The 288,358-nt window shown below is 38.5% G+C and overlaps 2 protein-coding genes across 6 annotated transcripts; one reads left to right on the top strand and one right to left on the bottom strand.

Moving 5' to 3' along the window:
- Window positions 1–105,489: 105,489 nt before the first annotated feature.
- Window positions 105,490–172,444, top strand: LOC149780261 (anaphase-promoting complex subunit 5-like). Of its 4 annotated transcripts, none has more exons than XM_089937068.1 (18): window positions 105,490–105,679; window positions 110,011–110,259; window positions 120,854–120,936; window positions 129,022–129,140; window positions 132,110–132,341; window positions 138,250–138,316; window positions 142,084–142,185; window positions 144,249–144,439; window positions 145,435–145,516; window positions 147,801–147,893; window positions 151,445–151,512; window positions 154,807–154,920; window positions 157,202–157,325; window positions 157,625–157,821; window positions 165,482–165,598; window positions 167,514–167,661; window positions 168,585–168,747; window positions 171,701–172,444. In XM_089937068.1, the coding sequence occupies exons 2-18, from the start codon at window positions 110,020–110,022 to the stop codon at window positions 171,910–171,912; spliced, it is 2,352 nt and encodes a 783-aa protein (XP_089793194.1). In that variant the 5' UTR covers window positions 105,490–105,679; window positions 110,011–110,019; the 3' UTR covers window positions 171,913–172,444. The 4 variants fall into 4 exon arrangements, with proteins under 4 accessions (XP_089793194.1, XP_089793196.1, XP_089793197.1 ...); XM_089937070.1 differs by lacking the exon at window positions 105,490–105,679 and adding an exon at window positions 105,789–106,151; XM_089937071.1 differs by lacking the exon at window positions 105,490–105,679 and adding an exon at window positions 107,911–108,058.
- Window positions 172,445–179,620: 7,176 nt separating this feature from the next.
- On the bottom strand, window positions 179,621–263,645 carry LOC149780260 (ER degradation-enhancing alpha-mannosidase-like protein 3). Of its 2 annotated transcripts, none has more exons than XM_089937065.1 (22): window positions 263,431–263,645; window positions 260,045–260,090; window positions 255,161–255,261; window positions 251,026–251,065; window positions 248,064–248,176; window positions 245,270–245,423; window positions 244,621–244,749; window positions 242,440–242,545; window positions 240,264–240,361; window positions 232,585–232,710; window positions 228,166–228,249; window positions 224,169–224,252; window positions 222,412–222,536; window positions 219,291–219,450; window positions 213,282–213,508; window positions 212,493–212,646; window positions 209,324–209,405; window positions 208,120–208,229; window positions 202,866–202,985; window positions 202,243–202,288; window positions 190,366–190,545; window positions 179,621–186,099 (listed from the first exon to the last, which is right to left on the bottom strand). In XM_089937065.1, the coding sequence occupies exons 1-22, from the start codon at window positions 263,538–263,540 to the stop codon at window positions 184,424–184,426; spliced, it is 4,071 nt and encodes a 1,356-aa protein (XP_089793191.1). In that variant the 5' UTR covers window positions 263,541–263,645; the 3' UTR covers window positions 179,621–184,423. The 2 variants fall into 2 exon arrangements, with proteins under 2 accessions (XP_089793191.1, XP_089793192.1); XM_089937066.1 differs by having other exon boundaries at window positions 212,493–212,634.
- Window positions 263,646–288,358: the final 24,713 nt, after the last annotated feature.

Raw genomic sequence — 288,358 nt, 5'->3', positions numbered from 1 at the left:
AGCCACCGCCTTCTAGGAAGCCTTCTAAGACTTGGAAAAGTGAAATATAAAGGAAAAGAATATAGGGGCAACGGTGGTATCAAGAGAGATACAAGGAGAGAGAGAAAGAAGGTGAGAAAGTTAATAAAGACCTCCTAGGGCTCGGCGTGACCAGCCGATTTGTCGGAACCGGGCCCATCCCGACCACCCGTCTAAGAGAAGTAGAGGCCAAAGTAGTGTGTTGCAGGGAACTGCTCAACTACCAGCATCCTTTCCTCCCCCGACACGGGACGCAACCCACGGCAAACAGGTTGCCTCTACTTAGTCGCCTTTTACGACACGTAGCGAGGCACGTCGGGCCAATTCTACAACCCCGGACCCGCAGGGGGAGGTGTTTAAAGGAATGAAACTATGAGGAGGTCTGTTGTTCACAATAACAGAAACTCCTCCTGATGCCCTGTCAACATTTGGAGAGCAGGTGTTAAACAGGGAGTAGTTTTTAAATGTGATATTGTCTGTATCTTTCAAGAAGGTTTCTTTAAGGCATAGTACCGCAGGATCATGTTCGTTTAAAAGCAGGAGAATATCATTGTAATTTGCTTTAAGTCCTCGACAATTCCATTGTATGATAGTGTTTTTCATTATAAATTTAAATTAAAGATTGTGGAGCTAGGTTAGACCTTTCGCAGACGGAATTTGTTTTGTTATTTCTCTGGAGGAAGTACGGGGGTGAATTTTTTGTTTGTAGGTCTGGAGTTCCCTTGGGCGCATGGAGCAGATTCTTCTGCATCCATGCTCTCGATGTCTCCAAACCTGTTATAAAGTTTGATGGGGTCATCTGACCCCTTTTGTTGCCTGTTTCCGTGAGATTTTTTATTCTTTGGTGATTTAGGTTGTTGGGTATTATTAAATGTAGTCTGAGTAGATGCCGTGTTTTTCTGTGCTTGGTAATGGGGGGGTGTTTGAATTTGGTGTTGAATCGGGTGCTTCTGTTTGTGTTTGAGCGTCCTTCGTTGTTTTAGGATTGCTCTTCACTACAGTGGAGAAGGATGGGCCAGGATGGGCTGTTTTTGCCTGTACAATTTTTCTGATTTCTGGATAGGGAATATTATTTGTGTATTTTACCCTCTGAATTTCCTTCTCCTGTTTCCAGGTATCGCAATCCTTGGAATTTGCGTGGTGCTCTTTTCCGCAGTTGAGACAATGCGGAGTTGCTCTACAATCAGATTCCTAATGAGCATTGTCTCCGCATCGGCCACATATTTGGCTCTTGGAGCAGCGGTCTTCGTGATGGCCGTATTTTTGACACTTATAACACCGAAGGGGGTTGGGAATGTAAATCTCTACCTTTACTTGCAAAAAGCCAACTTTCACCACTTTGGGTACAGTTGGCCTGTTGAAGGTGAGTACAATGGTGTTGGTGTCCTGCAGATTGTTATTACGTTTAATACGTATTCGTCGGACTGCAGTGACACCTTCATCTTTCATTCCTTCGATGATGTCAGCCTCGGTGACTCCAGCCAAGTCACGGCAGCGAATCACGCCTTTGGACGTATTCAGTGTGGTGTGAGCGAATGAGGTTACTGGGATATCAAAGAACGTTTTCATTTTCCTGATATTGTCTGATTGACCTCGTCGCTCACACTCAATAAGAAGACAACCCGATTTCAACTTTTTAACACTTTTAGGTGTGCCAATCGATCCTGTGATAGTCTTTTCGATGACAAATGGAGATAGTGCGGCAAGCGGTTTCGTGGCATCTTTTGACTGTATGACCATGAAGCGTGGAAATGACTCCACACTAAATGGTTCATCGTCAGACTCTGATAAGGGTTTCGATCTTTTATTTTGATTTTTTTTGGAATTATCCATGATGGCTAGATTAAAAATTCAGCACCCGTGCTCCCCACCCACCAAGGAGCCCAACAAGGGGACACTTTTCAAGTGTCAGGGATACACAGATGCCATACTCAGTTGATAAAATTACCTTTGAATGACCCTGAAGTCGCCAATTTCTAAGGTCGGTAAAATTATTCCCGATTGACCCGTTAAGCCACCGCCTTCTAGGAAGCCTTCTAAGACTTGGAAAAGGGAAATATAAAGGAAAAGAATATAGGGGCAACGGTGGTATCAAGAGAGATACAAGGAGAGAGAGAAAGAAGGTGAGAAAGTTAATAAAGACCTCCTAGGGCTCGGCGTGACCAGCCGATTTGTCGGAACCGGGCCCATCCCGACCACCCGTCTAAGAGAAGTAGAGGCCAAAGTAGTGTATTGCAGGGAAAGCCACTGCTCAACTACCAGGATCCTTTCCTCCCCCGACACGGGACGCAACCCACGGCAAACAGGTTGCCTCTACTTAGTCGCCTTTTACGACACGTAGCGAGGCACGTCGGGCCAATTCTACAACCCCGGACCCGCAGGGGGTTGGACAACCCCATAATTTTCAATCTCGACGTAGAATAAATGGTACTTCACTGAAGCAGCACATATTCCTATCGTATGCAATTTTTAAAAAACATTGAAGGAAGGTCATTAACAAGAGAACTATGTTTTATCAGTATAAATGAAAAGGTACAATTTACCAGAAAACCTCAAAAGAGTTATAATTTGTCATAATGTTTGAATAGCTGACGAGCTTCGTTTATTTATAGCCACGTTATCCGTTCACGGGGTAACATGAGGATCTGTTATTATTGGACTACCGATATTGTATAATTGTATAATCCGATACAAAACTGAATGTTCCAGTCTGTTGCTGTGTGTATTTATATCTGTAAAAACAATGGTCAATATAATATAAACCGTACTTGAATTGTCTTGAGATAGGTGTGTGTGTGTGTGATTTGGATTTTTAACGTAGCTTTAAAAAATATTCAGTCATATCGCTACGATGTCTGCAGTGTGGCAGTTTATAGTGATGTCTAGCACTGAGGCATCATGCCGTAGACATATAGCAAGATGTCCCACCCAATCACATTATCCTGACACCAGGCCGACCAGTCCTAACACTAACCTTTTCATGCTGAGCGCCAAGCGAGGCAGCTGTAAGTACCATTTTTATAAGTCTTTGTCATGACTCGGCCAGGAATCGAATCCACTTCCTCCAGCATCCGAGTTGGACGCTCGAACCACTAGACCACAGGAGCGGTCTCTCAAGAAAGGTAAAACTAATCAACTTTATTTTGACTAATAATGACATTAAAAGACAAATATTATCCCCTTGCTCAGAAGTAATAGATGTCGTGTAAGTGATATTTACATTCAAAACGATCATTTCTTGATGCAAACTTTGCAGAGAAGCTAGCTGGCACTATAGAGTATTGATTGATTGATTGATTGTTTGTTTTTTAACGGCGCATCAGCACTTTTAGACTATTTAGCGCCAAACAAAGTGTTACTTGTATAATCTTTTAAAACTTATAAAAGGTTCTATATCGACCAGCGATATAAAAGAACAAATGGTTGAATTGATTGATTGATTGATTGTTTTTTTTTTAACGGCGCATCAGCACTCTTAGGCTATTTAGCGCCAAACAAAGTGTTACTTGTATAATCTTTTAAAACTTATAAAAGGTTCTACATCGACCAGCGATATAAAAGAACAAATGGTTGAAATTAAAAACGGTAAGATGGTAACGGTGCAAAATAAAGCTTCCCGATCAACGGGAGATGTAAAAAAGATGAATAGGTATTAAAATGGGACGGAATGTATATTGCATAAAACTGCACAAGGTGATAGCACAAAAGTCAGAGTTTAGAGTAAATATTTACGGCTTTCAAGAACTCGATAATACGAGTGATGTTTATATTATCAAAAAGTTCTTTCATATCATGCACAACGTAATAACGATCGCGCGTAGGTTGTAGGTCAAAGCACTCTATCATAAAGTGCTTGACAGTGAATGGTTCATTGCAAGAAACGCACTCTGGTGGGTCTTCACCTTTTAGTATGTGGGTGTGGGTGATATAAGTATGACCAATTCGGATTCTTGCAATGACTACCTCCTCCCTACGAATGGTTCTGTAGGAAGGAGTCCATTCTCCTAGAGTTGGTTTGATTGCATAAAGTTTGTTATTTACAGCATCATTCCATGATGCCTGCCACTTCTGACGTAAGAACTTTCTGATACAAGGTTTAAAATCTGTATATGGTATTTTAAAATCAGATGGTTCTTGAGAAAGGGCCATTTTAGCAGCGCGATCTGCTTTTTCGTTACCTTTAATACCAATGTGGCTAGGTAACCAACAGTATATTATATTGTGGGAGACACTCAGCTCGGTATTTTTTACGAGTATGTTTTTCAATAATGGGTTCTCCAGTTTTCTATTGTGTAGTGACTGAAGTACTGATAGCGAGTCGGAGAAGATGATACAGTTTGAAATACGATTCTTTTCTATATGTTGCAGAGCAAGGTCTATTGCTCTGATTTCGGCTGTAAAAATTGATGCTCCATTTGGTAAGCGAACTTGCGTTGTGTGATTTCCACAAACAAAGGCTGCAGCAGCCTTTTCCTCATCCTTTGATCCATCAGTGTAAATTCTGGTAAGCGAACTTGCGTTGTGTGATTTCCACAAACAAAGGCTGCAGCAGCCTTTTCCTCATCCTTTGATCCATCAGTGTAAATTCTGGTGTAGTTTTTAAATTCGGTGAGGAGTTCATGGTAAGAGTTGTGGAAGATAGAAGGGTTTGTTTCGGATTTTTTTCCATCGTGTAGCGTAAAACGTACTTTTGGTTGTTTAATTAGCTAGGGTGGTGTTTCGGAGATGGATGTTTTCTGAATTTTTGAAAGATCTATATTTGTAGTGTCAAGGCTGGATGATATTCTAATGCCAAAGGAAGGTATGGCGTTTGGTTTATTTTCGTATAAAGTTTTGTATTTGGGTTGAAAAACAGCCGAAAAAGCAGGATTCAGAGGGTTTGATTTTAATTTGAGAGCATACTGTGCGGAAAGCATTTCTCTACGATGCGATAACGGTGGTTCATTCGCCTCAGCTAGAAGGCTTTCACACGGGGATGTTTTAAATGCTCCCAGAGCCAGTCTTATTCCCTGATGATGAATTGGATCAAGCATTTTAAGATACGATTTTCTGGCAGAACCATACACAACGCAACCATAGTCTAGTTGGAGCGAATAAACGCTCTATATAAATTCAGGATGACTTTTCTATCAGCACCCCAGTCAGTGTGCGTTACCACTTTAAGTAGGTCAAGTGCTTTTAAGCATTTGGCTTTCAAGTTTTTTAGGTGTGGAATAAAAGTCAGTTTTCTGTCAAAGATAATACCCAAAAATTTTGTTTCCTCAACAACTGGAATAGGTGTTCCGTCCAGCGTGAGTTTAGGTTCATCGTGGTGTCGTCGTAATTGACAGAAATGCATACATACCGTTTTTGATTTCGAGAATTTGAAACCGTTCGTACTAGCCCAATTTTGAATCTTGTTGATATTTTGCTGTAGTTGTCTTTCAATTGTATGCATGTGCTTTGACCGATAACATATGAGAAAATCATCAACATATAGTGAGCAATCCACACCAGGAGTCAAACACTTGGTGATGTTATTAATTTTGATATTGAAAAGTGTCACAGATAAAATACTGCCCTGGGGCACACCCATCTCTTGCTCGTGCAAATCTGAGAGAGTACAGCCCACTCGTACCTTGAATTCTCTGTCGGAGAGGAAGTTGGATATGAAAGAGGGCAGACGGCCTTTAAGACCTAGATCGTGCAGGTCTTTTAGTATCCCGTACTTCCATGTTGTGTCATAGGCCTTTTCTAAATCAAAGAAAACCGCTACTAAATGTTCTTTCTTGATAAATGCATCGCGAATGAATGTTTCTAGTCTAACCAGATGATCGTTGGTGCTCCGTCCATAACGAAAGCCACTTTGGAAAGGAGATATTAAATTGTTAGTTTCCAGGTACCATACAAGCCGAGAATTGATCATTCGTTCCATTGTTTTGCACATGCAGCTTGTGAGTGCAATAGGTCGATAGTTGGTAGGATCTTCACTATCTTTACCGGGTTTGGGAACTGGTATTACTGTTGCTTCTTTCCATATTTTAGGTAGGTTACCAGTAATCCATAAATCATTGAAGAGTTTTAAAAGAGATGTTAAAGATGATTCTGGAAGATGTTTTAAAAACTGGTAATGTATTTTGTCAGGCCCAGCGGAAGTATCATGGGCCTTGTCTAAAGCCTCCATAAGTTCTGATAGTGAAAACAGCTGGTTGTAGCTTTCCGAGTTGTTGGATGTGAATTTTAAACGTGACTTTTCTTTTTGAGTTTTCAATTTTTGGAAGGCTTCGGAATAATTAGATGATGACGAATTTTTAGAGAATGTATCAGCAAGAACATTTGCTATGTCACGTTTTGAGCTAAGATTGTTATTGTTCACTTTTAGATGTCGGAAAGAATTGTGTTTTCTCTTTCCGTTTATTTTTCGGATCGTGTCCCAAACTTTCTTAATTGAGGAACGAGAGTTTAGAGGAAACATATTTCATCCATGATGCTCGTTTACTTTCTTTGATTGTGCGGCGAGCTTTGGCCCGGAGAATACGATATTTACTTAAATTCTCGGGCGTCGGATGATTGTTAAATTTTTTCAAGGCTTCTCGGCGTTGCCGTATGGCTTCCTTACATTCCTTAGTGAGCCAAGGTTTTAGGGTTCTTTTACAGTTTGCTGAGGACTTGGGGATAGATTCTTCTGCAATGTCGGTTAAAATAGATGTAAAATGCTGAATGGGGTCGTTAACATTGAAAACTGTATCCTCATTCAGCCTGGTTTTACAGAGTGTTTCGAATTTGGCCCAGTCGGCCTTCTTTAAATTCCATTGTGGAATTACTTCATCAATTGTAGAGTTATGATTTACAAGGGAGATTGGGAAGTGATCGCTGCTGTGAAGGTCATCAGCGACCTTCCATTCATAGTCCAAAAGCAGCGAAGGAGAACAAATTGTCAAATCGATGCATGTGTATGTACCCGTGCCTGGGTGTAAATATGTAGGTGTTTTGGTATTATATAGACACAGATCGTGTCTAGAAATAAAGTCTTCAACTTTGTGACCTCTGTCACTTACATGATTCGATCCCCATAAAATGTTATGGGCATTAAAATCCCCGAGTAAAACAAAGGGTGCGGGAAGCTGTTGAACAAGATTATCGAGTTCGTTTGGTACTAGGTTAGTGTTTGGTGGTAAATAAATAGAGCAAAATGTAATCACTCGATGTAGAGTGACGCTTACAGCAATGGCTTGTAAATTGGTGTTTAAAGGAATGAAACTATGAGGAGCTCTGTTGTTCACAATAACAGAAACTCCTCCTGATGCCCTGTCAACATTTGGAGAGCAGGTGTTAAACAGGGAGTAGTTTTTAAATGTGATATTGTCTGTATCTTTCAAGAAGGTTTCTTGAAGGCATAGTACCGCAGGATCATGTTCGTTTAAAAGCAGGAGAATATCATTGTAATTTGCTTTAAGTCCTCGACAATTCCATTGTATGATAGTGTTTTTCATTATAAATTTAAATTAAAGATTGTGGAGCTAGGTTAGACCTTTCGCAGACGGAATTTGTTTTGTTATTTCTCTGGAGGAAGTACGGGGGTGAATTTTTTGTTTGTAGGTCTGGAGTTCCCTTGGGCGCATGGAGCAGATTCTTCTGCATCCATGCTCTCGATGTCTCCAAACCTGTTATAAAGTTTGATGGGGTCATCTGACCCCTTTTGTTGCCTGTTTCCGTGAGATTTTTTATTCTTTGGTGATTTAGGTTGTTGGGTATTATTAAATGTAGTCTGAGTAGATGCCGTGTTTTTCTGTGCTTGGTAATGGGGGGTGTTTGAATTTGGTGTTGAATCGGGTGCTTCTGTTTGTGTTTGAGCGTCCTTCGTTGTTTTAGGATTGCTCTTCACTACAGTGGAGAAGGATGGGCCAGGATGGGCTGTTTTTGCCTGTACAATTTTTCTGGCTTCTGGATAGGGAATATTATTTGTGTATTTTACCCTCTGAATTTCCTTCTCCTGTTTCCAGGTATCGCAATCCTTGGAATTTGCGTGGTGCTCTTTTCCGCAGTTGACACAATGCGGAGTTGCTCTACAATCAGATTCCTGATGAGCATTGTCTCCGCATCGGCCACATATTTGGCTCTTGGAGCAGCGGTCTTCGTGATGGCCGTATTTTTGACACTTATAACACCGAAGGGGGTTGGGAATGTAAATCTCTACCTTTACTTGCAAAAAGCCAACTTTCACCACTTTGGGTACAGTTGGCCTGTTGAAGGTGAGTACAATGGTGTTGGTGTCCTGCAGATTGTTATTACGTTTAATACGTATTCGTCGGACTGCAGTGACACCTTCATCTTTCATTCCTTCGATGATGTCAGCCTCGGTGACTCCAGCCAAGTCACGGCAGCGAATCACGCCTTTGGACGTATTCAGTGTGGTGTGAGCGAATGAGGTTACTGGGATATCAAAGAACGTTTTCATTTTCCTGATATTGTCTGATTGACCTCGTCGCTCACACTCAATAAGAAGACAACCCGATTTCAACTTTTTAACACTTTTAGGCGTGCCAATCGATCCTGTGATAGTCTTTTCGATGACAAATGGAGATAGTGCGGCAAGCGGTTTCGTGGCATCTTTTGACTGTATGACCATGAAGCGTGGAAATGACTCCACACTAAATGGTTCATCGTCAGACTCTGATAAGGGTTTCGATCTTTTATTTTGATTTTTTTTGGAATTATCCATGATGGCTAGATTAAAAATTCAGCACCCGTGCTCCCCACCCACCAAGGAGCCCAACAAGGGTACACTTTTCAAGTGTCAGGGATACACAGATGCCATACTCAGTTGATAAAATTACCTTTGAATGACCCTGAAGTCGCCAATTTCTAAGGTCGGTAAAATTACCCCCCGATTGACCCGTTAAGCCACCGCCTTCTAGGAAGCCTTCTAAGACTTGGAAAAGGGAAATATAAAGGAAAAGAATATAGGGGCAACGGTGGTATCAAGAGAGATACAAGGAGAGAGAGAAAGAAGGTGAGAAAGTTAATAAAGACCTCCTAGGGCTCGGCGTGACCAGCCGATTTGTCGGAACCGGGCCCATCCCGACCACCCGTCTAAGAGAAGTAGAGGCCAAAGTAGTGTATTGCAGGGAAAGCCACTGCTCAACTACCAGGATCCTTTCCTCCCCCGACACGGGACGCAACCCACGGCAAACAGGTTGCCTCTACTTAGTCGCCTTTTACGACACGTAGCGAGGCACGTCGGGCCAATTCTACAACCCCGGACCCGCAGGGGGTTGGACAACCCCATAATTTTCAATCTCGACGTAGAATAAATGGTACTTCACTGAAGCAGCACATATTCCTATCGTATGCAATTTTTAAAAAACATTGAAGGAAGGTCATTAACAAGAGAACTATGTTTTATCAGTATAAATGAAAAGGTACAATTTACCAGAAAACCTCAAAAGAGTTATAATTTGTCATAATGTTTGAATAGCTGACGAGCTTCGTTTATTTATAGCCACGTTATCCGTTCACGGGGTAACATGAGGATCTGTTATTATTGGACTACCGATATTGTATAATTGTATAATCCGATACAAAACTGAATGTTCCAGTCTGTTGCTGTGTGTATTTATATCTGTAAAAACAATGGTCAATATAATATAAACCGTACTTGAATTGTCTTGAGATAGGTGTGTGTGTGTGTGATTTGGATTTTTAACGTAGCTTTAAAAAATATTCAGTCATATCGCTACGATGTCTGCAGTGTGGCAGTTTATAGTGATGTCTAGCACTGAGGCATCATGCCGTAGACATATAGCAAGATGTCCCACCCAATCACATTATCCTGACACCAGGCCGACCAGTCCTAACACTAACCTTTTCATGCTGAGCGCCAAGCGAGGCAGCTGTAAGTACCATTTTTATAAGTCTTTGTCATGACTCGGCCAGGAATCGAATCCACTTCCTCCAGCATCCGAGTTGGACGCTCGAACCACTAGACCACAGGAGCGGTCTCTCAAGAAAGGTAAAACTAATCAACTTTATTTTGACTAATAATGACATTAAAAGACAAATATTATCCCCTTGCTCAGAAGTAATAGATGTCGTGTAAGTGATATTTACATTCAAAACGATCATTTCTTGATGCAAACTTTGCAGAGAAGCTAGCTGGCACTATAGAGTATTGATTGATTGATTGATTGTTTGTTTTTAACGGCACATCAGCACTTTTAGACTATTTAGCGCCAAACAAAGTGTTACTTGTATAATCTTTTAAAACTTATAAAAGGTTCTATATCGACCAGCGATATAAAAGAACAAATGGTTGAAATTAAAAACGGTAAGATGGTAACGGTGCAAAATAAAGCTTCCCGATCAACGGGATATGTAAAAAAGATGAATAGGTATTAAAATGGGACGGTATATATATTGCATAAAACTGCACAAGGTGATAGCATAAAAGTCAGAGTTTAGAGTAAATATTTACGGCTTTCAAGAACTCGATAATACGAGTGATGTTTATATTATCAAAAAGTTCTTTCATGTCATGCACAATGTAATAACGATCGCGCGTAGGTTGTAGGTCAAAGCACTCTATCATAAAGTGCTTGACAGTGAATGTTTCATTGCAAGAAACGCACTCTGGTGGGTCTTCACCTTTTAGTATGTGGGTGTGGGTGATATAAGTATGACCAATTCGGATTCTTGCAATGACTACCTCCTCCCTACGAATGGTTCTGTAGGAAGGAGTCCATTCTCCTAGAGTTGGTTTGATTCCATGAAGTTTGTTATTTACAGCATCATTCCATGATGCCTGCCACTTCTGACGTAAGAACTTTCTGATACAAGGTTTAAAATCAGTATATGGTATTTTAAAATCAGATGGTTCTTGAGAAAGGGCCATTTTAGCAGCGCGATCTGCTTTTTCGTTACCTTTAATACCAATGTGGCTAGGTAACCAACAGTATATTATATTGTGAGAGACACTCAGCTCGGTATTTTTGACGAGTATGTTTTTCAATACTGGGTTCTCCAGTTTTCTATTGTGTAGTGACTGGAGTACTGATAGCGAGTCGGAGAAGATGATACTGTTTAAAATACGGTTCTTTTCTATATGTTGCAGAGCAAGGTCTATTGCTCTGATTTCGGCTGTAAAAATTGATGCTCCATTTGGTAAGCGAACTTGCGTTGTGTGATTTCCACAAACAAAGGCTGCAGCAGCCTTTTCCTCATCCTTTGATCCATCAGTGTAAATTCTGGTAAGCGAACTTGCGTTGTGTGATTTCCACAAACAAAGGCTGCAGCAGCCTTTTCCTCATCCTTTGATCCATCAGTGTAAATTCTGGTGTAGTTTTTAAATTCGGTGAGGAGTTCATGGTAAGAGTTGTGGAAGATAGAAGGGTTTGTTTCGGATTTTTTTCCATCGTGTAGCGTAAAACGTACTTTTGGTTGTTTAATTAGCTAGGGTGGTGTTTCGGAGATGGATGTTTTCTGAATTTTTGAAAGATCTATATTTGTAGTGTCAAGGCTGGATGATATTCTAATGCCAAAGGAAGGTATGGCGTTTGGTTTATTTTCGTATAAAGTTTTGTATTTGGGTTGAAAAACAGCCGAAAAAGCAGGATTCAGAGGGTTTGATTTTAATTTGAGAGCATACTGTGCGGAAAGCATTTCTCTACGATGCGATAACGGTGGTTCATTCGCCTCAGCTAGAAGGCTTTCACACGGGGATGTTTTAAATGCTCCCAGAGCCAGTCTTATTCCCTGATGATGAATTGGATCAAGCATTTTAAGATACGATTTTCTGGCAGAACCATACACAACGCAACCATAGTCTAGTTGGAGCGAATAAACGCTCTATATAAATTCAGGATGACTTTTCTATCAGCACCCCAGTCAGTGTGCGCTACCACTTTAAGTAGGTCAAGTGCTTTTAAGCATTTGGCTTTCAAGTTTTTTAGGTGTGGAATAAAAGTCAGTTTTCTGTCAAAGATAATACCCAAAAATTTTGTTTCCTCAACAACTGGAATAGGTGTTCCGTCCAGCGTGAGTTTAGGTTCATCGTGGTGTCGTCGTAATTGACAGAAATGCATACATACAGTTTTTGATTTCGAGAATTTGAAACCGTTCGTACTAGCCCAATTTTGAATCTTGTTGATATTTTGCTGTAGTTGTCTTTCAATTGTATGCATGTGCTTTGACCGATAACATATGAGAAAATCATCAACATATAGTGAGCAATCCACACCAGGAGTCAAACACTTGGTGATGTTATTAATTTTGATATTGAAAAGTGTCACAGATAAAATACTGCCCTGGGGCACACCCATCTCTTGCTCGTGCAAATCTGAGAGAGTACAGCCCACTCGTACCTTGAATTCTCTGTCGGAGAGGAAGTTGGATATGAAAGAGGGCAGACGGCCTTTTAGACCTAGATCGTGCAGGTCTTTTAGTATCCCGTACTTCCATGTTGTGTCATAGGCCTTTTCTACATCAAAGAAAACCGCTACTAAATGTTCTTTCTTGATAAATGCATCGCGAATGAATGTTTCTAGTCTAACCAGATGATCGTTGGTGCTGCGTCCATAACGAAAGCCACTTTGGAAAGGAGATATTAAATTGTTAGTTTCCAGGTACCATACAAGCCGAGAATTGATCATTCGTTCCATTGTTTTGCACATGCAGCTTGTGAGTGCAATAGGTCGATAGTTGGTAGGATCTTCACTATCTTTACCGGGTTTGGGAACTGGTATTACTGTTGCTTCTTTCCATATTTTAGGTAGGTTACCAGTAATCCATAAATCATTGAAGAGTTTTAAAAGAGATGTTAAAGATGATTCTGGAAGATGTTTTAAAAACTGGTAATGTATTTTGTCAGGCCCAGCGGAAGTATCATGGGCCTTGTCTAAAGCCTCCATAAGTTATGATAGTGAAAACAGCTGGTTGTAGCTTTCCGAGTTGTTGGATGTGAATTTTAAACGTGACTTTTCTTTTTGAGTTTTCAATTTTTGGAAGGCTTCGGAATATTGATTGATTGATTGTTTTTTTTTAACGGCGCATCAGCACTCTTAGGCTATTTAGCGCCAAACAAAGTGTTACTTGTATAATCTTTTAAAACTTATAAAAGGTTCTACATCGACCAGCGATATAAAAGAAGAAATGGTTGAAATTAAAAACGGTAAGATGGTAACGGTGCAAAATAAAGCTTCCCGATCAACGGGATATGTAAAAAAGATGAATAGGTATTAAAATGGGACGGAATGTATATTGCATAAAACTGCACAAGGTGATAGCATAAAAGTCAGAGTTTAGAGTAAATATTTACGGCTTTCAAGAACTCGATAATACGAGTGATGTTTATATTATCAAAAAGTTCTTTCATATCATGCACAACGTAATAACGATCGCGCGTAGGTTGTAGGTCAAAGCACTCTATCATAAAGTGCTTGACAGTGAATGGTTCATTGCAAGAAACGCACTCTGGTGGGTCTTCACCTTTTAGTATGTGGGTGTGGGTGATATAAGTATGACCAATTCGGATTCTTGCAATGACTACCTCCTCCCTACGAATGGTTCTGTAGGAAGGAGTCCATTCTCCTAGAGTTGGTTTGATTGCATGAAGTTTGTTATTTACAGCATCATTCCATGATGCCTGCCACTTCTGACGTAAGAACTTTCTGATACAAGGTTTAAAATCTGTATATGGTATTTTAAAATCAGATGGTTCTTGAGAAAGGGCCATTTTAGCAGCGCGATCTGCTTTTTCGTTACCTTTAATACCAATGTGGCTAGGTAACCAACAGTATATTATATTGTGGGAGACACTCAGCTCGGTATTTTTTACGAGTATGTTTTTCAATAATGGGTTCTCCAGTTTTCTATTGTGTAGTGACTGAAGTACTGATAGCGAGTCGGAGAAGATGATACAGTTTGAAATACGATTCTTTTCTATATGTTGCAGAGCAAGGTCTATTGCTCTGATTTCGGCTGTAAAAATTGATGCTCCATTTGGTAAGCGAACTTGCGTTGTGTGATTTCCACAAACAAAGGCTGCAGCAGCCTTTTCCTCATCCTTTGATCCATCAGTGTAAATTCTGGTGTAGTTTTTAAATTCGGTGAGGAGTTCATGGTAAGAGTTGTGGAAGATAGAAGGGTTTGTTTCGGATTTTTTTCCATCGTGTAGCGTAAAACGTACTTTTGGTTGTTTAATTAGCCAGGGTGGTGTTTCGGAGATGGATGTTTTCTGAATTTTTGAAAGAGCTATATTTGTAGTGTCAAGGCTGGATGATATTCTAATGCCAAAGGAAGGTATGGCGTTTGGTTTATTTTCGTATAAAGTTTTGTATTTGGGTTGAAAAACAGCCGAAAAAGCAGGATTCAGAGGGTTTGATTTTAATTTCAGAGCATACTGTGCGGAAAGCATTTCTCTACGATGCGATAACGGTGGTTCATTCCCTCAGCTAGAAGGCTTTCACACGGGGATGTTTTAAATGCTCCCAGAGCCAGTCTTATTCCCTGATGATGAATTGGATCAAGCATTTTAAGATACGATTTTCTGGCAGAACCATACACAACGCAACCATAGTCTAGTTTGGAGCGAATAAACGTTCTATATAAATTCAGGATGACTTTTCTATCAGCACCCCAGTCAGTGTGTGCTACTACTTTAAGTAGGTCAAGTGCTTTTAAGCATTTGGCTTTCAAGTTTTTTAGGTGTGGAATAAAGGTCAGTTTTCTGTCAAAGATAATACCCAAAAATTTTGTTTCCTCAACAACTGGAATAGGTGTTCCGTCCAGCGTGAGTTTAGGTTCATCGTGGTGTCGTCGTAATTGACAGAAATGCATACATACAGTTTTTGATTTCGAGAATTTGAAACCGTTCGTACTAGACCAATTTTGAATCTTGTTGATATTTTGCTGTAGTTGTCTTTCAATTGTATGCATGTGCTTTGACCGATAACATATGAGAAAATCATCAACATATAGTGAGCAATCCACACCAGGAGTCAAACACTTGGTGATGTTATTAATTTTGATATTGAAAAGTGTCACAGATAAAATACTGCCCTGGGGCACACCCATCTCTTGCTCGTGCAAATCTGAGAGAGTACAGCCCACTCGTACCTTGAATTCTCTGTCGGAGAGGAAGTTGGATATGAAAGAAGGCAGACGGCCTTTTAGACCTAGATCGTGCAGGTCTTTTAGTATCCCGTACTTCCATGTTGTGTCATAGGCCTTTTCTAAATCAAAGAAAACCGCTACTAAATGTTCTTTCTTGATAAATGCATCGCGAATGAATGTTTCTAGTCTAACCAGATGATCGTTGGTGCTCCGTCCATAACGAAAGCCACTTTGGAAAGGAGATATTAAATTGTTAGTTTCCAGGTACCATACAAGCCGAGAATTGATCATTCGTTCCATTGTTTTGCACATGCAGCTTGTGAGTGAAATAGGTCGATAGTTGGTAGGATCTTCACTATCTTTACCGGGTTTGGGAAATGGTATTACTGTTGCTTCTTTCCAGATTTTAGGTAGGTTACCAGTAATCCATAAATCATTGAAGAGTTTTAAAAGAGATGTTAAAGATGATTCTGGAAGATGTTTTAAAAACTGGTAATGTATTTTGTCAGGCCCAGCGGAAGTATCATGGGCCTTGTCTAAAGCCTCCATAAGTTCTGATAGTGAAAACAGCTGGTTGTAGCTTTCCTAGTTGTTGGATGTGAATTTTAAACGTGACTTTTCTTTTTGAGTTTTCAATTTTTGGAAGGCTTCGGAATAATTAGATGATGACGAATTTTTAGAGAATGTATCAGCAAGAACATTTGCTATGTCACGTTTTGAGCTAAGATTGTTATTGTTCACTTTTAGATGTCGGAAAGAATTGTGTTTTCTCTTTCCGTTTATTTTTCGGATCGTGTCCCAAACTTTCTTAATTGAGGAACGAGAGTTTAAAGAGGAAACATATTTCATCCATGATGCTCGTTTACTTTCTTTGATTGTGCGGCGAGCTTTGGCCCGGAGAATACGATATTTACTTAAATTCTCGAGCGTCGGATGATTGTTAAATTTTTTCAAGGCTTCTCGGCGTTGCCGTATGGCTTCCTTACATTCCTTAGTGAGCCAAGGTTTTAGGGTTCTTTTACAGTTTGCTGAGGACTTGGGGATAGATTCTTCTGCAATGTCGGTTAAAATAGATGTAAAATGCTGAATGGGGTCGTAACATTGAAAACTGTATCCTCATTCAGCCTGGTTTTACAGAGTGTTTCGAATTTGGCCCAGTCGGCCTTCTTTAAATTCCATTGTGGAATTACTTCATCAATTGTAGAGTTATGATTTACAAGGGAGATTGGGAAGTGATCGCTGCTGTGAAGGTCATCAGCGACCTTCCATTCATAGTCCAAAAGCAGCGAAGGAGAACAAATTGTCAAATCGATGCATGTGTATGTACCCGTGCCTGGGTGTAAATATGTAGGTGTTTTGGTATTATATAGACACAGATCGTGTCTAGAAATAAAGTCTTCAACTTTGTGACCTCTGTCACTTACATGATTCGATCCCCATAAAATGTTATGGGCATTAAAATCCCCGAGTAAAACAAAGGGTGCGGGAAGCTGTTGAACAAGATTATCGAGTTCGTTTGGTACTAGGTTAGTGTTTGGTGGTAAATAAATAGAGCAAAATGTAATCACTCGATGTAGAGTGACGCTTACAGCAATGGCTTGTAAATTGGTGTTTAAAGTAATGAAACTATGAGGAGCTCTGTTGTTCACAATAACAGAAACTCCTCCTGATGCCCTGTCAACATTTGGAGAGCAGGTGTTAAACAGGGAGTAGTTTTTAAATGTGATATTGTCCGTATCTTTCAAGAAGGTTTCTTGAAGGCATAGTACCGCAGGATCATGTTCGTTTAAAAGCAGGAGAAGATCATTGTAATTTGCTTTAAGTCCTCGACAATTCCATTGTATGATAGTGTTTTTCATTATAAATTTAAATTAAAGATTGTGGAGCTAGGTTAGACCTTTCGCAGACGGAATTTGTTTTGTTATTTCTCTGGAGGAAGTACGGGGGTGAATTTTTTGTTTGTAGGTCTGGAGTTCCCTTGAGCGCATGGAGCAGATTCTTCTGCATCCATGCTCTCGATGTCTCCAAACCTGTTATAAAGTTTGATGGGGTCATCTGACCCCTTTTGTTGCCTGTTTCCGTGAGATTTTTTATTCTTTGGTGATTTAGTTTGTTGGGTATTATTAAATGTAGTCTGAGTAGATGCCGTGTTTTTCTGTGCTTGGTAATGGGGGGTGTTTGAATTTGGTGTTGAATCGGGTGCTTCTGTTTGTGTTTGAGCGTCCTTCGTTGTTTTAGGATTGCTCTTCACTACAGTGGAGAAGGATGGGCCAGGATGGGCTGTTTTTGCCTGTACAATTTTTCTGGCTTCTGGATAGGGAATATTATTTGTGTATTTTACCCTCTGAATTTCCTTCTCCTGTTTCCAGGTATCGCAATCCTTGAAATTTGCGTGGTGCTCTTTTCCGCAGTTGACACAATGCGGAGTTGCTCTACAATCAGATTCCTGATGAGCATTGTCTCCGCATCGGCCACATATTTGGCTCTTGGAGCAGCGGTCTTCGTGATGGCCGTATTTTTGACACTTATAACACCGAAGGGGGTTGGGAATGTAAATCTCTACCTTTACTTGCAAAAAGCCAACTTTCACCACTTTGGGTACAGTTGGCCTGTTGAAGGTGAGTACAATGGTGTTGGTGTCCTGCAGATTGTTATTACGTTTAATACGTATTCGTCGGACTGCAGTGACACCTTCATCTTTCATTCCTTCGATGATGTCAGCCTCGGTGACTCCAGCCAAGTCACGGCAGCAAATCACGCCTTTGGACGTATTCAGTGTGGTGTGAGCGAATGAGGTTACTGGGATATCAAAGAACGTTTTCATTTTCCTGATATTGTCTGATTGACCTCGTCGCTCACACTCAATAAGAAGACAACCCGATTTCAACTTTTTAACAGTTTTAGGTGTGCCAATCGATCCTGTGATAGTCTTTTCGATGACAAATGGAGATAGTGCGGCAAGCGGTTTCGTGGCATCTTTTGACTGTATGACCATGAAGCGTGGAAATGACTCCACACTACATGGTTCATCGTCAGACTCTGATAAGGGTTTCGATCTTTTATTTTGATTTTTTTTGGAATTATCCATGATGGCTAGATTAAAAATTCAGCACCCGTGCTCCCCACCCACCAAGGAGCCCAACAAGGGGACACTTTTCAAGTGTCAGGGATACACAGATGCCATACTCAGTTGATAAAATTGCCTTTGAATGACCCTGAAGTCGCCAATTTCTAAGGTCGGTAAAATTACCCCCCGATTGACCCGTTAAGCCACCGCCTTCTAGGAAGCCTTCTAAGACTTGGAAAAGTGAAATATAAAGGAAAAGAATATAGGGGCAACGGTGGTATCAAGAGAGATACAAGGAGAGAGAGAAAGAAGGTGAGAAAGTTAATAAAGACCTCCTAGGGCTCGGCGTGACCAGCCGATTTGTCGGAACCGGGCCCATCCCGACCACCCGTCTAAGAGAAGTAGAGGCCAAAGTAGTGTATTGCAGGGAACTGCTCAACTACCAGGATCCTTTCCTCCCCCGACACGGGACGCAACCCACGGCAAACAGGTTGCCTCTACTTACTCGCCTTTTACGACACGTAGCGAGGCACGTCGGGCCAATTCTACAACCCCGGACCCGCAGGGGGAGCTTCGGAATAATTAGATGACGAATTTTTAGAGAATGTATCAGCAAGAACATTTGCTATGTCACGTTTTGAGCTAAGATTTTTATTGTTCACTTTTAGATGTCGGAAAGAATTGTGTTTTCTCTTTCCGTTTATTTTTCGGATCGTGTCCCAAACTTTCTTAATTGAGGAACGAGAGGTTAAAGAGGAAACATATTTCATCCATGATGCTCGTTTACTTTCTTTGATTGTGCGGCGAGCTTTGGCCCGGAGAATACGATATTTACTTAAATTCTCGGGCGTCGGATGATTGTTAAATTTTTTCAAGGCTTCTCTGCGTTGCCGTATGGCTTCCTTACATTCCTTAGTGAGCCAAGGTTTTAGGGTTCTTTTACAGTTTGCTGAGGACTTGGGGATAGATTCTTCTGCAATGTCGGTTAAAATAGATGTAAAATGCTGAATGGGGTCGTTAACATTGAAAACTGTATCCTCATTCAGCCTGGTTTTACAGAGTGTTTCGAATTTGGCCCAGTCGGCCTTCTTTAAATTCCATTGTGGAATTACTTCATCAATTGTAGAGTTATGATTTACAAGGGAGATTGGGAAGTGATCGCTGCTGTGAAGGTCATCAGCGACCTTCCATTCATAGTCCAAAAGCAGCGAAGGAGAACAAATTGTCAAATCGATGCATGTGTATGTACCCGTGCCTGGGTATAAATATGTAGGTGTTTTGGTATTATATAGACACAGATCGTGTCTAGAAATAAAGTCTTCAACTTTGTGACCTCTGTCGATTACATGATTCGATCCCCATAAAATGTTATGGGCATTAAAATCCCCGAGTAAAACAAAGGGTGCGGGAAGCTGTTGAACAAGATTATCGAGTTCGTTTGGTACTAGGTTAGTGTTTGGTGGTAAAGAAATAGAGCAAAATGTAATCACTCGATGTAGAGTGACGCTTACAGCAATGGCTTGTAAATTGGTGTTTAAAGGAATGAAACTATGAGGAGGTCTGTTGTTCACAATAACAGAAACTCCTCCTGATGCCCTGTCAACATTTGGAGAGCAGGTGTTAAACAGGGAGTAGTTTTTAAATGTGATGTTGTCCGTATCTTTCAAGAAGGTTTCTTGAAGGCATAGTACCGCAGGATCATGTTCATTTAAAAGCAGGAGAAGATCATTGTAATTTGATTGAAGTCCTCGACAATTCCATTGTATAATAGTGTTTTTCATTATAAATTTAAATTAAAGATTGTGGAGCTAGGTTAGACCTTTCGCAGAGGGAATTTGTTTTGTTTTTTCTCTGGAGGAAGTACGGGGGTGAATTTTTTGTTTGTAGGTCTGGAGTTCCCTTGAGCGCATGGAGCAGATTCTTCTGCATCCATGCTCTCGATGTCTCCAAACCTGTTATAAAGTTTGATGGGGTCATCTGACCCCTTTTGTTGCCTGTTTCCATGAGATTTATTTTTGTGTTTTGGTGATTCAGTTTGTTGGGTATTGCTGAATGTAGTTTGTGTAGATGCCGTGTTTCTCTGTGATTGGTAATGAGGGGTGTTTGAGCTTGGTGTTGAATCGGGTGCTTCTGTTTGTGTTTGAGCGTCCTTCGTTGTTTTAGGATTGCTCTTCACTACAGTGGAGAAGGATGGGCCAGGATGGGCTGTTTTCGCCTGTACAAGTTTTCTGGCTTCTGGATAGGGAATATTATTTGTGTATTTTACCCTCTGAATTTCCTTCTCCTGTTTCCAGGTATCGCAATCCTTGGAATTTGCGTGGTGCTCTTTTCCACAGTTGACACAATGCGGAGTTGCTCTACAGTCAGCTTCCTGATCAGAATTTTCTCCGCATCGGCCAAATATTTGGGTTTTAGAGCAGCGGTCTTCGTGATGGCCGTATTTTTGACATTTGTAACATCGAAGGGGGTTTGGAATGTAGATGTCAACCTTCACTTGCAAGAAGCCAACTTTGACCACTTTGGGTACAGTTGGCTTGTTGAAGGTGAGTACAATGGTGTTGGTGTCCTGCAGATTGTTATTACGTTTAATACGTATTCGTCGGACTGCAGTGACACCTTCATCTTTCATTCCTTCGATGATGTCAGCGTCGGTGACTCCAGCCAAGTCACGGCAGCGAATCACGCCTTTGGACGTATTCAGTGTGGTGTGAGCGAATGAGGTTGATTGATTGATTGATTGTTTTTTTTTAACGGCGCATCAGCACTCTTAGGCTATTTAGCGCCAAACAAAGTGTTACTTGTATAATCTTTTAAAACTTATAAAAGGTTCTACATCGACCAGCGATATAAAAGAACAAATGGTTGAAATTAAAAACGGTAAGATGGTAACGGTGCAAAATAAAGCTTCCCGATCAACGGGAGATGTAAAAAAGATGAATAGGTATTAAAATGGGACGGAATGTATATTGCATAAAACTGCACAAGGTGATAGCATAAAAGTCAGAGTTTAGAGTAAACATTTACGGCTTTCAAGAACTCGATAATACGAGTGGTGTTTATATTATCAAAAAGTTCTTTCATATCATGCACAACGTAATAACGATCGCGCGTAGGTTGTAGGTCAAAGCACTCTATCATAAAGTGCTTGACAGTGAATGGTTCATTGCAAGAAACGCACTCTGGTGGGTCTTCACCTTTTAGTATGTGGGTGTGGGTGATATAAGTATGACCAATTCGGATTCTTGCAATGACTACCTCCTCCCTACGAATGGTAATGTAGGACGGAGTCCATTCTCCTAGAGTTGGTTTGATTGCATGAAGTTTGTTATTTACAGCATCATTCCATGATGCCTGCCACTTCTGACGTAAGAACTTTCTGATACAAGGTTTAAAATCTGTATATGGTATTTTAAAATCAGATGGTTCTTGAGAAAGGGCCATTTTAGCAGCGCGATCTGCTTTTTCGTTACCTTTAATACCAATGTGGCTAGGTAACCAACAGTATATTATATTGTGGGAGACACTCAGCTCGGTATTTTTTACGAGTATGTTTTTCAATAATGGGTTCTCCAGTTTTCTATTGTGTAGTGACTGAAGTACTGATAGCGAGTCGGAGAAGATGATACAGTTTGAAATACGATTCTTTTCTATATGTTGCAGAGCAAGGTCTATTGCTCTGATTTCGGCTGTAAAAATTGATGCTTCATTTGGTAAGCGAACTTGCGTTGTGTGATTTCCACAAACAAAGGCTGCAGCAGCCTTTTCCTCATCCTTTGATCCATCAGTGTAAATTCTGGTGTAGTTTTTAAATTCGGTGAGGAGTTCATGGTAAGAGTTGTGGAAGATAGAAGGGTTTGTTTCGGATTTTTTTCCATCGTGTAGCGTAAAACGTACTTTTGGTTGTTTAATTAGCCAGGGTGGTGTTTCGGAGATGGATGTTTTCTGAATTTTTGAAAGAGCTATATTTGTAGTGTCAAGGCTGGATGATATTCTAATGCCAAAGGAAGGTATGGCGTTTGGTTTATTTTCGTATAAAGTTTTGTATTTGGGTTGAAAAACAGCCGAAAAAGCAGGATTCAGAGGGTTTGATTTTAATTTGAGAGCATACTGTGCTGAAAGCATTTCTCTACGATGCGATAACGGTGGTTCATTCGCCTCAGCTAGAAGGCTTTCACACGGGGATGTTTTAAATGCTCCCAGAGCCAGTCTTATTCCCTGATGATGAATTGGATCAAGCATTTTAAGATACGATTTTCTGGCAGAACCATACACAACGCAACCATAGTCTAGTTTGGAGCGAATAAACGTTCTATATAAATTCAGGATGACTTTTCTATCAGCACCCCAGTCAGTGTGTGCTACTACTTTAAGTAGGTCAAGCCCTTTTAAGCATTTGGCTTTCAAGTTTTTTAGGTGTGGAATAAAAGTCAGTTTTCTGTCAAAGATAATACCCAAAAATTTTGTTTCCTCAACAACTGGAATAGGTGTTCCGTCCAGCGTGAGTTTAGGTTCATCGTGGTGTCGTCGTAATTGACAGAAATGCATACATACCGTTTTTGATTTCGAGAATTTGAAACCGTTCGTACTAGCCCAATTTTGAATCTTGTTGATATTTTGCTGTAGTTGTCTTTCAATTGTATGCATGTGCTTTGACCGATAACATATGAGAAAATCATCAACATATAGTGAGCAATCCACACCAGGAGTCAAACACTTGGTGATGTTATTAATTTTAATATTGAAAAGTGTCACAGATAAAATACTGCCCTGGGGCACACCCATCTCTTGCTCGTGCAAATCTGAGAGAGTACAGCCCACTCGTACCTTGAATTCTCTGTCGGAGAGGAAGTTGGATATGAAAGAGGGCAGACGGCCTTTAAGACCTAGATCGTGCAGGTCTTTTAGTATCCCGTACTTCCATGTTGTGTCATAGGCCTTTTCTAAATCAAAGAAAACCGCTACTAAATGTTCTTTCTTGATAAATGCATCGCGAATGAATGTTTCTAGTCTAACCAGATGATCGTTGGTGCTCCGTCCATAACGAAAGCCACTTTGGAAAGGAGATATTAAATTGTTAGTTTCCAGGTACCATACAAGCCGAGAATTGATCATTCGTTCCATTGTTTTGCACATGCAGCTTGTGAGTGCAATAGGTCGATAGTTGGTAGGATCTTCACTATCTTTACCGGGTTTGGGAACTGGTATTACTGTTGCTTCTTTCCAGATTTTAGGTAGGTTACCAGTAATCCATAAATCATTGAAGAGTTTTAAAAGAGATGTTAAAGATGATTCTGGAAGATGTTTTAAAAACTGGTAATGTATTTTGTCAGGCCCAGCGGAAGTATCATGGGCCTTGTCTAAAGCCTCCATAAGTTCTGATAGTGAAAACAGCTGGTTGTAGCTTTCCGAGTTGTTGGATGTGAATTTTAAACGTGACTTTTCTTTTTGAGTTTTCAATTTTTGGAAGGCTTCGGAATAATTAGATGATGACGAATTTTTAGAGAATGTATCAGCAAGAACATTTGCTATGTCACGTTTTGAGCTAAGATTGTTATTGTTCACTTTTAGATGTCGGAAAGAATTGTGTTTTCTCTTTCCGTTTATTTTTCGGATCGTGTCCCAAACTTTCTTAATTGAGGAACGAGAGTTTAAAGAGGAAATATATTTCATCCATGATGCTCGTTTACTTTCTTTGATCGTGCGGCGAGCTTTGGCCCGGAGAATACGATATTTACTTAAATTCTCGGGCGTCGGATGATTGTTAAATTTTTTCAAGGCTTCTCGGCGTTGCCGTATGGCTTCCTTACATTCCTTAGTGAGCCAAGGTTTTAGGGTTCTTTTACAGTTTGCTGAGGACTTGGGGATAGATTCTTCTGCAATGTCGGTTAAAATAGATGTAAAATGCTGAATGGGGTCGTTAACATTGAAAACTGTATCCTCATTCAGCCTGGTTTTACAGAGTGTTTCGAATTTGGCCCAGTCGGCCTTCTTTAAATTCCATTGTGGAATTACTTCATCAATTGTAGAGTTATGATTTACAAGAAATATTGGGAAGTGATCGCTGCTGTGAAGGTCATCAGCGACCTTCCATTCATAGTCCAAAAGCAGCGAAGGAGAACAAATTGTCAAATCGATGCATGTGTATGTACCCGTGCCTGGGTGTAAATATGTAGGTGTTTTGGTATTATATAGACACAGATCGTGTCTAGAAATAAAGTCTTCAACTTTGTGACCTCTGTCACTTACATGATTCGATCCCCATAAAATGTTATGGGCATTAAAATCCCCGAGTAAAACAAAGGGTGCGGGAAGCTGTTGAACAAGATTATCGAGTTCGTTTGGTACTAGGTTAGTGTTTGGTGGTAAATAAATAGAGCAAAATGTAATCACTCGATATAGAGTGACGCTTACAGCAATAGTTTGTAAATTGGTGTTTAAAGGAATGAAACTATGAGGAGCTCTGTTGTTCACAATAACAGAAACTCCTCCTGATGCCCTGTCAACATTTGGAGAGCAGGTGTTAAACAGGGAGTAGTTTTTAAATGTGATATTGTCTGTATCTTTCAAGAAGGTTTCTTGAAGGCATAGTACCGCAGGATCATGTTCGTTTAAAAGCAGGAGAATATCATTGTAATTTGCTTTAAGTCCTCGACAATTCCATTGTATGATAGTGTTTTTCATTATAAATTTAAATTAAAGATTGTGGAGCTAGGTTAGACCTTTCGCAGACGGAATTTGTTTTGTTATTTCTCTGGAGGAAGTACGGGGGTGAATTTTTTGTTTGTAGGTCTGGAGTTCCCTTGGGCGCATGGAGCAGATTCTTCTGCATCCATGCTCTCGATGTCTCCAAACCTGTTATAAAGTTTGATGGGGTCATCTGACCCCTTTTGTTGCCTGTTTCCGCGAGATTTTTTATTCTTTGGTGATTTAGGTTGTTGGGTATTATTAAATGTAGTCTGAGTAGATGCCGTGTTTTTCTGTGCTTGGTAATGGGGGGTGTTTGAATTTGGTGTTGAATCGGGTGCTTCTGTTTGTGTTTGAGCGTCCTTCGTTGTTTTAGGATTGCTCTTCACTACAGTGGAGAAGGATGGGCCAGGATGGGCTGTTTTTGCCTGTACAATTTTTCTGGCTTCTGGATAGGGAATATTATTTGTGTATTTTACCCTCTGAATTTCCTTCTCTTGTTTCCAGGTATCGCAATCCTTGGAATTTGCGTGGTGCTCTTTTCCGCAGTTGACACAATGCGGAGTTGCTCTACAATCAGATTCCTAATGAGCATTGTCTCCGCATCGGCCACATATTTGGCTCTTGGAGCAGCGGTCTTCGTGATGGCCGTATTTTTGACACTTATAACACCGAAGGGGGTTGGGAATGTAAATCTCTACCTTTACTTGCAAAAAGCCAACTTTCACCACTTTGGGTACAGTTGGCCTGTTGAAGGTGAGTACAATGGTGTTGGTGTCCTGCAGATTGTTATTACGTTTAATACGTATTCGTCGGACTGCAGTGACACCTTCATCTTTCATTCCTTCGATGATGTCAGCGTCGGTGACTCCAGCCAAGTCACGGCAGCGAATCACGCCTTTGGACGTATTCAGTGTGGTGTGAGCGAATGAGGTTACTGGGATATCAAAGAACGTTTTCATTTTCCTGATATTGTCTGATTGACCTCGTCGCTCACACTCAATAAGAAGACAACCCGATTTCAACTTTTTAACACTTTTAGGTGTGCCAATCGATCCTGTGATAGTCTTTTCGATGACAAATGGAGATAGTGCGGCAAGCGGTTTCGTGGCATCTTTTGACTGTATGACCATGAAGCGTGGAAATGACTCCACACTACATGGTTCATCGTCAGACTCTGATAAGGGTTTCGATCTTTTATTTTGATTTTTTTTGGAATTATCCATGATGGCTAGATTAAAAATTCAGCACCCGTGCTCCCCACCCACCAAGGAGCCCAACAAGGGGACACTTTTCAAGTGTCAGGGATACATAGATGCCATACTCAGTTGATAAAATTACCTTTGAATGACCCTGAAGTCGCCAATTTCTAAGGTCGGTAAAATTACCCCCCGATTGACCCGTTAAGCCACCGCCTTCTAGGAAGCCTTCTAAGACTTGGAAAAGGGAAATATAAAGGAAAAGAATATAGGGGCAACGGTGGTATCAAGAGAGATACAAGGAGAGAGAGAAAGAAGGTGAGAAAGTTAATAAAGACCTCCTAGGGCTCGGCGTGACCAGCCGATTTGTCGGAACCGGGCCCATCCCGACCACCCGTCTAAGAGAAGTAGAGGCCAAAGTAGTGTATTGCAGGGAAAGCCACTGCTCAACTACCAGGATCCTTTCCTCCCCCGACACGGGACGCAACCCACGGCAAACAGGTTGCCTCTACTTAGTCGCCTTTTACGACACGTAGCGAGGCACGTCGGGCCAATTCTACAACCCCGGACCCGCAGGGGGTAGGGGTCTTGGGAAGTGATTTATGTTGAGAAGTGGTCGTCATGGTTTGCTGCACTGTTGGGTCCAGAATATCGACGTCAAAAGTGTTTTGTGTTTCAGTGATGTTTTTGATTTGTGTTGGGTGAATCATTTCTACCAAAGCCACTTCCCAATGGGCTTCGTGATCTAATGGGATGGCCTGAGGTAATTTGGCCGTGTAACAGCACAACGTGTTGTGGGGAAACACCTCCATGGAACTGTCACTAGGTAAGGTTAAGTAAAATTGGTTTTGGTGACTAACAATTCCAGAGTTCTGTGGCTGTCCAAGGGGTTACTGGACGTCAGAGGCGTGTCTCCGCTCAAAATGGGGTTCTGGTTGTGGTTAGAGTGGTGACTGGCACTGGACACAAGGTTCCCGTGGTTTCCGTTCGAGGAGAATTTCAGGGAGGGATTGGGAAGCAGGTAACCGATGCAACTGCTCAATAAAATGGTCCACAATTGTTTGTCTCCTTGTTGCAAACTCAAATTGGCAATGGCTGCCCCGATGACACAATACACCACGAAGATTTGGCAGAAAAAGACGATTTGCGTTTTAGGCACACGTTCTCCGCACCACACCCACAAGGGTTGTTTTTGTAAATCTTGCACAGAAGAACTAGGTGAAGGAGTGGTCGACGTAGCTGCGACTGTGTGAAAGGGCATGATGGTCACTTCTTTTTATAGTCGATGACTTGCGAAGCGTCGATCCAAGAATCAAAACTGGGTGGATATCCTTTCCAACGTACTTTGACTTCTTTGACACGTCGTTTGCCCACTTTACGGGTTCTGCGTTCGAGAATGCTTTCGATGTCGTACACGTCTTCTTTTTTGGTGACACGTTGTAACTCGGGCAAATAAAACGTTCCTTTGAGCACTTCTCCGTTCATGTCTTCCAATTTATAGACGGCAGGATGACGGCCATGCACTCGTCCAGTGACACGAAACAATTCGGTCGTCCAGTTAGGTAAGTAACCTTTGTCGAAAGTGCGTTTGGTTTTGCCAATGCGCACCCAATCTCCTACGGCCAAATCTCCACTTTTCTTGGGTACAGCCCTCGTCGGGGACGTACCAAACAGACGCTCAAACACCAACACTTCGTTCTCGGGAGTCACTTCTTGCGGGGCACGTCCGATGCTTCGATGGTAAGATTGGTTGTACGCTTGCACCAGGTGTGGTAAGATGTCGATGTACTTCAGAGTGTGGTGATGCGTAAAATATTTCCACATGCGTTCTTTCAAAGTGCGTTGAAAACGTTCCACGATGCTGGCTTTGGTTTCGGGATTCTCGGTGGTAAAAAAATGAATGTTACGTTTCTTTAATTCTTTTTGGAATGCTTGGTTCAGAAATTCGGTACCTTTGTCCGTTTGCCATCGAAGAGGGTGACCCCAACTTTGTTTCAACACTCGTTGCAGGGCTCGCACTAACTCGCTGCTCGATTTGGAAGTCAAGGGCACGACCCAGGCAAATTTGGAAAAGACGTCGATGACACAAAACAAATATTTGTAGCCACGATTGTAGCTGGCCAAATGAGAGACATCGGCTAAATCGGCTTGCCATTGATGATCGATGCCTTCCACTCGGGTGCGACTTCTGTCAAACTTGCGTCGAGTGGGTTTGTGTAAAGTGTAGGTAGCTTGTTCTATTAACCATCGTTGCACTTGAGGTAAACGGAGACTTTTCAATCGAGTTTTGGCAGCATCATACAATTTTTGAACTCCTGCGTAACCTGCAGGATGAAAGGGATCGTAGTAAATGCTGGCTAAGACTTTTTCCATTTTTTTTTTTTGTTTGTGTGTTAATAAGACACCCACTCTTGGAGGATGCTACTCTTTTTCTCTTGGGGTACTTTCTTGGATTGCAATGCTTTGCGTGTGCGACCGGCAATAGGTGTTGAAGAGGAGGATGTCTGAGCGGGGGATATCGGTTCTTGTTTCACTTCTGTCTTCACTTTCTCTTTCTCTTGTGATGAAGAAGGGATGACCAACATCTTTTTAATCCATCCAATTCTGGAGGTAGGTGGTGTTGTTAACTTGCGTACTTTTTCTGGTGGAGTTTGAAACCCTTCTTCTTCTTCTTCTCCTTTTTCTGTCTTGATCACTGGTAGTGGTGGTACTGGTACTGGTGATGGTGCTGGACTTTTCATCAAGATCTTAAAATCTTTCAGAGTGGGTAGAGCTGTTTCGTCTAAAGCTTTCTGGTGAAAGAGTTGCAGTCGTTGCTAGAGTTGACCGTACTTTTGCGATTTTTCTGTTTCGGACAAATCTTGGCGATCCCTCAAGGACTGCAGTTCGTGTTGTAACTGGGACATTTCGCTCAAATGGGGATTGGGAGGTAAATGCGGGGTGCGTTGTTCTTGCTAACGATGGTATTCCATCCATCGTTTGTAAGGCACTAAAGCTAGTTTTCGTCCTTCCATGGGGTTGTCAGGGGTCGATTCTGAGATCTTGGGACTTCCGAAGGCCTTTTTATCTTGCTCCCACCAGTCCTCCCAACATGGTTCCCAAGACTCCTTTCAGTAAGGGACCTAACAAGGGGGGTAAAATGCCTCCACGTTGGACCAACATCTTCTTTTGACGAATGGGAATTTTCTTTTGAACCATTTGGCGAAGAACGTGACGATGTTTACCTAAGCATTGTTTCTGGTGTTTGGACAAAGGGATCGTGCCTTTCAAGACGTTCAAACAGCATTCGCACACGGTATCGATGACCTCTCTGGAGGCCGATTGAATGAGTTTTTTTCGTAGGGGTGGAGAAGCTTTGGACAGGACAGATAACATGTCCCCATGTTTAACTAAACGAGGAGGCAGACCTTTTCTTTTCTTTCCTTGGGGCTGTTCAGAAGAGGGATGTTTTCTGGAGGATGACATGTTTGAGTCTTCAGCATCAAAAACACTGATACCCCTACTTGATCACAGACCTTTTTTATACTGGAACGCGTCGCCACTGATTGTCTTTACGTCGCATCAGTTTGAGGACAGGCATGACACGTCGTGCAGGGGTACGTAACGGACTAAATTGAGCCAGTTCTTGCTTGGACGAATCCAGTAAACTTTGTAACATGCCCGATCTTTCTTGGACTTTGATTTTGGGAGAAGGTACTTTGTGAGCAGCAGCCACTGCCACTAAATTCGAGGGTCCTGCCACTGGGGAAGTTCTTTTGGGGGTCATCAACGGAGATGTTCTTGGTGTGATCAACGTCTCCAAGTACTCTTCAGTTCTTGGCGTCATCAACGGAGAAGTGGATGAAGATGCGACTGAAGGGACGTCATGTTCAAAATGTGTGTGAGATAGACGAAAAGGTTTTTATAGATTTTTTTTGTCGAGTGAAATTAAGTCGAGGACGGAGACGTGTACAGGACAGGCCCTCCGTCTTGGCACCAGTGGTGAAACAAGTGGGTACGAAATCGCAAATCCTCGGGAGTCGTAGGTTTCAAATCGACGAGTAAATAGGCGTGTGGAGTTTGAGTGGCATCGTCGTACGCCTGAGTCAGCGAAGGCTTTCCTAACTGTTTGGCTAAGACTTGCACTTGCGATTTATCTCGAGGGCTTTTAAACAAGACCACGTAATGTGCATTGAGACTGATGGTGCGATGGGCTTTACTTTGTTGAAACAAATTTTGGGTGATGTAAACGACACTGGCATTACGGTGATGCCCTTTGCGCGTGAACCACAATTTAATTTCTTCTTCGTCTTCTCCTAACATGTCGTCAAAAATGACCAAATGGGTTTGACGGGAGTCAGAGACGATGCCGTCGTCTTCTTTAGGAATGCCTTCCACAAACACGATGGAATCGCCTTGACTTTCTCGCAAGAGGCTGTACGCCGATTGCCACTCTTTGTAACACCACACGATCCGCTGAGGAGGTCGATCGATCAAATGATGTTCATGTTCGATCAAACGTTTGACGAATTCGGTTTTGCCTGAACCGCTAGGTCCAGCAATGAGCATGTTAAAGGGATGGCGAAGATACAAAGCCTCCCAACTGGCACGATCTAAGTGTTCGACGATGATTTTGACAGTAGAGGAAGAGGAAGCAGAGACAGCAGAGGTAGCCATAGTGTCTGGAATGTCACTTGTGACACGAAAACAAACAAGACGAGAGTTTATATACTTTTTTCAGAACACGTTTATTGAATGTTTCAAACATGAATACGAAAGACAAAAAAAAATACATAAAAGCCAAAGGCTTAAGTACAAGGATAAAAGGCACATGATAACCATTAACGTGGAATAAACACAGGTGTTTCTACAACATGTTTTGGGTAATGTTCTGACCAGTTCTATAAGGGGGTAAGGTCACACAAGTGTCCTCCCGAAAGGGTCTTTCAGGGCTGTCCACGACAGTCCTGTCCTGGGTGACGGGTTCCTCTGGTACTGTCACTAACACAGGTTGAAAAAGTCGCAAGGCTCACAATCGCATTCCACTTCAGAAGCCCCACACTTGAATTGTGCCTGTCTAAACTTGTTTTGTGTTTCTATGAAAGCATTCATCTTGTTCGCTTGGTAGTCACAATGAACTATCGATCTTGCCTAGGGTTCCATTTTATATACAGACCAATACCGACGTGACCGTACGGCAACGTAAAGTGATTGGGAAGTCTCACTCGCTTCTGGTACACGATTTGATAGACTTTTTCCAAGGGTCGACTGACGATGTGGTGAGTGGGTAAAAGTACAATCTTGTTCGGTTTATAGTTGGTCACTTTAAAGTATCCATCCTCTCCCGATTGCAAGGCTTCTTTCAATACCCCAAAGTTGACCACTCGACTGGTACGATAATTCAGAGTCAGTCCTTTCACTTTGCACGTCGTGTGCACTTCTTGTTTGTCCCGGTATTCGTAGCCGTAATTTTTGGGACCGCCACTGACGAAACTTAGAATCTTGTCGTCGGGATGCTCGTCTGTCCAGGCTCCTAAACGGTCTCCTTCGATATCAGGGTGATGTTGAATCGGGTGATGGATGTAAATGCAACTGTCCGTGTCAAAGTACAGGACGCGTTCCCCAAACAGTTCTAAAGCTTCGTACAATTTTAAGCGAGCATGAGCTGTCACGTAAGCCGCAATGATGACATTTCCAAAAGGGTCGTCTTGTACAAAGTCCAAAACTTCTTCGTAATTGACCAAGATCAAATTCTCTCGAACGACGTCCACGTGTTTCATGTATTTGGTTTTGCCGTGAATCATCTGGAAGTAGCGGGAAGGTTCTGTCAAATATTCCGTCTTGGGTAAACACGGTCGTTGTGCCATTTTACCCCACAAGCAATTTAACATCACTTTGGCAAACGATCGCCTGCCTTCGTTTTTTTCGATGTGGTCTAAAGTGATGCCTTCTTGTACGTAGTATTTCTCTTTGAATTGTATTTGGTCTTCGGGAGTGTGACACCAGGAAGGATAGCCGCTGGCTTCTTGTTTCAGTTTCAAAAAGGCATCCACGTAGTCGGCGAAAATGCCTTTCTCACTGGGATCACCCTTGTGGTATTGTTGTGCCTTGGGAAAGTGACAAATTTCGTACACTTCTAACAGTTCGTATCCCATGTCCAGAGCTTTGAACAATTCTACGCTGTCCCAGGTTCCCGTCAAGGCACGTTCTTCCTGGGTTTGCTGACAAGGTTGGTCTTGGTTGCACGTTTCGGCACAAGTACGGCACAAGGGAAACATCAGTTTGCCCTGACAATGGTGAGGTAAGACGGGATGGTATAGGTTCGTGGGAGGCAAAACTTTACACTTGATCAAGCCTTCGTATTGTCGAATGTTTTCCAGGTCGATGTGTTCCGTCAGCAATTGTGGGTGCCCTACAGGAAAGCGACAATATTTGCACACGTAGGGATACAGCGAACACACGTCCAAGTATTTGATTTCTTCTCCTTTCTCTTCGTCGGCTTGGTACAGCAAACAGGTGGCATTGGTCCTTCCTCCGTACAAACTATCCCTCGGGTTCAGCGGGTCCATGAACTGGTAACTTTCCACGAGGCGTTTAAACTCGGGATCGGTTTTCATTCGGTGATCGTACTCGTGTTCCCACATTTCCACCACTTGGTATCCTTGCTGTTCTAACTTTAGGCGTCGCTGACAAGTGTCCTGGTACAAGTCTTCCATGGTTCGTTGCAAAAACTGATTTTTAGTGCCACGGTCAGGGTAACAAACGGGACATCCGTGAAATAAGCAACCGTTAAACTCGTACACGATCTTGGGGTTTTCTAAGTCCCAGCCATCGACCGAATACGTTCCGATGGTCTTTTCGCCCCCTCCGTTGCGGGCATGCTGAATCCACTTGTCTTCCTTGTCGCACAAGTAATGTAACCAACGTAGGGCTTTGACCGAGTACTGACGTTTGACATAGTAGGTCGTTTGAGGACTGATGACAGCCACGGTGTTTTCAGGCATGAATCGTTGTCGATACACTAAGGAACACGCTTTGGCAATGGTGCAAGCTTCTTTCAAAGGATCGACCCCTCCGTGTTCCATGAACAGTTCTCGAAATTTTCCACAGCAACGCCGTAAAATGTCCACGTCGGAACGACAATACTTTAGCATTTCTTCCTGAAAGTCGAAAGGGTCCGAGGCGTGAGCCTGGTACCAAGCGTAGAAAGCTTCTCGTTGTTCGGTACGTATGTTGTCGGGGTCGTAATAGTGAGCCTCAGGTAAATGGGGTAGAACGGCATGATGATTGGCTTCCGTATTGAAAAAGTGTGGAAAGTACCCTTTAGCCATTTCTGTCATTCCAAACGTTTTAGGCATTCGACTCAAAGGCATGGCCAAATAGCTCATCGAATCTTTAAACTGTACTTGTCCCACTTGCCTGAAAATGATTTTGGCTCCGTTCAAAGTCACTTTAGAACGTTCGGTGCCTTGTTCCGTATAGTACCTCAAAAGAAACTGTCCATCGTATCCGGAAAAATTGTGAGCCATCACCGTGGCATGACGATGACAATCTCGGTAACGTTCGATGTCCTCTTGGCTCCACGTCTTGTCGATGGGGTCTAAAACCCATTGGGCAAAATCGGCTAACGTGTTCGGCCTCCGAAAGATTTTTTCACGCCCTCCGGGAATCTTGCAACAGAGAGGGCAATGACTGAAGATAGGTTCTTGAATGCACTTCTCGCACGCTCGATGAGCCACGCAGAAATTAGGAATGTGAATGCCGGTTTCTTGCATGCATTCGAAATCGAAAAAGATGAAATTGCCTTTCTTCTTGTGACCATCCTCTTTCTCTGGTGGGGGCTGGTATTTTTGCACGTAGCATTGGTGTTCCAAGTCCACGATGTGGTGACAAATGTGACATTTTTTCTTTCCTGAACATAAGTGTGCCTTGGCATTATTGGTACGTATGACTTGTCCACACGTAGGGCACAATCTCAGCAGTTGACAAGCACATTTCTGCTGTGAACCTTGCGTCTTCAGATGTTGTTGGTAACAGGCAGGGCTGAGAAACGTGCGCAGACAAGCAGCACAATGTACTGTTTCTTGTCCTTCGCTCAGACAGGGTGGAGAGGCCAAACATCCTGAGCATTTCCATCCACAATGTTTGTGTTGGTCTCGATTTTTATGGCCATGGTCACATTTCTCACAATAATAAACATATCCCAGGAATCCGGTGATACTGGTAATGGTATCGAAATGGTCATCGTGATAATAGACATGAATGTATTTTCCGTCCTTAAAGTTTTTCCCTCGAAACAACAGAGGTCCGCGCATTTCTTGAGGGTGCACTTTCAAGGTGTAGAGTGGAGCTAGGACATCTTGCAATTTCTGCATCTCAGGAATGCCACAGGGTGTGTCTTTGGACAGACCAGCTTGTTGCAACAGGAGTTCTGCTTCGTTTCGTTGTTTGGCTCGATCGGATCGTTGAATAGTTTTCCAGGTTCTTTTCCATTCTGCCGTGTCGTTCTTGTTGGCATAGGTTCGTCCCACCACGATGGCTCGGGCTAAACACATCTGGTCATGAGGGTTGTGAATTCGGACGAGACTCTTTTTGGTGTTGCGAAGGTCGTCCACCAATAACATCTTTTTGTGTCCAGTCCCTTGAGGAGGAGAGACGTGGGTCATGTCCAGTGTGGCTTTACCATCGGTGATGTAAAACTGGTCATTAGATTGTTGTACGTGTTGAATCTTGTCCATGACTTTGGAAGCGGTCAATTCTGCAGGGCTGCTAAACTCGATCCAAACGGGGGATTTCAAACCGTCGTGTTGTATGGAAAGTCTCAAGCGATCGTCTTCTTTGGGTTGACATTGTCGCTTGAGTGCAGTGAGCAAAGAATCCCACACCCCAGTGATGAACACTTCTGCTTCTCTAACGGCACTTCAGCCTTGAAATCTTTAAACTTCACCGTGTATTTGTAAGCCGTGGTTCTAAATTTTCTAGAGGAGCGCTTTTCCGTCTCTCGAATGGAATAGTACTTTTCAGGGTTGACTAAGGGTGGTGAACTTGGTTTAGAGGGTTCGGATTCTGGTTCACTCATGTCCTCTTCAAAATCACTGGCATGAATTTGTGCCAAGATTTCAGCCCTGGTTCGAGGCGATAGATCACGTTTCTGCCTCTTACTTTCTTCTTCTTTCTTCTCGAATGAATAGGATCGTTTCATCTTGAGTGAAAAACGTCAAATGACTCAAGTTTAAACACCATAGACTAATTTATAGTTATGGCAGACCAGCGTATATAAAAGGGTGCGTGTCTTGTCCTTTCACTATTCATTTCACTCTCAAACCGAGCACAACGATGGAAGAGACTAACCAGATGGAACGTTTCGTCAGAGCTTTGCGAGGGGTCATTAGAAAATTCTCTTCAGACCAGCCTACGGACTACTCTCCTTCCTTTCGAGATAAAAGTCAAGATACTTGCTATATCTGTCAGAAGAAAGGGCACTGGTCTTCAGAGTGTCCAGACCGTCAAAAAAGAACAAAAACAGGGACTAAAAAAGATAAAACGTCAAGATACCTGTTATTATTGTAAAGAAAAAGGACATTGGTCTCCAGATTGCCCAAAAAAGAATCAAGAGGAGTCAGAAGAAAAGAGGGATTCTTCGGAAGAAGAGAGGGATTCTTCAGAGGAAGAAAGAAGACAATTCTATTTACAAGAGGCAAAGAAACAGGAGAAGAAGAAAAGAAGAAGGGAAGAAAATGAGGAAAAGACGGTGAAGAAATTTAAAAAACAGAGAGACTAAACAAGGAGAAAGAAGAAGTCAATGAACTTTAAATTAAAGTGTTCTGTTATGAATTGTGAATTGGATTGTAAAAAAAATGGAGAAAAGAATAAATTAATGATACAAGGTAAGTGTCTTTGAGTTATGATTTTAAAATAAGAACGTACACTCACGCACTCATACACAGACACGTACTATAAGGGTAAAATGGGCTGTTTAATATTTTTTTCTGAGTTATTGGCAAATTGAAAGGCTATCTCTTTTCGAGACATGTGGGTGGCCCTGAAAAGGGTCTTTTTCTTCATGGTCAAGGGGTGAGTTGAGCCATCAACTGTAACTGCCTTAAGCCTTTGCCACGGCCAAGGCCTACTTCTGGAGTGCGTAATGTTGATGATAATGATTGGGTTGAAATCACTAAGGGTGGTACTGTAGGCTTAGTCACAGGGTTGACGTGTTTAGCTCGGAAAGGTCGTATTCTCTTCGGTCGTGATAAAGAAGTCTGATACATTTGTTTCAAACTTCTTAACTCCGCTAAAATGTCCAACAGTACCGTGACCGTTTGATTTTCACCCTCTTGTTTCTTTGCTGCTGCTACTTCTTCTTCTTCTTGCTGTTGTTTTTTTCTTACCTCTTCTTCTTGCTGCTGTTGCTGTAGGAGAAAAGCTTGTTCCGCTTCCTTTTGTCGTTGTATAAATTTCTCCAATTCTTCTTTCTGTCTCTGTCTAAAATTCTCCACTTGCGGTAATGAAGAAGGTAACGAAGGTTCCGGAACAAATTCTTGCGAGGAGAGAAAATCCACAAAATCCCAATTCACCTCTTCTGAAAGTAAGTCCGGGTTCCCTTGGGTAGTCTCCCCTGTTGGTGCACCCCAATGGATCGTTTTCTGAGTTTCCGTCATGTTGAATCACTGTCGCATAGATTGACTGCACACAAGCGCTAGCGAATCTATATAGACTACGTGACGTCACAGACTGCTCTCTTCGGATTGGATGCGGGCTGACTGAATTTTGTAACGCGTGTTCGGATTGGTGAATGAACTCAATCCGTTTCAATCCTACCTCTACCTATAAATAAGCGCAGTTCAGTGCACTGATTCACCTGTTCTCGTCGCTTCAAGATGTGGACCGATGTGCAATCTTCTACGCTGGTGTCTTCCATGATGTTCCGGACGGACATGCTCATGTATGTCCGATCCAAATGGACCGTTGTCCACAGGACAAACACCAGCCTGTGGATACGTAGGATCTACGTTGAAAGACAAGGATGCCTGAAAAAGAGTGCTGATTTACGGACCAACAGTAAGACGCAGCCTAAGGACAAGAAGAAAACCAATGCGGTGCCCTTTATGTAAATGAATACATTAACATAAACCCAAAGGCCCTTTGCAGGGCCAGCCATATTTCTCGAAAAGAATTGCCTACCCCTTTTTTTATTTTATATTTTTTTTTTTAAAAAAATTTTTTTAAAAAAAAATCCCATGTTCAATTTCCCTTGACGCTATAAAGTCCCACCCTGTTTAATTTCCTTTGACGCTAAACCGCCCCACGATTTTTCTCCATGTTAATTTCCCTTGTCGCTAATCTTACCTAGGGGTGTTTTTAATGCTAATTCCCGTTGTCGCTAATCTCGCCCCCTTCACCACTATTAAGGGTATATTAACATAAAACCAAAGGCCCTTTTCAGGGCCCCTCATAGGTCTCCAAAAGACCTTGACTTTCATTGCCTACCCATTTTTAAAAATGAATGAATCCATTCCTTCACCTGTTATCGGCACTCCTACATGTGGACTACCGTGGAGTCGTCAACTATCATTTCATCCATGATGTTCCGGCCGGACATACCGATGTATGTCCGATCCAAGTGGACAGTTGTCCACAGGACAGACACAAGCCTGTGGATAAGAGGAATATATGTGGAGAGGCAAGGATGCCTAAAGAGAGTATTAGTATATGGCCATGCAGTCAGGCGCAGCTTGAGAAGATCTCACAGATGCCCTCTAGGTTAATACTAATGGTATATTAACATAAAACCAAAGGCCCTTTTCAGGGGCACTCATAGGTCTCCAAAAGACCTTGACTTTCATTGCCTACACCATTTTAAAAAATGAATGCAGTCCTTCACCTGTTCTCGGCACTCCAACATGTGGACTACCGTGGAGTCATCAACTATCATTTCATCCATGATGTTCCGGCCGGACATACCACAAGAATATATGTGGAGAGGCAGGGATGCGTAAAGAGAGTATTAGTATATGGAGATGCAGTCGGGCGCAGCTTGAGAAGAAGATCTCACAGATGCCCTCTAGGTTAATACTAAGGGTATATTAACATAAAACCAAAGGCCCTTTTCAGGGCCACTCATAGGTCTCCAAAAGACCTTGACTTTCATTGCCTACCCCATTTTAAAAAATGAATGCATTCCTTCACCTGTTCTCGGCACTCCAACATGTGGACAACAGTTGAGTCATCAACTATCATTTCATCCATGATGTTCCGGACTTTATCCACAGGACAGACACCAGCCTGTGGATAAGAAGAATATATGTGGAGAGACAAGGATGCCTAAAGAGAGTATTAGTATATGGCCGTGCAGGCAGGCGCAGCTTGAGAAGAAGAAGAAGAAGAAGATCTCACAGATGCCCTCTGTGTTAATACTAAGGGTATATTAACATAAAATCAAAGGCCCTTTTCAGGGCCACTCATAGGTCTCCAAAAGACCTTGACTTTCATTGCCTACCCCATTTTAAAAAATGAATGAATGCATTCCTTCACCTGTTCTCGGCACTCCAACATGTGGACTACCCTGGAGTCGTCAACTATCATTTCATCCATGATGTTCCGGCCGGACATACCGATGTATATCCGATCCAAGTAGACAGTTGTCCACAGGACAGACACAAGCCTATGGATAAGAAGAATGTATGTGGAGAGGCAAGGATGCCTAAAAAGAGTATTAGTAGATGGCCATGGAGTCAGGCGCAGCTTGAGAAGAAGAAGATCTCACAGATGCCCTCTATGTTAATATTAAGGGTATATTAGCATAAAACCAATGACCCTTTTCAGGGGCACATATAGGTCTCCAAAACACCTTGACTTTCATTGCCTTCCCCGTTTTTTAAAAAAAAATGTCTGTTGTCTATAGTTTGTGTGTTCTATCCCACTCCCCTGTTCAATTCCCTTGACGCTTTACAGTCCCACCCTGTTAAATTTCCCTTGACGCTAAACAGGCCCAAGATTTTTTTCCCCCATGTTAAATTCCCTCGACGCTAAACAGGTCCACGATTTTTTCCCCCATATTAAATTTACATAGACGCTAAACAGGCCCAGGGTGGTTTTTAATGCTAATTCCCATTGACGCTGAATCGCCCCACTTCACTACTAGGGTATCCCACTATACTACTCTCGAGGACTCGGCTCAAATTACCCGGGGAGTATTATTAGGATAGAATGTTGTTGCTTTTTTATAGTAAAAGTAATGAGATTGAAATTTCTCAAAATTGTATTAAAAGTAATTTTCTGATAAAATTATAGTGAAAGTAATTTCCTATTAAAATCAACTGAGATTAAATCCTTTTATTTCTTTAATACAATTATATACTATTTAGCAAAGATTGCGCCCTTATCAGCAAAGGGTAAAACTGTCTCGTACTATACATGTCCGTCGTATCACAAGTCAGCAAAAAGCTATACTCAGCAAGTTGTGTAGATAGATGAACTAGACAAATTTCAAGGATTCCTTCTAAATGGGTAAATGACATGATCTGGCAAAATTGTCTACTTAATGACGTACACAGACCCAGACGACAGTCGGTAAGAAATGATGTTGCCTCACTTTTAGATTCTGGCATAACACGCGAACTAGACGTATGACTTATCTGGCCATGTCCTAAGAAACTGGTATTAAAAGCGTCGATCAGCGGACACATCCGTCAGAATCTTAAAGAGGCTGTGTCGTTACAGGCATGTACATTTTTATACAGTATAAAGATGTTTATTTTTAAGATGTTAATCTAACATCAGTACGTTGCATCATTGGATTATTTTAATATTTCTTTACTATTCTTTAACATAATGTATTGTAAAGTTTAACTGTTTGAAGAACTTGTAATCATATTACTGATTATAGTATTTTAAGAAAAAACGATTATTGGTATCAACCTCATATTCAGTAATAGTTAATCTAGAAATAACTCTTTGAATATGTAGATATTTTAGATTGTTTAGCTATCGTGAATTTATTCGATATTTAATCATCTATATTATATTCTAAAAGACAGAAATTATACAAATGAATGATGTTGGTAAATGAAGGAATGTCGTAGTTTGATACGGGTCTCTTATATCCGTAATTTAAGTTTATGTAGAATGATATTGGAATATAATTCTATATGTGGCGTCATTCAAAGAAGTCAGTCGCTTCGCCAGAATCTCAGAGACTTGTGTCGTTACAGCATCACGAAACACCCTCGCATCGCCATATTCCCCAGATGTGCCATTTCTACGCCAAGTGACACCTTTTCCAGGAGAGCTTGAACTTTCTTTCCCTCTACTGGGTCATGGGAAACAGGATTACTAAGAGTTTATGAGACGAACAGTCTCGTAAAATTATCAACTGATTTTTAGAGATGGTCACTTGTTCAGTAATTCTAATTCTAAGAATGGTCGTTTGAAGTACAAATATGCTCTGCACGAGGAAAAGGACATTTACAGCATAAACGTGGAAATGTCAAATAAGGTATTGGAAAAGCATTTACCACCGACTTGTTTTACTAAGCAGAAAACAAGATAATCTTGTCTTTAACATCAGAATCATGGTTGTAGGACAGTATGGTATTGGAAAAACAAAGCTAACCACGAACAAATGTGACAAGGAAACCTAAAGTGCACATTTTTTCGCCCTTCAAGTCAACATCAGAATCATGGTGGTTGGACAATACGGGAGTGGAAAGACAACGCTCATTATAGACGCATATAACTCGAAGGTCAACTGTATCTATTTTAAAAGAACAAATCACGTTTCTGCAAAATACATACACCCAGTAACATTACTTCGTCAACAGTGTTTCTCTATCAACAGCAGAGCCCAACACGACATTGGCGCTCGGGTTCTACCTTTCTAATGTCAGGGTTACACTACGTAATATACTCGTGCATGCAAATAATAATTTATTGTCAAAGCCCTCGGAGATTGTATCCTTTGCAAGGTCTGACGAGCGGCACTATGAATATTCGATCACAAAGGCGTCTAAAAACGATGGAGATGGTTGAAAAACTGCAAGTTTTTAACAGGGCGCCAGATTAAAGCCTTAATTGTGTCACTTTTGCCGATTACGCCAATACCGCATATAGTTGATTATTAAAATTGCTGATACCGATGAGACCGATTATTTCAAGAAACCACCTGTTCTACAGCTAGTGAAAGCACTATTTGATTGACAAGTAAACCATGCCCTATTTTTGTTATAACTAACAATGCCTAAAATGGATGCGGATTTATGTTAACAGCTCAAATGTGGTTTCAAGCTACCATACATGGGATAATTATTTCCCACATTTTATATCCCACCTTAATTCTTACTGTTAACTCGTATATGCAAATAAAGCTCTTTACTAAATAACATGGATTCCAAACTAGTTTTTTAGTGGGTAGCACATATGCTCTGTGATATGTTTCGTCAATCCTTCTTTCAATTTAATGATGGTAATCAATGCTTATATATACGGTACAGTATTGCCAGGTCAAGTTTCATTGGTGGGAATGGAGATCAAAATTTGCTTGTCGAAAAAATTATACAGCATTCAGTGATCGTACTTGGGATTTGGGAAGCAGTTCACTAACAAGCAAAGCAGGTAAAGCCCGGCAAAATAAATGTCTGAACTCTTGGTTGACGTAGATGTATTTTGTGAAGCTAGCCATAATGGGGGTGGGGGAATTTAAATCCTGAATGCGTGAAATCGACGGTTGTTTTATACGTCACTTATCTTACATTGCAAATTACGATCATTGGGTTTTAGTATTAAAATGTCATTACCCATGTAAAGTTTCCTACCAAACTATTATTTGGAAAATAATATAAGTAATATATATTTGCTCAATACCCGAGGTTTCTATTAAAAAAAAAAAGACGAAAGGAAAGTAGATAGTTCACATTTGATAATTCATTTATGTCAGGTGCCAACAGTTAGACCTATGCACTAACGGTGGTGCGCATTGCAATGACTATGGAAATAGTGCAAAACAGTCTTGGAATGATTTATTTTGTAATATTATGGCTGTATTGCTTGTTGCCAATAAAGTAATAACTATCTTTTTCAACTTTCATTGCCTATTACATTAATAGTCTTGGAAAAATATTCACTGCTTATTCTGGCGACATTTTTTGAAAATTGGCAACCAAATATTGAAATTGGCGATTTTGTTTGGGCGACAACTTTTTTAAAGCCATAACTATCCCTGTAATGTGTATGCCAGTAGTTGAACAGCCACACGAGGCCTTATTAGCTGACTGGCTGCTGTGATTCGGAGGAGTGCACGCATGGTATTGATAATTTGTTGTGAGCAGACAATTAGCGATAGTTTACATCAAGCGTGTTAAAAAGTATTTACTTTTAAGAATATAATGTCCTTCAATTAACCCCCAATTCCAATTTTTATTTCTTAATTTACACTATTTAATTCTGATTTAAAATTCAAGCCATGTCAAGATGAGTTACTAAATTTATATTTTGGATATTTGTTTACATCGGCACCAATTATTTCTGCCGATACCGATTGTTCCAATAATCGGCCCAATTATGAGTATGGTCGATTAATCGGTATATGTTTATCGCAGATACTTTACATTACTCGGACCAGACCCTTCTAACTGCAACAGGAGTACACATTTTCATTGCCTGCATGTCCCTTCCTCAAGATCCAACCATCACGTAAACTGGACCCTCCTCAAGTGCCGATATTGAAAAGTCTTGGCTACGCCGAATTTAATACCAATTCTCGCCCAGACCACGGGGCGAACCAAGACCGACCTAACTCTAGGTGGGTGCTCCAACATTTGTTTTGCTATCCGATCCATTGTTCTTTGCAAAGTCACAAACATCAGCGAAGAACATGGCAAAATGGTGAGATTTACGCTAGGTCATCACTGGCTTCCATACGACAGCAAGGTTGAGGGAGAAATAAAAAAAAATGAAAAAAAATATGAGAATGATCCCGCGAGCCTAGTCCAGCCCACTGCACGACCACCCGACGGAATGCGGAAAAGTCGCCCCAAAACCCAGATAACCTTTTAATAACAGAGTTAAAACATCTTTTACGAAATTCTTATTTAGATTTTTATTTATACGCGATCAAAAAAGAGATTTTTTTTACTAGTAATCATAAAAACACTATCATAGTAATATTTGTAAAACGAAATTAAGTCGTTTTTATAATCTAATGAATGACGACAGTATAGTGATTAAATTACAGGAGTCAACCAATGTTATTATGAATGAAGAAGATTACGTTAAAAAAGTTTAAACGTCAATTAAATGATGAAAACTACTACAAACATTGTCGAGGATCCGTCAATAGAAATTTCATAAAAAATGTCAACATGCATTGATGAGATGGCTAAAAAATAAATAAAACATATCTTGGAAAATAATTATTTTCAATTTAATAATACGAATTACATACAAATAATGGGTACGGCAATGGGTATTATATGGCTCCTTCATACTCTTCCCCTTCATGGGTAAATTAGAAAAGGATTTTCTTCAAAACTAAAAGTTTAATACATCTCTTTGGTTCAGCAGTCAACCGAAGAACTGAAAAACATTTATTGATCGCCTAAATCATTATCACCCGACAATTAAATTTACTTGTACATCTAGTACTCCTGTTTCATTTTTAGATGTAAATGTGATATAAAATATTGTTAACACTATCTCTACAAATATTCATATCAAGGAAACAAATATCCACAAATATGTGGAATATTCTTCATGTCATCCCATGTCATGTAAAAACGGTACACTATATAGCCAGTCGACAAGATACCGACGCATGATTTCAGATGATTGTCAATTACAAAATTCGTCGAATAAATTAAAAACATATTTACAAAATAGAAATTATCCGTCACATAAAATTGATTCTGCGCTGAACAAAGCCAGTAATCTTACTCTACATGAGGATTTAAACAATTGCCGTTCAATGAAATTAAGGCTGTCATATACAAGGAGACAAACTGAAACGAAGACACCCGGAAAACTAAAGAAATACAAGGAAGAATCTTTCATTTGTGGGATATGTTCCAAAAAGATGAAGTGTCAATGCATTGCTTAATAAATGTGCCAGATTATATGCTGCGCCTGTATACTATTTGTATTTTATTGTTTGTCATGCAAACATAATGGTAAGAATATCATCATAGCAAAATGTAAAATATTAATATGGGTACTGTAACAATCAATTTTTGGGCACTTTTTTGTATCTTCATCTTTTAATTATAACAAAATTAATTCCAAATGAAATACCATTAAAGACCTGTTCACGCTTTTCGCATTCAACGTTTCCAACATCAATTTGTTATGCACCTTTCGGATGAATATGCGTTTTTCTTCTGGCACACTTACGTACAAGAGTTTTCCACTCGTTGTATAATAAACCCTTCCTTCCCATTTTGCATTATAACCAATGAACATCACAACATATGGCACTTCAAAAAACAAATGACATGCATTAACAATAACCATCCATTTAGTTGTTAAAAAAATAAGTACAAGTAAATTTGAGCGCCTTTTATACTCCCAAAACACCTCGTTTTACACAGAAAAAACGCCGTGCATAAAGTGTCATGTTTGTATCACGACATTAGCGACCTACATTCTGAAGCCTCGTGAATTAAAGTTCAGGGTATAATTATTCAAAGTTTACTTCTAGATTTCTCTCAGAGTATACACTATTAATTTAGAGACCTTTTAATTCAATCTTCAGTTTTATTTTTCATCTTTATCTGACAGAACTAGCTCGTAATTACACTGGCGACAGTAACGTAGGTATTGATATACACCATTTATGTTGCAATATTTTCAAATCCAAGTTTTATTTATTGTTTACATTGAATATTTTGGAATGATAGACGTATAAGCAAAGAAACGTATAGAACGAGTTAACGTGTCAGCGACATTGATTTGTGCCTCATTAGTGAATTTCGGTAAAAGTACGCGCGATGGTGGTGATATTATATTACAAAATAACGTAACCTTGTTTACTTTACATAGGTAATTTAGTGGTGAAATATTTTTAAACTTCCCGTTCAACTTGAAATAGTATGTTATTATTGAGAAATAGTATAATTACGAACACTGAAAAGAAAATAAACTAAATGATGTAGTACATGTGATCTTTCAGAAACCGTCCGAATTATGCGCATTAGCCATGATGATGAATTCGGTAGCGACCGCATTTCTTGAGTAGGCATCAATGCTGCTTTTTTTTAAGTTCAAGTATCATTTGTCAATGGTTAGCAAATCTAGAGAGATAATAACATAACCATTTGGCTTATTGACGGTCAGCGCCAATTCAGTCAATTTCGGGTTATAGAAGTCAATGCCATAAAGTCATCACAGGATGTCCTAGGTTATTAGGTTGGAACCATTTTATATATATATATATATATATATATATATATATATATAACTGCAGACATCACATCATGCTTACATCCTTTCTTATTTTTCCAAATAAAATGCATCTAATGATTTGAAGGGCAGAGCGAAAGGGTGAGTTGATCAAATAGAAAAGTTGAGAAATTGCAAATTTTTATAGATTTAGTAAGTTATTAAGTTGATGGAAAACAACAATAAATAAAGCCTTAATAACCATGTGGCGACATCTCAGAATTACTATATATTATCCTTGGGGCGAGTTCTCCGCCATTCCCACCCGACCAGTGGAGGACATATCGTTATCGGTGCGTCTTCTTAAACAGAATAATTATGACACTACCATCGCATAAAATCACATATTAGAAGATGTTATGTATATTCACAGGATATTAAATTTCGTTATCGAGGCAGCGAAGAAAAATAAAAAATCTGGTGACGAATAGGAGGAGTGGGTGTCCCCTTTCTACAAAGACACGTCGAAGAGCACTAACAAAATGTTAAAACATAAATCAACTACAAGAATTAGCATAACAAATACGTAAAATACGAAATACAGTACTATGTTTCGTGCTACAATTATAGATTACTAAATTTCCTGTTTAATCATATATTCTTTGTGTTATGCTGTATCTATGTACTTGGCATTATTGAGATGAACATAATGACGCTAGAATACGAACTGTTTGCGCCATCTACGTGCTGAGTAGCGCTCCTATATATTTTATCCCGGATGTATTATTATAGCGCTTTTTAGAACCGTATAAGATAAAAATATATTTTGCTTAAAATGCTGAAAATAGTACTACTACTACTACTAATAATAATAATAATAATATAATAATAATTCATGTGCTTGAAAATGTCCAATTCGATTACATACTGCTTGAGGCATACTGCTGAATAAGATGAAATTCTCTTATTCAGGTAGTTGATCTGAGAAGTATCCATGTTTACCTCTACAACGCACAAGTTTTACAATCACCAATAATCAAAGGTAACAGGGCATCGCGTTAACTTGCTAATGAAAAGACAGGTCTAAGTTTTTATGAGTAGTAATAGGGGACAATATACGGACAATGGGATTTAGCATAACAAGACCCCTTGGGACGATATATGGACAAGGAATATACTGACATAAGGTAGGGACTGTATACGGACAAGGGAAAGTTGGTAACAATATAGCAAGGGGCTGACCGCAATTTAACAAACAGCAGGGAAAAAGCCTTGAATGTTTGCCGGGGCGGGACTGGCGGGACATAGAAATATATAACACTTACAACACATAGACATAGATTGATGAACATGAAACACATATATGGCAAAGAGAATAAATATCTTTTCGAGGCATATGAGTGGCCATGAAAATGGCCTTTTGGTTTTTCTTTTGTAAACATAATTCCATTAACATACAGGGCATCGCATAGGTCTTCTTCTCTTCCTCAAACTTCTTTCGACTTCTTCAAGCAGCCGTGTCTCTCCGCATAAATTCTTCTTTTCCAAACGCTCGTATCGGTGATCCATATGATTGTCCATAATGATTTCACATACATGGGTAAGTCCGGACGGAACAGTATCGATGATACGAGAGTAGATGATTCAACATTAGTCCACATCATGTGATGAGAACAGGTGAAGAGATTGAAATGAGCTACCGATATTTATAGTGGAAGAGCAGATCGAAACGGATTCAGTTTTTTCAGCAATCCTAATACGCGTTACAACATTCAGTCACAGTGTAGAGTCTGTCTTCCAATCCGAAGAGAGCTAAGTGTGACGTCACATTCTCTATATAGATGCGCTAGCGTCTGTGCTCAGTGAATTCATGCGACAAAGTTTTCAAACATGACGGTAACACAGAAGAAGATGAATTGGGGTGCACAGGCTGTGGAGACGAGAAGCGATGGCATAGCAGCGGCTACCAGAGTCAACACAGTCTTATTTCCAGAAGAGATCAATTTTAATTGGGATTTAGTCGATTTTCTTTCTTCTTCGCATGAGTTTGTTTGGTACCAGTACAGTCGCACCCTTCTCCTTTTTTATCACACGTCCAGGATTTTAAAAAGAGACAGAAAGAAGAATTGGATAAATTTTTATAACAGCAGAGAAGAAGCAGAACAAGCTTCTCTCCTTCAACAGCAATAGCGAGAAGAAGGAGAGGCGAGAAGGAAGCGTCAGGAAGAAGCAACAGAGAAGAAACTAGGTTTAATAGGGAAGGAGGACGTTGAAAGTCAAACGGTGACTGTGCTGTTATATATTTTGGCACAGGTAAGGAGTCGGAATCAAATGTATCAGACTTCTTTATTACGACCCAAGAGAAAAAGACCTTCCCGAGCAGTAGTAAATGGGGCCACCATACTTACAATGGGAATTAGCATTACAGGGACCCCTGGGCCACTCTACGTACAATGGAAATTTAACATGGCGAAAAATCGTGGGCCACTCTACGTACAAGGGGAATTGAACATGGTGAAAAATCGTGGGTCACTCTACGTACAAGGGGAATTTAACATGGGGGAATAGAGCTTGGGTTTGTGTAGGGACAAGGGGAATTGAATATGGGATTTTTTTTTAAAAAAAATTTAAATTTAAATTTAAATTTAAATTTAAAAAAAGGGGTAGGCAATGGAAAGGCTATCTCTTTTCGAGAAATATGGCTGGCCCTGAAAAGGGCCTTTGGGTTTTCTTCTTCTTCTTCTGCTTCTAATTTCTTCTTTTTCTCCACCAAGTTCTTATTTTATCTCCTACACTCTTTCTCTTCTTCTCTTTCTTTTTTTTTTCTCCTGCTCTTCTTTCTTCTTCTCTTCCTCCTCTTCTTTCTTCCTCTTCTCATTTTCTTCTTCTTTTTCAATTTTTTCGTTCCATTTGCTTATTCTTATTCTTTCCTCTTCATCCTCCTTCTCCTCCTTTATCTCTTTCATGACACCACTAATCTTGTCCTTTACCTTTTTTAAGTTATTAATTTCCATCTTTACACGATGGGGACTATAGGAATAATGGTCTTCAACGAGTCTTATTAACATCCATCATTCCTAAGTTGTCTAAAACGTCTTGCAATGTTTGTATTTTGTCCATTTGGTTAGAAGCCATCTTCTTTGTAGAATGGTTTGAACGACGAATACTGTGGGTTCTTATAGTGAAAGCGCGGACGTGAAGGAAAACATCACCCTAAAACATAAAATTGATCTTACCTAGATCATGACCAAAGAAACAACAACGCGCGGACGTGAAGGAAAACATCCCCTACTTTTCTCATTTCATATAATAAAACCCAAACTATACTCTCCACATACGCTAAGAAACCCATAATCTACTATTCACACAAACTTACGTGAACGGTTACAAACACAAACACATACACTCACATTTTTTAAAAAAGAGTTAGTGTTTATATTCACATTACTCTACCTATACACACTGGCAAATTAATAGTTATTTCTTTTTGGAACTTCATGGACACCTGGTTAATGGTGACACCTTCCAGGCCTGGCGCCACATACACATCTTGTCCCCCAGTTACTTTTTACCTTTTTGGGGGAGAGAGCAGAGGCAGGATATGTGGCTTCAGAATCCCAATTTTCGGTTTCTGGGATTCTGAAATTTTTTCTTCTTCTCTCCTTTTCCTCCTCCTCTTCTTTGTATCTTCTCTCCTCCTCTTTGTATCTTCTTTCCTCTTCTTCTTTATATCTTCTCTCCTCCTCTTCTTTGTTTCTTCTTTCCTCCTCTTTTATCCTTCCCTCTTCCACAATGGCTTCCGCGGCCAGTTCATTTAATATGCGCCTGGCATATTCCAGATGCACATGAAGTTCCAACAATTTCTCCAGTCTCGTGTCCATTTTTGGTGTTGATCAATCAACAAGGGTAGCTAGACTGCCGAACGAGTTTCAATTTATAGTGAAAGCGCGGACGTGATGGGAAACATTCCCCTAAAAACATAAAATTGATCTTACCTAGATCATGACCCAAAACAACAACGCGCGGACCTAAAAGAAACACTCACTCACTTTTTATGCTACCCATCACTATTTTAAAATTTTGTTATTAACTACTTCAATAGACTATCCACATACGCAAAGCAATCCAATCTAACCCCAAATATACACCTCAAACACCAAAAAACATGATTTTAATCTATCCACACCAACTTACGTGAGCACTTACAAACACAAACACACAAACACATACCCTCACATTTTTTATAAAAGAGTTAGTGTTTATATTCACACTACTCTACCTACACACATTGGCAAATTAATAGTTATTTCTTTTCTAGAGTATTGGGTAGCCCTGAAAAGGGCTGTTTTTTGTTTGCTATGGCATTCTTTTTTTAGTTTCTAAGAATGCGATGTCCTCTGAGGATAGACTTTCTGGCGATAGGTCTGCTTCTTCGGAAAGAGAAGAACTCTTTGGTGTCGATACGACAATCGACAAAGCCTCTGTCAGCTTCAGGTTGCTGCTGCTGCTGCTGCTGATGTTGCTGCTGTTGCTGCTGTCTCTGAAGTCTGTACTTCTCTGTCCATTCTTCTTTCTCCCTGTTCATTTCTACTCTGAAGAGCTCTTCTATCAGGTCTTCAGTGATTTTTAACATTCTCACATTCTCTATTTCTTCTGGCTTCGGTATCAGACTGTGTCTGACCCTATGCAAATTCACGTAGGCTTCGTTTAGCTTAGCTAGTTTGGAGCACATCTTCGTAGGAGGATGAGTCGACAATGGATGGTTAGACTGGAAACAACCCCGGTTCTTAAAGTCAAAGCGCGGACGTGAAGGAAAACATCCCCCACACGGTTTTCGAGCCGCAACGTACAGTGAGTGTCATGAGAGGGATAGTAAGAAATGAAAGAGCATCAATCCAACATTCTTATAGCTAAACAAACCACAAAGGCATTTTTTTTCAAAACACAACATTTTTTATTCAAAAATCACTTAACACTAAACAACAACTCTAACATTTTTAACAATAATCCAACACTATAACATCAAACATTTTTTCAAATCACAAACATTTTTTTCTCAATTTTACAATCTACTTTAAACAGGGCTGACAACGTTGTGAATGAAATTGTGATTTCCACTGTTGGAAGTCATTAGGCCATTGATGGACACTACGTTTCCTAGCTTGAGACAAAAGATAAGCATAATGGTCACAAAACCATCGATCTACTTTCACATCGTTTCTAGTAGAAGAACGAGGATCAAAATGAGTCACTAAATGTTCTAAGCCCAGGCTGCGATGATGCAGAAAATACACACAGTACTGTCCACACACCAAGGAATCTGTGCCTTGTAATTTCACGTTATTGAATCGGGTGGTCTGAGCATTTCTTCTCATAAAGTCGATGATATCGTCTTCCAAAGGGGGTAATCCGTATGAATCGAAATATTCCACACATCCTTCTTGAGGAAAGTAGACGGCTACCCAGTGGGTTCCTGGGAGATGACTTTCGTCCGTGTTGATCACGTAAGCTTGATGGTCTTTAGGTTTGCGATGAGGGAGTTCATCTTTAGCACAGACGACAGGATTCCAAGAAGCCGTATACGAACTGTGGTTCAAAAGGTAATAAAGTTCCCAGGTATCCATGTTTTGTGTGTGTGTTTTTTTTCTTCACAGGTAATAATAAGTCGTCAATTCGATCCTGACTTTTTGCTTGAAAATGTCTGACGAATAAACGGTTATTCGTTCTGTTTCCTCACTTTGATTCAGGAGAGCTTCGATACGATGGATCTCTTGAGTGGTTAATGGTGGACAAGAATGTTCACGCAAGTCTTTATACCACTGGTGCAACACGTCTTTGTTCGAGATGAGACTCCAAGCTTCGTCCAGATACTCGTCCAATTTTTCTTCTTGACTCAACATCAGGCATTTATCGTGATGAATTTGACTGGGATGATCGTTTTGACATCCATAGCAATTTTTCTTGATCAATTCCGTCATTTTGTCGACCAAGTGTTTGGCAAAACAGCAGACTAAATGGGCTTCTTGTTCTGGCCATCTCGATTTCATCATGATCACTTCTTCTTCTTTTTCCACGGTCTCCTCACATTCCATGTCTAAAGTTTCTCCACTAGGTAAAGAGGGATAACAGTGTTCCATGACTTCTAGTAATCTAGAATGACTTCTCTCAAACTGTTGATTTCTATGGTATTATCAAATTCTGCATACAGGATGACGTTCACTGTGTTCCCTGCATCCAGTGGACTCGCAAACTGAATTTCCACACTAATCTGGCCAGATTTTATAGGGTGGAAATGTCCCTCGTCGCTGCCTTGGTCTGGAGTGAAATCGAAAGCCCACAAAGCGTAGCCTCCTGCATAATCCTCGTACGTAATACCGTGACTGGTGTTGGTTCCTAACTGTCCGGTGGCTTCGTGCAGGGACAAGTACGATCTCAAGTAATTCTTCTTGGTAAAGTCAGGTTCAAACGGTCGGGTACACAAGGTTTTGCCATCGCGACTGACTTCGATTTTGGACACGCCAAAGTGTTGAAAGTAGAAAGGATTTTTTTCGGCAGCTCCGTTCAAGGCTGTATTCTCGACGATACCAACGATCAAACGTTTGGGTAACTGTCCTTGAAACAGATGATCTTCGATCATGGATCGCTGTCCCTTGGGGATGGTGAAGGTTTTCACTTCCGCGCGTCGTATGGGATACTTGGCGTTCGTTCTGCTCAACGTCTGACTGATGTCGTTTCCCACTTTAGGTAACACTTCCACACGGCGTACGTAGAGTCTGGCTTCTTGGATTTTGGTTTTGTAACCGTCACTATCATCCAATAAATGGAAAGCGGTACTGCTACGATTCAGTCTCAGACGGACATCCACCCCGTTCAGCAAATACTTTTCTTGCAACCACATGTCCAAATGCAAACGATCCATGAGTTCTAAACTTGTGTCGACTCCCGTGATTCTCTTTCTTCGTTCTACAAATCCATCATTGTTGTCTTTCTTTTCATCAGTTTCCAATATTTCAAACTTGGTAGGTTCGTCAGCTTCCCATACCACACAGGCATTGAGATGAGTGTTCTTGGCTTCTTTTCCGTACGTCAAGAGATTTTCCAGGTAGGCACGATAAGGGTAAGTATCCATGCTGCTACTGACCAGTTTGTTATTCAAGTACAAGTCCACCCCACTGAACAAGGAATGCATGAAATTGTTGACGGGAGCTACTGCTTCATCGTCTATAGCACCTCCAGTCTTATCTAGAATTTTGACTTTCAGGTACAAGTAACTGCTATTCATATCGATGTAATCTTCGGGCTGTCCTTTGATTTCAAACTCGATGGGAGCGGAATCCGTCAAAGAGGAGACGGGGTGAAATTCCACCCATTGGGATTCTTGCATGGTCATCATGGTGGGGGGCATGGCAAACAGATCCAGTTCCGTCTTGGAACAAGCGCAAGACTCTCGGTGCATCATTTTTTTGTTCTTTCTCAATAATCGAAAACGTCTAAGTCTCGAACGGTTCTTCTTTTCTTGGCCTTTCTCGCTTGAAGTCTGGTGAAAGGGTATTTTCTGCGTCGTCTCTTTCTGCCTTGTCCTTGCTGAATTCCTGACTCGGTAGCGTGCAGGGCATTTATAGGTGTGTCTTGTCGGCCTAAAATGTCTTTGCCCGTTTGCAGCAAGACATTTTTGCCTGCCCTCATGAAGGCTTCTTTAGGGTTTTGTTTGTCGATGATGACATTTTGGAGAAATTCTTTGCCTTGCGTCAGTGCCGCATCTTTCAAGGCGTGCAATCCGCGTGTCACCATCGGTTTCAACACCGGGGCCACCGAACGAAAGGCCGATTTTAACATATCTCCTAAACCATGTCCTCGCTGTCGAGCAACCCCTTGGTACACTGGATACATGACTTACTTACGAGTCGTGAGAGAACCGTTTTCGAAAATGGAGTTTCACCGTGACTTTTCCTTTGGTTAATGGAATATTTTGTCCCAGATCTCCTTTTATAGCAATGTTGACCGTGTCCAAATACGACTTACTGACAGGCAAATAGTGAGGATGGACAAATTCGCGGTGAACGTGGTAAGTGTTTCCACCTTCCTCGTCAGCGTCCGTGGCAGAATCCACTTTGAAAGGAATGACACGCAGTAACGGCACGGAGGTGTGTCCCACCACGTTGTACTCCACCACATCGGAATACACGAACATCAAATTCAGTCCTTGGTTCAGTTCTACCGGGGTACGAAATAACTTGCTAAAAGACTCGTTGCCGTAAACGATGGGTAATTCGTTTTTCTTGAGCATGGCCTTTCTCATGTCCATGTCTCCGCCCAACATGTCAAGCAATTCAGGACAAAATAAAATGGACATGATTTTACTCCGTTCAAATTTCATCAAGAAGCGACGAGCTGCTTTGTGGTACTCCAGGGTGACACTTTTGTTGACATGCTCCAAAGCTTTCAGAAACACGACATTAAACCTGGAGGCTATGGTGCTGACCAAATGTTGACCACTAAAATAATAGCCTGGGGGGAATGAACAAGTGTGGTGTACTTTTGATTTTGTGTACGGGTTTTCTTGTCATATTTGACATTGCTATCCATCCACTGTTGCATTTGCTCGTCATGAACTTCCACATCAAAAAAATTTTGATTGGGAAGGACATTGAGGACTTGGGTCGGGTGAATGATTTCTACTAAAGCCACTTCCCAATGGGCTTCGTGATCTAAGGGGATGGCCTGAGGTAATTTGGCCGTGTAACAGCACAACGTGTTGTGGGGAAACACCTCCATGGAACTGTCACTGGGTAAGGTTAAGTAAAATTGGTTTTGGTGACTCATAATTCCAGAGTTCTGTGGCTGTCCGAGGGGTTAGTGGACGTCAGAGGCGTGTCTCCGCCCAAAATGGGGTTCTGGTTGTGGTTGGAGTGGTGACTGACACTGGCAGTGGACACAAGGTTTCCGTGGTTCCCGTTCGAGGAGAATTTCAGGGAGGGATTGGGAAGCAGGTAACCGATGCAACTGCTCAATAAAATGGTCCACAATTGTTTGTCTCCTTGTTGCAAACTCAAATTGGCGATGGCTGCCCCGATGACACAATACACCACGAAGATTTGGCAGAAAAAGACGATTTGCGTTTTAGGCACACGTTCTCCACACCACACCCACAAGGGTTGTTTTTGTAAATCTTGCACAGAAGAACTAGGTGAAGGAGGAGTGGTCGACGTAGCTGCGTCTGCTGTGTGAAAGGGCATGATGGTCACTTCTTTTTATAGTCGATGACTTGCGAAGCGTCGATCCAAGAATCAAAACTGGGTGGATATCCTTTCCAACGTACTTTGACTTCTTTGACACGTCGTTTGCCCACTTTACGGGTTCTGCGTTCGAGAATGCTTTCGATGTCGTACACGTCGTCTTCTTTTTTGGTGACACGTTGTAACTCGGGCAAATAAAACGTTCCTTTGAGCACTTCTCCGTTCATGTCTTCCAATTTATAGACGGCAGGATGACGGCCATGCACTCGTCCAGTGACGCGAAACAATTCGGTCGTCCAGTTAGGTAAGATCACGTAATGAGCATTGAGACTGATGGTGCGATGTGCTTTATTTTCTTGAAACACATTTTGAGTGGTGTAAATGACACTGGCATCATGATGATGTCCTTTGCGCGTAAACCAGTTTAATTTCTTCTTCGTCTTCTCCTAACATGTCCTCGAAGATGACCAGATGGGTTTCATTGTGGTCAGAAACGATTCCATCGTCTTCGCCAGGAATGCATTCCACAAACACGATGGAATCGCTTTGACTTTCTCTCAAGAGACTGTGCGCCGATTGCCACTGTTTGTAACACCACACTATCCGTTGAGGTGGATGATCGATGAAGTGATGTTTATGTTCGATCAAAGGTTTGACAAATTTGTTTTTTCCTGAACCGTTGGGTATGGCAATTAACATGTTAAAGGGATGGCGAAGATACAAGGCCTCCCAAATGGCACGACCTAAGTGTTCGTCAAAGACATTGAAAGTGGAGGAAGAGGGAACGGAGACAGCAGAGGTAGACATAGTGTAGGGAATGTTACTTCTGAGACACGAAAACAAACAAGACAAGAATTTTTATACTTTTTTCAGGACACGTAAAAGCCAAATGGTTAAGCACAGCGATAACATATGCATCAAAACAATCAAAGGGAATAGTTGTCCTCGTTGTCGGTTTCTTCTTCTAGCACTGTCACTAACACAGGTTTAAAAGTTACTTTTTCACTGGACGTTTGAATTTAGGATCACAACTCTTGGGCATAGTTGGCCAATTCTTTGGTCCAAGTGTCGAAACTCAACTTTTCCAGTCAGGTACATCTGTCCAGTGAGGGTGTAAGTCACAAGCTACACAGACATTGTCGTACACATCTTCGGTTTCTAAAAGTTGAAGAATCCTTTTTTTCCCCGTAGAGCTCGAGCAGTATCCAAATGACAACGCAAGGCTTTTAACAAAATGAGTCTCTTGTGAACATTTAAAGGGACCGCTTTCATGTTTTATTTAGTGGTAAGTACTGTTCGTAAAGAGTCCGCAAGGAATCGGCTGGTAAATGAAATCCCAGGAAAAAGTCACTTAGACACCACACGTCTACCCCAATTCAATGTACACAGTTCTCGTAATAAGTGTTGCTAATCCTCTACCGTTTGAATACTCTCATTAATTTCCTTCCATGGAATCTGTTGTATCACCACTGATAAAAGGTTGTGGCATGGTTGGTTGTTTTTATACCTCATTTTGTAGGAGGCAATAAGTGTACTTTCAGGACAGAGATTGTTGTACTCCAGTGGCGAATCTAATGGTTTAGTCACTAACCTGACTATCACGACACACCGTTCAGAAGTTTCTTCTTGAAACAAGATTGCTTGGTGCAAAAGATTTTGGTAACCCTGTAACTCTTTCCCTGGAATTCGTCCCAGTATGTCGACCTTGTAGAAAAAGAAGCATGACAACAAACCAATTATTCTCGCATACGTCCAGTTGAACAATTTCTGACCACCGTAACACTTTCATCTGAACCAGTCCTCTTATAGCATTCAAGCACCAGTGGTTTAAACATCGGTGGCGTGACGGATGCAATTGTTATCTGAGTTTCAATTATATTTTGACAAGTTCTCCGTAAATGCGTTCTCTCAACTCCAAAGGCAAACCACACATTTTCTCTTGTAAAGTATCAATCAAGAGATTACTGAGGTTGTCACACAAAAGGTAGGTAGTGAAAATGCGGAGACAATCGAGCATTTTTCAAGTAAGCCGAATCTTTCTACTCCCACTGGTATAGTGACACACCGCTACTGAACCACCTGACTTTATCCCCCCTTCGCCCAGTTAGATAAATCCGGCTCTGGCTAATTCTTAGGTGATAGGTCCTCCCAGATATTAAGGCTTCTTTCAGTACGCCAAACGTTGACTACACGACTGGTGCGACAATTGATGCTCAATCCGTTCCCTTTACACTCTGTGTGCACTTTTCCTTGTCGGTCCCGGTATTCGATGCCGTAAATTTTAGGACCTCCACTAGCAAAACTTAGAATCTTGTCGCCGGGATGCTCGTCCGTTCAGGCTCCTAAACGGTCTCCTTCAATGTCAGTGTGAGGTTGACCCAGGCGATCGATGTAGATGCAACTGTCCGTGTCAAAGTAACAGTTCTAAAACTTTGCACAATTTTAAGCGAGCACGGGCTGTCACGTAAGTCACAATGATGACACTTCCAAATTTGTCGGTTTCTACAAAGTCCAGTTCCACTTCCTAATTGATCAGGATTCAAGTCCTCACGAACGACGTCCACGTGTTTCATGTATTTGGTTTTGTCGTGAATCATCACGTTAGCAAACGATCGCCTTCTTTCGTTTTTCTCGGGATCGGTTTTCAAAAGGTGCTCGTACTCCTGTTCCCACATTTCCACGACTTGGTATCCTTGCTGTTCTAACTTCAAAAGTTGCTGACAAGTGGCTTCGTACATGTCTTCCATGGTCCGTTGTAACAACTGCTTTTTAGTGTCCGGCTGAGGGTAGCAGAGGGGACATCCGTGAAATATGTATCCTTTGAATTCTTACACGATCTTGGGGGTTTCTAAGTCTCAGCCATCCATCAAATACGTGCATGGTGTGTTCGTCTGCTTCGTTGTGGAATGTTGGATCAATTCGTCTTCCTTCTCGCACAAGTAATGTAGCCAGCGTAGGGCTTTGACGAGTATTGGCATTTGACAACGTTTGTCGTTTGAGGGCTTATGATAGCCAGGGTTTTCTCGTGAATGACTTGTTGGCTGTACACTAAGGAACACGCTTTGGCAATGGTGCAGGCATCCTTTAAAGGATCGATCCCTCCGTGTTCTATGAACAGTTCTCGAAATTTTACACAGCAACGCCGTAAAATGTCCACGTCAGAACGACAATATTTTAACATTTCTTACTGAACGTCGAAGGGGTCCGGTCCGAGGCATGAGTCTGGTACCAAGCGTTGAAAGCTTTTCGTTGTTCGGTGCACATGGTGTCGGGATCGAAGTAGTGAGTCTCGTGCAAATGGTGTAGGACGATGTGTTGATTGGCTTCTGTATTCAAAAAGTGCAGAAAATAGCCCTTGGCCATTTCTGTCATTCCAAACATTTTAGGCATTCATTTCAAAGACATCGCCAAGTAACTCGTCGACTCTTTAAACTGCACTTGACCCACTTGCATGGAAATGAATTTGGCTCCCTTCAAAGTGACTTTAACACGTTCGGTGCCTTGTTCTGTACAGTATCTAAAAAGAAACTGTCCATCGCATCCCGATAAATTTTCATTCATTACCGTGGCATGGCGATGACAGTCTCCGTAATGTTCGACGTCCTCTTCGCTCCACGTCTCGTCGATGGGGTCTAGCACCCATTGGTCGAAATAGGTTAAAGCGTTCAGTCCCTGAAATACCTTTTCAAGGTCTCCAGGAATCGTTCTGCAGTGAGGGCAATGACTAATGATAGGCTCGTTCTTGGATGCACTTCTCGCACGCTCGCTGAGCCACGCAGAAATTAGGAATGTGAATGCCGGTGTCTTGCATGCGATCGAAATCGATAATGATGAAATTGCATTTCTTCTGGTGGTCATCTTCTTCCTCTTGTTTGGAGTGGTATTTCTGAATGTAGCATAAGTGTTTCAAATCGATGATTTGTCGACAAATGTGACATCTTTACTTTCTTCGACAAACGTGTAATTAGGCACTATTGGTACGTATGCCTTGTCCACAAATATGGCATAATCTCAGGAGTTGGCAAGCACTTTTGTGCTGTTAACCTTGCGTCTTCAGATGTAGTTGGTAACATGTTGGACTGAAAAAAGTGCGCTGACAAGCAGGGTAATGCACTCGTGGTTGTCCTTCTTCCAGACAGGGTTGAAAGGTCAAACATTCTGAGCAGTTCGATCCATAATAATTGTGTTGCTCTCGATTGTTGTAACCATAGTCACATTTCTCACAATAATAACCGTATCCCAGGAATGCGATGATAATGTTAATGGATAGAAATGTTCATCGTAATGATAGACGTGAATATTTGCCTCGAAATAACAAAGGTCCGTGCACTTCTTGATTGAGTACTTTCACGGTGTAGCGTGGAGCCAAGACGTCTTGCAATTTTTGCATTTCAGGAATGGCACAGGTTGTGTCTTTGGATATCTCCGGTTGCTGTAACAGGAGTTCTGCTTCTCTTCGTTGTCTGGCTCTGTTTGATTTTTGAATAGCTTGCCAAGCTCTTTTCCATTCTACCGTGTCGTTCTTGTCGGCATACGTTCGTCCCACCATGATGGATCTGGCTAAACACATCTAGTCTTTAGGGTTGTTCATTTGGACGAGGCTACGGTTGATGCTACGAAGATCGTCCACCAAAAACACTTGTCTGCGTTGCCTGGAGACACGTGGGTCATTAACAGTGTCACTTTTCCATCGGTGATTTGAAACTTGGATTGTTGCACGTGTTGAATCTTGTCGATGATTTTGGAAGGTGTCAATTCTGCTGGGCTGCTAAAGTAGATCAAAACGGGGAACTTCAGTCTGTCATGATGAATGGAAACTCGCAATCGATCGTTTTCTTTGGCTTCACATTTTCGTTTCAGCGTGGTTAACAAAGAATCCCACACCTGGGTGATGAACCTTTCTTCTTTCTCCAGCGGTACGTCGGACTTGAAATCTTTAAATTTCACCGTGTACGTATAAGCCGTACTTCTACATTTTCTAGAGAAGCGCTTTTCCGTCTCTCAAATGTGGTAGTACTTTTCAGGATTTACTGGTGGTGGTGGCCTTTGGTTGGGTGTAGAATCTGGGGCTGGATTCTGGATTACTCAGGTCATCTTCAGAATCGTTGGTATGCATTTGTGCCAAGACTTCAATTCTGTGCGAGGCGATAAGTCACGCGTATGCATATTACTTTCTTTTTTATTTTCTAACAAATCATGCGATTGTTTCATCCTGACTGCAAAAGGTTAAATGACTACATCTTAAAAAGCCATAAGCCCTATATATTCATGTCAGACTAGTGTATATATAAAGGGCCAGTGTCTTCCCTTCCAGTATTCATTTCACTCTAAAACCTGCAAGAACAATGGAATAGGCCACACAGATTTAACTTTTGATCAGATCTTTGCGAGGTGTCATACGGAAGTTTTCTTCCGACAAGCTAACATACTACTCCACTCCTTTCCAGCTAAAAGTCAAGATACTTCCTATATCTGTCAGAAGAAAGGGCATTGACTTACAGAATGTCATGACCGTCAGAAAAGCAAGGCAGGTTATACAAAAGTCAAGATACATGTTAACATTGTCAAGAGAAAGGACATTGTCTTCAGATTGCCCTAAGAAACAACAGAAACTAGAGAAAGAGAGTGGTTCCGAACAGGAAAATGAGGTTCCCTCCCAAAAAGAAGAACCCAGACACGTCCAGAAAGAGAAAAAAAAGAAGAAAATAAAAAGAGGAGAAAGTGAGAAAGAAAAGGAGGAAAAACCTGTGAAAATGGAGAATTTTTTTATAAAAAAAACAGACAGTGAAGAAAAACACAATAAATCTATGAACTTTTTAAAGTGTTGTGTTGTGAATTGGATTTTAAATTTGTACCTTAATATACCAGACAAAAAACGTAAGTGTTTGTTGGTTTTGATTTTTTTTAATATGGACCTACTCTCAGGCATTCCCACACATACATCATTAGGCAAGATAGAGATTTTGAGTTTTAATTGATCTTGGCAAAATGAATGGTATCTTTTTTGGAGAGAAGTGGGTATCCCTGAAAAGGACCGTTGGACTCAGGAACAGGACGTAATCCGCTTTAACTACCTTAAGCCTTTGCCACGGCCACGGCCTACTTCTGGACTTGCTCATGTCAATGATTTGGTAGAAATCACTAGAGGTGGCGTCTCAGGTGTAGCAACAGGGATGGTTTGTTTAGCTCGGAGTAGTAAATGGGGCCACCCTACGTACAATGGGAATTAGCATTACAGGGACCCCTGGGCCACTCTACGTACAATGGAAATTTAACATGGCGAAAAATCGTGGGCCACTCTATGTACAAGGGGAATTGAACATGGTGAAAAATCGTGGGTCACTCTACGTACAAGGGGAATTTAACATGGGGGAATAGAGTTTTGGTTTGTCTAGGGACAAGGGGAATTGAATATGGGATTTTTTTTAAATTTAAATTTAAATTTAAAAAAAGGGGTAGGCAATGGAAAGGCCATCTCTTTTCGAGAAATATGGCTGGCCCTGAAAAGGGCCTTTGGGTTTATGTTAATGTATCCATTAACATAAAGGGCACCGCATTGGTCTTCTTCTTCTTGTTCTTAAGCTGCGTCTCACTGTTGGTCCGTAAATCAGCACTCTTTTCAGGCATCCTTGTCTTTCAACGTAGATCCTACGTATCCACAGACTGGTGTTTGTCCTGTGGACAACGGTCCACTTGGATCGGACATACATGGGTATGTCCGTCCTAAACATCATGGAAGACACAAGGGTGGATGACTCAACTGTGGTCCACATCTTGAAGCGACGAGAACAGGTGAGTCAATGTAGTGAACTGCGCTTATTTATAGGCAGAGGTAGGATTGAAACGGATTGAGTTCATTCACCAATCCGAACACGCGTTACAAAATGAATCACTGTCGCATAGATTGACTGCACACAAGCGCTAGCGAATCTATATAGACCACGTGACGTCACAAACTGTTCTCTTCGGATTGGATGCGGGCTGACTGTGCAGTCAATCTATGCGACAGTGATTCAACATGACGGAAACTCAGAAAACGATCCATTGGGGTGCACCAGCAGGGGAGACTGCCCAAGGGAACCCGGACTTACTTTCAGAAGAGGTACATTGGGATTTTGTGGATTTTCTTACCTCGCAAGAATTTGTTCCGGAACCTTTGTTACCTTCTTCATTACCTCAAGTGGAGAATTTTAGACAGAGGCAGAAAGAAGAATTGGATAAATTTATAGAACGACAAAAGGAAGCGGAACAAGCTTTTCTCCTACAGCAGCAGCAAGAAGAAGAGGTAAGAAAAAAACAACATCAACAACAGCAAGAAGAAGTAGCAGCAAAGAAACAAGAGGGTGAAAATCAAACGGTCACGGTACTGTTGGACATTTTAGCGGAGTTAAGAAGTCTGAAACAAATGTATCAGACTGCTTTATCACGACCGAAGAGAATACGACCTTCCGGAGCTAAACACGTCAACCCTGTGACTAAGCCTGCCGTACCACCCTTAGTGATTTCAACTCAATCATCATCATCAACATTACGCATTTCAGAAGTAGGCCTTGGCCGTGGCAAAGGCTTAAGGCAGTTAAAGTTGATTGGTTAAACTCACCCCTACACCAAAAAAGGCCCTTTTCAGGGCCACCCACATTTCTCGAAAAGAAATACAATTTCAATTTGCCAATAACTAAAAAAAAAACCCACTCATTTTACCCTTATAGTACGTGTCTGTGTATGAGTGCGTGAGTGTAGCTTCTTATTTTAAAATCAAAACTCAAAGACACTTACCTTATATCATTAATGTATTCATTTCTCCATTTTTTACAATCCAATTCACAATTCACAACACAACACTTTAATTAAAAGTTCATTGACTTCTTCTTTCTCCTTCTTTAGTCTCTCTGTTTTTGAATTTCTTAACCGTCTTTCCTCATTGTCTTCCCTTCTTCTTTTCTTCTCCTGTTTCTTTGCCTCTTGTAAATAGAATTGTCTTCTTTCTTCCTCTTCTTCCTCTGAAGAATCCCTCTCTTCTTCCGAAGAATCCCTCTCTTCTTCTGAAGAATCCTTCTTTTCTTCTGACTCCTCTTGATTCTTTTTTGGGCAATCTGGAGACCAATTGCCTTTTTCTTTGCAATAATAACAGGTATCTTGACTTTTGTCTTTTTTAGCCCCTGTTTTTTTTTTTTTTTGACGGTCTGGACACTCTGAAGACCAATGCCCTTTCTTCTGACAGATATAGCAAGTATCTTGACTTTTATCTCGAAAGGAAGGAGAGTAGTCCGTGGGCTGGTCTGAAGAGAATTTTCTAATGACCCCTCGCAAAGCTCTGACGAAACGTTCGATTTGGTTAGTCTCTTCCATCGTTGTGCTCGGCTTTAGAGTGTAATGAATAGTGAAAAGGACAAGACACACACCCTTTTATATACGCTGGTCTGCCATGACTATAAATTAGTCTATGGTGTTTAAACTTGAGTCATTTGACGTTTTTCACTCAAGATGAAACGATCCCATTCATTCGAGAAGAAAGAAGAAGAAGAAAGTAAGAGGCAGAAACGTGATCTATCGCCTCGTACCAGGGCTGAAATCTTGGCACAAATTCATGCCAGTGATTTTGAAGAGGACATGAGTGAACCAGAATCCCAACCCTCTAAACCAAGTTCACCACCCTTAGTCAACCCTGAAAAGTACTATTCCATTCGAGAGACGGAAAAGCGCTCCTCTAGAAAATTTAGAACCACGGCTTACACCTACACGGTGAAGTTTAAAGATTTCAAGGCCGACGTACCCTTAGAGAAAGCAGAAGGGTTTATCACCGAGATGTGGGATTCTTTGCTCACCGCACTCAAGCCACAATGTCAACCCAAAGAAGACGATCGCTTGACACTATCCATAGATCACGACGGTTTGAAATCCCCTGTTTGGATCGAGTTTAGCAGACCCGCAGAACTAACCCCTTCCAAAGTCATGGACAACATTCAACACGTACAACAATCTAATGACCAGTTTGACATCACCGATGGTAAAGCCACACTGAAAATGGCCCACGTCTCTCCTCCTCAAGGGACTGGACGCAAAAAGATGTTATTGGTGGACGACCTTCGCAACACCAAAACAAGTCTCGTCCGAATTAACAACCCTCATGACCAGATGTGCTTAGCCCGTGCCATCGTGGTGGGACGAACCTATGCCAACAAGAACGACACGACAGAATGGAAAAGAGCCTGGAACACTATTCAACGTTCCCATCGAGCCAAACAACGAAATGAAGCAGAACTCCTGTTACAACAACCCGGACTGTTCAAAGACACACCCTGTGGCATTCCTGAGATGCAAAAATTGCAAGATGCCCTAGCTCCACGCTACACCTTGAAAGTGCACCCTCAAGAAATGCGCGGACCTCTGTTGTTTCGAGGCCAAGACTTTAAGGACGGAAAATACATTCATGTTTATTATCAAGATGACCATTTCGATACCATTACCACTATCACCGGATTCCTGGGATACAGATATTACTGTGAGAAATGTGATTATGGTTATAACAATCGAGAGCAACACAAGCATTGTGGATGGAAATGCTCAGGATGTTTGGCCTCTCCACCCTGTCTGAGCGAAGAACCAGTGCCTTGTTCGACTTGTCTGCGCACGTTTGTCAGCCCTAGCTGTTACCAACAACATTTGAAAGCACAAGGTTCACAGAACAAATGTGCTTGTCAACTCCTGAGATTGTGCCCTACCTGTGAACAAGGCATACATACCAAGAGTACCAAGGCACACTTATGTCGAGGAAAGAAAAAATGTCACATTGGTCACCACATCGTGGACTTGGAACACGAATGCTACGTGCAAAAATACCAACCCCCACCAGAGAAAGAGGATGGTCACAAGAAGAAAGGCAATTTCATCTTTTTCGATTTCGAATGCATGCAAGAAACCGGCATTCACATTCCTAATTTCTGCGTGGCTCATCGAGCGTGCGAGAAGTGCATTCAAGAACCTATCTTCAGTCATTGCCCTCTCTGTAGCAAGATTCCCGGAGGGCGTGAAAAAATCTTTCGGAGGCCGAACACGTTAGCCGATTTTGCCCAATGGGTTTTAGACCCCATCGACAAGACGTGGAGCCAAGAGGACATCGAACGTTACCGAGATTGTCATCGTCATGCCACGGTGATGGCTCACAATTTTTCCGGATACGATGGACAGTTTCTTTTGAGGTACTATACGGAACAAGGCACCGAACGTTCTAAAGTGACTTTGAACGGAGCCAAAATCATTTTCATGCAAGTGTGACAAGTGCAGTTTAAAGATTCGATGAGCTATTTGGCCATGCCTTTGAGTCGAATGCCTAAAACGTTTGGAATGACAGAAATGGCTAAAGGGTACTTTCCACACTTTTTCAATACGGAAGCCAATCAACACGCCGTTCTACCCCATTTACCTGAGGCTCACTATTACGACCCCGACAACATGCGTACCGAACAACGAGAAGCTTTCTACGCTTGGTACCAGGCTCACGCCTCCGACCCTTTCGACTTTCAGGAAGAAATGTTAAAGTATTGTCCTTCCGACGTGGACATTTTACGGCGTTGCTGTGGAAAATTTCGAGAACTGTTCATGGAACACGGAGGGGTCGATCCTTTGAAAGAAGCTTGCACCATTGCCAAAGCGTGTTCCTTAGTGTATCGACAACGATTCATGCCTGAAAACACCGTGGCTGTCATCAGCCCTCAAACGACCCACTTTGTCAAGCGTCAATACTCGGTCAAAGCCCTACGTTGGTTACATTACTTGTGCGACAAGGAAGACAAGTGGATTCAGCATGCCCGCAACGGAGGGGGTGAAAAGACCATCGGAACGTATTCGGTCGATGGCTGGGACTTAGAAAACCCCAAGATCGTGTACGAGTTTAACGGTTGCTTATTTCACGGATGTCCCGTCTGTTACCCTGACCGTGACACTAAAAATCAGTTTTTACAACGAACCATGGAAGACTTGTACCAGGACACTTGTCAGCGACGCCTAAAGTTAGAACAGCAAGGATACCAAGTGGTGGAAATGTGGGAACACGAGTACGATCACCGTATGAAAACCGATCCCGAGTTTAAACGCCTCGTGGAAAGTTACCAGTTCATGGACCCGCTGAACCCGAGGGATAGTTTGTACGGAGGAAGGACCAATGCCACCTGTTTGCTGTACCAAGCCGACGAAGAGAAAGGAGAAGAAATCAAATACTTGGACGTGTGTTCGCTGTATCCCTACGTGTGCAAATATTGTCGCTTTCCTGTAGGGCACCCGCAATTGCTGACGGAACACATCGACCTGAAAAACATTCGACAATACGAAGGCTTGGTCAAGTGTAAAGTTTTGCCTCCCACGAACCTATACCATCCCGTCTTACCTCACCATTGTCAAGGCAAACTGATGTTTCCCTTGTGCCGTACTTGTGCCGAAACGTGCAACCAAGACCAGCCTTGCCATCACACCCAGGAAGAACGTGCCTTGACGGGAACCTGGGTCAGCGTAGAATTGTTCAAAGCTCTGGACATGGGATACGAACTGTTAGAAGTGTACGAAATTTGTCACTTTCCCAAGACACAACAATACCACAAGGGTGACCCCACGCAGAAAGGCATTTTCGCTGACTAGGTGGATGCCTTTTTGAAACTGAAACAAGAAGCCAGCGGCTATCCGTCCTGGTGTCACACTCCCGAAGACCAAATACAATTCAAAGAGAAATACTATGAACAAGAAGGCATCTCTTTAGACCACATCGAAAAAAACGAAGGCAGGCGATCGTTTGCCAAAGTGATGTTAAATTGCTTGTGGGGTAAAATGGCACAACGACCGTGTTTACCCAAGACGGAATATTTGACAGAACCTTCCCGTTACTTCCAGATGATTCACGACAAAACCAAATACATGAAACACGTGGAAGTCGTTCGAGAGGATTTGATCTTGGTCAATTACGAAGAAGATCTGGACTTTGTACAAGACGACCCTTTGGAAATGTCATCATTGCGGCTTACGTGACAGCCCATGCTCGCTTAAAATTGTACGAAGCTTTAGAACTGTTAGGGGAACGCGTCCTGTACTTTGACACGGACAGTTGCATTTACATCCATCACCCGATTCAACATCACCCTGACATCGAAGGAGACCGTTTAGGAGCCTGGACAGACGAGCATCCCGACGACAAGATTCTAAGTTTCGTCAGTGGCGGTCCCAAAAATTACGGCTACGAATACCGTGACAAACAAGGAGAAGTGCACACGACGTGCAAAGTGAAAGGACTGACTCTGAATCATCGTACCAGTCGAGTGGTCAACTTTGGGGTATTGAAAGAAGCCTTGCAATCGGGAGAGGATGGAAACTTTAAAGTGACCACCTATCAACCGAACAAGATTGTACGTTTACCCACTCACCACATTGTCAGTCGGCCCTTGGAAAAAGTCTATCAAATCGTGTACCAGAAGCGAGTGCGACTTCCCAATCATTTCACCTTACCGTATGCACACGTCGGTATTGGTCTGTATATAAAAAGGAACCCTAGGCAAGATCGATAGTTCATTGTTCATTGAAGTAACTTACCATGTCGTTGACGAAGAAGAAACCTGATTGGTTTGGCTTGGACCCAAGAGGTGGCCCCGTATGCACGAGAGTTATTCAAGGAAAAAAGTTACTTTTCAACCCGTGTTAGTGACGGTGCCAGAAGAACCCGTCACCCAGGACAGGACTGTCGTGGACAGGCCTGAAAGACCCTTTCGGGAGGACACTTGTGTGACCTTACCCCCTACTATAGAACTGGTTAGAACTTTACGCAAAACATGTGGTTGTTGTACAGACACTTGTTTTTATTCCACGTTCATGGTTATCATGTGCCTTTTATTCTTGTACTTAAGCCTTTGGCTTTTATGTATTTTTGTCTTTCGTATTCATGTTTGAAAAAAAAACATTCAATAAACGTGTTCTGAAAAAGTATATAAACTCTCGTCTTGTTTGTTTTTCGTGTCAAAAGTGACATTTCTCACACAATGGCTACCTATGCTGTCTCTGCTCCCTCTTCCTCTACTGTCAAAGTCATCGACGAACACTTAGATCGTGCCAGTTGGGAGGCTTTGTATCTTCGCCGTCCCTTTAACATGCTCATTGCTGGACCTAGCGGTTCAGGCAAAACCGAATTCGTCAAACGTTTGATCGAACATAAACATCATTTGATCGATCGGCCACCTCAACGGATCGTGTGGTGTTACAAAGAGTGGCAATCGGCGTACAACCTCTTGCGAGAAAGTCAAGGCGATTCCACCGTGTTTGTGGAAGACATTCCTAAAGAAGACGACGGCATCGTCTCTGACTCCCGTCAAACCCATTTGGTCATTTTCGACGACATGTTAGGAGAAGACGAAGAAGAAATTAAACTGTGGTTCACGCGCAAAGGGCATCACCGTAATGCCAGTGTCGTTTACATCACCCAAACTTTGTTTCAACAAAGTAAAGCCCATCGCACCATCAGTCTCAATGCGCATTACGTGGTCTTGTTTAAAAGCTCTCGAGATAAATCGCAAGTGCAAGTCTTAGCCAAACAGTTAGGAACGCCTTGGCTGACTCAGGCGTACGACGATGCCACTCAAACGCCACACGCCTATTTACTCGTCGATTTGAAACCTACGACTCCCGAGGATTTGCGATTTCGTACCCACTTGTTTCACCACTGGTGCCAAGACGGAGGGCCTGTCCTGTACACGTCTCCGTCCTCGACTTCATTTCACTCCCCATAAAAAAATCTATAAAAACCTCAGACCCTTTTTCGTCTGTCTCACACAGTGTGAACATGACGTCCCTTCAGTCGCATCTTCCCGTCAAATTGATTCGTGCCTTGTATGGCATCAGTCGAGAAAAAAATCCACAAACACGAGCCCGTGTCTTAGAAGCTAGTCTCAAAGAAGTCTTACGATGGTTCACGGTGACGGCACGTCAATTACTCCAAGGAATCATTCAGATTCCTCATCAAATCAAACGCTTTTTCGATCGAAACAAAGTCGCTTTGGTCCAACTGGCCGATCCCCGCATCGACACTCAAACCAAAAAACAAATCATTTTGAAACCTGGAGGGAGCGGTACTCTAGGAGGGGTCATCATTCGCTCTCTCTTAAGATGGGATCCTAATGCCCCCAAAGTTATCCCCAAGAAAAAAGTCCAACGAAGCCCCAAGAACAAGAAAAAGACCAGGTCCCCAAGGAGAACTTCTCCAGTGGCAGGACCCTCCTCTGACCAGACACCACCACCACCCCGGAAAAAGAAAAGAAGCCCCCAGAAAAAGAAACAGAAAAAAAGTTCCCAGAAAAAGAAAAGTCCACAGAAGAAAACTAGTCGCAAGAAAGGTACTTCGGCCTGGACGCAACCTTACACTCGGAAACCACGACCTGCCACGGCGGTGACTGCGTCTCCGGCAGCCTCACGTTTGTCCACTTCTCCGTTAATGACACCCAGAACTGAAGAGTACTTGGAGACGTTGATCATACCAAGAACTTATCCGTTGATGACCCCCAAAAGAACTTCCCCAGTGGCAGGACCCTCCCATTTAGCGGCAGTGGCTGCTGCTCACAAAGTACCTTCTCCCAAAATCAAAGTCCATGAAAGATCGGGCATGTTATAAAGTTTACTGGATTTGTCCAAGCAAGAACTGGCTCGATTTAGTCCGTTGCGTACCCCTGCACGACGTGTCATGCCTGTCCTCAAACTAATACGACGTAAAGACAATCAGTGGCGACGCGTACCAGTATAAAAAAGACCTGTGACCAAGTAGCGGTATCAGTGAACTTGCAAAAGATGTCACCTCCAAGAAGCCAAAAAAGAAAGAGACAAAGGCAGACGCGTCATCCGACAAAGCACTTAGCCAAGCATCGACATTACCCTAAGAAAAGACACAGTCGTTCCAAGAAAAAGAGGCGTGAACAAAGGGGAGGATTCCTTGGCGATTTTGGGAAAAACATTGTCACCTTTATGACAAAGCGATAGTCCCAAAAAAGATAAAAGGGTGTGTGTTAAGTCATCGACGTTAGTGTCTGTTTGGTGAATGTCCCGGAACCCACAAGCAAAGATGTCACCCTCCAGAAAACCCCAAGGAAAGAAAAGGAAAGGATTGCCTCCACGTTTAGTCAAACATGGGGACATGTTATCTGTCCTGTCCAAAGCTTCTCCACCCCTACGAAAAAAACTCATTCAATCGGCCTCCAAAGAGGTCCTCGATACCGTGTGCGAATGTTGTTTGAACGTCTTGAAAGGCACGATCCCTTTGTCCAAACACCAGAAACAATGCTTAGACAAACATCGTCACGTTCTTCGCCAAATGGTTTCAAAAGAAAATTCCCATTCGTCAAAAAAAGAAGATGTTAGTGCAACGTAGAGGTATTTTACCTCTCTTGTTAGGCCCCATACTGAAAGGAGTCTTGGGAACCATGTTGGGAGGACTGGTGGGAGCAAGATAAAAAGGCCTTCGGAAGTCCCAAGATCTCAGAATCGACCCCTGACAACCCCATGGAAGGACGAAAACTAGCTTTAGTGCCTTACAAACGATGGATGGAATACCATCGGTGGCAAGAACAACACACCCCGCATTTACCTCCCAATCCCAATTTGAGCGAAATGTCCCAGTTACAACACGAATTGCAATCCTTGATGGATCGCCAAGATTTGTCCGAAACAGACAAATCGCAAAAGTACGGTCAACTCTTGCAACGACTGCAACTCTTTCACCAGAAAGCTTTAGACGAAACAGCTCTACCCACTATGAAAGATTTTAAGACCTTGATGAAAAGTCCAACACCATCACCAGTACCAGTACCAGTACCATCACTACCCGTGACCAAGACAGAAAAAGGAGAAGAAGAAGAAGAAGGGTTTCAAACTCCACCAGAAAAAGTACGCAAGTTAACAACACCACCTACCTCCAGAATTGGATGGATTAAAAAGATGATGACCACCCCTTCTTCATCACAAGAGAAAGAGAAAGTGAAGACAGAAGTGAAACAAGAACCGATATCCCCCGCTCAGACATCCTCCTCTTCGACACCTATTGCCGGTCGCACACGCAAAGCATTGCAATCCAAGAAAATAACCAAGAGAAAAAGAGTAGCATCCTCCAAGAGTGGGTGCCTTATTAACACACCAACCAACACAAAAAAATGGAAAAAGTCTTAGCCAGCATTTACTACGATCCCTCGCATCCTGCAGGTTACGCAGGAGTTCAAAAATTGTATCGTGCTGCCAAAACTCGATTGAAAAGTCTCCGTTTACCTCAAGTGCAACGATGGTTACAAGAACAAGCTACCTACACTTTACACAAACCCATTCGACGCAAGTTTGCCAGAAGTCGCACCCTAGTGGAAGGCATCGATCATCAATGGCAAGCCGATTTAGCCGATGTCTCTCATTTGGCCAGCTACAATCGTGGCTACAAATATTTGTTTTGTGTCATCGACGTCTTTTCCAAATTTGCCTGGGTCGTGCCCTTGACTTCCAAATCGAGCAGCGAGTTAGTGCGAGGCCTGCAACGGGTGTTGAAACAAAGCGGTCGTCACCCTCTTCGATGGCAAACGGACAAAGGCACCGAATTTCTGAACCAAGCTTTCCAAAAAGAATTAAAGAAACGTGACATTCATTTTTTTACCACCGAGAATCCCGAACCCAAAGCCAGAATTAAAGAAACGTGACATTCATTTTTTTACCACCGAGAATCCCGAACCCAAAGCCAGCATCGTGGAACGTTTTCAATGCACTTTGAAAGAACGCATGTGGAAATATTTTACGCATCACCACACTCTGAAGTACATCGACATCTTACCGCACCTGGTGCAAGCGTACAACCACAATCTTACCATCGAAGCATCGGACGTGCCCCGCAAGACGTGACTCCCGAGAACGAAGTGTTGGTGTTTGAGCGCCTGTTCGGTACGTCCCCAACGAGGGCTGTCCCCAAGAAAAGTAGAGAGTTGGCCGTAGGAGATTGGGTGCGCATTCGCAAAACCAAACGCACTTTCGACAAAGGTTACTTACCTAACTGGACGACCGAACTGTTTCGCGTCACTGGACGAGTGCATGGCCGTCATCATGCTGTCTATAAATTGGAAGACATGAACGGAGAAGTGCTCAAAGGAACGTTTTATTTCCCCGAGTTACAACGTGTCACCAAAAAAGAAGACGACGTGTACGACATCGAAAGCATTCTCGAACGCAGAACCCGTAAAGTGGGCAAACGACGTGTCAAAGAAGTCAAAGTACGTTGGAAAGGATATCCACCCAGTTTTGATTCTTGGATCGACGCTTCTCAAGTCATCGACTATAAAAAGATGTGACCATCATGCCCTTTCACACAGACGCAGCTACGTCGACCACTCCTCCTTCACCTAGTTCTTCTGTGCAAGATTTACAAAAACAACCCTTGTGGGTGTGGTGTGGAGAACGTGTGCCTAAAACGCAAATCGTCTTTTTCTGCCAAATCTTCGTGGTGTATTGTGTCATCGGGGCAGCCATCGCCAATTTGAGTTTGCAACAAGGAGACAAACAATTGTGGACCATTTTATTGAGCAGTTGCATCGGTTACCTGCTTCCCAATCCCTCCCTGAAATTCTCCTCGAACGGGAACCACGGAAACCTTGTGTCCACTGCCAGTGTCAGTCACCACTCCAACCACAACCAGAACCCCATTTTGGGCGGAGACACGCCTCTGACGTCCACTAACCCCTCGGACAGCCACAGAACTCTGGAATTATGAGTCACCAAAACCAATTTTACTTAACCTTACCCAGTGACAGTTCCATGGAGGTGTTTCCCCACAACACGTTGTGCTGTTACACGGCCAAATTACCTCAGGCCATCCCCTTAGATCACGAAGCCCATTGGGAAGTGGCTTTAGTAGAAATCATTCACCCGACCCAAGTCCTCAATGTCCTTCCCAATCAAAATTTTTTTGATGTGGAAGTTCATGACGAGCAAATGCAACAGTGGATGGATAGCAATGTCAAATATGACAAGAAAACCCGTACACAAAATCAAAAGTACACCACACTTGTTCATTCCCCCCAGGCTATTATTTTAGTGGTCAACATTTGGTCAGCACCATAGCCTCCAGGTTTAATGTCGTGTTTCTGAAAGCTTTGGAGCATGTCAACAAAAGTGTCACCCTGGAGTACCACAAAGCAGCTCGTCGCTTCTTGATGAAATCTGAACGGAGTAAAATCATGTCCATTTTATTTTGTCCTGAATTGTTTGACATGTTGGGCGGAGACATGGACATGAGAAAGGCCATGCTCAAGAAAAACGAATTACCCATCGTTTACGGCAACGAGTCTTTTAGCAAGTTATTTCGTACCCCGGTAGAACTGAACCAAGGACTGAATTTGATGTTCGTGTATTCCGATGTGGTGGAGTACAACGTGGTGGGACACACCTCCGTGCCGTTACTGCGTGTCATTCCTTTCAAAGTGGATTCTGCCACGGACGCTGACGAGGAAGGTGGAAACACTTACCACGTTCACCGCGAATTTGTCCATCCTCACTATTTGCCTGTCAGTAAGTCGTATTTGGACACGGTCAACATTGCTATAAAAGGAGATCTGGGACAAAATATTCCATTAACCAAAGGAAAAGTCACGGTGAAACTCCATTTTCGAAAACGGTTCTCTCACGACTCGTAAGTAAGTCATGTATCCAGTGTACCAAGGGGTTGCTCGACAGCGAGGACATGGTTTAGGAGATATGTTAAAATCGGCCTTTCGTTCGGTGGCCCCGGTGTTGAAACCGATGGTGACACGCGGATTGCACGCCTTGAAAGATGCGGCACTGACGCAAGGCAAAGAATTTCTCCAAAATGTCATCATCGACAAACAAAACCCTAAAGAAGCCTTCATGAGGGCAGGCAAAAATGTCTTGCTGCAAACGGGCAAAGACATTTTAGGCCGACAAGACACACCTATAAATGCCCTGCACGCTACCGAGTCAGGAATTCAGCAAGGACAAGGCAGAAAGAGACGACGCAGAAAATACCCTTTCACCAGACTTCAAGCGAGAAAGGCCAAGAAAAGAAGAACCGTTCGAGACTTAGACGTTTTCGATTATTGAGAAAGAACAAAAAAATGATGCACCGAGAGTCTTGCGCTTGTTCCAAGACGGAACTGGATCTGTTTGCCATGCCCCCCACCATGATGACCATGCAAGAATCCCAATGGGTGGAATTTCACCCCGTCTCCTCTTTGACGGATTCCGCTCCCATCGAGTTTGAAATCAAAGGACAGCCCGAAGATTACATCGATATGAAGAGCAGTTACTTGTACCTGAAAGTCAAAATTCTAGATAAGACTGGAGGTGCTATAGACGATGAAGCAGTAGCTCCCGTCAACAATTTCATGCATTCCTTGTTCAGTGGGGTGGACTTGTACTTGAATAACAAACTGGTCAGTAGCAGCATGGATACTTACCCTTATCGTGCCTACCTGGAAAATCTCTTGACGTACGGAAAAGAAGCCAAGAACACTCATCTCAATGCCTGTGTGGTATGGGAAGCTGACGAACCTACCAAGTTTGAAATATTGGAAACTGATGAAAAGAAAGACAACAATGATGGATTTGTAGAACGAAGAAAGAGAATCACGGGAGTCGACACAAGTTTAGAACTCATGGATCGTTTGCATTTGGACATGTGGTTGCAAGAAAAGTATTTGCTGAACGGGGTGGATGTCCGTCTGAGACTGAATCGTAGCAGTACCGCTTTCCATTTATTGGATGATAGTGACGGTTACAAAACCAAAATCCAAGAAGCCAGACTCTACGTACGCCGTGTGGAAGTGTTACCTAAAGTGGGAAACGACATCAGTCAGACGTTGAGCAGAACGAACGCCAAGTATCCCATACGACGCGCGGAAGTGAAAACCTTCACCATCCCCAAGGGACAGCGATCCATGATCGAAGATCATCTGTTTCAAGGACAGTTACCCAAACGTTTGATCGTTGGTATCGTCGAGAATACAGCCTTGAACGGAGCTGCCGAAAAAAATCCTTTCTACTTTCAACACTTTGGCGTGTCCAAAATCGAAGTCAGTCGCGATGGCAAAACCTTGTGTACCCGACCGTTTGAACCTGACTTTACCAAGAAGAATTACTTGAGATCGTACTTGTCCCTGCACGAAGCCACCGGACAGTTAGGAACCAACACCAGTCACGGTATTACGTACGAGGATTATGCAGGAGGCTACGCTTTGTGGGCTTTCGATTTCACTCCAGACCAAGGCAGCGACGAGGGACATTTCCACCCTATAAAATCTGGCCAGATTAGTGTGGAAATTCAGTTTGCGAGTCCACTGGATGCAGGGAACACAGTGAACGTCATCCTGTATGCAGAATTTGATAATACCATAGAAATCAACAGTTTGAGAGAAGTCATTCTAGATTACTAGAAGTCATGGAACACTGTTATCCCTCTTTACCTAGTGGAGAAACTTTAGACATGGAATGTGAGGAGACCGTGGAAAAAGAAGAAGAAGTGATCATGATGAAATCGAGATGGCCAGAACAAGAAGCCCATTTAGTCTGCTGTTTTGCCAAACACTTGGTCGACAAAATGACGGAATTGATCAAGAAAAATTGCTATGGATGTCAAAACGATCATCCCAGTCAAATTCATCACGATAAATGCCTGATGTTGAGTCAAGAAGAAAAATTGGACGAGTATCTGGACGAAGCTTGGAGTCTCATCTCGAACAAAGACGTGTTGCACCAGTGGTATAAAGACTTGCGTGAACATTCTTGTCCACCATTAACCACTCAAGAGATCCATCGTATCGAAGCTCTCCTGAATCAAAGTGAGGAAACAGAACGAATAACCGTTTATTCGTCAGACATTTTCAAGCAAAAAGTCAGGATCGAATTGACGACTTATTATTACCTGTGAAGAAAAAAAACACACACACAAAACATGGATACCTGGGAACTTTATTACCTTTTGAACCACAGTTCGTATACGGCTTCTTGGAATCCTGTCGTCTGTGCTAAAGATGAACTCCCTCATCGCAAACCTAAAGACCATCAAGCTTACGTGATCAACACGGACGAAAGTCATCTCCCAGGAACCCACTGGGTAGCCGTCTACTTTCCTCAAGAAGGATGTGTGGAATATTTCGATTCATACGGATTACCCCCTTTGGAAGACGATATCATCGACTTTATGAGAAGAAATGCTCAGACCACCCGATTCAATAACGTGAAATTACAAGGCACAGATTCCTTGGTGTGTGGACAGTACTGTGTGTATTTTCTGCATCATCGCAGCCTGGGCTTAGAACATTTAGTGACTCATTTTGATCCTCGTTCTTCTACTAGAAACGATGTGAAAGTAGATCGATGGTTTTGTGACCATTATGCTTATCTTTTGTCTCAAGCTAGGAAACGTAGTGTCCATCAATGGCCTAATGACTTCCAACAGTGGAAATCACAATTTCATTCACAACGTTGTCAGCCCTGTTTAAAGTAGATTGTAAAATTGAGAAAAAAATGTTTGTGATTTGAAAAAATGTTTGATGTTATAGTGTTGGATTATTGTTAAAAATGTTAGAGTTGTTGTTTAGTGTTAAGTGATTTTTGAATAAAAAATGTTGTGTTTTGAAAAAAAATGCCTTTGTGGTTTGTTTAGCTATAAGAATGTTGGATTGATGCTCTTTCATTTCTTACTATCCCTCTCATGACACTCACTGTACGTTGCGGCTCGAAAACCGTGTGGGGGATGTTTTCCTTCACGTCCGCGCTTTGACTTTAAGAACCGGGGTTGTTTCCAGTCTAACCATCCATTGTCGACTCATCCTCCTACGAAGATGTGCTCCAAACTAGCTAAGCTAAACGAAGCCTACGTGAATTTGCATAGGGTCAGACACAGTCTGATACCGAAGCCAGAAGAAATAGAGAATGTGAGAATGTTAAAAATCACTGAAGACCTGATAGAAGAGCTCTTCAGAGTAGAAATGAACAGGGAGAAAGAAGAATGGACAGAGAAGTACAGACTTCAGAGACAGCAGCAACAGCAGCAACATCAGCAGCAGCAGCAGCAGCAACCTGAAGCTGACAGAGGCTTTGTCGATTGTCGTATCGACACCAAAGAGTTCTTCTCTTTCCGAAGAAGCAGACCTATCGCCAGAAAGTCTATCCTCAGAGGACATCGCATTCTTAGAAACTAAAAAAAGAATGCCATAGCAAACAAAAAACAGCCCTTTTCAGGGCTACCCAATACTCTAGAAAAGAAATAACTATTAATTTGCCAATGTGTGTAGGTAGAGTAGTGTGAATATAAACACTAACTCTTTTATAAAAAATGTGAGGGTATGTGTTTGTGTGTTTGTGTTTGTAAGTGCTCACGTAAGTTGGTGTGGATAGATTAAAATCATGTTTTTTGGTGTTTGAGGTGTATATTTGGGGTTAGATTGGATTGCTTTGCGTATGTGGATAGTCTATTGAAGTAGTTAATAAAAAAATTTTAAAATAGTGATGGGTAGCATAAAAAGTGAGTGAGTGTTTCTTTTAGGTCCGCGCGTTGTTATTTTGGGTCATGATCTAGGTAAGATCAATTTTATGTTTTTAGGGGAATGTTTCCCATCACGTCCGCGCTTTCACTATAAATTGAAACTCGTTCGGCAGTCTAGCTACCCTTGTTGATTGATCAACACCAAAAATGGACACGAGACTGGAGAAACTGTTGGAACTTCATGTGCATCTGGAATATGCCAGGCGCATATTAAATGAACTGGCCGCGGAAGCCATTGTGGAAGAGGGAAGGATAAAAGAGGAGGAAAGAAGAAACAAAGAAGAGGAGGAGAGAAGATATAAAGAAGAAGAGGAAAGAAGATACAAAGAGGAGGAGAGAAGATACAAAGAAGAGGAGGAGGAAAAGGAGAGAAGAAGAAAAAATTTCAGAATCCCAGAAACCGAAAATTGGGATTCTGAAGCCACATATCCTGCCTCTGCTCTCTCCCCCAAAAAGGTAAAAAGTAACTGGGGGACAAGATGTGTATGTGGCGCCAGGCCTGGAAGGTGTCACCATTAACCAGGTGTCCATGAAGTTCCAAAAAAAACCAGCCCTTTTCAGGGCTAACCCAATACTCTAGAAAAGAAATAACTATTAATTTGCCAATGTGTATAGGTAGAGTAGTGTGAATATAAACACTAACTCTTTTTTAAAAAATGTGAGTGTATGTGTTTGTGTTTGTAACCGTTCACGTAAGTTTGTGTGAATAGTAGATTATGGGTTTCTTAGCGTATGTGGAGAGTATAGTTTGGGTTTTATTATATGAAATGAGAAAAGTAGGGGGATATTTTCCTTCACGTCCGCGCGTTGTTGTTTCTTTGGTCATGATCTAGGTAAGATCAATTTTATGTTTTGGGGGATGTTTTCCTTCACGTCCGCGCTTTCACTATAAGAACCCACAGTATTCGTCGTTCAAACCATTCTACAAAGAAGATGGCTTCTAACCAAATGGACAAAATACAAACATTGCAAGACGTTTTAGACAACTTAGGAATGATGGATGTTAATAAGACTCGTTGAAGACCATTATTCCTATAGTCCCCATCGTGTAAAGATGGAAATTAATAACTTAAAAAATGTAAAGGACAAGATTAGTGGTGTCATGAAAGAGATAAAGGAGGAGAAGGAGGATGAAGAGGAAAGAATAAGAATAAGCAAATGGAACGAAAAAATTGAAAAAGAAGAAGAAAATGAGAAGAGGAAGAAAGAAGAGGAGGAAGAGAAGAAAGAAGAGCAGGAGAAAAAAAAAAGAAAGAGAAGAAGAGAAAGAGTGTAGGAGATAAAATAAGAACTTGGTGGAGAAAAAGAAGAAATTAGAAGCAGAAGAAGAAGAAGAAGAAAACCCAAAGGCCCTTTTCAGGGCCAGCCATATTTCTCGAAAAGAGATAGCCTTTCCATTGCCTACCCCTTTTTTTTAAATTTAAATTTAAATTTAAATTTAAATTTTTTTTTAAAAAAATCCCATATTCAATTCCCATTGTCCCTACACAAACCCAAACTCTATTCCCCCATGTTAAATTTCCATTGTACGTAGAGTGGCCCAGGGGTCCCTGTAATGCTAATTCCCATTGTACGTAGGGTGGCCCCATTTACTACTGCTCGGGAAGGTCTTTTTCTCTTGGGTCGTAATAAAGAAGTCTGATACATTTGATTCCGACTCCTTACCTGTGCCAAAATATATAACAGCACAGTCACCGTTTGACTTTCAACGTCCTCCTTCCCTATTAAACCTAGTTTCTTCTCTGTTGCTTCTTCCTGACGCTTCCTTCTCGCCTCTCCTTCTTCTCGCTATTGCTGTTGAAGGAGAGAAGCTTGTTCTGCTTCTTCTCTGCTGTTATAAAAATTTATCCAATTCTTCTTTCTGTCTCTTTTTAAAATCCTGGACGTGTGATAAAAAAGGAGAAGGGTGCGACTGTACTGGTACCAAACAAACTCATGCGAAGAAGAAAGAAAATCGACTAAATCCCAATTAAAATTGATCTCTTCTGGAAATAAGACTGTGTTGACTCTGGTAGCCGCTGCTATGCCATCGCTTCTCGTCTCCACAGCCTGTGCACCCCAATTCATCTTCTTCTGTGTTACCGTCATGTTTGAAAACTTTGTCGCATGAATTCACTGAGCACAGACGCTAGCGCATCTATATAGAGAATGTGACGTCACACTTAGCTCTCTTCGGATTGGAAGACAGACTCTACACTGTGACTGAATGTTGTAACGCGTATTAGGATTGCTGAAAAAACTGAATCCGTTTCGATCTGCTCTTCCACTATAAATATCGGTAGCTCATTTCAATCTCTTCACCTGTTCTCATCACATGATGTGGACTAATGTTGAATCATCTACTCTCGTATCATCGATACTGTTCCGTCCGGACTTACCCATGTATGTGAAATCATTATGGACAATCATATGGATCACCGATACGAGCGTTTGGAAAAGAAGAATTTATGCGGAGAGACACGGCTGCTTGAAGAAGTCGAAAGAAGTTTGAGGAAGAGAAGAAGACCTATGCGATGCCCTGTATGTTAATGGAATTATGTTTACAAAAGAAAAACCAAAAGGCCCTTTTCATGGCCACTCATATGCCTCGAAAAGATATTTATTCTCTTTGCCATATATGTGTTTCATGTTCATCAATCTATGTCTATGTGTTGTAAGTGTTATATATTTCTATGTCCCGCCAGTCCCGCCCCGGCAAGCATTCAAGGCTTTTTCCCTGCTGTTTGTTAAATTGCGGCCAGCCCCTTGCTATATTGTTACCAACTTTCCCTTGTCCGTGTACAGTCCCTACCTTATGTCAGTATATTCCTTGTCCATATATCGTCCCAAGGGGTCTTGTTATGCTAAATCCCATTGTCCGTATATTGTCCCCTATTACTACTCATAAAAACTTAGACCTGTCTTTTCATTAGCAAGTTAACGCGATGCCCTGTTACCTTTGATTATTGGTGATTGTAAAACTTGTGCGTTGTAGAGGTAAACATGGATACTTCTCAAATCAACTACCTGAGTACGAGAATTTCATCTTAAAAAGATTATACAAGTAACATTTTGTTTGGCGTTAAATAGCCTAAAAGTGCTGATGCGCCGTTAAAAAACAAACAATCAATCAATCAATCGATTCGTACGGATTGCCCCCTTTGGAAGACGATATCATTGACTTTATGAGAAGAAATGCTCAAACCATCCGATTCAATAATGTGAAATTGCAAGGCACAGATTCCTTGGTGTGTGGACAGTACTGTGTGTATTTTCTGCATCATCGCAGCCTGGGCTATTCCTTAGAACATTTAGTGACTCATTTTGATCCTCGTTCTTCTGCTAGAAACGATGTGAAAGTAGATCGATGGTTTTGTGACCATTATGATTATCTTTTGTCTCAAGCTAGGAAACGTAGTGTCCATCAATGGCCTAATGATTTCCAACAGTGGAAATCACAATTCCATTCACAACGTTGTTATCCCTGTTTAAAGTAGATTGTCAATTGAAAAAAAAAAATGTTTGTGATTTGAAAAAAATTGTTTGATGTTATAGTGTTGGATTATTGTTAAAAAAATGTTAGAGTTGTTGTTTAGTGTTAAGTGATTTTTGAATAAAAAATGTTGTGTTTTGAAAAAAATGCCTTTGTCTTTTGTTTAGCTATAAGAATGTTGGATTGATGCTCTTTGATTTCTTCCTATCCCTCTCATGACACTCACTGAACGTTGCGGCTCGAAAACCGTGTGGGGGATGTTTTCCTTCACGTCCGCGCTTTGACTTTAAGAACCGGGGTTGTTTCCAGTCTAACCATCCATTGTCGACTCATCCTCCTAAGAAGATGTGCTCCAAACTAGCTAAGCTAAACGAAGCCTACGTGAATTTGCATAGGGTCAGACACAGTCTGATACCGAAGCCAGAAGAAATAGAGAATGTGAGAATGTTAAAAATCACTGAAGACCTGATAGAAGAGCTCTTCAGAGAAGAAATGAACAGGGAGAAAGAAGAATGGACAGAGAAGTACAGACTTCAGAGACAGCAGCAACAGCAACAGCAGCAACAACCTGAAGCTGACAGAGGCATTGTCGATTGTCGTATCGACACCAAAGAGTTCTTCGTCTCTTTCCGAAGAAGCAGACCTATCGCCAGAAAGTCTATCCTCAGAGGACACCGCATTCTTGGAAACTAAAAAAGAATGCCATAGCAAAACAAAAAAACAGCCCTTTTCAGGGCTACCCAATACTCTAGAAAAGAAATAACGATCGATTTGCCAATGTGTGTAGGTAGAGTAGTGTGAATATAAACACTAACTCCTTTATAAAAAATGTGAGGGTATGTGTTTGTGTGTTTGTGTTTGTAAGTGGTTAAGTACGTTGGTATGGATAGTAGATTAAAATGATGTCTTTTTTGGTGTTTGAGGTGTATATTTGGGGTTAGATTGGATTGCTTTGCGTATGTGGATAGTCTATTGAAGTGATTTATAAAAAATTTTAAAATAGTGATGGGTAGCATAAAAAGTGAGTGAGTGTTTCTTTTAGGTCCGCGCGTTGTTTTATGGTCATGATCTAGGTAAGATCAATTTTATGTTTTTAGGGGATGTTTTCCTTCACGTCCGCGCTTTCACTATATATTGAAACTCGTTCGGCAGTCCAGCTACCCTTGTTGATTGATCAACACCAAAAATGAACACGAGACTGGAGAAACTGTTGGAACTTCATGTGCATCTGGAATATGCCAGGCGCATATTAAATGAACTGGCCGCGGAAGCCATTGTGGAGGAGGGAAGGATAAGACAGGAGGAGGAAAGAAGAAACAAAGAAGAGGAGGAGAGAAGATATAAAGAAGAAGAGGAAAGAAGATACAAAGAGGAGGAGAGAAGATACAAAGAAGAGGAGGAGGAGGAAAAGGAGAGAAGAAGAAATTTCAGAATCCCAGAAACCGAAAATTGGGATTCTGAAGCCACATATCCTGCCTCTGCTCTTTCCCCCCAAAAGGTAAAAAGTAACTGGGGGATAAGATGTGTATGCGGCGCCAGGCCTGGAAGGTGCCACCATTAACCAGGTGTCCATGAAGTTCAAAAAAAAAAACAGCCCTTTTCAGGGCTACCCAATACTCTAGAAAACAAATAACGATCTATTTGCCAATGTGTTTAGGTAGAGTAGTGTGAATATAAACACTAACTCTTTTTTAAGATAGTGTGAGGGTATGTGTTTGTGTGTTTGTGTTTGTAAGAGCTCAGGTATGTTTGTGTGAATAGTAGATTATGGGTTTATTTATTGTTTCTTAGCATATGTGGAGAGTATAGTTCTGGTTTTATTATATGAAATGAGAAAGTAGGGGGATGTTTTCCTTCACGTCCGCGAGTTGTTAGGCCATGATCTAGGTAAGATCAATTTTATGTTTTAGGGGGATGTTTTCCTTCACGTCCGCACTTTCACTATAAGAACCCATCACGTTCGTCTTTGGAACCATTCTACGGAATAACCCAAGAAAAATGAGTACTGAACTATTTAATGAGCTAAAGGATAGTTGGTACTGGATGACAGATGCAGCCTATGTGGTGGAAAGGCTAGAGAAGGAGTGGATGCATGAAGTTACTAAGGACTTTGTCAAACGTCAAGTGACGAGTCCAAAACTTGCCAGGGATCTGATTGGGGACATGATTGAAGAGGAGGTTAAAAAGTTAAGAGGCTTCATACAACTTGACTATGTGAAAGTAGGTAAACTGATAGAGGCCCTTGATTATGCTATTGAAGTGAGGTGTTTTTTAACAGATATTTTGGAGTGGACTGAGTGGTTCTATGTGAAATGGGGTTTAAACCAAATGATGAAAGCAGAGGAGATGATGAGGAAAGTGATGAGAGAACAAGTCAAGATAATAAAAGACATTTGGACTGTAGAAAGGAAAGAAAAAGAAAACCAAAAGAAAAAGAAAGAGTTCGAGAGGCTAAATAAGAATTGGATGAAAGTCCAGGAAAAGTTTAGAGCCTTGGGCCATCCAGACTGGATGCCAGAGGAGAAAAAGAAGAAGAAAGGAATAATGGAAAAAGTGAGGACTTGGTGGAAGAAGTTAAGGAGTTAGAAGAAGAAGAAGAAGAAACCCAAAGGCCCTTTTCAGGCCCAGCCATATTTCTCGAAAAGAGATAGCCTTTCAATTGCCTACCCCTTTTTTTATTTTATATTTTTTTTTTTTTAAAAAAAAAAAATTTTTAAATCCCATGTTCAATTTCCCTTGACGTTATAAAGTCCCACCCTGTTTAATTTCCTTTGACGCTGAACCGCCCCACGATTTTTCTCCATGTTAATTTCCCTTGTCGCTAATCTTACCCACGATTTTTCTCCATGTTAAATTTCCCTTGTCGCTAATCTTACCTAGGGGTGTTTTTAATGCTAATTCCCATTGTCGCTAATCTCGCCCCCTTCACTACTCTTAGTATTAACATAGAGGGCATCTGTGAGATCTTCTTCTCAAGCTGCGCCTGACTGCATGGCCATATACTAATACTCTCTTTAGGCATCCTTACCTCTCCACATATATTCGTCTTATCCACAGGCTGGTGTCTGGCCTGTGGACAACTGTCCACATACATCGGTATGTCCGTCCGGAACATCATGGATGAAATGATAGTTGATGACTCCACGGTAGTCCACATGTTGGATTGCCGAGAACAGGTGAAGGAATTCATTCATTCATTTTTTAAAATGGGGTAGGCAATGAAAGTCAAGGTCTTTTGGAGACCTATGAGTGGCCCTGAAAAGGGCCTTTGGTTTTATGTTAATATACCCTTAGTATTAACATAGAGGGCATCTGTGAGATCTTCTTCTTCTCAAGCTGCGCCTGACTGCATGGCCATATACTAATATTCTCTTTACGCATCCTTGCCTCTCCACATATATTCTTATCCATAGGCATGTGTCTGTCCTGTGGACAACTGTCCACTTGGATCGGACATACATCGGTATGTCCGGCCGGAACATCATGGATGAAATTATAGTTGATGACTCCACGGTAGTCCACATGTTCAAATGCCGAGAACAGTGGTAAAAGTTGGCTTTTTGCAAGTAAAGGTAGAGGTTTACATTCCCAACCCCCTTTGGTGTTATAAGTGTCAAAAATACGGCCATCACGAAGACCGCTGCTCCAAGAGCCAAATATGTGGCCGATGCGGAGACAATGCTCATCAGGAATCTGATAGTAAAGTAACTCCGCATTGTGTTAATTGTGGAAAAGAGCACCACGCAAATTCTAAGGATTGCGATACCTGGAAACAGGAGAAGGACATTCAGAGGGTAAAATACACAAATAATATTCCCTATCCAGAAGCCAAAAACCTTGTACAGGCGAATCCCCCTGCGGGTCCTGGGTTGTAGAATTGACCCGACGTGCCTCGCTACGTGTCGTAAAAGACGACTAAGTAGAGGCAACCTGTTTGCCGTGGGTTGCGTCCCGTGTCGGAGGAGGAAAGGATCCTGGTAGTTGAGCAGAGGCTTTCCCTGCAATACACTACTTTGGCCTCTACTTCTCTTAGACGGGTGGTCGGGATGGGCCCGCTTCCGACAAATCGGCTGGTCACGCCGAGCCCTAGGAAGTCTTTATTTACTCTCACCTCCTTTATCTTTCTCCTTGTATCTCTCTTGATACCACCGTTGCCCCTATATTCTATTCCTTTATCTTTCCCTTTTCGAAGTCTTAGAAGACTTCCTAGAAGGCGGTGGCTTAACGGGTCAATCGGGGAGGTAATTTTACCGACCTTAGAAATTGGCGACTTCAGGGTCAATCAAAGGTAATTTTATCAACCGAGTATGGCATCTGTGTATCCCTGGCACTTGAAAAGTGTCTCCTTGTTGGGCTCCTTCGTGGGTGGGGAGCACGGGTGCTGAAATTTTATTCAAGCCATCATGGATAATTCAAAAAAAATCCAACACAAACGTACCAAAACTGGATCAGAGTCGGATGATGAGCCATGTAATGTGGAATCCTTTCCTCGCTTCATGGTCATCCAATCTAAAGACGAGGCTAAACCACTTGCTGCACTATCGCCATTTATAGTCGAAAAGACTATACTTGGATTAGTCGGCAAGCCGAAAAGTGTAAAAAAGCTAAAATCAGGCGGCCTACTTGTAGAGTGTGAGCGCAAAGCACACACTGAAAATATCCTAAAAATTAAGACCTTTCACGATATTTCAGTAAGCTGTTTCGTCCACTCTACACTTAACACATCAAAAGGCGTCATTCGTTGCCGTGACCTAGCAGGAGTCGCCGACAAAGAAATCGTCGAGGGTATGAAAAATGAAGGTGTCACTGCAGTCCGCAGAATTCGTATGAAACGAAACAACAATCTGCAGGACACCAACACTATTATACTCACCTTTAATAAGCCAACAGTACCTAAAGTGGTCAAGGTTGGATTCCTACAACTTAAGGTTGAGGTATACATACCAAATCCCCTCCGATGTTACAAATGTCAAAAATACGGTCATCATGAAGACAGATGCACTAGAAGTCAAATATGCGGCCGATGCGGCGACCCCTCCCATTGGGAATCAGTGCAAAGCCACTCCGCATTGCGTCAACTGCGGCAAAGAACACCATGCTAGTTCAAAGGAATGCGACACATGGAAACAGGAGAAGGAAATCCAGAGGGTTAAATACACGTCCAACATCCCCTATCCAGAGGCCAGGAAGCTTGTTCAAGCTAGATCACTCCCCGGCCCATCCTTCTCAACTGTAGTGAAGAGCAGCCAAAAAGCAATGAAAGATGCTCAAACTCAAACAAACCCACCTGAATCCCATTCCGACTCGATCATCCCGCACTACAAACCCCAGAAAAACTCTACATCGACACAAACAACACTCAACAATACTCCACCACCAAGATCACCAAATAGCAAGAAAAAGTCACAAACAAATAGGCAGCAAAAGGGGTCTGATGACCCCATAAAGCTGCACAATAGGTTTGGAGACTTGGAAGACATGGATGCAGAAGAATCTGCTCCATGTACTCAAGGTAGCTCCAGACCTAACAACAAAAAATACACCCCCGTACTTCCTCCAGATAAATAACCAAACAGATTGCCGAAAGGTCTAACCTAGCTCCAGAATCTTCAATATAAAGTTGTAATGAAGAACACCATTTTACAATGGAACTGTAGAGGACTTAAAACCAACTACCATGTTATTCTTCTGCTTTTAAATGAACATGATCCTGCAGTACTATGTCTTCAGGAAACATTTTTGAAAAATACAGATAACATCACACTTAAAAACTACTCCCTGTTTAACAACTACTCTCAAAATGTTGACAGGGCCTCAGGAGGAGTCTGTGTTATTGTGAACAACAGAGCCCTTAATAGCGTCATACCTTTAAACACAAATTTACAAGCCATTGCTGTAAGCGTCACTCTATCGAGTGGTTACATTTTTCTCTATTTACTTACCACCAAACACTAACCTAGTACCAAACGAATTAGACGACCTTGTTCAAAAGCTTCCCGAGCCATTTATTTTACACTGGGATTTTAATGCCCATAACATTTTATGGGGATCGAATCATGTGACAGAGGTCACAAAGTTGAAGACCTTATTTCTAGACACGATCTGTGTCTATATAATACCAAAACACCTACATATTTACACCCAGGCACGGGTACATACACGTGCATCGATCTGACAATTTGTTCTCCTTCGCTGCTTTTGGACTATGAATGGAAGGTCGCTGATGACCTTCACAGCAGCGATCACTTCCCAATCTCCCTTGTAAATCATAACTCTACAATTGAGGAAGTAATTCCACAATGGAATTTAAAGAAGGCCGACTGGGCCAAGTTCGAAATACTCTGTAAAACTAGGCTGAATGAGGATACAGTTTTCAATGTTAACGATCCCATTCAGCATTTTACATCCATTTTAACCGACATTGCAGAAGAATCTATCCCCAAGTCATCAACAAACTGGAAAAGAACCCTCAAACCTTGGCTCACTAAGGAATGTAAGGAAGCCATACGGCAACGTCGAGAAGCCTTGAAAAAATTTAACAATCATCCGACGCCGAGAATTTAAGTAAATATCGTATCCTCCGGGCCAAAGCTCGCCGCACAATCAAAGAGAGTAAACGAGCATCATGGAAGAAATATGTTTCCTCTTCAAACTCTCGTTCCTCTGTTAAGAAAGTTTGGGACACTATACGCAAAATAAACGGAAAGAGAAAACAAAACCCTCTCCGACATCTGACACTGAACAATAACAACTTTAGTTCAAAACGTGACATTGCAAATATTCTTGCTGACAGTTTCTCAAAAAATTCCTCATCATCTAATTATTCTGAAGCCTTCCGAAAACTTAAAACTCAAAAAGAAAAGTCACGTTTAAAATTCGCATCCAACAACTCGGAAAGTTATAATCAATTGTTCTCACTATCGAAGCTTAGGGAGGCTTTAGATAAGGCCCATGATACATCCGCTGGGCCTGACGAAATACATTACCAGTTTTTAAAACACCTTCCAGAATCATCTTTAACATCTCTTTTGAAACTCTTCAATGATTTATGGATTACTGGTAATGTACCAAAAATCTGGAAAGAAGCAACTGTAATACCAGTCCCCAAACCCGGTAAAGATAGCCAAGACCCCAACAGCTATCGACCAATTGCACTCACAAGCTGTGTGTGCAAAACAATGGAACGAATGATCAATTCTCGGCTTGTCTGGTATTTGGAAACTAACAATTTATTATCTCCTTTCCAAAGTGGCTTTCGTTATGGACGCAGCACCAACGATCATCTGGTTAGACTAGAAACATTCATTCGCGATGCATTTATTACGAAAGAACATTTAGTAGCGGTTTTCTTTGATTTAGAAAAGGCCTATGACACGACATGGAAGTACGGGATACTAAATGACCTGAACGATCTAGGTCTAAAAGGCCGTCTGCCCTCTTTCATATCCAACTTCCTCTCCGACAGAGAATTCAAAGTACGAGTGGGCTCTACCCTCTCAGATATGCACGAACAAGAGATGGATGTGCCCCAGGGCAGTATTTTATCTGTGACGCTCTTTAACATCAAAATTAATAGCATCACCAAGTGTTTGACTCCTGGTGTGGATTGCTCCTTATACGTTGATGATTTTCTAATATGTTATCGATCAAAGCACATGCATACAATTGTAAGACAACAACAGCAAAATATAAACAAAATTCAAAATTGGGCCAGTGCAAACGGTTTCAAATTCTCGAAATCAAAAACGGTATGCATGCATTTCTGTCAACTACGAAAACATCACGATGAACCGAAACTCACGCTGGATGGAACACCTATTCCAGTTGTTGAGGAAACAAAATTTTTAGGTATAATCTTTGACAGAAAACTGACCTTTATTCCACACCTAAAGAACTTAAAAGCTAAATGCTTAAAAGCACTTAACCTCCTTAAAGTAGTAGCGCACACTGACTGGGGTGCTGATAGAAAAGTCATCCTAAATTTATACAGAACGTTTATTCGCTCCAAACTGGACTATGGTTGCGTTGTGTATGGTTCAGCCCGAAAGTTATATCTTAAAATGCTTGATCCAATTCATCATCAGGGAATAAGACTGGCTCTGGGAGCATTTAAAACATCCCCGTGTGAAAGCCTCCTAGCTGAGGCGAATGAACCACCGTTATCACATCGTAGAGAAATGCTTTCCGCACAGTATGCTCTCAAATTAAAATCAAACCCTCTGAATCCTGCTTTTTCGGATGTTTTTCAACCCAAATACAAAACTTTATACGAAAATAAACCAAACGCCATACCTTCTTTTGGCATTAAAAATATCATCCAGCCTTGACACTACAAATATAGATCTTAATAAAATTCAGAAAACGTCCATCTCCGAAACACCACCCTGGCTACTTAAACAACCAAAAGTACTTTTTACACTACACGATGGGAAACAATCTGAAACAAACCCTTCTGTCTTCCACAATTCTTACCATGAATTCCTCACTGAATTTAAAAACTACACCAGAATTTACACTGATGGATCAAAGGATGAGGAAAAGGCTGCTGCAGCCTTTGTTTGTGGAAATCACACAACGCCAGTTCGCTTACCAAATGGAGCATCAATTTTTACAGCCGAAATCAGAGCAATAGACCTTGCGCTGCAACATATAGAAAAGAACCATATTTTAAACAGTATCATCTTCTCCGACTCGCTATCAGTACTTCAGTCACTACACAATAGAAAACTGAAGAACCCATTATTGAAAAACATACTCGTCAAAAATACTGAGCTGAGTGTCTCCCACAATATAATATACTGTTGGTTACCTAGCCACATTGGTATTAAAGGTAACGAAAAAGCAGATCGCGCTGCTAAAATGGCCCTTACTCAAGAACCATCTGATTTTAAAATACCATATACTGATTTTAAACCTTGTATCAGAAGGTTCTTTCGTCAGAAGTGGCAGGCATCATGGAATGATGCCGTGAATAACAAACTTCATGCAATCAACCCAACTCTAGGAGAATGGACTCCTTCCTACAGAACCATTCGTAGGGAGGAGATAGTCATTGCAAGAATCCGAATTGGTCATACTTATATCACCCACACCCACATAATAAAAGGTGAAGACCCACCAGAGTGCGTTTCTTGCAATGAACCATTCACTGTCAAGCACTTTATGATAGAGTGCTTCGACCGACAACTTACGCGCTATCGTTATTACATTGTGCATGGCATGAAAGAACTTTTTGATACTATAAACATCACTCGTATCATAGAGTTCCTGAAAGCCGTAAATATTTACTCTAAACTCTGACTTTTATGCTATCACCTTGTGCAGTTTTATGCAGTGTGTGTGCTGTCCCATTTTGGTGCATATTCATCTTATTTACATCTCCCGTTGATCGGGAAGCTTTATTTTCCACCGTTACCATCTTAGCGTTTTTAATTTCAACTGTTTCTTCTTTTGTATCGCTGGTCGAGGGGGGACCTTTTATAAGTTTTAAAAGATTATACAAATAACACTTTGTTTGGCGCTGGGTGGCCTAACAGTGCTGATGCGCCGTTAAAAATCAATCAATCAATCAATCACTAACCTAGTACCAAACGAACTCGACAATCTTGTTCAACAGCTTCCCGCACCCTTTGTTTTACTCGGGGATTTTAATGCCCATAACATTTTATGGGGATCGAATCATGTAAGTGACAGAGGTCACAAAGTTGAAGACTTTATTTCTAGACACGATCTGTGTCTATATAATACCAAAACACCTACATATTTACACCCAGGCACGGGTACATACACATGCATCGATTTGACAATTTGTTCTCCTTCGCTGCTTTTGGACTATGAATGGAAGGTCGCTGATGACCTTCACAGCAGCGATCACTTCCCAATCTCCCTTGTAAATCATAACTCTACAATTGAGGAAGTAATTCCACAATGGAATTTAAAGAAGGCCGACTGGGCCAAATTCGAAACACTCTGTAAAACCAGGCTGAATTAGGATACAGTTTTCAATGTTAACGACCCCATTCAGCATTTTACATCTATTTTAACCGACATTGCAGAAGAATCTATCCCCAAGTCATCAACAAACTGTAAAGGAACCCTAAAACCTTGGCTCACTAAGGAATGTAAGGAAGCCATACGGCAACGTCGAGAAGCCTTGAAAAAAATTTAACAATCATCCGACGCCCGAGAATTTAAGTAAATATCGTATTCTCCGGACCAAAGCTCGCCGCACAATCAAAGAAAGTAAACGAGCATCATGGATGAAATATCTTTCCTCTTTAAAGTCTCGTTCCTCAATTAAGAAAGTTTGGGACACGATCCGCAAAATAAACGGAAAGAGAAAACACAATTCTTTCCGACATCTAAAAGTGAACAATAACAATCTTAGCTCAAAACGTGACATAGCAAACGTTCTTGCTGATACATTCTCTAAAAATTCGTCATCATCTAATTATTCTGAAGCCTTCCAAAAATTGAAAACTCATAAAGAAAAGTCACGTTTAAAATTCACATCCAACAACTAGGAAAGCTACAACCAGCTGTTTTCACTATCAGAACTTATGGAGGCTTTAGACAAGGCCCATGATACTTCCGCTGGGCCTGACAAAATACATTACCAGTTTTTAAAACATCTTCCAGAATCATCTTTAACATCTCTTTTGAAACTCTTCAATGATTTATGGATTACTGGTAACCTACCTAAATTATGGAAAGAAGCAACAGTAATACCAGTTCCCAAACCCGGTAAAGATAGCGAAGATCCTACCAACTATCGACCTATTGCACTCACAAGCTGTGTGTGCAAAACAATGGAACGAATGATCAATTCTCGGCTTGTATGGTACCTGGAAACTAACAATTTAATATCTCCTTTCCAAAGTGGCTTTCGTTATGGACGCAGCACCAACGATCATCTGGTTAGACTAGAAACATTCATTCGCGATGCATTTATCAAGAAAGAACATTTAGTAGCGGGTTTTTTTTATTTAGAAAAGGCCTATGATACAACATGGAAGTACGGGATACTAACAGGCCTGCACGATCTAGGTCTAAAAGGCCGTCTGCCGTCTTTCATATCCAACTTCCTCTCAGACAGAGAATTCAAGGTACGAGTGCGCTGTAGTCTCTCAGATTTGCACGAGCAAGAGATGGGTGTGCCCCAGGGCAGTATTTTATCTGTGACACTTTTCAATATCAAAATTAATAGCATCACCAAGTGTTTGACTCCTGGTGTGGATTGCTCACTATATGTTGATGATTTTCTCATATGTTATCGGTCAAAGCACATGCATACAATTGAAAGACAACTACAGCAAAATATCAACAAGATTCAAAATTGGGCTAGTACGAACGGTTTCAAATTCTCGAAATCAAAAACGGTATGTATGCATTTCTGTCAATTACGACGACAGCACGATGAACCTAAACTCACGCTGGACGGAACACTTATCCCAGTTGTTGAGGAAACAAACTTTTTGGGTATTATCTTTGACAGAAAACTGACTTTTATTCCACACCTAAAAAACTTGAAAGCCAAATGCTTAAAAGCACTTGACCTACTTAAAGTGGTAGCGCACACTGACTGGGGTGCTGATAGAAAAGTCATCCTGAATTTATATAGAGCGTTTATTCGCTCCAACTAGACTATGGTTGCGTTGTGTATGGTTCAGCCCGAAAGTTATATCTTAAAATGCTTGATCCAATTCATCATCAGGGAATAAGACTGGCTCTGGGAGCATTTAAAACATCCCCGTGTGAAAGCCTCCTAGCTGAGGCGAATGAACCACCGTTATCACATCGTAGAGAAATGCTTTCCGCACAGTATGCTCTCAAATTAAAATCAAACCCTCTGAATCCTGCTTTTTCGGCTGTTTTTCAACCCAAATACAAAACTTTATACGAAAATAAACCAAACGCCATACCTTCTTTTGGCATTAGAATATCATCCAGCCTTGACACTACAAATATAGATCTTTCTAAAATTCAGAAAACGTCCATCTCCGAAACACCACCCTGGCTAATTAAACAACCAAAAGTACGTTTTACAATACACGATAGGAAAAAATCTGAAACAAACCCTTCTGTCTTCCACAACTCTTACCATGAACTCCTCACCGAATTTAAAAACTACACCAGAATTTACACTAATGGATCAAAGGATGAGGAAAAGGCTGCTGCAGCCTTTGTGGAAACCTCACAACGCAAGATCGCTTACCAAATGGAGCATCAATTTTTACAGCCGAAATCAGAGCAATAGACCTTGCTCTGCAACTTATAGAAAAGAACCATATTTTAAACAGTATCATCTTCTCCGACTCGCTATCAGTACTCCAGTCACTACACAATACAAAACTGGAGAACCCATTATTGAAAAACATACTCGTCAAAACTACCGAGCTGAGTGTCTCCCACAATATAATATACTGTTGGTTACCTAGCCACATTGGTATTAAAGGTAACGAAAAAGCAGATCGCGCTGCTAAAATGGCCCTTACTCAAGAACCATCTGATTTTAAAATACCATATACTGATTTTAAACCTTGCATCAGAAAGTTCTTTCGTCAGAAGTGGTAGGCATCATGGAATGATGCCGTGAATAACAAACTTCATGCAATCAACCCAACTCTAGGAGAATGGACTCCTTCCTACAGAACCTTTCGTAGGGAGGAGGTAGTCATAGCAAGAATCCGAATTGGTCATACTTATATCACCCACACACACATACTAAAAGGTGAAGACCCACCAGAGTGCGTTTCTTGCAATGAACCATTCACTGTCAAGCACTTTATGATAGAGTGCTTCGACCTACAACCTACGCGCGATCGTTATTACATTGTGCATGACATGAAAGAACTTTCTGATACTATAAACATACTCGTATTATTGAGTTCCTGAAGACCGTAAACATTTACTCTAAACTCTGGCTTTTATGCTATCACCTTGTGCAGTTTTATGCAATATATATACCGTCCCATTTTAATACCTATTCATCTTATTTACATCTCCCGTTGATCGGGAAGCTTTATTTTGCACCGTTACCATCTTACCGTTTTTAATTTCAACCATTTGTTCTTTTATATCGCTGGTCGATATAGGACCTTTTATAAGTTTTAAAAGATTATACAAATAACACTTTGTTTGGCGCTAAATAGCCTAACAGTGCTGATGCGCCGTTAAAAATCAATCAATCAATGGAATGATGCCGTGAATAACAAACTTCATGCCATCAAGCCAACTCTAGCAGAATGGACTCCTTCCTACAGAGCCATGCGTAGGGAGGAGGTAGTCATTGCAAGAATCCGAATTGGTCATACTTATATCACCCACACCCACATACTAAAACGTGAAGACCCAACAGAGTGCGTTTCTTGCAATGAACCATTCACTGTCAAACACTTTATGATAGAGTGCTTTGACCTGCAACCTACGCGCGATCGTTATTACATTGTGCATGACATGAAAGAACTTTTTGATACTATAAACATCACTCTTATTATAGAGTTCCTGAAAGCCGTAAATATTTACTCAAAACTCTTTTATGCTATCACCTTGTGCAGTTTTATGCAATATATATACCGTCCCATTTTAATACCGTTTCATCGTTTTTCATTAACATAGAACATTTACATCTCCCGTTGATCGGGAAGCTTTATTTTGCACCGTTACCATCTTACCGTTTTTAATTTCAACCAATTCTTCTTTTACATCGCTGGTATATAGGACCTTTATAATTTTTTAAAAAATATACAAATTACATTTTGTTTGGCGCTAAATAGACTAACAGTGCTGATGCGCCGTTAAAAAATCAATCAATTAATCAATCTGAATCCTGCTTTTTCGGCTGTCTTTCAACCCAAATACAAAACCTTATACGAAAATCAACCAAACGCCATACATTCCTTTGGCACTAGAATACCATCCAGCCTTGACAGTACAAAAATTGATCTTTCTACAATTCATAAAACGTCCATCTCCGAAACACCACCCTGGCAACTTAAACAACCAAAAGTACTTTTTTCGCTACACGATGGAAAAAAATCTGAGACAAACCCTTCCGTCTTCCACAACTGTTATCAAGAACTCCTCACCGAATTTAAAAACTATACAAGAATTTATACCGACAGATCAAAGGATGAGGAAAAGGCTGCTGCAGCCTTTGTTTGTGGAAATCACACAACGCAAGTTCGCTTACCAAATGGAACATCAATTTTTTCAGCCGAAATCAGAGCAATAGACCTTGCTCTGCGACATATAACAAACAAACCTATTTTAAAAAGTATTATCTTCTCTGACTCACTATCAGTACTTCAGTCACTACATAATAGAAAACTGGAGAATCCATTATTGAAAAACATGCTCGTCAAAAATACCGAGATGAGTGTCTCCCACGAGATATTATATTGCTGGTTACCTAGCCATATCGGTATTAAAGGTAACGAAAAAGCTGATCGCGCTGCTAAAATGGCTCTTACTTTAGAACCATCTGATTTTAAAATACCGTATACTGATTTCAAACCTTGTATCAGAAAGTTCTTACGTCAGAAGTGGCAGGCATCATGGAATTATGCTGTAAATAACAAACTTCACGCAATCAAGCCAACTCTAGGAGAATGGACTCCTTCCTACAGAACCATTCGTAGGGAGGAGATAGTCATTGCAAGAATCCGAATTGGTCATACTCATATCACCCACTCCCACATACTAAAAGGTGAAGACCCACCAGAGTGCGTTTCTTGTAATGAACCATTCACTGTCAAACACTTTGTGATAGAGTGCTTTGACCTGCAATCTACGCGCGATCGTTATTACATTGTGCATGACATGAAAGAACTTTTTGATACTATAAACATCACTCGTATTATAGAGTTCCTGAAAGCCGTAAATATTTACTCTAAACTCTGACTTTTATGCTATCACCTTGTGCAGTTTTATGCAATATATATACCGTCCCATTTTAATACATTTTCATCTTTTTTCATTAACATAGAACATTTATTTTGCACCGTTACCATCTTACCGTTTTTAATTTCAACCATTTCTTCTTTTATATCGCTGGTCGATGTAGGACCTTTTATAATTTTTTAAAAGATTATACAAATAACATTTTGTTTGGCGCTAAATAGCCTAACAGTGCTGATGCGCCGTTAAAAATAAAATCAATCAATCAATCATACAACATTTACATCCCCCGTTGATCGGGAAGCTTTATTTTCCACCGTTACCATCTTACCGTTTTAATTTCAACTATTTTTTTTTTATATCGCTGCTCGATATGAAACTTTTTATAATTTTTAAAAGATTATACATATAACATTTTGTTTGGCGCTAAATAGCCTAACAGTGCTGATGCGCCGTTAAACTCGATCAATCAATCAATCAATTAAATGTCATAAACACAAGAGACTTAAATAAAAATGTATTATAAACCCAACTGATATAACTAACAACATAATAGGGTGAAGTTAAAATACGCTCATCACTTTACGAAAAAAAAACATTTAATAATGGTACGGTAATGAAGAAGAAATAAGGGTTATTACAATAAGAATGTCTTTTATAGTATTCGCACACCCTCCTGTTTGTTTTGAACCCCTACCAATTTTAAAACTAAAAGCATAAAGAATATAAAATGCATAAAACTTATTCATTTCATTCATCAGTATATATTATCTAACTTGACTGTCGACAGGAGCTCCGCGAGTCTAGGATTCGGCCAATGTGGGTATGTGAGAAAGCTTGCCAGAAGCTTTTCGTGTTTCGGTGGGTTTTCCTCCACCATTAATACTGGCCGCCATGTATATAGCCTATCGTGTGCTGAAAAATGGCGTTAAACCCGACAACAACAACAGGAGCTCCCAGAAACTGTCACTTTGTTAGCATTTCAAGGCAATCGGATACCCCCGATGTAAGCAAGCAGACAGACTGCTCACTGTCATTTTCTGGTTTCAGAAATATTGAGATTGACATAGGCTGTTAACGATCACGATTGTTTCTTGAAAACCTAGACTGGCCTATGCAAATAGGGCGACCGTGTTAACATAGAAACTCCCGTTTGATTTGAAATGCCAACAAGTTGAACGTTTTGGGGGAAGATCCCTGGCGACAATCATGTTAAAAATTATAAATTGATGTATGAAATGATTAAATTTGATGCATTTTTATATGATTTATGCATTCTGTTTCTTTAAATTTGGTAGGGAGGTACAAACGGTAGAGCTGCGAATACTTGTCCTGTCAATGTTACATCTGACTGACACAATGTGGAAAAGTCTGGAATTTGTCAGAAAATGCATATATTTTGTCTAGCGTACTTACGAGAATGATGGTTAAGGTACAATATCGAGATAAGCACGAGTAACAATGTTACAATACCTCAACTTGCTCATAAGACACGACAATCTGACGAGGGGTGTGCTTTGTACCTACCACTAAAAATCATCAACCTTTTATATGCATAGTAGGTTAATATCGATAATGGAGAAAACAGTTAAAGCACGTTGCGCCAGTGAATTGCATTTAAGCTTTAACGCGTTGCCGAAGTTAGTAAAACAGGATGAGTAAGGCTGGACGCGTCATAATTTGATCACCAATAGCTGGATTCAACTCAAGACCACTAAGGCTGATAAAGAAGTCCGCGTGGCATCAATGCAAAATTGCACCACATCTGTTTTAAAATACATGTAAAACAATGATACAAAAAGCATTACTTCACGTGGCTTATTCCATGATATTCTTCATAGAATGACTTCATTTTTGCAAGTTCTCTTGTTGAACTTGCACTTATAAAAGAAACTACAATGTCCGATACATGTTAATGATACCATATTCACCGTCCGGAGTCTAAGTGTGGTCTTTACAGTGACTCTTTTTCTCAGACACATACACCTATGCATGCGCGTTGCTGAGTCTTAATCCCCCTGCGGGTCCGGGGTTGTAGAATTGGCCCGACGTGCCTCGCTACGTGTCGTAAAAGGCGACTAAGTAGAGGCAACCTGTTTGCCGTGGGTTGCGTCTCGTGTCGGTGGAGGAAAGGATCCTGGTAGTTGAGCAGAGGCTTTCCCTGCAATACACTACTTGGCCTCTACTTCTCTTAGACGGGTGGTCGGGATGGACCCGCTTCCGACAAATCGGCTGGTCACGCCGAGCCCTAGGAAGTCTTTATTTACTCTCTTACCTCCTTTATCTTTCTCCTTGTATCTCTCTTGATACCACCGTTGCCCCTGTATTCTAGTCCTTTATCTTTCCCTTTTCCAAGTCTTAGAAGACTTTCTAGAAGGCGGTGGCTTAACGGGTCAATCGGGGGATAATTTTACCGACCTTAGAAATTGGCGACTTCAACGTCAATCAAAGGTAATTTTATCAACTGACTATGGCATCTGTGTATCCCTGGCACTTAAAAAGTGTCCCCTTGTTGGGCTCCTTGGTGGGTGGGGAGCACGGGTGCTGAATTTTTAATCTAGCCAAAATGGATATTTCCAAAAAAAATCAAAATAAACGTACCAAAACTTTATCTGATTCGGACGACGAACCATGTAGTGTGGACTCATTTCCACGCTTCATGGTAATACAATCTAAAGATGCCGCAAAATCCCTTGCTTCACTCTCTCCGTTTGTGATCGAGAAAACAATTACAGGTTTGATTGGTACGCCAAAGAGTGTCAAAAAAATGAAATCGGGTTGCCTTCTCGTGGAATGTGAGCGACGAGGTCAGACAGACAATATCAAGAAAATAAAAACTTTCTTCGATATTCCAGTGACCTCATTCGCTCACACCACACTCAATACGTCCAAAGGCGTGATTCGCTGTCGTGACTTGGCTGGAGTCACCGACGCAGATATCATTGAAGGAATGAAAAGTGAAGGTGTCACTGCAGTCCGTCGAATACGTATCAAACATAATAATAACCTGCAGGACACCAACACCATTGTACTCACCTTCAACAAGCCAACTGTACCCAAAGTGGTCAAAGTTGGCTTCTTGCAAGTGAAGGTTGACATCTACATTCCAAACCCCCTTCGATGTTATAAGTGTCAAAAATACGGCCATCACGAAGACCGCTGCTCTAAAACCCAAATATGTGGCCGATGCGGAGAAAATTCTCATCAGGAAGCTGATTGTAGAGCAACTCCGCATTGTGTCAACTGTGGAAAAGAGCACCATGCAAATTCCAAGGATTGCGATACCTGGAAACAGGAGAAGGAAATTCAAAGGGTAAAATACACAAATAATATTCCCTATCCAGAAGCCAGAAAACTTGTACAGGCGAAAACAGCCCATCCTGGCCCATCCTTCTCCACTGTAGTCAAGAGCAATCCTAAAACAACGAAGGACGCTCAAACACAAACAGAAGCACCCGATTCAACACCAAGCTCAAACACCCCTCATTACCAATCACAGAGAAACACGGCATCTACACAAACTACATTCAGCAATACCCAACAACCTAAATCACCAAAATACAAAAATAAATCTCATGGAAACAAGCAACAAAAGGGGTCAGATGACCCCATCAAACTTTATAACAGGTTTGGAGACATCGAGAGCATGGATGCAGAAGAATCTGCTCCATGCGCCCAAGGGAACCCCAGACCTACAAACAAAAAATTCACCCCCGTACTTCCTCCAGAGAAATAACCAAACAAATTCCCTCTGCGAAAGGTCTAACCTAGCTCCACAATCTCTAATTTAAATTTACAATGAAAAACACTATCATACAATGGAATTGTCGAGGACTTAAAGCAAATTACAATGATCTCCTCCTGCTTTTAAACGAACATGATCCTGCGGTACTATGCCTTCAAGAAACATTCTTGAAAGATATGGACAACATCACCTTTAAAAACTACTCCCTGTTTAACACCTGCTCTCCAAATGTTGATAGGGCATCAGGAGGAGTTTCTGTTATTGTGAACAACAGAGCTCCTCATAACTTCATTCATTTAAACACCAATTTGCAAGCCATTGCTGTAAGCGTCACTCTACATCGAGTGATTACATTTTGCTCTATGTATTTACCACCAAACACTAACCTAGTACCAAACGAACTCGATAATCTTGTTCAACAGCTTCCCGCACCCTTTGTTTTACTCGGGGATTTTAATGCCCATAACATTTTATGGGGATCAAATCATGTAAATGACAGAGGTCACAATGTTGAAGACTTTATTTCTAGACACGATCTGTGTCTATATAATACCAAAACACCTACATATTTACACCCAGGCACGGGTACGTACACATGCATCGATTTGACAATTTGTTCTCCTTCGCTGCTTTTGGACTATCAATGGAAGGTCGTTGATGACCTTCACAGCAGCGATCACTTCCCAATCTCCCTTGTAAATCATAACTCTACAATTGAGGAAGTAATTCCACAATGGAATTTAAAGAAGGCCGACTGGGCCAAGTTCGAAACACTCTGTAAAACTAGGCTGAATGAGGATACAGTTTTCAATGTTAACGATCCCATTCAGCATTTTACATCTATTTTAACCGACATTGCAGAAGAATCTATCCCCAAGTCATCAACAAACTGGAAAAGAACCCTAAAACCTTGGCTCACTAAGGAATGTAAGGAAGCCATACGTCAACGCCGAGAAGCATCAAAAAAATTCAATAATCACCCGACGCCCGAAAACTTAAATATATATCGCATTGTCCGGGCCAAAGCTCGCCGCACAATCAAAGAAAGTAAAAGATCATCATGGAAGAAATATGTTTCTTCTTTAAACTCTCGTTCCTCTGTTAAGAAAGTCTGGGACACTATACGCAAAATAAACGGAAAGAGAAAACAAAACCCTCTCCGACATCTGTCACTGAACAATAACAACTTTAGTTCAAAACGTGACATTGCAAATATTCTTGCTGACAGTTTCTCGAAAAATTCCTCATCATCTAATTATTCAGAAGCCTTCCGAAAACTTAAAACTCAAAAAGAAAAGTCACGTTTAAAATTCACATCCAACAACTCGGAAAGTTATAATCAATTGTTCTCACTATCGGAGCTTAGGGAGGCTTTAGATAAGGCCCATGATACTTCCGCTGGGCCTGACGAAATACATTACCAGTTTTTGAAACACCTTCCAGAATCATCTTTAACATCTCTTTTGAAACTCTTCAATGATTTATGGATTACTGGTAACCTACCTAAATTATGGAAAGAAGCAACAGTAATACCAGTTCCCAAACCCGGTAAAGATAGCGAAGATCCTACCAACTATCGACCTATTGCACTCACAAGCTGTGTGTGCAAAACAATGGAACGAATGATCAATTCTCGGCTTGTATGGTACCTGGAAACTAACAATTTAATATCTCCTTTCCAAAGTGGCTTTCGTTATGGACGCAGCACCAACGATCATCTGGTTAGACTAGAAACATTCATTCGCGATGCATTTATTAAGAAAGATTGATTGATTGATTGTTTGTTTTTTAACGGCGCATCAGCACTTTTAGGCTATTTAGCGCCAAACAAAGTGTTACTTGTATAATCTTTTAAAACTTATAAAAGGTTCTATATCGACCAGCGATATAAAAGAACAAATGGTTGAAATTAAAAACGGTAAGATGGTAACGGTGCAAAATAAAGCTTCCCGATCAACGGGAGATGTAAAAAAGATGAATAGGTATTAAAATGGGACGGTACATATATTGCATAAAACTGCGCAAGGTGATAGCATAAAAGTCAGAGTTTAGAGTAAATATTTACGGCTTTCAAGAACTCGATAATACGAGTGATGTTTATATTATCAAAAAGTTCTTTCATGTCATGCACAATGTAATAACGATCGCGTGTAGGTTGTAGGTCAAAGCACTCTATCATAAAGTGCTTGACAGTGAATGGTTCATTGCAAGAAACGCACTCTGGAGGGTCTTCACCTTTTAGTATGTGGGTGTGGGTGATATAAGTATGACCAATTCGGATTCTTGCAATGACTACCTCCTCCCTACGAATGGTTCTGTAGGAAGGAGTCCATTCTCCTAGAGTTGGTTTGATTGCATGAAGTTTGTTATTTACAGCATCATTCCATGATGCCTGCCACTTCTGACGTAAGAACTTTCTGATACAAGGTTTAAAATCAGTATATGGTATTTTAAAATCAGATGGTTCTTGAGAAAGGGCCATTTTAGCAGCGCGATTTGCTTTTTCGTTACCTTTAATACCAATGTGGCTAGGTAACCAACAGTATATTATATTGTGGGAGACACTCAGATCGGTATTTTTGACGAGTATGTTTTTCAATAATGGGTTCTCCAGTTTTCTATTGTGTAGTGACTGGAGTTCTGATAGCGAGTCGGAGAAGATGATACTGTTTAAAATACGGTTCTTTTCTATATGTTGCAGAGCAAGGTCTATTGCTCTGATTTCGGCTGTAAAAATTGATGCTCCATTTGGTAAGCGAACTTGCGTTGTGTGATTTCCACAAACAAAGGCTGCAGCAATTAAGAAAGAACATTTAGTAGCGGTTTTCTTTGATTTAGAAAAGGCCTATGACACGACATGGAAGTACGGGATACTAAATGACCTGAACGATCTAGGTCTAAAAGGCCGTCTGCCCTCTTTCATATCCAACTTCCTCTCCGACAGAGAATTCAAAGTATGAGTGGGCTCTACCCTCTCAGATCTGCACGAGCAAGAGATGGGTGTGCCCCAGGGCAGTATTTTATCTGTGACGCTCTTTAATATCAAAATTAATAGCATCACCAAGTGTTTGACTCCTGGTGTGGATTGCTCGTTATACGTTGATGATTTTCTAATATGTTATCGGTCAAAGCACATGCATACAATTGAAAGACAACTGCAGCAAAATATAAACAAAATTCAAAATTGGGCCAGTGCAAACGGTTTCAAATTCTCGAAATCAAAAACGGTATGCATGCATTTCTGTCAACTACGAAAACATCACGAAGAACCGAACCTCACGCTGGATGGAACACCTATTCCAGTTGTTGAGGAAACAAAATTTTTAGGTATAATCTTTGACAGAAAACTGACCTTTATTCCACACCTAAAGAACTTAAAAGCTAAATGCTTAAAAGCACTTAACCTCCTTAAAGTAGTAGCGCACACTGACTGGGGTGCTGATAGAAAAGTCATCCTAAATTTATACAGAACGTTTATTCGCTCCAAACTGGACTATGGTTGCGTTGTGTATGGTTCAGCCAGAAAACCGTATCTTAAAATGCTTGATCCAATTCATCATCAGGGAATAAGACTGGCTCTGGGAGCATTTAAAACATCCCCGTGTGAAAGCCTTCAAGCTGAGGCGAATGAACCACCGTTATCGCATCGTAGAGAAATGCTTTTCCGCACAGTATGCTCTCAAATTAAAATCAAACCCTCTGAATCCTGCTTTTTCGGCTGTTTTTCAACCCAAATACAAAACTTTATACGAAAACAAACCAAACGCCATACCTTCCTTTAGCATTAGAATATCATCCAGCCTTGACACTACAAATATAGATCTTTCTAAAATTCAGAAAACATCCATCTCCGAAACACCACCCTGGCTAATTAAACAACCAAAAGTACGTTTTACGCTACACGATGGGAAAAAATCCGAAACAAACCCTTCTGTCTTCCTTAACTCTTACCATGAACTCCTCACCGAATTTAAAAACTACACCAGAATTTACACTGATGGATCAAAGGATGAGAAAAAGGCTGCTGCAGCCTTTGTTTGTGGAAATCACACAACGCAAGTTCGCTTACCAAATGGAGCATCAATTTTTACAGCCGAAATCAGAGCAATAGACCTTGCTCTGCAACATATAGAAAAGAACCGTATTTTAAACTGTATCATCTTCTCCGACTCGCTATCAGTACTCCAGTCACTACACAATACAAAACTGGAGAACCCATTATTGAAAAACATACTCGTAAAAAATACCGAGCTGAGTGTCTCCCACAATATAATATACTGTTGGTTACCTAGCCACATTGGTATTAAAGGTAACGAAAAAGCAGATCGCACTGCTAAAATGGCCCTTTCTCAAAAACCATCTGATTTTAAAATACCATATACTGATTTTAAACCTGTATCAGAAAGTTCTTACGTCAGAAGTGGCAGGCATCATGGAATGATGCTGTAAATAACAAACTTCACGCAATCAAACCAACACTAGGAGAATGGACTCCTTCCTACAGAACCATTCGTAGGGAGGAGGTAGTCATTGCAAGAATCCGAATTGGTCATACTTATATCACCCACACCCACATACTAAAAGGTGAAGACCCACCAGAGTGCGTTTCTTGCAATGAACCATTCACTGTCAAGCACTTTATGATAGAGTGCTTTGACTTACAACCTACGCGCGATCGTTATTACATTGTGCATGACATGAAAGAACTTTTTGATAATATAAACATCACTCGTATTATAGAGTTCTTGAAAGCTGTAAATATTTACTCTAAACTCTGACTTTTATGCTATCACCTTGTGCAGTTTTATGCAATATATATATATATACCGTCCCATTTTAATACCTATTCATCTTTTTTACATCTCCCGTTGATCGGGAAGCTTTATTTTGCACTGTTACCATCTTACAGTTTTTAATTTCAACCATTTGTTCTTTTATATCGCTGGTCGATATAGGACCTTTTATAAGTTTTAAAAGATTATACAAATAACACTTTGTTTGGCGCTAAATAGCCTAAAAGTGCTGATGTGCCGTTAAAAACAAACAATCAATCAATCAATCAATGCTGAGTCTTAATCAGATATTCATGTATGGATTACGAACGGATTACTCAATTTAAACCTTTAACTTGTGACGGGTCATATGGCCAAAGTTTGGGCCTGATGATCAGACATCCTTCTTAGTTACTCTGAGAAGGTTTCCCACTTTTGAAACTATGTACGTTCGTTTTCATTCATGATAAATTCAAACGTAAATATTGCTTTCGAATTCACAAAAACATAAGTTTCATACCCCTCTCCCCTCCAAAAAAGAAAACAACAAGCAAATCATTAAGATATACCACTCATCGTTACTAAATATTAGCAGTAAAAGTCGCTAATTTCATAGCCCAATAGCTGGTCGATGTGAGACTTTTTATAATTTTTAAAAGATTATACATATAACATTTTGTTTGGCGCTAAATAGCCTAACAGCGCTGGTGCGCCGTTAAAATACAATCAAGCATAGCCCAATAACAGCATTTATTTATTTATTTATTTATTTATTTCAGCAATCCGCTTAGACATAAACATGAGCAGGCTAGGCATATCTTTTTATCTAATTTCGTGTGTCTGTTAAAAAGGACAGATGTAAGAATGATCACAGGGAAAGGTCATGAACGCAAAATTGTAAATACAATTTTTGTTTGTTTTTATTTTTAAAAAAGACTCATAAATAAGCATTTACAAAGGCAACAAACACTCACAGGTGCTCGACGCGAGCTTGATGTTAAGAAAAAAAAAACAATCATCTAAAGGAAAAAATCATACAGAGTGACAAAAATACCTTAGATTACCCCGATAATCCGTTCTGATATAGGTCCCCCTCTATCATAATATATTATGATAGAGAGGGTCCTATGTCAGAACGGGGTTTTTCCTTTAGATGATTGTTTTTTTTCTTAACATCAAGCTCGCGTCGAGCACCTGTGCAAATACTAACGTCAATACGAGTCGTTTTAATCCCGGAATACCATATGACAATTATGTTTTCTTCCAATATCCAACAGACATATTTTCAATAAATGTCCAGTATAAAAAGTGGTATTAATTTGAGGAATGTATAAATAAATAAATGTAATTGATTGTTTAATTTTTGTGTATTGTAGGTGATCTGTGGCCAGAAATAGTTTGGACAAACCGGAAGTTAAGGAAATAACATGGCGGTAAAATTGAAGGTTTCGGTTAAGTTGTTATAAATTGTGAAGTATTTAATCAATGAAGTATGATACAGTTTGTAAATTTTTCCCTACATATTAAAAACCAATAATTAACAGAGGAATAGCATTGGTTCACTGATAAACTTTGAAAATAAATGCTGTGTAAAAAGAGGAGCTGAATCAGGCAAGTAGCCATGATCACAACAGTTGCTAAATTTCGAGGTAGCCCATGATATCGCGGGTCTTAAAATAAGGGATTGGCCAATTAAGCAAATAAAGAAACTTACCTTCAGTGTATTGTATATGCCTATTTTGTTATTTGTTCTTTAATAAAATGCATTTAATTCTAGTTTAAATCAGATTATTGCGGCAAGCTATCGATAAACAGACTCCATTTATGTTGTAGTTTCCAGGATTTTTTTGCAAGGGGAGTTACTCTGATCTCGCGGTAATACCGTACAAAGTATCTGTACCATGGCATATACATGTCCTAATGTATATGATGCACAATATGTAAATCAACTTGAAAAACGGATGCTACTTCGATAGCCCTAATTCTGCCATTTAATGATCTGTGCCCTCCAACAACAGAACCTTTTTTAAACCAATGAATCTATAACCATCTGTGACGGGAGGTGGGGCCGGGATTGTCTCTGGTAATGTGCGTGAAAGTATATGTCTACAAGAGACTGTTTAAACAACTCCAGATGTTCCAACATTTTCCCAAAATCAAATGGTGATGCAGAATTAGTAATTTTTGGTTATCCATTGTATATAAGCTAAGCACATGGTAGATGATGTTATGAAGAAAATACTGAAAACTTTGAATACCGTGATACCATAGCACCTGCAACATCATAGAAAGCAAGGATACAGTTCTTACTAAGCCAACCATGGCAGAAGTTTGATAAAAACCCATCACTTTAGAACCCTATGAATGTCCATTGATACATACTTATAAATGCTTTATTGATCTAAATGCTATTTGTTTTTCTTTTCCATTTCATCCTTTGCTACAAGTTTGATATTATATATAAAAAAACTCGCAAGCATTGCAAATCTGAAATAGTGTTAACATAAAACTGAGTATATTATATAATAAATAGCGACTATCAATGAAAGTGAAGAGTGTAAGTAATCATACCTCACTGCAGTTTGGATTCATTTTCTTCATACAAGAATGAAGAATGAAAATTCATCAGCACTGATGAATATATATACATTTTCAACTGACCTGCAAAGAGTTCTGTGACATCATGACATAAGTGTAATTGCAAACTAACAACTGGAATTTCTTTCTGTGGTACCCTCTATTAATAAACCATAGATCTGATGGCAACAGTATTGCACTTGAGGTACTCCTGAGATAGCAGATTACTGTTGCCCTCCTGCTTATTGAAAGTACATAATCTTCATACCTTTTTTCCCATGATGTACCTTGCCAATGTGAAGCTATCAGGTGTGAATGGTGACACTGTTGTGTGAATAGTGATGCTGTCGTGTGAATGGTGATGCTGTTGTGTGAATGGTGTTTCTGACTAACCAATTGATAGATGCAGATTTTACATGTTATTGGTTATGCTATTGGTTTCCCATTTTTGGCCTGGTGAAATCTAGAGATTGCTGCTGTAGAAAATGTTCATCACATGCTCACCCTACAGTAATAAAATGTAAGTGGAATAAAAGCAATTAAAAAAGAACCAGAGAGATATAAATGTTAGTGTAATATATCAGCTAATGTCTGACTTTGATGCAGAATTATTACAATTGATTATGATCATACTTTGAATGTTTTGACTGTGCTGGCAAAGTAAGTTATCCAGTAAATTTAAAGAGAAGACACTGTTTTACTCGGTGATTGGCTGAAACTTGAAAAGTAAACCAAATGTAATAAATATGCCCAATCAGCATGTTCAATGTATGCAGGGGTTTTGGTCTTGTTTTACCTGCTAGTGATCAACAGGTATGTTGTTTACAGTTGAAATTTTGACAGTTTGTATATTCTACTATGATTTCAAATGTAGAGATACTGATATTGCAGTCCACCCAGTAAAAAAACAAAAGCAAACTTTAGAGGAAAGGGCTCAGTCCCAGTAGAGATACAAATGGACAGGGGGTACATATATATGTTTTCTGATGACAAAATTTAATTTTTTGCCACTGCAGAATAAATGTTTTACTTTAGTTTCAATTATTTTGTCACTTTATTGGTGGGTCTGTCTACATTTGCTTTGTCTCTTTTGCCTACATTTGTAGCAAGTTTTCAAACACTGCTTGTTATATACCCTCCATAAAGCGTATTATAATTTCATGTCAAATTATCTGTTACAAAATTCATTTATTGAGTTCTCCACCATTTACAATTATCAATCTTTGTGAATGTAGATCATTTGTGTTAAGGTAGAGATCTGTCAATTCGAGGATAAAAAATTTTGACTAAAAGAAGAAAAGTGTTTTTTGCATAATACATTAATTCTACATGTCTGAATAAATTTGACAGGTGACTTGCGCTTAGAGTAAGGAAGAGGCCTATCGGTTTTAGTCAGAAGGTCAAAGTGTCAAGGTAACAAATATGACAAACTATTTCCTATCAATAACATTATTTCTTCACATCTTTCCAGGACCAAACTCTGGATTTTTGTGCATGGTTTAAGGAAGAAAACTATTAACTTTGGTGTGCAAATGTCAATGGCACTGACTGAATTAAATCAATAGCTTCTTTATAAAGAATGTTAGTTATTAAGTATGTGCCTTTACCAGAGTTTGCAGATGACTTACATTGGGAAAGGAAGAAGTCATTGAATTGAGGTTAAATAGGGAATTGTCAAGGTCACTGTGATTAAAAGAAGGAAAATGTTTCTGGAATAATTTTAGTTGTAGATGACATACCTTGATCAAAGTTTGCTCAGGGCATCATCTAAAAGTATGGAAGAGGCTTAACAATTTTGAGTCAAAAGGTAAAATGTCTGTAATTGTGGCTCAGTAAAAAGTTTGTTTTGCAGAGTAAGTTTTCAGGGACATAGGTGCTCCAGTGGAGTGCAGGCTTGCTGCAGGTGATGTATTAAATATCCATAGAATACTTGGAAGTGAGCCGTGGTTGCAAAAAGTTGGAGAACCATTGTTGTAGAGCAAGTTCCTTGACCATAATTTGTGGATAGCTTGTACTTGGGATAATAAAGAAATCTGTAGATTCAGGGGTTGAAACGTCGGAGGTTATAGTCATTGTATGTCTAATGAGTAAATAATGGTTTATGCACACAGAGTTTTGTTGAAGACTACATACTTTGACCAACGGTTAAGGTCATTGAGACCTATTTGTCAATAATTGTCAGATTCATCCATGCCCTGCTGATAGCTGCAAAATAGACTTTGGGACATGTATATTAAGATACGCTTCTTGCTGGGCGTGAATAAAATATTTGATAATTTAAAAGTTGTTTAGCCGTAACAGACACGATCAAAGTGGTGACAACGAGATCAACACATCACTGAAGAAAATCACTCATAGTGATTTCTAGCCTACAGTTTTTCTTTCCTGCAGTAAAAACACATGTTAAAGATTACAGCTGCAGTGAAAAATTGACTGTCACTTTTCTCGAGTTGTGGCACTAAATATCTTTGAGTTACCTTCATGTTTGAAGCCATAATCAGATGTTAGGACAGCCAAAGATATAAAGACCCCCCCCCCCTCTAATGCCTATCAACCCCCTTGCCGGTTCCAAATTTAGAATGTAGTTAGAATTTTTTTACTAAAGCAGTTTAGTTTATTTGGATATAAAGAAATGGAACACAAGCTGCGATGGAAATAAAGAGCAATTTTACAAACCAGTGAAGGAGTGACAGCAGTGGGATAAGGTGGGAGTTCAAACTAGCAAAGGAATGATGTTTGAGGTAAGGTGGGAGTTCATACCAGCAATGGAGTGATGGGATGGGGTAAGGTAAGAGTTCAAACCAGCAAAAGTATGATGTTGGGTAGGGTAGAAGCTTGTTTCATTGAAGGAGTTATGTTGTGGGGTAAGGTGGGAGTTTAAGCCAATGAAGATTGTTACACTTATGTTGACCTTTTCATGATTCTAATATAGCCTAGACTTGGAATTGTGGTAGGTCATTTGCTTTGGGAGCAAGACCGTGTGTATAACAGTGTACCATTGCTGTGATGCAGCATCCATTTATAAATTGCTCAGATATTGATATTGCAAACATCCTTTTAGACCCCAAGTTACATTTGCTCATATAACCTACTTGGCGGTAATGAATCCCTCATGAAACAACGATTCTCATCTATGTGTTCCTATCAACACACACACCACACATTTTTTAGTAGTGCATGTGTATAATAATAACGAGGAACTGTTCATATAGCAGTTCTGACAAGAATACAGTTTACATAAGAATGATCAACAGGTAGGGATTCAAAGTAGATTTTCACACATTCCTTACAGACAGACAACTATGGCACTAAATAGAAACTTGCTACTCTATTACCATTTTTGTTTTATTTTATTTTTTTCATAGGAAATCATTATGGCAGCAGATGCACAGACAGACTTATTTACATTTGGCCTTGCCAACAAGAAACCCTTGAAGGAGCAGGTGACACCCCACAAACTGGCTCTTCTTGTCCTTATACATGAGTACTCCATAATCAAGAAGGATGAAAACCTTGCACCGAACATGTTTGCATTGGAGGAGAGGGAGCCAGTTGTAAAATTTACAGAAATGGAAAAGCGTAACTTCATGATAACTATTTTACAGTTGTTACAGGTAAGATACCCAATTAGTAAGTCTTTTATTTCATATAACACTTTTTTTGCACCTGCAGTGTCATAGTTTGAACAGCAGGGTTCACTTGAATGAATTTTTGTCACAAAAACCCAGGCCTCCCTCTATGTGACATCACAGCTCTCTTAAACCCCCCTTTCTTTCCACAATTTTTTGCAATACTGAAAAGTAAATGAAATGTAAATCAGTTAACTATACAGACAAAACAACAATCTGTCATGTAAAATAGTGTTTACTTAATCAGGTTTTTACAATGACTGCTTGGCTTGTTAAAAGTTATAAAAAAAAGTTAATTAATTTTAAACAGAAAACAAAATGAAATGTAAATTGAACACATCGATCACTTCAGTTATTACTAACATTAAAGTTTAAACAAATCCACGAAAATTCTAAGGGTTTAATATCTCAGGTATTTGTAAATGAATTACATCTCTTCATAGCTATCATTATCCCAAGCAAAGTAAGATGCTCCTCCATTGAATGAACAAGAAATCCATTTATTTCTAGATTAACGTCGTTTATTTGGGAGGGATATTCCATCCAAATCAAGCTCCTCCTCCTCAGTCCAATCCACACTTTCTCCACTCTGCATTTGCTAGTGACCGCTCCAGTGGCCTAGTGGTTAGAGCATCTGCCTCAGATACGGGAGATCGTGGGTTCAATCACCGGCCGAGTCATACCAAAGACTTACAAAAATGGTACTAAGAGCCACCTCACTTGGCACTCAGCATTAAGAAGTTAATGTTAGGACCGGTCGGCCTGGTGACAGGATAATGTGACTGGGTGGAACATCATGCTACATGTCTGCAGCATGATGCCCCAGTGCTAGATATCACTATAAACTGCAGACATCGTAGCGATATGACTGAAAAATTGTTAAAGCTACATTAAAAATGTAAATCACACACACGCATTCGCTTGTATGACCATCATTTTGCGTTGCAGTGACTCTTACTGGTCTGATGCACTTCGATGCAACTACTATTTGTTTGTGAAGGACTGAATGATTGCACAGCATGACCAGAGAGCTGAAGTGCATATGGCATCTCATTCATTGAAGGGCAATAAAAATTGTAGGGAAATGTCTGAAATGTGTTTGATGACCGAGGTAAAATGTCTTCTGTTTTGAGAGGTAGAATGTCTTCTGTTTTGAGACTTTGAGTTGCAAATAAGGATGGAAATTCGTGCAAGGCTTCATCTGTTGCTCATTCTGGAACTTTAAGCCCTTCACGTGTTTGAACAATGGGTAAATGAGGAGAAAGATATCTGTCTTTTTTTCACGCTGAAGAATGAGTTTTGAGCAGCGCATATTGTCGTCAAACTTTACAATCTTAGGCAAGTATTGGCTTGAACAGACATGGGTGTCACACCAGTTTTGATCTCTACACAATATGTCTTGCTCCATGAGCTCTGAATTTAATGGATCCATATACTCAGCATTGGTTGGGTAATTGTCTACAGTCAAGTGTGACCTTATTTCAGCCAACATTTTCCCGGCAAATTCAAAGTTTTTCTTCTCTAGCTCAGTGTCAATTGTCTTACCTCGTTCGTCAAAATGGCTGCCATATTTGTCATGAGGTAATATTAATCCACTCACTTCCCTGCTCAAAGGTGCCATCTTTCTCTCCACTCTGTTAAAAGCACTTCATCCTGGAGCATTTGTTGCAGCAAGTTAAGATCTTGTTTCATGAAATGGTGGATGGCATCCTTAATGACTTTTGATACTATGGGTTTTCATCCAGTGCACCATCAACAGTAAACATGAGAATTGGCTTGACCAATTTATCAATACCAGTCCTGATTATGGTATTGAACTCTGTCTGACACAGCAACTTTTAATAGTCAGATCCATGGCTGAGTGCTATTGATGTGGAGTGTTTTCCAGATTTGATGGCTATAAACTTTGGGCCAAAAACGCCAACAGCATCTCTGTTTCCAAGACCATTGCGATGGATCTTAATGCCAGTATACACCAAGAGTATTAGCTTGTGCTGGGCAGCAACTACCCAGTCATGGTCATGAAGGCTTATTTTATACTCAGTGTACATTAGCAGTGGTCTGTGCTTATTGGCAGCGACCAAACCAGTTGGGATGCAACATTTATCATCCTGGCTGATAAAACAAGCCTTATCCAGTTCAAGCATTTAAGACAGTTCTTCCATGTGTCTATTTGTAGCTGTGTGAAACTGGCCATCAATATGTTTAGTGTGATAATCATTTTGCTCGCTGATTAACTTTACTGGGACAGTGGTTACATGACACCCACCTTTTGACAATGAACTATGCTTAGGAAGTAGACGAAGGTATAGTCCACTTCAACCTTTATTGAGGCCATCTTTTTTTAATGCTCTGTTAATTGATCTAAGGTTTTGATACTTCTGTAGACTTCAAACTGTCTTTTTTCATGATAACCATGCATTACAATATCCAGTGACTTCAAATGTAATTGAACTATAGCATTTCTTTGAGTAGTGTTTCAGAAGTAATGATATTCAAGACATCGGTCTGTTGTTCGTTGAACTCTAAATTTTAGAAACTTTTTTTTAAAACTGATGGTGCTTATTTTGTCTAAAAGTTAAGAAGTGGTCCTTTTCTCGTAACGGAGATTGCCTTGATCTCTTGCAACATATGGTTAAATTTTAAGAGAAATCTGTGTCATTCTTGATACTAATCCACTTTATAATAAGTTCTTCTGGCACATCCTTTTGGCTTTTGTATTATATGCTAGCACATAAGCATTAAATAAAGACTGATATAATTTAATTTTATCCATTGCTATTGGCTGCCAAAAAGTCATGAAAATTAAAATTAATATAACAGGACACCTTATGTTGTATGGTTTCAGTAGCGTAAATGTTATTAGTGCTGCATGCTGGCTCAATCCTTACCTCATCCTGTCTTTTTCAGACTGATTTTTAAAAAATGTCATCAAGATTCAAAGACTAGTACATAGTAGGACTGTTTATAGTCAAGCACTTAAGTGGTGTCAATAAAACGTTTTAAATGAAAAGAAAGAAACAAAGCTAACATTTGATATATTTATTCAATTTAATGTGTGTAGCATGCCAGCACAACACAGAGCTCTGCCTTGACGCTACTCAACTAATTACATTTGTTGTTTTTTCGCATAAAAGTTACACCATCTTTCAACTTGCTAAACTCGTGTGTCTTTCGTCTCATCTAACTGTTGTCAAGATGGTGATAACTTGTTAGCCTACTGTGTTACTTTTCTAAAATCTAAGTTTAATCACCAGTAGGCCTACATTTTATTTAGTCTACATTTTGTTTTTAAAATGTGTATTACATTATATTAAAAAAAGAATTACTTAATTTTAAAAAACCCAGTTAAAACCAGTTAATATTACCCAATATTTCATCTGAGTTAACAATATTAATGTAAGTCGACCACGAGACAGTTGTTATCTATTGTGGATAAAAATGGACTGAGAATGCAGGTCAAAAATTCTTTTTTGTTCTGACATTATATTTTTAAAAAGTGTTCCACATGCATATTTGTTGTGATGTCACATTTCTTCAAACCCCCTCCCTCCCCTTTGTCACACTTTGTCACAAAATTTTGACCCCTGACCCCCTCACTGTGATGTCATATGTGAATGACCCCATATCCAGTATTTCACCTTCAAATGTTATGTGTTTCTCCCAGAATCAAATAAGTGCATGGTAATTATCCTTTAAAAAAAGAACACTTTAAACATGTATATAATTCTCAAAAGTACACCTGATTTAAATGTGAATTGCTGTTTTCTTGTTATTAGATTATTATTATTATTATAATTATTATTATTATTAAAAACAAGACCAAGTCATGCTGAAATAAAGTGCCCTTATTTTTATTATTATCATAGTAAAATTATGAAATCCAGAAGGTAGTTGACCAGTAGAGTTAAAACAAATCCTGTGTTTCATATGTATTCCACTCATGGGTTGGAGGAGTAAAATCTGTCATATTTAGTATCAATTTACATCGTTTTCATCTTTCCATAGCTGAAGATAGATATGGCAGTATGAGTAATGCCTTGAAAGGAATTTAGATTCATTGTTAGGCACAAATTTAAAATCTTACTATTTAGAAATAACAATCATTAATTACAATAAGTAAATGTGATATGTAAGAAATTTTTTAATATTACTAGGCTTTACATTTTGTTATTTTTTTCTTCATGCATCCTTTAATTTCTTTGGATGAACAATGATTTAATTTATTGAGGGGCACTATCTGTGTGTTTACTTTTTCATTAGATGTATCCTTGAAAAAGAATGCTATAAATAGCCTTTAGAGTACCATAATGACTGTTGTTGTTGTTGTTGTTGTAGGGTTTAACGCCATTTTTCAGCACACGATAGGCTATACATGGCGGCCAGTATTAATGGTGGAGGAAGAACCCGGGAAAACCCCAGAAAGAACCACCGACCCACGAGAAGCTACTGGCAAGCTTTCTCACATACCCACATTGGCTGAATCCTAGACTCGAACCCACGCAGACAGAGGTGACATGGCAGTGATCCATAACGGAGAGCGCTTTAGACCACTCGGCCACTCCCATAACGACTGTAAGTCTTGGGACACTATAAGCCGTAGGACACCCTAAATTATGTTCAAGAGTAATTTTTTTTATGACTATAAATTTTGCGACACAGTTATAGCAATTGTTTCATGTCTTGGGACACCTTCAACATTGATCAATGTATTTTCTTGATTGTAACATTTAAAAATAAAAAATGACTGGTTGTTAAGTGACTATCATCATGAATTATTGCATAGAAAAGTTATAAATTGATATAATTTGTTTGAAAAGTCAATAAATATATTTAATTTGCCTCTGTATCCTTGTTATTTTTACCCAGTTCAAATATGAATAATTTGATCGGTGAAAAGAGTTGCACATAAGCGGGTTGTTGTAAACATTTACAATAGTAACCTATCCTTTTTGTTTTCAGTTTATTGTTGTTTGTTTAAGCATTATTGCGTTAGAATATTGTATCAATGCACCAGTAATTACATTTTTATTTAGCTTTGAAAATGTAAATACCTAACTCATTAAAAATATGCTCGCAGTCTGACAACAATGAACACGTGGTTCAGCACTTGCATTTAGTTTACATCATGGCATCACTGCATGTACATTGAAGATTTTCACTTGTACTGAGTGAAGTATATCCCTTAGATTTAAATTATAGACACCAATGTGCTAAATGTTAAAAATACCTGCAAAATAAAGTAAAATTTCAGAAATAATGCTTTGAAATAATTGTAATACTTTAAACACTCAGATGTAGTTGATGTAAGCTACCATAATTAAGTACCTGTGTTCTTGGCTGCGGTAATCGTGCTACTCAACTGAGTAAGTGATCATACTTTAATTGATTGACAATGAATGACAATTAATCAGTCTAATATCAGTTTTAGGGGCCAAATAATTTAGTACTGCTATTATGCATGGCATCTCATCTTGTTCAACCCACTTTACTTTTCACAACAACTAATTGGTGTGGATTAATGTTGTAGAACAAATGGGTGCCAATATTGCTGCCAGACAAAAATCTCTTTTCCTAAGCCAGTTTCATGGTTGAAATAATTACTGGCTTTCTGTCAGAAAACCAAATTTCCAAAACAACCAGCTGGCCAAGATAAAAGGTGGAATGAATGCTGTGTTTGAAAGTTATGAATTTGCATTACAGTAAGCTGAAACATAAACTAAATTGATGATGATAAGTTATGCAAATGCTGGTTATGTGCCTTGTATAAGATGTTAGTCTTTTCATTTGATTTACTTCACTTTGTTGGATCGCTTATATCATTGAAAAATAGTAACTCTTGTACACGTGTTTCAAAATAATAAAATAAAATGGGCATCTTATTTCAGTGTGATTTGGAAGAATGAGATTTGGTCAAAACAATGAATAAAGCAAAATCTGCATCAATTATTTTTGGGAATAAAGAAGAATATAAATAACAGTATGATTGGCACTTCATAAGTACTGTTCAGAACACTATATAAATTACAAGTCACCCAGTCAGCTCTAAGCACACTGTTAAGTATTGAAGTTTTTATTTACCTTTATTTTATTTCAGGTTGCATAAATTGGAAAATATGCACATGCAAAATAATAACATAAAAACAATCATAGTAGTTTATAACAGTTGAATGACATAGTAAATGAACAAGAGCTGGTCATTGCTGTGTGTAACATGGTGATTTTACCGATTTTGTCTTTACATTTTTTTTACATCTGTAAGTGTTAGGACACTGAAAATGCTATAAATTTTAAATGCATACAAATCTTGGGATATGAAAAAAAATATTTTGTTATGTATGTTTAATTTGTATTGTTTGTTGCTTTTCTAAAATTTAAATTTCTAACCTTGTACAAAGTCAAGTTAATTTCTACTTGACCTGAATTGTTGATTTTTTTTATTTTATTTTGTAAGCAGATAATACATAACTAAAATATTCTGTATGTGCATGTTTTTGGGGCATTTTTTTGCTATCAGGATCATCATTAATAGAAGTAAATATGTTTATTTGGGTCTTGTCTTAGGTTACTGGGATTCCCCTACAATTTACCAGGTGTATCTGACATTGTCAAGGTTATATATTATAATTTTAGTATCATACTGCTAATTATAGCTAACATTTTTTTGGTAAACATTAAGAACTTTCTAGAGGGTTATTTTCCATTAGGTAATGTTTTTTTTAATTAAACGTTAATTGTGACATGAAGTCAAGTACAAGACTATATAAGCTTGTTACTGGACAGAATATTAATTTGTACTTAAAATGTAGCAGAATCAGTTTGTGTTATTGTTGGACCGCTATTCATTTGGGCTGGATTTATTTTTTCAGATTGTTGAAGTAAATATTCTCTGGAAATACAGAGTGCTCTTAACAAAAATAATATTTTTGGACAGAGACATTCACTGTCATTTATAGTTAATTCAAAACCTGGAATTATAGTACTGTCTTGCAACAAAAGATTGTTAGCACATCAGCATTATACAGGTTATCACAGACACATCAACACCTTAATTTGGATGCATACTCAAGTTTATTCAGAACTTTAAAATTATTAGGACTTGTGTCTGTAATTCTAGATTATTTTGTTATTTAATTGCAATGCCATAAGCTTTTTTTCTTTTCATTTTCACTTTGTATTCTATTAAAATAACTTATTTGTTGAATTTTACAAAGCTTGTTGCTTTTCCTCTTTTCTTTTACTTATTTTAAGAGCACAGACTCCTAACAATTTTCTCATGTCCTAAAACTTACGTCGTCCTTTAGGATCATCTTTTTTATGTTGTTGTTGTTGTAGGGTTTAACGCCATTTTTCAGCACACAATAGGCTATACATTGCGGCCAGTATTAATGGTGGAGGAAGAACCCCGGAAAACCCCAGAAAGAACCACCGACCCACGAGAAGCTACTGGCAAGCTTTCTCAAATACCCACATTAGCCGAATCTGAGACTCGAACCCACGCAGACAGAGGTGAGATGGCAGTGATCCATAAAGGAGAGTGCTTTAGACCACTTTGCCACTTGGGGCCCCTCATCCTTTAGAGAATGTACTCTGCTGCAAAAACAACAACAGAGAGTTCCTATTCGATTTTAGCTTCATTTTGGCAACCCTCATCTACTTGAATGTTATAAAATAATTAATTAAATGACAATAGAGAGTTCCTATTTGATTTTAGCTTCATTTTGGAGCCATAATCTACTTGAATGTTATAAAAAAAATTAAATGACAAGAGTCTAAACCAGTCAGACATTTTCTGAGAATAACTGTCTCAGGTTCAATGTAATTTTTTCTCATGCTAATTATCGTAAAATCTTGGATATGGAAGTTGGAAAAATAAGCATATCCTTTAGAATGTAAAAAAATTGACCATACCATCTGGCTGCAAGTACAGTTCATATTAGGAAAGATGATCCCTATAATCATATGTACTCAACTGCATTTGAAAATATTAGCATTGACCTGCTACACAATGTGTAAGTAAAGCTTTGGGCATGTGCATATTGCTACTCATGATCCTAAGAAAAATTGAAAATAAATAGAATATATAAGCAATCGTTTTATGCCCAATGGAAATTAAAAGCGGTACTGTGGGTAGACACACTGCTGCAAACAGTTCAAATAAACAAAGACTCCTTTGTTACTGTTTATGCATCACTGTGTTGGTAATGAACTGAGCTTTGGGCACTGCCACTTGTGATCACAGAAATTATATTAAGCATGTCAGTGACCATTTTTGTTAGGAAGATAGGAAAAGTGGAATTTTGGAAGGCAGGAAAAAGGTAACTTTGGAAGACAAGTAATAGGACATTTTGGAAGACAAGAAATGAAGCATTTTGGAAGATAGGAAATGGGGCATTGTGGAAGACAAAATTTGGCATTTTTGAATGACACAAAAAGATGAATTTTGGAAGACACAAGATGGGGCATTTTTGGAAGACAAGAAATGAGGCATTTTGGAAGACAGAAAATGGGGAATCAATGAAGACACAGAATGGGACATTTTGGAAGACCTGAAATGGGGCATTTTTGGAAGGCACAAAAAGATGAATTTTGAAAGATGGGAAAATGAACATTTTGGAAGACAGGAAATGGGGCATTTTGGAAGACAGGAAAAGGAAATGGGGCATCATGGAAGACACAAGATGAAGCATTTTAGAAGACATGAAATGGGGCATTTTGGAAGACACAAACTGAGGTATTTTGGAAGACAAGAAAAGAGGAATTTAGTAAGCAAACAAAAGGACAAGTTTTTGAAAATAAAAAGGCTTGGCAAAATGTAAAATATATCCTTGTGTGGAAATAAGAGTATGGCATGAGGCCATCCTAAATTGTCCTGTGAGGAAACAATGTAATGAGAGGAGTTGCCTTTGACGAGTGTAAGTCACCTTTTTGTTTAGAAACACCTGTTTTTGAGGTTGCTGTTTACTGCTGTTAATAAAGTTTTGAAGAAATATTTCCAATTTAATATTGAAAGCTTTTTATATTTTTAAAAAGTATATGTTGTATATTTAATTTCTATTTGATTTGCAAAACCAGAAAAATAACAGTTGTTGATGAATTTATTTTGCCATTACAAAATTTGACATTAGAGTCACTTCCCCTTATTTTCCAATCAGTTCATCCAATTTAGTTTGTTGATTCCTCACACATTTTGAGTCCAACATTGCACTTGTATAGACATAAACTGACTATTCTTGTCTTGATACGTGAGCTTCAAGATGAATCCTAGCAGCAAATATACATGTGTTTGCATTCAATTGTAGGGAGCCAGTCATCATTAGTCATCATGTTTATTGAAGCAGAGATGCTTAACTTTATGATAACTTTTCTACAGTTACTGTGAGTTTGCCTTTTACTCACATTAATCATCAAAATTGGAAATCATTTTATAGATTCAGTACTTTCAAGAAATCAGTGATAACCTATTTTTGTGGACAGATCTTTTGGACTTTGTAGAGAATACATGAATTTAAGTTTTATGCCAATAATGGGTACATTATACCTTATACCTCACAAAAAAAAGTGAGCAGTGTGGATCATTTCTTCATAGTTGGCAGCCTGGCACTGTAGTCACCCTGAAGAAAAAGAAATTAAAGCTGCGAAAGACTTTTGGGGCCTTTCAAGATGTTTAAACATTAAATGTCATAACAATTATTCTGGGAAATAGTGTGATCATGGGCAGCACTACATTTCTTTTTTCTGCGTGGGTTCGAGTCTCGGATTCAGCCAATGTGGGCATGTGAGAAAGCTTGCCAGTAGCTTCTCATGGGTCGGTGGTTCTTTCCAGGGTTTTCCCGGTTCTTCCTCCACCATTAATACTGGCCGCCATGTACAGCCTATCGTGTGCTGAAAAATGGCATTAAACCCTACAACAGGAACAACAACAACATTTGTTTTTTTTTTGTAAAACTGTGACAAAGTGATTCCTTTTTTCTGCTTTATGATAATGGTAAGATCTGAAGGATATTTCTCTTTTATTGTTGGATTAAAGAAATCTTATTCACCCAAAATTTAAATTTGTAATACACTAGATATAATGCAAAGTGTATTGGCCATTCATTCATCTATCATTATGTTGCCAGTTTTGCTTCTGCACAGGAATTTAAGTTATTCACCATCTCTGGTTACCAACCACTGTTTGTATTGTACTTGGGTAAGAAAGAACCCTATTAGATCCAGGGTCATAGGTTGAGTCCCTAAAAAACTAAGAGTGTTTCTGTTTAATAACATTACATCTATGGACCAGACTTTGTGGACTTGGGGTATGGAATACAGTTAAAGGAAGTTACTCACATAAAGAAAACCAATTGGTCGGTTATATACATATATATATATTATTGAACAGCATGTCACTATGTTAATTCAGTGTAACAGCATTTTGCTGTATGTTAATTTAGTGTAACGGCATGCCACTGTATGTTAAATTAGTGTAACGGCATGCCACTGTATGTTAAATTAGTGTAACGGCATGCCACTGTATGTTAAATTAGTGTAATTATTCTTCTTAAGTCTGAACTTGCTTGATTTGTCTTTTTTTCAGAGTCAAGATCTTAAATTGAAAGAACTGTCAGTAAGAATCCAAGACAACTTGAACATACAACTGTATGAGACATTCTGTGATAGGTATGTCAAATTGTTTTTCACTCTGCCACCTGACAACCAGAATTTTGATTTTTAAAACCCAACTGTATTGCAAAATTCAGATGGTAACAAGAAGAAAATCATGAATATTGTGCCAATTTGGTATTTAATATGGTTTATATATATATATATATATATATATATATATATATATATATATATATATATATATTCTTTGCCTTGGTAACACACCTGCATAACTTGTGAACCTGTTCATGACGTGGAGTCAGGTGTGTATCCCTTTTTCTTTCCATAGAAAGTGCCAAACGAATGAATTGGATCCATATTTATTGAAGATGAAAAAACCCAGCTATCATAACTGGTAAATGGAGCCATAATATATCACTCCATTATTCCATTGAGGTTCACGGTTAGTGCCTGGAAATTTGAATAAACATAATGCAGATCACAATTTTAATACAAAATATTTTGTTCAATTTGTTTCCTAGAAAATTCTCAGTATATTGTAAATAGTAATATTTGTTGATATTTGAATCCATGAAAATGGCAGCAGTGTATGAAATAACTACCAATTAAATCAGTTTCAGTATGTGAAATTTGTTTTATTTATTTCTTTTCATTTAGTTTCAATGGAATCATAAATGTGATATGCCATCTTGTATTTATACATGAAAAGTATCACTGTCACAACTTTATCATCTGTTGTTTTTGTTTTGATCTCTGTTTCTGAAAATGTTTCTTGTATTACAATAAATTTAAAAACTTGATATGTTTTTATTATCTCATTAATTAGTACCTGGTAAAATAACAGTTAAAAGGCAAGAAAATCCTACCCACCATAAGAACTCAACTCATTTCTCATGACCAATTAAACACTGTTTTAATATTATTATCTAGGTGACATAAATAAAGTATCTAACATTAATCAGTGGTTTGCTTTTGAAAATTTGATCTAGGATAGCATGGAAAAACTTTGCTTTATCAATGAAAAAAACCTGAGTTTGACATTGTCAGTTTCACAAATTATGTCGTTTTTAAAATATGTAAATGTTGATTTTTTGTGAATCAACAATAACATTCACATCTGTACACATTCACGTTAAAAAACCTAAGATAATACGCAATGTTTTTGCAACGCATGTTTAAACCTCATGGAGTAATGCTTTTAACACTCTTTCCAGGGTTTGTTACCTTGACAACAAAGGAATATTGTACTGAAAATTTTATACAATGAGTATTAAATCTCATCTTGCTGATGTTTGAATTTATGACAAATATAAATAAATTGAAGTTCAGTTATTTCCATGAGTAAGGGGGATTTTTTAAATAATGGCATTTTTGTTAGTAGTCAGATTCATGGATTTTCGATGAGGTCCAACTGCTTGCAAAATTATTTGTTGTGTTTTTAAATTCACAACGTATGGCAACCACAGAATCAAAGAAAACTGATACCCTTTGATGTAACTGATACCCCATTGAAAATGGTGAAATTTTACAGAAGTTGTCATAGAAATGTTTGGGAAGTTTGATCACTTGAAGCCATTTATACACCATGCATTAATGATTAGTTTAAAATCATAAGAAGAAAAAATATATATATATATACATACATACATGCATGCATGCATACATACATACATACACACACAGACACAGAGCCTAGTATGACATGTCAGCAGGAGGTACTATTTGCCATAATTATTAGTCAGGAGAAAGCATTTCAGAACCAGATGATTATGGTTTCAAGCTGTGCTATTTTTTTGGTCATGCCTTCATTCAAACTTACTTCCAAGATCCATTTCCAATGCCACAATGACAACCACCATTCATTCTCTTTGGCCATTGTCGTTATTTTGTTTAAATAGCATTTTTAGTACATCATTGACTATATTATGCTGAGGAAATGGGAGCTAAGTGTCTTTCCCGAGGTTACTCTGTGGGGAGGCATGGGCAGATATTGAACCAGCTACTCTTGGACACACTTCCAACTGAACTACTGTGGCTCTGTGTAAAATCCATTGGACACTTCCAACTGAACTACTGTGGCTCTGTGTAAAATCCATTGGACACTTCCAACTGAACTACTGTGGCTCCATGTAAAATCTAAAATCCATTGGACACTTCCAACTGAACTACTGTGGCTCCATGTAAAATCGATTGGACACTTCCATCTGAGCTACTGTGGCTCCATGTAAAATCCATTGGACACTTCCAACTGAGCTACAGTGGCTCCATATAAAATCGTTTGGACTTCCATCTGAGCTACTGTGGCTCCATATAAAATCTATTGGACACTTCCATCTGAGCTACTGTGGCTCCATGTAAAATCCATTGGACACTTCCAACTGAGCTACTGTGGCTCCATATAAAATCCATTGGACACTTCCATCTGAGCTACTGTGGCTCCATGTAAAATCCGTTGGACACTTCCAACTGAACTACTGTGGCTCCATGTAAAATCCATTGGACACTTCCATCTGAGCTACTGTGGCTCCATGTAAAATCATTGGACACTTCCAACTGAGCTACTGTGGCTCCATATAAAATCCATTGGACACTTCCATCTGAGGTACTGTGGCTCCATGTAAAATCCATTGGACACTTCCATCTGAGCTACTGTGGCTCCATATAAAATCCATTGGACACTTCCATCTGAGCTACTGTGGCTCCATGTAAAATCCATTGGACACTTCCAACTGAGCTACTGTGGCTCTATATAAAATCCATTGGACACTTCCATCTGAACTACTGTGGCTCCATATAAAATCCATTGGACACTTCCAACTGAACTACTGTGGCTCTGTGTAAAATCCATTGGACACTTCGAACTTAACTACTGTGGCTCCATGTAAAATCTAAAATCCATTGGACACTTCCAACTGAGCTACTGTGGCTCCATATAAAATCCATTGGACACTGCCAACTGAACTACTGTGGCTCCATGTCAAATCCATTGGATACTGCCAACTGAACTACTGTGGCTCCATGTAAAATCCATTGGACACTTCCAACTGAACTACTGTGGTTCCATGTAAAATCCATTGGACACTGCCAACTGAACTACTGTGGCTCTGTGTAAAATCCACTGAACACTTCCAACTGAACTACTGTGGCTCTGTGTAAAATCCATTGGACACTACCAACTGAACTACTGTAGCTCCATGTCAAATCCATTGGACACTGCCAACTGAACTACTGTAGCTCCATGTAAAATCCATTGGGCACTTCCAACTGAGCTACTGTGGCTCCATATAAAATCCATTGGATGCTGCCAACTGAACTACTGTAGTTCCATGTAAAATCCATTGGACACTGCCAACTGAACTACTGTAGCTCCATGTAAAATCCATTGGGCACTTCCAACTGAGCTACTGTGGCTCCATATAAAATCCATTGGATGCTGCCAACTGAACTACTGTAGTTCCATGTAAAATCCATTGGACACTGCCAACTGAACTACTGTAGCTCCATGTAAAATCCATTGGGCACTTCCAACTGAGCTACTGTGGCTCCATATAAAATCCATTGAATGCTGCCAACTGAACTACTGTAGTTCCATGTAAAATCCATTGGACACTGCCAACTGAACTACTGTAGCTCCATGTAAAATCCATTGGGCACTTCCAACTGAGCTACTGTGGCTCCATATAAAATCCATTGAATGCTGCCAACTGAACTACTGTAGTTCCATGTAAAATCCATTGGACACTGCCAACTGAACTACTGTAGCTCCATGTAAAATCCATTGGGCACTTCCAACTGAGCTACTGTGGCTCCATATAAAATCCATTGCACACTTCCATCTGAGCTACTGTGGCTCCATGTAAAATCCATTCAACACTTCCATCTGAGCTACTGTGGCTCCATATAAAATCCATTGGACACTTCCAACTGAGCTACTGTGGCTCCATATAAAATCGATTGGACACTTCCATCTGAGCTACTGTGGCTCCATGTAAAATCGATTGGACACTTCCATCTGAACTACTGTAGCTCCATGTAAAATCCATTGGACACTTCCAACTGAACTACTGTAGTTCCATGTAAAATCCATTGGACACTTCCAGCTGAACTACTATGGCTCCATGTAAAATCCATTGGACACTACCAACTGAACTACTGTAGCTCCATGTAAAATCCTTTGGACACTTCCAACTGAACTACTATGGCTGCATGTAAAATCCATTGGACACTTCCAACTGAACTACTGTAGCTGCATGTAAAATCCATTGGACACTTCCAACTGAACTACTATGACTCGATGTAAAATCCATTGGACACTACCAACTGAACTACTGTAGCTCCATGTAAAATCCATTGGACACTTCCAACTGAACTACTATGGCTCCATGTAAAATCCATTGGACACTACCAACTGAACTACTGTAGCTCCATGTAAAATCCATTGGACACTGCCAACTGAACTACTGTAGCTCCATGTAAAATCCATTGGACACTACCAACTGAACTACTGTAGCTCCATGTAAAATCCATTGGACACTGCCAACTGAACTACTGTAGCTCCATATAAAATCCATTGGACACTTCCAACTGAACTACTGTAGCTCCATGTAAAATCCATTGGACACTTCCAACTGAACTACTGTAGCTTTTTGTAAAATTCCTCTTATTTATCTTTTCGTAATACATTATATTAGCACTAGTAATGACCAAAATTGCACAACATATTTTTTCACTAAAATTCATAAACAGCATACACAACATAGCGTACACTCAACACAGTGATCCCTAATCATCTGTGCATGCCCATGAACCCCTCCATCCATCAACACCATTGATTAGGATCAATGTTAATGCTTTTTATATTAAGCACAATCTTAAAGTGTTTTTCTTTATTGCTGGATGAGAACCCAACGATAGCCATGTATGAGAGGCAATGGCTAGGATCACTTGTGTCCTTAGCAGTTCACCATACTAAGGCCACTACCTTGAAGGTTTCTGCCAATCTTGATGTTATCTGTTGTGATGCATGTCTGTAGTTGGTACCACTTAAACTGCACCTTATGGTTGCTTTGCGGATGACTCTGTTTGGGTCTCTGTTGATATTTGAAGGATGAATTGAACATGTTCTGAGTCAGACATCTAGTGTTGTTCCGATTATCGATTTTAATTGATCATCAGTTGGTTGAGCGAACCAATAAGATAATCGATTGTGAAACTCCATAATCAATTATGTGTAAAGGGAGACTACTTTTTAGTTGTATGCAAAGCACAAAGGTTAGTAAAACTCCCAGCCACTAAAGTTAACCTGAAATTTATCAATTCCCTTCACAACTACAAATATAAAACCATATGATATTTCATAGGTGCAAAATTTCATAATTAGGAACATATAGCCATTATTACATGATAAAGTTGTTAAATAGTTGAGTTAATAAATTTAAACACATTTTGATGATTTTTTTCAGTTTTAAATGCAACATTATTTGCAGTATTTGTAAACAATGACAAACAAGAAAAGCATGTCCTTCTACACTTAAAATTATAGACACATCACATATGACTGAAAGAATTTTGGGGGATTGTAGCAGTATTTCAGTTGCATATGACTTATCAGCCATAAAAAGTTGCATTCATTTAACAAAGATGTAGAACAAAAATAACACACAACACAATAGACAAAAATGTAATATTATTATAAGGTGAAAGTATACATGTCATTAAAAGAGATTACTCCTGTACATTTACTAACATCTTGAACTATTGATCAAATATATAACTGAGTAACAAACAAAAATTAAAATTTCCTCTTAGTAACCGATTATAATCGATTATCAGTTGGTTAAGTGGAACCGATTATCAGTTATGAATTTCTGACTGATTCCCATTACTACAGACAGCTTATTAACTACCCCTCTAATTTGTTACTTCCCCATGCACAGGCGTTTTGGACCTCTTAGCCCCTGTCCATTCGAAAGGGATGCTCAGCGGCTTAAAGATAGAGGTCTCTCCCATCATGATGTACCCCAGTACCGGTCCCAACCCAGTTCCAGGAGGCATGTTGCCCACCTTCGTCTCTCCTGTTCCAGACCAAGAAGCCTGGGCTGTGGATGCACTGTCAATCATTTGAGAGGGGTTTGGGGCCTTTACCTACCCTACCCCTGTCATCATGCCAAAAATAATTTAGAAGTTATGGGGTCAAAATTGCAAGATAATTCTGATCGCCACTCTCTGGTGGGACAAGTCCTGGGTCACCGATCTACTCGATCTAGCAATAGATCTAACTAGGAAGATCCCCACCAATCTGAATCTCCTCATGTAACCACGGTCAAGGGTGTTCTATCCTTGCCTGGACCATCTTCTTTTACATGCTTGGCTCTTATCAGTTCAGCTTTGCGACTCAAATTATTCAAACCTTCGGTTGTGAGAGAATCTCCAGAGCAAGAAAGCCCTCCACTCTGAAGGCTTATGAGGGAAAGTAGCGTGTCCTTAATGACTGGTGCCAAACCCATCATATTGTCCCTTTGTGTGCCTCAGCCCATCAAACGGCTGACTGCTTTCTCTGGCTCTTTGACGAAAAACAGTTGACTTTGATCACTATCAAAAGCTATCGATCTATGATCATGGACACATTCCATCATCATGGCAAATATGACACTGGGCATGATAAAGATCTCTCAGAAATGTGATATGCCATCATGTCAGCAACCAAAATCCATAACATTATTTCCAAAATGGTTTGTCCTGGGTTCTTACTTGGCTCAACTCAAGCAAGTTTGAAACTTTTGCTCATGTTTGATGAAGTTCCTATCATACAAGAATTTGCTTCCTGATAGCTTTAGTTTTTGCATGCAGGTTCAGTCAGCTGCATGCCCTTTCAGTTGACCCAAACTATTTTCAGTGCAGATCGAATGGTTCTGTAGTTCTCCATACACAACCAGGCTTCATTGCCAAGAATTGGTTGCCATCGGTAGTTAACCAGCGAGTCATCATTCATCCCCTTTTTCTTCCATAGATAAGTCAAGAGCAGTAGCCATGCAGATCCATTTTCTTCACCTTCAAGCATTACCTGAGACAAGTCGTGGCTTGCTCAAACATCTGTTTCTTCTGGTCAAGGCCGGAAAACAAGACACATGAAGTGGGTTATAGGTTTGTCATACTCTGCGATCTTTCAAGATCAGAGTTGCCTCTTGACGATTACAGCTCACAAGATTATAGCCATTTCAGCAAACCTCACTTTTAAATGCAACATTTCGATCTGAGACATTACAGAAGCTGTTGGCTGACATACAGAGTCAACTTTCTTTGAGTTTTTACATCCGAGATTTAGCGTTGCAGAGACAAACATTGGATCGGGAAGGGCTGGTGGCAGCAGCACAGATGGCCACTAGACCCAGCTAGATTCATTAACACAGCCTGTTAGCTTCACTGGATTCGCCAGTGAAAATTTTGGTAGGTGAAAAATCTAAAAATTCATCCTCTCAGCCATATATCTGTGTCCCAGGTCAAGGGATCTCAGGCTGTGTTGCTTGTATCTTTAGGAGAATGTGCTGTCTTTCATATGGGGAATCCAGCCTCTCATCTCCAGAAGGATACCCGAGGTAGAGGCCAGATGTTTAGCATCCCCTTTTCCTATTACTTATTCTTCTAACATAATGTGATTGGGAAACGTATTCGATGGGGAAAGCTAATTTTTAAAGTAAATTATATTTCTCCAAGAATACTTTACCCAATCACATTACTTAAAAACCCTCCCAAACACACTGCGATGCAAGCATCCATGTTAATGTCTTGCTCAACTAAAAATTGATGACACATGGTAGTTTCAATGGGAGGTAATGGGCAAGAATTACTGACCTTTGTCTATGTAAAAGATGGACAGGATTAGACAATTTTCATCTTTTAGTAGGGCTGGACTTGCGAGGTAGAAGGTTAATATTCCTAATTTAATGTGATTGGGTAAGTATTCTCAGAGAAACATAATTTACTTTTAAAACTTTGCTTTCAAAGAATTTACATTTCAGTTTTTTTTGGGGGGGGGGGGTCAAAAAGGAAATTGCTTCCAAAAGGTACACTTTAAATGAAAAGGTCTTGTTTGAAGAAAGGAGGATGACTGCACATATAATTGTCTTTTTATGTTTTCAGACTTCACGATTTCTATGAAGAGGGGATTCGAATGATCCAGGATTTTTTCCAAGCTTTGTCATGTCTTCTTATTCAAGAAGGACTCTTAGAACCTTGCATCAGCAAGTTTAGTGTCTTAGGTAAACAGTACTTAGGTGTAACATCATCCCTCTGTTTTTTTAATGCTTTCTTTTAGTGGGATCATAATTATTATTATAATATGGTTTGTTGGTGAACCTGTTATGGATTGATACTGTGTTTGCCTGCCTTATAACTCTATACCTTTTTTTACCAGAAAATCGGGTTTTATCTTATACTCCAAACTGACATGTTTGGATTATGTCATCTAAATTGCTTCATCTTATGTCATGTAATTTTTCATAGGCAGAAAATATCCTTCAAAAGTATGTGTAAAAATAGTTATCATTTTGATAAAAAGATCATGTACAAAAAATATTGGATATAGGACCCGACACTGAGAAAGATTGTAAAATATTTACATGATTGTCAATATTAAATTTACATACATCAATGTGCTTGTACTAAAGCAGTATGCACTAGTAATATATGTTGTTTAAATTTGATTACACACATGTACATGAGAATAGACAAATTAGCAAATGAATAACCATGACAAAGACATGTACTTCATCATATTTTTCTTCTTTCAACTCTGGATCACATAAAATATGTCCTGATATGAAAGAGAGAGGGGGGTTTCAGGACCATTGTATTGTTTAGTTACCTGATGATTGTGATGTTATTCATGTACAATGGCAATACTATATTCCATTATCAATTAATACAGCCGAGTAAACGATTCCTTCTAGTTTTATTTATGATATACATTGTCCCAAGAACAAAATGGCTTAAATATGGTGCAGCTATGGTCAAGTTGTTCCAGGTACAACCTGTTTGATTTAAGATTTGGCATACCAGATCAAATTAATGAGGCAACTAATAGGGAAATGAGGCTACCCATAATGAATTGAGAATACAGTACCGAGTAATGCCAGGAAATGTCAGGTGATTAGTCATTTAAGTTTCTCGACCAGTGTTATCTTTTGTACTTTTTGACAGAATTGTTAGAGCAAATTAAAGCAACAATTAGCATTACTAAAAATCAAAATGCCACTTAACTACAGGCACTCAGTGATAAAGAATAATCTTTTTTGCTGGAAAGGAAAAGTCATTTTACTTGCACACAAAAATGTACACAGCGTGCTAACATGCCATTCCTATGATTTATCTTGAATGGAGTGTTGGATATAAATGTTGTGAATATTGAAACTCTGAAATTGAAGAAGTATAATATGTATTTTAATAGTTTCCATTTTCTCACTGTTACAAAAGCTTCACCTAAACAGGGTTCAATAAGGTACAAGATAACATGAAGAAAGGCTGAAATCATGCTCATGTCTGGACATATTTTATTCTGATCATGAGGCACAGGAAGGATAATGCAATGGAGTACGTATTCTTCACTCCCTCTCTCTCGTAAAACAAAACTGTGGAAAAAGCATTTTAGCATCGACCTCTCTGGTGGCCTAAGTAGTTGGATAGGGCATTCACCATGGATGCAGGAGGTCGTGGGTTCAAAACCCCAGCTGAGTCATGCCAAAAACTTATTAAAGAATAGTTGTATCTGCCTTACCCGATGCTCAGCATTAAGAGGTTAGTGTTAAGACTGGTTGGCCTTATGTCAGGATAATGTTACTGGATGGGAAATGATGCAACATGTCTGTGATATGACTGAACAATTTTTAAAGCTACATTAAATATCCAAATCACATACTCACATGCACACACACACACTCACACATTTTAGAATCATTGAAATAGCATAATAGCATACAGTGATACCATTAATATTTACGAAACCAGAAGTTACTGTTCTTTCATTCCACACACAGCATGACACATTTTATGCTATCTGTAATTCCATAAATCTTCAGGTCAGCTTCATTAAATGTAGCTAAAAGTATCTAATTCATTTAAAATATGATGTGTGAAATGAATCGGGTACTTTTAGCTATATGTAATGTTGTCAGCCTGAAAATTTAGGGAGTTACAGATAGGATAATATTGTGATGTGATATGGAACGAACTATAGTAAAAAAAAAAAAGACAAAATTTTGGGGTATTTATCTGGCCTCATCTTATACTCTGCGCTAACCTATATATGGATGAAGGATGGAACATTTTCAAAATGTGCAAGTTTGACTTGTACTCTGTATTAACTTATATTTGCCAGCAAATATTATACACTTATGCCAAGCCCAGTTGTATTTTACTGACTTGGTATCATGCATTCTAGGTCACTAACAAGCCATGCAATGATTTTACCCCAACTATAGCCCTATCATTCTCTTTTCCCATTTTTTTCTATTCTTTTCATACGGAAGAATGATGGAGAAATAATAACCAAAATGACAAACTTATGTCATTTTTTATGACATGTCACACTGACTGGTATTTTCCTACTCACTGTTTATGCTAGGCTTTCATGTGGCTGAAAAATGCAAGAAACTCATTAGAAATATAAAGTTTAAGAAAGAGATCTTCACTATGCTCTCTGACACTAGAGAATTAATTATGGGTGGTTGTGTCTGACAACAAAGTTAAAACTGTGGAGAGATGCTTTTTAAAAGTATATGCTTGCCGATCAACAAATATAAGATGGACCTGGATATTTTACTGCATATTTGATATTGAAGCTAATATTGTCTTTGCGTCCCCCATAGATGATAGCCTCCATAAGATGGCCTTTATGGCTATTCTATCTAGCTGTTTGTCAGACACTTATGTTTAATTTCAAAGAACAATGTTCAGTTTTAGAGACTTGTGTTCATTTCAAGGACTTAGTTCAATTTGAAATCTGTGTTCACAGTCAATATAATTAAAATCCAGTATCAAAGAAAATTGGTGGCTCTGCAGCAGGGGAACCTTTTCTTCAAATTTGTGTGCAATAAACATTTAGTAAGTAATCATGCTTCTGTTGTAAATTTTGTTAAATTTTGTATGTATTTTTGGCATAATGATTTTTACCATTGTTGCTATATATTACTTACCCTGAAGATATACATTCTTGATGTTCCATTCATTATAGGTGTGTTTATCAGACGCATGATCCTGGCCTTTGAGAAGCTGACATTCAGCCAGGTTATCAAACTACATGCAAAGTTTGTAGACTATTACAATGAAGGTCGAAACGACCAGGTGCCTGAGGAAAGCAACATTTTTGGTGGCTCACTGACTGACACTGCCCTTAGCTTATCAGAGGTCCGTTTCAACAAGAGTGGACTTGCACATTCTATGGATGCTTTGCGTCGTACAGACTGGTAGATTAACCTTCATACCCATTAGATATCAATGTACAAAGATAGCTTAATTCTGTTTTCTTCTAATGTAGTGGTGGGAGTTACATACCAGCCAAAAAAGTGTGAATCTTTTAGTCTGATATTATCATATGTGTGTCTAATAGTTGTACAAGATCCTGGGTTCATTTTTCAGTGGCAGATTTGCTTTTCTGCTGTTTTGGTTATTTTGGTGTCATAGATGCGTTTTGTACAATTTTAAGTTGCATGTAAGTCGGTGGTAGAATAGCAATCATGGCATAAAAGGCCATTTATTCGCAGGGTTAGGTAGTGCCAACATTTTAGTCTCTTATTACATGTTCCTAGCTTAGATATAAGAAATCTTTGGTTCTGTTCTAATTGGCAGCTATGCTTTCTCCATATCGAGTCCTATTTAATTCCTTCACCAGGATGCATTTCACACAAACTCACACCGAAGGTTCAAGCTAGGATGACGACTGTCTGGCAAGATATTCTGACTTCAGTTTTCATTGTAAGTTTCATGTTATCCCCCTATGGTTATATTTTGATCCATGGATGCACTTCATCTGTTCTCAGGACTGAATTTGGTGTTATCAGTAGATGCATACCTTCAGGTTTTGACACTTGAATTTTAAGTCTGGTCCATTTCTATAACATGAAAATTCCTGGCTGGGCTTTTCTACAATTCATAGGTTTGGACTATTAATTACCCTTTTTGCAGCATCGGCTTAATTTTCTTCTAAGCATGCACTATCCACCTATATGGGACAGTCATTGGCATTTGCTTGAATGCTGTTTTCACTTTATCTGCCAATAAAATTGCACCTATGTAAAATCTATCAACCAGATGTAGTTTACAGATAACTGATGTCACGCTTTGGTATGCATAATTGAGTCAAGATTAAATCATTTTGAGAATAACTTTGATGATTATGATAGAGAAGAGGTAAACACTTGAATGCATAAACTTCTGATTCATTGTTGGCATTTTTTTGATTGTTCATCAAATTATAATCAGTTACGGTAAACTGTGGGACATAACGTGGCTGGCAAAGGCAGGTTTCAAATTTAAGTTAACAGACTTTAAACAAGTTTATTTGATTCAGTTGTTGAACATTCAAAATATTCAAATCAGTTATGACTTCTGATCAAATATCAGCATTTGTTTGATTGCACATCAAATTATACTGAATTAGACAAAAATGTGAAAATATGGCAGCTCCCAAAGACAGTTGTTGGAGGTCAATTTAAAAACTTTGTGTTTTACTGGCAGTAATTTGCTTCAAATGATGAAATGTTATATACTCTGGTGTTTAATTAATGTATCATTTATCAAAACTTTACCAGACATTGTATTCAGTGAATATTTCTGAGCTTAAATCATAGTGGTGCAAACAGGTTACTTTTTTCACTTCTGTCTCGTTTTCTTAAACAACCTGTCAGTGAGGATTTTTCTGACCCGCAGACTAAAAACCCCACAAAGTTTGTGTCAGTTTAATTTAGAACTAATATTAGCACCTCTACTTTTAGCAGGGCATCTATCACCAGCTCTAAAGAGAAGGAGAGCAAATCTTCAGAGGTTTTGGAAGCTTGAAGGAAAAATGGAAAATTAAATTTTCCTGGGTGAAAAATGTTTTGAAAGAAGGAAATAGAGTTTTGATATATGAGTGGCGTACAGATGCTGGAAAAGCAAACCGCTTTGTCACTGAGGGCATTTCCAGTTTTCAAAGAAGTTCCCTAAAGGCCTATGCTTTGATGCAGAAAGGCTATTGCTAAGTTTTTGAAGGATAAAAATATAAGGAAATAATGACATATTGACAAACAACATCAGTCACCAGTTGTGATGTCTAACAGTATCTGAAAAAGATTAACTTTCATATTTGTATGGGTATATTTTTACATTTAAAATGTTATGAGGAGTTTAAAAAACAGACATTGTTGAAAGTTAAAAATACAATAAGTATAAAATAATCCTTTTCCTGTTTTAATATACCAAACTATATAGTCATACATAATAAGAAAGAGAAACACCTATACAAAATCTTGACCATGTAGTTTTACTGTCAGTTTGTCTCATACAAAATATTGTACAGGTGTTTCTCTTTATTCAGCATAAGACAAGAAATCTTGAACATTAGTTTGCTCCAAGAATAACAGCTATGAGCTGATGACTCAAAATCAAATGACATTTTCAATTTGACTTCTGAGATTTGGGATCAGAAGACGGAAATTTGTTAAGACCAGTGAATATCGTCAAGTTTAATGTCAGAGTGAGATAGAGGAATCAGTCGAGGTAAATTAGCTTACCTTACTGACCAGTTTAGATGGTCCTCCTACACAGGGGTTCATCTATTATCCTGCATAGCTGCCAAGTGTCCCATTTTTTGCCATATTTGTATCCTATTTTGGACCTGAATACGGGTGTACATATTTCTTGTTAAATAAATCTGGTTTTTTTTTTATAAAAGTTAAATTAAAAATTTCCTTGCAATATTTTGTTAATGGGCACTGGTTCCATTCTGTGAGTAAATATATTTCATGTATGTTGGGATATAGAGTTATAAAATATGATTGGTTCTTTTGAAATTAAGACTACTATGCCAGTCTTTAACCACATATTGGATTGTGCAAAGCACATGCCATTATCACTCTATCTCATCTTAATATTCAACTTCTAGTCAAGTCAAAAAGGAAGGCAGAATGTTCTCCAGCCAAGAAAAGAAAACATGACAGGAAGGACAATTATGACATCATGTTTCTATTTGTGAAACTATCTAGTAAAGGAAAAAACTTTATATTTTGCAAATTGTGTAATTGTGATTTTGCTATTCAGCAAAGAGGACTCGTGTCATAAAACAGTATGGAAAAGCTAATAACATCATCTTGCTGCTTCATCATCAACAACACAGCCTGAACTTAAACTTTTATAAATACCAGATAGAACCTTGATGTAATTCAATCAGAAGTTTGTTCCACTAAATTTCTTTTAGAAATGAACCTTCCTCTTTCAGTAGCTAGTGTTGCTGGCGATTTATTTTGCACACTTTTTCCAGGCTGTAAAACTGCAAAGGATTAATTGTGTGCTAGACAAAAACAGTTCAGTAAGAAAATCAGACAGAATTCTGATCATCAATGAAAGATGGTGCGTTTGAATCAATAATGATTGGAAAAAAACATCTGTGGAACCAGTCCCAATAAGCAGCCTCTGTCTGAGTGTGACTATGTTGCATTCTTGCACCTTCCGAATTGGCACCCGTATGGAACAGGTTGCCCATTCAGAAGGTGCAAAAGTGCAACACATGCATCTTTTACATGAAATAATTAAGTAAATTATTGTCCTACTTTACTGATGGTTGTAAATTTTGTAATTAGTTACATATGCATTAAAGTTTTAGAAAAGGTGTTTGTTCATGAAAATCAGTATTTTTATACTTGGGGGTTGGCAGCTATGTATCCTTTCAAAATCAATAATGTGCTTTGAGCCCATATTGCCATGCTTCTTTCATAGATGTGAGGCATTTGGCTGGACCCTGATGTTGGCTTGGTTGTTAGACACACCAGTTAGCATACATGTACATTCAGAACATTGTCACCTGCCTTGATTTGATTGCACTAATTACCAGTTAGCTTGAAGGTATCCTAATTCGCTCCATTATGAACTGATATCCACTAATTATGACCATGCTTTTAGAAAAGCACAGATATTGTGATACAGTATGTATGTATATTATTAATACATATATAAATATATATTAATGTGTGTAATGTCTTTCAACTTCTACACTGGAAGAGCTTGCACATAGAACTTGTGTTCATTGTAGCCATAGGGATGTAGATTGTACCAAAAACTTTGGGTACTTAATATTCTACATAGGGTGGTATTGGAGGGTGTTTGTGATTGTACATAAATTGCAAATAACTCCATTTGTACATTATGCCTTTATTAGACTCCAATTACATGATCAGTGACTGAATTGTTAAGTCTAGGGTGGTGTCCTAAAATCTTTCCTCACCAGCAAATACTTAAACCCTGGGTCATATTACAGAAACTATTTACAATCACTTGCTGCATCTGTATATATATATACTTACTTAGCAAGAAAAGACAAGCTTATACATCCAACTGACATTGCTCCTTGGGTTTATCCCTACCCCAGAGACTTAGCCTGAGGATCATTACTTGGAAACTCTTTACATACCCATGCTATAACTGTAGATACAGCTACACCTCTCCCTCAATAACTCGTGCACATCGGGGTCCAAAACAGAACACACATTAAGCAAGGGCGCAAGTTACCGAGGGACCTTCAAAATATCTGATAGACATCCAGAGAACCGTGGAGTGGGGGGGAGGGACTGGGCTGTTTAATGACTGAATCCTTGCTTTATAATCGTGTAGAGAATAATTGTCAATAAAGCACTTTATTTTCAAAATGTCCTACATCTGAAAGATTGATAACATGATTCCAGTTGGTTTCAACAACTAACACAGTATGAGAAAACATTTATGTATTACATCACAGCTTATTGTGTTGTTCATTAGTGTGCTTCTCAGAGTGATGTTGATATTATTTTGCTAAACAACGAGTCTACCAAGCAGGGAACCAGACTAACTGGTGAGACATTACCAAACAAGATTCCTTTTTACATAAAAAGAATGCAACATTTCGTGAGACGATTGTCTACGTCAAAACTCAAGTTTTATATTGTCCAATTAGTAAAATGTTGATAACATGATTTCTTTTGCAAGTAACATTGAAACTTCTTATCATCCTTGAGGATATCTCTACATGTGAATTCAGGAATTCTCTGAAACTCGTTTTCCCCGCAATTGTCCATATTCGTGAAACAAAGCTTTTTTTCTTTCTTCAAAGTACTCATTTTACTTGGTTGCCTTGCTATCTTTAATCACAGTTATGATTGTGTAGGTTAATTTAAGGTAGTTTAATTAGTTTACATAAACAGTACCATTTATAACAGTGTTTGATTGATCAACTAAAATAAGTTACCCAACATACAACCAGGGCCGCTGGTTCTTAACAATGTGGGATATGTATACCTTTTAATTTTTTTTGTTTATTCCACCTCCTTTATTTGATTCAAAAGATGCAATTAACTTGATAATAGAAAAGTAGGCCCTCTTTTTATTTAGTGCCAGAATACAACAAATGCTTCCGCTAGTTCGATATGAAAACAAGGTCGACACTTAATTAGGTTGTCAGAGAAATTCTTGCAGACATAGCTGTTATGGTAGATTGACACATTTTAAATTTAGTTACATGAGGACACATTGCATTTATTATGATTACACTTAAAAGGAACTAAAACACAAATTTCAATTGATAATTTTTTTAATTATTTCATTGGTATTTATTTATTAAAATACTTCCTCCACTAGGCGTTCATTGATAAAATTTCCTTGAATATCGTTAATTACTTTGTGCTAAGAATGTTGTTTGGAAAGAAAATCTAACAAATTTTATGACTTCTTTTTAAAGTTGATATTTCATAATGTTGATTAAAATTTTCAGGTCCTATCTACCGTTTTCAACAATAAAACGAGCAATATATCAGAGTTTCCATTACCATTTTTGATCATGATTTTCTGATTTTCTTCAAGTTCAACAAATAGGGATCAATTTTTGGGTATTTTCTGGTTTAAAAATTGGATCCACGCCTGACCCCGCATTATAAGTAGGTTTGCGAGTTATCAGCGCATGATTTATTGTGGGAGTGGTGTAATAGACACACAATTTACGCAGACAGCTGATATTATAAAAGATATGATAAACATCAATTTGTCAAATTATGTGTCTGTTAGAAGACCTTCTACTGTCAAATAAATGAGTGAATTTGATAAAGAAATTTTTATTAAAGTATAATTATGTATGTCTTATTTACTTGTAAACAGGAAATCTTCACAAGATCCTAGTGGATTCTTTTCCCAAAAGCAAGCTGAGTATTTTATTGCTCAACAGGTAGGCAAGACTTATTTTACGTCAAGCATTTTGTTCATTTCATTTCACAACAGGTAGGCAAGACTGATATCATGTCACATGTGTGTTTCAGTACTAGAGTTACATTTAGCTTAACTTTAGTCAATTACCTATGAAATATATGCATTAGACTTCAGTCAATTACCTATGAAATATATGCATTAGACTTTAGTCAATTACTTATGAAATATATGCATTAGACTTCAGTCAATTACCTATGAAATATATGCATTAGACTTCAGTCAATTACCTATGAAATATATGCATTAGACTTTAGTCAATTACTTATGAAATATATGCATTAGACTTTAGTCAGTTACCTATGAAATATATGCATTAGACTTTAGTCAATTACTTATGAAATATATGCATTAGACTTCAGTCAATTACCTATGAAATATATGCATTAGACTTTAGTTAATTACCTATGAAATATATGCATTAGACTTCAGTCAATTACCTATGAAATATATGCCTTCAACTTTAGTCAGTTACCTATGAAATATATTCATTAGACTTTAGTCAGTTACCTATAAAATATATGCATTAGACTTTAGTCAATTGCCTATAACATATATGCATTAGACTTTAGTCAATTACCTATGAAATATATGCCTTCGACTTTAGTCAGTTATCTATCAAATACATGCATTAGACTTTAGTCAGTTACCTATGAAATATATGCATTAGACTTTAGTCAGTTACCTATAAAATATATGCATTAGACTTTAGTCAATTGCCTATAACATATATGCATTAGACTTTAGTCAATTACCTATGAAATATATGCCTTCGACTTTAGTCAGTTATCTATCAAATACATGCATTAGACTTTAGTCAATTACTTATGAAATATATGCATTAGACTTCAGTCAATTACCTATGAAATATATGCATTAGACTTTAGTTAATTACCTATGAAATATATGCATTAGACTTCAGTCAATTACCTATGAAATATATGCCTTCAACTTTAGTCAGTTACCTATGAAATATATGCATTAGACTTTAGTCAGTTACCTATAAAATATATGCATTAGACTTTAGTCAATTGCCTATAACATATATGCATTAGACTTTAGTCAATTACCTATGAAATATATGCCTTCGACTTTAGTCAGTTATCTATCAAATACATGCATTAGACTTTAGTCAGTTACCTATGAAATATATGCATTAGACTTTCATAAAATGGTTTTATTCAGATTACTCACTTACATACCTGCAAAATGATTTTAAATATACCTGAAATTCATCCACTGATCTTAATCAGACATTATTAAATGGTGCCTAATTGACTTCTTGGCTGCATGCATCATATATCAGTCAACTATTGAATCAGATATAAAATATTCTAGTGAACTGCTGCCCAGTATTAATCACCCAAATGGGTGTGAATATTTACCGTATTGGATTTATATGCACCTTTCTTAGGTTGAGTGTATCATATTAAAGAATTGTCTGCCTTCTGCCATATATACATAACTTTGTCCTTTAATGTTTGATTTGTTCTGCCTGTAACCTTAAACTCGTTATTCCTCCCAAATGAAGCCTTCCCAAAATGGAGCTATTTCAGGCCATCTGGCAATATACAGAAGTCATTCCAGTCCATATATATATATATATATATATATATATATATATATATATATATATATATATATATATATATATATATATATATATATATATATATAAAGCCAATCATACAGGTTACATTTACTGTAGCATTATTAGTTTAAGTGTCAACTCCTTTGTCACAACCACAAGGTGGCTTCCATGCACTGGATCATTAGATAAGCTTCAACTCCATACTGTCAGCAGCACTAGGTGGCTTCCATGTACTGGATCATTACTAGATAAGCTTCAACTCCATACTGTCAGCAGCACTAGGTGGCTTCCATGCACTTGATCATTACTAGATAAGCTTTCACTCTAAACTGTCAATACAACTTGGTGGCATCCCACATACTGGATCATTACTAGTATAAGCTTCAACTCCATTCTGTCAGCACCACTATGTGGCTTCCATGTACTGGATCACTACTTGATAAGCTCTGACTCCCTTCTCTCAGAACCACTAGGTGGCATCCCACATACTTGATCATTAGTAGTTTGAGCTTTAACTTCATACTGTCAACACCACTAGGTGGCTTCTGGATCATTATTAGTTTAAGTTTCAACTCCATACTGTCAGCACCACTAGGTGTCTTCCATGTATTGGATTGTTACAAGTTTAAGCTTGACTCCATACTCTCCACACCACTAGATGGCTTCACATGTACAGGATTATTGCTAGTTCAAGCTTTGGCTCCATACTCTCCGCACCGCTAGGTGGCTTCACATGTACAGGATTATTGCTAGTTCAAGCTTTGGCTCCATACTCTCCGCACCGCTAGGTGGCTTCACATGTATTGGATTATTGCTAGTTCAAGCTTTGACTCCATACTGTCAACACCTAGATAGCTTTCCATGTTTTTGGATTTTTTTGACTGAAAACAGATTGAGATACATAGATACTTACTGATTCCTTTTGGACAGCTTTAAAATGCCACCCATCTAAAAATAAATTGTTGTAACTGTGTGGAATCATCCTTTTACTGGACAACTTTAACTTTTTTCTAGCTGATACCCTGGCATGAATCATGTTTACTACTCCATGGTCCAACTTGATAGAAATATCAACCTAACAAATTTCACCTCTCTGATGAATAGGGTAATCACATAATGCAGGTATTAGCTCAAAAAATGTTCAATCTTTCACTGAGATATACAGGACCCTAGAAATCGTGTCATGGACATGTAAATCCAGCTGTTGTCATTGTTCATGGTGGAATATACATATATTTGGATAGGAGTGTACACATCAGTCAGATTTGCACAGCCCTCAATGCCATGTCATAAACCTGGCAGGCTGAACAAAATTATGTTACCAGGATTTACAATTGAAGTTTAGGACATAAATCCTAGCGTGATTCATTGTAACACAAATTTGGATATAACATATTACATCATGTTGTGGACAATACCCGTTCAAGATACAAGGGGCAAGAAGCTTCATAAAAACTTTTACTAGTACAGAAGAATAAAAAGGAATAGATTCTTGGGTGGAGAAAAAGAGGAGGGGCAACAATTACGTTTATTGGACATATGTTGATCTGGGTGTGTCTTGCGACTGTAGAGATCATGAGATGATTGCCTTAACAATGTGATATTGAAATAAAGACCACGGATTGTGTCCTGTTGAGATATAACAAGAATCCATTGAGCTCCATAGGGTTTAGAACTGCAGTTTGTGAAACAACTGGAGTTAATTAACAAGTCTTGATTTGTCCTTCTGAACTTTTAAAACTCATGTTTTCCAACTTGACAATAGTATTACATGATATTTTGTTACACCTTAATTAAATCTGGGCTAATTTGCTTAAAAAATTTACTACCTTACTGTGGAGGTCTTGTTATGGCTGGCAGATTTACATGTATCGGCTGTATTCTCAGATTTGGATCTGACTTAGTATCCCAATATAATGCAGCGTCTCAGACCAGGTTAATTATGAGCAGCATTCAGGCATCTAATTACCTGGGCTGTTATTACTCAGTTGACTATATTTCTTATAAAATTTTGATCAAACTTGGCACATAAGACAAAATCTGGGATGAAATGAATTATGAGCATCATTGAATATCAATGAGCATTACTTATGTAAGGCAGATCACATGGGCCGTGTATTTGTTGATTTCTTATTCAGGGCATGTTACTGCAACATAATGAAAATGAGGCCCTGTCCCCTCAAGTCCTACAGGAAAGAATAATGGACATTCTAAAGGCTAGACCAGATATTGCTGAAGCAGTAAGTAGAGTTTGCAATGTCAGTCATTAAGAGCATGTTGGTTTAGACTATAATGAATAGCATACAAATTTCGACTAATATGAATAAAATATATTTGTACTCATTAGTGTGTAATCAGAACTTTATTAAATTGACAGATGTCAAATGATACAACCTGTTATCTAAGGGGTCATTTATTTACCCTTGCAACATTTAAAAAAGAAAAGAAAATCTTGATTGATAGTTTTTTTAATCAGTTTCAAAAAAAAAGCAGATAGCTTGCCAAAATAAAAATGTGTATTTCAGCAGTTCAGAATCCATTGGCTGAGCATTTTGCAAAGATGTAGTAAGTAAGTGTTTATTTCCACTTATCATGTAACGTCATTTCCTCTCATGCCAATCATCAAATGTAAATTCCTCACATGCTTGTTATCAAACAATGTCAATGTAAATTCCTCACATGCGAGCTATCATTGTAAATTCCTCAGATGCCAGTTATCATTTAATGTAAATTCCTCACATGTGAGTTATCAAACAATATCAATTCCTCACATGTGATTTATCAACGTAAATTACTCATGTGCAAGTTATCAAACAATGTAATTTCCTCACATGCCAGTTATCAAACAATGTATATTCCTCACATGCCAGTTATCATGTAATATAAATTCCTCACATGCGATTTATCAAACTTCCTCACGTGCAATTTATCAAACAATGTAAATTCCTCACTTGCCAGTTATCATGTAATGTAAATTCTTCATATGCCATTTATTATGTAATGTTACTTCCATACATACCAATTATCATGTAATGTAAATTTCTTGAATGCCGCAATGTATATTCCTCACATGTCAGTTATCACAAAACATAAGTTCCATACATACCAATTGTCCCGTCATGTAAATTCCTCGAAAAAGATAATGTATTTGAACATCTCACTCATAATTTTTATGCTTACCGTGAATTCATTTGAAATATAAATGAAAATAAGAGCTATACTAATAGGACATGACATTGAATATACATTATGATGTGCTGTGATATTTTGCTGAGCTTCATCCAAATCACACAATCCATCCATTACTATTTGAAAACAGAAAACACATAACTACTAATACAAGCATAAACTTGGTTTATTAGTTTGAACCCCATTTCATCTCATCAGTGGTTCAAAGTAAATTCTAAATGGAAACTTGATTATATCCAATTCGGTTAACATGCTCCATGCATTCTCTTTCAAGCCAAATTACACTGAAAAATTGTCTTGTAGATCATGCTTGTTTATGTTTTAAACTTATCATGTGTTGTTCACCCTGATGGGAATTGAAGAACAGATTGTTTGGTTCATAGTTGGAAATTCTGTCAGTGACAAATTGTTTTGCTATGCTGCTTTAAGTTAGTGCATGTGTATGCAAATAAGGTCATAATGTTGTTGCTTGGATCAATCAAGTCTGGTCTCAGTAACCTGTATTTAATCGAGTTGTGATGATTACCATGTGTACATTATTGGGTACAGGAGACACCAGGCATAACTATTTTCAGCTTTAGTGGATGCAAAAACAACTTAGCGACCTCTGTCACTGACCTGATAAGGTGGAAATACATTGTTCATAGAGTTACCAAAATCTGGTTTTCCAATCAGGTGCAAACTTTGAGAAACATGGTTACCAAAAGCTAAAATTTGGTTGTCCTGAGCTTCTGAACACTGTATTTCTACACTTCTGCAATAGGATTCGATAAAAAGTCTACTTGCAGAGCTCAAACTAGGGTCTGAAGATTGAGACAAATTATTTCTTCTTGATAAAAAATGGAAAAACGTGAGTTTGAGGAATAAATAGAAAGTAACAAAAGTTTAAATATAATTTTCATTTGATAGCTAGTCATGTTCATACTGTATTGCTTGCGGTGTCATAACAGATAGCTAGTTATGTTCATACTGTATTGCTTGCAGTGTCATTTTGTACACACACACACACACACACACACACACACACACACACACACACACATATATATATATATATATATATATATATATATATATATATATATATATATATATATATATATATATATTTCAGCATTTCCTGAGTTATTTAAATAGTCTACGTGTCAAAGAATATTGCACAGCAGTCCACAACCTTTACCATTACTTTGATCGTAATATGAGTCTGATGGAGACCAGCAGTACAAACAAAGGCAGAGAAGAGGATGTCTGTCGTAGATATGCAGCACTAAATCTGGCTTTGCTGCATTACAGATTTGGACATAAGTATGTAATTGATGAGTTTGATTTCTTACTGCCAATCTATAAGACAACTTTTCAGTATCATTGGATGCATTTCTATATTCTTATGTATTGGAGTTGGGCAAAATACTTCCTGTTCCTCTCTCTTCCCCACCGCTTTTTGATCTTTTATAAGAAACCCATAAATCAACAACTGTTTAAGGGAAATAACTATTTAGATTGAAAATATAAATATTTGATGATATCCATCGATAACAAACTCCATAAAAACCTGTAGGAAAGCAGCATATGAAAACTCCTTACGCTGTAAGGTCAGCAGTGCTTAATTGAGTTGTTATTACTGCCAGAGAAAAAGTTTATGGGTGCATTGCCAAAATGAAGTAATTTTAAATTATCTTTGTGTTAAGTTTCCATTATTGTATTAAAATTTACTGCTTAACAGTTTAATCAGGGGTGCATATTATTGTTCATCCATGTTATGAAAATAGATTACAATATTCTAGAACTCACAAAATTCTTAGTGACAGAAAAGGGTTTGAAATCTGAGTTTTCTTTGAAATTCCAATGGAAGCTATGGTCTTCATAACACCATATCCTGGTTGTGGGTAAGAACTATCATTATATTTCTTGGGGAACTGCATGTTTCATTGTCACTAATAGTATAAATCAAAGGACTTGACAATATGCTTTCAGAATTTAATCTCAAGTTTCATAATGTTCATATCATAATGGTTTCGAATTTTGTTGCAGTCCATTATACTTTAAATTTTAGAACTTAACTTTTAGTCAGCACTATATAGCCTGTGTTGTGCTGAAATGCCATATTATTTTTTTAAACTATATATATATATACACACACACACACACACACACACACACACACATACACACACATTCACACACTTTAATGAATATACATGATGTCAGAGGAATACACTTTAATGTTTCTTAGATGGAAAATTCAGGAAATGAGGAATTTAATTGATTTCATTTGATCAGTATTCACTTATTCATTCCAGAAAAGAATCTAAGGCAGCACTGCATGAAGCTATTCGATTGGCTCAAGGGACCAATGACCATGTCTGCCTACAACATGCCCTGGTCAGTAAAAATTTGTGGTTATTTGTATGTTATACTTCTTTTATTACCCTGATAAATCTTTCAGTTTGTTTGAATTTAGGATATTTCAGAAAAACACAGTCCATTAGACACATTTATGCAGGATCTGTTACCATAATACCCTTAAATTTTTACACTTTCCTCTTTGATTGTAAGATTTTGTATCTGTCCACACATATCTACAGTATTTTTGTTATTGCTACTCCTCCTCTGAAGATGTTTTATTTTTTTATCTCTGCTGATAGAAGACTAGAAGAGTTTATAACCTGGCATATAGTGACCTATTTTCCTGTTCTTCTGACTTTACTTTTCTCAGCATAACTTTACTAAGAAATATTGTATTGTAACATGTCAAGGGTCAAGGTCAAAGAAAATGGAATAGATGGACAGCTCACACCTTTTTTCAGTTACTAGATCGTTACTAGATCTCTCCACTGTTTTGTAGTGTCAAGAAATGGTGTGTTCACCATAGAAGTTCTTATTTAGATCATAAAAGCACAAAACAAAACATACAAATAGTCAACACAGTTTATTTTTGACTTCCAGGCTTGCATGTGTTTTTTCACAATATTTAGTGCTCAGAATAGTGAAATATAATATTTGCAAACATGCAGAACAGATGTTTGATAAAACATGTTAAAATGACAACTATAGCTGCAGTGGTAAATTGTGTGTGAAAATCAGCATAAATGTTCAATTTGTCCTAATTCACATAATCTCTAACTCAGATAATCCCAATTCCCAAACTAATCTTACACAGAAAAATAAGTTAATAATTCTCAAAATTTGTTCATAAGATATACCAAAGTGGTAATGATTTGGTGCATCCAAACAAGATTTGGAACCAGACCCAGGTTTGTGTTTTATAGTCCAGTGGTAAATATCAAAGAGGCACAGTCTGGAACCGGATGTCAATAGTGTGTCACCTGGGTTGAATGCAATAATGTGTGTCATTTTGTAGCAGCAAAGTGTGCCGTTGTGTCAGGTATATTATTTCAACATCAAAGTGATGCAACCACTACAGAATGGATGGAAATTTGTGATTTCAAAATGATACATGTAACTGAGTAGGAAATTCAATAATGCCAATCAGAATACTAAATTTCTGTTGGATGGCAGACGGCAGTGTTGTTGACAGCACAGTGACAGTGTCATCAGCTAAATCCTTCTATGGGAACTTTTATTTGATATAACTAGGAAATAAACATTAAAACTTCAGAGAAACATTATAGTCATTCTGAATACTAAATTTAATGTATCACTAGTGACTAGTCTACCTTGCTATTGTATTGATGCTTGGAATTATCAGTTGAGATGACAAGAGACTTTTGTTCTGCTTGCTTGGTCTTGAGACCTTTACTGGACTCTAGTAAAACCACAACTGCCAAAAGGCGGATCTCACCCCTATTTATAGGTTTTGGGAACACACTTGGGAAATTGATGACAAAGTTTTCACAAATATGAATAAATATGGAAGAATTCAGAAAGATTAACCTGAGTGCCTCCTAGTGGAAAGCCGAGCGCCCGATACACACAGCAGTAAAAATGGCACCCAATTTCAAACGACAAAAATAGCAATTATTTTATAATAAATTTTACAAAGATTCAACATTGATGATGAACAGTTTCAACACACTGGTGACGAAAAATTATGAACTTATTTATGAGTATTACCTTAAGCCTAGAGAAAAATGGATACAATTGCCTATTTCTCTCTCAACGTAGAAGGTATAGAAGGTGATAACAGTTTACAATCCTATCTTGTACAAACTGGGCTTCAAAAATCTTTATCTAGATGATACATATTTAAACAAATCATTTTTATATGATTTACATATTGTATCAAATTACTTTTCCTTTGTGCAAGGGTCATATATCAAAAACTGTTACTACAGTTACTATTATTTGCATTGGAAACAGAGATACAACTTTCCAACATGAAGGGAATGTCAACAATAAAAGAAGATTATAAATTATCTCAAACATCAATGATATGTGCAAATGCACTTTATAAGAATATAAGTTGATAAGTAGTCAGGATTGTTTCAGTATTACAGGCAAAGTTACTGTGCACTATACTTTGGTTCCCACAGTATAGCTTTAAAAAGCTTTTTCATTTAAATTTAGCAAGTAGCTTCTTCATCATCGTTGAAAAGATTTATCGCCTCTGATTTTTTATTCTTACCATTGTTTTAGAGGTGTTTCTGGGAGAGGGCAGTCATTATGTTTTGCCCATGGAAAATAACCTGTTGTATATCAATTACAGAGCTGGCTGTATCGGCTTGAGGAACAGGGATCTGCAAAGACAGCAAACCTCATGGAGAGAGCTGTGGCCAAGAGCTCTGAGCTGAACCTCCCAGTAAGTCATGTTTAGTTGATGAGATTTATACCAAGTCCACAGATAAGAGATAAACCCTCTTAATTTTTAAAGTATTTTATGTCCCACTGTAAATTTGCAAGAAACAAAAGTTTTATCCCGGTCCATCTGTCCCATACATCCAATTAGGCTTTGTATTTTGGAGAGGCTTTTCTGTTCTGCGAATACGTTTTTGTTTGGCTGTTTTTTGAGGACTGTAGTAAAAGCCATAAAAGTCATGTGTGCATATTTACTGAAATACTCATTTTCCTTACCCAAAGTCTATTCAGTCCTGATCATTCAATGATCTGCACCTTAACTATTATTAAGTAACTTCCACATGAAAATTATTGATCCCTGTGACTTTTACAATGGTGATCAGGTACTAAACTGGGTCAAGAAAAGAATGTGTTGAGTCTAATCATCACGATTTAAGGTAGTACGAATTTGTTTATCAGCATGCATAGTTTTCATTGTGACATCACAGTATGCGACAATCAATGTGCATTGTACTGGATCACACCTTCTGAACCAAAAATGTCCATGTACTTTTACATTGATTTTTCCTATGTACTTCTGTGGGCATGTAAATAATAACTTTACAAAATAATGTGGCTGTATGAAGATCCAAATAAAGTGAATAATTTCCATTTAAAAGTATGTAGAATCAAATTCTAAAATATGACATTCATTACTGAAATAATTGATGTTTAATGCCAACATGAACTATGACTTTTACAATAAAGAGTTTACACAGTGACCTGGTATCTGGTTATACATTTGTCTGGCCAGTTGTTAACAAATTTGTTAAAACTGGCCATGAAACTTCACTCACACATAAATTTGTCAGAGTTGTCTAGTTGGTCTGGACTGAAATTGAAGTCCTCTAGACATTCTGTATGGCCACCATATTGATCTCTTGAACATGTTGGTATTGCTACTCCTCTGGAATGGATGGTCATATCAACATGGGGCTTCAACTGAAGACCTTGTATGACATCTAGTTGGTCCAAAATAAATATTTTGCCCATCTGACTAACAACAAGGCCACAATGGCAGCCATCATGAAAATCTTGTTATTGCTACTCCTAATGAAATGATGGGAATTTTACTAAAAAGAACTGTAGGTCCTAATTTTAAATTCAAGTTTTTGCTGGTCAGATTGGTGTTCGGGGAGGGACTTAAACATTGGTTGCCTGCATGACATTAGCTCATAAGCCCATGAAACCCAGTACTATATTTTCAAAATCTTTTACTAGTGAAAGTTGCCATTTGTTACATTATAGATGCAAAATGTCAGACTAGATGGCTTTTCTTGTATCATGTCATGCACTGACTGATATATGAATACAGTATAGTCTTAATTATCTCTCACCTGTTTATCTGGCAGTTGATCTGAAAAATAGAGCAGTGCAGCAGATGGCAAGAAAAGAGCAGTTTGACACCTATGCATTTTACAAGGCAGTAGATAATAAAAAGATAATACAAAGATACAGTTTAAAATAATTTTAAGAAAATGTTTACAATCATATTATGATTTTAAAAATCAAATAATTTAATTTTTACACCATTTGAAATGCAGAATTGCAGTTTCCCACAAATTTTCAGCTCATACTCCCCAAATTTTGTCCCTTATGTGCCCAGTGGGTTCACTGGTTCATTCATTTGTCCCTTATGTGCCCAGTGGGTTCATTGGTTCATTCATTTGTCCCTTATGTGCCCAGTAGGTTCACTGGTTCATTCATTATTTATAATGAAGATGATTATTTGTCCTCTTTGCATTTTGCATGCCCTTCATAGTTGTGGGACAGGTGGACATAATGTTACCAGCCTGAAATGATCCCAGATGTAACACTGATCATAAATTGATTTCATTTGTCTGACATTCACTTTTATTTGATGTTTTTAATGGCATTGATTGCATTTTCCAAAACATGATTAGACTGTTTACAGAAATGTTTGGTTTGAAATATTTTATCAAGCATTAACAACTCAAGCAGTAGCACAATCACAGAACTTGTTTTGTTGTTTTGTTAATTATCATTTCCCTTGTAAATACAATAGCAAGACAGGTATCAGTTTTCATGCAGCCTTGTTGGAGTTATTGTCAAAAGTGTTAAGATTATGTTGTTTGTGTTAAAGTTTTTGCAAAGTCATATGGTGGTGTAACACAGTTCACATTTCCATAGAACTATGTTTTAATAGGTGCTTATTACAGTTAATTGTGGTCCAGTATGATTCATATGATATCAGAGTACAGTTCACATGTTAGACACCACATTCCAAAGAACCCATATTTATGAGCCATTTATTAGTGTGTGATTATGTAGGATGGTTCACATCACATCACAGCTTAGTTCATAAGTGAGATACCACATCACATGAGGCCCTTGTTTAGTACAGTATATAGTTGTGTAGGATAGTTCACACCACATGAAAGTTCAGTTCTCAAGTGAGACACAACATTCCATGAGGCCCTTGTTTAGTACAGTATATAGTTGTGTAGGATAGTTCAGATCACATCAAAGTTCAGTTCACAAGTGAGACACCACATTATATGAGGCCCTTGTTTAGTATAGTATATAGTTGTGCAGGATAGTTCACATCACATGAAAGTTCAGTTCACAAGTGAGACACAACATTCCATGAAGCTCTAATTTAGTACAGTATATAGTTATGTAGGATAGTTCAGATCACATGAAAGTTCAGTTCACAAGTGAGACACCACATTACATGAGGCCCTTGTTTAGTACAGCATATAGTTGTGTAGGATAGTTCACATCACATGAAAGTTCAGTACACAAGTAAGAGACAACATTCCATGAAGCTGTCATTTAGTACAGTATATGGTTGTGTTGGGTGGTGTGTATCACCTCACTTCATAGTTCAGAGTTATAACACAATATTCCATGAAACCCTCATTCCATTTATTATACCCCCACTGCTTGCATCTTGCTTTGACTTTGTCCAGCTGTACCTATGTCCATTTGTCCTGAGATGTTCATTAGCATGATTGCACACAAAAGCACTTGTTGCAGACAAATTAAATTTTGTAGGTATATTTGTATGCATATCTGAATGACCTGATCAGATTTTCTATGCCTTTACAGCAGTATATTTTTAACATATTTTAAAAATCATTAAAGTTTTGGCACGATTACAAAAACTATTTGGGATAGACAAATGAAATTTAGTCAGCCTGTTTTTATGCATGTTTAGATGATCTCATTAGATTTTCATGCTGTTTTCTCATTTTTGTTATACACATTTACAATTCTTTAAACTTTGGTGAATACATTATTAACATCGACAGATTATTTTTGTTAAAATCTTGCTAGCATGATTACTCAAAAAGCACTTGACGTAGAATAATGAAATTTTGAAGGAATTTTTTTATTTACTTGAAGATGACCTATTAGATTGTTTTACCATTAAAACAATTGTCCAGTTTCTTTTAGGTAGTTTTCTAACATTTTGGACTCCGACTTTGTTATTTGCAGTGGGGCATACATGTTCTTTAGACACTAATTTAGTTTGTTTCATTATTTTTGCAGAATTTGACATCTCTAGGAGTCCAGTCACTTGCTAAACATAATGCATTTGCTGGAGCTAAACCTTCAAGGTAAACCAAGTGACACTTTTTCTAAGCCCATCTTTTCACTGGAGGATATTATGTTATGGCCCATCCCTTAAATTTTATTTTCCTTATAATAATTTAAGTTGTCCATCATCAACATTACCACACTTTAGGACCACAACAGGTAACTGACATCCACACAAAACAACAGGTAATTGACATCCACACAAAACAACAGGTAATTGACATCCGTTGATTAATAACCTCCAGAGTCAGTCTTGCATACTCAAGTGTATAGTATGCCACTCATATTGACCCATTTTGAGGGAATATCTAGACTTATTCCTATCTGTCCACCTGTCTGACCGTCCAAAAGTTGCTCAACATCAAAATCTGACTCAAATGGACAAATGAAATATTGTGTATTCACTTTTATTTATGTGGTGTCCATTTAAGTGGACTATGTGTTTGCCTTCAACCATACATTTTAATTCCCATGTTTGAAAATGTCTTTGTCATAAATACCATTTCTAACTCAAACATATTCACAAATTAAAATTAGTACCATGTGCCAAGCTAGGGAAGAAGGTCAGCAAAACAACCCTCTCTTGTAACATGGTTATTGTTATGACTTTCATTTCATGGTTAACCTGGTCTACGAAAAGACCATGCAATTGTCACTGTATGTATTTGCATATTATGTTGGGACCAAAGGATAACAACACAGACCCTGATCTACTAATGCATAATGTGTCAAGAGATTATGGTCTATGTTATTTGTTTTTCTGAGTAGTCTTAACAAACAGCATAGACTCAGTTATGGGATAGCAAGTAGGGGCCTATGTTGTTAGTTCTACTGATTCGTATCAAATTGAATATTCCAAGATATGCCAGCATATTATGGGACAGCAGATCAGGGTCTGTCTTGTTTGTTTTGCTGATTAGTCCTAACAAACTGCATAGCCTCAGATCTGCCGGAACATGATGTTATTGTAAAATATAATCTGTAATATTTGTTCTACTGATTAGTCCCACAAACTGCATATTTCCAGATCTGCTGGTGCATTATGGGATGGTCGGTCTGGGTCCATGTTACTTCTAGCTGTATCTGGCATGAATTCACAATAGTGTGAATTCATTTCTTTAATTGATATCAATTTTCTTGGTTTTGAAAATAATGACTCTTTTATTAGGACCAGTATCAATGAATACACAGTGTCCGAGCAGCATGATTGCAGGATTTTCATGTTTTTGTAACATGCTTTCATAAACAGTATTAATGAAAAGCATTAGAAATTGTCCAAAAATAGCTTTTGTCTCTTATTTTTCAATCAGGTCTATTTAAATCTCAGAAGAAAAAAGGAATGTGGAAAGTAAAGAATGAATTCTGTCATGGTTTTTTTTTTTTTTTGTATCATAACAGCTCAGTAAATGCTTGATGCAGCTTTTTCCTGAAGGGATTTTATAATTGCAGTCACAACAACTTTCATTTCATGAGCTATCATACATATTGTGTCCACATACAGTTATACATAGACACTGAGGCAATTACTTCTTTCCTAGGTAAGAAAAAATTGCAATAATTGAAAAAGGTTTTTGAGGCAGAAAATAATAAGTTTATAATTACATCAGTGTATTACCCTGAAAGGGGACAAAAACCCCGACCTGCACAATTTTATTGCAAATAGAAGGATATTTAGTATTTGTGTATAATCTATACCAGCTATTTTTTTCTTTGCATCTATTCCATTTACACAAACATTTCATCCAAAATATTGTCCCGTATTCCGAGATCAAACGGAAAGAACCTGCCCTGAATTTGTTAGCTCCCTTCCATACAAACAGGATGTGATGTCATTTGAGACAATTAACGTATAATTGTGCAGCAAAGTGTCAAGTAGAAACAAGATGGTTGACTGCGCAGCTCTACCAAATGAAATAACATAAAAGAAATGTTTACTCTTTTTCATTCAATGTTTCCAACATCAATTTATTATGCATGTTTGATTTTGTATATAACTGCATCAGATGAATATGCATTTTTCTTCCACACTTACGTTCAAGACTGTTTTCCACTCGTTGTGTAATAAACCTGTCCTTTCCATTCTGCATTCATCTTGTTTGTGTGATGTTGATAATAGAAAAAAAATCACTTATTATTGAAAGTCTGTGTGTTCAGATAAACTCATTAGGTTTCTTATAACAACACACACCAGAACACCATGATACAATTTTTTAAACAAATGTTACTGTTAACTTTCTTGATTGATAAATTTATTATAGTAATATTATTCATTAATGTGGTAATTTCTCTCAAACTAGGACCAGGCTGATTTGGTACAAATCGCTGACTGATTTGGTCCATATATCTGACTGATTCTTCAAACTTCCAAGCTGATTCGGACCATGTGAAATGTTATTCAGTTTAGTCCAGGATTTAAATGTGACATTTAAATTTGTTTTTAAAGATGATTTTCTCATTATGTCCCAAGTACGCTGAACAGTTCAAATATGCATTTAAAGTAACAAAATTCCGTTAGTACGAGTGATCATGGTATTGTTATATATAATAATGTAATCATGTTTATTGTGCATCAGCAATTTAGTAGTGAAATATTTTTTAAACTTCTCGTTCAACTTTAAACAGTTTGTTTTATTGATAAATAATAAAATTACGAACACTGACAAAAAAGAAGAAATAAACTAAATGATTGGCGTAGTAGATGATAGCTTTCAGAAACTGTCCTAATTATGTGCATTAGCCATGATGTTGAACTCAATAGTGACCGGATTTCATGAGTAGGCGTCAGTGATGCTTTTTATCGAGTTCAAGTGTCATTCGTCTATGGTTAGCAAATCTCAATGAAAAATCAGATTAAATTGTTCAGTTAGAGAGATGATACTATAACCCTTTGGAATATTGACGGCAAGAATTCAGTCGATTTCGGGTTATAGAGGTCCATGACATAAAGTCATCTCAGGACGACTTTAATTATTAGGTTGGAGCCCTTTCATGTATAAAACTGCAGAGGTCACATCATGCTTACACCAGCTCTATTTTTCCAATTAAAATGCATTTAATGATTTGAAGAGCAGAGCAAAAGGGATAGATACCACTTCTTCTTCGTTATGGCGACATCTCAGAATTACTATATATGATCCTTGCTGCAACTTTTTGATGCCATATCAATGTTTTTAAAAACAACACAATTTAAATATATTTTAAAAATGGAGAAGGCAAGGTGAGCTATCTATCTACAAGAAACAATTTGTATCGTGAGAAATTTCTCAGGATGTCTCATATTACTCATGTTTTAAAGTGATGTTCTCCTTTTTTAGCGTGTTTGAATATATAATGAAGAGTGACATATTGAACTGCCAGCACTCACAGTCAGGATTCATGTGTATGAGTTACACCCAGAAATCCGCACTCTGGAAAATGTATGGTAAGAGGTAAGGTCACCTGTCAAATTACTGTAAATTATAACTTTTTGAAATACCAGATTTCTGTGTGTGTGTACAGTGGAACCCTGCTATAACATAATAATTGGGGTCAAAAAAATTAGATTGCATTAATATTGGGGTCACGCTAATGCGGGGTTTTACAGTATTTTACTTTTTTCAGAGAACAAATCATTGGCACATATATGTGTATTCATGTCTAATGTATATGATGAATAGGGCATCAACACCGTTTGCTATCATGCTGTCGTGGCATTCAGTTCATCTAAATGTATGCATGTAATTCCATTGGAAAATTGCACACAGATTTACAATATTTACAATATTCAATAATTTTTTCCCAGATCATTGTGTCTGAATTCAATGTCTAATATATAGCATGAACAGAGTATCACCACCGTTTACTTGCCATATGGGCTTGAAATTAATCCATAATATATGTAATTCCATTGCAAAAATTGCATACATATTTAAACTATTCAATAATTTTGTCACACATCATTATGTGTCTGAATTCATTAGGAAAATTTAACAGCAAAATTTGGTTAAGAAAGACGAAGCATGTGTATGGTTCATTAAGTTCCAGTGTCTATGAACGGTATCTGTACAAATTTCATACTGCTAACATTTTCTCACATGCATTTCAGTGTACATTTATCCATTGCAAATTTCCAATAATTAATGCTTTTATGCTTATTTGTTCGAACCATTACAGCAAGAATAATTACCAATCAACACATGCTTTCAGCGTGCATATAACTTTTTTTAAGGTTTTGTGAATATCGAAAGAAATGTGTGAAAACTATTATACTAATCATTGCACAAAGTGCAGAGAACGACTTGCGTTTCTTAACTTGCTTTTCCATAATGGTAAAATATTTATTAAAAAAATAGGAAATTAAAATAACGAGTTCATAAGTAAACCCCATACACATGTAACACCAGAGAACTAAGTGCAGTAGTCATGCAATGGTCACAAGTCACTTTTATGAAAAAAAAAATTAAAGCTGAATGCATGTACAATTTCATACCCTTTGAATTTCCAGCTAATAAAGCGGACATTTATTACTGGTCAACTGATTGCATCTAATAACACCGTCAAGCCCAGCAAACATGTTGGCGGCTTTTGTTTTTTGAGAATCTTTTATCAACCACCGCATTGTCTTCTGCTTGGTTGTGTATGCAGCTAAAGAAGAAACACATGTCAGCTATTGTTTGAGCAATGATTGTATACAGAATTAATAAAAGACAGCTACAAGGATGACTTACTGGCTTTACTCATGGACCGGTAATAAGTAACATTTCCGATAATGTTTATTTTGGCATAATACTTCAAGAACCTGGTCATATTGTTAAATTTCAGAAGCTGTGCCACAATCATATTATATTAAAATTCATACACGAACTCTTTCCCAGAATGATAATAAATGTTTTATACACTTATTTCTCGTACTTAAAAAAAATAAAATCTCGGTACGAGAAAAATACACATACATGTAATTAAAATTGCAGGAACCACGCCATGATCATATTAAATTCAAATTCATACACGATCTCTTCCCCATAATGATAATAAACTTTGAACAAAAAATATTTTTTCATGTGCGAATGAATATACAAAATTTAGGGAGCCACACCACAACTGCGTTATATCCGAATTTGCGTTATAGCGGGGCCGGTTATAGCGGGGTTGCACTATATATGTATAATGGGGCTTATCGTAAGAAACCAGTTTTTGATTGGAAAAAAACTTGTCTCCTCTTCCTTGCTAGTGCATCAGTATTTTATGTATCAGGTCAAGTCTGACCTAAGCACACCAGTTGGAACTAACCTTAAATAATAATACGTCCTTAATGTATCTTTTATTTTAGTAGAGTCGGACCTGTCTGTAGCATCCACCCATTGGAACAGGTCCCACTGGCCTTTGTACACAGGTGACCTCTGTATGCAGATTCACTTTTCAAACTTGGTTTTCGAACAAATACTATGCACTGAATATTATTATTACTGTTATTAATTTCAATTTGAGTAGACTTTGCAAACAGCTTTCTAAGATCAGATTTTCTCTCTCCTCGTCAAGAAAACCAAAACAACTGTAAATATTTTGGTTTATTAAGAAGCTTATCAGGTATGGGTTTATGGAAGAATTTCACTAACGAATGTGAATTAAACAAGACTAATCTTCACGTGTAAAACAAAGAGTATGTACAATTTTATGGACCCAGAACTTTTAAAGGCTGACCATGTTATCGATATTTTTATCTCATTACAGAGAATGTCATGCAATGACTAGTCAGCTGGTGCTAAACTTAGACACATCAGAGAGTTGTGTGTACCACAATGGAGAGCCTGTGTGCATTGGACTGTGTAATATGGCCAAACTGCATGCAGATAACGTGAGTTCAAGTCGGAAACAATCAAAAGTCTAATTTGTGAAATATATGCATGTTTTTGATCAAGCTGATAAAAAGATACTTCTATATGTAAATACATACATAGATACATACATACATAAATACATACATACATAGAATTCAAGTTCCTGTTTTAATTGAGAATTTTTGATGAACATGAAATCATCAATTGAATGTTCCTATTATAGTTGGGGAAAAAGGAGATGAATGATTTGCCCCTGTAGAGATCATATCTGATTTCAAGCACAATAGTTGAATTTGTATTCTGATTTCATTTTCAGGGCCAATACACCTTAGCCTTTGACATAATAAACAATGCCAAGCTGCGATTCCCTCCACACACACAGCATGCGTATCTCTGGATGTCATGTGAGCAGGAAATCTTATTTGACAGAACTCTGCTAAACAGAAAGTGGAGCATCACAGAACAAGCTATTGTAAACCTCAAGGCAATTAATGAGCTGGAAGCAGAGATAAGGTTCTCTGAATTTTCTAATTTTATGCGTAGTTTATAGTCAAACCAGCCAACTCGTCAAAGATCATAAATGTTTGTTCTCTATGGATTCCTTTATGTCCCTTTTATGCATTCTTTTATGTAGAGTTTTGTCTCATGCTGTTTGTAGTTCATACTTTCACATTACCTTTAAAAAATACAGGTTTTTCCATTTTACCACCAGTTTAATTTATTGTATATATGGCATCATCCTTCCAGAGGAGGTAATTGACTAGGAGGAGTTTGAGATTGGTTATAAAAGCAATATAAAGACAACAATATAAATGCTGTATTATATAAGCATGTGTTCTTTATTTTAAGGTGTCCACTGAAAACTCTTTCACTATGCATTTTTTTGTATGAAATTACAAAATTTTACTAACCTAGAATATGTGCATCACATATGATCTTTGAAGAGAAGTAATTAGATGCATAGGCCTCACTAAATATCTAAAGCAAGAACATTTTTGTAAAATTCAATATATATACCATAAATCATTTTCCATCATTCCACAATTGTTGACTTTACATACATCTGCAGTCTAAATTTATATAATGAATACATCCCTTTAAGAACTGTCACATCTAGCTGTTGTTTACTTTCTTCTTCATATTCACTACCCAATCATACAGCAGTGTGAGTACATCATACAACAGTGTGAGTACATCCATTACGTTGCAGATCCTACCTACCTGTTGTAAGAAAGATGCTCACCATGAAAGTGGTCACCCCTTGTATAGTAGGTTTTGTGCCAAATCCCTTCAGTGATTATTTACTGCTGCCACTCATGCCAGAGACCTGTAGGAGCTAAGCTAATAGAGCATTGGACATGCAAACCAATGGTCATGAGATAGATACCCAAACAGGTTGACCAAGGTTGGCTACCATGTTGTGTCCTTGGGAAAAGAACTTTCCTCTGCATTTTATGGTCAATAATGTATTAAATGGGTACATTAAAGTCATGAATACACAAGAGTATATCAATCATGCATACATTGGTGTATGTCATAGTCATACTTAGTCACACATACATTAGAGTGCATCATAGTTATGCATACACTGGAGTACATCAGTCATGCATACATGAGTACATCAGTCATACATACACCTGATTACATCATGGTCGCACATACACTGGAGTACATTGGTCATAAATACAGTGGGGTATGTCATGGTCATACATTGGAGTACATCAGTCACACATACATTGGAGTACATCAGTCATACACTGGAGTACATCAGTCATGCATACACTGGAGTACAACAGTCATACATACACTGGAGTACATCAGTCATACATACACTGGAGTACTTCAGTCATACATACATTGGAGTACATCAGTCACACATACATTGGAGTACATCAGTCATACATACATTGGAGTACATCAGTCACACATACATTGGAGTACATCAGTCACACGTACATTGGAGTACATCAGTCATGCATACACTGGAGTACATCAGTCATACATACATTGGAGTATATCAGTCATACACTGAGCCAGATATCTAAAATGTTTATAAAAGAACAACCATAAAAAAATTTATTCCAAAAAATACACAAAATGACTTTTAAAATTACTGTTGTAGAATATAGGTATTTGGCAACAACAGCCCATGTTTTTTATTACTCACCATCATACTATTGTCATTTGTTTCTCCTTCAAATACGTCCCCCGATCACATTAACGTTAGGGATATAAGCCTGCTACCTCTCGAATCCAGCCCTACTAAAAGACGAAATTTTGTCTTTTCTGTCTATCACATATAGACCAAAGGGCAATAACTCTTGCCCCTTACCTCCCCTTGCCACCGCCAGGTGTCACTAGTTTTTAAGCTTCACTTGTACTGATAACTCATACATTATACCTCCAAACAATCCAAGCCATCTTAGCGTTAAATTGGACCATCCGAAGTTAAATTTGGATTTATTGCGTTGGACACTTATTCTTCTATAGGTTGTATACATTATTTTAACAATTTTTTCAAAATTGAGTGACTTTGTCACCCTTACAGATGTCGTATACTGAAGACCATGTTACACACACTATCGCTGAACTCGTGTTGTCAATTAAGAGTTAACGCGACACTAATTTCGCTTACTCCGTTAGTAACAGTTGTGGTATTAGCGAATTAATAACATGCTGAATTGCTAATTTGTGCTTTGTTTTCTTTTCTTGTGTCGTTTCAGTAGAAATGTCAACCAAATGCATGAAATGCAAAAAGTTCAAAGCAAAAGAAGACAACCATGACTTTTGTATTGTATGTACCAACTGTACATCATCTATACCATGCAGCATGTGTAATACATGGACAGAGCAAATGTGGGCTGATGTAGTCCAAAAGGCAGAAAAAGGGAGTGGGGGACGTTGGGGCCCCCCCTCCACCTAAAGTTCATTGTTTGCAACCGTCAGCCACAGTAACATCAGCGGCAATGGAGGAAAATAATGTTGACAGGGTAACAGTCCACCTTTGAACAGATGCATTGTTTGGTCCAGAAAACGACGACGCAGCTATTGACATCAGGCCAGATATTACCCTTATTTCCCTCGCTCGCTTCCACAGCTTTTTCTGACTCTTTGGGGGAATATTCCCCCAATTTTAGGCTGCCCAGTGGGCGTAAGTACCCCCGCATGTCCGAGCATGGCCTTCGGGCCTGTAAGTCAGGATGCATGGGGTTTTTACCGGATCCATCGGATCCATTTCATTATACAACCTCTACATCACCGGCTATCCAGCTATACCAGCATGGGGACCCTATTGCTAAAACGGTCCGACCAAATATGATTTACGGGGATCTTAGTGATAAATCTGTCCATCAAGCTGTACCGCCGGCAACATACCAATACTATGGCGGAGATTTTATTGAGAAATCTGTCCGTCCAGCCAGACCATTGGAGCAGCCGGTTCCGGTGATAGCAGGACCGTCGCCAACATTCAGGCCAACCACAAGCCAAACAAACCAGCTGGCAAGCTATTCTAGAACACGACTCGGCACACAGTGAGGGTGACAAAACTCCTGCAAATCAGCCGTACACACATCCAACCATGGAACGGACTGAGTTTGGCTTCAAGGCAGCAGTGGAAGCAATTTGTAGGGTGTTGGCAACTTCAGAATGTCCTCCACCTCCTACCGCCACTCAAGACTACAAAGTTAAGGCGTCTGTAGATCTTGACGGGGAGGAAGAGACACCGTCCTTCCGGCTCTTTCCCCAGTCGGCAAAAATTAAGGAGATCAATGATCATCTATCAGGACGAATAGATGATCCGGGGAATGCTAAGGCGTTCTTTTCAGAAAGCCAAGTACCAGCGACGTTCTCGTGTCACTGGTACAGAACTCATTCAGACGCCTACAGTACGGATCTTCCGGCCCTGGACAAAAAATATGGCAGCAGTTCACATGTCCGCTCCACGGTTTTACAAAGTGGACAAAAATGTGTTCCATGCCACGTCAAAGCTAGTCCGGAACGTAGTCGCTACGTCTTCAATGTCAGACTTGGCTTTATTTGCCATTTTCTGACTCGCAGAAAAATCTGACAATGACCACGCTTGGGAAGCGACGGCCCAGATTGCTAGAGTTATTAACAGGGCAGCTCACCATTCCATGGCTAATGCGTTGACTGCTTCTGCCAACTTAGACCTGATACGTCGTGACACATGTCTGCGGTCCATGTCGCTCAAGCCCCATCATACTCTGGCTTTACAGATAACTCCGTTTGGGTCGCCTTTACTCTTTGGAGGAAAAATTTAAGAAGTTCGGAAGCAGGCAGCTCAGGAACTGCCCCTCCAACTCGCCGCCCAACCCTCACAGGCGTTTAGAAAAAATCATCCCCTGCCACAGCGGAGGGATAATTGGCAGACCAGGGACAAGGGATCCTTACAATCAAATGTGCAGTATAGATCCCAACCCAATGCCAGGAGACAACAGTCTAATCAAGCTAGGAGGCAACCATACAGAGGCGGTAAGAAACAAAGTTTCTCCGTCTTCAAGCCTCCTAACTCTAAAAGTTGACATACCCTCCCCACCACCCGCGGTCAGCCTACCTGTGGACGGCTGCCTCCTGCAATTTCAGGACCACTGGACCACCTTTTTCCTCAGAACGATTGGGTGATCCAGGTCATTTCGGTGGGGCTTCGGATTTCATTTATCCAACCCCCTCCCCTGTCCTCCTCTCCCCTCTTCATGGACGTACCGTCCGATCGGGAGAAGGATACCTTTCTACAACAGAAGATATGGTCGCTCATAGGAAAACGAGCAGTGGAGATTGTGAAAAAAAAAAAAACGCAATTGCCGGGTTTTTATTCCAGGCTGTTTCTTATCCAGAAGGCAAACGGCATGTTGAGGCCGATCATCGACCTGAGTCACCTCAACCAATACATTTTACCACTGAAATTCAAGATGGAAACGGCGAGATCAATTCGTCTTTCCATTCGGCGGGACGAGTATGTCGTCAGTCTAGATATAACCGATGCATATTTTCATGTCCCTATCCACCCCGCGTCATGGAAATTTCTCCGATTTGCTTACCGCAACGCGGTTTATCAGTTCCAGGTCCTACCCTTTGGCCTCAACATCAACCCTTGGGCTTTTACCAAGGTTATGGATTGCGTCGTCACCCTGTTCCATTCGACTTCATCTACAGGGACAGCAGTGTACTTGGACGACATCCTCCAGAAACATATGGAAAGTTCTATTCTGCTCAGAGGCAGAAACGATCTTTTAGCACTTTTAGATCATCTAGGCTTTCTCGTGAACTGGAAAAAGTCCTATCTCCATCCATCCCAGCGTTTTGTCCATCTGGGTATGGAGTTTCTCACCGATCTGAATCTGGTACAGCTTCCTCACGCTCGCGTAATCCGGATCGTCGAACTCGTCGTGTCCGTTTTCAACAGGACGTGGATTTCAGCAAGAGAATTCTTGCAACTCCTCGGATTATTCAATGCAGTGGCGGACTTGATCCTGCTTGGCCGTCTTTTTATGCGTCCCTTACAAATGACGTTACTGGCACAATGGCGCTCCTTTTCAAGTCCCCTCAATCAAACAATAATGATCACGCCCGAGATACGATCATTCCTGTGTCAGAGGCACAACCACGGTTGGCTGTCCAAGGGGATTCCTCTGGAGATGCCCCAAGCAGAGATAACGGTATGCACCAACGCCAGTACCTACGGTTGGGGTGCCCACCTGTTGCCGGACTTCACTACAGTCAGCGGCACGTGGGAGCCAGGGGAGAGGCCTTTCCACATCAACCTTTCAGAAATGAGGGCTGTCATCAATGCCTTTCATTTCTGGAAGGATCAACTCTCAGGAAAAACTGTCCTCATTATGTCAGACAACTCTGTGGTGGTGACTTACCTCCTCAAACAAGGGGGCACCAAATCACCAGACCTGTGCATTCTGATCTGGCAGTTTCTATGTTGGTGTGACAACCTCCACATCAACGTACAAGTCAGACACATTCCCGGCAGACTCAATGTCTTGGCCGACACTCTATCCAGGAAAGGTCAAGTCATTCACACGGAATGGTCACTCCATCAATCAGTCTTTCTTCGGATTTGCACACTTTGGGGGCATCTGATGATCGATCTTTTTGCGACAAGGTGGGATCGCAAGTTGCCCACCTTCGTCTCTCCAGTTCCAGACCCAGAGGCTTGGGCCATGGACGCTCTGTCAATCAGCTGGGAGGGGTTGTGGGCATTCACCTACCCTCCCACGATTTTGGTACCAAAAATAATCCAGAGGTTAAAAGGTCAGAACTTTTGGATGATTCTGATTGCCCCTCTCAGATGGAACAAGTCCTGGGTCACCAATCTACTCGATCTAGCGATAGATCTACCTAGGAAGATTCCAACCAGACCAAAATCTTCTATAACAATCGCGGTCACGGGTGTTCCACCCCTGCCTGGACCGTCTTCTTCACGCTTGGCTGTTGTCTGGACAGCCTTGCGAGACAAACAATTTAAACCTTCGATTGTGGAGAGAATCTCAAGAACAAGAAGGCCCTCCACTCTGAAGGCTTACGAGGGAAAGGGGCGTGTTTTCAGGGACTGGTGCCATATCAATAACATCATCCCTTTGAGTGTCTCAATTCCTCAACTGGCCGACTTTTTTCTCTGGCTTTTTGAGGAGAAACAGTTGGCTCCAATTACTATCAAAGGCTACCGCTCCATGATATCAGACACATTCCGCCATCATGGTAGATGTGATATTGGGCATAACAAAGATCTATCAGATCTTTTAGCCAATTTTGATTTCAATCGACCAAAATCCCTCACCCTGTTTCCAAAATGGAATCTGTCCTGGGTTTTAACATGGCTCAATTCAGACAAATTTGAACCTTTAGCCCACACTTCGTTAAAGCTACTATCATACAAAACATGTTTCTTGATAGCTTTAGCTTCAGCATGCAGGGTGAGCGAGTTACATGCCCTGTCCAGTGACCCAAACTTTCTTCAGTTCAGATCAGATGCCCTGTCCAGTGATCCAAACTTTCTTCAGTTCAGATCAGATGGTTTGGTGGTCCTCCTGATGCAACCAGGCTTTGTAGCCAAAAAATAGGTTACTATCCATTGGCGATCAAAGAATCGTCATTCGCTCGCTCTCTTACATAGGTAAGTCAAGAGCAACAACTATGCAAGATCCTGTTCATGCACTCGAGCACTATTTAAAACGCACAGAGGCGTGTCAGGACACACATAAGCGCCTCTTTCTTCCGGTCAAAGCTGGTAAATGGGATATCACCCCTCAAGCCCTTGCTTCATGGCTCAAGTGGGTTATACGCTCAGTGTACTTGGAGGTCTCACAAGATCAGAGTCGCCTCATGAAGATTACAGCTCATGAGATTAGAGCAATCTCGGCGAGCCTTGCATTCGAACGCAATGTTTCGATCTGAGATATAAATGAAGCTGTTGGCTGGCATGCAGAGTCAACCTTCTCCAGTTTTTATCTCAGAGATTTGGCTTTGCAGAGGCAAACCTTGAATCTGGTAGGTCCGGTGTCAGCAGCCCTGATGACCACCAGACCCATTTAAAACAATCAGCACAGCTTATCAACTTCGCTGGATTCGCCAGTGAAATTTCGTAGGTAAGAAGATTTCAATAACTATCTTCTTAACCGTATATAGGGGTCACATATCACGGGATCCTAGGCTGTGTTGCTGATGAAATTAGGAGAACAGGTTATCGCTCAAATGGGGAATCCAGCCATCATTCCCTAGAAGGTACCCGGGGTAGAGGTAGGATGCTCAGCATTCCCTCCTCCTATTACCTATTCTCTTAATGTTAATGTGATCGGGGAACGTATTTGAAGGAGAAAGCAAATTTTTAGTAAATTATGTTTCTCCGAGAATACTTACCCGATCACATTACTTTAAAACCCTCCCAACCACCCCGCTATGCGAGCATCCTCGTATAATATATATCGCTCAGCTTAAAAAACTAGTGACACTTGGCGGTGGCAAGGGGAGGTAAGGGACAAGAGTTATTGCCCTTTGGTCTATATGAGATAGATAGAAAAGACGAATTTTCCTCTTTTAGTAGGGCTGGATTCAAGAGGTAGCAGGCTTATATCCCTAACGTTAATGTGATCGGGGAACATAGTTGAAAAAGAAACATAATTTACTAAAAATTTGCTTTTTGTAGGAATGCCATTTTATGCAAGGAGAAGGGAGATGTGACTAGTGCTCTTTCACAACTCAACAAACTTCTGGAGAAACTCAGTAAAGCTGACACAGATGTTTCACCAGACTTCAAATGCAGGTAAATCAATCACTTTTTATATATTGGAGCATTCAGCATATTTAAAATGTTTATTTTTACTTAGCTAAGGGTGAGAGTAATCCAGAATCACATAAATTGTGAATATTGATGACATTCTTCAAAAACACCAGGTGAGTTATATTTTGACTCAAGATATGAATGCCTTCATTACACTTCTCTGCAGCCTTGGATTCCTTGTAAACAAGAAAAAATCCAATATTATACTGACTAAACGTTTTACTCATTTGGGTATGGAGTTGAAAACACATATGAACAGAGTGTATATCCTTTACAAAAGCACACTGAAAATCAGTTCAGCAGTTTCTTCAACTCTTACACAGAACAGTCTCTCAGCCCGAGAAGTCCTTTGCCTGCTGCATTTACTCAGTGAAGCAGTGGACCTCATTGTCCTATGTCACCTACTTATAGGGTCTTTATAAATGATACTGTTGTCCCTATGGAGGCCGAAACTTTGCCCCTTGAAGCAAACAGTACCAATCATGCACATGCAGTCCCATCAAAGAAAACTGGAGAACCTCACTAGGCTTATGTTATGTTTTCCTTTCGCATGTACAACCTCTGAGATTGACATTTTGCATAGATAAGAGCATAGTTAGCTGAGATGTACATTTTCCATCATTCCAGGAGGTTAAAGGTTAGGATTGTCTATTATATTTCAAAACCCTAAAGATGAAAACCATTCTGAAAGAGTTTTATTGGTGTCAGAAGCTACATAAAAAAAACATTCTCATTTTATCTGACAACTCCACTGTGGTGAATTATCTCAGAAGACAAGAGAAAGCCAGAACCCATGACCGATGCATTTTTGTTTGGGATTTACCAAGGTGGTGTAATCAACAAACTCAATGACAAATCCACATTCTTCATGTACCAGACAGATGCAATATTAGCAGACTTGCTGTCCTGAAGAACAAATTCTTACAGAATGTTCACTTCATCCCTTGGTTTTCTGTCACATTTGTATCCACCAGTATCAACCACTGGTAGATTCAGTTACAGCACAGTGGAATGTGAAACTTCCAGTCTTTATGTCACCTGTCCAGGATCTGAAGGCCTGGACAGTCAGTACTCATCCAATGGATTAGAACAGCTTGGATATATACCCTCCAACACCTGATTCCAAATCTGCTACAAAAAGCAAGAAAATCCAAGTGTTCCATTGTCCTGATTTGCTCCCCTTAAGCGAGAAATATTGGTAAATGACCTAATAAATATACTAGTGGAACATCAAGGAAAATAAAGGCAATTCCTTCCCTGCTTAGGTAACCACAGCAGCATGCTTTTCACCAGAATCCAGAGCTGTTAACTACTTCAGGAACATATAAAATAAGCCTGCAAAAACAAATAGTTCTCACAACAAAATAGCTAACTTTCTACTTTGGCTGTGAGAAGAGAAATAGTTTGTCCTTAGGTATTATGATGGAGTAACATATTTAAAGATGAAACCAATTTTTCCTAGTAAAATATGTTGCTTTGAGAATACTTATCTGACCGCAGTACATGGTGAACCTCCCCCAGTTACATCCTACCTGGAGAATGTGCATTCTCTTGCAGTAGTAACTTGGGATTTGGTGCAAACCCTATATGAAGGGAAAATCACTGTTGACACATGGCCAGACAACATTTAGCTCCTGTTGTTAAATTTTTATCTGGGAAGGCTGGGTTTGTGAGGTAGTCGTGATATGATCAGGTATTCTAGAAGAACCAGTTTACTTTAAGAAGTGTTTCTGTGTTAATTGGTGCACTGCCAAGTGTTTGTAGGCATCCGTCCAAGATTAGTGGTTTCTTTTGTGTTCCACATTACAGCAACTCCATCAGGATTGTTGAGAAAATGTTATTTATTATCAGTTTTTACAATTTACATAAAGAAAATTTAACTATGTTTTGCTTTCAGAGTCTTGATAACTTTGGCAGAACTATATTCTCAGTCTGGGAACCCCACAGTAGCCATAAATTACATATTGGAGTGTATCACCCGCTCCAGGCAACATCATCTGCAGCAGATGGAAGCAATTGCTTCAGCTCATCTAGCTTATGCACAGGTAAATAGAATTCCAGACAATATTCTCTTGGAATGTTTTTGACCAGTCAATCATTGCTTAATATTTCCAGGGAATGTTGGTACCCATCTGGGTTAAGTGCCTTTACTTGGGGTCAGGATGGTTCTCAAATCTACATTCTCATCCAAAGTCTTCAGTTCTTACTACCAGGTCATGCTGCCTCAGGTCTTTTGGATGAATAATTGCTGGAGTGTAAGGGGACGTACTATTGGAACATTTCAGACTCACGAAGTAGTTCATTTATTTTTATTTCAACAGGTGTGCAGATATAAAAGTTTGACTTAATATTATAAAATAAACTTGTATTTTAGAATTTGGAATTTTTTTAGATTTATTTTGTAATGCGTATTTTATTTACTGGGCAAAACAATTAGACTTTAAAGTAAGGCTAGTAATTAAAAAGTACCTCGTTTGACACATTTTCAACATTCAGAGCTTTTTTGAAAAGGTTGTTCAGTCAAGAAAGATAACAGAGTATGTTCGCAGTATAACAAAAAAATTGAGGGTCTGGATGATGTACTTGTACACCTGTCACAGAACTTGCCTAGAGGGTCTGGATTATGTACTGGTACACCTGTCACAGATCTTTCCTAGAGTGTTTGGATTATGTACTTGTACACATCACAAAACTTCTAGATGCTCTGTATCAATTATCACATGGAATCAGTTACTTCAGAATCATTACTTCTGATTATATACAGTATATTTTCAGCTAGCAGGGGGAAATATTAACACATAATCCAAGGTATAAAAAAAAATCTTCGGCAACTAGCAAAAATAGGACATAGAATTTAGACAATCAACAATCATGCAGTAACTGGTTCTGTAAGGCATCTGGTGCATACCTTCTCTAACCCTGACTAGAAATGGCTCTTATAATACATGTGTGTCGTTTCTCTTGACAGTTACAAATGCAGCTGCCTGAGCAGGCCCTCAAACTGCTTGACCAGCAAATGTTGACAATTCTTTCCCATGGCTCTGTTTATGACAAGGCACGAGTTCTCTACTGCTGTGCTAGATGTCAAGTTGCTTTGGGAGCAAAATCCACAAAAGCTGATAAAAAGACAGGTTTGTATACCTAAGTATTATATAAAGATTATTATCATAAATGTATTCATGTAACTATGCATATTTCCTCCCTGACTAATATTTCAGAATGCCTTTTAAGTACAAATGGGGGTGCACAGGATTTTTTTCTACAGGATGCACGATTGTGTCAGTGCAACTTAATATAATGAATTCCACTGTAAGGCAAGTGCATGAACATCTTGCTGTCTGTATTGGCCATGAATGTAATGAAACCTGTAACAGGGTCTGAAGATTTCGTTTTTGACTCACTGGTACAGGACCAGTGGAACCCCAGATTGCCCATGTCTGCATAAGCCAAGGACCGATCCAATAGCTAAGTCTAACATGAAAATATGTACACCAGTACAGATTGCCCGGGTCTGCATAAGCCAAGGACCAATCAAATAGCTAAGTCTAACATGAAAATATCTACACCAGTACAGTAACATAAAAGCAGGAAAAATATATAACAAAAAAACTCTCAAACTTCAGATAACTACTTTGCTGCAGATTCAGTCATATAAATATTTTACTATACTTGACATTTTAAAATTTTTAAATCACATGATCGTGTTGTTTATTGGTGGATCCTCTCTGAATCTCACTGCTGTAGTTAACTAAAAATGAGCAAAACAGACTTTAAAGTAAGGCCAGGAAATATAAATTGCTACTTTTGACACATTTTTAACATTCAGAACTTTTAGAGAGTCAAGTACTGTGTTTTGTCAGAAGAATGCAATGCTTTCATCAGGATGGAAATCTGCTAGCTTTGACATGGTAAATGACCGGTTGTGCAGTCATCTTTTTAAAGGCTTAGGTAAACAGGGTCTTGATGATTGAGAAATGTAAAGGTATTTGATTAAAGGTATTTAATTATTCTGGTGTAAATAGTATGATCTTTGCTTGTTTCATGTGCTATCAGTTGGTCAGTTATAAAATTGGACATACCTTTGGAATACAATTTGGCATACCTTTGGAATAAAATGTGACATACCTTTGGATAAAGCACTTAAACAATCAGCTGTTTCTGAGTGTACCGCACATGCTGAACAGAACATAAACAACTCCTTTCATCATACTCAACACATGGCCATGTCTTTTTCCATTGATCCTGGAAAGTCCAGATATGTTTATTTTATCATAATTTCCATCCTTTTCTGACCTGGGGTGTTTGAAGCCTGTCTTGTAGCAGACGAATTTCCTGTGGTTCACTCATGCCTTCTGCTGGTATGTCCATACTTAAATGAACTCATAGCATCTATAACACATGGTAAGCCAATACTGTTGATACTTTACTTTTAGCACTGGTTGAGAATAGACAAACATCTAATTAATGAAGATCAACTTAGGCTGGTGATTAGTATATTGCAAGCTATATTTACAGAATTTCAATTGTATTTTAAACCATCACTTTCCCACTATTGAGCTACTTCCACCTGCATCAATGCACATCTATTACTCTTTTCAGATGTCATAAGATTTTAAAACTTCTTTTTCAGTTTATAAGAATAAACAAGAAATATTTGAGGTTACACATGATGACCAGTCTGCAGCTAAATAAAGACTCAGGCCTTGTTATAACATCATTAATATTACCAAAACTCAACGGATTATGTGAGCATGTGATCTTTAGATCTACCACTATAATCGAGTGCAATCTCTGTTTTACATTTAAGCCATGACAACAAGCTTTCATTTATCGAGGTTGTACAATTGGGCATGCAGTTTACAGTATTGAGGGGCAATGTCTCTGCTGTTACATGTAGTTCTAATTCATGCAACATAGTGCCTTTCTTATAGGACAAGATTGTTGCTGATAATGAAGATATACAACTGTAAGTTAAGGTCTTCATTCAATAAAAGTTACTTATCACAAACATTTTAAATAAAATATAAAGATGAAAAGAAAGGTCGATTTCCTTTTAATAAGACATTTCTTTGACAGATTAAATTCCATCTTTTATTTTTGTCAATTTTTAATAAAAGAAACCTAATGGTTTTAGAAGATGTGAAAAAAAGTCAGCAGCAGGAATGTTAGACTGGTCTTCATAAAAACTTTCTAGGTGAGTGATGTTATAAAATGTTCTGGTTTCCAGTCAAAACTTTAAGTAATCAGACTGTATTTTGTTGTTAAATCAGTGTCTCTATATTCAGAAGCTGTTGGTTGTGATACAAGTCTCTGTATTCAGTAGCTGTTTGTTGTGACACAAATGTCTGCATTCAATAGCTGTTTGTTGTGACACATATGACTCTGTATTCATTAACTGTTTGTTCTGACACCATTGTCACTGTATTCAACAGCTGTTTGCTGATATGTACTTCCTTTTTTTAATTTTAGATGCATTAGATCATATCACTATTTCTATCTAAGAGTTTAGATGTTGGATAACTCTTATTTGACTACATAAATTTGGAATGCCAAATTTATTACATTTTATTTTCTGTTGAGACTTTAATGCTACTTAATATTGAATGCAAGTAACATTATTCATGGTTAGAAAGTCACCATTAAAAATTAGCCCAAAAAATAATGATGGTTTTCTTGGGGAATACAACAGGATGCAGTAACAGGTGATGGACTCGGTGTAATGTTACCTTTTAATGGGGATCCTGGGTGGCTAAAACACCCACCTTTACCAATAACTGCCATCTCACCTCAGTTTGTGTTGGTCAGGCTCGGCCATTGTGGGTATGTGAGAAAGCTGCCAGTAGCTTCCCATGAGTAGGTGGTTCTCACCAGTGTTTTCTGTCCACCAAGTTATACTGGCCACCATATATAGCCTATCATGGACTGAGAAATGGCATTAAACCTCAAAACAACAATAACCTTGTTATGGAAACTTGTGTTCATATTTTCCAGGCCACAGCCTTCTGTTCAAGGTAAGTTGGAAGTTAAATAAATATTTAATTGATGTTTATGGGATATTATAAAGGTATGTTTCTTTTGTTACAGCCCTCCTTGCTGCTGTAAACATATTGGATCGTGTAGTGGACATGTTCAGGACAGTTGAGGCCTTTATGAGGGTGAAGGATGTTCTATATTATCAGGCCAGACTGTACAATGAACTGAACTACACAGCAGAAAGGAACAAATGTGCTTACCAGTTTAAACAGCTAGATCAGCAGTACCCCACACTTAACAAGGCTTGTGTCAATGTCTTATGATCATACCAGACATATTTCAATTATACTAATAGGTCAGGCTGTACAAGAAGCTTGAAGGAACAAATGTGCACACAAGTTCAGATAGCTACATCATACAACAACCGATGCTAAAATAAGGTTCTTGTTAGTGTTGTTAGTATCTCACAATCATACTTATCATTTTACATTAATATTGTCAGGTCACACTGTACAAGAAAATTGAACTTCACAGTTTAAATTGGTGTACTACTTCATGCAGTTAGACCAACAAGATTCCACAGAAAATGTATGGTTTTCTTTCACTTTACATATTTTACCAGTTTTCTGTAGTTCTTACCTGCTTTCATTGATCAAGTCACATGAGCACTTTTTTGGTTCCCAGCAATCACAGGAAGGACCTGCTAATGAGGTCAGTGAAAGGGACTTATAGGGAATTAACTCCCTAGAAATCTTCAAATAGTCTAAATGTGATTTACCGAATACAAACCTTTACTGTTCAAATTGTCAAGTTATTTGTTCTCTATGGTAGAAAATAAAAATTGTAAAGTTTAAATGACCTTCACCTTTTTGACCGATAATAAATTCTTTCTGCAAGAAGATGATGACACTACAAACAGATAAACAAATAAGATTAAATAATCTGGCAGATATCACTACCATCCCTCAAAGTTGACAAATTAATATTTAAGAAGTAAACCATATCCATAAGGTGTCAGTTGTCATTCTTCAACAGAGTTTGGTATATCAAGGGGTATCCAAGTTAAAGGTGGTAATACTACTAGGGTGAAATATTCTTAAAATCTCACAACTCCTGTGTTTATTAATGACATTTGACTCCTGATGGATATGATTTATTTTCAAACAGGATTTTAAGACATCTATCAAAATAAAATTAAAAGACGATGATCTTCTAAACTTATGATCACTCTCCATTGCATATAATTTTTCCGTAGGACTTAAAAGTAGCCATTGAGAACTGTTGGAAGTTGGCAACTGCTTTCAGACTTGGTAGTACAGTGATACAAAAAAATGTAAATTTCACATAAAAGCAATCATTTTGTAGTAATTTCATTTCATTTTGAACTGAGTAGTGAATTACAGGTGGAGAAAAGTATAACGAGTTTTAACAAGATGTCAGATAAGTTTAGAATGTGTGGGAGAATGTGGCTTTAATGTGCAGTGGAGTCAAGATAAGGTAGTGGAGTAGTTTTCTCAGCAGTTAAATCGGGTATTAAACCACTTTTGAGATTTTAGAAGTACTGATTGTGCTAATTTGAATAAACAATAATTTTCCCAGAAATGGTAAATCTGGTAAACTTAAATAAACAATAATTTTCCCTCAAATGGTGTAGAAATGTGCCAATTGATTATAGATTATAGGTTAAATTCTATGGATTCTCTCTCTCTTAAAAAGACAAACAGCATAAAATAGACAGATTTGTGCAGTATGTTGTAAAATTTATTTTCTTTCCCTTAACATTCAGCAAATCAAAATGTTTAAAATTGAGTGTTTATAAAACATAACTGAGTTGGCAGAATGCATACAAAGCATCATTGGAGAGGCATTATGCATTGGAATACATACATGATCAAACAAATACAGCATATCTTTTCCTTTTTTTATAAAGAATCTGAACAGCCTCTCTCTCTCTCTCTCTCTCTCTCTCTCGCTCTCTCTGTAGTAATTGCAGTTGGAAATGGAAATAAATTGCACAGAGGTCGATCATTAATTTGTGAACAAACAAGAAACTGATGTTGATACTCCAGTTAAATACCCCAGTTGTTTACAATGGTTTCAGCAGGAAAGAAATTTGAATAATTATTAGAAAAAAAATAACCTAAAAATAATGCTACCTGAATCACTTATGGCATATATTGGACCTAGTGATTCAAGCAATATCTAGAGAGAAAAAATTTGTCCTTCGAATAAGTTCCCCAGTCACATTATGTCAGGAATATTAGCCAGCTACCTCTATCAAGCCATACTAAAGTATGAAATTGTCTTTTTCTAGTTCCATAGACAAAATGCAATAGCTCTTGCCCATTACCTCCCCCAAGTGTCATTAGTTTTTAGCTGTGCAGCTGGACTGGATAATATCATCCAGTTTATCCTCTGACAATCCAAACCATCTTTGTGTTCTAATTGACTCATTCAACATTCATTCTGGATTCATGATGTTGATTAATCATTCTGCAGCATGTTGTATACATTTTTACAATTTCTACCAAATTTGTGTTTGGCCTTATAAAACCATGTCACACCACACTATCATTTACCTTTGCAAGGTCATTATGAGTTAGTATGACTGACTTTCTTGCTTGCTTTGTTTGTAAAGAAGTTGGTTTTAGTGAGTTTTGAAGATGCTGCATTGCTAATTTATGCTTTGTTTTTCCCCTTCTTGTGTAGTTTCATTAGAATTGTTAACTAAGTACTTGAAATGCACAAGTTGTAATTATAGTCTACAAGTTTCAAATGCGACTTTTTCAATTCCTTCATTAGTAACAAGGAACATATTTATATTAGTGAGTTAGTAACTTGATAAATTACTAATTTCTGCTTTGCTTTCTCTTCTTTATTGTTGCATTTGGCCACATTGGTGCCTGTCAGACTTGACAGACAACTGGCAATGGCCAGATTTTGGAGGTGACTGCCAGGATTGGTATGGTTTTTGACCAGGGATGCTCACCATACCATGGCCAGATTTTGACGGGTTCAGCCAATTTACTCCTGATATGATGTATTGCATGTTTGCAATCCGCATCTCTCAAACCTTGTCATACCCTCCCTTTCCGGACAACCCTGTTCAGGTCACTGTTGCTTTGGAAGAAGAATAGAGGCAGGTAGCTCAGGAACTGACCCTCCACCTTTCCGCTCAACCCACACAGGCATTTGCAACCACTCGGCCCCTGCCATTGTGAAGGGGTGTTAAGCAGCCTCAGGACAGGGAATCTTCTCAGTGACATGTGCACCGATATCGATCCCTAGGAAACAATTATACAGAAGCAGTAAGAGACCAAATTTTGAGCCCACTAGATCTCCCTAAATGGGGTGTGGCAGTAATCTAAGTGACTCAGAGGGACTTAAGGTTTAGCAATTTAGGCTTAACAATCCCCTCCCCTCTCCATGGATGCACCATCAAATAGGGAGAAGGATGCCTTTCTACAACAAGAGATATGGTTGCTCATCAAAAACAAACAGTGGTGGAGCTAATCCCCCGATTCCAGATTTTTATTATAAGCTTTTTCTTTTTTTCAAAAAGCAAACAGCAAGTTGAGATTCATCATCGACTGGAGTCACCTCAGCCAAATCAAGATGGAGACAAAGTTCAATCTGCCTCTACATACAATAGGACGAGTATACCTTCAGTCTCAATCTGGCCAATGCATATTTTCATGTCCCTATTTACCCCATTTCACAAACATTTTATCCGTTTTGCTTACCATGACACAGTTTATCAGTTCACCATTCTTCCCTTTGGTCTCAACATCAGGTCTTGGTCTTTACCAAGATTATGGGTTACATCGTCACCCTGTTCCGATCGCTGTCATCTACAAGGACGGCAGCATACCAGGATGAATTTCTCCAGAAACATGGTAAGTACTATCATACCTCAAGGCATGAATAATTTCCTCTCTTATTTTGATAATCCTGACTTTCTAGTGAACTGGGAAAAGCCAGACCTCCATCCATCCCAGAATTATGTCCATCTGGACATGTTGCATAACTAGAATCATCAAGCTCATTGAGTCTGTTTCGAAATGGACTTGGATTTCAACAAGAAAGTTTCTACAACTCTTCAGTTTATTCAATGTAGCAGCAGACATGATCCCACTTGGCCATCTTTCTTATGTGGACATTGTGAACACAATGGCAGCCCTTTTCAAGCCCCTTGATCAAACAGTAATCATCACACATCAGTGGTATAACCCGGGTTTGCTGGCCATGGGAATCCTGTTGGAGAGCTTCAAGCAAAAATAACAGTAGGTACCGAAGCCAGTACACACAGTTGGGGTGCACACCTGTTGCCGACCTTCACTACCATCAGCGAAACATGAGAACTAAGGAGAACAGCCTCTACAAATGAAACATCCTAGAAATGAAGGTTGTCATCAACGTTTTTTATTTCTGAAAAGATCAACTCTGAGGCAAAAACAGTCCTCGTCAGGACTGACAACTCTGGTGATGACATATCTTCTCAAACAGGGAGGCACCGGATCACCAGACCTGTGTGTTCTGATGTGGCAGTTTCTACATTGGTGCGACAATCTCTATATCAAGGTACAAATCAGACACATTACCACCAGACCCACTGTCTGTTTGACCACTCCAGTGACCTAGTGTTTAGAGCGTCTGCCTCGGATTTGGGAGGTCGTGGGTTCAAAACCCTGGCTGAGTCATACCGAAGACTTACAAAAATGGTACTAACAGCTGCCTCGCTAGATGCTCAGCATTAAGAGTTAGTGTTAGGACTGGTCGGCCTGGTGTCAGGTTAATGTGACTGGGTGGAATATTATGCTACATGTTTACAGCATGATGCCCAATTGCTAGACATCTCTATAAACTGCCACATCGCAGACTTCTTAGCGATATGACTGAAAAATTGTTAAAGCTACATTAAAAATCCAAATCACACACACACACAGTCAACACTCTATCCAGAAGAAAAGTCCTTCACATGGAATGGTCTCTCCATTGATCAATCACTCGCATTTGTGCATTAAGGGGGCATCTAATGATAACCTCTATGCAACAAGGTGTAATCACAACCTTCCCACCTTCATCTCTCCAGTTCCAGAGTCCAAAGCTTGGGCCATGGATGCAATGTCAATCAGTTGGGAGAGGTTGTGGGCATTGCCTCCCCTCCCATGGTGTTCAGACCGAAAATCATCCAGTAGTTAAAAGGTCAGAATGGCAAGATGATTCTAATAGCCCCTCTCAGATGGGACAAGTTCTAGGTCACCAACCTGTTTGTCCTAGATATGCCCAAGACAATTCCAACCAACCAGAATCTTCTCCAGCAATCATGGTCATCGGTGGTTCTTCCCTGCCCAGACCATCCTCTTCTACACGCTCAGCTTTTATCAGGACAGCCTTGAGAGACAAACAGTTTAATCCTTCAGCTGTGGAGAGTGTGTGTGTGATTTAGATTTTTAACCTAGCTTTAACAATTTTTCAGTCATATTGCTGCAATGTCTGCAGTGTAGCAGTTTATAGTGATGTCTAGCATGGGGGCATCATGCCGCAGACATGTAGCATGACATCCCACCAGTCACATTATCCAGACACCAGGCTGACCAGTCCTAACACTAACCTCTTAATGCTGAGTGCCTAGCAAGGCAGCTATTATCGGCCGGGGATCGAACCCACAACCTCCCGCATCCAAGGTGGATGCTCTAACCACTAGACCACCAGAGCAGTTAATTGTAAAGATAATCTTGAAAGCAAGAAAGCCCTCCACTCTGAAGGCATATGAGGGAAAGTGGTGTGTTTTCAGGGACGTACCATACCAACTCAGAGGAGAAACAGTTGGCCCCAATCTCTATTAAAGGATACCATTCCATGATATTGGACACATTCTGACATCATGGCAGATATGATTTGGAGCAGGATATAAACCTATTGGATCTTTTAGACCTTTTTGGTCTCAATACAAATGGAACCAATCCTGGGTTTTAACATGGCTCAATTCAAATACATTTGAACCTCTAGCCCACACATAGCTAAAGTCACTATCATACAATTCATGTTTCCTGATAGCTTTATCTTCCATATGCAGGGTAAGCGAGCTGCATGCCCTTTACGTCTACCCAAACTCTCCAATTAAGATCAATGGGTTTGCCGGTTCTCTGGAAACAAACAGGTTTTTGTAGCTCGAAAAAGGTTACCATCTGTCGGTAACCAAAGATGTGTCGCTTTCTCTCTTCCATAGACAGGTTGAGAACAGCAGCCATGCAAAGATCCTGTTCGCACTCTCAGGTACTACTTGAAACACAGAGACAAGTTGTGGCACATGCAAATGCCTCTTCCTGCCAATGTGAGCCACAACAGAGGATATTGCCCCTTAAGCCCTTGCTTGGCTGAAGTGGGTTGTATGCTCAGTATAGTCTGAAGTCTCACCAAATCATACTCACCTCACAAAGATTACTGCTCAGAAGCATCAAGCCATCTCTGCGAGCCTTGCATTCAAATGCTACATTTCGATCAAAGATGTAATAGAAGCTGTTGGCTGGCATGCAGAGTCAACCTTCTCAAGCCATCATCCCAAGATTTGGTGTCACAGAGGAAAACTTGAATCTGGAAGGCCCAGTGGTGGCAGCACAGATGACCACCAGACTCAACAAGATAAATCAATACAGCCCATTAGTTTTGCTGGATTCGCCAGTGAAATTTTGTACTAAAGATTTCAACATCCATCATCTTAGCTATGTTAGGGTCACAGGTCAAGTGACCCCAGGCTGTGTTGCTTATGTAATTAGGAGAATGGGATATCATTCACATGGGGGAATCCAACTATTCTTCCGTAGAAGGATACCTGAGGTAGAGGTTGGATGCTCAGCATTCCCTCCTACTATTACTTTTTCTCCTAATGTAATGTGATTGGGGAATGTATTCGAAGGAGAAAGCAAATTAAGTAAATTATGTTTGTCTGAGAATGCTTACCCAATCACATTACTTAAAAACCCTCCCAACCACCCCTTCATGTGAGCATCTTCATTAGTATCTCACTTAGATAAAAACTAATGACACCTGGCGGTGCCAAGGGGAGATAACGGACAAGAGTTATTGCCCTTTGTCTACTGAACTGGAAAAAGAAAATTTTCGTCTTTTTGTAGGGCTGGATTCACAAGGTAGTAGGCTAATATTCAAAACATAATATGACTAGGTGAGTATTCTTGGAGAAACACAGTTTACTCAAAGGTTTGCATTTTCTTGTTTACGTTGGTTTTTCTGGGCCCAAATATTGCTTTAAATTGTGCAAGATGAGAACTCTTCACCATTGTGAACTTCAGAAAGGCAGAGGCACCACATCAGCTATATACATGAATACCTTGGAGCATTTTCTATAGAAATCCCAGGTTACTGGTATATGTGGAAAGACCAGGTTACTGGTATATGTGGGCATATAATCTGCTAATTCTTTGCCATAAGTTTTATTTTTTTTATACAGGCAAAAATATGTTGAACATTCCAATAATTATTGATATATCTGAAGCTCTTCAATTAGATCTATAAATAACAAATGCCAGTCATTCAAACATTAGGGGCACTGTGACAAGCTTTTCCTCCGATTGATATTTAATCATATTCCCATAATGCCATCAGCGGAAAATAACATGAATTTATCTATATTTTCTATTAAGTTAACCTAAATTGTCTATGATACTGTAACAGGAAGCTTAACAGTAGTTACTCTGTTTATGTCAGATATTGTAAATGTTAGTTACCTCAACCATAATTGCCTGTTGGTTTAACCTTCATCACAAAATAATCTAAGGTGCAGTCCATTAAAAAATCAGGTGTGGCATTATGCATGTATTAATGCAAGGTTTTCTTTATACACATGTAAACTGCATTCACCTACCATGCTAATGCAGTGTGGCCAATGGATATTAGAATTAAACAAAACATTCTGGTCATCGTCTGTACTGTATAATTATTTAATCCATCTTCAAACAAAATCTTCACTGGTACAACAACATGACTGTAATAAACGACAAGAACACCATCTGAAGAATATTTGTTTTTAATAACAATGATTATGCTCTTCATTTGTAAATACAAATAAAAATTAGACAAAAAAGTAACAATTTACTTAGTTAAAATTCAAGTACTGCAAATCCACAGTATTAAAATTTCATCTGAATGTCTTGAAATTCATGGCTTTTCGAATAAAAAGCAGAGACTGTGTGATCTGCCCATCCATCTGTCCATACATTTGTTGTGCAACTAATCTAATATGATATAAGACAGACTTGGAGTTTGCGTAGTGGTCTGTGGATGGTTCCACAAGGCTCAGTTATTAATGCATCAGCCAGATCAGTTAACCATTGAGTGTCTTTATATCTGCCCATTAGTTTCAGATTTTTAACACATCCCTGGAAACGAAGCATGGAAACCGGGCGCTTTGGCATAGAGTATGAGAAGGTTCTGATAACTTGAGGATAATGCTGATTAGCTACAGACTTTGGATCAGATTTCTTCCACCTTTTTGGGGGGTAGTGGTTGGTTGGTGTTTAATAGCTCATTAGGAAATTATAGAATATTTAGTGCTGAGACAACTGGAGTTATGGACCTTGCATAAAGACAAACCGGTGCTGGTTCAAGTAGAATTTTGTAAATGTAATAACTTGAAGGTGGCAAATAAGTATTTGGATTAATGGGGTTAAATTCTATATTATGTGCCAGAATAGAAAGAGAGTGAAACGTGTAATATATATCGAAAACAATTCTTACTAGTCATATTATAAATTAATGTTGGGCATTGATGAGGTAAAAGTACAATGTATTATATTAACTACAACTAGATTTTACAGAAATAAAATTATGACATGTCATACACCCACCCACACATACAGCAGTCCAGTGATTCAAGTAGAAAATTTAAACTTTACAAAATATAGCTAAATAATCAGTGCTGTCCAACCTTTTGACACCATGTGCCACTGATAAATGTTTTTCTTGAAGCCGAGGGCTGCAGCAGAAAACTGAAAAGCAACAACTAAAAGCTGCTCAAGCTATGGCAGGCCATTTAAAATCAGCCCATGGGCTGCTGTATATGGTCATATCAGGGTCTATTTTTTGCAGTTGAGTATTTAGCTATGCTTAATAAATAATACATTGGCAATCAGGATCTATAAAATTTCTTTCAGCATGAACAGTCAGTTGAATTAAATGTATACAATTATGTTTGCAATATGGTTCTCTAGGAGAACAAGTAGCCAGCTTAAAGTTTCTAAAGCCCTAATACCCATTTATGAAGCTGTAAATTATATTGTAAAAATTAGAAATACTTGAGAACAGTTATCTTGGAATGTAAAAGAATTATATTTTTTCTTACATTTTCTAACTAAGATATTTGAAATGATAAAGAGGTTGGAAATCCCTGTGAGACTTGTTAATCTGTATGGATATGCATACGAACACAAAATAAAATACCAACAAAATTTTACTGGAAAATTCCAAAAGACATGCCAGATCTGAGAAATATTACCAAACTGCATTTTAACTTTTACATCTGCAATGTACTTTTCATGACATCCAAATGTCACTGCCAGTCAAACGACAGCAAACAGACAAGACATACAATTTATGTCAGATCACAGCTTTGTTATTTGCTTCTAAGGAAAACAAAAATATAATTTTTGCAATTTTTTACTTGAACAGGTACCTTGCTATGAAACATACCAAAGAACACAAGATGTCAACATGCAACATTTATCATATGGCCTAATAAATACCCAATAAATAAAAATATATACTCATGTGCAAGTTAGATCCAATTGCAACCCACATATACCCAGATCTGACATAGCATAATGCACAGGCAGATCTGAGTTTGTGCAGTGTGTCAGGAGTAATTAGTAAAACAAGCACAGACCCTAATCTACCAATGCATTATAATATGGCCTGACTTATAAGAGGATACTGCATATTTTTCTAATTTTTTTTTATTTAAGGAAAAACGACATCTTTATTGGTACTTAAATTCATTATTTGACCAATAATTGTACTGTTTCCACAGCAGACCTACTGTTCTGATCTTTAAATTTATAGTTTTTAGCAACTACAAAATTAAGAAAAATGTGAACCCTGCCAAAAAATAATGATATCCAAGTATGTTGATGGAACTTTTGACGACCAATAAATCTATCTTAATACCAAGTTTTTCAATCTCATGGTTGTTATTAATAATGACCCATTAGATTTTAAAAAAGCACACAACTGGGACAGATTTACTGATCTACAATTATGGTTAAAAATGAAGTGAATTGCATCAAGTTTTCTTTTGAGTCCGTTATATTATGTACATGTATGATGATCAATATTAAAGCAATAAAGAAGCTGTCTTGCTTTCTCCACTCCTGCAAGAAAAAAGCTAAAATTGGTACTTAAGTAAAAGAAAGTAGGCCGCCTTAACTTGTTGAGTTTTGAGGACTGTACATGTAAAAATGTCTTTTGTTTGGCACGAAAACAATAATAGGTCACAACTGGAAAATTATCAGCCATCTTATGTGCAAAGATATTGGGTACAAAATCAGTCAAATGACTGAATTATTTCAGCCCCAACAAAAAAAGGCCCTTTTTGACATTAAAGCACAAGAGTTACAGCATCTGGCCAATATATTTAAAATAGAACTAAATTTATATTGGTAAAACATGTCTGCCCCCACTGCTGACAAAAAGCTAAGACCAACATGAGTACTGTGAATGTCACATTGAATATCCCTCGACATTTAATAGTGGTCTGTGTAGATAACTGAAAGTTCTGTTCAGAAACAATTTATCTTTGTGAGACCTTGACCTCTGACCCCAAATCAACAGACTTCATACCTGCCACAAGTGCAAGTCATTCACAAACCTTGGTCCAGGGTTGTGATGTAAAATAAATGTTTTGATCATTGGGCCCTAAAAATTAATGGTATTCTTATTACAAGCCATTTACAAAGCTTCATCCAGGTCTTATGATGTAGAGTAAATGTTGTTATGTGCAACCCATTCTTATTCTTTCAGTTACAGTGACTTAGCCTTTGACCCCAAAAATCAACTGTGTTCTTACTGACCCCCAATTGCAAGGCAGCTACAAAGTTTGGTAACTCTGTGCTAGCAGTCGGAGTATATGAAATTTAAAAGCTGGTGCAAACTTTTCTGGCCCACATTTGTGACACAAAACAAAGCAATATTTTATTTTACAATGGAATTTCATGCATGAATCATTCTGCACAAACAAAAACATAACACGTACATGTATATCAATCTGCCAACTTTGTTCCTTATTCTTGAGCATAAATTACATTGATTTATAAATAATATTTACAGCAATATAAGATTCCATATATGCAATACTTGTTACACACTCATGGTTTATGTTTGTATTCATTCTACATTAAATAAACATGAGAAGTCTTAATGCTTCAAAATACACAAAAATGGTCAACTCTTTGCCTGTAAAGCAAAAAATAAAAACTCCATTAAGAGATATACATATTTCTCCTGTACTTTTTGTAAACAATGAATATTTGTTATATTTAACAGAACTAAGGGAAATTAAATATAAAGGCAAAATCTTTTTGTTTTCTAGAACCTTTTCACCAGTGAAATGTTATTTTTAAAATGTCAACTCAATTGTTTTACCAACTATTTAATGGAAGCAGGGGAAGTGAGGCAGTATATGTTAGATCTTTTAACATTGGTAAACTTGTCAAAATATCTCAGACACTATAGTCATGCTGTAGAAAAAGAATTTTTTTAAAATAGTTTTTAAAATGTATGTTTTAAATACCATCCGCAGAAAAGGGAGTAGCTTTCAATGACTATGGTACTTTCAGCCTTTAATTTTGAGGCACTCATGGTCACAGACAAATGAGCACGTGCTATAAGAAATTCAAAGACCCCAATATAAAATATTACATACTGACTAGAACTTATGTCTCAATTTTTTGCAAGCACTGCATATTCTTTAACATACTGATTTTTTATCACAAATATCAAAATTAAAATGACAAGTTTAAAATGAGATATATTCCTGCTGGCAGCAATCATAAATTTAAATATTAGTTACAGTTACACACAGTTAGCATAAAAATGAAAATGACTGATTTCCATGTGATTATAAGAAAAATATGATCTATTTCAAAAGTAAATATTGCCTAGTAAGAAAATAACCCATGACCAAGAAAATAGAAATAGTGACAATATAGAGATTTTTTTTAAAAAGCCATCTAAATTGTATAGAATCTGAAAATTATCACTCCCAAACGTGATTTCATACATGTATGTGTTACTTTATCATATATCTCAGAGTCATTCCAGAGTTAAAGGGTATATAAGGGGTTGAAATGCACTTAATACATGTATAATTAAATAGGGCTGTAGTTGGGGTATCAGCTTAATATAATTAAATAGGGCTGTGGTTGGGGTATCAACTTAATATAATTAAATAGGGCTGTGGTATCCAGACTAAATAGATTACCTTAATCTGTTCTGTTAAAATTTGATGTGTGGTGGAGTCTTTGAAAAAACTTTCCAACCCTTCCATTTAACTCTGGAATTGCCCTGAAGATGTGCATGATAAAAAGGACAAGTTCTGCCACTGTAACAACAATGGACATGTATATATTGCCTTCTCTAACAATATTTAACAAAGAATTTTAAGATAATTTAAAACATTAAAACCTAAATGGATACGTATGCTTTTTCTTTCAGTCCATAGAGCACTCATAATTTCTTTCATCATCAACAAAAAGACAACAAAAACAAAATGGGACCTATCATGACACTGTTTTCTAAATGCAAGAAAAATGTATACTGTAATTAACCTCCCCCTTCCTTAGCACTTATCTCATCTGGTTTCACACTATCAGTTCTTTGGTCTTCAGATTTTGTCTCATCCTGATCATGGTCTCCCTGAGAACTGAGATCAACTATAGATGAAGTAGACTCTAATGAGTCACTATGAGTCTCCTTGCCTATATTCACTTGAGACTGAACTTTGGAATTTGAGATGTCTCTACTAGGTAAAGCATCCATAGATTTGGGGGAAGACTCCACATTTGTCTCCTGGAGTATTTGAGACTTAGAAGACTCAGAGTCCCTGCTGGGATCTTGTATAGATGTCTCTTGTGAGTCGCTTTTATGTGACTCCACTCTTAATTTTGTGTCAACTCCACCACTACTTGTTGCCTGTTCTGATACAAATTCTTGATCTTGTGAGTTTTCAGAGCCAAAATTTGCCATATTAACTTCACTTATATGTGTATCTTTCTTCTGCTGATCCATTTCAGTCACAGGTTTACTGTAATCCTTTACACCTGATTCAGCTGCAGATGAGCTACTACCAATGCCACCTGCAGCCTGGGCATCAATTTCATGACCTGGAAGTTCTGCCTCCTTACCCTCACATTTTCTCCCTTCCTTTCCTGAAGTTTCTGTACTCTCTCCTCCCATCTCTTTTATTAGTTTCTCAGCTACATTCATGGCTCCATCATTATCTAACACAATCTCATTTTCTTGAATATATTCCCCTGCATGTATGAACTTAATTGGCAGATTTTCCATTTCCTCATTAAAATCTTTTTCTGTTGCATAGTGCTGGGTAATGGTTTCTTCAAGTTTCTTTGACTTTATATCCAAATCTGTATTCCCTTCCCCTACAACATTTTCTTGAAAACTTGGATCACTTGTGGAAGACTGTGATACTGCCTCTGAATTACTCTCCTTACCATTCAATAAATTCCCATTAGACTGACTATTTTCAGAAGTAACTGACTCTTTCCCAGCCATACCAGAGACTTGTTGTACCACTGATTCCTCCACTTTATCTACCTTTTTCTCATAAATTATTAATTTATTGGCCATTTCATCAAAGTGTTTTTGAGACTTTTCATCAATTCTGTTTATTCCAAAGTAGGCACTTTCTAAAAGCCTGGCTATTGATATGAGGTACTGACCTTTGTTCTCGAGTTCATTGAAATTTGTTCGATCAACCATAACTTTGACCAAATCTTCGTACACATCATTCAACTCTGGAACCTTCATGCGAGAATGAACATGTAGCTTATCAATCCTAAACAACAATTCCTTTCTTCCATCTGGTTTTCTAATTAACTGAATTATGTCATCATCCCTAACTTCAGGTGATTCAGGCTTCACTGATGGCTGTTTTATCTTGACCTCCATCTGAACATTTGAAGAACCTGTTTTTATATTCATCTGATTGTAAACTTCAATGGGTTTCAGTGGGTGGAGCTCAATTTCCTTCTGTCTGACTGGCTTTTCCTCTGGCTTCAGCCATTGGTCTGGTTGGATGTCATGTGACTTATCTAAAGGTTCTGATGGACTGGAGTCTTTGGAGGTTGTCTTTTCTGGTCCTTCAACCTTCTGAACGATGTGAACTGCAGGAGCATCTTCAACTAGTGTTTCCATATATTTAACACTAGGAACTTCTGCAGAAGTAGTTTTTTGGTTACTTGCACTGATACCAAAATGACCTGATTCAGTAAGAAAAGTTGCAAATAATTAGGTAAGACTAATCTCCTTTAAAAGCTGAACACATATTCATGGAAACCAATTTTTGAAGTAAAATATGTTTCTTCAACAATACTTCCCTGATGATATTGTCTTAGGAATATGATCTGCCATCTTGCAAATCTAGCCCATCCATGTTAAATGGTAGCAAAAGAGCTGAAGAGGGACTGCCTGCAATGGTGGGAGTCAGAAGAGTGATATCTCCTTGGATAGAGGGATTAACACCGAATCCCATTCATACTCTAGTTTCTACTAAAGTGGAATGCAAACTCTGCAAGTAGGATGTAACTATGAGAAGATTGGGAAGGTGCATCTGTTTTATGATAAGGCAAGTACTTTTGAAGAAACCTATTTTCCTCCCAAATCTGGTTTTGCTTTAAACACATTAATGGCCTTAATACCTAACAAGAATAAATATGAGGTGAAGAAAATTACATTCCCTTACCCCAGAGAAGTCACATTGCTGGCCACCAGAGTTAAGTAAGGCAGCTCAACTCTTGAAATATAAATAGGATGGAGCAGTGACTCCATATGATAGATATGAATGCTTAGAAAATAATTTCCCCCACAAAATCCAGGGGAAGTCTCAGAGCCACATCACTAAGAAGCTGCTAAAAGACTTGGAAGTCTGCTGTGCCACTGCTATGGGTTCCACCAGGTCAAACAGAGCCCATGGGAAAGCAAATCTTTGAAGTATGCAAGAGACAGTTATCACTGACCTCCTTCCCACAGTATGTATAATATCTTTTAGGGAACAGGAAGGCAATGTTTGTGGCAATTGCCCTAACATCATGTGCCAAAAGCACAATAATTTCATCTGAATTAGGTTAGTTACCTGTATGTAGAATGGCCCTGGGTATAGCCTATAATGTTTTGAAAAATGGCACTAAACCCACAAAACCACATACCTGTACAAAGAAGAAGAAAAAAATCTTATGCAGGTGTTACAACTCTATGATCATAAACTAATTAACAGAAATAAGTAAAACCAACAAGTTTTGTAAAACACAACAAATAATATAATTATCAAACTTATTAAATGAAAATGCAAGTGATTCAGTATTATGAACTGAATCCAAAGTAATCCTAAAAAGATTCAAGTCCAAAAGAACTGAATCGAAAGTAATCCTAAAAAGATTCAAGTCCATAAGAACTGAATCCAAAGTAATCCTAAAAAGGTTATATTCAAGTCCAAAATAACTGAATCGAAAGTAATCCTAAAAAGATTATATTCAAGTCCAAAAGAATGGAATCCAGAGTAATCCTAAAAAGATTATATTCAAGTCCAAAAGAAATGAATCAAAAGTAATCCTAAAAAGGTTCTATTCAAGTCCAAAATAACTGAATCTAAAGTAATCCTAAAAAGATTCTATTCAAGTCCAAAAGAACTGAATCTAAAGTAATCCTAAAAAGATTATATTCAAGTCCAAAAGAACTGAATCCAAAGTAATCCTAAAAAAGTTCTATTCAAGTCCAAAATAACTGAATCCAAAGTAATCCTAAAAAGATTCTATTCAAGTCCAAAAGAACTGAATCTAAAGTAATCCTAAAAAGATTATATTCAACTCCAAAAGAACTGAATCCAAAGTAATCCTAAAAAGGTTCTATTCAGGTCCAAAAGAACTGAATGTTCTGAATGAATTTCAGATCCTCAAATGCAAATATCACAAAGGTATTTGTCCAGAACTCTTCTGAATAATTCACAATAGTCCCAGAATAATATTTTAGTCCAATGAGGACTTTGTAATTACAATGAATAATCCAAACAAATGTTTACTATCAAATAATATATAAACACAACATTAAGTACATCTGAAGACTGATGTTACAACAAGAACATAATAAATAAGACTCTCAAATAGGAATGAAATAATTGCTCAGTTCTCTTCCTTATATACATCTCCAAGTGTCTATTTACGACTATATGTCACAATATATCCCATGTGACAAACCTTGCTAATCAATCTAATATTTTACAATATCAACTTGCATGAACTAACCCATCCAATGGGAAATTACTTCATTCTTCCAAGAACCCACCTGACCCCACTAGCCAGTGAGAAATTACCCCAAACATGTCAACAAGTGTTATTGTTAGAAACTTGACATCTATTTATAGATCCTATGCAATCTACAGGCACTCAGCAGGTGAATTTAGATTGCTGAAATATAGCCATTTAGTATGTCAGCAACTCATTCAGACTCTGAAGCTTCCTCTGACATCGTTGGAATAAGCAATGATGATGAAGTTTGTGAACACTAGAAAGTGTTGTGAATGGTATTGTAGGTACTATGTTCCAGAACTGTAACATTACCATAGCCAGTATGATACAGCTAAGTTGAGACATCACTATAGCTGGTACAATATAGTTAAGTCATTTTGGGCTGTGAAGCTGTTCTAAATTGGTCCATGATGGCAATGGATCCATAATGACAATTAAAACAGTTATGGACTGAACTTGCTGAAAAACTTTTGAAAATTTGAAATAAATAAATGCTATAATGGAATGGAAATCATCATATGCCCACCATATTTCATGTCTCACTCAATTGCTTTTTGGTGCATACATATTTTTCTTACAAATGTCTCATTCTAAACTTCTAAGTATGTGTACAAGGATTGAAAACACTGCTGCAGTCACCTGAGAATTCACACAATCAAAATATGCATAAAAAGATCCCTGCTACTTGACATATTTAGTTCAAAAACTGTCAAATCTATTAGGCTGTGTCACAATGATAATTACTGGCTATTAATACCAGCTGTAATTACCAAGACAGCAAAAGTTAACCACTGAGAAACACAAAATTGTTCAGTTCAAATCATAGTGACTTCTAGATGAGAGAAAGAAAAGAACTGTATGTTAGCCATTATGGATTCTCTCTCATAGCCTATGAAATGCACCTAGAAGGACACCAGACCAAAACCACTTAATCATATGTCAAGCTCAGTTTCCTTTGTAAATACTCATCATCTCAAATGATAAACATGCAAACTGCTTGAATAAACTGTTGCAAACATTGCAAAATATCATCAGCCATGCTCATTTTAGAATGAAAAGTGAATTAAAAGATGGATCACTACTGAGGACTTTGAGGTAAGAAAGATTTTTTAAAAACTAGCGCTAACATACATTCTACTGCAGTAAGAAAACAGACTTAATGGACTGGGAGAGTTACTGCCAGATGCTGGTGCCCAGTACAGTACCACACTGATGATTATTCATAATTATTCAAATGGGTGGCCATATAAATGGGACCACTGTAATGAGAAATTGTCAGCTTCAATATCTAAAGAATTTCTCCTTTTATTTGTCCATCCATTCATCAATCCATCATAGAGGCCCCAGGTGGGTAAGCGGTCTAAGGCACTTTCCTTACAGATCACTCATACATCTCATCTCTGTCAAGGCAGATCACTCATACATCCCATCTCTGTCAAGGCAGATCACTCATACATCTCATCTCTGTCAAGGCAGATCACTCATACATCCCATCTCTGTCAAGGCAGATCACTCATACATCCCATCTCTGTCAAGGCAGATCACTCATACATCTCATCTCTGTCAAGGCAGATCACTCATACATCCCATCTCTGTCAAGGTAAGTTAGAGTCTCAGCACAACCATCATGGGTATGTGAGACAGCTTGCCAGTAGCTTCCCACGGGTCAGTGATTCTTCCTCCACCAAATATACTGGCCACCGTGTATAGCCTATCATGTGTTCAAAAATAGCATTAAAACCCATTACAACCCAAACCAAATCACAAAAACTTTAAAAATAACTGTTCAAGATATTCCCATGAAACAAATCCCTCTGTCTCCTGGCCCATATTTTGTAGGGTGGGGGTTATAGATGACTCCAATTTCTTGTTTATTATTTAAATGAGTGCAATCAGAACACGTTCTGTGAATGTTCCCAGATAAAGTTTCATATCTTGGCTACATTTAAATGTAGAAACTGGGTTATTTTTGTCTGCTTGTTTTTGTAGTTTTAATGGCATATTGGCCATATCATGCCAAAGAAATGGAAGCAAAGTGTCTTTCGCAAGGACACAACAAGGCAACCAAACTGGGCAAGTACTAAACCCACGACCCTTGAATTTGAGTCAAACACTCTACCAGCAATACACTTTTTTAAGGAATATATTCTGTGCCTTAAATACTTGAACCCCTTAAATTATTAAATTAGCAAGACAAAAGAACACCATTCTGCAAAACTGTCATACCTTCCTCCCAAGGCTTGTAAGCCAGCAGGACCTGCATATAAGGGTTGTTGTCCAGATGCCGGATGATTTCCTGACCCTCCTTTTGAAAAAGAAACACTAGTGGGATTTGCACATCCTGCTGACCATCTCCGGACATGGCAAATAGTGCCTGGGTCTCACCAGAGCTGCCCTCCATGTGGTCTGCAAAACACAAGAAAAGATAACTCTAGTGATATGGGAAAGATGAATAGACAGCCAGTGGAGGTAACTAGATTTAATTTCAAACATTAAAATGATTTGATCAAAATTTGCATAGAATAGATAAACTGCCACGGAAATATACACACATAGGTAAGTTTATCTGGCACATGATAGATTGCATGTTTGTTTATTAATTAAACAGAATCCAAGAGATATGTTGGTATCAGAGATGATCAAAATCATTAAAAAATGTATTTTATTTAGAGGACCCAATTTCAGTTCATAGACATCATATTATTTTTTAAATGACGTTGACTGTATTATTTTGAAAGCTATGATAATGTGCAATACATACTGTGATATGGATCATACAGTCAGCATGTGATACAACACATACTGTGATACAGGACTTACAATACAATTCTTGGCATCCGTCCGTCTACGAGAGACGATGGCATAGCTCCAAAGTAAGCTTTTGCTTATCCTTCTTTTTAGCTCTCTTTTCAGCTTGCTTTATTCTTCTCTTTTCCTCTGCGTTTTGAACTCCCTGCCTGACAGCTAGACGCCAGCTGGAACGGTTGTTTGCACAGCTCTCCCAATCGTTGACATTGATGTTTGCTGTCTTCATATCCTTCTTGCAAACATCTTTGTAGCGCAGATGTGGTCGTCCAGTTGGTCATGCACCTTCTGCTAACTCCCCATATAACAGGTCCTTGGGAATGCGACCTGGGTCCATTCTCTTGACATGGCCGAGCCAGCGAAGGCGCCTCTCGCTGAGTATGGAGAACATGCTGTTCATGTTGGCGCGTTCTAGAACCTCTGTGTTGGGTACTTTGTCCTGCCACTGGATGTGCAGAATGCGCCGCAGACATCTCAGGTGGAATCTGTTGAGTTTCCTCTCGTGTCTTGCATAGGTGGTCCATGTTTCGCTGCTGTAGAGAAGTGAGCTGAGCACGCACGCTTGGTAGACACGCAGTTTGGTCTTCTCTGTGAGGTTGGGGTTGTTCCAGACCCTCTGGTTAAGTCTGGCCATCACTGCTGCTGCCTTGGCAATCCTGCCGCCCACCTCAGAATCAATGGAGAGTGAGCTGGAGATGTTAGACCCGAGGTATGTGAAGTTCTCGACAACTTCCAAATTGTACCCATCGATGGAGACAGAGGGAGGGGAGTCTGTGTCCTGTGCCATGACATTTGTTTTCTTCAAACTGATGGTCAGTCCAAATTCCTTACATGCATGGGAGAGGCAGCATACCAGCTGCTGGAGTCCATCTTCCGTGTGTGATGTCAAGGCTGCATCGTCGGCAAAGAGCAATTCACGGATGAGTACCTCTGTGACTTTAGTCTTAGCACGGAGACGGGCGATGTTGAACAGCTTGCCGTCAGCCCTGGTATGGATGTACACTCCCTCGCTGCAGTCCTTGAATGCGTACTGGAGAAGCATGGAGAAGAAGATGGCAAAGAGCGTCGGTGCAAGGACACAGCCTTGTTTGACTCTGCTAACGACTGGGAATGCTTCAGATGTTGCGCCATTGAAGCACACTGTGCTGTGCATGTTCTCGTGGAACGACATAATGACAGCAAGCAGATGTGGGGGGCAGCCGATCTTCTGCAGGAGTCTAAAGAGTCCACTCCGACTAACCATGTCAAACGCCTTCGTCAGGTCTATGAAGGAAATGTAGAGGGGCATCTGCTGCTCGCGACACTTCTCCTGCAGCTGACGTAGTGAGAAGATCATGTCTACAGTTGACCTGCCGGCTCGAAATCCACACTGGGATTCTGGGTAGACGCGGGAGGCTAGGATCTGCAAGCGTGCCAAGGCAACACGGGCGAAGGCCTTTCCGACGATGCTGAGGAGGGAGATGCCCCGATAGTTGTTGCAGTCGCTACGGTCTCCTTTGTTTTTGTACAAAGTGACGATGTTGGCATCACGCATGTCCTGTGGGATGTATCCCTGTTCCCAGCAAAGGCAGAGGAGTGTGTGTAGGGGCTGGAGCAGTGCTGGTTTTCCGCTCGAGGACTTCAGGCGGAATGCCGTCGCTTCCAGGAGCCTTCCCACAGGCAAGGCAATCGATGGCTTTTCCGAGCTCTTCCAGGGTGGGCTGTGTGTCTAGCTCCTCCATGACAGGCAGGTCTGGAATGGCATCCAGGGCAGTTCCAGTGACATTGTTTTGGGTTGCATATAGCTCAAGATAGTGCTCAACCCATCGCTGCAGTTGTTTCCCCTGGTCTGTGATGACTTCGCCCGTCTTGGACTTGAGGGGGGCGGTCTTGTAGCTGGGGGGGCCTGTCGCTTTTTTGATACCCTCATACATTCCTCTTGTATCCCCGGTGTCAGCAGCTGTCTGTATACTGTTGCAAAGGTTCAGCCAGTAGGTGTTGGCACAGCGGCGGGCGGTCTTCTGGGCGTTATTCCTTGCAATCCTGAGGGCTTGTAGTGTTCTGGGGCTAGGTGCAGCCTTGTATGCCAGAAGGGCTTTCCTCTTTGCCTCAGTCACGGGCTCCATCTCCTCCCAGTTTGCCTCATACCAGTCGACATTCTTTCGCTCCCTCTTCCCGTAAGCTGTGATGGCTGATTTGTACACAGAGTCACGGATATGGGACCACTTGGAATCAATGGTGTCATCAGGTGTCACTTTGGTGAGGGCTTCCTTCAGTTTGCTGATGAACTGCTGTGTTTTCTCTGGGTTGCTTGCACAGTAGGTGTTGATACGTGGGTGACCCTTCTTCTTGGCGTGGTGCAGCTTCTTGGGTAATATTCGCACCTTGCTGGCCACCAGGGAATGGTCCGTGTCACAATCGGCACTGTGGTAGCTGCGGGTAAGGAGGACACTAGCCAGTTCTGCACGCCTGGTGATGACGAGGTCTAGCTGGTGCCAGTGGCGTGAACGTGGGTGTCTCCACGACACCTGGTGGATCTCCTTGCATTTGAAGAAAGTGTTTGTCACACATAGGCTGTGGGAGCAGCACATCTCCAGCAGTCGCTGACCATTCTCGTTGATCTTGCCCCTTCCGTAAAAACCGAGACAGGTGGACCAGGCCTCATGGTCAGCTCCCACTCTAGCATTGAAGTCTCCTAGTAAGTAAAGGCTTTCATTGTTGGGGATACTGGATATTGCCTGATCCAGAGCCTCATAAAACTTGTCTTTCTCCTCGTTGGTGGAGTAGAGGGTTGGGGCGTACACACTGAAGATGTTGACCGGGCCTAAGGATGTTGACAGCCGGAGGGCAAGGATTCTCTCAGTACCTGATGATGGAGGTTCAATGAAGGCGATTAGCGTGTTCTTGACGGCAAAGCCTACACCATGCTGCCTAGGTTCATCCAAGGGCTTCCCCTGCCAAAAGAATGTGTAATTGGCTTCCCTGATGGTGCCGCTGTCAGCCAGTCGGGTCTCCTGGAGGCAGGCAATGTCGATGTTCAGTCGGGAGAGTTCTCTGTCAATGACGGCAGTCTTCCGTGCATCGTCGATCTGCTGTAGGTCAGTGGTCAATCCAGGACACATGGTCCTGATGTTCCAGGTTGCAAAACGAAGAGTTGGAGTCTGTTTATTTCTTCTTTTAGTCTTTCCTGGTGCAGAGTTTTGTGGCCCACTTGTCGAGATGGTTCTCTAAGCTCCACGCACCCAGTGAAGCAGGCAGGCCATGGCGGGCAGCACCTTACTGACTGGGGGCTGCCCAGCTTGAGGCGGGCGGTAGCTGTCCAGTGAGACCTGATGATCTCTCCCACCGTCAGAAGTAACCCCTGGCGCCAAGCTCTACGCCAATCGAGCTTTGACTTAGAACCGGTAAACTGCTACTTCTCGTGTTGTGCCGACGCCGTACGACGACGCTGGAGTGTCCTCTCCAGTGGAGCTATGAAGCCTGGGCAGGGTGGTATGGAGAATCAGCTGTTGCCCATGCAGCAGATCCCCCCTCTCCACGCAGCTGGTGTGCCCAAGGGAACGACGAATGCCGATACAGCTTGGCACCAACGGCGTCGCAGGAGTTGCCGGAATGACGTTGAAGTCAATGTCATACCGCCTTAGGGACTCCATCTCCGGATTTTCTGTCGGGGTTTACTCCCTTAGCCTTTCCCATGAGTGGGTATAGCCACAAGGCAGCAGAGGTTTGGAATCGGAGTTTTCCTTCTCCTAGATGAGCTACCATCCAAGGTTTACGAGTCCCATCTACCCGAAGCAACTGGTTTTAAGGTGCCAGTGGGCCGCCTTCACCCCTTCTCCTGTTAGTAGAAAACATGGTCTGCCGGGCTTCAAATCTAAGCCACTCGCGAAGGCCAGGAGCTGGATTTTAGTTGACAGAGGCAGTAGGAGACGCAGGCCGTATGGGGCATTTTGGAGGATTGGGGCGCTTGTCTCCCACTCCCACCCCGGGCAATGTCAACCTTAGACCACAATCATAATACAGACTTGTATTATGTCCCCTTATTTCTGCATGTAGTATCTGATGCTCTCATAGCACCATATGCATGTAGTAAGGCTGTTAGTCTAGTATTACCCAAACATATAATGACCACTTTTTTCCCTTCACTTTCTCCATGTGGTTGTTACCACTAGTACAATAGCTTTGTGATTATTTGTCCTGTGAAAACTGAAATATTTCCAGATGGAAACCTTACTACTGAGTGCTTTACATTTAAGACTTCTTAATCCATTTTAGTCTTACCAAAGCCTTAAGGAACTGGAAGTTGTTTGTAATGACATTAAATCTAACTCACTATCTTTAAAACCTTGGGATCGAAATTATAAATGTTCAACAAATAATAAATTTATCATTTTATATAACCAAATCAGACTCCAATACAACAATCTGTAAACTACAATAGGATGGTTGCAGAAAAATGCCATTTTTAAACAGCTTTCCTTTTTTTTAGACAATGTTCAGATACTGACATTAAATTTGAATTATAAAAACTGAACAGTGGGGGCAAACTTTAGAGTTTAATATGTACTCAAACTGAAAATGTTCTAAATGCAAGGCCAGATATTATATTAATTAAGCAAGCAGATCGTCCATAGCCAGAGTTCTCATGAAGAATAAGAATAGATCTATTAGAAAATGGGCAGCCACTCATGTATATGATAGGCCAAAACTTAATCTTGGATCCAGCATGCACGTGTTGCTGGAATAGCACTATCCCCTTGTTCATAGGGGCCCCGAGTGGCCGAGTGGTCTAAAGCGCTCACCGTTCCGGATCACTGCCATCTCACCTCTGTCTGCGTATGTTCGAGTCCAAGGCTCGGCTAACGTGGGTATGTGGGAAAGCCTGCCAGTAGCTTCTCGTGGGTCGGTGGTTCTTTCCTGGGTTTTCCAGGGTTCTTCCTCCACCAGTTATACTGGCCGCCATATATGGCCTATCTTGTGCTGAAAAATGGCGTTAAACCCTAGAACAACAACAACAAAAAAAATCCCCTTGTTCATACCACATACAATTATGTATCCTTAACATCACAATAAATGATAAGGGAAATATATGCAGATGAATTACAGATATTTCTCTATCAAACATTTACCACACAGCCATTAATATGAAAGTGTTGAGGGCTAACTAATGTTATATCTGTTCCTGTCATCCATATCAGTAACTCTCAAGGCAGTTTTTCATGCAATTATCTGGCCTCAGAGAAGCATCAAATAGCAATGGCTTCAGCATGAAAGCAATTTTTTCCTAGTAAAATATGTTTCTTTGAGAATACTTACCCAACTAGAATAGCTTAGGAGAACTACTACTACCTCACAAATCCAGCACTCCTAGATGCTAAAAGTTATCTGCCCACCTAGGTGGTAGTCGGGAAGAGTGGTCTCACCTTGGTACAGGGGCTGGTGCTAAATCCCAATATTATCTCAGTTACTACTGGAGTGGAAGCCATACTCCCTATATGGACATAACTGCGAGTAAGCTGGGAGTATGTATGTGTATTATATTGGGTAAGCATTCTCAAAGAAACATTGTAGGAAAAATTGGTTTCTTCTTTATATACATTACTCAATCATAATACATTTACAGAATACATAAGAGGTGGAGGGAGAAATATCCCTTTGCCCCAGAGAACCCATCTCTGGTCCCCTAAAGTATGTGAGACAGCTTCTAGATAACCCAAGTGGAGAAGACTCCTTCTATTGGGGAGTGGCCTCAAAAAGGGAAAATTTTCCCTCCCACAAATCCAGCATTAGTAATAAAGCCTCATCTTAAGAAAATGTAAACGACCTGGAAAGGTGACCTGCTGCATCACTGCTATAGGTCCTACCAGATCAAGGTGAGCTCTTTGGGATGAAAGATCTCTTAGATAAAAACTAGACAGTGTCAACATCTCCATTCCATGGCCTCGATAGTGTTAGTTGGTGAACAGTTCCAGTCAAGTGCTATGCTTGTGGCAACTGCTCTAAACTTGCAAGCTGAAACGCATCGTCTGAGCTGGGGTTATTTCTCAATATGGACAGAAAAATAACCCGCTTAATCCAGGATGAAAAGTTTGTTCTGCTATATCTTTCTGTTCCTGTTCAAGCGGTAAAAGTAAGTGCAATCTCCCTCAAAGCAATAGCTCTGTCACTTTAAGATACCACTTCAAGGCTCATACCAGATCTTGTAGGTGGTCTTGAGCTACACAGATTTCACTACGAAAATCTGTTTACCCATGGAAGGAAGCCTGTTCTTGGTAATGAAAGAGGGTACCGTCACAAGTGAATCTAACCTATCTTGTCAGAACTACATGAAATATGGGTCCAATATACGAATATATTCAATGATTCTGTCTGCCATAGCTAATGCAAAAGAGGAAGGAGGTCTTGTAAGAAAGGTGAGTCAATGGTACCCTTGCAAGTCGGGGGATTCACGAGTGATAACTTATCCATCATGTTGAAAATGTAAGTAGATGAAGGAAAGTATTGCTAAACAGCTAAATAACACTGGACAACAAATTTTTACAAAAGTCATGTTACTGAAATAAAATTAGTCAATTCTTATCAATTTTTATGTGCTGAACACGAATATGACAGTCAAATTGCAAAATTGGCTCTAGTTTTTTTGTAATCTGCAAGAAATTAATGTTTACATAACGAAATGCATTCCAATAGTAAAAGGTTAGCTGTAATAGCCTACCTATAAAAAATCAAGTCATTGACTACATCTTAGATTTCTTCGCCTGTCTCTTGTACAGCTGTTCGGGAGCATCTCTGAGGAGTGTCCAGCAGTAGTCAGCCAGCATTGTAGTGGACCATTTTCCCTGGTATCTTTGTTCCATTGTTGCGATATCTTGATGAAAACGTTCGCCGTGTTCATCACTAACAATACCACAGTTGCTAGGAAAGAAATCCAAATGGGAATGAAGGAAGTGAATCTTTAGAGACATATTGCAGCCAAGTTTCTTATACTTCATCAACATGTCTTCTACTAGTTCCTTATAGTTTTCTGCCCTAACATTTCCGAGGAAGTTTGTAGAAACTAGGCGAAAAGCATTCCATGCTTGTTTCGCGTCACCTTCCAGCAAGTTGTTGAACCGGTCATCTTTGAAAAGCTCTCGAATCTGAGGACCCACAAAAACTCCCTCTTTAATCTTTGCTTCGCTGAGTCGAGGGAATTTTTCATGCAGGTATCGGAATGCTGGCAAAGTCCGGTCAATGGCTTTCACGAAGTTCTTCATGAAACCTAGTCTGATGTGAAGGGGTGGTAGCAAGATTTTCTGAGCCTCAACCAGAGCTGGGTGTTGGATATTCTTCTCTCCAATGGCTACATTCTGCCTGTGAGTCCATTCCTTCCTCATGTAGTACATTTCCCTTGCTCGGCTATCCCACTCGCATAAGAAACACATGTATTTTGTATATCCTTGCTGCAGTCCCATTAAAATGGCAACTACCTTCAAATCACCACAGAGGTGCCAGCTGTACTTGTTATACTCAATGGAATTCAGTAGCTGCCTTAAGTTATCGTATGTCTCTTTCATGTGGACAGCATACGCTACTGGAATAGATGGAAGAATGTTTCCATTGTGCAAAAGCACAGCCTTGAGACTCAGTTTCGAAGAGTCCACAAATAGTCTCCATTCTTGTGGGTCATGAGTGATTTTTAAAGCATTCATGAGGCCCTCAATATCGGAACAGAATATCAGATTACTTTCCTTTCTGAAGAAAGGCTCCAATTGCTGGTGGCGCTTTTGATATGCAGTAATTGTGACATCTTCTTCTAGAAGATTCCATTGTTGGAGTCTTGATCCTAGCAATTCTGCCTTGTTCTTTGATAAGTCCAAATCACGAATCAGGTCATTTAGTTCTTCCTGTGTTATTCTGTGTGGGGTTGATGATGCACCACAGTGAAAATCTGGATCACTGCATGCTGATGGACCAGGAGAAGAACAGGTCGACTCACCTTTGTCTTCGTCAGATGAATCAAGAGAATATTCTGCTGGAGGTTCTGGAATAGGAAGTCCCTCACCATGTGGAACTGGTCTCAATGCAGACGGAATGTTTGGGTAGACTATTCTCGACTTCTTTCGCTTCGTTATTCCGCCGGAAAGAGGAGGAACCAAGCAGAAGTAACAGTCATTTAGGTGGTTGCTTGGCTCTCTCCACACCATTGGGACTGCAAACGGCATTGATGACCTTTTGCAATTCAACCACTGTGAAAGCTGTGTTGTACATGTAGCACAGCATATATGCGGAGCCCAAGGCTTGTCTTGGTCACCAACCTTGCATCCGAAGTAAAGATGATATGCCTTCTTCACTTGAGAATTGATACTTTTCTTCTGGTTGGCAAATGTCACTTCCCCACAAATATAGCAAAAATTGTCCGCGGTATTAACACACTTTCGAGGCATTACTGTTCTTTATTGTACGTAAATGGATAAAATAATAAGTTTTATGTAACAGTAGCTTGAACTGTCTCGCACAACGTCTAAAATATTTTAAATGCTGAACCTATCTGATTGGGCTTTATATAGTACACTGCTTACGTCAGCTTCAGCAGCCGCCTGGCATTAGTATAATAGGCCTACACATGTATAGTACACTGCTGACGTCAACTTACTTCAGCAGCCGCATGGCATTAGTATTGCATTACATCAGAAAATGATGCAATCAACTGTGGATGATGTGAGCATGATGGTATTATGCAATGTTACATCATTATTCCGGATGTTGCTGCAGTCCTACTGGAGAAATTTACACAGTGAAACATAGAAAATGAGGTATATGAATATCTTCAAAACGAGAGCCAATACAAATTTTTCACGGTTATATTCGTGTTCGGCACACCAAAATACTACAGATTAGGGCCTTTTCAAGTCAGTAATGATTTCACTGTTGACCAGTGTAATCAATTCTAGCCACAATGACACTTATGTGTGTGAATTTGGCTGCTTGTATAGTAGAGCCACAGTAGTATCTCTTATAGTATTTACAAGTACGAACAGGAATACAAAATTTCAATTCACGTAACATCTTTCCAGTAGGAAGGACAATAGAATGCCGATATAAAGATCACTCAAGCCTATAGTAACATTCATGAGCAGGACACATCTGAGTAAACCATCCATAGAAAGCTTACCTATAGTTTTCCGACCAAAGCGTAAGCAATACTGTAATGTGCACAAGTTTCTATAGTATATAAAAAACCTGCATATAAAAAGTAACTGAAACACTGTTATTAGATACTTACAACTTAGATATGACAATATCCATTATGAGATAATTTTACCTGTAGGAAAAGCCCATACAGGTGGAGTATACTTTCCTTAAAAGTTAAAAACTCCCAACTTGTAATGGTATAACTTCCAAGTAGATTATGGCTTTTGCAAGGTAGAGTGATGAAAATTAGCTTCTTGGCGTGACTGGAAATAATAACTGAGAGATTCTTGGGATATGGCACCAATCCCTAAACCATGAGGATATCACTCTCCCCAACAGCGACCTGGGTGAGCAGATAACTTTTAGCTAAAAGTTTGTAACCTGGAAGGACTGGATTTGTGAGGTATTAGTTCTCCTAAGGTACAGTTTGACCCTGCTAGAGCATGCTCCGTTATAACACAAATTCGGATATAACACGGCCATGGTGTGGCTCCCAAAATTTCATATACATGTATTTTTCTTGTACATGAAAAGAATCTTTCTTAAAAGTACCCAAAAAAATGTAAAAAGTTTATTATCATTTTGGGGAAGAGATTGTGTATGAATAATACAAGACAATCATGGTGTGGCTCCTGAAAATTTATATGTATTTTTCTTGTACATGAGAAAATAGTTTTTTCTTCTTAAAAGTACGAAAAATAACGTGTAAACAGTTTATTCTTGGTTCAAGCAGGGCTTTGCCAATGTCATAAACTGCAATTTTTCCCCTTATTGGCAACAAAATATACCATGTGATGATTATTTGTTTTTTGGCAACATTGTTGGCTGTTTAAACTTATATATACAACCATTGGTTTTGGAGTATAAAAATTCAGAGGTCCCATGAAAAGAGGCTGCAAACTTGATATAAAATGCACTGAAATTTATCTATTGTTCCATAAGCATACATCAATACTGTCTCAACCCTTCAAGTATTTCTATATAAACATGGGGGAAAAATTCTGTTGTATGTAGTCTGAGACTGCAGAAATTCTTGCTGCCAACTTGTTCCCTTCAGTATTTCCCTTTCTCCCACTAACATCACAAGTCCCTGCCTGATCACTAACATCACAGGTCCCTGCCTATGCACTAGCATCACAGGTCCCTGCCTATTCACCAACAACACAGATCCCTGCCTGATCACTAATATCACATGTCCCTGCCTGATCACTAACATCACAGGCTCCTTCCTAATCACTAACATCACAAGTCCCTGCCTGATCACTAACATCACAGGTCCCTGCCTATGCACTAGCATCATGAGTCCTTGCCTATTCACCAACAACACAGATCCCTGCCTTATCACTAATATCACAAGTCCCAGCCTGATCACTAACATCACAGGTCCCTGCCTGATCACTAACATCACAGGTCCCTGCCTATGCACTAGCATCACAGGTCCATGCCTAATCACTAACATCACAGGTCCCTGCCTGATCACTAACATCACAAGTCCCTGCCTGATCAATAACATCACAGGTCCCTGCCTATTGCACTAGTATCACAGGTCCATGCCTAATCAGTAACATCACAGGTCCCTGCCTGATCACTAACATCATAGGTCCCTGCCTAATTACTAACATCACAAGTCCCTGCCTGATCAATAACATCACAGGTCCCTGCCTACTGCACTAGTATCACAGGTCCATGCCTAATCAGTAACATCACAGGTCCCTGCCTGATCACTAACATCATAGGTCCCTGCCTAATTACTAACATCACAAGTCCCTGCCTGATCACTAACACCACAGGTCTCTGCCTATGCACTAGCATCACAGGTCTCTGCCTATGCACTAGTATGACGGGTCCCTGCCTATTCACCAACAACACAGATCCCTGCCTGATCACTAATATCACAAGTCCCTGCCTGATCACTAACATCACAGGTCCCTGCCTGTGCACTAGCATCACAGGTCCCTGCCTGATTACTAACATCACAAGTCCATGCCTAATCACTAATATCACAGGTCCCTGCCTATGCACTAGCAACACAGGCCCCTGCCTATGCACTAGCATCATGTGTCCCTGCATATTCACCAACAGCAAAGATCCCTGCCTTTTTACATACAGAACAGCAAGTAATCAAACTGCTCTTCAAATACATACCTATAACAATGCCACCAATAGCTCCAGCTTTTTGCAGGTGTCGTGCCTATAAAAGAGAAATGGTATATATGGTTTCATTGTTAAGTACTGACTGGTTGGACAAATTTGACATGATGATCCAAATGTGAAAAATCTGAAAGAATATTGTTTTCAAAATCATTTAGACAAACATCAATTTGGGAGAGGAGGATATGTACACATTTCACATCTTCATTCAATAGTGCACACAAAACAATTCTAATAATAATAATAATAGTTGGTGCATGTTAATTTTTTTCAAAAACCAATTCAAAAAGGTGAAAATGTGTACAGAGGTCACCTGTGAACAAAGGTCAGTTTAGCTTTTCTCATAGATGGTTGCTTCTGACAGGTTTGACTGTATACATAATATTCTATTTTTTACTTAAAACTTGAGTTTTGTTGCAAAATATAATCCAACATAGTGGTGTGTAGAACAGTGCGTTTATGTAGAGAATTTGAATTGTTTCAAGATAAATGGAGGTGTAATAAGTCCAACGCAGTCCAGATGGCATTTTAAAGGACAGCACTGGAATTATAAACCATTTGTAGAAACTATGACTTCCATGACAAAAAATATTGAACATTTTATCTCTGAATCTTACCTTATCAACAAACATACAGTCTCCTCTCTCCAAAATGGCTATTCGACCACTGATGTCCTCTGGGTTAAGAACAGGTGAACACACTTTGTAAGGATCAGCAAATGCCAAGCGTCCAATGACCTAAAATAAGCAGCATGTAATTCTGGTTGGTCCAATGTAGAGGACTGTGATATACAATAAAAAACATGTAATTCTGGTTAGTCCAATGTAAAGGACTGTGATACACAATAAAAAGAACATGTAATTCTGGTTAGTCCAATGTAGAGGACTGTGATACACAATAAACAACATGTAATTCTGGTTAGTCCAATGTAGAGAACTGTGATACACAATAAAGAACATGTCATTCTGGTTGGCCCAACATAGAGGACTTTGATACACAATAAACAACATATGTAATTTTGGTTAGTCCAATGTAGAGGATTGTGATACACAATGAGCAACATGTAATTCTGGTTGGTCCAACATAGAGGACTGTGATATACAATAAACAACATGTAATTCTGGTTGGTCCAATGTAAAGGACTGTGATACACAATAAACAACGTATGTAATTTTGGTTAGTCCAACATAAAGGATTGTGATACACAATGAACAACATACAATTCTGGTTGGTCCAGTGTAAAGGACTGTGATACACAATAAACAACATATGTAATTTTGGTTAGTCCAACATAAAGGACTGCGATACACAATAAACATGTAATTCTAGTTAGTCCAAAATAAAGGACTCCAATACACAATAAACAACATGTAATTCTGGTTAGTCCAATGTAAAGGATTGTGATATACAATAAACAACATGTAATTCTGGCTGGTCCAGCATAAAGGACTGCGATACACAATAAACAACATGCAATTCTGGTTAGTCCAATATAAAGGAATTTGATACACAATTTTCCAAGAAAAAGAAAACAATGGCCAAAACTTTTTTCACCATGGCAAAAATTAAGCATACAAATTTAAGATACAGAGTTATTTCTCAGTAGTCATAAATACTGGTTTATTTTTATAAGAAATCATTAGTTTTATTCTGTTGGAAAAAACAGGCGATAATAAATTCTTAATAGTTTACAACAGTCTAGTTTTCACAAGAATATAATCCAGGAACATTAGTACCCTTGTTTCAAAGTGAAAAAGTAATTATTGCTCATGTTAAATATTGGTGGCAAATACTGGAAAATACCTTAACCTTGATTCTGCTGATATTAAACTGGACACTGTATTTGATCCAAATATATTTAATTCATCCCAAGTTAAAAAGCAGCAACAAAAGTTGAGAGGAGGCAATAATTTTGTCAAATATTGAAAGGAAAAAGTTTAAAGAATTCCACAGAATGCATTGTTTTGTAATAATTGAAAAACCTATAAAAGTCATTATAGCATGATAGATCGATCACTGTGACCTATTTTTGCCTGTGGGGATTAGTGCCCTCCAAGATCAATACACCTATAAAAAAAATATGACTATACATAAAACACTGTCAGAAAATCAGAGTTAAATACAAAAATTTAACATACTTACTGGTGTAAAATGAAAAGTAACAGTGACCTATTTTGGCCTTTGGTGATAAGTAGTCAATGATTAGTCAACTACTCCTTTTTATGGCCACAAAAATCTAATATCTCTGTGACCCTCCTATAATCAGAGTTTTTTTTTTGCAAATTAGATCCATCTACAAGAGGTGACATATCGTCAGTGAGCTGGAATTGCACTTTGGAAAAACAACGATCAAAACTGGATGGATGGATGGGTGGGTGGGTGGGTGGGTGGATGGATGGATGGATGGGTGGGTGGGTGGGTGGATGGATAAAGACAAAACCAATGTAGAATAAATACAACTGTATTACTTAATTGAAAATGTACAAATAAACTGAAAATGTACATTGTGTCTAATGTTCATGAAATGAAATCCATGGATTATAGGTCATATACAGGTATAAAAAAGGTGTGATGATGCAATTCAAACTATCTTCTAATATATTAACATTCTCTGACTCTGATTCCTCATCTGATTCATTGTCAATGATTTTTTGTCTTTATGGTCATCTGTGGGTGCTTTGGTGTGACAGTGAAGAGTTCATCATCTTCTGTCCCATCTCAAGCATTACACATCCAGTGAGATACTAGCTCAACCCCTGGACATTTCAGATTTCCTGCCATTGTCAATTCTCTGAGTCCATCAGCAACCCATTGTTTATGTACATTTGCCTTAAATGGCTTGTTTAGGCAAACATCCCATGATGGCAGTACTGAAGTGGTGCCACCAGGCATCACAGTTTGGTATGTTCAATGTCACTGTAACTTCTGTTTTATAGACTGCATCAAATGTGTCCCACCCACACAATGCCTTTGGTTTCAACAATGCACCTGGTCTAGTGTTCCATAATTTTTCAATCAAGACCAAACAAACTGCCTATCTACCCATCCCTTAAGGTTAATGGTTACAGTCTTGCACAAAAACACTGGTAGCAGTTTCAGTTTCATACAATTTGCAATACAATTTAATACTACTGTGAAAAGTTGTTTCTCATTTCCCAAAGTTCACATATTACCGTTTTTGTCTCCAAGTGAGTGCATAGTTGAATTTCCTGGCATATCAGAAAATGTGAGTTAGTTTCATCTTATTTCCTATGTGCCCCACATCAAGATCATTCTGTTTCCTCTCAATGATAACAAATATTTAAAAAATCACCCACTTTCTCCTCCACATTTAATGGCAATTTCTGGGTTATGGGAGTGCACTGTCAAGTTCAAGTCTGTGACATTGCTGAAATCATGTCACCCATCCAGTTAAAGTTATAAAACATTCATCATCGTTAGCCTAGGCAGCGGAAAGGGCCTTCTATCTAATAACATTTTTTGTGAATGCATGCCCACTTTGATGCTGCTCTATAACCCACTAAATGAAAAAAAAATCCAAGGTGGTGAAACAGCTTTCCATTACTCAATTTTCTTCAGATGCCTATCATCTGTAAAACTGACTTTTCTTTCACCAATTATGCACCTGTTTCTCAGACATACCAGATTCACATCATGCAGCGCAAATGTTATTTTCCTATAGCTTTTTACTTAAATGCTCCATCATATGAATTATGTGGTCTTTTCCCCATACTGGTCAAAGATTAGCAATTCACATGGTATGATATAAGGGACAAAGTACTCAGTAACTGACAGAACAATGCCAATTCAAAACATTGAACCATTATTTATTTAGAGACTGAGCTTGGACTCTGTAAAAGATACTTTGGTCATGCAGTCTTTGAAATTTCATCACAGGATGACCGGGTCACTAGTTATCAATTTTGCAATATGATCAAAGGGATTCAACATGGCACTGAACAAGTATCAAATTCATGGCACAATCAAAGGATTGTCCAATGGGGAAAAAGCAGTGCTGCCTTTACAAGCTATGGGTCTGAGTTCAAATTATCAAATTAGAAGCTTGATCAAAATATTGTGAACTGGGAAAACAAAGTATGTTCACTTTTACAGGCTAAAGGAGTAATGTTGTGCTTACAAGTCAACTCCTACTCTACATTAATACAATTTGTAGTTGTTGTTGTCCTAGAGTTTAACACCATTTTTCAGCACAAGCTAGACTATATATGGCGGCCAGTATAACTGGTGGAGGAAGAACACTGGAAAACCCAGGGAAGAACCACCGACCCACGAGAAGCTACTGGGCTTTCCCACATACCCACCTTAGTGGAGCCTTGGACTCAAACCCACGCAAACAGAGGTGAGATGGCAGTGATCTGGAATGGTGAGCTCTTTAGACCACTCGGCCACTCGGGGCCCCCAATTTGTAGTAAAAACCACCGACTTATAAGCGAGTATATATGGTACCTTACATAATAAGTACACCAATTAAGTTTCATAATTACAAATATAAATATATAAATAGAACAGTGTCAAAGAAACCATGAAAAATGCTGGATCCTTAAAAGCAGGTCACTGTTAGCTATTGTTGCCATGGTGAGCAGTACTCTCCTTGATGAACAAACCCATCATGTTTCATGAAACATACAACAGTGTCTGAGAACTGGAGCTAACTGTCAGAAAAGTGGCCCCCATCTGTTACCTATTATTTACAATATAATAATTAACCCAGACAATTCATGTCTCAATCGTTTAATGAAATGATTTAAATTAATCAGCATTTTCAGATCTGCCAACCCTTATAGTCAACCATAAGTCTTACTGAAATAACCCTTAAAATGCAGACTAACAGACTAACAGAAGAAAAAAAATATTATTATTACAGAAAAATCTGGTTATTGGCTTCTCTGGGCCTGATCCTGATCTCTCTTTTCACATTGGATTCAGTGGAGTTGCTCAGGGAACCTGACTAGCTTTACAGAAGTATCTCAGATGCTTTTAATATGCCCATATTTTGGATGCAAAATTTTAACATGATAAAGTTATTAATTTTACTTAATAGTATTATCTAGAAATACTGTCTAGTAAACTAAGATGTTTCGAAGGCAAAAAGGACAATCAGCATGTTACAAAGTTTGAATAATCAGCAAAGTATAAAAATGTATATTCAGGTTCTGGACTATGCTTTTTTTTAAAAAAAACAGAAAGAAAGGCAACAATTACATTTATTGGACATCATGTTGTGTCAATTTGAGTATGTCTCATGTTAAATAAAAGAAAAAGATTATGTTAACTTGAGAGATCTAGCAAGAAACCACTGACCTCAATGGGGTATGGAAAAGGCATGTTCCGAAATTGAACTGGAGGTCACTTAAGTCTCAGTGTACTTTACAAACTTTTCACCTGAACATAATGTTGCCTTCACTGCAACAGATTACACTTTGGAATTTTTCAAATGCATGTTTTCCATGTCAATAATAGCAGTACATTATATCTCATTACACCTTACTGAAAATGTATCCAATATATGGAAAAAATATTGACTGCCTTAACTGAAAATGGGTTGCTTGGGTTGGCAGGTCTGCATATTCATAAAGTTATTTACCTAGTATGAACAATGGACAAAACAAATGTATGGCTAGTACAAAGTAAATCTGCATACCAGATAAAGCATAATACATATAAAAAAAAGAACATAACAAACTGAATTCCAAAGAGATTTGTTATAAACATTGTTTGCTGTGTGACAATACAGACTGATTACATTACATGCCCAGTACCACAGCCAATGTATATAGCAGGACAAAGGAATCTTGGCTATAGTATACAGGATTTTTTAAAAAAGCAAGTCTATATTACAGCTATACATACAGGTGGTGATTCCTTTAAGTCATAACCAAATTGTGCTGGCCCTGCCTTGTACACCACAGAACCATGGAAAGGCTCCGAGATTAGCTGAACTAACATGGGCTCATGTTGGGCTGAACAAAAGAGAAAGATAGATTTATAAACATCAGCTAAAAGAAAAGAAAAATAAAAAATTAATTTAAACAACTCTAAACGTCTATCAGACATGTCTGCTTTAAATGGGACACAAATTTTAAAAAACAGTTTGTTGCATATTTTCCTGGTTGATGAAAGCATTGAAGTGCAGACCAAAAAGTGTGGTACAAAGCTGCAGCTTAGAAACACAAATACTACTGACACTCCCTTGTAAGTGCAACTGCAAACTGTGCAGACCCAGATCTGTCATGGCATAATGCACTGGCACATCTAGGTCTATGCAGTTTATTAGGATCAATCAATAGAATAAACAAAATAGACCCTCATATGCCAGTGCATTATGCAATAGTAGACCAAAGTCTATTTAGTTTGCAACTGGACTTAAAAGCAAGTATACTTGTGGTGTAAAAGTATCTTGCATTAAGCTTAGCTGTGACTCAAAGAACTGACTATATCTCCGTGGCTCTATGATATATTTATATATACTGTTAAAATCCAATTTAAAATTTGTTGTTAAAATTGTTTCCACTTGATGAGAGTTTTGGCACAAATGTTAATAAAGACTATGATGTTCAATTATAGACTACCTTTTTTTTTTGCTAAAAGTAAAGATTCACCCTTAATCTTGTTCAGCATTAGCTTTGACATCCAAAGTCATCAATCACTGGTAATTACAAATATCACAGAATAAATATTCTTTGTCTATTAATAACAAATGTTAAACATTTTAAAAACAGGCAGCCTTGTCTTATTCATGGACTACACAACCATGTTCAATTATGAAATTGTGCATGCTCCAAAACTGCTTTGATGCAATTTTACATCGTGTAATAGGGTGATTTTCAAGACTGATCTCCTTGTTTCACAATTTGTTTTCATATATTTAGCTCAGAAAATAACAGGACTGTAATAAAATTCAACAACATTCTGTGTGAACAAAATAATCTGAAACCTCAGAATGAATGTATTTTTATCAGGATCATGAGAAATGCGACAGTTGACATAAGCTTTGTGACAAATTCTATATTTCTTAAACTGTAAAACAGAGGTTTTATATAAAGCATTCACTCACGTTCATTTGGCTGCCTCTTGGATAATTCAATCATCTCTTGCATGAATTTTAAGCCATTTTCTGCTGCAGCAGGGGATATTGCCTATTTAAAAAATAAGAACTTAAAAATGTGACAAAAATGTTTAAGGTGACCTTAGGAATCAAATGACCCTACCACCACATCTAAGAAGTTATGATTACTTGCGTCTGTGAATTCTGCTAAGATCTAATTAACTATACACACCTTAGACGACTATCCTGTATTTAAGTTAAATTATACAGAAACTCTGAACATCAAAATATAAACAAATTAAAGGTCGAATTATATGAACTGTATATCTTAAACTCATTGCCATAAGTACTATTTGACTTGAAGATGTCATCAACACATTTTAACAAATATAACAACAGTACCATAAATGTACAATATATGCCAACCCCATGTTAAATAGTCCTCCATGTAAACAACTGAATTTTTAGCAGAAACCATTTTTTTCTTCTTTCAGTTAATGATCTTTACATCTGACATTTTGGCCCTCAAATTAATAGGCTTCTTCCTTGCATGCCTGCCATAAAATCTGGTCCAGGTCCTTGCTGCAGAATTAATGTTACTGAACCAAAACAAGTTTTCTTCTTTAGTTGGCTACCTTGATCTCCAACCTTCAAACCCCAAAACCAATATACTTCCTCACTATACCAAGGGCATGCTATCCACAAAGTTTGGTTGAGGTATGTAACGTAGAACTGAAGTTTTGCACAGAGACCATTATTATTCTTTTAATCAGATACCTTGACTTACTAACTCCAAAATCAAAAGGGATCTTCCTTACCATAATGATTCATCTGCTAAGTGTGATAACTGTAGACAACAGCGAACTCAAATTTTGTGCAGAAACCATGCCTCTTCTCTCAGTCACAGTGACCTTGATCTTTAACCTTTTCAGCCAAACATTAACAGGGTTCTTCTTTAATCCAAATGCAAGCCATCCACAATGTCTGGTAACTGCTGATCATGGAGAACTTGATTTTTGTACAGAAACCATTTTTCTACTTTCAGCAGTGACCTTGACCAATGACCAGTTTAGCCCAAAACCAACAAGATTCTTCTATACCAAGTGCAAGTAATCCAAAAATTCTGATAATTATAGATGATGGATAATTTAAATTAAACCTTTCGACACTGAAACTGAAAGATTTCTAATTATTCTAAGTGCAATCTATCCATAAAGATTGGTGACTGTAAATGCTGGCGAACTTGAGTTTTATTACAAAAACAATTTCTTGTTTATTAATCACAATGGCCTTGACATTTGATCTTCTGAGCTGGAAACTGATAGATTTCCCAATTGCAAGCCATCTACAAAGTCTGGTAACTGTTGACAACACAAGCTATTCTGCAGAAACCAAACCAGTAACAGACAGTTCGATGTCTATCATCACATAATAATACACTCTGCCTTATCGCAGCCATATCAAAATGAATATGCAAATGAAGCAGGATGAGCTAGTTATTCTGTGGTAGGATCAATTCTGCAATCAATTTCCCACATTATATAAATAATCTGACATCGCACAATTAATTACAAAAAAAGAATAATAACTGTTTCAAGTACTTCACTAGCTACTTAGCATATTTATTGTTCTCCAAAAATATATATAAAAATTACTTCTTCAGTCTCAAAAACAGTAACATCAAAAATTGTCACACAGTTATGTTTATCAGTGAACCACATGAACTGCTGACTAATTAGATTGCAAGCCACCTGACATTCATTAGGTAACCACCTCTAACTTGTCTGTGTACCTCCTGTTTACCAGTCTAGCTGACTGACACCTATATACATTTCTCTACATAACTTACTATAACTTTTCATTTTCTTTGTGTAATTTATGCACATTTTCAGAATGTAATCAGAAATTAGGTTTGTATGCTTATGAGTATCCCCAGCCAAGTCAACAGGTCAATTACATGAGACTAGGCTCAGATCTACATTAAGTCAATAGGTCAATTACATGAGACAAGGCTCAGATCTATGTAAAATCAATAGGTCAATTACATACTAGGGTCAGATCTATGTTAAATTATTTGGTAAATTACATGAGACTAGGCTCAAAATCTATGTAAAGTCAATAGGTCAATTACATGAGACTAGGCTCAGATCTATGTAAAGTATTTTCTTAAGTGTTAAAGGGACAGAATCATAGTCTTCGTACATTAAAAATGTGCTTTAAGACATCATGGAATTTACAGTAAATTTAAATATAACCACAACTGCAATAAGCGCAAAAGTATAGTTGTAGAGTACAAGTCAGTAAATTTTATTTCTCATTTCATTTCCTTTAATATAGATTATACAAAGAGAACCACTGGTGCTAATGTCATTAAATCAGTGGTGGTTGGGATTTTTGGTCTGTTTGATAAGAGCACATACACCTCACTGTAAATTACCTGCCCCCCTTTCATAGGATAACACCACTAACAGCATAATTCTGGTGGTAAAATGGCAACAGGAGAAAACCATATCCTTTGATGACTGTATCACACTCAATAGTGAATGCATTTTTGTGACATTTTCTCTTAAATATTAAATGGGAAGATATGTAGGAGGAAAATTACTTCTTTATTTGCACTGATGGATCATTTACATCTAGATGTTACAAAATACCAGAGACATCACAATCACTTTATTTAAACTGGTTCATTTACTCTAATTCTCAATTGGATTTTCAAACTGGGATAACTGAAATATGATAGGATCCAGTCAAGGTGCTTTTCTACTAATCTGCAGAAATGATTTAGATAACTCACGAGTCAAAACAGCTTTTTGGCAGTGATATATTCTGAAAGAATATGAGCTGAGAGAAAAATGGACAAGAACAATGTCACAGCTTGTAAGGGATGAACAATTTTCTGTACTATCAAGCATTAGGTCATTTACACTTCACTGCATTTTTCTTTTTTTATTTATTATTCTGCATTCCAAATTCTGTTTTTTGATGGTTAAAGACTGTTGTTTTCTTGTGTATTAGCTTACACTGATGGGCTAGCCTTACTATTCAACTAAATATAATTTCTTATTAACTTAAATAGGTCAAGGCTTTTTTATGAGGCAGTCTCTTATGAGTATGGCTGACTATGTAATGAGACACAACATGTCTAATTTAAAATAATTTAACTTGTCATACACACCTCTGAGGCTGTGTGCAAAAGCTGAATTCTGCCATCACTCATGGTGGAGATTCGAATTCCCATCAGCTGAAGTTGCTGTAACTGCTCTCTGTTTCCTGCCATAAACTCAGATGCCTTTAGACGAGGCACATTATTTGTGTCACTGCAAGACAGTCTATAAAATGATTATTAAAACAAATCTGCAGCAACGTTTTTCCTCATTACCATGATCAGTATCTTCAAAGAGTAAAATGTTAACAAATTTAGCTAAAATGCCACCAGGAAAAAACAATGACCTTAGAATTCATGATAGTATTTTTCTTGTCTTGAGACTAAGGTGTGTGTAACTATGCACTTAATCAAGAATTTATTCAGTCTAATGTCAGAAACAGGCTGTAATTAATAAATGTGAGGAAAAAAATTCCATTAGAATTTTGTGTTTGTAAAACATACATCCTTGCACTCACCCATCTTGCCCCACCCCCAAATTTTAGCATCCTACCATAATACTTAATGGTATACAAAGGGTCCAATGATGGCAATCTATGTGTATTTGTCTTTTCCTATGCATTCATGTGTCTGTGTATCATTAAACTCATTCATTAATGACATGGTATTAAAGCAGGCAACATTATAAATTTCAAGATAGACAATGTCCTCAGCTATTGGTAATTAACAAAAGTAATAATTCAATCTACAGATCCTATGTCCAAATTACATCTAAATCAAAATATCACATACCAACAAATAATCGTAAAAGTTTAGAAAATGATTATATCAATAAAATCTTCTGACGATAACTGAACTCACATGTTTGTAGGCTGATACTGCTTGTCACTTCTGGTGTCTCGAACATGTGTTCTGATATTCTGGGCATAGTTCAGCTGGCTGCGGTATTGATATTGCGGATTGGGACAATTATTGTAGCTGTCAAACAACATCTCCACCTCCTCTTCCACACTTGGCTTCACACACCCACCAACCTTTTCTTGCTTCTCCACTTTCTTCATCTGGCTGTACACCTCAGGCCTAATTTTCTGTGTCATGAAACAAGTATTTACTTGATTAAAGTTCATATATTAGGAATGAAAAAGTCAGCATGGTACTCATGAATGTATATTATTGATTTGCAATATGATAGCAACATTTGGGTTAAATATCGTGGAGGTTAAATTTTTTAAAATAAAAGTAATGTGAATGGCACACCCCATTTTTAACAGCATTCTATGAAGGTGAAACTTTTATGCAGCAACCATATTTCTTCTTCCAGTATCTGACCTTGACCTTAGAGGTTTTGACTTTGACCTTAGACCATATGACTTCAAAAACACGAGGCTTCTTCCTTATCTGAAGAGCACGTCATCTACAAAGTTTGCACCTTGTATGTACTGCAGAGATAATGTGTGTAAGCCATTTTCTTTTCTTTCAGTCAAAGAATCCTTAACCTCTGACATTTTTGCAACCAGATCAATCAAATTCTTCTTTACACCAAGCACAAGCAATTCACAAAGTTTAATAACTGTAGATGGTATAGAACTTTTAGATACTGTTCAGAAATCAATTTTCTTCTTTCAGTCAGTGGCCTTAAACTTTAATGTCTTAATACCCCACCTCCAAACATAATTTTTCCTTTGTCCAAGTGTAAATAGTTTCATCCAAGTATGTGATGTAGAACTAATATTATTGTCTGAAAAAATATTTTTGTTCTTTCAGTCTTTGTTACCATTACCTTGGATGCTTTGGCCCCAAAACTGTGAGGCTTCTTCCATTCCCCAAATTTATACAAACCATCTCCAATGTTTGATATCTGAAGATGGCAAAGCAAATTAGTTACTGTGCAGGAACCATTTTTCTTCTTATAGACTTATTTCCTAATATAAGTGCAAGCCATCTGCAATACTTTTTAAATATAGATGGGGAGAACTTAAGTTATTGTGCAGAAACTATTTACTTCTTTCATTCAGTGACCTTGACCTCAGAGCTTCTGAACCTGAACCTGTTATGGTTCTTTCTTACCACAAGTACAAGCCATCCACAAAGTTTGCTGAGAGTAGATGATGCACAACTGGAGTTCATGTGTGGAAACGAAACTTGTAACAGACTGACAGACTAACACATTAACCCTGGAGCTTTTTGCCATTTTTGTCTGAAAATCGAGTAGGAAACACATTTTGAAAGTTATTTCTGAATAGACTCGAAAACACCAAATCCCCGGTCATCTTTCGATAATATACTGCCTAGTTGTGTTAGAAACATCATTTTTCATTGGCTATTTGACTCACGCATGAGCAGAAGGGTAAAAGTTGGAGTTCTTATCTATTTATTTTTTTTGCTAAACGGAGCCATTATTTATGTATGGAGACCACTCTTTATTCCAAATGCCCATCTTATCCTACTTTTTGCAAAGGCTCATCTATCTGTATGCAGTTCATACCAGTTTGCCTTAGATCTGAGACCAAAAAGTCTCAAATCTGGACACAAAATCGGATTCCGACCACGGGCAACTTTTGGGTAAAAAAAAGTCGGGTCCAAAAAATGAGGATTTTTTAACTGTATTTTGTAGTGCAACTAGATATTCCAGATTATTTGGTATCATTGTAGAGCTACATCTGTCTACTTTAATATAATACCACCCACTTCAGTGTATCATGCATGACCATGATGCTACAGAGCTCGACAGTATGCTACTACCTCCTGCCCCGTTAAGTCGTCGCTAGGGGTTAATGTGCTAAAGGACAACTTCATAACACAATATGCTGCATGTATGACATGCATGTAAAGGTAAAAAGGATTAATGGGGGGGGGGCTGTTGATGGCACTTTTAATACATTATTGGCTACATCATGCCAAGGAAATGGGAGTTAAGTGCCTTTCATATGGACACATCAAGGCAGCCAACCTGGCTGGCCTGGGTGGGTATCTAACCCATAACCCTTGTATTACAACTGAGCTACCATGGCTTCCATAAATGGATGAAATGTAAGTAATATTACTCAGTATCATAGCTAAAAAGAAAATTACAGAAATTAACTGGTAACTGGATGAATAGGACAGTAAAAGGATGGTGGCTTCTAATGTTTTCACAGAAGAATCACACTGTTCATCGAGTACTTAACACTTTGTGACTTTTACCAACCAAAAAATCCACAAAAACCAATATTCATGATTAAAATTATTTCGTAGCAAAAACAGAAGCTGCTTTCATATTTCATCTGAACCTTAGTTTAAAATTCTATTCATCAAATAATGACAGCAACTTTATAGTCTAAATGATTGCTATTTAAAACAGACACATGTTATGTCATGGAAGTATACTATCTTGGATTATGATGCCATAAATGCAAATGTAATTTGATAAAGCAATTTAAACACTCTTACCAAATTGCTGAAACAATGAAGATATCTGAGTATTAATCTCTAATTACTTGTTTATAAATAACAATAATTTCATATATGCTCGCTTAATGGTAGAGTCCAAATGTTAACTGCACATACCCTGATCTGCCATTGCATAATGCACTGATTCTGTGCAGTTTGTTATGAGTAATCGGTAGAACAAACAACAGAGACCCTGATCTGCCAGAACATTATGCTATGGTAGATTAGGATCTTTGTTTTTAGCAAGTAGACTCAACATAAAAATGAGAATATATAGCAGTTTCAGCAGATAAGGTTTAAGTCTGTAAGTTGTTCAAAGAAATCTACATATAAAGTCATCATAATGGCAATATCGTATAGTAGGAGGATTATGAAGTCATCATAATGGCAATATCATATAATAGGAGGATTATGAAGTCATCATAATGGCAATATCATATAGTAGGAGGATTATGAAGTCATCATGATGGCAATATCGTATAGTAGGAGGATTTCATTCTAGGTAAAAATATTTACATTTCTGCACTTATATTGCTCTACTGTATAGTCAAATTTACATAGTATCTGCAAAAATATGTTATCCATGTCATAATCTGTATTGGGGAGCCATGCAAAAGTATATAATCCATGTCAAAATGTGCACTGGGGAGCCATGTAAAAGTGTATAATCCATGTCACAATCTGTATTGGGGAGCCATGCAAAAGTGTATAATCCATGTCAAAATGTGCACTGGAGAGCCATGTAAAAGTGTATAATCCATGTCACAATCTGCAAAGGGGAGCCATGCAAACTGTATAATTTATGTCACAATCTGCATAGAAGAGCCATGTAAAAGTGTATAATCCATGTCACAATCTGCAAAGGGGAGCCATGCAAAGTGTATAATCCATGTCACAATCTGCAAAGGGGAACCATGCAAAATTGTATAATCCTTGTCACATTCTGCATAGGGGAGCCATGCAAAACTGTATAATTCATGTCACAATCTGCATAGGGGAGCCATGCAAAAGTGTATAATCCATGTCACAATCTGCTAAGGGGAACCATGCAGAACTGTATAATCCATATCACAATCTGCATAGGGGAACCATACATAACTGTATAATCCATGTCACAAGTTGTATAAGGGAACCATACAAAAGTGTATAATCCATGTCACAATCTGCATTGGAGTGCCATAGTATCTAAGCAGATGAAGAATGGGACTCATAATCCAAGGATAGCAGGTTTGATACCTGCCTAGGCCAGCCCACACTGGCTGCCTCGTTGTGTCCACAGGAATGGAATTTAGCTCCCATCTTCTCTGCACATTATATAGCCGATAATGTAAAGAAAGTGCTGTTAAAAACTAAGCAACTACTAAAAAACAGTAGCTCTACAATTTGTTGACATACTTTATGTAATAAAATTTTAAAAACTTATTATTAACCAACATTCTTTCTTCATGAGGCTCACTGAGGGATGGTTTGATGCTTCAATCTGTGCAGTATGCATTTTTGTTCTTCAAAATATTCAAATTGTACACATCAACTTTTCACTTTCTTCTTAACAAATCCTGTTTTCTGAAGAAACTTCATAATAACTTGTTCATTAAATAGCTGATCATAAAAGTTTAATAATTTCATGTGACTGCAACATTCAAACACTTTTCTGAAGTATCAGAACCCCGAGACTTAGCCTTTGGGTTTAAAACCTTCTTCATGAACTAGCATAGTGTAACCTTTGATTGATACCTTGAATTTAAAGATTTGTGGATGCAATGATTATTTTGCAAAATGAGCATTATCCATGACTCCTCAGTGTCGACATTTATGGAAGAAATATACCAACAGTTAATGCCCTCAAATCCTCAAACAAAAGACTTATCCCTACTCTAACACATTCTGAAAATTCTTGCCATCCAAAACTTGAAGAGGAGTACTGTGAATAGCACATTATACACCTGACCCATATTTAACAGTCCTCTATGTCAGCATTAGTCAAACATGGTCGACTATGTAGATTATTTACCAACAGGTCTCAGTGAACTTCTGTCAAGGTATGCAGTTTTCAACTAAATTTAATGAACAGAAACCATTGTTTATTTTAAGGCTTATTAGGACCATGACCGCTGACCTTTGGAATCCAGAATCGACATGTTCTTTCAGTATCCTAAGTGTACATCATCCACAAAGTTAGATCAAAGAACTCACCTTAGAACAAAAGTTACTCTGCAAAATATGTCTTTCTTGAAGTCACAATAACCATGACCTTTGACCTTTTGACCCCAAATCAATAAGCTACTTCCATGCCTCAAGTGCAAGACCTTCACAAACTTTTATCAAGGTCAGGGTTCATACAGAATACTGAATGATAAATTCAAAGACTTTTCCCAAACTTTCAAAGACCACAAACATAGATTTTTAAATACCTATTTTCGCTCACATTTTGTATATAAGTTATGTTATATGAGAAAACAATGAATGCAAAATACTACAATACTGTTTAATGATGAAATTCAAACTATAATTAATTTCCTAATTTCAAAAGAAAGAAACCAGGAAAACTCTACAACATCCGAATCTAACAACCTTGGACAATTTTATTTGTGATTATGGAAAGAAATTAAAATGTTTGGGTTTATTTCAAATTTCAAAGACTTTAAAAGACCCCAGCGTAATCAGCTTGATTTTCCCAAACCTTCAAGGCCTTGAAAATGCTACCTAATTTTTCCCAAACTGTCAAAAACCTTTAAAGACCGTAAGAACCCTGAAGGTAATAAGTCTAGAACTAAAGTTATTACGCAAACACCAATTTTCTTCTTTAAGTTATATGAACCTTGTCCTCCAATTCCCAAATCAATGATCTTCTTTTATACCCAACCTCTAAATCAATACAAACTTTGGTTAAGGTACATGGTTAAAAACTTACATTTATTGCTGACACCCATTTTTTTTCTTTCAGTCACTGTAACTTTGACCATTTAATTACAAAAGAAATAGACTTCTTTCTTAACCCAAAATGCAATAGACTTCTTTCTTAACCCAAAATGCAAGCCACCTTAAATGTTTAGTTCTGGTCTGTGAAGTAAAAATAATGTCATTGTATAGAAATCATTTTCCTTCTTCAAAGACTGATCTTGACCTTTGACTTTTTGATCCCAAAATCCACAAAATATTTCCTTACCCCAAGTGCAAGCCATCCTCAATGTCTGGTCATAGTCTGTGATGTAGAACTTATGTCATTGTGCAGAAACTATTTTTCTACTTTCTGGTACAATTACCTTGACCATTGTCCTTTCTACCCTGAAAATGATATGCTTCTTCCTTACCCATTAAGCAATCCTTCTACAAAGTATGGTAGCTACAGAATCCAAGTGGGCATTTAAAAATTACTTTCTTCATGTCATAAAGGGTGTCCATGACATCACAATGGTGTCAGAAACTTTTGAAAGTGTTTACCTTTGGCCCTTTGGACGAGTTGTAGATGGAAAGAGACAAGGGAAGTAAATGAGCCTCTGTGGTAAAGATGTAGTCATCTACATCAAAAAGTAGATCCGACTTCTCAGCATACAGAAGGTACAGGTACTTGAATGTCTCAGCTAACACAAAGGAATCCATCCTGCACATAAAAGATTTTTCATTAAGTGACTGAAAATTATGACATTTTTTATAAGGCAGACAATATTTGGAATATGCACTGAATTATGTTCAATATTGTTTACTGAGTCCAATGAAGAAAATCGACATTATTTATCACAGAGCTATACGATGACAATTATCATACATTTTCAGATTTCAATGTCTGTTATGATTATGGTCTTAACAAGAAATAGTGAAAACCAAAAAGTTTTATATAACTGAAAATAGTGTTTATTTCCCTCCAATATAAAATGAAAGAGTTAAAAATAACTTATAGTATGGTGAACAAAATCTTAAAGTTCTAAACGTTCTATCAGTTCCAAAAGTATCGAGTACAGTGTATGAGTTCCAAAGATATTCAGAATGATGTTCTGTATAGTGCTGATGTATCAACAGCTATAATCCCAAAATGTTTTAAAGTTAATTTACAGTAATGCTGTAACAGCTATAAATCCAAACAGTCTTTAAATGAATTCGCAATATTTCCATGACAACTATTATTCCAATCAAACTGACTTATTTCAAAAACTGTAATTCCAACAAATGATTAAATAAATGAATTCCTCTTAATATAACTTAACAACTTCCAAATACTACTAAGAATGCCTAATTCTACATAATAATGATATTATATAGATTACTAAAACATAGCATCACACATTAATTCTAGAAGAATCCAATCTTAAAAGCAAAATCAGTTGCTTTACATTGACTAATCATAAATTAGGTTATCTTGGCCTTTTCAAGAGCTCATGTCAATGTCGAAGCATGAGATGTTTACCTGGATTTAACAGTACTACTCAATCTTGAAACCCCTGAATAGATCAATTTACACACCATACAAGAATGACTTGCATTTAAATTGCAAACTTATATTCTACGGGGTTCTATTAGTATTTAAAATATTAATAACTAAATAACCCTTACTAACTAAAATCATGAATGATCAAACACATAATACAGGTATACACAACAATAACAAGAAAGGAAATTCTAAATAAAAATTACCAACTATAAACAACATGTTATGAAAATAAGAAAAAAGAATGTTCTGCTTGTCACTAAAGAATTACTACAATCTTAGGGAACAACAGATGATCCCATATTTGAAGGCAGAACATACTGAATACTGAAGATCCTTAATTTAAAGGGTACAACATATGGAATGTTGATGATGTTTAAATTCAAGGTAACAATAAATGGAACACAGATGATCTTTAGTTTAAAGGGTAGTTATATATATTTGATTTAATTTATATTTGATTTAATTTAATTTTTGTTTATTTTTTTTCAAATTTTATTACATGCTATTGTAAAGTCGTCTAGAATATGGTTCAGAGGTTTTTTTATTTTTTATGTAAACAACTTGTAGAGATATTGTATCTAATGTTGACCTAGTTCCTGACCTTGATTCAGAACCATTATAGTGTTCTTGTAAACAACTTTTTTAATTTTTTCTTAATTCTTTCCCAGAGTAAAAATCATTGGTTTTAGTCAAGGCCATACTGGGAGTACATGATGTTAGACATGTAAAAAGCTTCTATGTTGTTCTAGAAGGGTGATCATGTGACCCTAATATGGGAATCTGTTTTGCATCTTAAATTATTGTATAACTGTTTTCTATAGAGACTCTGAGCAGTCAGGCTTTAAACCAGTGAAACTTAAAGGTGTTTTGTTGTGATGTGACCAGTTTGAGTTGAATTGTAATTTTTCTTCAAATTATTTGGATTCCAAGAGATTATTTTTCCCTGGAAATACTTGTGCTCTAAATTAATTCTTGGACAAGGACAGTTATTGAAATTTACACAGAATTCAAATACTGGAATATATTTTCTGTGATTCAACAAAGAACTGTTGGCACATGAGTACGACGCTGACCACAGCATATGTCATTGCCTTCCATTTTGGATTTCATCAGGATTCGAAATCAGTTTCGTTAGGACTTTTTATTACTAGGACTTCTATTTTTTAATTCTTGGATTATTCTTGGATTATATTTGGATTTGATTCAAAGAACTGTAAGTTCTTTCTCTCATATTTACCTTGTTTTTCTAGGGAAATAAATTATTTGTAAAATTTTACAAAGCTTGTTGTTTTCACTATTTTCTTGTTCCATTTTGTAAGAGCCTAAACGTAACAGTACACCATAAGGAATACTTATGATTCTTAATTAGAAGGGTCTAAATTTTGAAACACTGATGATCTTTAATTTGAAAGGTACAACATATGGAATACTGATGATCCTTAAATAGAAGGTGCAATATATGGAATATTAATTTGAAGGGTACAACATATGATATACTGATGATCCTTAATTAGAAGGGTACACCATATGGAATAATGATTATCCTTAATTAGAAGGGTACACCATATGGAATAATGATGATCCTTAATTAGAAGGGTACACCATATGGAATACTGATGATCCTTAATTAGAAGGGTACACCATATGGAATACTGATGATCCTTAATTAGAAAGGTACACCATATGGAATACTGATGATCCTTAATTAGAAGGGTACACCATATGGAATACTGGTGATCCTTAATTAGAAGGGTACATCATATGGAATACTGATGATCCCTAATTAGAAAGCTTTTATAAGTCCAGGAACAATATATCCAGTGATAAGCCAGTCACCATTTTTAAAATACTTTGGCAAATTCTTACTAAGGACATCTTTGTCTGATAATAAGCTCATCCCAACAACATGAAAAATCTATTTTGTTGGATCCCAGTCTTATCAAACCCACCCAAACCATATGACAATCTATTACATTGAACCCTGGTCTTATGAAGCCCACCCCAACAAAATGACAAATTTATTATACTGAACCGTGGTCTTACTTAGGGAGAAATAATGTATAATACATGACTATATCCCACTACAAACTGTACTTTACACACAGACACACACACACACACAACAAATAAGCTTACTGGTCTTCATGTGTTCCCAGTGTTACATCTTTGATGGCAGCAAACCCACATGGGACCCTGGCATGCTTGTTAAGGTTCTCTATCACCTTTTTGCCTACATCAAGATAATAATGATCACCTGTTGCCTGAAAGAAAGAAATTCCATTTCATAAATAAAGCTACTGTACTTAAGGAAAACACAAGGCCTGATGGTGTTCAATTTATACCTGCCAGCTTCAACTGCACTTAAACTGAATTAGACTGCACTTAAACTGAATTAGTTATGTCACCTTCTGGACCAAAGATGAATCCCTAATGTCTCCTTCTCATATATCATTGTTTAATGCTACAATGTCTACCATATGTACTCACTGATTAGCTGGATCCAACTGCAATCTGCATCAAATAAGAACTGTTGTTACACTGGTAGATCTGGGTTAATGTATGCAGTTTGTAAGGACTAATCAGCAGAACAATAGAGACGCTGATCTGTTCTCACATAATGTGATAGCAGATTGGGAACATTGTTGTTGTTTACATTCGGACCTGGCTTATCTTAGAGTATATGTGGTAAGTAATTATTAATGTCAAGAGAAGATTATACGTTAGGGAGGTACAAGTAGATTTACTTCTGTATATGTGTGTGTGTGTGTGTGTGTGTGAGATTAGGATTTTTAATGTAGCTTTAACCATTTTTCAGTCATATCGCTATGATGTCTGCAGTGTGGCAGTTTATAGTGCTGTTGTTGTTGTTGCTGTTGTAGGGTTTGATGCCATTTTTCAGCACATGATAGGCTATACATGGCGGCCAGTATTAATGGTGAAGGAAGAACATGGGAAAAGGCAGAAAAAACCACCAACCCATGAGTAGCTACTGGCAAGCTTTCTCGCATACCCACATTGGCCGAATCCAAGACTCGAACCCACGCAGATAGAGGTGAGATGGCAGTGATCCATAATGGAGAGTGCTTTAGACTACTCAGCCACTAGAGGCCCCAGTTTATAGTGATGTCTAGCACTGGGGCATCATGCTGCAGACATGTTGCATGATGTCCCACCCAGTCACGTTATCCTGACACCAGGCCAATCAGTCCTAACACTAACCTCTTAATGCTGCGAGCCTAGAGAGGCAGCTATTAGTACCATTTTTGTAAGTCTTTGGTATGACTTGGCCAGCGATTAAACCCACGACCATCTGCTTCTGAGGCAGACACTCTAGCCACTAGGCCACCGGAGCAGTGTACTAATGTATATAAACATATCAAAGATGACCATAATATGCACAATGACCAGTCAACAGGCATATCTTCTAATGAAAACCATAATATGCACAAAATTTCAGAGAAACTGAATTAAAACTGCTAAGTAGTTGTACTACCTAATATCTGTACATACTACACTTAGATGTAAGTAAAAAAAGCCAAAACAAATAGAGCAGATGATGGGTGTATGTTTACTAAGTTTCAAAAACTAGTTGCATTAACAAGACTGTGACCTGAAGGACAGTCACAAGGTTTCCTAGAAACCCCTACCTCACTAGGCAGGATTATCGAAAGTCTGACACAAATAAGTCATGATAGAAGTATCTGTTCACAAAATCATAATTAAAAGACATAATGGATGTCCATACTTTTACAAAGTAAAATTAATGGAGTAAACAACTTTGAAACCATTTTAAAAATCTGTTGATTACATCGAAAGTATATAGAATTTTACTGAAGAAGGAACTTATTCATGTTCAATCATTACTCAGCATTTACAAGATATAAAACTGTTACCTTGTAGAGAAAATAAGTGGATTCAACAAATTCAGGTCTCAATGGACTCTGACCCCAGTGGACACGAAAATCACTTGTAAAAGCCTGAAAGAGAAAATGTGTTAAGTCAACTACATACGGAGCCAAGTAAAGTATAAATTACTATGATGTAAAGTACTTGTTACGAATTTGCATTGTATTTGTGCATGGTTGTAATTCAGCAAAAAAGAGGAAAAGTTTAAAACAAGAAAAATACCATAATTTCCTCTTGAAAAGTAAAAGCCTATACTTAGTTTATACAAAGAAAAGGTAACAAACCTGCCACCACCTTCTGATTATGTCAACCTCCTCAGAGCAGAGTATACATTTTTTCGAAGAGGACACAATCTAAGTAAACAAAACTCTAAAAAGAAAACCAACCAATGCTGGAGTGGCTTTGTTTTGCCTAAAAAGAAAACCAATCAGTACTGGAGGTGTAGTTCTTCTTATGATACATCTTATGTATCAAGTTACATCACTCTGCATAATGTCACAAAAAACTGAGCAAAATACAAAGGTTAACACACATAACTGAATCATACAATATCAGTCACAGTGACTGCTTTTTGTCTGAAAAGTGTAGTACTTCTCATGAAACTGCTGTATAGTTTACCAAGTTACACAACTCATCAGGCAATAGTGTTTTAGACACTTAGCTAAGCAAAAAGGTTATTGAGGTCACTGGATACAAAATGCAGTTACACTGACCTAGTTTTGGCATTAGGGTGTAGTACTTTTGGAGATGCATCTATAAACCAACTTTATATGATTCTGAAAGAACAATGAGAAACAAAACTAAACACAGGTCCTGTGGTGGAAACTACTGGTCATAATGACCTAGTTTTGACCAACAAGTATAGTACTCCTCATTATAAATATCTATTCCAAGTTACATGGCTCTAAAAGCAATAGTATTTTTTTAAAAATAAGCTAACCCTCATCTAGAAAAACGTAGCATAATGTAATGATAAGACAAATTAATGAACCATGAAATGTAGTTTTCACTAATGTCTGTAGTACTCCTCATGAAGCAATTATATACCAAGTCACTTGACTCTATGAAAGTGTCTGACTTTGTTTTTGTAGGGTTTTACGCCATTATTCAGCACAAGATAGGCTATACAAGGAGGCCAGTATTATTGGTGGAGGAAGAACCCAGGAAAACCCAGGAAAAACCACCAACCCATGAGAAGCCACTAGCAAGCTTTCTCACATGCCCAAATTAGCCAAATCTGAGACTCAAACCCACACAGACAGATGTGAGATGTCAGTGATCCATAACGGTGAGCAGTTTAGACCACTCAGCCACTCGGGGCCCGAAAAAGTGTCTGAGAAAATGACCTAAATGCAACCCTAACCTCAGAGTAAATGCTAGATGGCTGGACAGACATCATCAATCTATATGCTATAATTGCTCTGCAATCCAACCAGAATGAAAAAAAAAAACAAAGCAGGAAATCTTATTACTTAAACTACTATAATCGCCATGTAATCTATGAACTTTTCTGTACTTGACAATTTTCAAGGTTATGGAGTGTAGAAAAAATTACATTGGTATGAAGATGAATGTACAGAAGGTACACGTTTTGTTTATCCTATGAAATTTGAGTTTCATAATAGGCATGAAAATTACATAAGAAAACAAAATAGTGGCTCTGCTCTGCTCTACTTTGAAAAGGTATCATTAAAAAGAGGCCCGAGTGAGCCTGAGATCACTCAACTGCCTGATATCTGCCTAATAACCATGAAAAATTGTGTTAACTTAGTACACCACTTCCCTGTTTAAAGCTTTCATATTGCAAACCAACTTGCAGTGCAGAGGAAGGTGCAGATCTTATTTTTTACATGTAGAAAATGCAAAATGTTTTGCTTAACATTCAAAATCATTATCAAAATTAGTAAATAAAAAGCTTGATATTTTGCCAATTTTATCACTGAAAACCATGATTAGCATGCATTAATTTGAAATTCATATGAAATTCATAAACTGAACAAAAATATTTTCTCAACAAATAAAACAATATACAACAAAATATTGATCATTGAAAATGTTGTGAAATGCCAACTGGTGTTTTTGATATTATTTTAAGAAATAAATACCAAATGAAGAAGGCTTGTCAAGTGAAATTCATGCTTCATTTAATTTTTTAATTCAGTTTTATTGTAATATTTATGCCCAACTCTATTCAAACATGAAAAGAGTCAATTGGCTGCCACAGTGAGCGCTTCCATCAGGACTTAACTAAGTGCTAACTCAGCAGAGAGCTAAATATATTTTGACAACCGTTGAAATCTTTTAATTGCATGATTACAATACATCACACTAAAATCCATGTGTGATGTCTACCTAACTTCTTGTTAAAAACACCCCTTAAACAACTCTCAAGTTGGTTCTTTTCTCTTATCTGTGAATAGTTCCTCCAACTTTGCAGTGATACATGCAATATTAAACTTGCATGTTCTAATACAATGCATAAGTTTGAACCTTTTCTCTTTCATTTTGGTCAACTGATTTTGTTGATATAAATGTAGTTTTCTGCAACTGCCATGTGCCAACTAGTTTTATCAGTACAAACAACATAACATAGGGTTGTACACATGTACTATCTTCAAAGTGACATTTAAAATCACTATATTTTGGAATTAACCTATAAAAACATAGCAATAAGATTGGCTCTGGCACTTTGTGAGTGCAATTCTTGCTAAGAAGATTAAGTTTATTGGTGTTTGCTTGAAATGGATACATGTATACTAACCTTAAACAGGAAACTACTGATGCAATGCATGTCAACTCCATCTGTTACTGACCTTCAGATCTAGTATCCACTCCTTTCCACAACTGTTAACCAACATTTGAGCATCCATAGCTATCTCCTACCCTTGCCCATACCAAAATTGATGTAAAGGATATGTGACTTTCAAAACTTGTAATGCAAAACTTGAACATTGTTCACAATGATGAACCATAATTTCTGCTTAATCAGGAAAGTCAGAAACTCCAAGCATATGGACTTCAGACCCATAGTAATGTTATCCTAAAGTTTCAGTTGAATTTAATCACTGATATTGATGTGTGATTTTCAAAAACATGAACACTGATCAATATGATGCTTAAGCAGGAGAGATAGGAGATAAAAAACATTCCTAGCACACCACAACAAAAGTGTTGACATACAGTGATATCAACAAAATATTTCACTTTAATGCAGAAACAAATGTTGAAAATATGCGACTTTTAAAAACTTTAACACAAAATTTAAACACTGTTGAAACCACTGGCGCTGCAGGAAAAGTGACTATTACAGCTCACATACTTATGAAGGTGAGACAAAATGAATCATCCTGACCTAATGCTTCATAATATTAAGCCGGACCTAATGCTTCCTAAATTTAGGCCATATGTCAAATTCGGTTTCAATCCATTAATTACTTTCAGATAATTGTGCTGAAAATGAAAGTAAAATAATTTCCAAGTCCAACAGGGGCCATAAGTCCATAATTTTTATCTTCTGAAAATGGTGAAAATGAAATTGACCTAAACCTAATTAACTTCATACCAAATTTAATTAAATTCCATTCATGCAGCCATTCAAAAGCTACTAATCAGAAAAAAATTAACTAAAGGGCAAAGTTCCAAGTCAAACAGGGGCCATTACTCCATAATACTTTGCCAGAAAACTGTTAAAATTGGCTTACACCCAGGTCTTTTAATGTAAAACTTTGTAATGTGATGTGATTTGAATCCATGATGTCCTTTAAATGTAGCTGTGCAGAAATCAAATCTTTGCTGAACAGAATGGGACATGATGGAATGGGGCAGGATGCGCACAACAGATAAACATAGGTCTTGCCTCATAGTGGGATCATAAACAACGATTTTCTTCAAAGGTACAGAACCACAGCAGATGGAGCTCAGTCTGCCTAAATCTATTTGCTACAGGTGTAACTAGTTGATTTAATGATATGGAAATAGCCATACCTCTGGCAAGAAATTGTGCTTCTGTACCACCTGATACAGCATCTCATGGGTCTCTATCGCTGGTTGTATATCACCTTTCAAAACCTGCAAAAAAAACACTGACAAATAAGTGACCTATGCTTTATTTTACAAATCTGGACTTAAGACTAGGATCCAGCATCAGACTGGACTAACTCTGAGTCTGTTTCAAGTTTAACTAACCAAGCCCAGTTTTCATACAATATATCAATTAGAGGACCTACCTATTCAAACATGCTGAAATGAGAAGCATTATAAACAGCTCTCTGAGCTTGCTTATTCTTCTTATTTTTTTATTTTTATTTATAGTCATAATAAAAGTGACCATATTATCACAATCCTTCAGAGGCTGAAATATAGGCCAAGACATATAAGAGAAAATGCTTCTGATATATTACTGTAATTATACTGCGTTTCCCTTACCAATTCCCCTGAATCCAACAGAAAACCAGTTCCAGATGAAACCCAAGCAAGTCAATAATTATCTGGATTTTACAACAATGATCATTTGTAAATAAGTTTTACTATTATTCCTAAGGTGTATAATGCAAGGGTAATTACAGTAAGACTTAGAAAATCAAATTGTAAGGGTTGGAAGGTCTGCCAATATAAACATACAAAGACGAAACAAGATAATCCATGGAAATAAATAAGACCTTCATTTGGCCTTGACACTGCCTGAGTATCAGATGATAAGCAGAGGTGCATGAATGTGAAAGGGAAGTGCTGGATAACTCTATAGGCCACTTACAATAGTCATCCCTCCCAGGATACGAATTATTACCTTTACACAAAAGTTAAATACAACAACAAAAATTAGCCAAGATTTTTAAATGCCTTTACCCTTACTGGCAGGTCAGATGGAGAGCAGGAGTGCATGTATATGAATAGGGTAGAGCTTGCTAATTATTCAGTCCAAGTGTGAGAGCTATCCTTCCCAGGGTTTTGGACGTGTGACCATACAAAAGGTTATACCTGATAGGTTAATTTTGATTTTTAAATGACTTTGATCTTGCAAGTGGATTATAAGGAGGTTACATATGCATGGATATGAAATGGTAAAAGCTTATTAATTTTGGTTTGTTATATTAAAATGACACTGACATTGCCTGTGGGTCATAGGGTGGGTAGGGGTAGATGAATCTAAATGCGCAGTGCTAATTAATTTCACACTTCAAGTGTGAAATTTACTCTCATAGTGTTTGCAACATATGACATGCAAGGAAGCCTTTAACCAAACACCTAACAACATTGAGGAAGCATGTCTTGCTTATGCTAAAGCTAAAGATGAGTAATACCCATGCCTTGTCTTTGCTAAAGCTAAAGATGAGTCATACCCATATCTTGTATATGCTAAAGCTAGAGATGAGTAATACCCATATCTTGTATATGCTAAAGCTAGAGATGAGTCATACCCATATCTTGTATATGCTAAAGCTAAAGATGAGTAATACCCATATCTTGTCTTTGCTAAAGCTAGAGATGAGTCATACCCATATCTTGTCTTTGCTAAAGCTAAAAATGAGTAATACCCATATCTTGTCTTTGCTAAAGCTAAAGATGAGTAATACCCATAACTTGTCTTTGCTAAAGCTAGAGATGAGTCATACCCATATCTTGTCTTTGTTAAAGCTAAAGATGAGTCATACCCATATCTTGTATATGCTAAAGCTAAAGATGAGTAATACCCATATCTTGACTTTGCTAAAGGTACAGATGAGTCATACCCATATCTTGTCTTTGCTAAAGCTAAAGATGAGTAATACCCATATCTTGTCTTTGCTAAAGCTAAAGATGAGTAATACCCATATCTTGTCTTTGCTAAAGCTAGAGATGAGTCATACCCATATCTTGTCTTTGCTAAAGCTAAAGATGAGTCACACCCATATCTTGTATATGCTAAAGCTAAAGATGAGTAATACCCATATCATGTCTTTGCTAAAGCTAGAGATGAGTCATACCCATATCTTGTCTTTGCTAAAGCTAAAGATGAGTAATACCCATATCTTGTCTTTGCTAAAGCTATAGATGAGTCATACCCATATCTTGTCTTTGCTAAAGCTAGAGATGAGGCACACCCATGCCTTGTCTTTGCTAAAGCTAAAGATGAGTAATACCCATATCTTGTCTTTGATAAAACTAGAGATGAGTCATACCCATATCTTGTCTTTGCTAAAGCTAGAGATGAGTCATACCCATATCTTGTCTTTGCTAAAGCTAGAGATGAGGCATACCCATGCCTTGTCTTTGCTAAAGCTAAAGATGAGTAATACCCATATCTTGTCTTTGCTAAAGCTAGAGATGAGTAATACCCATATCTTGTCTTTGCTAAAGCTAGAGATGAGTCATACCCATATCTTGTCTTTGCTAAAGCTAAAGATGAGTAATACCCATATCTTGTCTTTGCTAAAGCTAAAGATGAGTAATACCCATATCTTGTCTTTGCTAAAGCTAGAGATGAGTCATACCCATATCTTGTCTTTGCTAAAGCTAAAGATGAGTAATACCCATATCTTGTCTTTGCTAAAGCTAGAGATGAGTCATACCCATATCTTGTCTTTGCTAAAGCTAAAGCTGAGTCATACCCATATCTTGTCTTTGCTAAAGCTAGAGATGAGTCATACCCATCCCTTGTCTATGTTAATGATACAGATGAGTTACACCCATGTCTTGTTTGAGTTGTAATGTAAAGAAATGCATCTGATTTATGTGATATTGTTAGTATAATTGGATTAGGTATATGTACTGATGTGATGCAATTTATTGATGTATGTATGAGAAGTAATTGATACCATGCTTTTATTATGACGTTGTTTTACCATACAAGAACATACGAGTATTTTGATGTGAATTAATGTGTGAACGAAGAAATTTAATAGCCATTATCTGATGACAGACTGAGTGTAGTGTGAGATGAGAGGGCTAAGGAAAAAGATTGTAATGTCTTTGTGTTTTCACAGGAAGCTTTCACGGGGGGCAGAACATCTGGTTCAGTTAAGTTCCAAGTCTCTAAGAGGGGAGACAGAAGTGAGACTAGCAGAGCAGTCAGTGTTGATAAGTCTAGTTTGTGGAGACAGTCGAGGAGAAGGAGGAAAAGGAGTCGAGAAGGAGAAAGTGGTGAAGGAGGAGGAGTATAGAGAAGTCAAGGAGGAGAAGGAATTTGGAGAAAGTCAGGAGGAAGAAGAGACAGAATTGGAGGAATAGGAGAGAAGAATACACAGATGAGTAGAATACAAGGACAGGTGGAAAACTATCTCACACTACCAATCAGTGATGCAATAGGCTATCACATATTCAAGCAGAAGGAGATCACTTGGGAAATTTTGACTATTGAATTGTCATTAAATTGTTATTATTTTAATTTCACTTTTTTGTATATTCAATCATTTAACTGTCTACATCACTGACTGGGGGCTCAGAGTTTTACATCTATCTTTCACTAATTTAACTTCCAACCAAAACTGAGCCTGGGTGGGACTTCTATAACAATTTAAATAGAATATTGGGAGCACCCCACCCCAACTATAAAACACATACCACAGTGGCGGCATAACAACCCATCACACCACAGAATGAACTAAGTTACTTGCACTTTTTATCACATTAAAGGTTTCCATTATTGAAATCAGTATGGGGTACAAACAAACGGGTTATTATAGTCAGACTATACATCCGAATCCAACAACCTTGGACAATTTTATTTGTGATTATAGAAAGAAATTAAAAATTTGGGGTTTATTTCAATTTTCGAAGACTTTCAAAAACCTCAGGGTAATCTGCTCGATTTTCCTAAGTATTTAAAGCCTTGAAAATGCTACCTCATTTTTCCTAACTCTCAAAGACCTTCAAAGACCCTACGAACCCTGATTAATGTATAGGTTCTGGGATTAAACTGTTTTGTTTAGGTCCCATTAAGGAACCCTTCCCAATATATATACTTCCCTTTTGTTCCCCAATTTCAAATCCATGAATACTTTCTGATTACTAATTTTACAATATCATTAATCAATAATTAACATTTCTTGCTCAAAGTTTAGGCCATTTTAAGGTATTTTCTGTTTACTTTCACTATAATCTAATCAATTGTTCTGTAAAAAAATCATGCTTAACAAAGACTGTCCCCTTGCAATCATTAGATAAATAAAGATAAAATAAGCTTTGCTCATTACTCCTGTATGTATTTACCAATTCAAGGACATACCCCTTTATAATTTCTGGACTTGTTAAACAAGAGACCTTTTCCAAACTTTATAGTTTAATCTCAGATTTTTTTTCTCCATTAAACTAAAATAGGTCATCTGTTGAATACTGACAAATACTGGCTGTTGTTTATAAGGCACTAAATGCCTTAGTATGCTCAGTGTATAAATAAGCTATCATTATACTGTTTGGTTCAATTACCTGTAGTCCAGGCCAGAAAGCTAACAATGCATCCATAAAGTGTTTAGAAGTTGACTGCGGTCTGTGCATGTGGACATCCACCAACATGGGGCCCTGGCTTACATACTTCATGATGGCATCGTAGTGCTGCAGATATAGGGGATTCTAATATCAGAGTACTCATTTCATATGGGACATACAATTTTATCTTTTGTTAACAGAAACTTTAAAAAGAAAAATATAACTTCATTTTTTCATAAAATGTGTCTGAAATGGAACAAATATAAAAGTTTGTTCATTATATGGCACATTTCCAGTTGTTTTGTGTAACAAAATCAAATTACAATCAGTGCAGGTAGCAATGGCTGCATCGCAAAGGACCATAACTCTATACCATTTCTTCAGATGAATCTTAAACAGAAAAACTTCTCTTGGAAAACAAATGTTTGGAAAAAATGGACATTCAGGGGTCATAACTCTTCTAAATGATGACAAGGAATGCTGCATATCCATAATATTTAAGGTCAAATTAATCTGAAGACACAGTATCTCTGGCTGAAATGCAATACCACCTAGTAAAGTTCTGCAGCAGAACGAAACATTTGAAGGACAGGCAATCAGGGGCCATAACTGTTCAAAATGATAATATGACCCAGCAGAATATAAATACATTCAAAGTATCATAATTATAAAGCTACAAGCAAAATTTGACTGAAATCCAATAAAGCTTATTCAAGTTTTGCCACTTAAACCAAAGCCAGGAGGTTTTGAAATCTGAGACAATGACATCTATAAATGATGTCATGTAATGCTGAAAATCGAATTCATACAAGATGCCACACACCAAATGTGGCTGACATTCAAACAGTTTTTGAGAAGTTGTCTTTCAGAAACATAGGTCAGGAGGATGAGCATTCAGGGGCCATAACTCTTCTAAATGCGACCATACTCATATAAGGCACAGATAATGAGAAAATGTTCATACCAAACCACATCAGAATATATTACAAGCTTCTTGAGATAAGTTGATTACAAACAACGTTCCTTGTGAAACCATGAAGTTTACTGTTAATGGCAAAATCTATCTGAACTGGAACATCTAGATCTTAAAACAAGGTACAGACAAAGTTGCATCTGAATAGTAGAGATAAACAATAAAATTATAAATTTATGCACTGTATACTATCTAATCAATTTCTTAAGGCAAGTAGGACAAACTACACTGAACACTATTTATAGATGACTTTATGTCAACCAGTGAAAGAGTTTACTGCATAAAATTGATACCAAATTATGTACCTATATCAATGTTTGGATCAAAAACATAGAGAACAATCTGTAATTTAAAGACAATAAAGTTCATATTCAAGCAAAGTGGTCACGCAAAATAATCTCACCTGCCAAAGAAAATTTCATTGATGTATGATCATCCATGTCTCAAGGAAATTCAAAACTCCAAAGTAGAGATAAATTCGGATAATTTTAATCATAGAAGACTAATTTGGCTTAAATCTGAAACATCTGCTGACCTATTAAAGTAATGAGACTACAGCTGGTATTGTTTTGTAAAGTGAAATACTGTATAGTTCAACATTTAACATTATCCAGAACCTATGCAAAGAGAAACTGTATAATTTCTTAACATTTAAGATCATCCAAGACATACACAAGAAATGAAAAATTACACAGTACTTCTAGGAACACTACATGTGTGCCTTGCATACAAACAGGCTATTCTTAAGAATACAGCATGTCATGCGTACAAACCAGCTATTCTTATGAATACTACATGTATGTCTTGCACACAAACAGGCTATTTTTAGGAACACTATATGGACATGAACACTGCATGTACACCTTGATACATACAGGCTATTCTGAGGAATACTACATGTATGTCTTGCATACAAACCAGCTATTCTTAGGAATACTACATGTATATCTTGTATACAAACAGGCTCTTCTTAGGAATACTACATGTCTTGCATACAAACAGGCTATTCTTAGGAATACTACATGTATGTCTTGCATACAAGGAGACTATTTTTGGGAACACTACATTTATGTCTTGCATACAAACAGGCTATTAGGAATACTTCATGTATGTCTTGCATTCAAAGAGACTATTTTTGGGAACAAAGTCATCTATAAATAGTTTTCAGTGCATACAAACAGGCCATTTTTAGGAATACTAAATGAATGTCTTGCATACAAAGAGAATATTTTTGGGAATACTACATGTACGTTTTGCATACAAAGAGACTACTTTTGGGAATACTACATGTATGTCTTGCATACAAACAGGCTATTCTTAGAAATACTACATAATAATAATAATGAGGACTTTGTATAGCGCCTAATCTTTAAAAGCTCTAAGCACTTTACAACTTTAGACAACACCTATAAGATAAGAAACATAATAATATTATTACAAAAACAAACATGAAATTAAAAAAACATTAAAAAAAATAAAATAAAAAACATGCTGAGAATATTTCAGGTAGGAAACATTATTAGGTCTTTAAGTTTGTTCTTGCTGTCGAAATAAGTGAGTTTCGAGAGCCCTCTTGAATGTGATCACTGTGTCTATGTATCTAAGTTCAGTGGGCAATTCATTCCACATTGCTGGGCTCTGGTATCCAAAAGAATGCTGTCCATATGACTTTGTTTTCATACTTGGAATAATGAGTATACAATTGTCAGAAGAGGAGTGTAAGTATCTTGCTGGTGTGTACACATGGGTGAGGTCAGATAGGTATGTTGGACTAGAGTCCGACAGTGAAACATAGCACAGAGAACAAATTTTGTGTTTGATTCTGGATTGAATGGATAGCCAGTGTAGGGTACAGAACAGCGGGGAGGTGTACTCTGATCGTGGTACTCTAAGTATGATCCGAGCAGCTGTGTTTTGAACTTTTTGAAGTTTCTGGAGTAGATATTGAGATGAACCAGACAGAATTGAGTTACAATAGTCCAGTCTTGAAAGTACTAATGAACACACAAGTGTTTTAGTGGCATCAACTGAAAGATATTTGCGAATTGAGCTGATGCATCTCAGCTCAAGATATGCAGCCTTGCATATGTTCATGACATGTTGGTGCAATGTGAGAGTACTGTCCAGAGTAACACCTAGGTTTCATAGTGATTGTGTGAATTTAATGTTGGCGTTGCTGATATTTATTGTTTTAGGTAAAGGATGAGAATGAGAAAGTTTTTGTGTTGTGATCAGAATGGCCTCAGTTTTATCATCATTCATCTGCAGCTTGTTACAAGTCATCCATGATTTCACATCAGAAATGCACCTCTCTACACCTTGGATGGTAGCATCAACTTCAGTTGGGTGGCTAGATTTGTATATTTGGGTGTCATAGCGTACAATTGATGAGACACTGGATGATGATCTATGACACCTGAAAGCAACTGAGTGTACAGAATGAAGAGAACAGGTCCAAGAACAAATCCCTGTGGAACACCACAACATAGCTCAACTGGGTAGAAGTGTATTCCATTTGCAGATACAATTTGTGTCCTGTTGACCAAGTAGGACTTGAACCACAGTAAGGCTGTATCATGAATGCCAAACACATCCTGGAGACGGTGAAGTAATATATCATGGTCTATTGTGTCAAATGTTGCAGACAAATCAAGGAGGGTGAGGACTGTAATCTTTCCGCTATCCAATGCAGAGAGAATGTCATTAACTACTTTTAGAAGAGTAGTTTCAGTACTGTGGCAAGGGCAATATGCAGACTGTACATTGCTAAAAAGACTGTTTGAATTTAGATGAGATACAAGCTGGGATAGAACAACCTTTTCTAAGATTTTTTAAATGAATGGGAGATTAGAAACTGGGCGGTAGTTCTTTAAATCGTTATGGTCTAGTGTTGGTTTCTTCAGCAGAGGCTTTACAATGACAGTTTTGAAAAATGATGAGAATTCCCCAGATGAGAGAGAGGTATTAATAACATCAGTTAGTGAAGGCAATACTGGATCTAAGCACTCAAGCAGCAGTGATGTTGGAATTGGATCAAGTTCACATGACTTTGGTGCACTCTTCATCACGATTGTACATACGAAATCCATAGAGACAGGTTCAATTGCTGCTAATGGTTGCCGCTCAAATTCTGTATTCCAACTGTATGGTGATGACGAGTCAATTGAAACTGTGGTGTCAAGCTTATCTCTAATGGTTTGTACTTTGTCACAGAAAAAATTTGCAAACATGTCCGGAGGTCGACTGAAGAGAAGGTAGCTGGAAGTGGTGTTGATTTGTTCCTTGACATTAGCTTGTTAGTAATCTCGAAGAGCTCTTTGCAGCTGGAACTTTCCATGATCTTAGTAGTGCAGTGGGCTGATTTCGCTGCATGGACTATATTTGTGACATTCTTCTTAGTGACTTCATAGATTTGCTTATGAATAGTGAGTCTGGTGGAAAGCCAGAGCCTCTCAGCTTTACGGCGGTCTCTTTTAGCAGTGCGAAGCTGGTCCCTAACACTGCTATACCATGGAGAACACTTTTTAATTGATACTCTGCATTTGGTAGCTGGGGCATGTTTGTCAAGTAATGAATGCAGACAGTTATCGAGTTGTTCTGTGGTAGAAGGTAAGCAAGTTGTTAGGTTAGCTTGGATGTCGTGCATTAATTTGGTTCTATTTATCATACAGAAGTTTCTCTTAGTAGCAGATAAAGGTGGAGGGTTAGGGACTGATACGTCAAGATGGCATATGATGCAGAGGTGATCTGATGCAAGGTCATGGGATACCAGGGAGGACCGTAGAATGTTATCATCAGGTCTATGAAGAATCCAGTCTAAAATGTGACCATGTTTATGGGTGGGTTGGTTAACTGACTGTTTGAGGTTGAAAACATTAATGGAATCTATGTTTTGATGTATTTGAGCTTCTGGGACAGTCAAAGTGAAAGTTGAAATCTCCAAGAATAATCAGGTTGCCACCTATCAAATTTCCATAGTCCAGGAACTGCTCCAAAATGACAGTCAGCCAGCTTGTTTTTTTTTTCTACTAGGAGGAGGGCAGTATAGGCAGAAAAAATGGACTGACCTTTGCTCCAGTGTGAGTGTGGTTTGGACTAGTTCAAACGATGTGTGGTCAAAATTGAATGTTGTGGTGTAGTTCAGACATTTTATCATGGAGTTCTTTGTGATGACAGCAATTCCACCTCCGCGAGAATTACGAGGGAACGACTTGATGGAGTAACCAGTGGGTGTTAGATCCGCACACTTGGGCTCATCACCTGATGTTTTTAGCCATGTTTCTGTCAAGAATAACATGTCAACATTTTCCTCGTTGATAAAATTAACTATTTCTGTGCGCTTTTCCAGTGGTCCTACTGACTGGGCATTGAATAATGCAATGCGCAGAGGTATTTCTTGGATAGCTGACATAAAGGTTGACGAATTAATTGGGATTTGAATTAGGTTATCTAAATTAACGGTCGAAATTTTTTTAAATGGTTGTTCCAAAATAAGGGAGATAACTGGAATTCTTCTTCCTGTTCTACGCCGGCCAGCTTTGAAACAATGTTTCTTTTTTCGCTTCTGTTTACATTTAGGTAATGATGAATGTAATCCCAGTTTGTTTAGTCTAGAGCACAATGTAGAGTGAAGAGCCAAGGAGTGAACATTTAAAGCAATTAATGAGGGTCCATCGTAGCATAAATGGGTTGACAGGCAAGTATCACGTGATGGCAGTTTGTTCAAAAACAGTGGAGCAAGACAGCTGAGAAAAAGTCTAATTATTCTCGTTTCCAAAACAAGGAGATGAAGAAACACATACAAATTTAACAGCCAATACATAATGAACACAATAACGAAGATGAAAACAGGCAACAAGCACAAATATCATGAAAACGGCACTAAAAAACGGAACAGCTGCTTCAAGCCAGTTAAGCAATAGCGGCCATCTTGTTTACTGCATACAAAGGGACTATTTTTGGGAATACTACATGTACGTTTTGCATACAAAGAGACTACTTTTGGGAATACTACATGTACATTTTGCATACAAAGAGACTACTTTTGGGAACACTATATGTACATTTTGCATACAAAGAGACTACTTTTGGGAATACTACATGTACATTTTGCATACAAAGAGACTACTTTTGGGAATACTACATGTATGTCTTGCATACAAAGAGACTACTTTTGGGAATACTACATGTATGTCTTGCATACAAACAGGCTATTCTGCATATTATGATGTTCAAAACTTTAATAATAAATCTTTATGTTCTTGATACTGATGCTGGTATTGTACCCAATGTGATATGAATGTCTTACTACTTGCCAATCTAGACAAAAATATTAATCACTGATATCTACTCATCGTTTTCCACACAGACAAACTGTGCAATATTTCACAATACTGGACTGCATCATAAAGCATAACACATGGAGAATGTGCTACCAAATTTGTAACACTATATCCATGTAAATACTTGGTTGTATCAATATGTGTGTATTCCACCAGAACTAAAATAAATGAAACTAGTTCACTTAGAGCATTGCTTCCTGTTCATTATTTAATAAATAATGAAAAGAAAAGTGGCGTCTATTTGAATTGATAAATACCTGTTTGCAATGGTACAGTCTTATATAATCATCTGGCATGTTACAGGATTAAATTACCATAGTCTGACATTTATCAAAGCATACATTTCTACCTAATCCCTCACAAAGTCAATAAAGACATCCACATTTTCACATGCAAATGTTGCAACCTATAAACATTAATCCAACTGACCTTATTGAATCTTTCCAGGTAGGTGTTGTAACCCATAAACATTAATCCAACTGACCTTAATGAATCTTTCCAGGTAGGTGTTGTAACCCATAAACATTAATCCAACTGACCTTAATGAATCTTTCCAGGTGGCTGTTGTAACCTATAAACATTAATCCAACTGACCTTACTGAATCTTTCCAGGTAGGTGTTGTAACCCATAAACATTAATCCAACTGACCTTATTGAATCTTTCCAGGTAGGTGTTGTAACCTATAAACATTAATCCAACTGACCTTACTGAATCTTTCCAGGTAGGTGTTGTAACCCATAAACATTAATCCAACTGACCTTATTGAATCTTTCCAGATAGGTAATGTAACCCATAAACATTAATCCAAGTGACCTTACTGAATCTTTCCAGGTGGCTGTTGTAACCTATAAACATTAATCCAACTGACCTTATTGAATCTTTCCAGGTAGGTGTTGTAACCTATAACCATTAATCCAACTGACCTTATTGAATCTTTCCAGATAGGTGTTGTAACCCATAAACATTAATCCAACTGACCTTAATGAATCTTTCCAAGTAGGTGTTGTAACCTATAAACATTAATCCAACTGACCTTACTGAATCTTTCCAGGTAGGTGTTGTAACCCATAAACATTAATCCAACTGACCTTATTGAATCTTTCCAGGTAGGTGTTGTAAACTATAACCATTAATCAAACTGACCTTATTGCATCTTTCCAGGTGGTTGCTGTAACCTATAAACATTAATCAAACTGACCTTACTGCATCTTTCCAGGTGGTTGCTGTAACCTATAAACATTAATCCAACTGACCTTAATGAATCTTTCCAGGTAGGTGTTGTAACCTATAAACATTAATCCAAATGACCTTATTGAATCTTTCCAGGTAGGTGTTGTAACCTATAAACATTAATCCAACTTACCTTATTGAATCTTTCCAGGTAGGTGTCATCTCCTAAAAGGATATAGGCCTTCAGCACATACTCATAGTATGAGTCAATGCCTGCACCAACTCCACTCTCTGGCAAGAAAAAACATTCAAAACATCACTAAGTAATGAGGGCACATTACTAACTGCTGCACCATCAGTGGATGCTAACCAAATTTCCTTTGAGAGCTATATATATAATGATAAATTGATATCTCTTCAGTTTTCAAAGGAAAGATTTTATGTTATGTATGTATGTATGTATGTATGTATGTATGTATGTGTGTGTGTGTATATATATATATATATATATATATATATGTATATTAGTTTCATACTTGCTAATCCAAGTTAGACTAGAAGCATGCAACTATTTATTCTATTTTGATCCCTTGATAAAGTTTCTACACTAGTAGGAGAATATGCTAGATTTAGTAAAAGAACTGCAAAAGAAATGTTATAGGTATATAGGAAGTAAAATTTATCCAAGCAAATAATTTACTCTCTGTAGCCTGAGAATGCTAAACACCAAGCAAAATAACAGGCTAAAATGGTGTAAAATTAACAAACAATGCATAAGAACTTGGAAAGAATCATGCAAGGAACTTAACCAATTACCATGTTGCATAATCTGACTTAAAACTGAATGCTGTCAAGAAGTTGTATATTGTTGCCACTGTATATAAACTACTTACAAATCTGAATGTTACATTATTACGCATCAAACAAGTTGAAAATTTTTCTATTTTCTATGTGATGTTATGTTGTCTAAATCCAGCCTAAACTAACTATTACCTAAAAGTTATAACAACTCATTTCTTTTAACATTGCTGATGGAGGACTGCAATGGCACCTCATCTCTTGTATCATTATAATGTCCACTCAAAAGTGAAAAATAAATTTTGACTCAAAGTGTCTGTCTGTGTGTGTGTGTGTGTGTGTGTGTGAGCATGTATATGTGTTGGTGTATGTCGGTCTGTCTGTGAGAGAGAAAGAGAGAGAGAAAGCAAAAGAGAAGATATCATTCTGATACATAATACAGTCCTATCCACTTATATCGACATCACTTATGTCGACAAGCTGAAAATTTTAACAAAAAAGCCAAGTCCTGGTCCCTTGGTCTACTATTACTACCAAAACTGTCATGCTTAGGTCGAAGTCAGATATAAAAAAAATGTACATCGACCAAGCCCTTGGTCCCAGTTTGAACAAATCCTTTGTTTTCTAATCATTTATGTCGACAAGCTGCCAGTTCCGATCCATACTTTGTTCAACAATTAGTTGATCTTGCTGCCAGGCTTTAATTTTCCCGCCTAATCATTTATGTCGGCAAGAGGCCAGTTCTGACCTGTACTTTATTCAACAATTAGTTGATCCTGCCACTAGGCTTTAATGTCGTGGTTGGATAAAAAACAGGCTTTTGTTTTGTCCTATAAAGTTGGCCCCTCGCTGCGACTTAAATAAAAGCAATGAAATCTGATAGATTCTTGCATTTTCCAAAGTGATCAGTGATTAAAACAAGTTCACTGTGCTGTGAAAGTTTCCTTTTTAACTTTATTTAGCAATGTATACAATATTATGCCTTCATTCATATCAGCCGCATATCTCTTGTTCGCTTTTATGTACTTTTCACGATGACTTCTGTAACTAAATACATGTACTGTTTAAATCAACTTGCTGACAGGTTTTCGTTTCCCTGTGAATGGCACCATCCCCTTGGTAGCCTCAATAAGATGGGAACAGACTGACCAAAATCTAGGCCAATTTAAGTACATGTACTTGAAGCATGTAAATAACAACTATGCAACCATGTGCTAATGCAGACATTGAATATCGTAGTGAATGTTTTTCATATCAGGATGTGACTTATGCAATATTTTATTGTGGATTTTATTACACAAAGGTAACCAAAATGTAATTTGTCAATATACAAGTGTATTTCACACTGGTTTTGTCTTCGTGTACTAAAAATTTCCAGTGTTTGTTCTCTCAAAGTGTAAATGATATTCACTGACGACAGGTCACCCCTTACTGATGAATTTAACTTGTATCTTTTTTTCAGACCCCCCAAACACTTATCTCGACATCTGCCTATGTCGACAATATTTCCTCAGGCCTGAGGATGTTGACATAAACAGGTAGGACTGTACTTATAAAATATTTTCTACAACCTCTCCTGACCCAGTCCCCATTGTGAATGTTGATGATAAGGCCAACAAGATCACTGCTCCTATGTCTCTGACTCCATAGGTAATCCATTACTTTATGAGCCTTTTCCTGTTCACATAAATAAATAAATAAAATAAATAAATAAATAAATAAATTTTTTAAAAACATCCATGGATAAGCTTGGTAATTTCACAATGTCTTATTTTTTTCAACTATCACCCTGAATTCACAACCCCAAATAGTGCATTTCTGCAATGACTGCATGTACAAAGTTTGGACAAGAAACATAAAATGAAGAAAATACATTCATAATGTTTGTACTATGTCATACTCTTTGAATTCCTATATTCAACACAAGACCAGTACTGTGCCATACACTTTGAATACCATATTCAACATAATACCTGCACTGTACCATACATTTTGAATTCCTAAATTCAACACAACACCTGCACTGTGCCATATACTTTAAAGTCCCATATTCAACATAATACTTGTACTGTGTCATACACTCTGAAGTACCATATTCAACACAACACCTGCACTACGTCATACACTTTGAATTCCTATATTCAACATAATATCTGCACTGTGCCATACACTCTAAAGTACCATATTCAACACGATGCCTGCACTATGCCATACACTTTAAGTACTATATTCAACACAATACCTGCACTGTGTCATACAATTTGAAGTCTCATATTCAACATAATACCTGCACTGTGCCATTCACTTTAAAGTACCATATTGAACATAATATTCTCTATTCCATACACATCATGTGTATGTGTCATAAACAGTGTCCGCATCATATGTGCATGTCATTCACAACGTCCCCATCATGTGTATGTGAGTGGCATAAACAATGTCCCCATCATGTGTATGTGAGTGGCATAAACAATGTCCCCATCATATGTGCATGTCATAAAAAATGTCCCTTTCATGTGTATGTAAGTGTCATAAATAATGTCCCCATCATGTGTATGTACATGTCATAAGCAATGTCCCCATCATGTGTATGTGAGTGTCATAAACAATGTCCCCATCATGTGTATGTGAGTGGCATAAACAATGTCCCCATCATGTGTCTGTGGGTGTCATATACAGTGTTCCCATCATGTGTCTGTGGGTACCATATACAATGTCCCCATCATGTGTACGTGTCATAAACAATGACCCCATCATGTGTATGTGCATACAATAAGAATAAGAGATGCATCCTCTACCCAAAATGGGCACAACATATAAAACACAATTACTTTTTCAGAACTATTTTTAAGGTGGTAATGTTCCAAGAAAATCACAATGTTCTAAACTGCTTTTAACTAACACTTCCCTACCACAAGATATACTGAAATCGAGACACATACGGTTAGCAATGCATTTTTTAAAATAAAAATAGTCGTAACTAAAAAAGGGATGTAGCTTGTTAAGGTATGTTTGGGTATTATGTTGAATATAGTAATTATCTTCATCATACAGGGAAACCAGTCCAACACCTCCATACAAAGAACACCCTTTCATAATGAACATTATGTATGGAACCAATTTCTTAATAAAATGTATGTATTTAGCTTCACTATAAAAGGCACCTATCCAAAAGGACAAATATGTGTGATCCCTGTCCTTTATAAACAAGTTTGACTTTATTACCAATATCAAAGTATTCAGAATATTTATGGTTTGGTGGGTTTGGTAATAAGGTACACTAGACAGGATCAAAGCTTGATATGAATAATCATGTTCTCTTTTTATGATCATAAGCAAATATCCCTAAATATAAGTTACCTGAATTATACATATTTTAAAGTGTTTTCTTTGCCTTGCCTCATAACAGAGAACGAATGAAAACATTATTAAAATATATTGTGAGAAAATTCTTAAAGAATGACATTTTATGGGCATTTTCAAGTGAAATGGTACTATTCTGAAATACTACACAAAAGATGTCAAACTTTGTCAAGACTGGTACACACTATGAATCTAATTTGATCCGAATTATATATCCTTTAGATAGCTCTGGCTTTTCAAGGTCAAAAACCCAACAGAGGTAACAGCTGAAATGGCTATTGTTAGAAAAATAAAATTATTTTTAGTAACAGAAAAGTAGAAAGCAATTCATAGGCTTTTAGAGGGATTTCAGCCACTCCAAGACAAAGCAAAAAAAAAAGAAAACATACCTCAAAGATAGGATCACCTGTAAGCCGGCTCAGAGCAGCAAATTCTAATATCATTGTACCTGCACAAGCTGTGCAAGTGTCTTTGGCATTTTTAAACAATGACTCATCTATTCCATATTTTAAATTTATCTGTAATAAATAAATATTGAAATTAGCATTTATAATAAATATCCAATTTTTAAAAGTAACTTTTGATAAATAAAATGATACTAAATAAATCGCAATTGAAAACCATAGCAAAAGTCATAGCTTTCCACATTCAATATAAATTGTTGAGCAAAATAGATAACATCATTTATGATAACCATTCATTTGAAATACATATTGTGTAAATTTGAAAATAAATGCATTTATTCATTCCCACTAGCGTAATAAACACGACTACTCTTTGAATCAAGAATTGCATCTAAAGTCAGTCCTCTGCATGGCCAAATCATGTTAACAAAACCCATGTGACAATGTCCTGGATCCTCTTTCTGTCATTTTTCATCAAACTTCCTCCATATTACCATCCTCTCTCCATTCTGATGTAAGCAGATTACTGGTTTTGATATTACTAATGGACAGAGGCACAAAATAATGGACACAAACATAAGACCAGTTATTAATATATCTAAAAAAATTGTTGATATAACAAGACATAACTTACCCTAGGATATGGTATACCAGTTGTTGTATTAAAGGCAGGAAGCAGTCTGTATCCAAGGCCTTTCGCCATATACAGTAACTCATCTTTATACCAGTCCATGGTTATTTTCTTCTTCTTAAAATATGATGCTAAAACATGACCCCCTAGCAACCCCCTGAAATGAGAGAAGAAAGCCTTATGCAATGAATGACAAAGACATACAATATAATTGTGAGAAAAACTTAAATTTGATCAAAAACACCTTGAAGGGTCTGACACTCTAGTAGCTGAAGAGAATTTGAAGAAATTCTTGTTAAGTTCATTTCTTCCATCCTTTTCTTCTTTTTTAGTTGCAGAGTACTGAAGTGATCTCAGATATTCTTGAGAAATTCTAAAATAACAAATTTATAACAAAATTATATTGCCTCCAATGTTTTACTGAATATCTTCACAAGTGCTGTATAAAAATCTCTGTTGTGGCCTTTAACCATGAACCTGATAACGTGGATAAAAGTCATCAAGCTCATCTCAGATGCTGTCGAGATAAACACATATCCAAAGTTTGATTCAATCCATAATTAACAATTACTTGAATAGATATTGCTGAACTGTTATCATTCTTCAGATATATCCACAAAATGGGTTTGATAAAACCTATCATACTTGATTGTGTCATCATGCCCACAAGCCATAACAAATAAAACTTTATTGTGTCATTATGCCCATAAGCCATAACAAATAAAACTTGAGTCAAGGCCTTAACCCTAAAATCAGTATCAGTGAGCTGATTATCAGCCTGTTCATTGAAAAACAACTAAAAACAAAGTTCAAGCAAAATTTATTTCTATATATGCAAATCGCTGTGTTCAGAACTCAGTGAAATAAAACAATGCAACCTGTGACCTTTGACTTGACAACCTAGTCAAATCAGTCTGGCTTTCAAAACCCATTCACTATAACACCAACTTGTTGGTGGTCAGATCTGCAATATTTTCTTTCAGTCCAATGACATGTTGCCAAAGAATGTTTTACTGAAAACCAAAGTCAATGCCACCATTCCTTCTTCAAGAAGAGTACTAATAACAAGAATTTGAAGAAGGCCTCTATGACTGCCAAGCTGGATGTCCGATTTGCATCATTTATAGTTAGAACCAACTAGATCAAAAGTCTTTAATTGAAAATCTCATGTAAATATGATCACTGGCTTGGGAGAAATAGAGATTACAACATTTTCAAGACAGCTGCCATAGTGGCCATCCAGGAGGTAAGATCAATACCATTTTCATTAGGTCCACAATATATAAGAAATCTTTCAGTGAAAACCAAATGACAATACAGTAAAACCTGTCTTGAGAGACTACTGCTATGAGACTACCTGTCTTGAAAGACTGGGTTTTCCATGCACAGATTTATTGATTATATAGTGCTATGACCTATCGTTTTCATTTAGGATGATATTAAGTCTTTTCATGAAATCCTCATGTCAATAAAATGGCTCATCTGTCCAAAAGAAGTAATGACAGGATTTTCAAGATGTTTACCATATCAGCCATATTGAACATTGGACCAGCACATTGACATTTTGAGACACACATAAGAAGCCTATTATTAAAACATCCATGTTGATAAGACCATCCATCATGGATAAATATACCAATAACAAGATTATATATGTCAGATTGGCATCCTTTTCATTTAGGTCCATCTATGCATCTTAAGAAATCTTTTAGTGACATAACCAATGAATCTGGAGTAGCAATAACAAGATTTCCAAGATGGCCATCATATGTCCATATTGGATGTCTGAGGGGTACCATTTTCATTGGGACAAACAGACCCTATGATGAATGTTTAAACAAAACTCAAGATAATCTGGTAGTACATTAGAAGTAACAATAAAAAAAACTTTGCTAACATTGGACTAACCAATGGCCATCACATAGGCTCTTCTCATCTTTAGCCCATATAGCGAAAATTCACAACAAGTATCATCATGCTAACAGTCTTGTATAAGATTTTCAATACTAAATAAAACAGACTGCCAGATGAGTCACACTCAAAATTCACATCTCATAATCTTCTAATACAAACAAGCAAAACTGAAAAACCTGACCCAATTTCATGAAAACAAGTCTTAAAAGTTAACTCTTAAGATATTATATTGGTCAATTCTAAGTTGGACATAAATTTCAGCCAATCACATTCATGGATTCAAGACTTAAAAACCTGTTGATGCAATCCATGCACGGTCTGAACCTCTTACTCACCTGCATATGACAAAACTAGTGATTTAAAAATACCATAGTTAAAATCTATCCAGTAAATGACACATATATATCTCATCATGGTGTGGAGCTGTATTTCTTTTTGTTTTACATATGTCTTTTTCAGATGAAACATGTCTGCTTGCTTGAAAATGTTGATATTGTGATCAGTTTTTATTCATATACTTCATTATGTGTTCAAATTTCTGAAGTTCAGGCATTTTAACTTTTATGGTAATATTCAAGCAAATGACATGACAGAACACTAAGAGATACCATTTTTTGTCAACAGATAGGGCTTTGTTCCACTGTAATTTTACAAACATTTTTTGTCAGCAGATAGGGCTTTGTTCCACTGTAATTTTACAAACATTAGGGTTAAGATATCCTCCATTGGGAAAACTGACTCCAAGTTAGATATTAGAAACTATAGAGGAAGGTTTTATTCTTGTATTTCTGAGAGCAAGTAAAGAGAAATTTTCTTTACAAACTAGTTCAGAAGTCATTAATATTTTAGTTTTCTTTAAATATTAAATCCATACAGTACTTACCCCAAAACCCGTATATTTGTTTCAAATACTGAGACAACAATGTCACTATCAAATCTGGATTGCTCAATCACTAATTTAACAGCTTTCTCAAATTCTACAGTGTCTCCAAGTACCTGCAAAGAAACATAAATTCATAACTTTCAGCTGAATTAAAAACTTCTGAGGGTGGAGGATAAAGATGGGGTGGGAGTGGGGTTCAAATGTTAATGGTATCAAAAGTGTGACTTTTTAAGTTATTTTCTCTTCCTGACATCATGAAGAACCATGGTTGGGACTAATCAATTTTACTACACAATATTTATTACACACTTAGATTTGCAACAATATGACACACAAAAGAGAAACAAATTTGCTTTCCTATTATTTCTCCATAAGATTTTAAAGTCTGCAAAAACTGTTAAATATATACTGAAACATAATGAAAACGTGTTTTGTATCAAACACAGCTGAATCATTAATAAACTGAGTTAAAACTTGCTTAGGAATCAATATTATTTTTAATATGGATAAGTTTTAGTCTTTTATTTCGCCATTCTAGTTTTTTTTCTTCAAGTCCACTATGAACTTAAAAATCTTGCATATGAACATACAAGAAATTCCCTGCTACCTGACACCAAAAGGATGGTGTGAATGATATGAATACACAATCCTCTGCTTCCCCATACCACATAACGGATGGTGTGAACACTTATGAACACACAATAATTCACTGCTTCCCCTATACCTGACACCAAAGGGATGGTGGAAACACTATTAACACACAACACATTCTCTGCTTCTCCTATACCTGATTAAAGGGATGGTGAGAACATGATCAACATCAAAGATTCTGCCAAGGTTGCACAACTACCAGTACCTTGTACTGGCAAGAACGGAAGAAATCAGTAAAAGGTCCAATTTTACAGATATAAATGCTAATCAACCAGTCTAATCAATGTATGGTTTATCATTTGCATAAAGTAGGGAAAATTATGTTGTAAACAATACTTTAGAGAAAAAAAAAGGACATGAATGAGCTTCTTACCTTGATAGGAGCTGCGTAGGTAATGAACAATTTCACAAGTCTACACCATGACAGTAAAACATAATCTACACACAGTGAACAAATTTGGTTCAAAGTTCATGTATAAAGAGTTAAGATGACTACAAGCAATGCATAAAAAGTTCCATTTTTGTGGCTTTGTTTGAATGAAAGCTTTCACCTTCATCATGGCTTATAAAGCACTCAACTTATGGTCACTGATAAATAGAAAGCAGCAAAATCCAAACTAAGCCAGTCACTCAACAAACAAACATGTGGTTATTAATTTGATTTTAATAGGGAGAAATAAAGACTTGGATTACATTCTATGATGCAGAAAGATGGGTGCTTTACATTTGTATTGTTTTATGCACCAGAAATTAGTCATACATGACAGCACTGGATGGAGAGTGAGTTTATCTCTTTGATGGCTTCATGCTTTGACAGCAACTACACACGATGAACTGGTCTCTAAGCTCCGTCAGTTCTTGAGCTGCAGCAGCAATCAGACAATCAAATACCACGCTGCAGTAAGACGATAACCAATGGGACTCCAACCATAACTGTGGGTTGTCTATTTTAATAGATTAGGGAGGCAAACATATACTAGATGTATATATCATTAAACGACCCAAGTCCATGAGAGAGATAATTCAACTCCCCTTCTGGTGCTGTCATTGCAGTCAATCACTGATCAAAGTTGGCAAGGATATATGACTACAGTTGTATGAAAAGAACAGATCAGCTTCTGACAGACTTTGATGTTGAGACAATTAACTTTCAAGGCTTAAAAACACATTTGACAGTTTGTCTGAACACAAATACCTACAGTCTCATTTTTTTGGGTGATCATGGTAACACTTGGAACACATTCTCTTCTTCCCTTTTACCTGACCAAAGGGATGGAGGGAACACTATGAACACATGGAACACATTCTCTTCTTCCCCTTTACCTGACCAAAGGGATGGAGGGAACACTATGAACACATGACACATTCTCTGGTTCTCATTTAGATAACTGTTATCCAGCTGTAGGACAAACATTAAGACCAATGAGAAGTATTCATTATTTATAAAGTGAATTCAATTATTACTTATTTCTCCAAAAATACATGCTGGAGACCTGCTGTGTGAATTTACTGGAGACTAAGAGGTGGGCTTCTAATTGATACAAGTTTTTATAAGAACAAACGATTGTCAAAATTTGATTAAATTTAGGGATCAACTCATCATCACCTATGGGCTTATCATACACATGTAGTGTTTTCCTGATGAACAAAACCTGTAACCTTAATATTAGCTCATACTTATCATGGCTTAGATCAGCCATCAAATCAAGCGCTTACTAAATAGCTTTCCTGCATCTGACCAGAGACGCTTTTGTTGATTATCTAGTTGTTAAAAGCATTTACCAACTGCACTTGTTGAGGCTGAACAATGGTGGAAATCTAGTTTTTGGTATTGAGGGGAATGTCTTTGATATTACACAATTCTAATGTGTATAATGACTGCTGCAGTCTTCTTAACTGAATACAACTCTAATATTTAGGGTTTGATCATAGATGTGTCAGAGGGTATGATCACAGACACTGTTCTCATATAAAAACAGCTCTTGAAAATTACCTCTCCACCCCACCCTAGCCTCTTACGAAAAATGTAAGAGCACAAATTAGACTCTAAAAATCATGAAGAAATCACTGCATATGTATTAACAAGTAAAAACCATTGTCAGGCACACCTACAGAATGAAATCAGAAAACTAAACTTGACACTGCTAATTTTATTAGGAGCATTTTTTACCTGTATTTGTACAATGTCTGGACCTTAAATTGCAGAGCAATTTAAAATACTTCCAATCAGATTAAAATAATTCATAATGGATTTTTTTTTATTTGATTGCTTTTATTAATAAATACAATTCATCAGAAAAATCTGACTTACTGCCAATGTATCCAGAGTATCAATCAAGGTTAGAGTAAAGCTGAAAGAAAAAACAATACGGTAACTTATACATCACTAAAAAACAATATTATATCAGAAGCTCATACAGTTTTAATAGAAGGCAAGATTTTCTAGATATGTAAAATTATGGCTCAGTGAACATAAAATTGTCAATATTTTAGTCTGTCAGTCAGGCTTTCATGAGACATGTTTTCTTTGTTATTCATGGAATGTGATATATTTATATTATGTACCTAACTGTGCATCAATAAATATATGTTGCATAATATTTATTCATGAAAGACATATAATCAGTATGTTGCTTGCATTGAAATATCCTTAAATAATCTGGAAACAGCCAGGACCAAGTAACTATAACTCCTTATTTTACATCATAACAGTTGCGACCAAGTAACAATAATTCATTATATTTATATCGTAACAGTTGACACCAACTAACAATAATTCACTATAATTTGTACATCATAACAGTTAAGACCATGTAAGAGTAATTAATTATTAATTATACATGGTAACAGCTGCGACCAAGTAAAAATAATTCAAAATATTATTTTTACATGGCAGCAGTTGTGACCAAGTAACAATAATTGAAAATTATTTTTACACTGTAACAGTTGTTGCTAGTAACAATAATTCATTAATTTTTACATCATAACAGTTAAGACCATGTAACAGTAATTAAGTATTAATTTCACATGAAAACAGCTGTGACCAAGTAACAATAATTCAAAATTATTTTTACATGGTAACTCTTGTGACCATGTAATGATAGCGCATTAATTTTACATACAACAGTTGTGACCAAGTGACAATTATTCATTATTATTTCTACACTGTAACAGTTTGGACCATGTAACAATAATTCATTATCAACTTTACATAGTAACAGTTATGGCCATGTACCATTAATTCATTATTTTTACAAGGTAGCAGTTGTAACCATTAAACAATTCGCTTTTATTTTTAAATGGTGACATTTATGATCATGTAACAATAATTCATTATTATTTTAACATGGTAACAGTTTTGACATAATAATTCGTTATGAATTTTGCATGGTAATAGTTAGGAAAATGTAAAAATAGCTCATTATTATTTTGACCAGGTAACAGGACCATGGAAAAATAATTCATTATTATTTTTACATGGTCACAATTTTCAGCACTGGAGCTATAGTACTGTCATCAGTAATCTAGCTGGACCTGTAATTTTCTGGATGCCAGTGTTTCCCTTTACGCACATTTGTGCGTCAGGGACGCACGCTGGAGAAAATTGACGCACACATTTTGTTTCCGTGTGTATTTTTGATGCAAAGGATTTTCATAATGTGATCAGGATTTATTTAATACCCAATGCACTGGACGAGGGATGGCATCGTATATACTTCGAGCATAGGCATTGACTGGTTCCCCGCTTTGTTTGTCCTTGCCTTGCGCTCCTCTATTCATATTGCAGAGTGCAACGCAGGGAACATTCGAAACAATGAACCAGACTAGCATAGGCAATATTATGACGGAGTAGCTTCCCCTAATCTCGCGAGCTCTCATGCGATTTACATCGAGCTCAGCAAGCTGTCATCTAAATGTTTAATCTCAATGCTTGCTGCACTAGAAAGTGATCTCCAGATTAAAACGACATGCACTAAAAATCATTAGCGAAGAAAGTGAAAGAAGCAGAACACAAAAGAGTAACTGTGGATCAAACTTTAATGAAAAATGGAGAAAATAATACCCTTGACTGGAATATGGTATTCATACATTAGGATTACCGGTGTGACTTATGATCGTGTGATTGCGAAGACTGCAAAAGTGAATAATCCTTTCGTGACAGGGTTTTAGAATTTTAAAAAATCTGCCCTCGTTCGCCACAAGATATCTGGAGAACACATTATAACCCAAGACATTCTTTCACAACAAAGAAATCAGTGAACTTGCATAGACAAATGCGTTATTTGGATTACAAAGTCAGCAGGTCATTGCAGATTTTGTTGGTTTTTAACTTTGCTGCAATAAAAGATAGATCTTAAAGTTCAAGTGTAACTTATTAGAAAGAAGATGAATCATTATCTTCCTTGATATTTGAATAAATATGTTCTAGGACGAAGTACAACGAAACCGATGATAGTACACATTTTATGAAAGGCAGTAATTTTTCTGCCATTTTGTTTAAAAGATTTATTTGTTTTTTGTATTGGCTTGTATGTACTGTGTTGGGCTATAATATTGCTTCATAATGACTATAAGGAGACTGTTAAAAGTACGACTTTAAAACAAAAATGAACTAATAAAATTATTCTTTGAATGGACAGAAGAAAGTAAGCTAAGAAATGTTCTGCATATACTCAAATACAGAGCTACATGTAATCAATAGAAATGTTTAATTTTACATCAGATTAGTTATTGATCGTTGGGGATGAAGATCATGGTGAATTCCAAGAGCTAATCAATAAATATTGTTTACTGAGGGGTTAATGGGACTCAACCCCCAAAGGTGGTGCTCTACAGTTTTGTATTTTGCATAGGGCTAGAATTTTAAAGAAAAAGAATTTCCCCGGCTTTCCTCACTGGTTATACTGGCTACTTAAAAAAGACCTTGTGTATGTTAGATATTGTTCAAAGAACCATTAATTCCCTTTATGTTGGTGTATGAATGATAGGTGTAATATGGGTAATAGAGTACACAGCTTGGCATTACTCCAGATGTGCACCTTTCAAATACATGCTTGCTCCACTTGGTCATTTTCACTTCCTGAACTTCAGAGGTAAATTGTAAAAAAAAGAGCCAATAACTATATTTATATTTTACGTATTTGGTAATTCATTCATTGCACATTCAGAGCTGGTATTGTCTTGTCTGGCAAAATTCATTTTCCCTATTCTAATACCAGCTAAGGATAGTGTACTTTAGACTAATTCAGGTTGACTGTTTGAGCACAAGGGAGCAGTCATTTTAGTTAGCAGTGTGCTTAGATCATGTACAATTTCCAAAAGTACAATATCCAAAGAAATGTCAGCCACATTACAATGAAGTAGCATACAGGTATGCCAACATTCTCTCCAATGTGCATGTTTCAAATACAAACAACTTCATCTTACATACATTATTCTCTCAAAAGTACATAATAACTGGTGAGTACCCCCAAAAGGGGGCTTATGAAATGAAAGCACTTGAAGCTCCTGCATTTTAAGAATTTCCAGGTTCCATCCCACCGCCAACCTGACCTGCACTTGAACTGATCCTACTTACTGTCTTGCTGTTCATAATGCAAAAAATAAAATGTTTCAAATACTGCTATTTACTGTTGAGCAAGGACATTGTAAATAGTGCAAAGGAAGAAAATGCAAGAAGAAAAAAGGCTCATACTTTACAACAGTGTGGAAAATTATGCCAAATCTGTGTGCACATATGCAATGTAAAATGTCGACTAAGTAAAGTGAATGAATAGCCATGATGGTACATATGTGATCTTCGCTAATTATCTACTTTGTTAGGCACTGCTTACAGTTGTTGACAGATGGTTAAAAATCAAGCTGATGGACAAACAGTTATCACTATTCCATTTAAAATATTCAGTTGCTTCAAACTTTTCAAGTAATGCCATGCCAACTGCTGGAAGAAGATAAACTGAGGATGAAAATTCTTACACATCTGGTAGGATGAGTACTTCTGTTATACACAATGTGAAAAGTATCACTCAGTATTTAAATAGGCTGACCTGTCAATAGAGTTGACACTTTCTATGTTCAGCCTAGGTCTATTACATCAAAGAGACCAACTCCAGCTGCATTATACAAGCAATGGAGCTGCCTCCATTACTGTACACAGGCAAAATGTAAAAAGTAACAGAGGGAAAACCTAAAGATCTCTACATAGGAACCAATTTTTCAGCAGTTTCTTTTAAACAAATGAAGTGTGTAGTGGGTATTTATATGACAAAACATTATCATGTAAGCCTTTTTCTACTTGCAAACCAGGATATAATGCAACCCTGCTTATTTACCAGTGCACCATGTACTGTTCCATTCAAAGTTAAAATAAAAAATAACAATCCTGATCTTATCAATCTGACCACACTGAGATACCTAATATCTGCCAAGACAGAATTCCAACTTACTTTCCCAAGACATCATCCACATCCCCTCGACTTGGCTCTCTACCACGGTATCGACCTTTACAACTTAGTGGCATTAAATCATCTGCTGGAAAGGCATGTCTCTGTAGATAACAGAAAGTAAGAGACATAACTGAGTCAACGTAAAATAATTTTTCCCAACATTTTGGTTCTATCCGAAAAACTTTAATTCATCATATATTTTTTATTTCAAATACTTGCATGTGAAATTCTCAAAAGTAAGTTTTTAAAGTTACTGCATCCTTCAAAAACATTATTCTCATCAAAATCTATATCCAAATTATCTTCAAATTATCTTAATCTCCCAAAAACTTGAGAATTCTTAATTAATTAATAATAATAATAATAATAATAATAATAATAAACAGAAGTCAGATGAGCATGTACTTTTGTATTAGCATGCCCAACAAGTACAGTGTGTACATGGTTATAGGGTGGGGCTCTTGATAGTTTCCAATCCATGATCCAAATTCATTTATTTTTCAAAATGTTTCTGTACTTGTCTATGTCAATGACACTGGACATAAATGTTGTAAATAATATATACTGGTATGTGTGTGTGTGTGATTTGGATTTTTAATGTAGCTTTAACAATTTTTCAGTCATATTGCTACAATGTCTGCAGTGTGGCAGTTTATAGTGATGTCTAGTACTGGGGCATCATGCCGCAGACATGTAATATGATGTCCAACCCAGTCACATTATCCAGACACCAGGCTAACCAGTCCTAACACTAAACTCTTAATGCTGAGCACCAAGTGAGGCAGCTGTTAGCACCATTTTTGTAAGTCTTTAGTATGACTCGGCTGGGGATCGAACCCAAGACCACCCACATCCGAGGCGGATGCTCTAACCACCAGGCCACTGGAGCGGTCTATACTAGTATGATTTTAGTCAGAACTATTTTGTAATGGTAATAAAATTTTCAAACAACATACATCTGTATAAATACAAGTTATCATGAAGAGGAAAGAAAAAACATAAATCAGAAGTTTCACCATCTAACAAAAGTATCAACTTACAAGTACATGTACCAGCTGGTGAATCATTATAATAATTTTGTTCAATAACTCAAATGCTTCTAGGCTATCATTAATTTCACAAGCAATATCCTCATGGTACAACAAATTTCAATTTAAATTGTTTATACCCCAGATCTGTGTCACCATCTGAATTAACATAATCCAAGTAATCAACATTCTCTTTGCTAGATACATGTAGGCACCATGCATCATTGCAAGGGGAACATCCTCTTTACTTGATACATGTAGGCACCATGCATCATTGCAAGGGAACACCCTCTTTACTAGATACATGTAGGCACAATGCATCATTGCAAGGGGAACATCCTCTTTACTTGATACAAGTGGGCACCATGCATCAATTTTCCCGTCAAAGAGGAAGGTGGAAAGTTAGAAAAAGAACTATTATGCTCTGTATTATTCTGGTGTGAATCTGATGATTGCATATGCCAGAAACCAACTTGCTATAGCCAAATTTTACTTAAAAATTCACACATGATCCCTGAAATAACCAGCAAAACAAACTTTTGCAGCGCAATCAGAAGTGAATTAAGACTTTTGGGCTATGCTAATAACATTACTGATTATACCCATTATATCATCTAATAAGCATTTGAAAAGAGGATATCTACCATGGAAACAGTTACCAGCTTTTTAATTATAACTGGAACCATGGTAATGTTATACAACAAATGTTGTAAAGAAAAATAAGAAAAGTTGTTATATTTTTATAAAGCTGTAATAGTATTTCATTGGTATGTTAATTATCTGACATGCAAATAAGCAAATACAGAAGCTTAATGTGACTGTTTTGAACACTATAAATGTTTAACTTCAACCCTCAGTTCTCCCTAATTTGACATCACTGCCTGTTCAAGCTGGAGAGATATTATTTTGCAAAAATATTTGAATCCAGCATGGACCTTGATTGTGGAAATTTCTTTTTTAGTTTCCAAGACTTGCTTCAGTGCTTTCATCTTCTCCATCGATTCTATCTACTCACATACAGGACTCAAATTTTTCAGACAGGCCAAAATTATTCTGAATATACCTTGTGCAAGACTGTTGATTACATCAGCCATTACCAGTACCTTCACTTCAGGAACATTTATCTCCCAATAATTTTGTGAAGCACACCATTTTGATTGTTTAACTCCATGTGCTGAGGAGTAACTAGGCCATAAAGTGGTCAAAACAGTTTTATTTCTCAACATTAACATTCATGTCCATGGAAAATGAAATCAAGTGGTCTGAGCTCTATATGGTAAATGAAAATGTTAAAAGAATTAATTTGCTCATTAATATCCTTATGACTGTACAATTTTATTTTCATAAACTATTCTCTCTACTACAAAATCGTGTGGGTGTCATTGAAACTGAGTATTTATGATGATGATTCTTTCTCAAAGAATAGTTCCTCCAACTCAGAATTACTTCTTGAAATATTTCATTTCTCAATACACTGGTCTATACTAGAAATGAAAATTATAGGTGAGGGATGTTCCCACCAGCATCTGGAAACAGGAAAAGGGGGCATTTCAGAGTATGGGAGGGGTTTTATGATGAGATAATGGTAGAGCATGAAAATGATGTGCAATTTTCATGCAATAGGTTGAGTTCTAGGCACAATAATTGAGAAAGTAGTGTGAATAAGCAATACAGAAAAATTCCACCAAACTGAATACTCCACATTATATTCCATCAACCCTAATCATTAACTATCCTGAATAGTTCATATTTTGCTCCATCAACCAAAATATCAACCACCTGAACAGCTTACAATATATTCATTCAAATTAATATTAACCACCTGAATATTCCACATTCTATTTCTTCAACTCAAACATCAACAACCTGAATCCTTTTCATTATACTTCATCAATTCAAACATCAAATTATACTATGTCAACCACTTGAATACTCTGCCCTATTTCAACAACTTCTTAGTTCTGACGAACAACCAAAACCCTTACCGTTGTACTTACCTCTTAGGACCGTACACAATCTACTCTAAATCATTTCACTCCATCAAATAATGTTAGAAAATATAAACTAAGCACCATAGCTGTATTAATCGATTTAGTATTTACTGACCTCCTTCAATTTCTTTCTGAAATAAAAGTGAGTCGACAAATGATGATCATATACCTGTGCACAGTCATTATTCAGCCCACTAATCTATTAGGATGATGATAAACTTTAACAAAATTCTCAAAAGGGGAAACATATATTTACATTCAACTCTTGCATTGAATGAATAACACCACTCCCTTGATAACTCGCGAACCCACTTATAATGCGGTGTCAGGCGTGGATCCCATTTTATAAACCTGAAAATACCCCAAAAATGTATCCCTATTTGTTGAACTTGAAGAAAATCGCAATCAAAATTGGTAACGGAAACTCTGATGTATCACGCATTTTATCATTGAAAACGGTAGATAGGACCTGGAAATTTTAATAAACACTATGAAATATCAAATTTTTTTAAAAAAATCATAAAATTTTTTACGTTTTCTTTCCAAACGACATTCCTAGTACACTGCAATTAACGATATGTAAGGAAATTTTGATCAATGAAAATGTCACTTCCACCGAGTGGAGGCAGTACTTTAATAAATAAATACAAATTAAATAAAATTTTTATCAATTGAAATTTGTGTTCTAGTTCCATCTCTTAGTTCCTTTTAAGTGTAATCGTCATAAGTGTAATGTGTCCTTTTGTAATTAAACGTAAAATGCGTCAATCTACCGTAACAGCTATGTCCGTGAGCATTTATCTGAGAACCTAATTAAGTGCCGACCGTTGTATTGTTGCACTGAATTAAAAGCTGGTCTCCTTTATATTATCACGTTAATTATGTCTTTTGAATTAAAAAAAAGAGGTGGAATAAAAGAAAAGTTAAAAGGCACAAAAATCGGACTAACTTAAAATCTAGCAGCCTCAGTCGTATGTCAGGTGAACTCACTTCATTTGATCAATCGAACACTGTTATAAACGTCATTGTTTATGTAACAGAAACTACCTTAAATTAACCGACATTTTCATAACTGTGAACAAAGCCAACAAGGCAGCAAAGCGAAAAGAATACTTCGTAAAATAAAGAGCTTGATTTCACAGATACGGACCATTGTGGGCAAGAGAGTTTCAGAGAATTCTTTAACTGGCATTTAGAGATATCCTCAGGGATGATAAGAAATTTCATTATTACTTCCAATGAAATCACGACATTTACATTGTACTAATTGAACAATAAAAAATTGAGCTTCAACGTAGACGTGTCACAAAATAAATGTTGCGTGTTTTTGAAAAAAAAGGAATCTTGTTTGGTGGTGTATCAACAGTTAGTCTAGTTCCCAAATTGTGGACTACTGATTTGGCAAGATACTATTATATACCACTACGGGAACCAGACTCATCAAGAAAACAAAAAGCAGTGATGTAATACACAGATTTTTCGCGTACACTTGATGGTTGTTCAAACCAGTTGGAACAATCTTTCAGATGTTGAATATTTTGAGAGAAAAAAATGTTATTTAAACAGAACAATGAACAACTTCATTAGAAAAAGCGCATTATTAAAAATTATTATCGACGTGATTGTAAAATGAGGATTCAGTCATTAAATAGCCCAGTTCCCTAACGCCGCCCCCCACCCACCCCCCGTTACGGTTTTCTCAATATCAAAGCAATTTTTTTTTAATTTTTGGAGGTCCCTCCGTAACTCGTGCCTTGCTTATAGTGCGGTCTATGTTTGTGGACCCCGTTGTGCGTGAGTTATCATGGGAGAGGTGTACCATCAAAGACATGTCTTCAGAACTCTCACCATTATAGAGTACTTACCATATAGGCTCCATAAGCATGGTTAAACATCTCAATAACTTGTTCTCTGAAATATAAGGATTAAAGACAATGACACTAGAAGCCATTTTAATTTTTCAAATGTCACCACATAGTATACTCATAGACTATCTTGTAATTATTGGGAACAGTGACGAAGGGTTTATTTTCATGTATGGGTTTATCATAGAATCATAGAAGACATTCATAGGAAGTATACACTGGACATGTACACAGCAGACATATATAGGAGATAGACATAATAGACATATATTAGACATACAGTATAGGACACATAGGATATAGGATGCACATAGCAGATATTCATAGGAGACAAACAATGAAGACTTTCATGGAACATATACATAGGAGACATACACAGAGGACATACTGGTACACAGAGACACATACCAGATATACACTGGATATATACATAGCAGACATAGATTGGAGACTTTGAACAACAAGAATGTTATGATGTGCCATTTTATAATCATATTCAGAATCAGTAAAATACTTGCTATCCTTTCATTTTGCATTATTACAAAGAATGTGAGTCATTATTTCCACAGCATATATACAAAAGAGATGAAATAGAGCTGGAATGAGCTGAAAAGATGGAACATGATCATACCACACAATATCCTTATTCATTCATAATTACAGTATTGCAAAAGGGAGGGGTTATCACCTAAAAACAGCTCCATCAGGAAACCGGAAACACACATTATGTTTTTCTTTGGCCTGACCATTTATACATTTATAGTCAGACTCAAAACAAGCATCTTGGTGACTAGAATAACAAAAAAACTCTGAGGTCATTCTATTTGAACCACTTTTCGCAAACTTTTGACCCAAGTGGAAAATTTCAAAACAGCAGAAACTGTTGGAAGTACTTGGGTCCCTGACCATAAATACTTTTTAATTTGTCATGGTTTCCCTTTAATGTCCATACTGTTTCAATGCCTCCCTTAAAGAAACTTTTGAAATATCTTTATCCATAGACTTAAAAAATGCAAATTACTTGAGAATATGCTAATCTTCACCTTATTCATCTTCAAGGTATTAAAGGCTGTTCCCATCAGTGCTCTTCATGTCATAAACAAAGGGATTTTAAGAAAAAGTTTACTTTCTTTATCATGTCTTATGTGAACCTATCATCAAGTACCAGCTGAAGAGTTACATTTTCAGCCTGAAGTCAGTCACTACGCTTGTAAACGACGGCCAGTCAAGAAAGAGTTGAGATTTGATGTTATTTTTTAGCACTGATGTTTCAGAAAAAATATTAACTTCTGAACAAAACGCTTTTTGCTGTTTGTTAGTAAAAAAAATTCTGACCTGTAATAGGGAATCAATAAGGTTATATTGCAGCATTTTCATGTTAAATGGCTTCTAGCACTTAAAAAAAACATCAAATTTGTATCCTTCCAATTAATCTTTCAATGCTAAACTTAAAAGTCTATTGCAGCAGTACAAACCTATAACATGTTTAAAAATGCTATATTAAAATACAGGTTTTCTTTTTTAAACAAAAATGCATCTTTTCTTAAAAAGTGTTTATTATAAGCAAAAATGAGAGAAACAGAAAGTGAGATTATGCACCATACCATTCAATCAACATTACTTGTAGCTTTTATTGCTAACATCCACTGATAATTGGAGAATATTTATTTTTTTACTACAATTATTTTCATTTTGGAATTCATCTACTGACAAAAGCTGGAAATAATAATTTGATTCTCCTTGTTATTCAGAGTAAGTAAATACATAAACTGCTGCTAAGCAATAAAGTTTGTATATAATAATTATTTATATAATAAACTGGATTATTAACCTGCTATAAGTGTACATTTTATAATCTAATGTTGATCTGGTCATAATTTTAAAGCTTCAGAAATTTAATAGACTGAAAGTTGCATGAGTGATCACTACTGCAATAATCAGATTGAACACAACAGCAATATTCACAATGACCTTGGGATCTGGAACCTTTGAGTCAAAACCTCATGCACCTCCAGTTATGAATAATTAGAGAAGCTCCACCAGGGATAGAATTTTAATCCATTGAAAATATTATCCCAAATGGAAATGTCCTGTTCATGATACATATGTTATCTAAAGAAATATATGAACATAAACTTTGTGTTGATAATTGGCAATTTTTAGAATACATTTTTTTAATATAAATTTCATATTGTGATTTTCTTTTTTTCACATGAAAAATAAATTTCCTTCACCATTAATTATACCTCTACCCTCTCTTACTTTTGTACTATAATAATAATAATAAAATAATAATAATAATAGTAATAAAGACTTTATTTAGAGAAGGTAATTCAATTAGTTACAAAACTAAACTACCTTGAGACCTTCTACCTGTTATGTGCAATATATACAGTATATACAACATGATATGAAGAATCTGGCTTGACACTGGATAATTAAGTGATTTTAAAAATCAAAGTATCAAGCCTGGAACATATGCACATGCATCTGTGAAGACATAAACATATATAAAATATAAAATATTATCATGGATTAAAAAATTCAACTGTGAAAATGATACAAAATAACAGAAAAGCAGGAGTTATTTATTGTACTAGAACTGTCAAATCATCTAAAGATTTCATCCATTTGAGCCATTGATTATGAAATGGAGAAATGCTAGGAGCCTGCCTTATATCACTGGGAATATTATTCCATACCAGCTGACCAGCATATTGAAAACTTTTTAGACAATTCCTTCTGACATGAAACATCTTTATATACATTTATAACTATTTAATTAAGCTAAATTTTGAGAGAAGGAATAAGATAGGCAAAGACAGAATTAAAACACAAATTCACTCAAAAAATCAGAGCAACGATACGTGCAAATAATGTCAAGAATGTATATAACTGTAAAATATCTGATAATTATTAGATGGGTGGTAAATTTTATTTTTAATAATTCTTAATGATCAACAAAGCTCATGAAAACTTTATAATTGTTGAGAAAAGTTTGAGACTAAACTGAATTATAAGCCTACACTTAATACTGAAGGATTTTATGGCACTAATCCATAATTTCCATACACTCAATAGTAATACATAGCTGTCATCTGTCTAGTCCTACAATGTAACACACATCACCCGAAATTTTTGTTCTAGGGGTGATAGAACTAAAACAAAAGCAACATGTGCTATGTCTTATATCGTATGACTATCATCTGTCTTGAAAATTGTGTCACGAAAAGCTTAACATATTTTAGAAAATATCCCATCCCGTACACATCACGAGTTAAGCAATTTTTTAATATAAAGTTTACATACAAAAAGACATGACAGACATTTTTTGTTACAAACGTATTTTCACACCCTCCATTAAATCACACAGTAGTCATACTCACTTCAGTTGTCTTTTCTCAACACTTGTCATACCAGCGACGGGAGTTTCCTCCAGGATAAAAACAATCACTATAAAGATAGTCACGATGACTACCACACCTTTGGTTGTCATCTTCGTTAGTTATTATTGCTCCTTTGGTTAGGAAAAATCATTATTTAAGTTCGTATTGCTGATTCTGACAAACGGTACCTAGTTAAACCTGCCATGTTGTCAACTCGGCAGTGCTCACTAAGATGTAAGAAGAAGGGAGGAACCGTTCCAACTTATAAATATGTTTTCCAATATTCCGTATTGGCAGGTCTATATAGGTAGGTGTGGGTGGAATTTAAAAATACAGTCCTGGTTATACAGTGTCGATTAAGTTAGGTTATTACTAGAAACGCTTTCAGAATTTAGATAAAGGGAAAAAATGGTAACATACTTATTTGTATATAAGGTTTTTACCCGTTTTTCCATTGTTATATCAAATTGTGATCCGTCCAAGACGCATTCATACACATATATAAACAATGTTTCAACAGTAGTCTGTTTTTTCTACACTCTAGATCAGTGATCAGTTTACACTGGTTAGTCATTAAAGACATAAAAAAAATAACGAGAACAAGTATTAATAATTCATGTTTCCTAAATGAACTGAACATGGCGCATAATTCATAATTTCTCTCTCTCTCTCTCTCTCTCTCTCTCTCTCTCTCTCTCATCATAGCAAGATATGGACTAGACCCGTGTAAAAAACGAGTGTAGTGGATTTTCATCTGCGGCAATGACGATGTCTCTGGACTTATGAATGATATTAAAATTTAGAGATAAACCGATAAAAAGTATTACATGTAAACTGACTCTGTGATCAAGCAAATCATGTTTTCTTCATAGTATATTTATTTACAACTACCAAGCTTGTTATAAAGAGTTATTGATGAATAAAACAGTAGTATAACGTACTTTGCTGTTATCATTAAATGTTTTGTATCTAGTGTTGTCATTGAATTGTTGTATTTTGAATCAAATTTCGAACCAGTAAACGAACTTATTTTTATTTTAGCCTTTGAAACATTTGAAGATATTTAATTTCAAGTAATATTAATTCATTAAATATTGATGACTTTTTTCTAATGTTTGTATATTAATTCATATATATTATTACATATAATAATACTACAGTAGTGAAAGGGGCCACCATAGGGACAATGGGAATTAGCATTACACACACACACACACACACACACACACACACACACACACCGGGCCACTCTGGGGACTATGTAAATTTAAAATGGGGAAAATTGCTGGGCCACTCTAGGGACAAGGGAAATTGAACATGGGGAATAGAGTTTGGGCTTGTCTAGGGACAAGGGGAATTGAACATGGGGAATAGAGTTTGGGCTTGTCTAGGGACAAGGGGAATTTAACATGGGAGAAAAAAAACTACTTAAGGGACAAGGGGAATTTAACATGGGATTTTTTTAAAAAAACATTTTTTTTTACAAAAATGGGCTAGACAATTGAAAGTCAAGATCTTTTCGAGACCTATGAGTGGCCCTGAAAAGGGCCTTTGGTTTCATCATCATCTTCTTCTTTTATTTCCTCCACTTCTGTAGCCATCGTCTAACTTTTGCCATTATTCCTGTCTTCTTCTTCTTTATTTCTGATTCAGGCATCCAGTCAGGATGACCTATCGCTCGGAATTTCTCCTGTATTCGTATCCAGTTAGTGTTGAGTTTCTCAAAGCTTTCTTTTCTCTTTCTATTTTCTTCTTCTTTTCTTTCCTTAGTCCACTTTTCTTTGATGTTCTTTACCTCTTCCGTCATCACTTTCCTCATTACTTCTTCCGTTTTTTTCAGCTGGTCCAACCCCCATTTTACGTATCGCCACTCCGTCCAATTCAATATCTTTTCTAAGAACCACCTGACTTCGATGACATTTTCAAGTGCTTCCTTTAAACTTCCCACTCTTACATAAGGCGGGTCAATCAATCATCTCAATCTCTTTTCCTCTTCTTCCATCATTCCTGTTACTATCTCCTTTGCTTCCTTCAAATTATTAAAACAGTCAAGACACTTTTCTAATTTGAATTCTTTCTCTATCTTTTCCATGACAAACGTAACATCTACTAGCCAATAATAAATACCTATCAAATGATTCAGTAACGCTGTTGCTACCACCATTTTCTTTGTCTTTATTCCGTGGAATGGGTTCTAATGTTGTTGTTGTTGTTGTTGAGTTGGATTATAGTGGTGTGCGCTCGCAATGAGCATGTACCACTGGTTTGTGATGCCACAGGCACCTTTTTGATTACTCCTGGGGGAAGGAATGGTGCCACTTCCTCCAGGCATTTATGTGTTCACAGAACACTTATTGATTGGGCCGTCAGGTCGAAGTACTTTTGTGTACATATCGATCTGATTGTAAGACCTATATTTGTGTTTGTATGAGTGGGATTGGACCCAGCACGCACTCTGTCATTCATTTGCATTGATGAGCGACCAGTGGGATTGGACCCGATCTAGTTCGCGTTTTAATTTATGATGCGTGCACTGCACGTATGGGTTTTGATGTCTGTCCGTGGTCAGGGGTGAAAGTGGTCGGGCTCGGGCGGAGTTGTCTTGCCACAGGTTAGCAGGGTTTTTCCGATCCAGGATATTCGCTAATGCTAATTCCCATTGTCCCTAGGGTGACCCCTTTCACTACTCACTACCAGGTAACCAAAGATCGCAAAAGTTATTTCAAGTCAGCATAGTAGTGAAGGGGGGCACTTTAGCCTCAATGGGAATTAGCATTAAAAACACCCTTGGGTCAGATTAGCCTCAATGGAAATTTAACATGGAGAAAAATCGTGGGTCAGATTAGCCTCAATGGAAATTTAACATGGAGAAATATTCGTGGGTCAGATTAGCCTCAATGGAAATTTAACATGGGAATAAATTGTGGGTTAATATACGTACAAGGGGAATGGAACATGGGATTTTTAAAAAAAAAAATTTTAAAAAAGGGGTAGGCAATTCAAAGGCTATCTCTTTTCGAGAAATATGGCTGGCCCTGAAAAGGGCCTTTGGTTTATGTTAATATGCCCTTAACATAAAGGGCATTTGCGACATCTTCTTGTCCTCAAACTTCGTCTTACAGCAGGGCCATACATCAGAGTCCTCTTGAGGCAACCTTGTCTCTCTATATAGACTCTTCTTATCCACAGGCTGCTGCTGGTCCTGTGGACAACGGTCCACTTGGATCGGACATACATGAGCATGTCCGTCCTGAACATCATTGTTGACACAAGGGTTGAAGATTCAACGTCGGTCCACATGTCGAGGCTCCGAGAATAGGTGAATCAATGCACTGAACTGCGCTTATTTATAGGCAGAGGTAGGATTGAAACGGATTGAGTTCATTCACCAATCCGAACACGCGTTACAAAATTCAGTCAGCCCGCATCCAATCCGAAGAGAGCAGTCTGTGACGTCACGTAGTCTATATAGATTCGCTAGCGCTTGTGTGCAGTCAATCTATGCGACAGTGATTCAACATGACGGAAACTCAGAAAACGATCCAATGGGGTGCACCAACAGGGGAGACCGCCCAAGGGAACCCGGACTTACTTTCAGAAGAGGTGAATTGGGATTTTGTGGATTTTCTCTCCTCGCAAGAATTTGTTCCGGAACCTTCGTTACCTTCTTCATTACCGCAAGTGGAGAATTTTAGACAGAGACAGAAAGAAGAATTGGAGAAATTTATACAACGACAAAAGGAAGCGGAACAAGCTTTTCTCCTACAGCAAGAAGAAGAAGAGGTAAGAAAAAAACAACAGCAACAACAGCAAGAAGAAGTAGCAGCAAAGAAACAAGAGGGTGAAAATCAAACGGTCACGGTACTGTTGGACATTTTAGCGGAGTTAAGAAGTCTGAAACAAATGTATCAGACTTCTTTATTACGACCGAAGAGAATACGACCTTCCCGAGCTAAACACGTCAACCCTGTGACTAAGCCTACCGTACCACCCTTAGTGATTTCAACCCAATCATCATCAACATTACGCAGTTCAGAAGTAGGCCTTGGCCGTGGCAAAGGCATAAGGCAGTTAAAGTTGATTGCTTAAACTCACCCCTACACCATAAAGAAAAAAGGCCCTTTTCAGGGCCACCCACATTTCTCGAAAAGAAATGCAATTTCAATTTGCCAATAACTCAATAAAAAAACCCACCCATTTTACCCTTATAGTACGTGTCTGTGTATGAGTGCGTGAGTGTACGTTCTTATTTTAAAATCAAAACTCAAAGACACTTACCTTTTATCATTAATTTATTCTTTTATCCATTGTTTCAATCCAATTCACAATTCACAACATAACACTTTAATTAAAAGTTCATTGATTTCTTCTTTTCTCCTTTTTTAGTCTCTTTGTTTTTTGAATTTCTTCACCGTCTTTTCCTCATTTTCTTCCCTTCTACTTTTCTTCTTCTCCTGTTTCTTTGCCTCTTGTAAATAGAATTGTCTTTTTTCTTCCTCTTCTTGCTCTGAAGAATCCCTCTCTTCTTCCGAAGAATCCCTCTCTTCTTCTGAAGAATCCCTCTTTTCTTCTGATTCCTCTTGTTTCTTTTTTGGGCAATCTGGAGACCAATGTCCTTTTTCTTGACAATAATAACAGGTATCTTGACTTTTGTCTTTTTTAGTCCCTGTTTTTGTTCTTTTTTGACGGTCTGGACACTCTGAAGACCAATGCCCTTTCTTCTGACAGATATAGCAAGTATCTTGACTTTTATCTCTAAAGGAGGGAGAGTAGTCCGTAGGCTGGTCTGAAGAGAATTTTCTAATGACCCCTCGCAAAGCTCTGACGAAACGTTCCATCTGGTTAGTCTCTTCCATCGTTGTGCTCGGCTTGAGAGTGAAATGAATAGTGAAAGGACAAGACACACACCCTTTTATATACGCTGGTCTGCTATGACTATAAAGTAGCTCATGGTGTTTGAACTTGAGTCATTTGACTTTTTGCTTTCAAGATGAAACGATCCCATTCATTCGAGAAGAAAGAAGAAGAAGAAAGTAAGAGGCAGAAACGTGATCTATCGCCTCGTACCAGGGCTGAAATCTTGGCACAAATTCATGCCAGTGATTTTGAAGAGGACATGAGTGAACCAGAATCCCAACCCTCTAAACCAAGTTCACCACCCTTAGTCAACCCTGAAAAGTACTATTCTATTCGAGAGACGGAAAAGCGCTCCTCTAGAAAATTTAGAACTACGGCTTACAAATACACGGTGAAGTTTAAAGATTTCAAGGCTGAAGTGCCGTTAGAGAAAGCAGAAGTGTTCATCACTGGGGTGTGGGATTCTTTGCTCACTGCACTCAAGCGACAATGTCAACCCAAAGAAGACGATCGCTTGAGACTTTCCATACAACACGACGGTTTGAAATCCCCTGTTTGGATCGAGTTTAGCACCCCTGCAGAATTGACTGCTTCCAAAGTCATGGACAAGATTCAACACGTACAACAATCTAATGACCAGTTTGACATCACCGATGGAAAAGCCACACTAGACATGACCCACGTCTCTCCTCCTCAAGGGACAGGACGAAAAAAGATGTTATTGGTGAACGACCTTCGCAGCACCAAAAAGAGTCTCGTCCAAATTAACAACCCTCAAGACCAGATGTGCTTAGCCCGAGCCATCGTGGTGGGACGAACCTATGCCAACAAGAACGACACGGCAGAATGGAAAAGAGCCTGGAAAACTATTCGACAATCGGACCGAGCCAAACAACGAAACGAAGCAGAACTCCTGTTGCAACAAGCTGGCCTGTCCAAAGACACACCCTGTGGCATTCCTGAAATGCAAAAATTGCAAGATGCCCTAGCTCCACGCTACACCTTGAAAGTGCACCCTCAAGAAGTGCGCGGACCTCTGTTGTTTCGAGGCCAAGACTTTAAGGACGGAAAATACATTCATGTCTATTATCACGATGAACATTTCGATACCATTACCAGCATCACCGGATTCCTGGGATACAGTTATTACTGTGAGAAATGTGACCATGGTTATAACAATCGAGAGCAACACAAGCATTGTGGATCGAAATGCACAGGATGTTTGGCCTCTTCACCCTGTCTGAGCGAAGAACCAGTGCCTTGTTCAACTTGTCTGCGCACGTTTGTCAGCCCTACCTGTTACCAACAACATCTGAAAACGCAAGGTTCACAGAAGAAATGCGCTTGTCAACTGCTGAGATTGTGCTCTACGTGTGAACAAGTCATACGTACCAATAATACCAAGGCACACGTATGTTTAGGAAAGAAAAAATGTCACATTTGTCACCACATCGTGGACTTGGAACACCAATGTTACGTGCAAAAATACCAACCCCCACCAGAGAAAGAGGACGGTCACAAGAAGAAAGGCAATTTCATCTTTTTCGATTTCGAATGCATGCAAGAAACCGGCATTCACATTCCTAATTTCTGCGTGGCTCATCCAGCGTGCGAGAAGTGCATTCAAGAACCTATCTTCAGTCATTGCCCTCACTGCAGCAAGATTCCCGGAGGGCGTGAAAAAATCTTTCGGGGACCCAACACGTTAGCCGATTTTGCCCAATGGGTCTTAGACCCCGTCGACAAGACGTGGAGCCAAGAGGACATCGAACGTTACGGAGATTGTCATCGTCATGCCACGGTGATGGCTCACAATTTCTCCGGATACGATGGACAGTTTCTTCTCAGATACTATACGGAACAAGGCACCGAGCGTCCTAAAGTGACTTTGAACGGAGCCAAAATCATTTTCATGCGAGTGGGACAAGTGCAGTTTAAAGATTCGATGAGCTATTTGGCCATGCCTTTGAGTCGAATGCCTAAAACGTTTGGAATGACAGAAATGGCTAAAGGGTACTTTCCACACTTTTTCAATACGGAAGCCAATCAACATGCCGTTCTACCCCATTTACCTGAGGCTCACTATTACGACCCCGACAACATGCGTACCGAACAACGAGAAGCTTTCTACGCTTGGTACCAGATTCACGCCTCGGACCCTTTCGACTTTCAGGAAGAAATGCTAAAGTATTGTCGTTCCGACGTGGACATTTTACGACGTTGCTGTGGAAAATTTCGAGAACTGTTCATGGAACACGGAGGGGTCGATCCTTTGAAAGAAGCTTGCACCATTGCCAAAGCGTGTTCCTTAGTGTATCGACAACGATTCATGCCTGAAAACACCGTGGCTGTCATCAGCCCTCAAACGACCCACTATGTCAAACGTCAATACTCGGTCAAAGCCCTACGTTGGTTACATTACTTGTGCGACAAGGAAGACAAGTGGATTCAGCATGCCCGCAACGGAGGGGGCGAAAAGACTATCGGAACGTATTCGGTAGATGGCTGGGACTTAGAAAACCCCAAGATCGTGTACGAGTTTAACGGTTGCTTATTTCACGGATGTCCCGTCTGTTACCCTGACCGTGGCACTAAAAATCAGTTTTTGCAACGAACCATGGAAGACTTGTACCAGGACACTTGTCAGCGACGCCTAAAGTTAGAACAGCAAGGATACCAAGTGGTGGAAATGTGGGAACACGAGTACGATCACCGTATGAAAACCGATCCCGAGTTTAAACGCCTCGTGGAAAGTTACCAGTTCATGGACCCGCTGAACCCGAGGGATAGTTTGTACGGAGGAAGGACCAATGCCACCTGTTTGCTGTACCAAGCCGACGAAGAGAAAGGAGAAGAAATCAAATACTTGGACGTGTGTTCGCTGTATCCCTACGTGTGCAAATATTGTCGCTTTCCTGTAGGGCACCCGCAATTGCTGACGGAACACATCGACCTGGTCAACATTCGACAATACGAAGGCTTGATCAAGTGCAAAGTTTTGCCTCCCACGAACATATACCATCCCGTCTTACCTCACCATTGTCAAGGCAAACTGATGTTTCCCTTGTGCCGTACTTGTGCCGAAACGTGCAACCAAGACCAACCTTGTCAGCACAGCCAGGAAGAACGGGCCTTGACGGGAACCTGGGTCAGCGTAGAATTGTTCAAAGCTCTGGACATGGGATACCAACTGTTAGAAGTGTACGAAATTTGCCACTTTCCCAAGACACAACAATACCGCAAGGGTGACCCTACTCAGAAAGGCATTTTCGCCGACTACGTATATGCCTTTTTGAAACTGAAGCAAGAAGCCAGCGGCTATCCTTCCTGGTGTCACACTCCCGAAGACCAAATAAAATTCAAAGAGAAATACTACGAACAAGAAGGCATCACTTTAGACCACATCGAGAAAAACGAAGGCAGGCGATCGTTTGCCAAAGTGATGTTAAATTGCTTGTGGGGTACAATGGCACAACGACCGTGTTTACCCAAGACGGAATATTTGACAGAACCTTCCCGCTACTTCCAGATGATTCACGACAAAACCAAATACATGAAACACGTGGACGTCGTTCGAGAGAATTTAATCTTGGTCAATTACGAAGAAGATCTGGACTTTGTACAAGACGACCCTTTTGGAAATGTCATCATTGCGGCTTACGTGACAGCTCATGCTCGCTTAAAATTGTACGAAGCTTTAGAACTGTTAGGGGAACGCGTCCTGTACTTTGACACGGACAGTTGCATTTACATCCATCACCCGATTCAACATCACCCTGACATCGAAGGAGACCGTTTAGGAGCCTGGACAGACGAGCATCCCGACGACAAGATTCTAAGTTTCGTCAGTGGCGGTCCTAAAAATTACGGCTACGAATACCGGGACAAACAAGGAGAAGTGCACACGACGTGCAAAGTGAAAGGACTGACTCTGAATTATCGTACCAGTCGAGTGGTCAACTTTGGGGTATTGAAAGAAGCCTTGCAATCGGGAGAGGATGGAAACTTTAAAGTGACCACTTACCAACCGAACAAGATTGTACGTTTACCCACTCACCACATCGTCAGTCGACCTTTGGAAAAAGTTGATCAAATCGTGTACCAGAAGCGAGTTCGACTTCCCAATCATTTCACCTTACCGTATGGACACGTTGGTATAAAACATTGGTTGTAAGAGGATAGTTACCCCACCAGAAAGATGACTTCGCCACAGCAAGAATCGAGTGAGAAACCCGATGAGAACTTTAAGTTCAAACCCTACCATTTTCCAGTCTTCTTACCTGACTATTGTGATTGTGCCCGTCGATTGGACACGTTTCAGAAATGGCCTACGGATAGGGAAGGATTACCTTCTTCGCATGTTTTAGCTAGAACAGGATTTGTCTACTTGGGACCTGAGTCAGGATTGGGATACGAGGTACAGTGTTTCGCTTGCGGACTGAAGTTACGAATGGATCTATGTATCTATAAAGATTCAGCTATTCTGGAACATACTCGATGGTCTCCGAACTGTCCTTACCTTTCTATGGCCTTTCCACCCATCACACTACGGTACAATGTTGACGGTACCTTAGAGATGGTGCCTTCCAGAACAGGACATAAAAAACGTAAAAAAGGAAAGATGTACAAGCTGGAGACTGCATTGCGACTAGTATAAAAAGGGGGCTATGGTCAAGATCGATAGTTCATTGTGACTACCAAGACCGAGCGAACAAGATGAATACTTTCAGAGAAACACAGAACAAGTTGTTTAGAAGGGCACAATTCAAGTGTGAGGCTTCGGAAGTGGAATGCGATTGTGAGCCTTGCGATGGGTACGATGCTGTACCTTGTGACCTGAGCGATGCCGTAAAGCATCATGGGAACTTTAGTGTCCCTACCCCTATCATGGAAAGTGATGCTGTGCGTGTCAAACCTGTGGGATGCGAAAGTGATGCCGCTCGTCCTCTTGGACATTTTACTGGGTTTCGTTTTAAAGGGGAATGTTCACCTTCACGTCTACCCCCCCCCTACGGATGTCATCCAGCCCTGAGCAAACTCCTACCCATGTCACTCAACCCTCATCGAAACGAACCTGTGAAAGACGAATATTCGTTCCCTGTGCGTTTGTCGGAATACTGCGACATTGAAAATCGTCTTCAATCGTTCAAAGGAAAATGGCCTAAGTATCTGGGAGGACCGACCCCCGAAGAATTAGCCAGAGCCGGATTTTTCTACTTGGGCGAAGGAGATAAAGTCAAGTGCTTCAGTTGCGGTGTGTCACTTCACCACTGGGAACCGCAAGATTCGGCCTACGTTGAACATGCTCGATGGTCACCGAATTGTCATTACTTACCCTTAGTGGGACCGAGACATTGAAGTAACTTCTTACCATAATAATCTGTTCATGGATACTTTACAAGAGAACATTCGTGCTTTGCCTGTGGAGTTGAGAGAACGCATTTACCGAGAGCTGGTCAAAATACAAGTGAAACGTAAAGAACAATTGCATCCGTTACGTCACCGGTGTTTGAACCACTGGTATCTGAAGGCTATACAAGGATTGATTCAATTGAAAGTGTTTCATCGGACAGACATTGATGAACGATCGTCTAGTTTTAAAAAGGATTGGTTTGGTATGGACGATTGTAGTTACATCATTGTAAACGTACTGCATCGAATTCCAGAGGAAGAGTTAACGAATTACCAACATCTTGAACACAATGTCAACTTGGTGAAAGAGGAAACTTCTGAACGAATTGTAATGTGTAGATTAGTGACTCAACGATTTAAATTCGACACTGAAGTAAAACCATGTTTGTGCAAAGAGTACATTTCTTGTGTCAGACCAAAGAGGATTTAGTATGACCTATTCATGGATTCTTTGCTAGAGAACATTCGTGCTTTGCCTGTGGAGTTGAGAGAACGCATTTACCGAGAGCTGGTGAAAATACAAGTGAAACGTAAAGAACAACTGCATCCGTTACGTCACCAGATCTTTAACCACTGGTACCTGAATTGTATAAGAGAACTGATTCGTCAGAAATTGTTTCAGTGGTCAGACCTTGTTCAATACTTCCAGGCCCCCGATGATTCACGTGTTGATCATTTTGGTTACTTCGAGATTCACCTAGAGCAACCCATTGAGGAAGACAAGGTAAAGGATTACCAACATTTGTTACGTGGAATCTATTTAGCGGAAGATGAAACTTCTAATCGAACTCTGACGTTTCGGTTACAGTATGCAAGATTTACATTCCCAACTGGAGAACGAAGATCTCTGGCTAGAAAGTACGTGTATTCTTTTCGAAACAAAGAGACTATAAAAACAGGCTGCTATGCCACGACTTATGTCGTATGTAATCCAACAGATTCCGTGGAAGGAACTCAATGACCATATTCAAACTGTGGATCATTACCATCGATTATTACAAGAACTGTATCCATTCAATTTGGGACGACAAGTGGTGTGTGTCTTAGTGACTTGTTTTCTGGGATTTCGTTTACCAGCCGATTCTTTGTGGACTCTTTACGATCAGTACTTACCACCTCAATGGCCTTAAATGGTCACGAAAAACTCCTTTTGCTCAAAGCCTTGCGTTTTCATCTGGATACTTCTCGACCTCAACAGGAAAAAAAGATTCGTCAACTTTTAGCTACCCAAGACGTGTATGACGATGTGTGTGCAGCTTGTGACTTACATCCCCATTGGACAGATGTCCGTGCCTGGAAAGAATGGGGTTTTGAGGCTTGGACCCAAGAAGTGGCCCAGTATGCACGAGAGTTGTTCAAGGAAAAAAGTTACTTTTCAACCCGTGCCAGAAGAACCCGTCACCCAGGACAGGACTGTCGTGGACAGGCCTGAAAGACCCTTTCGGGAGGACACTTGTGTGCCCTTACCCCCTACTATAGAACTGGTTAGAACATTACCCAAAACATGTTGTACAGACACTCGTGTTTATTCCACGTTCATAGTTATCATGTGCCTTTTATCCTTGTACTTAAGCCTTTGGCTTTTATGTATTTTTGTCTTTCGTATTCATGTTTGAAAAAAAAAAACATTCAATAAAGGTGTTCTGAAAAAGTATATAAACTCTTGTCTTGTTTGTCTTTCGTGTCACAAGTGACATTTCTCACACCATGGCTACCTCTGCTGTCTCTGCTCCCTCTTCCTCTACTGTCAAAGTCATCGACGAACACTTAGATCGTGCCAGTTGGGAGGCTTTGTATCTTCGCCATCCCTTTAACATGCTCATTGCTGGGCCTAGCGGTTCAGGCAAAACCGAATTCGTCAAACGTTTGATCGAACATAAACATCATTTGATCGATCGGCCCCCTCAACGAATCGTGTGGTGTTACAAAGAGTGGCAATCGGCGTACAGCCTCTTGCGAGAAAGTCAAGGCGATTCCATCGTGTTTGTGGAAGGCATTCCTAAAGAAGACGATGGCATCGTCTCTGACTCCCGTCTAACCCATTTGGTCATTTTCGACGACATGTTAGGAGAAGATGAAGAAGAAATTAAACTGTGGTTCACGCGCAAAGGGCATCACCGTAATGCCAGTGTCGTTTACATCACCCAAAATTTGTTTCAACAAAGTAAAGCCCATCGCACCATCAGTCTCAATGCGCATTACGTGGTCTTGTTTAAAAGCCCTCGAGATAAATCGCAAGTGCAAGTCTTAGCCAAACAGTTAGGAACGCCTTGGCTGACTCAGGCGTACGACGATGCCACTCAAACTCCACACGCCTATTTACTCGTCGATTTGAAACCTACGACTCCCGAGGATTTGCGATTTCGTACCCACTTGTTTCACCACTGGTGCCAAGACGGAGGGCCTGTCCTGTACACGTCTCCGTCCTCGACTTCATTTCACTCCCCATGAAAAAAAAAATCTATAAAAACCTCAGACCCTTTCTCGTCTGCCTCACACAGTGTGAACATGACGTCCCTTCAGTCGCATCTTCCCGTCAAATTGATTCGTGCCTTGTATGGCATCAGTCGAGAAAAAGATCCACAAACACGAGCTCGTGTCTTAGAAGCTAGCCTCAAAGAAGTCTTACGATGGTTCACGGTGACGGCACGTCAATTACTCCAAGGAATCATTCAGATTCCTCATCAAAACAAACGCTTTTTCGATCGAAACAAAGTCGCTTTGGTCCAACTGGCCGATCCCCGCATCGACACTCAAACCAAAAAACAAATCATTTTGAAACCTGGAGGGAGCGGTACTCTAGGAGGGGTCATCATTCGCTCACTCTTAAGATGGGATCCTAATGCCCCCAAAGTTATCCCCAAGACAAAAGTCCAACGAAGCCCCAAGAAGAAAAAGAAAAAGACCAAGTCCCCAAGAAGAATAACTTCTCCAGTGGCGGGACCCTCCTCTTACCAGACACCACCACCCCGGAAAAAGAAAAGAAGCCCCCAGAAAAAGAAACAGAAAAAAAGTCCCCAGAAAAAGAAAAGTCCACAGAAGAAAACTAGTCGCAAGAGAGGCACCTCGGCCAGGACGCAACCTTACACTCGCAAACCACGACCTGCCACGGCAGTGACTGCTTCTCCGGCAGCCTCACGTTTGTCCACTTCTCCGTTGATGTCACCAGGAACTGAAGAGTACTTGGAGACGTTGATCACACCAAGAACTTCTCCGTTGATGACCCCCAAAAGAACTTCCCCAGTGGCAGGACCTTCCAATTTAGCGGCAGTGGCTGCTGCTCACAAAGTACGTTCTCCCAAAATCAAAGTCCATGAAAGATCGGGCATGTTACAAAGTTTACTGGATTTGTCCAAGCAAGAACTGGCTCGATTTAGTCCGCTGCGCACCCCTGCACGACGTGTCATGCCTGTCCTCAAACTGATACGACGTAAAGACAATCAGTGGCGACGCGTTCCAGTATAAAAAAGGCCTGTGACCAAGTAGGGTATCAGTGTTTTTTTGGTGCTCCTAAAGACTCAAAGATGTCACCCTCCAGAAAACCCCAAGGAAAGAAAAGGAAAGGACTGCCACCACGTTTAGCCAAACATGGGGACCTGTTATCTGTCCTGTCCAAAGCTTCTCCACCCCTACGAAAAAAACTCATTCAAACGGCTTCCAAAGAGGTCATCGATACCGTGTGCGAATGTTGTTTGAACGTCTTGAAAGGCACGATCCCTTTGTCCAAACACCAGAAACAATGCTTAAGCAAGCATCGTCACGTTCTTCGCCAAATGGTTCGAAAAAAAAATTCCCATTCGTCAAAAAAAGAAGATGTTGGTCCAACGTGGAGGCATTTTGCCTCTCTTGTTAGGCCCCATACTGAAAGGAGTCTTGGGAACCATGTTGGGAGGACTGGTGGGAGCAAGATAAAAAGGCCCTCGGAAGTCCCAAGATCTCAGAATCGACCCCTGACAACCCCATGGAAGGACGAAAACTAGCTTTAGTGCCTTACAAACGATGGATGGAATACCATCGTTGGCAAGAACAACGCACCCCGCATTTACCTCCCAATCCCAATTTGAGCGAGATGTCCCAGTTACAACACGAATTACAGTCTTTGATGGATCGACAAGATTTGTCCGAAACAGAAAAATCGCAAAAGTACGGTCAACTCTTGCAACGACTGCAACTCTTTCACCAGAAAGCTTTAGACGAAACAGCTCTACCCACTTTGAAAGATTTTAAGACCTTGATGAAAAGTCCAGCACCATCACCAGTACCAGTACCAGTACCAGTGGTCAAGACAGAAAAAGGAGAAGAAGAAGAGGAAGGGTTTCTAACTCCACCAGAAAAAGTACACAAGTTAACAACACCACCTACCTCCAGAATTGGATGGATTAAAAAGATGATGGCCACCCCTTCTTCATCACAAGAGAAAAAGAAAGTGAAGACAGAAGTGAAACAAGAACCGATATCCCCTGCTCAGACATCCTCCTCCTCTTCGACACCTATTGCCGGTCGCACACGCAAAGCCTTGCAATCCAAGCAAATACCCCAAGAGAAAAAGAGTAGCCTCTTCCAAGAGTGGGTGCCTTATTAACACACAAACACAAAAAATGGAAAAAGTCTTAGCCAGCATTTACTACGATCCCTCGCATCCTGCAGGTTACGCAGGAGTTCAAAAATTGTATCGTGCTGCCAAAACTCGACTGAAAAGTCTCCGTTTACCTCAAGTTCAACGATGGTTACAAGAACAAGCTACCTACACTTTACACAAACCCATTCGACGCAAGTTTGCCAGAAGTCGCACCCGAGTGGAAGGCATCGATCATCAATGGCAAGCCGATTTAGCCGATGTCTCTCATTTGGCCAGCTACAATCGTGGCTACAAATATTTGTTTTGTGTCATCGACGTCTTTTCCAAATTTGCCTGGGTCGTGCCCTTGACTTCCAAATCCAGCAGCGAGTTAGTGCGAGCCCTACAACGGGTGTTGAAACAAAGCGGTCGTCAGCCTCTTCGATGGCAAACGGACAAAGGCACCGAATTTCTGAACCAAGCTTTCCAAAAAGAATTAAAGAAACGTGACATTCATTTTTTTACCACCGAGAATCCCGAAACCAAAGCCAGCATCGTGGAACGTTTTCAACGCACTTTGAAAGAACGCATGTGGAAATATTTTACGCATCACCACACTCTGAAGTACATCGACATCTTACCGCACCTGGTGCAAGCGTACAACCAATCTTACCATCGAAGCATCGGACGTGCCCCGCAAGACGTGACTCTCGACAACGAAGTGCTAGTGTTTGAGCGTCTGTTTGGTACGTCCCCGACGAGGGCTGTCCCCAAGAAAAGTGGAGAGTTGACCGTAGGAGATTGGGTGCGCATTGGCAAAACCAAACGCACTTTCGACAAAGGTTACTTACCTAACTGGACGACCGAATTGTTTCGTGTCACTGGACGAGTGCATGGCCGTCATCCCGCCGTCTATAAATTGGAAGACATGAACGGAGAAGTACTCAAAGGAACGTTTTATTTACCCGAGTTACAACGTGTCACCAAAAAAGAAGACGACGTGTACGACATCGAAAGCATTCTCGAACGCAGAACCCGTAAAGTGGGCAAACGACGTGTCAAAGAAGTCAAAGTACGTTGGAAAGGATATCAACCCAATTTCGATTCTTGGATCGACGCTTCGCAAGTCATCGACTATAAAAGGAAGAAGTGACCATCATGCCATTTCACACAGCAGACGCAGCTACGTCGACCACTCCTTCTTCACCCAGTTCTTCTGTGCAAGATTTACAAAAACAACCCTTGTGGGTGTGGTGTGGAGAACGTGTGCCTAAAACGCAAATCGTCTTTTTCTGCCAAATCTTCGTGGTGTATTGCGTCATCGGGGCAGCCATCGCCAATCTAAGCTTGCAACAAGGAGACAAACAATTGTGGACCATTTTATTGAGCAGTTGCATCGGTTACCTGCTTCCCAATCCCTCCCTGAAATTCTCCTCGAACGGGAACCTTGCGTCCAGTGCCAGTGCCAGTCACCACTCCAACCACAACCAGAACCCCATTTTGGGCGGAGACACGCCTCTGACGTCCACTAACCCCTCGGACAGCCACAGAACTCTGGAATTATGAGTCACCAAAACCAATTTTACTTAACCTTACCCAGTGACAGTTCCATGGAGGTGTTTCCCCACAACACGTGCTGTTACACGGCTAAATTACCTCAAGCCATCCCCTTAGATCACGAAGCCCATTGGGAAGTGGCTTTAGTAGAAATGATTCACCCGACCCAAGTCCTCAATGTCCTTCCCAATCAACATTTTTTTACGGTGCAAGTTCATGAAGAGCAATTGCAACAGTGGATGGATACCCATAGCAAATATGACAAGAAAACCCGTAACAAAGAAAATCCAAACTGGACCGACTATCACTTGTTCATTTCCCCAGGTTATTATTTTAGTGGTCAACATTTGGTCAACACCATAGCCACCAGGTTTAATGGCGTGTTTGGGAAAGCTTTGGAGCATGCCAAAAAAAGTGTCACCCTAGAGTACCACAAAACAGCTCGTCGCTTCCTGATGAAATTTCCTGAGGGGTCTAAAATCATGTCTTTCTTATTTTGTCCTGAATTGTTTGACATGTTGGGCGGTGACATGGAGATGAGGAAGAAAGTAGAACAACAAAAAGGCGAATTACCAGTCATTTCTGACAACGATACTTTTGCCAAGTATTTTCGTACCCCGGTAGAACTGAACCAAGGACTGAATTTGATGTTCGTGTACTCCGATGTGGTGGAGTATAACGTGGTGGGACACACCTCCGTACCGTTACTGCGTGTCATTCCTTTCAAAGTGGATTCTGCCGCAAACGCTGACGAGGAAGGTGGAAACACTTACCACGTTCACCGCGAATTTGTCCATCCTCACTATTTACCGGTCAGCAAGTCGTATTTGGACACGGTCAACATTACTATAAAAGGAGATTTGGGACAAAATATTCCATTCACCAAAGGAAAAGTCACGGTGAAACTCCATTTTCGAAAACGGTTCTCTCACGACTCGTAAGTAAGTCATGTATCCAGTGTACCGAGGGGTTGCTCGACAGCGAGGACACGGTTTAGGAGACATGTTAAAATCAGCCTTTCGTTCGGTGGCCCCGGTGTTGAAACCGATGGTGACACGCGGATTGCACGCCTTGAAAGATGCGGCACTGACGCAAGGCAAAGAATTTCTCCAAAATGTCATCATCGACAAACAAAACCCTAAAGAAGCCTTCATGAGGGCAGGCAAAAATGTCTTGCTGCAAACGGGCAAAGACATTTTGGGTCGCCGAGTCACACCTATAAATGCTCTGCACGCTACCGAGTCAGGCATTCAGCAAGGACAAGGCAGAAAGAGACGACGAAGAAAACACCCTTTCACCAGACTTCAAGCGAGAAAGGCAAAGAAAAGAAGAACCGTTCGAGACTTAGACGTTTTCGATTATTGAGACACAGAGAAAAATGATGCACCGAGAGTCTTGCGCTTGTTCCAAGACGGAACTGGATCTGTTTGCCATGCCCCCCACCATGATGACGATGCAAGAATCTCAATGGGTGGAATTTCATCCCGTCTCCTCATTGACAGCCTCAGCTCCCATCGAGTTTGAAATCAAAGGACAGCCCGAAGATTACATCGATCTGAATAGCAGTTACTTGTACTTGAAAGTCAAAGTTCTAGATAAGGATGATGGTGCAGTAGATGACACTGAGAATATAGCTCCCGTCAACAATTTCATGCATTCCTTGTTTAGTGGAGTGGACTTGTACTTGAATAACAAACTGGTCAGCAGCAGCATGGATACTTACCCTTACCGTGCCTACCTGGAAAATCTCTTGACGTACGGAATAGATGCCAAGAACACCCATCTCAATGCTTGTGTGGTATGGGAAGCTGACGAAGCGGGCAAGTTTAAGATAGCTGACGCAGGTGACAATGACGGCTTTGGGGAAAGACGAAGCAGAATCATAGGTAAAAAGAGTTTAGAACTGATGGATCGTTTGCATTTGGACATGTGGTTGCAAGAGAAATATTTGCTGAACGGGGTCAATGTGCGCCTGAGACTGAATCGCAGCAGTGCCACTTTCCATTTGTTGGCTGATGAAACTGCTACTAAGACTGGCAATCCTAAAAGCCAAATCGAGGAGGCCAAACTTTACGTACGACGCGTGGAAGTGTTACCTAAAGTGGGAAACGACATCAGTCAGACGTTGAGCAGAACGACCGCCAAGTATCCCATACGACGTGTGGAAGTGAAAACGTTCACCATTCCCGTTGGACATCATTCCATGATCGAAGATCATCTGTTCCAAGGACAGTTACCCAAACGTTTGATCCTTGGTATGGTCTCGAATGCAGCCTTCAACGGAGCCTTCGCTGAAAATCCTTTCCACTTTCAACACTTCAACGTGAAGAAAATCGAAGTCAGTCGCGATGGCAAGACCTTGTGTACCCGACCTTTCGAACCTGACTTTACCAAGAACAATTACTTGAGATCGTACTTGTCCCTGTACGAAGCCACGGGTCAGTTAGGAACCAACACCAGTCACGGCATTACGTACGAAGATTATGCAGGAGGCTATGCTTTGTGGGCTTTCGATTTCACTCCAGACCAAGGCAGCGACGAGGGACATTTCCACCCTATAAAATCCGGCCAGATTCGTGTGGAACTTCAGTTTGCAAATCCTCTGCCAGAGACAGTGAACGTCATCCTGTATGCAGAATTTGATAATACCATAGAAATCAACAGTTTGAGAGAAGTCATTCTAGACTATTAGAAGCCATGGAAGACTGTTCTCCCTCTTTACCTAGTGGAGAAACTTTGGAGATGGAATGTGAGGAGACTGTGGAAGAAGAAGAAGTGATCATAATGAAGTCAATATGGCCAGAACAAGAAGCCCATTTAGTCTCCTGTTTTGCCAAACACTTGGTGGAAAAAATGACGGAATTGATCAAGAAAAATTGTTATGGATGTCAAAACGATCATCCCAGTCAAATTCAACACGATAAATGCCTGATGTTGAGTCAAGAAGAAAAATTGGACGAGTATCTGGACGAAGCTTGGAGTCTCATCTCGAACAAAGACGTGTTGCACCAGTGGTATAAAGACTTGCGTGAACATTCTTGTCCACCATTAACCACTCAAGAGATCCATCGTATCGAAGCTGTCCTGAATCAGAGTGAGGAAACAGAACAAATAACCGTTTATTCGTCAGACATTTTCAAGCAAAAAGTCAGGATCGAATTGACGACTTATTATTACCTGTGAAGAAGAAGAAAAAAAACACAAAACAATGGATACCTGGGAACTGTATTATCTTTTGAACCACAGTTCGTATACGGCTTCTTGGAATCCTGTCGTCTGTGCTAAAGATGAACTCCCTCATCGCAAACCTAAAGACCATCAAGCTTACGTGATCAACACGGACGACAGTCATCTCCCAGCAACCCACTGGGTAGCCGTCTACTTTCCTCAAGAAGGATGTGTGGAATATTTCAAATCGTACGGATTGCCCCCTTTGGAAGACGATATCATTGACTTTATGAGAAGAAATGCTCAGACTACCCGATTCAATAACGTGAAATTACAAGGCACAGATTCCTTGGTGTGTGGACAGTACTGTGTGTATTTTCTGCATCATCGCAGCCTGGGCTATTCCTTAGAACATTTAGTGACTCATTTCGATCCTCGTTCTTCTGCTAGAAATGATGTGAAAGTAGATCGATGGTTTTGTGACCATTATGCTTATCTTTTGTCTCAAGCTAGGAAACGTAGTGTCCATCAATGGCCTAATGATTTCCAAAAGTGGAAATCACAATTTCATTCACAACGTTGTCAGCCCTGTTTAAAGTAGATTGTCCATTGAGAAAAAAATGTTTGTGATTTGAAAAAAATTGTTTGATGTTATAGTGTTGGATTATTGTTAAAAATGTTGGAGTTGTTGTTGGTTAGTGTTAAGTGATTTTTGAATAAAAAATGTTGTGTTTTGAAAAAAATGCCTTTGTCTTTTGTTTAGCTATAAGAATGTTGGATTGATGCTCTTTCATTTCTTACTATCCCTCTCATGACACTCACTGAACGTTGCGACTCGAAAACCGTGTGGGGGATGTTTTCCTTCACGTCCGCGCTTTGACTTTAAGAACCGGGTTGTTTCCAGTCTAACCATCCATTGTCGACTCATCCTCCTAAGAAGATGTGCTCCAAACTAGCTAAGCTCAACGAAGCCTACGTGAATTTGCATAGGGTCAGACACAGTCTGATACCAAAGCCAGAAGAAATAGAGAATGTGAGAATGTTAAAAATCACTGAAGACCTGATGGAAGAACTCTTCAGAGAAAAAATGAACAGGGAAAAAGAAGAATGGACAGAGAAGTATAGACTTCAAAAACAGCAGCAACAGCAGCAACCTGAAGCTAACAGAGGCTTTGTCGATTGCCGTATCGACACCAAAGAGTTCTTCTTCTCTTTCCGAAGAAGCAGACCTATCGCCAGAAAGTCTATCCTCAGAGGACATCGCATTCTTAGAAACTAAAAAAAAGAATGCCATAGCAAACAAAAAACAGCCCTTTTCAGGGCTACCCAATACTCTAGAAAAGAAATAACCATCAATTTGCCAATGTGTGTAGGTAGAGTAGTGTGAAAATAAACACTAACTCTTTTTTATAAAATGTGAGGGTATGTGTTTGTGAGTTTGTGTGTTTGTGTTTGTAAGAGCTCATGTAAGTTGGTGTGGATAGTAGATTAAAATGATGTCTTTTTTGGTGTTTGAGGTGTCTGAGGTGTATATTTGGGTTGGATTGGATTGCTTTGCGTATGTGGATAGTCTATTGAAGTGATTTATGAAAAAATTTTAAAATAGTGATGGGTAGCATAAAAAGTGAGTGAGTGTTTCTTTTAGGTCCGTTCGTTGTTGTTGTTGTTTTTGGTCATGATCTAGGTAAGATGAATTTTATGTTTTTAGGGGGATGTTTTCCTTCACGTCCGCGCTTTCAGTATAAATTAAAAACTAATCGTCAGTTGGAACACCCCACCCGGCTAGCTATAAATAAATGCAACATACCTTTTAGAACTAAATTATCACAAAACATACCAGCAGGGAAATTAGTCCATCAATTAGTTGAACAACTTCCTATAGACAAACTCCAAGCAGAAATTGCAAATCACTATGACAAAGAACCATGGATAAATATCAACCCCACAGTTAACACCCTCATTATGAAATATGGCAATAAAAACGAACAGGAACTCAAACTAAACACAATCTGTACAGAAGAAATCAACTCAAAATATTGCAACTACATTAAGATTTACACTGATGGATCCAAAATTACAGAACCACCCAGAACAGCAGCAGCTTACGTAATCCCCGAACTTAACATTAAAGTAGGACGAAGACTACCTAACCTCTGCTCTATATACACAGCTGAATTCTGGGCCATACTTGAAGCACTCAAATGGATCAAAGAGAACAAAATACCCCAAGCGGTAATAATAAGTGACTCGCTAAGCGTCACAAACTCAATACTTAATAACAACACCAAATCAAGAGAAAACTATCTTAGGCAAACCAATTTATTGTTAAAAATACTGAACAATAATAACTTACAAGTAGAATTTATGTGGATACCATCCCATATTAACATACCAGGTAACGATATGGCAGATATAACAGCTAAACAAAAACTAAACGAAACCACTCACATCAACCTAGATTATAGCATATGCGAACTCAATAGCATATCTAAAACCCTCATTGATAATAAATGGCAGGAATTATGGAACACAAGCACTCAAGGCAGGAAACTAAAAACCATCATTAAAGAAGTATGTAGAAATAGGAAACCACCCAAAACAAAAGGCAGTGAACAAAAATTCATAAATAGAATACTCACGGGCAAAACCAAGCTGGCTAACAGCTTCGGACAGTACATAGGACCACAACCACATAACCCTAACTGCTACCACTGCAGGGTCCCAGAAGACATAGAGCATATTTTTAACAACTGCCATACACTTGAAAAAGAAAGGGCTAAGTTTAAAGTTAAACAGCATAAAATTGGATCCCCTACAACATACCCAGAATTCTTGATGAACACAAACCCCAATATTAATCTAACATTCAAAAATATCATAAGTTTTATACACGAATCCAATCTACTCAAAAAAATCTAAGAAAGTAAATCAAAGACCAGTTAAAAATATAACAAATCACTGTTTGGGAATTATGACGGCCGGCTCCGTCTCGTGGGTTCACAGACTGACACAGCCGTTCATAGCCCGAATAATAAAAACCAGTTAAGGACGAATATTACAAAATCACTGTTTGGGAATTATGACGGCCTGCTAGGTCTCGTAGGTTCACAAACTGACACAGCCGTTCATACCCCGAATAATAAAAACCAATTAAGGCCACAAAAAATTAAAATAGGAAAATAGGAATTAATTAAAACAGGACTCCATAATAACATACAAACAACCATAAAAACAAGTTTTCATTCCAAACCAATAAGATATGGAATTAAAATAAATAAGGAATTGATGAATAAAAAAAAAAAAATACTCCTAACCGTCTCCTTGTCTCTTAAACAACATCTAGCTGAACTTTTAAATCAAGCTTCCACAGCTATTTCTACTAACATACTCAGCCAAATCCAGGCAATGTTGGCAGACGACACTGAAGAATTTGAAACTTCCACGCTGGCAGCGGCCCTGGAAGTATCATCATCCAGCGGCGATGAAGCTGATGAACCTGCACCACCTAAACAGAGTGGAAAAAAGGAAGGCTCTGTCTACCGGAATATCGGACTGGGAAAGGCAATTGATGATATCAAAAAAGCGGGCCACTTCGTCAATGCCACAAGACCGGGTGTCCTAATGTGACCTCATCGCTGCCGACCAATCGTGGCGGGAGTCACATACTGCTTGGTTTGACACCTGGGGCATTTCAATCCAACTAAGAAACACGAGTGTGTGGTGTGACTATTCCCACTCATGTCTATTAGCCTTTCAGTCAGGTTGTTAAGGACTAGTTAGTCCTACACCTGAGTGGCTAAATTAAAAAGTACTCTTTGAGTACATAAAAGCCTGGGGGATGAGGCTCCTTTTCCTTCCCCCAGGAGTAATTAAAAATCACGCAGTGCGTGAATAAAAAAGTGGTACATGTTCAAAAGAACGAAAACCACTATAATCCAACTAACTAACTAACAGTTGGACCCATCGTCGACCTGTTAACAGCAAGACAATGAATACAAGGATTGTGAAGCTGCTAGAACTCCAGATGCACCTGGAATATGCCAGGCGCATAGTAAACGAACTATCAGCGGAGGCTATCGTAGAAGAAGCAAGAATGAAGAAAGAAGAGGAGGAGAGAAGAGAGAGGGAAGAAGAGGAAAAGAAAAGAGAAGAGAGGATGTCGTTCAATATTCCCGAGACAGAGGATTGGGGTATTGAAGCGAATCATCCTCCCTCTGCGCTCCCCAGAAGAAAGGTGAAAGAAGACTGGGGAAGAAGATGCGTGTGTGGCGCCAGGTCAGGAAGGTGCAACCATTAGATAGGTGCATCAGGAGTTCAAAAAAACCAACAGCCCTTTTCAGGGCTACCCAATACTCTAGAAAAGAAATAACGATCAATTTGCCAATGTGTGTAGGTAGAGTAGTGTGTATATAAACACTAACTCTTTTTTAAGATAGTGTGAGGGTATGTGTTTGTGTGTTTGTGTTTGTCAGAGTAAATGTATGTTTGTGCGAATAGTAGATTATGGGTTTCTTTATTGTTTCTTAGCAAATGTGAAGACTATAGTTTGGGTTATATTATATGAAATGAAAAAGTAGGGGATGTTTTCCTTCACGTCCGCGCGTTGTTTGGTCATGATCTAGGTAAGATCCATTGTATGTTTTTAGGTGGGATGTTTTCCTTCACGTACGCGCTTTAAGTATAAGAACCCACAGTATTCGTCGTTCAAACCATTCTACATAGAAGATGGCTTCAAACCACATGGATAAATTTCAATCCTTGCAAGACGTCCTTGACAATTTGGGCATGATAGAACAAATGCTCGTACGACTCGTTGAAGACCACTATTCTTATAGTCCGCATAGAGTAAAAATGGAAATTAACAACTTAAGAAAAGCAAAGGACATGATCAGTGGTGTGATGAAGGAAATAAAGGAGGAGAAGGAGGATGAAGAGGAAAAGATAAGAATAAGAACATGGAACGAAAAAATTGAAAAAGAAGAAGAAAATGAGAAGAGGAAGAAAGAAGAAGAGGAGGAGAAAAAAAAGAAAGAAAAGAAGAGAAAGAGTGTTGGAGATAAAATAAGAAGTTGGTGGAGGAAAAGAAGAAATTAGAAGCAGAAGAAGAAGAAGAAAACCCAAAGGCCCTTTTCAGGGCCCCCATATTTCTCGAAAAGAGATAGCCTTTGAATTGCCTACCCCTTTTTTAAAAAAAAATTTTTTAAAAATCCCATGTTCCATTCCCCTTGTACGTATATTAACCCACAATTTATTCCCATGTTAAATTTCCATTGAGGCTAATCTGACCCACGATTTTTTCTCCATGTTAAATTTCCAATGAGGCTAATCTGACCCACGATTTTTCTCCATGTTAAATTTCCATTGAGGCTAATCTGA

Source organism: Sinohyriopsis cumingii, chromosome 16 (genome assembly GCF_028554795.1).
Source record: "Sinohyriopsis cumingii isolate HCF-2022 chromosome 16, ASM2855479v2, whole genome shotgun sequence".
Taxonomy (NCBI): Eukaryota; Metazoa; Mollusca; class Bivalvia; order Unionida; family Unionidae; genus Sinohyriopsis; species Sinohyriopsis cumingii.
The sequence above is the reverse complement of the archived record's forward strand: the minus strand, read 5'-3'. Positions and strand labels throughout refer to the sequence as shown.

Excerpts from the sequence above, each read along its gene's own strand:
- LOC149780261 (XM_089937067.1), top strand. Across the intron at positions 151,513-154,806 it reads GCTGGAGCTAAACCTTCAAG|CGTGTTTGAATATATAATGA; the intron begins GTAAACCAAGTG and ends CTCCTTTTTTAG. Across the intron at positions 154,921-157,201 it reads TGGAAAATGTATGGTAAGAG|AGAATGTCATGCAATGACTA; the intron begins GTAAGGTCACCT and ends ATCTCATTACAG.
- LOC149780260 (XM_089937065.1), bottom strand. The coding sequence starts at position 263,540 with ATGACAACCAAAGGTGTGGTAGTCATCGTGACTATCTTTATAGTGATT. Across the intron at positions 248,177-251,025 it reads ATACTCTGGATACATTGGCA|GTACTTGGAGACACTGTAGA; the intron begins GTAAGTCAGATT and ends GTTTCTTTGCAG. Across the intron at positions 213,509-219,290 it reads ACTCGTCCAAAGGGCCAAAG|AAAATTAGGCCTGAGGTGTA; the intron begins GTAAACACTTTC and ends TTCATGACACAG.